The 265,066-nt window shown below is 40.6% G+C and overlaps 14 protein-coding genes across 22 annotated transcripts; 7 read left to right on the forward strand and 7 right to left on the reverse strand.

Annotated features, from left to right (window-relative positions):
- Nucleotides 1-455: 455 nt before the first annotated feature.
- pdcd2 (programmed cell death 2) lies at nt 456-7,002 on the forward strand. 2 transcript variants are annotated; one of them, XM_026168768.1, is made up of 8 exons: nt 456-759; nt 1,437-1,545; nt 1,674-1,730; nt 2,124-2,312; nt 2,820-2,987; nt 6,039-6,139; nt 6,217-6,330; nt 6,436-7,002. In XM_026168768.1, exons 1-8 carry the CDS (start codon nt 580-582, stop codon nt 6,613-6,615), a joined length of 1,098 nt encoding a protein of 365 aa, XP_026024553.1. In that variant the 5' UTR covers nt 456-579; the 3' UTR covers nt 6,616-7,002. The 2 variants fall into 2 exon arrangements, with proteins under 2 accessions (XP_026024553.1, XP_026024632.1); XM_026168847.1 differs by having other exon boundaries at nt 2,823-2,987.
- A 1,433-nt stretch (nt 7,003-8,435) lies between these two features.
- Nucleotides 8,436-15,294, reverse strand: tbp (TATA box binding protein). 3 transcript variants are annotated; one of them, XM_026170744.1, is made up of 9 exons: nt 15,232-15,294; nt 14,508-14,718; nt 12,729-12,906; nt 12,426-12,594; nt 12,161-12,248; nt 10,803-10,894; nt 10,511-10,678; nt 10,296-10,390; nt 8,436-9,579 (listed from the first exon to the last, which is right to left on the reverse strand). In XM_026170744.1, exons 2-9 carry the CDS (start codon nt 14,559-14,561, stop codon nt 9,500-9,502), a joined length of 924 nt encoding a protein of 307 aa, XP_026026529.1. In that variant the 5' UTR covers nt 14,562-14,718; nt 15,232-15,294; the 3' UTR covers nt 8,436-9,499. The 3 variants fall into 3 exon arrangements, with proteins under 3 accessions (XP_026026529.1, XP_026026519.1, XP_026026510.1); XM_026170734.1 differs by having other exon boundaries at nt 15,200-15,262; XM_026170725.1 differs by lacking the exon at nt 15,232-15,294 and adding an exon at nt 15,134-15,197.
- On the forward strand, nt 15,140-16,940 carry psmc3 (proteasome 26S subunit, ATPase 3). Its single transcript, XM_026170712.1, has 2 exons — nt 15,140-16,232; nt 16,483-16,940. Exons 1-2 carry the CDS (start codon nt 15,141-15,143, stop codon nt 16,819-16,821), a joined length of 1,431 nt encoding a protein of 476 aa, XP_026026497.1. The 5' UTR covers nt 15,140; the 3' UTR covers nt 16,822-16,940.
- Nucleotides 16,941-18,409: 1,469 nt separating this feature from the next.
- psmb1 (proteasome 20S subunit beta 1) lies at nt 18,410-21,813 on the reverse strand. Its single transcript, XM_026170756.1, has 6 exons — nt 21,617-21,813; nt 21,152-21,259; nt 20,883-20,964; nt 20,620-20,749; nt 19,448-19,554; nt 18,410-18,962 (listed from the first exon to the last, which is right to left on the reverse strand). The coding sequence occupies exons 1-6, from the start codon at nt 21,715-21,717 to the stop codon at nt 18,777-18,779; spliced, it is 714 nt and encodes a 237-aa protein (XP_026026541.1). The 5' UTR covers nt 21,718-21,813; the 3' UTR covers nt 18,410-18,776.
- A 1,579-nt stretch (nt 21,814-23,392) lies between these two features.
- phf10 (PHD finger protein 10) lies at nt 23,393-34,674 on the reverse strand. 2 transcript variants are annotated; one of them, XM_026170771.1, is made up of 12 exons: nt 34,481-34,674; nt 32,625-32,734; nt 32,203-32,333; nt 32,016-32,099; nt 31,800-31,924; nt 31,524-31,673; nt 30,889-30,998; nt 30,640-30,787; nt 29,868-30,020; nt 25,419-25,527; nt 24,708-24,896; nt 23,393-24,513 (listed from the first exon to the last, which is right to left on the reverse strand). In XM_026170771.1, exons 1-12 carry the CDS (start codon nt 34,628-34,630, stop codon nt 24,416-24,418), a joined length of 1,557 nt encoding a protein of 518 aa, XP_026026556.1. In that variant the 5' UTR covers nt 34,631-34,674; the 3' UTR covers nt 23,393-24,415. The 2 variants fall into 2 exon arrangements, with proteins under 2 accessions (XP_026026556.1, XP_026026565.1); XM_026170780.1 differs by lacking the exon at nt 34,481-34,674 and adding an exon at nt 34,047-34,464 and having other exon boundaries at nt 23,394-24,513.
- Nucleotides 34,675-39,418: 4,744 nt separating this feature from the next.
- On the forward strand, nt 39,419-49,852 carry rab4a (RAB4a, member RAS oncogene family). Of its 2 annotated transcripts, none has more exons than XM_026170835.1 (8): nt 39,419-39,605; nt 41,668-41,748; nt 43,768-43,882; nt 44,548-44,610; nt 44,849-45,003; nt 45,130-45,225; nt 45,544-45,689; nt 46,986-49,852. In XM_026170835.1, exons 1-7 carry the CDS (start codon nt 39,590-39,592, stop codon nt 45,657-45,659), a joined length of 642 nt encoding a protein of 213 aa, XP_026026620.1. In that variant the 5' UTR covers nt 39,419-39,589; the 3' UTR covers nt 45,660-45,689; nt 46,986-49,852. The 2 variants fall into 2 exon arrangements, with proteins under 2 accessions (XP_026026620.1, XP_026026609.1); XM_026170824.1 differs by lacking the exon at nt 39,419-39,605 and adding an exon at nt 41,113-41,181.
- Nucleotides 49,853-50,599: 747 nt separating this feature from the next.
- ccsapb (centriole, cilia and spindle-associated protein b) lies at nt 50,600-57,882 on the reverse strand. The gene is made up of 5 exons (XM_026170811.1): nt 56,912-57,882; nt 55,608-56,014; nt 54,669-54,728; nt 54,196-54,416; nt 50,600-54,114 (listed from the first exon to the last, which is right to left on the reverse strand). The coding sequence occupies exons 2-5, from the start codon at nt 55,987-55,989 to the stop codon at nt 53,932-53,934; spliced, it is 846 nt and encodes a 281-aa protein (XP_026026596.1). The 5' UTR covers nt 55,990-56,014; nt 56,912-57,882; the 3' UTR covers nt 50,600-53,931.
- Nucleotides 57,883-57,969: 87 nt separating this feature from the next.
- On the reverse strand, nt 57,970-61,882 carry acta1b (actin alpha 1, skeletal muscle b). Its single transcript, XM_026170795.1, has 7 exons — nt 61,800-61,882; nt 60,834-60,970; nt 60,006-60,330; nt 59,483-59,644; nt 58,857-59,048; nt 58,558-58,739; nt 57,970-58,396 (listed from the first exon to the last, which is right to left on the reverse strand). The coding sequence occupies exons 2-7, from the start codon at nt 60,960-60,962 to the stop codon at nt 58,253-58,255; spliced, it is 1,134 nt and encodes a 377-aa protein (XP_026026580.1). The 5' UTR covers nt 60,963-60,970; nt 61,800-61,882; the 3' UTR covers nt 57,970-58,252.
- A 5,663-nt stretch (nt 61,883-67,545) lies between these two features.
- abcb10 (ATP-binding cassette, sub-family B (MDR/TAP), member 10) lies at nt 67,546-83,986 on the reverse strand. Its single transcript, XM_026170849.1, has 14 exons — nt 81,926-83,986; nt 80,023-80,229; nt 79,028-79,230; nt 76,218-76,352; nt 75,539-75,685; nt 74,790-74,925; nt 74,601-74,696; nt 73,064-73,273; nt 72,894-72,973; nt 72,574-72,754; nt 70,446-70,489; nt 70,255-70,289; nt 70,040-70,098; nt 67,546-69,939 (listed from the first exon to the last, which is right to left on the reverse strand). Exons 1-14 carry the CDS (start codon nt 82,359-82,361, stop codon nt 69,746-69,748), a joined length of 2,163 nt encoding a protein of 720 aa, XP_026026634.1. The 5' UTR covers nt 82,362-83,986; the 3' UTR covers nt 67,546-69,745.
- A 1,153-nt stretch (nt 83,987-85,139) lies between these two features.
- On the forward strand, nt 85,140-104,898 carry urb2 (URB2 ribosome biogenesis homolog). The gene is made up of 12 exons (XM_026170857.1): nt 85,140-85,293; nt 86,906-87,056; nt 87,145-87,321; nt 87,552-88,678; nt 88,777-88,915; nt 90,007-92,449; nt 93,131-93,291; nt 93,534-93,644; nt 96,319-96,561; nt 99,551-99,647; nt 101,278-101,411; nt 104,485-104,898. Exons 2-12 carry the CDS (start codon nt 86,931-86,933, stop codon nt 104,680-104,682), a joined length of 4,956 nt encoding a protein of 1,651 aa, XP_026026642.1. The 5' UTR covers nt 85,140-85,293; nt 86,906-86,930; the 3' UTR covers nt 104,683-104,898.
- An 8,462-nt stretch (nt 104,899-113,360) lies between these two features.
- galnt2 (UDP-N-acetyl-alpha-D-galactosamine:polypeptide N-acetylgalactosaminyltransferase 2) lies at nt 113,361-188,256 on the forward strand. Of its 2 annotated transcripts, XM_026170872.1 has the most exons (17): nt 113,361-114,803; nt 157,656-157,743; nt 158,410-158,436; nt 163,438-163,591; nt 166,148-166,246; nt 166,329-166,396; nt 166,492-166,557; nt 166,702-166,823; nt 170,520-170,607; nt 171,727-171,814; nt 171,951-172,054; nt 173,834-173,960; nt 179,396-179,488; nt 180,275-180,358; nt 181,415-181,541; nt 183,085-183,204; nt 183,298-188,256. In XM_026170872.1, the coding sequence occupies exons 1-17, from the start codon at nt 114,708-114,710 to the stop codon at nt 183,451-183,453; spliced, it is 1,707 nt and encodes a 568-aa protein (XP_026026657.1). In that variant the 5' UTR covers nt 113,361-114,707; the 3' UTR covers nt 183,454-188,256. The 2 variants fall into 2 exon arrangements, with proteins under 2 accessions (XP_026026657.1, XP_026026668.1); XM_026170883.1 differs by lacking the exon at nt 158,410-158,436 and having other exon boundaries at nt 113,365-114,803.
- A 5,205-nt stretch (nt 188,257-193,461) lies between these two features.
- Nucleotides 193,462-203,648, forward strand: smyd2a (SET and MYND domain containing 2a). The gene is made up of 12 exons (XM_026170898.1): nt 193,462-193,782; nt 195,331-195,394; nt 196,130-196,240; nt 196,883-196,943; nt 198,227-198,354; nt 199,208-199,275; nt 199,784-199,886; nt 199,976-200,086; nt 200,832-200,952; nt 201,067-201,241; nt 201,633-201,741; nt 202,748-203,648. Exons 1-12 carry the CDS (start codon nt 193,610-193,612, stop codon nt 202,829-202,831), a joined length of 1,308 nt encoding a protein of 435 aa, XP_026026683.1. The 5' UTR covers nt 193,462-193,609; the 3' UTR covers nt 202,832-203,648.
- Nucleotides 203,649-206,510: 2,862 nt separating this feature from the next.
- cenpf (centromere protein F) lies at nt 206,511-226,359 on the forward strand. 2 transcript variants are annotated; one of them, XM_026170911.1, is made up of 38 exons: nt 206,511-206,666; nt 207,557-207,730; nt 207,872-207,997; nt 208,360-208,430; nt 208,531-208,667; nt 208,971-209,062; nt 209,143-209,416; nt 209,522-209,724; nt 209,812-209,937; nt 210,042-210,170; nt 210,538-210,660; nt 210,775-210,910; nt 211,008-211,137; nt 211,229-211,508; nt 211,729-211,935; nt 212,368-212,576; nt 213,114-213,243; nt 213,730-214,008; nt 214,133-214,720; nt 214,862-215,035; nt 215,152-216,056; nt 216,167-216,360; nt 216,446-216,581; nt 216,670-216,808; nt 216,993-217,104; nt 217,302-217,555; nt 217,633-217,741; nt 217,861-218,066; nt 218,321-218,539; nt 218,856-218,999; nt 219,101-219,290; nt 219,393-219,490; nt 219,578-219,619; nt 219,744-220,871; nt 222,489-222,618; nt 223,127-223,831; nt 224,055-224,164; nt 225,519-226,359. In XM_026170911.1, exons 2-38 carry the CDS (start codon nt 207,569-207,571, stop codon nt 225,663-225,665), a joined length of 8,544 nt encoding a protein of 2,847 aa, XP_026026696.1. In that variant the 5' UTR covers nt 206,511-206,666; nt 207,557-207,568; the 3' UTR covers nt 225,666-226,359. The 2 variants fall into 2 exon arrangements, with proteins under 2 accessions (XP_026026696.1, XP_026026705.1); XM_026170920.1 differs by having other exon boundaries at nt 207,561-207,730.
- A 10,424-nt stretch (nt 226,360-236,783) lies between these two features.
- Nucleotides 236,784-252,319, reverse strand: LOC113024152 (potassium channel subfamily K member 2-like). 2 transcript variants are annotated; one of them, XM_026170932.1, is made up of 9 exons: nt 251,879-252,319; nt 248,515-248,621; nt 248,276-248,388; nt 247,101-247,191; nt 246,117-246,234; nt 245,393-245,553; nt 243,010-243,196; nt 242,765-242,904; nt 236,784-240,947 (listed from the first exon to the last, which is right to left on the reverse strand). In XM_026170932.1, coding segments are annotated over exons 1-9 (1,254 nt in total). In that variant the 5' UTR covers nt 251,880-252,319; the 3' UTR covers nt 236,784-240,611. The 2 variants fall into 2 exon arrangements, with proteins under 2 accessions (XP_026026717.1, XP_026026727.1); XM_026170942.1 differs by lacking the exon at nt 251,879-252,319 and having other exon boundaries at nt 248,276-248,396; nt 248,515-248,560.
- Nucleotides 252,320-265,066: the final 12,747 nt, after the last annotated feature.

A 265,066-nucleotide genomic window follows, 5' to 3' on the forward strand; every position in this document is an offset into this window, starting at 1 on the left:
CTTGCTTTATTAGCCTTACTTATTAGCCTTGCTATTCCAGCCTTATGACAGCTGAAATAGCCTCCTAGCATAGTCCCTCCAATTCCAATTTAAAGCAAAATATAAATATTGAGGGGAGCCTCGGGAAAGAAAAATAGAGCTATATCACGTTATAACGTGAAAAGTACAATATAAATATTATAATGTACGAACGTTATAATTATGTATATTGTAATAACGTGAAATTATATTATTCAAACGTGACTTTTTGTAAAACTTTTTAGACTACAGGTGTGACATTTGCGCCATCTGGTGGACACAACAAAATACAACTAAAGTTAAACTTATTAAAACATATTAAAACTCTACTTGTAGAATAGCAGTCAAACGTGTTAATTCAAGCCACCAAGCACTATCATATATTTATAAGTATTTACCAACAGAGTGACAGTTTCGAGGCCCACGGAACAAAAGTCTGGGCTGTGTTTCCTCACGGACGAGTTTCAGAACTGTAGCAGCATGTGTTTTGGTTGTGAGATGTAGAAGACGCTCCGTTAGTAAGGGTTAGAGTCTGTTCGTTAAATATTCTGTAATACCAGTATGTCCTCGGCGGAGGTAGTTCTGGGTTTCCTGGAGGATGCGGAGCCGTGGCGGCTTCGGTCTCCTCAGTTCCCGAGTAAAGTCGGAGGGAAGCCGGCGTGGCTCAGCCAGAGAGGCCTGCCCTCTCTGCCCGGACTGGAGTGTGAGATATGCCGTCTGCCTATGGTTTTCCTGCTGCAGGTGAATCTCCAGGAGCCATGTTATCCTACTTCATAAAAATATTTACTTCACTGTACTGTACTGTGGTATAGAGAGATGTGCTGACAGTATAATATAAAGACTGAAATAACTTTTAGACTACAGTTTTGGTGTCCTGTATAAAGAGTTAAACAGTAAACTTAAAGAAGTCCAGACGCTTTTCTTTGCAAGCTCCTTTGACTACGATGACCTGGATGACTGAGAACCTTCACAGACAAACAGTAAACATATTAACACAACATTTTTAGCAGCATAAACACAAAGAAAGGAAAGTGGCACACATATCAAACATTTGTATTTTATAAGCCTCCTAAAAAGGTACATACTGAAATATATCCTTAATAAATTAGAATCCCCCAAAATATATTTAATTGCATGGTTTAGGTACTAGACCTTCATTAGCCGGCTGGTTATTGATATATATTCTGATATAAGAATCTGAACGTATTACCCAGGTGGTGTACAATGTGTGAGTATTTTTCAACTTTAATTAAGTACTTTTTACAAGCCTGATCTCTCTCTCACACACACACACACACACACTATACCTAAGTGCACACATACTCAAATCTGGGTCAACTCCAATTTAACTTCTGCATCCCACCTCAGCCTTATTCACTATAAATAAATAAATACTAGATTTACCTGACTTGTTGCAGGTGTATGCACCAATATCCGGTCAGGACAGAAGTTTTCACCGAACGCTCTTTCTCTTCTGCTGCAAAACTCCAGAGTGCTACACGCGAAATGACAGCCGCTGCATGAAAGGTAGTTCTTCACTGTTTGATGTCTGTCACTTCCCAGGGGTGATGTTGTGAGATGTTGTCTGATTCTACTAATTTTTCTCAATAGATTTTGCAGTATTTCTTAAAAAGCTGTGTTTTCCTTCATGCCAGTTTTCAGAAACCAGTTACAGAGGAGGAACGAGTTCTACCCCTATGACCCTCCAGCAGGTTTGTGAATTTTTGCTGCCTAACTCTTAATGAAGTATTCAAGATTCAATTTCTGAGTATTTGTAGAAGAATATGGTGGTGGTAGCATCATACTCTGGGACTGTTTTGTTGTTAGTAGTGCTGGTGGTTCCACAAAGTGGATGAAATAATGAAGGAATGGAATACCAGTTTAACCACTTTGTCACACTTGGATGTTCCTTCCAGCTACCAAAAGTTTCTGGTTGAGGTGCAATTTGCTAAAGAACATTTAACAAAATATACAGAGTGTGTATGTATATATTTGAACCTTATACTATACTTTTCACCCTGTGTGGAGTATAAAAATGTGTATGTATGTGAACCTTTGACCAAAACTGTATATCAACAAATATAAAATTATCATCTTCCCTTTAGAGGATGAACCACCCTGTGATGCTGAGGAGGGCCAGAGTGTGTTGCCCGTTTCGGGAGTTAAACTGTGTTGGGTGTGCGGATGCCCCGGTAACAAAGCCTGCTCTCGGTGCCACACTGTGACCTACTGTGGAAAACACCACCAGACCCTCCACTGGAAACAATCTCACAAGAAGGAGTGTTGCAGCCAAGGTGTGTGTGGGGGATATTTACTGGAGCTGCAAAAATCGTAATCACATTTTTTCAGTGTTGAGTTTAATGATTGTGTTCATTAAACCTTCCAAAGAAGAAATCTGGTTCTGAAATTTTAATAGATGAATACATAAAATGAATTTAGAGTAAAAAAAAAATGAAAGGAGTGAATTTGGATTTTTATAAAGAGGCAAAAGTAAAGAAAGGTGATGAGTTCAAAATCATAAAACAGCACAATAAACCTTTTATTAATTGATGGAAGCTAAGGTTGTAATTGAAAATAATATTTGAGTAATTTCACAGCCCTCGGTACATTTAGATTAATTGGTGATTGTAAAATGGGTGTTAGCCCTTTAGTGGGCAGCCGATCTGATCCAGAGTGTATCTATATTTAGAAAAGCGATGGATAAAAAGAGAAGTGGTCCATAATCCTTTTCCCTGAGTTAAGAGAATTATGACCGTCATTTCTCATCACTAGAAAGACTAAACTTGTCCGTCTCTGTCTAGAAGGGTCTCCTGTTACACCCTCCCCGCTCCTCTTTCCTGAGACTGAGCTGGTCACTGAGCCAGAGGAGGAGGAGAAAGATGTCAAAGAGGCTGAAGGAGAACAAGAAGAAGAGGACGGTGGAGGGATCATTACTCAGAGGAGTGTGGATTGTCCCGCCTTGGCAGAATGTAAGGTTAAAGGTTAAAGTTTTTCTCAGTTTTCAATTGAAAAGTGAACTTTTATGTAGAAAAGTCCAGTCTTAGTGATGTATACAGTGGGGCAAAAAAGTATTTAGTCAGCCACCGATTGTGCAAGTTCCCCCACCTAAAATGATGACAGAGGTCAGTAATTTGCACCAGAGGTACACTTCAACTGTGAGAGACAGAATGTGAAAAAAAAAATCCATGAATCCACATGGTAGGATTTGTAAAGAATTTATTCGTAAATCAGGGTGGAAAATAAGTATTTGGTCAATAACAAAAATACAACTCAATACTTTGTAACATAACCTTTGTTGGCAATAACAGAGGTCAAACGTTTACTATAGGTCTTTACCAGGTTTGCACACACAGTAGCTGGTATTTTGGCCCAGTCCTCCATGCAGATCTTCTCGAGAGCAGTGATGTTTTGGGGCTGTCGCCAAGCAACACGGACTTTCAACTCCGCCACAGATTTTCTATGGGGTTGAGGTCTGGAGACTGGCTAGGCCACTCCAGGACTTTCAAATGCTTCTTACGGAGCCACTCCTTTGTTGCCCGGGCGGTGTGTTTTGGATCATTGTCATGTTGGAAGACCCAGCCTCGTTTCATCTTCAAAGTTCTCACTGATGGAAGGAGGTTTTGGCTCACCTGGAAGTGCAGGGCCGTTACGCCAGGCTGCTCTTTGTTGACTTTAGCTCTGCTTTCAATACGATACTCCCGGACAGACTAATAGATAAACTGCTGGAAATTGGACTTCCTTCCACCACCTGCCGCTGGATCAGAGACTTCCTCTCAGACCGTGTACAGAGAGTTAGAGTGGGGCCTCATCTTTCCTCAGCCCTCAGCCTCAACACCGGCTCTCCACAAGGCTGTGTACTGAGTCCCCTACTGTACACTCTGTACACACATGACTGTGTTAGTTCCCACCCAGACAACACAGTCATCAAGTTTGCAGATGATACCACTGTGGTGGGGCTCATCTCAGGGGGAGATGAGACTGCATACAGAGCTGAAGTTCAGAGGCTGTCAGATTGGTGTGCAGACAACAACCTGGACCTCAATACCACCAAAACAAAAGAACTGGTAGTTGACTTCAGAAGGAGGAAGTCCGAGCTGCAGCCTGTCAGCATCAACGGGGAGTGCGTGGAAAGGGTCTCCAGTTTCAAGTTTCTGGGTGTGCACATAGACACAGACCTCCAATGGAGCTCTAACACCTCTGCGGTCTTAAAGAAGGCCCAACAGCGTCTCCACTTTCTGAGAATCCTCAGAAAAATGGACCTGAAGAAGGAGCTGCTGACCGTCTTCTACCGCTGCTCCATTGAAAGTGTGCTGACATATTGCATCGGTGTGTGGTTCTCCAGCTGCACCACAGCACACAGAAAGGCACTCCAGAGGGTCATCAACATGGCCCAAAAAATCATTGGACATCCTCTTCCTTCCCTGAAGGACCTGTACAGCACTCGCTGTCTCAAGAGGGCACGCAGCATCCTACGGGACTGCACACACCCAGGACACCGGGTGTTTAAGCTGCTGCCGTCTGGCAGGAGGTTCAGGCTGCTGAGGTCCCGAACAAATAGACTCAAGGACAGCTTTTACAACAGGGCAATAGCCCTGATCAATGTAAATAGCTGACCTGACTGGATACCTCCCTGGACTTTTTAGGGGGAGGTAACAATGTTTAAAACGATAACAATAATATTTATATTTATAACAAGGTGCAATAATAATTAATGTGCAATAATAACAGTGTGCAATACACATACACTTATTCTTCTTTTTTATACCAAGTTAATATACTGTGTTGTGTTGTTTGTTACGTTGTGATGTGTCATATCGTGTCGTGTTGTGTTATATGTAGTGCCGACGTAGGACAGTTTTTCCAATTTCATTGTACTACTGTACTATGTATGACTGTGCAATGACAATAAAGAGTTATCTTATCTTATCTTATCTAAAATCTCACGATACATGGCCCCATTCATTCTGTCCTTAACACGGATCAGTCGTCCTGTCCCCTTGGCAGAAAAACAGCCCCATAGCATGATGTTTCCACCCCCATGCTTCACAGTAGGTATGGTGTTCTTGGGATGCAACTCAGTATTCTTCTTCCTCCAAACACGACGAGTTGAGTTTATACCAAAAAGTTCTACTTTGGTTTCATCTGACCACATGACATTCTCCCAATCCTCTGCTGTATCATCCATGTGCTCTCTGGCAAACTTCAGACGGGCCTGGACATGCACTGGCTTCAGCAGCGGAACACGTCTGGCACTGCGGGATTTGATTCCCTGCCGTTGTAGTGTGTTACTGATGGTGACCTTTGTTACTTTGGTCCCAGCTCTCTGCAGGTCATTCACCAGGTCCCCCCGTGTGGTTCTGGGATCTTTGCTCACCGTTCTCATGATCATTTTGACCCCACGGGATGAGATCTTGCGTGGAGCCCCAGATCGAGGGAGATTATCAGTGGTCTTGTATGTCTTCCATTTTCTGATGATTGCTCCCACAGTTGATTTTTTCACACCAAGCTGCTTGCCTATTGTAGATTCACTCTTCCCAGTCTGGTGCAGGTCTACAATACTTTTCCTGGCGTCCTTCGAAAGCTCTTTGGTCTTGGCCATGGCGGAGTTTGGAGTCTGACTGTTTGAGGCTGTGGACAGGTGTCTTTTATACAGATGATGAGTTCAAACAGGTGCCATTCATACAGGTAACGAGTGGGGGACAGAAAAGCTTCTTACAGAAGACGTTACAGGTCTGTGAGAGCCAGAGATTTTCCTTGTTTGAGGTGACCAAATACTTATTTTCCACCCTAATTTACGAATAAATTCTTTACAAATCCTACCATGTGAATTCATGGATTTTTTTTTCACATTCTGTCTCTCACAGTTGAAGTGTACCTCTGGTGCAAATTACTGACCTCTGTCCATCATTTTAAGTGGGGGAACTTGCACAATCGGTGGCTGACTAAATACTTTTTTGCCCCACTGTATATTTATTTCATTATAATTTATAACCAATCCTGACCCTTCTGTTCTCTATCAGCCCTGGCAGAGAGCGACCTGGACGAGATGGCAATGCACGAGACTGAAGACAGTAAAGTGTTCCAGAGGTTTAAGAAGAAGATCGCACCTGAACCTCACCAGGTAGAAAATAGAAGAGCTGAAAAGATCCAGACGGTTGTTTTCTTCTGTCCATATCTCACAGTGTTTGTCATTTCTAGGTGATACGTTACAGTCGAGGGGGCTCTCCCTTGTGGGTCTCCTCTCAGCACATCCCTTCAGATGAGGATATCCCACCATGCACCTGTGGTGCCAAGAGGACGTTTGAGTTCCAGGTAATCGACCTGCTGATCTGTTGAAGACCTGCTCGGGTCTTTAATCTTTCGCTAATGGTTGATTTATTCACAAGTTTGTGCTGTTGCTATCCTGTGTGCGTGTAGGTGATGCCGCAGCTGTTAAACAGTCTAAGCGTGGACTCGACTGGAGCTAGCATTGACTGGGGGACTGCGGCTGTCTACACGTGCTCTGCCAGCTGTGAACGCAGCGACCAGTACTGCCCCGAGTTCATCTGGAAGCAGGACTTCAGCTCAGATCAACACACGCAGACTGAACGAAGATGATGGGCGTCCCTTGTTTCATGCATAGCAGGAAAAGCACAGGTGGTGCTGATTTCATTAATATGTTTAGGCGACTCCGCTTCAGTGTGTTTGTTCACCCACGTGGCTTGGTGGGACACCTGATGTTGACATATCCAAATGTTTCACCTGAACTTGTCATTCAGTCAAAAAGCTGCGTGGTGCTGCAGGTAAGAGCTGACTACTTATGCTGACTGAGCTAATCACATGGGAGTAATGCTGCCTCTCCCTATTAAATGGACTGGAGATTTAACTAATCATAAACTTTGTGCAAACATAAACATCAGTGTAAAATGCCATCTCCAAATGTATAAACGACGTGTGTGCAAAAAGACGTGTGTTGCATCATTAAAAACAAATTTAGCAAAACAATGTTTAAAGAAACATCTGGATTTTTCCACTAATCACCTCACAGTGGCTCACCAGCGTCCACCCACACAGTTTAATAACCACAGCAATAAGTCACCAATTGAGACAAATTCTGACATTTACCAGCAAGACTCACCTCAAGTTACTGACTACGTCTTTCAAACTCTATTCATAGTTAAGGTTAAGTATCTTAGCCAGAACATTTAAGTAATTAAAATGTATTCAGATACAGAAAACCGAATGTTTTAATGAACGAGTCTGATAAAGGGCTGCACAGGAAAAACACATCAAATACTTGATACCAGCTACAGTATGCTATGATGCATGCTCCTTTACTGCTATATAATATGAAACAAGGATGAAGCCACTGCCAAACCTGTTTACAGCTGTGGATTTAACCTAAAATTAGTACCATATTATCCTAGTAAGAGCTCTTCCCTCTCAAACTGCTGGCTCATTTGTGGTTCCTAGAATTTCCAAAAGTAAAATGGGAGGCAGAGCCTTCAGTTATCAGACGCCTCTGTGGAACCAGCTCCCAGGTTGGGAATCAGGAAACCCTCTCTAGAATTAAAACTTTTAAAGTTTACAATTATGGCTGAATTGAGTGACCCTGAACAACACTACGCAGTTACGCTCATGCACATATCTTTCTACGTAGCACTTTTAATTCTTATCCCTACTTTTATTTTTTCATGTCTATTTAAGTGCTATTTATGACACTATGTTTGCACTGAAGCACCGCAGCAATTTCCTAATGTTGTAAACCTGCTCAACATTTGGCAATAAACCCCTTTCTGATTCTGCTATAGTCCGAGGCCCCTCCCTGAGCCTGGTTCTGCCAGAGGTTTCTTCCTGTTAAAAGGAAGTTTAACTTTCCCACCATCACCGAGTGCTTCCTCATAGTAAGTCACGATTGTTGCTTTTGTATTTTTAATATTGTAGGGTGCTTAGCTTGCAATATTAAAGCACTTTGAGGTGACATAAATAACATTGAATTCAAAACACAGGGGGTTAACCAAACAAAAACGGTGCTTAATCCAACAGAAGACCCAGATCCAACAAAGGAGTCCGTATGTACAAGTTTATTAACGCACTGAGAAGTACATTAACAGTTTAAGAAGCATGTAGATGCGACAGGTTCCTGATTGATTTCCATACATACAGTTGATAAAAGTGGCTTAACTGAACATGTGAACCAAACGATCTGCCAATCAAATATTCTGAACCGGTTAAGAACTACATGTTAACACTGGTGTGAAGGATGTGCCCAGCTGAACCTGCATGAGATACACAAGCACATCAAAACGTGACCAGAATTAAAACACATTTAAACGGCTTTTTTCCCCAGCTGTGTGTCTGAGCACAGTTCACTAGTAACCAGGACAGAGTCATATTTTTCTGTTTGTAAAACGTACCTAAAAAAAACTTTTAAATATAGGTTTGATTAGCCAAAAACAAATTATTAAAATTAAAAATATTAAAAATATGCAGCAACGTGATGCATATTTTACCTGCCATCAATCACTAGATGTAAATTCAGGATTAGGTTGGCAGCCGCTTCTTGTACTCAAAGCTAATAGCGTCTTTCTTGCAGGTCACATTTCAATCCTGGCTAAACTTAAATGCCAGTGATCTTACAAACACGCTGTCCTGTTAGTCAAAGAAACAAAAAGAATATCTGCAGAGCAGCATCTCCTTCAAGGTCGGAATCACTTATTTACAGTAGAAAAAATATTTCTATATGTACATACACATGAATGTTTGAGCATTAAAACACTTCTTTCAAAAATTACAACATGTTATCTGCTCCAGAGAAAATTTTAGACCGACTCCAAACTATTAAAGAATTAAGCAGGATTGCAACAGGAAACCAAACTGATGAACTACTCAACTTCAGCTGTAGGATTTGGATCAGTTTAGTTCAACTTTAAGTGTTTCAAACTTTAAGAGAATTCACTGTCAATAACTGCTGAACTTACCGGCCTTAAATTTAGAAAGAAATCTACCTTTGCAAAGTAGGCGAGTTCGGTTTTGAAGTCTCTCTCTCTGATTTGGGGCTTACAGAGCTGATTATGTCAAAATAAAATATGAGCAATTAATAAAAACCAGAAGTAGAAAACTAACTGCAAAAAAACAAAAAATAAAATAAAACAGTCCAGGACTGCCCCTTTTCTAATTAGCAGTTTTTACACTTTCTTACAATCTTATGTACAATCGAAAGAGGACTTAAAATGTGTATGAAATAAACTGACTTTTAAATATAGAAACTTGTGAGATCATAACACAGAAAAGACAATCCTTAAAACCCTGCTTTTAAGATAACATGAAATACTGTAGGGACAAAAAGTAAAAGTGAGGGAATCACTTCATTGTAGCACATCTCTTACAGAGGTCCACATGAAGAGGTCAGCGTAAGGCTGATGCTTGATGTGAAGCTTAAAAAAGAAAAAACAATGTTTGAAACAGGGTTGTGGGGATGATAAAAGAAGAGATGCAGGGTCTATGTTGTCTTCCGAAAGCCTTTGAGGATGGGGTATATGTTTTCAAAAGCGTCGTAGATCTCTCCTCTCACTTTGGCACCTTAAACAAAAACAGGGAGTACAGTAAGTTACAAAAGTTAATTCACAACAATCATTAACAGAGTTTGAAAACTGAATTTAAAATGTTTGCACCCTCACAGAATAACATCCTCACTATGCACTGTGGCACTTTAACTGTTGTTTGTTTATTATAGATTTATTGTATTATTTTTATCCCGATCCACTTTAAAACAATTTCCTGTTACGAAATCAAAAAAAAAAAAAAAGCATCTATTGATCAACGTTTAGTACTATTATAGTTTTATTATAGATTCATTGGATCATGGGTTCAAGGAGGTTATTTGAAGATATTTTGTTAATTTGATTTTCGCCAACTACACAAATCAACTGACTGGAACTCCCTCAAACTTTATCATTTACGACTGGAGAAGCTATTAAATCAAATCCTTTCTGTCTCTCCGACAGTCAGTATATCATTCGACTGTGCAGAGATTCTGTGTGAAACATTTTCCCAACTACAAAATGTCCAGTTCAGTATCAACTTTAAATGTATCATCAACTCCATGTTTAATTCTTGGACTCGCGATTTCTTTTGTATGGCTCATACATCAAAATAATTTATCTTATTTACGATGAGTGGCAAGGACATGAGGACATTTAGAAAACAAGACTAACAAACTTTAACTTCTCCTCCTGTGTTTAATACACACAAAAGAGAAATGTTTTGTTTTTTAAGCAGACAGGATGGGCTCTTACCTGTGAGTACAACTTTCCCAGACACAAAGATGAGCAGGACAATTCGGGGTTTGATCATTCTGTAAATGAGTCCTGGAAACAGCTCCGGCTCGTAGCTGCAAAACACAAGTCGGTTATTTTAGTTCTTAAAAAGCAAAGAGTACAAAATCATTAACAATCATTTTTAATTTTGCAATTCACATGCTTTCAGTCATTTTAAAACAAACAAAAACTACCTGCTAAACTGCTGATGTGTGAGGACCAATCCCTCCAGCCGAATGGGGAACTTCACATCACAGCTGCCCACCATGTTCTGAATCTTGAAGTCCAGGAACTTGGCGGGAAAACCGAGCTTCTGCACAACACGCGCATATTTTCTGGCTGCTAACCTCGACTGCTCCTCACTAGAAAGATAAATGTCATCGAGAGCCCAGGGGAGCAGTCAAATATTAGTAAAGTAAAGCAGAAAGACTTTTCCCCCCTTTTTTGTAAAAAAAATAAAATAAAAAAATTTAACTGTAATCTGACCTCTTGGCTCCTGTGCAGACCATCTTTCCAGAGCTGAAGATCAGAGCAGTGGTCCTGGGCTCTCGTATTCTCATGATGACAGCAGCAAAACGCTAATGAACGGAGACAGCGAGGCTGACCATTATTACACACGTTACTTTTAAAATACAATAATTTCTGCTTGAATTTGATCCAAGCTGGGATTTTAATTCTATATAGATATTTGAGTTCGGTAGAGGAGACATGTTTAAATATTTATTTTTTAAAAGTGAGTTAAACAGGGGGCTGAAGAAGGAAAGATGTTGAGACTAGAGCTGTGTGCAACTAGTCGACTACAAGAATAAACAAGAACACAAGTCTGTTAACGTGTTTTTTCAGTTTCAAAAGCAGTTTAACTCTCCTCCCACCAGCCATCTCTTACAGCTCTTCTAGAGGTGGTGGCTGACTCAGAAGAAGGCATCCCTGCTTAGACTGCCGCCCCTGAGTCCCACACCCAGATCACAGGCAGAAAATGAACGCTATGGACAGCTGGATGGATTTACAACACCAGATAACCGTTAGTTGTAATATGTAATGACATCACTTTCTGCAATATCTCTATGTGATGAGAAGTTGTAAACAGGGTGGAAATTAGGTAGCTGACAGCTGTGTGTAGTAGTGCAAATCTACACGACCAATCATTGTGCAACAAAATGTACCTAACTGTTTCAGCTGGATCTTAAAAACCCACAGAATATATATATATATATATATATATATATATATATATATATATATATATATATATATATATATATATATATAAAGACAGCACACCCTGTCTCTTTTGACCAATTTAGACTAATCAGCTGATGAGTTTCTCTCTCTGGTTTATTATCTAGTACAGTGGATTCCAGAGTGTGCGTCGAAGTAATAACAGAAATTCAGTTTGTAATCACTCACAAGTATTTATAGTTACATATTTGTATTAATGAATTTAATTATATAAAAATGAATTAAAAACTGGAAATATGAGGTAGTTCATTTGTTATATTAATCATTACACTGACCTTAATTTACTCCTCTTGTACTGAAGTTTGTGTCACTTTGCATATGATTGGGTAGCATTAGCAATTTATAGCCAATGGCCTGTGTTGTTTAAGTTTTTGAATACAATTATCAAGGAAATACGCCACTCTGTCTTTTATTTTGATTAGAGTGGATATTTAAGATTTGGGCCCTGTCAGAATTCCTGGTTTTCAAGTGGGCCACAGCACTCTTGACTTTAGGCCTTTCTAGTAAATTAATTACCAGGAACATCCACAATTTGTAATTTGTAGCCTGCAGCCAGTAAAGTCACATCAGTAAGCTGTAGAGCAATAAAAAGCCAAGAGCCTCACCTTTGGGTTGTACTCTGCATTTCTGGCTCTCAGGGCAATGGTCTTCAAATCCAGTTTACAGCCTAAGTTTACAGTAGATACTATATTTCTAAAAGTGAAGGGGAGAAAAGAACAAGAGAAAACAACTGAGTGAAGGACATACAAACAATTAAAAATTTCATTCCCTTAAAGTACAATTTGGTTCAATATATGTGCAGGAATTTCTTTCCTTTTAAAGCAGTTATCACCAAAAATGGGGGTGGGTGGGATGAGATGTGAAACATACTGTAGCTGCGGTACTATGCCAGAGGTTTCTGAAGAAGGGGTGGCCGGCGTGATGGGGGTCATGGGGGTCAGCGGGGTGGTAAAGAGGGGGGTGTTTCCTGGCAGTGCAGTTGTGGTCGAGCCTCCCACTGCCTGGGAGTGGAAAAGTTGAGGGGTCTGCCCTGATGTCCCTGCGAAGGGGAAAAAAAAAAAAAGAAGGTGGTTATTTATGTGTAACCGGAGATTAACTTCCACCACGGCTAAATAAAACCAAGATTTCTCATAATAAATGTGGAAGATAAAAAAATGACAGCTTGTGGAGTACCTGAGCTGGCCTGTTGTGCCTGTTGTTGTGCCTGTTGCTGCTGTTGCTGAGCCTGCTGTTGCCTCTGCTGTTCCTCCAGTATTGACAAACTGTTGGTGTTCTGCACTGGCTGGGGTGTCAGACCAGAGCCATATGGCATCATGGGGCTGAAGAGCGGCATGCCTGGAGTCATGGCTCCCTGCATGGGGATAAAGCAAAAAGAAGGGCGTAATGAAGCAGAAACTAACTAGAGATATAAGACAGTTCCCTCAGTGTTAGTATTCTTGTTTTTAGGTCTGATTCTTCTCTTTACACAAATAAAACGAAAAATCTAAATGACAGCAGTCTCTCCACGGACTTTAAACCCATGAAGAATATGTCGGTTCTGTTGGAAGTACAGCCATTTCCAACCAGTGAAAGAACAGAAAAGATCACAACTGTGACAGCTCAAGGTGTCTTTTTTTCATGAAATAAAGACGTAACTTTAGAAATAAATCATACTTAGTAAGGTTGGATGATATGTAAAATTTTCCAAACGACAATCGTCGGCCCGATAAATAACGATATACAATATATTCACGCAGGTGCAGGCTTTTTGATGTAATGTAATCTGATTTGCGCATTTAGAATTTATATGTTTTGTTTGGAGGGAATAGTTCACCTTCTTTTCTTGTTTGTTTCAGTATTATTACAGCTACTTTTTGGATTATTAGCCAGTATCTCCGTTTCCCTCCCCACCATTGTGTGTGGGTTTTTTTTAAATTTTTTAAAAATATGATTGTTGTTTTTTTCTTCTGAACATAGGCTACTGCCTTTTTCTATTATGAGTTTGAGTTAAATTATTTTTTCCGTTGACTGCTTGTCTTAGCTTTAACCAACATCATTAGCAAACTTACTCATAGGCAAATAAATCAATCAATCATTCTTGTAAAAATGATCGGTGAAAGGCTCAGCCTATCGTCAATAGTCAATATATTGTCCAATCACCCAACCTTAATATTTAATAACACATAAGATGATTTAAGGGGTGTTGACACAGGGAGGAAATTACTCATCATCCATCACTTTGTCGCTAATGGTTCATCACTGGAAAGCAGGCTCCAGTTGCATAAGTAACATACATTCATCAGCAGTATCCCTCATTCTCATTGGGAGTCACTTCAATCAGTCACCTCAAATTTGAGAAACGTAAAACTTTGTGTCCACCCACTTTGCATCACCAACACCTATTTCACCCTGTATCGATTTAAGTCTTTGAATATCCCTGATTGTATATGGTCTTAGGTCATCACAGTAATTCACTTCCTGCAGGGAATGGCTCTAGACCTCTTCCCTTCACCACTGATTTTCAATCCAGTTCTTGTGTAATTTGTTGTAGCATTTCCCCCTCCAGTTTCCCTTTCTTAAGAAAGGCTTCTTGACCATAATTGTTCCACTAAGACCATTTCTGATGAGGCTTCAGTATACAGCAGATGTATGAATGAAGTGAAGCACAAGACACAACACTGGTACATGCCTTGAATTAGGTACCTTTTTAATGCTTTAATGACTCATACGTCATTTTAAGTGGTTTAACAAACAAAAAAGATTTCTATGAAAACAGGGACTGAACTGAAAATGTGGAGAAAAGCACCCATTTTAAGAACTTTAGAAAGCCTGAAGAATTATTGTTTAAGACCACTTCAAAAATAGAAGAAAACGTGGCTCCTTGGATGCATAAATATAAAGAAACAACGGATGGCTAAATCTGTGACTTAATTTTCAAAAAGTCTTAATGATGAAACACAAAGCCCATGTTACCTGAGGGGAAGCCACCAGCCCTTGGAAGGCTGGTATGCTGTTGTTCTGGTCCATCCCTTTAGATTCCCACGTTACTTCACTGCCACCCAGTAGAAGGCAGTAAAAGCGTGATAACTAACCCAGCAGGGCTCTTTAAACCTCCAGCCTACAATGTCAAACACCAGACGCAAACACTGCACTCTTCTTTTTACCCCTGGCAGTAGTGTCTTGGCTGAAAAGATGACAAGAAGCACACTTTACTCAGATAAAACTCAAACAAAGTGGCGTAAACAACATGCAAATGAATGAAACCAAAATCGTGCAGCAGCAAGCGGTGGCGCGAACTCATTTAAATAACTTTAACCTTTTCTAACATTACTTTAACTCTCTCGTTCATATCTTGCCCAGTACATGAGGTGTCCTTTAACCAGTTAAGCGTGCAAAATGCCGCTAATAAAGTTACCAAACATTCCTCGCACAAAATGAAACGTGTAAGCACACGGGCTAGCTGAAGTTAGCATTAGCAAATTTAGCAATCATGAATCTGCAAGCTAAACGTTTAAACATTTCGGATTTATGCGGTAAAAACAACTGCAAATAACTCGAAAATCTGTCCGCATGAACCAGAAAATCATTCTTTAGCTTACAATCAAGATGTCGCTGTTAAAATCAACACACGAACAGCATAAATTCAGCTCTAGCTCCGTAACTACCCCGGACTTGTTCTTGGGCGCTCACGACCTACTTCCGGAAGCTTCTTCTTCTTCCGTCGTGTCACAGTTCACCGCAGACACAGCAAAGATGGCGTCGCTGAGTGACAAATCAGTTTGGGATGAAGTGGAGGATGGGATCGGCGAAGAAGTGTTAAAAATGTCCACAGAGGAGATAGTTCAGCGCACTCGTCTCCTCGACAGCGAGATAAAGATAATGAAGAGCGAAGTGCTGAGAGTAACCCACGAGCTTCAGGCTATGAAGGATAAAATTAAAGAAAACACGGAGAAGATAAAGGTGAACAAAACGCTGCCCTACCTGGTGTCTAACGTGATCGAGCTGCTGGATGTGGACCCCAACGACCAGGAGGAGGACGGGGCTAACGTGGACCTGGACTCCCAGAGAAAAGGAAAGTGCGCAGTTATCAAAACTTCAACCCGGCAGACCTACTTCCTGCCGGTGATCGGGCTGGTGGACGCCGAGAAGCTAAAACCGGGAGACCTCGTAGGTGTTAACAAAGACTCCTACCTGATCCTGGAGACCTTACCAACCGAGTATGACTCCAGAGTCAAGGCCATGGAGGTGGATGAGCGCCCCACAGAGCAGTACAGCGACATTGGAGGTCTGGATAAGCAGATCCAGGAGCTGGTGGAGGCGATAGTGCTGCCGATGAACCACAAGGAGAAGTTTGAAAACCTGGGCATCCAGCCCCCAAAGGGAGTCCTCATGTATGGACCCCCTGGCACCGGGAAGACCCTACTGGCCAGGGCATGTGCCGCTCAAACCAAAGCCACATTCCTGAAGCTTGCAGGTCCACAGCTGGTGCAGATGTTCATTGGAGACGGTGCCAAGCTGGTGAGAGATGCCTTCGCCCTGGCTAAAGAGAAGGCCCCATCCATCATCTTCATAGATGAGTTGGACGCCATTGGAACCAAGAGGTTTGACAGCGAGAAGGCTGGAGACAGGGAGGTGCAGAGGACCATGCTGGAGCTGCTCAACCAGCTGGATGGATTTCAGCCAAACATGCTGGTCAAGGTAAATTTGCCTTTTTACTCTTGAATACAGCAAAAGTGCACCTCAATTCTGCTACCACTTCACTGTTATTTAATGTTCAATACTGATAAAACATTTTAAACTACATCTGAGTAGATCTGAGGCACTTAAAGTGAATTTGTACAACAATTCATTAAGAAAAACGTTAAAATTTCATCAATATCCAAACCCCCACATTAATACTTTTATGATGACTGGAGTTTATTGCAATGATACTGTCTTTATTATTTAGGTGATTGCTGCCACCAACAGAGTGGACATCCTGGATCCTGCCCTGCTCCGTTCAGGTCGTCTGGACAGGAAGATCGAGTTCCCCATGCCAAACGAAGAAGCCAGGGCTCGCATCATGCAAATTCACTCTCGTAAGATGAATGTCAGCCCCGACGTCAACTATGAGGAGCTGGCCCGCTGCACCGACGACTTCAACGGCGCTCAGTGCAAAGCTGTGTGCGTGGAGGCCGGTATGATCGCGCTGCGCCGCGGAGCCACAGAGCTGAACCATGAGGATTACATGGAGGGAATCCTGGAGGTCCAAGCTAAGAAGAAGGCTAACCTTCAGTACTATGCCTGAGGACACTACCTGTGTCTGTGTATTTGTGTGTGAGAGTCTTTGATTACTATTAAAAGCTGTTGAGAAAACACATGTTATGATTTCTCATTATCTTGAGTCAATAAAATAAATAAAATGCCTCGAGTATCTTTTGTTATTTCCGCTAACAATTTAAAAAAAAAATAATGTAAGGGTACCTGGTGCTATTTAGAAGCTGCACATCTGGAATTGCATAGTAGTCATGAATTTATTCTTAACATAAAGCAGTTAAAGTTAAGAATAGATGGCAGGGTTCAACATACAGTTGTGGTCAAAACACACACACACACACACTAATATTTCGTTTAATGTTCTTTAGTAAAAATTCTGGGGAATGGTAGAGTTAATTTATATTGGTTGGTTTCCGGTCTTTTGACTTGGCTGTTAAGCATAGTCCAGAAATTTTCAAAAGGGTTGAGACTGGAGTTTTGGAAAGGCCATTTCAGAAGCTCAGCATCAGCCTGGTTTATCCTTTCCTTAATCAGTTTTAACACGTTTGGGATCATTGTCCAACTGTCTCCAAGTTTCAACTATTTTGCTGTTAATCTAAAGTGAAGTGGAAGAATTTGGAGGTAGTCCTTCATTATTCCAACAATTTTGTACAGTCAACCCCCGTATTACCCGGGGTTAGGGACCACAACTCCCTATGAATATCTGAAATCCACAAATACTCAGTACCCCCTCTAAAAATGCTTATAACTACCTATTTCAATCTTTTCGGAATCTTTGTGTTTGGAATTTGCGCATCTTTTGTTAAGAAAAAAAAAAAATTTGAATGATATTTTGCTGTGTTTACATTAATATTCAAATTTGAAAAGTACATTTTTTATCATAAAAAATGTATTTAGTCAGAAAAATTACATTAAAAATCCATGAAATAATCTGCAAATATTTTGGAGTTGCTTTCCACAGAAAAATCCATGAATACCGAACCCTGGATCGACTGTATACCAAGTGGAAGAAAATGGATGGATCAATGAATACATGCTGGCTGTTCACATTTTAGATTTTCTTTTCCTATACACACACTTGTTCTGATCACGACATGAGTCATGCTTTTAATTTGACAACCATATAGACACACACTGAGCGCTCCAACTGTTCTACAGCCACACAACCCTTTTATACATCAGCCTACGATGATGATGTCATACATTTCTTTGAAATACTTTTACAAGTACTTAATGTGACAAGCTCAGTTTTTACAATTTGGCCCTTGTCAAAGTTGACCTAACTCATTTTATTGGTTTCAAGCACATCAGTTTCAATAGCTGTCTGTTCACTGGGTGCTTCATTTATTTTATTATACAGTCACATGAGATCACTTGGGTTGTACATAGCCAACAAACTAAAATGATTTTAATCCACTGATGATGTGTATGAATTATTTATGCCTACTATGCTAACCGATGGTTCTAAATGGAAAAAGCAAAACAAAACAAAACCAAAAAAACAAACCAATTTTATTATTTAACAAGATATTGTATTAAGATACTGTTTCCATTTGTATTCTTTTGGTCATAAAAGACAGGTCTATCTGAGGTGGAATGTGCAATGAACAAACAGAGCAGACTTTTAAATTCTTTACATTTATTAAGAATGTAAAAAGAATAGCAGAGAGGATCTCCTTTGAAAACATAATGAAAAATCATAACAGAGGCAGGGTCTAGGTATGGGCGAGTGAAGAACTTACTTCTCAGAATAGGAGTGCTGATCCAGGATCAGCCTGCCAGACCACATAAAAGAGCATGTGAACAGGAGAACTGGAGTATCTGGGAAACAGGGGGAAGGAAACTAGCTCCCCAGTTAGCCACTAAGGTGGCTACTTGAATCAACACTCCTGTTTTGAGAAACCTGACGTAAAGGTGCCAAAGCCATAAAATGAATGTGCACCAAACAGAAAAACTAGAGGCAGATGGAAACAATACGTTTCCTCCTCAGTCTTTCCTCAGAGGTATAGTCTCCTCATTAATGCCCTCCTTAGTGATGACACAGACCCGAAGGGCATCTCCGGTGTAGACATCTCTCTCTGCGGCTGAGATGAAGACGTCTTTGACCAGCTGAACTGCCTTATCCTTAGTCAGAGGAACATGCTCAACACCCTCCATGTTCTTGAAACCAATCTGTGGAGAGAGAGAGAAGACCGAGTCCTGTATTTGTCTGTATTCTCAGAAAAATATGTTTAGTTGATTTTTTGTTTAGAAAGGACCCAAGTACAAAAAAAATCTTGAGTGAGCGAGCGAGAGAAAAAAGGGTCCAGAGACCAGATTAGGCTCCCTTCCACCTGCAGTCTCTGAGCAGGTCCACCCTTACCATCCACCAGGTCACCAGCACCCTGTTTAGAGCTAAGTTCAGGTTTGCCTTTTCTCCTTTATACAGAATGGGTTTTTTTTTTTCCATATGGCATACCTCAATGCAGGTCTTATAACAGAATAACTGGAAGGTCGAGATTCTGAAACCTAAAATGTGGCTATGAAGTGGTTTGTCATGACTTGGTGGATACTGGGAGGCTAAATAAGCTTAAAAATACACACCCAAGATACAAGCACATGAATATAGTAATGTTAATATGGAAACATCAGGTTAGTACACGCGCGTTTTAAAAAACCTGGTTATCTAGTAGTGGCTGTAGCATGGCGCTGGCTGATCCTCCGGCCTTGTAGGTGTCTCTCTGGTAGGAACCCACTGGGTCAAAGCTGTACACTGCTCCCTTACCTGTATTACAATTACACAATATTACAAACAGAAACAGGATTTTACATACAGTAACACAGTAAAATCTTAATAGTTTTAAACATAACACAAACTAACAGTATGACATAAGAGTAACATTAAAAATAACACCTCACCCAGCACTACACTACACATGAATTATTTTATTCTTTGTAGACTGTCACCTCTTTGGGGTCATTGTCGTTTTTTTTTTTGGTTTTTTTTGGCGCGGGGGGGGGGGGGGGGGGGGGGATGCCCGTTTGTTCTTATTATTTTGTGCATGTTGTCATTAGATTATAGTGGTGGATTAGAGAGAATAATAATAAAGTTCTTAAATATGAACACTAAAGTAAGTAAACCTTGAAGTTTTGGTTAAAAAAGTGTGATCAGATCAAAACCTCCCTCCTTCTTTGTCTATCCTGCAAGACATTTTCATTTATCAGTTTAACTGAGAGAGTAAAAACGTATTTAACTGTATCCTGTACCTTTTACCGAGTTCATTAGCACAAATTCAGAGTTCAAGACATGCTGTTAAAATCCAGTTAGCCTGCCAAACAGTGGACTGCTCCAAAAATGCCTTTAGAATAAAAGTATGTTGTTTTCTCTGTGATCTTTCCTGACATTTTTACCGGACTAAAAATTCTGAGTGTTAGACTATGTGCCAGGTAAGTTCACACACTAGTGGATGAAGGCTCCCAAGTTCTTGTTACCCATCTTTCATGGCTATGTATGCTAAGAGAGGTCTGATATCCAACTGACTTGATATCTACAATAATTGCTTTTTTAATATATAGACACATTACAGTGGAAATGCTCATCATAGCTTGTCCACTCAAGCTTTAGCTCAATTATTTTACCATGTTAATAAAAGTTGTTTAATGAAGTCTCTTGGCAACTTTTAGTTTGTTTCCCAAAGTTGTTATACAAACTAATGTAGTCTCACAAACTTTATTCACTTAAATGTGTCTTCTGCACAAAAAATAATCTATAACCATAGCAAGAAAAAAAGATCTGCAGCCCAAACACAGTTTTAAAAAAAAATGTAGTCATCATAATATCAGCACCCACCCTCTTCATCCAATCCTCCAATGATGTTGTAGACGTAGTAAGGAAAGAATCTTCTGCTGTACAGGATGGTGGACAACATGGCTGCAATGGCTCCGCTGGTCATCGTCTTGTTGTTCGAGTGTTTGTACATCTGAAAGGAGAGAAAGCATTAGAACAGCTGTGTTTTAGCAAGACGATGCTGACTGAGAGTCCTGAAGTGGGTGTGGATGATAGCCTGTTATATTATCCATCATGCAATGTGAAGTCTTTCTGTACCACTTCACCTTTAGTCTGGCATCAATTATTTTTGTCAGAGTCAGGCAGTCGCCATGGAAACCACTGCAGCCAATTACAGTTGTGTCAGTCCTGCAAGAGGAGAACATTCTGATCAATATATTATTTATCTGGTAGCTTTATCCCCAGAAAACAACAGCTCATTTTTGGCACAAAAAAGAAAAAATGTACACACTATTAAAGGTCTCACGGGGCTCTACCCATAATTCATAACCTGTTGTTTCCCAGTGGCTTCACAGAGAGATGACAGTGCACTTACAGCTTATAGCATTTTGGGGAGTCCCGGCTGTGGATTGAGTAGCCTTCACTCAGCCTGGTGTCTGAGGCTACAATGGCAAAGTCTTCTCCGGCAACAGCCAGTACAGTTCTGAGGAAATACACCACAGAGGTCAGCCTGTTCACCTCACAAGAGCGGAAAAAAGTCTGCTGCACCAGGAAACTGCAAATGGCAGCTACAGGCTACTGATCCGAAACTGAAACTGTAGGTTTAACTAATTTCTAACAAAAATCTCTCGCTCACAATATAACTTTTTTCCACTAAGGTTAGATAAATATATAGGTATACAGTTATATCGCAGACAGGATCAGAAACCTTTCATTAACTCAACAACTGCTTTGTTGACAATTCATTTTCGGAGCGGGTTAGCTTGAGTCCAATGTAAAAGGATGTAAACGTTAGCAAAGAAGCAAGCTAACTACACAGGAATTGAAAATAAGCCCTCACCCTCCGTTGAAGGCGTATGGAGAGAACTTGTGCTCTACTGGACCAGTATAATGATAATCTTTCATCTTCCCAGGATCCCCGAAATGCTGAGAAGAAAGCATAATTGAAGGAAAAGGCCGACGGTGCTGAAGCTTCTTTCAGATAAACTCGCTGTATCACTGCAATATGGCAGCCTCTTCTTTTACGGTCGTCACAACCGAGTCCTCAAAGCGCCTCCGCGTGACAGCGCCTCCACAGGCCGCTCGAAGTAATACACACCACACGTTTAATGCTTTCACTAGCCAAAAAAATATCTCTGAAATTGAAGAAAGAAAGACAAATTGTAATCGAAAGATCAAATTTGCTCCGTGTTTTTTTTTTTGAAATAAGATACTTCAGAATCTTAAGAGTCTGAATTGACTTGAAGCGCATTTCTTTTTGAGCAATTACAGTTTTAGTTTATTTTAGGCTTGAAATACTGGGGATACTGGCTTCTTGGAACTTTTGTGCATCACTTGCATATTAATGTAAAGAAACAGGAAGAAATTAATAAGAATCTAAAATCAGTTGGAGATTTGACCCATATTAATATACATGGTAATGCCATTAGACAGCTTATAATGTACAAATACTTAGGGGTGCAAATTCATAATGCACTTACCTGGAACATACATGTGAAAAGTATATGTGTCAGAGTTCATCAGCAGCTTCATTTTCACTGGAGACTGAGTTTTTGGGGTCTGCTGCAACACTGTGTCAATTTTTTATAGAACTACTACAAAGTTTGTCTTAAATTTATGGCATCAGCAACTGGTTTGGAAATTTACCACTCAAGATCAAATTTTAATTTGATTAAAACGGCAGGAGAAAAAAAAAATCACAGCAACAACACTCCTCAGTCACCAAGATATTTTTGCCTGCTTTTGAGCAGGCTACCAGGATTTTATCCGACCCCTCACATGTCCTGTTCTCAGAGTTGATGAACTCTGGCAGAAGGAACCAAGTCCCCAGTGTAAGTATAACTGTTGTAAACATTATTTGTTCCACTGTCAATTAAACTGATAAATGAGCAGGTCATGAGTGAATGACAGAGAAGTGTCGAGGTTTTTTAAAGTTAGTTGTTTTTTAATTATCACCTATTCTTAAGTCTGTGTGTGACATTTTAGTGCAGCAGTTGCCTGATCCAGGATGATTTTCTCTGGGAGAGTTAAAAAAAAAAAAAAAAAAAAAAGTTATCCTGTATGGTGCTGTGGCAGGCCACTTTCTCCAACATGGCCACTTTCTCCAACATGGCCACTTTCTCCAACATGGCTCAGTGGCTGAATCAGATTACTTCAGCCTCATCACACTGCTGAACTGCTGTGAGCATGCATCTCAAATTTATAGTTTCTGCACAAAATACCTAAATTAAAATCACACTTAGCGATAAAAGCACACCTGTTAGTACATACTGAAAATTTTATCAGTAATATATGAACTATGGATGTACTTCTCTATAAATAATGCAATGTACACAATATAACCTTACAGTATTAACTAAATTGCCATCTGTCTATGCGGTGGTAAAGCTGTTTGGCTCTGATATTTAAGAGATAAAATAATGCAATGCTGAACTGAGACAGTTTTTTCTGCTCAGCCTGTGAAAAAAATAAATGGAAAGGTAAAGCAGGAGGACACATGACTGACAGGGGCTCCTTTTAACATCATAAAATACTGATAGAAAAAAAGATAAACTGTTCTTTTTTTTAAAAAAAAAAAAGCTTTATTTAAAAAAAAACAACAAAAAACACATTTAACTTCAATAACCAAAGCATTATATTCAACAACAAATATCCCGTTAACAACCTGCTTATTGCAGGACAGCAGGAAACTTTTCAAGTTAATTGCAGAAACATCAATTAACCATCGAGGTGATGGACGCTAAATTCAATGTAATCACAATTCAATGTAATTACGAGTGGTTCCATTTTTCTGAGACTTTGTTTCGTTAATAAAGACTCACTCCCAAAACTTGAAAACTCCTGCAGCTATGAGGTCTGACAGCCAGTGTCTTTTACATAAGCACCATGTCATTATTCACTTGAATAAGATTTTACTGGCCCGCCTCTGTGAATCACACATTATCAACATACAAACTGTAATTCAAAAGATATAAAAAAAATAAAAACACACCAAAAAAACAAAGACAAAGACAGAATTTTGAGAGAAAAAAAGATCAGCTGTTTCAGTAGTAAAACGATCAAAAGCACCATTTTCCCAGCAAACAAGTTATCACTGCAGCAACATAACGAGGCACAAACTGCACGATTTAACAATGAACAGGCGACACTGTTAGTGGTTTGGTCAAAGGATTCAGTGCAGCAAATCTGGATGGATCCGAGTTCCAGTTTAGCTTCTACATTATTTATGTATGTGGAGGTCATTCTCCCGAGCTGCTCTGTTGAAGGTAATCCCTAATGTGGACACATACATAAGTTAATAAAACCGTAATGCACTGATCGTGTTTATTGGTGGGAATTAATTATGTTTTAAATTATAGGCCTGTAGCAGAAAAGTCTTAGTCTGTATATTAAAGACACACCAAACAGCAACAGCAGGTTAAACATTCAGTTTGGATTTTTTAATATTAGGAAGGAAGCTTCACTACTGTGTTTGCTTTTTTTTTCTTTTTAAATGGATCACAAACTGTGCATTTATCTTTTTCCGTCAAAGCTGTTTGGCCAAACACTTATCTGTCATTTTCCAGTTCCACAGCTTCTAATAGCAGTGCATTTGTCTAGAATGTGATAACAGGATTGTTATGATTAATGGAACCGCTGATCATTTCTGAGCTGACTTGTTCTTTTTGGGTGTTTTAGCTCCTCCTTTCTTCTTGGGCGTGGTGAAATTTTTGTCGCAAACTTCACATATCCAAAGACCTGAGGAGACAGAGAGAATTAATCAAAAACATGAAAAAAACTATACTCAGCTCAAGAAGTGAACTTCCTTTGCAAACCTAAAAATCTGGGATTAAACCTGAAGGTTACTTGGCTAAGCCCCAAATCGTGTTTCGCAGTACAAGCCTCAGGTATTTGTTGGTCTAAAAATCGCCTTTGTAGGTCCATCTACTCACCTGTAGGTATGGAATCCATGCCCACGCAGAAGGTGTGATATCCTCGATCGCACATGTCGCAGAACATCATCTCGTCCTCGTGGTGGGGCTGCTGGCACACGGTGCAGGTCTTACACTCCATGCACTGCCAGCGGTACGTCTGGATCATGCTCACCAGCTCCTCGCTCATATCCAAGCAGGATGGGTGGCCTGAAGTTCACGGACATGTGCAAAGAAGCAGAAGAGCCGGAGAGACACACACGAACCCAGATAAATACATGACACATGGAAAAGACAGGCAAAATACCACCCTGATATTTTACTGACCCCAGTAAGGCATTTATCCACCGACATACTAAAGCCCATCATCTAAAACAGTAATATTTGTGACATTAGAACATTTTCAGGTATAATAAATAAGATGCTGAATTTTTCTACCAATTAAACAGCCTTCATCCAAATACCTGCTAATTCAATTGACAGATGACTTTGAACCACACAAGCTAAACTCTCTTACATACAGTATCATAAACAGTACAAATACTTTAAATCATGCTTACACACAGGTATATAAGGTTAGCCAGCTGTTTAACACTTAACTAAAAGTTTCCTTTTACTAAATATGGAGGTGACTTAATACATGTTAACTGCTGATGACTAACTAGACAATTTGTAGCAAAATACAAACAGATGTGATTAAACTGCCCTCTGGAGTTGAGTGTGTGAACTTACCGCTGTTTTCACACTCGGAGCAGTGAATGAGAGCCTCTGGCTTGCCTTTCTTGTTGGCCTCTTTACCCTTCTGGCAAATGCCACATATATCACTGGGAATGACCTTAGGCTGCAAGGGCAGAATAATGCTATAAAAATCACACACGAGCATCCTGCAGTCATGGGTGTAATTAGAAACAAAACTTTCAATATTTGGTGTCAAAGCTGCATTTAAGGTTTTGGTGAACATAGATTTTATTATGTTTCTTATTTAACTATAAATGTGATCTTTAAATAAAAGTGACCCCAGGATGGCCCTAAAATATCATCTGATCAATCAGCTGCAGCACCACACAAAGTTACCCTTTATGATGTTAAAATGTTCAATAAATTTGAAAAACATTTATACACTCTGACTAATGAATGCTTTGACCCTAACATAACTTCTGTCCTCCCCACGAGTGTGCAAACTCTCTCATGATGACTTATGAATGTGGAAATATGAAGTACCTGACTCATTCCATAGAAAATCAGTGAGTTACCCCCACCTGACCCCCTGAGAATCACCTGATTTTTAATGTAGGAACTTCTAGTAACTTTAGCATATCTAATGACACCATGCAAACTATAAAAATACTGGTGGCTGGCAGTGCTACCCATCAGCCTCCTAGAAGATTTGAGAATCCTATCCTATATAACTCCCCGAACTACAGGCTTTGGACATACACAGGAGTGGGTTAAAAGGATTTTAGCCAGTTGTCAAAATGTAAGAAAATATGGGACCTTTCATATGTTGTAACTTGTTTCGATAAAGTTGACCCCAAAATGCACTTTTTAAAGTTTTTCTCCAGTGTACTATTAGACATCAAATCAAGCATCCAGGGTACCAATGCTTGTTTCTGTTACTTTTTACTCTACATCACAGACAGGGTGAAACTGACATCCCATTATATTATAAGCTTTAGATTTTGACCCCGGTAGTGTTATATTGATTGGGTTGCAGTTCTGAAAGGATCTTAAAGGTCGTTTTAACTCATGTGGATATCTCCTTTACTGAGGAAGCTAAAAGGACTCAAAATAGACGACAAATGGCGGCAAATTGCAACCCATAACAATGTACTTTCTAAGGGCATGTAACTGACAGTTTTCACAGTATGAGGATAAAGTTCACCTGACCTTATTAGATATGCTTAAGTTATTGTATAAATACAAACAAACAAACATCAAACCAGCCAATTCTGGGGAGTCAGGTCTTTTCCTGAACTGACTGATTTTACATGGAACGACCACCCTGTGAATTCACCGTCTAGTTCAAAAGATGGCAGAGAGTAAAGAAACAGAAAGAGCAGAAAAAAAGTGGCTCGGGGACATTTAAGTCCAGACATCACACAAATGGACAACCATTTAAAACTTATGAATCTTGATGTAACTGTACAGGAAGCTGAAGAAATAAACATCTGAGGGTAGAGCCACAGCTCTAAAAACAAAAAGTTGAGTAAAAGTCAACTCAGCAAGTATCTAAAGAGGATGAAATTCTTATAAAGATGAACTGAGCTAATGGAAACATCCCATTAATCACATGTAGCCCTTTATTACTATTATTATATTTATTTATCCTTATAAACTCACAGAATTATGTCCAATTACTTCAAATGCCTGAAGATACAGCGTGACATCCATCATTAAAAATATCCCCTGACAGATTAGATTAGACTATACAAAAGGCGTGGCTTACTAATGGTGGCAATCAAAAACTAGAAACAGAGCAGAGAAGAAAACTAAGAGTGAAACAGCAGCAGGAGAAGGAAACGAGAAAAAACTAAGAGTAGTCTCTTGAACTGAGCCCCGCTGATTATGTGTTTGGTCTGGCTGGATTACTGATGTCACCAGTAACATCTATACTGCCATTTAAAACGGACTCTTTAAACGTATTTGTTGGTTGTAGATAAGTCATGCCTGCATTTTGCTTAGGCGGGAAATCTGGGTGGAAACTTACGACACAAAAGGAAACCTTTCTTACCCCTACGCCGTAACTTTAATATTAAGTCATCTGCCTGACAGGTAGTTACATTTCCCAGGAGGTCGGGTTACGTCAGGTTACGTAGAAGATTACAGCGTGGAGTTAAGAGGGGTTTCCAGTTACGTCATATGTTACGGTGAAGCATAATTTTTTAACTTTCACACAGCAAAAATGAATAAGAGCAATCATGACACTTAATCTACTTTCGTTTTTTTATTGCATTATAACTGCTGGATTTACTGTTAATACAATCTACTGATTGATTGTTATGTTAATGCAATTAATGCCAATACAAGTGAACCAGCAGGGCGGTGCCTTGATGTGCAGGCACATTTTTAATCCCAATCTCAAAAAATATATATATTTTTAGCTCAAGAGTTAATTTTTTTCCTGGTTAAATAACGGTTAATAATAATAATTTACTATCATCCTTATTAACCTGTTGACTCTTGACTGATTGGCTTGCGTCACCTGCATGCATAAGAAGCCAGAGAAGGGAAGGCATGGGGTTCGACTCGCACTATTAATTATTAGTTTGGTTTGGATTTATAAGCAGTCTTGTTTTTAATGTTAGTTTTATTATTTTTGTTTATTAAATGAGGAGAAATGCTGAATCTAACTATTGTGGGGTTGGTTTGCATTGTTACTCTTTCGTTTGCTTTTGCCGGGGCTCCAGTCTCACTTATTTGTGTTTGTTTGCATCTTTAAAATGCTTAAAATGCAGCAGTGTAGTGCGTCACATATTTTAGGTTCCTCTGAGCCACGTATTTAAGGACTGAAACAACGTGTAAGCTACCGAAAGGCTCTAGAGCCAAAGCTTCAGTAGGATTTTTCTCTTTTACTCACTACACTTACTTTGTTTATATTACGCTAAATATTAAACGTGCAAAACCTGAACAAAAGTCTGCTGTAGAGCCAGGTATTCAACAATCTAATTCCATCTTTGGTGTTCATAATTAGCTTTTATTTGTGAGTTGCTTATAAAACAGCTTTCAAGTGAGGTCACCATTAAGCACTGCATGTCCAGTAGATGGTAGCCAAACCAGAGCGAAGTAACGTTAATCAGCTAGCAGCCTTTCACATGTGGTGACATTTGAAAAACAGTAACAGTCATTTAAAAAAAAATCACTCAAACTTTTCATCCACTGGGGAAAAAAATAAATTCTTCATCACTTAACAGGAAGCAGGCATATTTTTACTTAACAAAATGATAGATCATACTATATCATATACTTTTATTAGCTGACTACCTCTAGTTGATTCTGGCTACCAACATGCCATGCCACATTTGGACGCTCTTATGCAGAAAGTTGTGATGATAAAAATGTCAATTAAAGCAAACTTTAAAAAAAAAAAACAAACAAACACTGAAAGTCTTAACAGGTCTTACACTATCAAAAGGACCATGCCCACACCACAAAGCTGAGCTGAACTCAACTGGACATACCCAGGTCCATTTTAACATCTGAATAGTCCTATAAAGTTGGATTGGAAAACTACAGACAAATGGAAAGTGCACAATGAGCTGTGGGGAAGCAAAGTGGTGCATTTGCATCAAGTTCAAAGACTTTTAGTTTAAAATGAGGATATTCCACGACTGTGTGTCAGTCTACTTCTAGCTCAGCTCAGCGACAGTGTGAATAAGGTCAGCAAGGCCTCGTCACGCCATGATGACATCACAGGGGCAGGTAATGCCCTTGTCAAAACAGCTGTCTGATACTTATTAACAGTACATCACAGAGTGTATAAACAAAGTATGTTACTTTACCGATACACACTTAAAACAGTAGGGTTAAGTGCCTTCTAGACTTAAGGAGATAAATGTTAAAATTCTTTAGTGTTAACATTAACTACTTTTTAAAAGCAACTACAAACTATATGTGGTTTATATTTTCTATATTAGATTAACAAAATCATTTTATCATTTTTGACCAAAAAGGAAGAAACTAGCAGCCAAAAACATCCACTTACTTGTCTTGGAAGTATTTTTTCTGACAAGTGAGGACAGACAAGAGGTATACTGAAGACGATCAAAAAGCAAAACTTTGTCTTCACCAAAAAAACATAAAATCATCAAAAAAGTGAAAGTGCGGTGAAAGAAACGTGAACTGTTCCTTTAAAAGTTCTTATTGCTCACAGTCTTGTACAAAGAGGAACAAAAAAACGGGGGGGGGAAGCCACGTGGCAATCCTAAAAACAACAACAACAAAAAACCTGAAGATGGGACTCCCAGTGTGTGTTTGTGTGTGTGTTTGTGTGTTTGTGTGGACCAGGCTGTCCCAGCTGAAAAACTGACAAACTGTAGAAGCTGGAGAAAAAAAGTGAAGAAAGCTAGGGAGGGGTGGCGGGATGGATGGAGTAAGGGAGTGGTAGTAGTAGAAAGAGGAGGAGGGGGTAGAAAAGTGCTGCTGCTGTTGTTGGAGAAGAGTTCAGGTGGTTTTGTCCTCTACCTTGTACCCTGCGGTGGCTTTCTGGGATGCAGAGTGGCGCTGGCTGCCGTCTTTTCCCGTTGTTGATGTCCTGTCTTTGGCCTTGGACTTGTGGCTCTGTCTCCCCACACCCTCCTGGCTCTCCACATCAGATGTGTTGCCGGAAGAACTGTCCTATAGATTAAAAGAATTAAACAGGTGGAGGATCAGTGAAGGACAAATGATATAGCACTGCTGTGCGAGAGAGCATATCCATGACGAGGTAACTGTGATGGAGGTTAGTGACTTTGACATGAGACCTAGGATCAGTCTCACAGTTGGGCATTTCAGACTTCAGTGTGTTACCAAACTGTAATGTGGATCCATTGCTTCACTTTCCTTGCACTGTTTGTGTTAAAAAGCTTAGAAAGGTTTAACTTCTCCCTTCCCAGCCAATCAAATCACTCTGTGAAAATACCCAACAGGGCGATGTAAAATGAAGAGTGAGTAATCACATACAAACATGAGTAAGAGGCAACTAGATTGGCTCATTTATGACTAATGAAAGCTTGGGTAGTTTGCCTTGTGATTAATCAAAATATTCATGGACAGCAGTGACACCTACAATAGAAGTCACTCTTTGTTTTAGTTAACTTTTTGGTTAAAGTAGCATCCAGTTACTCTATACTTCTGATTTTCTTTTTGTGAATATCTGGTTAAATAGAAAATCTATACAATAAACTAAACCTCTTTCATCGGATTAATATTACTCCCATAACAAATTCATATAGCTGTGCACAAAATACTGTCTTACAGATGAGTTCTTGATCTTCTTGTCATCCTTGCCATCCTCAGCGTCGTCTGAGTCAGGCTCTGAGTCCGGTGCAGGAAGCTCTGGATCCAGTGGAGGTTCGAACAGAGCTGTGTTCAGCGGCAAGTACCGCAGCTCATTGGGAGAGTATCTGTCATACATCAAAATAACAGAGGATCAGGGCGAAACCTTTGATACATTGCACCGAACAGTAATTAGAAGTGAAAGTACTTATTTTAGTGGGTGCCGTACTTTTTGTAATAGTCTTGGAACTGTCCTGGTATAAGAGCCACAGGGTAGGGCCCTGTCCTGGTTAGCTCTGGAGCCAGCACCTTAAACCTGCCCTGGGGCACCTGGATGATCTGGGACAACAAAACACAACACATATAAGAAAATTTAAAAAAACAAACAAAAACCTCAACAACAAAAAAGACAGTTTGTTGTGGCATTCATAAGCCTCTAATCAGCTATAACCACATATACAATTATGTCATTCAATTTTACTTTTTTGACACCTGTGCACCATCTAACAAATTTTGATCTAACCAATGTGAATATATCAGTGTATCACGAGTCATTTTAAACTACATAGTGCCATACACGGATTTTCTCTTTATAGAGAAACATCACAGAGAAAGAAGTAATGATGTTTTAAGAGAAAAACCTGCACCGCTAGGGCATAAAACTGGAGAATTTCCAGTTGAAGTAAGTGAAACAATAGCCTCCAAAGAGGAAGCCAAAAAAAGCTTTGCAAGCTGTTTTTGGTTTTGGGAGACAGACATCCGCTCTGCTTTCTTTTTTTGATAAATGCCTGAAATTTAAATTAAGTCATCTATTGGGCTATTACTAAAACCCTGAAAAAAACAACAACTTTAGTTTGGATTTACATGTGTCTGGAGGTCAAAGTAAGCTCTCCTCTCTTCCATGCGCTCCCTGTTGAAGTTACTGTTGAACTCGGCAGCTTTTTTTGCTGCCTTCTTTATGTACTCGGGGACTTTGCTGGCCTCCACCTTCTGAGGGTTCTGCTGTTGCATTTGCTATGAAAGAATAAAGAATGTTAGAAATATATTTGGAGATGTATGCAGAAGATTTTCATTACACTTTAGATGAAAATAATGTGGCCCTACTTCTACAGGATCTTTTTTTGTTGCTTGTGAACTTACGGAGTACTCTTTTGCTATTCTCTGTCGCTCCCTCTCCTGCAGTATGACAGAATACTCTGAATGTTTAGTGGGATATTCCTTTATCATCAGATCGATCACCTCATCACTCCTCAGAGCTGTCAAACCTGAAGAACAGGAAAGAAACGGAAAGATGTTACCTTCTAATATCACAACTGGAACAGCGGTCGAGTCTGAGTTTGAAGGACTGGTTTCTACCCAGAGTGCATTGTGTCTCAGTGATGACATTCTGTTCACGAAGGTAGAGCTTCTCTTTGTGGGACAAGTCTCTCCTCTCCATATCTAAAAAGAAACAGAAAAGCACAAACCAACACCACCAGTTAATATCTTAGAGTAACTCTTTACAACAAAAAACAGGTAAACACAAAAAAATCTCACTTCTTACCAGGATACTTCCTCTTGAACGATGTGACTCCCAGATACTCGCTGACCTGCTCCTGCAGCATATAGTACTCTCCTGTATCGTCTGGTGGCCATTTGTATTCCGTCAGGTTTTCTGCTGGGAAATACGTCGGACTGGAAAGGAAGGTTGGAGGGACAACAGAGTTTGATGATTGGACAAGATTTTGTAAGATTAATCTTTGCTGATATAGACAAAAAAATCGCCATTGGAAGAACTAAATAGACATCAATACTGACAGTTACAGCTTTTAGGGTTTATCATATACAAGTATATTTTGGGGATATATATTAAAATAAAAAGAATGTGACATATGGTAACAACAAATTTTCTGTCCTACTTGGTTGTCAAGAATGCTTGAAAATTATGCCAGTGGATGTTTCTTGCCGAATGCCAAACCAGCTTACCCAAGATCTTGACTTGAGGTATCACAGCTTCGAGAGCTGTCCCCTGAACCCATTCTCCTTCTCTTGGGAGGTTGGCTGCCATCATTGGACACTTCTTCTATGACATCCTCCTTCAGAGGAAAAGAAAAATCAGAATTAATTTTTAACATTACATAATGTGATGTTTGAAAACTCCAGAGCATGAAGTATATCCACAAAGCTTTTAGGAGCTTTCTGATTTTGTATTCGACACTTTTATGACACAGAAATGAATAGAGCCCAAATTCATTTTTGCTTGGTAAACCTGAACCCTAGGACTCATAATTGCAGGATTCATCTTCCTGTTGCTACAACAAATTTTAACATGTGATTCTCCAAGTGGGGGGCCCATCTGACCCACTTGGTTCCTGAAAGAGTTTCCATTCTATCATCGCTTAAGACCAATTTGCCTTGAGAGACCCCACTAGAGGCTCCCAGGATCACTTGGTTGACACCATGTTAATGTGACAATTCATGGAGGGACTACGACACCTCCTAGATGAGTTGTTTCATATTCTAAGATAAGACCCAGGATGTGCTGGAAAGATTACTTCTCTCAGCTGGCCTGGTAACAGCTTAGTATCCCACCAAGAAAAGATAGAAGAGGGGGCCAGGGAGAGAGAGGTCTGGGCATCTCTGCTCAGCCTGCTGTATCCACAAATCAGGCCCACTTAATGGCTGAGCAGTGCATACTTTTACTATTAATGAATCACAGTGTATTTAAACCGAGTGTGATTTTCTGTATATGCTCCACAGGCATGAGATAAAAATCACACACAGTGCACACTACTGCTATTTTAGACATGATAGTATTTCCCGGCCTGATGAAAACTTTTTAAACAACTGCAAAAGTTAACATTCAGAGATTTAGCCAGTTTAATACAGAGGGTTCATTTTGAAACACACTAAAAAATGATTTCAGATAAGGATATTTTCCCTCTTACATCAACACGAAGCTTTATTCAATATTATTGACGGTTAGATTATAGAGTTAGATTATAATTACTTTTTATGCTAAATACAGACCAAAACATGTATGAGTTTACACGCCAGAACTGGCTGACAGAAGGAGCACAAATTGTCAAATCACTTATAATATTACGACATTAAACGTCGCGTTTTTACTTAGATCATTCAAAACGTACACAGCCCAGATCACTGCAGATACATAAAACGAGGAAATTCAAACCGAACGAGCTAACTAACCAATTACTACACAGCTGAAAACAAAGGAGGGACGCTAATGTGGCTACTGATCATCAATCATGGACTAAAGTGTCCCATAAATGGCCAGTTAGCTATTAGCTCAGGCTATAGCCGTACAGAGCCGAGGGAACTGAGCAAACAGTGACTCGTGTTTTTATTATTAGTATTATTAATATTGTTATGGCGTACAAATGTCACCTTTATGGATTGTGCTCCGGGGGTAGCGGGGTTGCTATCGCAGGGCGGCCTGACGGGGAGCACAGCAGCCATATTTTTTGCTAAATGATTTCTGCAGCTAGGCTAGCATACTAGCTCGTTACTCCTTCGTTGGTGAAGTTTCGCGGCTGTTGGCGAGCGTTGAAACATGGCCGACACCTGCTGGACTGGACGCGTGACTTCAGGACAGGACTGGGACTGTGTGGTATAATCTCGATTTATCTTAATTATTATAGACAGTTAAAGTGAATTCATGGTCGTTACAGTCTGCATAAATTAAAACTACGTTTGATGAGAAGTTTGAACAAGTTTGAGTTATATTAACCCTTACATGCTGTTCACGTGTCATTTCTTTGACAACGTGGTTTAGGCCAGTTTTGACATAGGCCAAGAATTCCCTCATAAAAAGTACCTACAACGAATTTTGATCCACACAGTAGCGGGGTTTGATATAGGCGACATGGGCGGTTGCCCAGGGCAACATCGTGATGGGGGCGTGATAATACATACTTATAATTTTCACCGATGTTTTTTCGAAATTCTATGCGCGAAAAGTGGACAAACATTTCTTATCTATGATTTAATTCGTTATTATTAAATCCAAGGGCGTAGATTTGACATGAACGGAAGGGACATGTCCCCACCAATATTCAGCGATTATTAAATTGTCCCCACCAATAATTTGATCTATTCCAGTTGTGACGGCCAGTGGGCTGGCCTTGTGTTTTTCTTTTTCCTTTTCCTGTTTCTTGCAGGTAGGTGGAGCTGACCCAATTATTGATGCAGCACACCTGAGAGGCCAGTCCCAGTCCCATATATAAAGACACCTTGACTGAACCAGGGTGGCTGGCTTTTGGCTCCCTCTGGCACGTGTTATGTTTATTTGGAAGTTTCAGTTATGGCTGTTATGTCCTTTAACTTGTGTTTAAGTTGCTTTACCTTATTTTCATTAAATGTGTCTTACAGTCTTTAAAAGCCTGTGTGTGGTCTCCCATTTGTTTGTCACTTCCTATGAGCCGGGTTGTGACACAGTAAAGAAAATCAAACCCGATAGAAAGAAAAAAAAAACCAAAACGATCTGTCAACGTCTCATTCACCCAGCGGTGCAGAAAGAGTTAAATTACGTCCTCTACTGGAGTCCTACCTCATGTGACAAATATGGCCAATGTGATTGGCTGTGCCTTTTAGGGAGCTCTGTTTAGTTTTAGCAGCGGCAAGCCTGCGCTGCCAGGAGAGGATGATGGCAGCAAAAAGGAAGAATCCAAATGAACTCATAAAATGTGTCCGTCATAATAACAACGTTACAGGCTATGCTAGGCTTTGGCCCACATCAGTCTAAAATTGTATGTAACAACGAATAACGTGTTTTGGAAACTAACTGCACGACAGGCAGCACTATTAGTTTTCTCAGTCTCCCAGAGTAGCATTTCTAATTTTGATTGAAACTGTAAGAGAAAACGGCAGCTTTGAGCAAGCCAGGATATTAGTTTACAGAGGCTGGTAAAATTATATGTCTAACATTAAAATGTTGGTGACACAATAATTTCATCCTAATGGTACTGACATATTCATAGGGTTAATTTTTGAGACAAAATGTCATGAGGTAGTCATGATTTTGCAAATATCCACCTTGTAGTGCAGTTTCCACAAATTGTTTTAAAAATGCACTCACCCTACAACCATTACTGATGAGTCAAGATCTGCACAAATTGACAGAAACACTGAAGCAGCTCCACATTTTATTCTTATTGTCATGTATGTCCTATTTGTCAGGTGACAGAAGAACCAACACAAAGCTCAGAGAGCAATGGTGATGGTGAGGCACATCAAGCACAGAATAATAATTGTAATCTGAGGATAAAACGCATGTACTGAGGCTGAAAGAAGCTTCAGTGCTCTCAGAAGACTAAAAAGATGGCTAAGGTTAACAATGACTCAAATGAGATTAAACAATGCTGCTGTATGCCATGTCCACCAGGAGAGACTGGACAGTATAGATGTAAAACAAATATGCCAGCAGTTTATCTCAGTTAACGAGAGGAGCAGGCATGTGTTTGGCTCCTTCACATAGTGGACATTGAGTTGTTGTGTGGGACACCAGTAGTATTAATGTCTGTTGCTGTAACAGTAGTTCATGTTTAGAATAGAAAATCTCAGCTCACTGATTTGATCGGGGCAATAGTGCCTAAAATGTTGCATAATTTTGCTGAGAGATCTTTTACTTTGTGGTAATCTTAGATGAGTAGTTTTATGGACAAAAACCACCAGGTCATTCAGTGTTCCCTTAGTGCCAAAATATAACAGATGTTGGTGTACTATAACTGAAGTAATGATGTTAAGTCCTTAAAGTCATATTCTTTTATTGTCATGACTGTATTTGAAGATATTTTTATTTTTGTATGATACCTGATTTATATGGATTATGGCTGAAGTAAACTAAAGCCTAAAATACTTAGTCAGTCATTTGTTTAATAATTCAACTATGAATTGTGATTTTAAATGGTTTAAAAGCATGTAGAATAGCATATGTAGGCAAGTATATTTCTCCTCTTTTTATTAAGAAGCAAAAACAAAAAGGAAAAAAAAAGAAACAGGGCAGAGTTCGGTGGTTGAATCATCCGTCCCTACCAATGCCAAAACCAAATCTACGCCCTTGGATACAACTTTTGCTTTTTCAATAGGAAGAGGGCCATGTGACACATCAAACTTAGTGGTAATGTCACAAGAAAAACAATGGTGTGCTTGGTTTCAACGTAACTTTATTCTTTCATGAGTTATTTACAAGTTTCTGACCACTTATAAAATGTGTTCAATGTGCTGCCCATTGTGTTGGATTGTCAGTGCAACCCTCTTCTCCCACTCTTCACACACTGATAGCAACACCACAGGAGAAATGCCAGCACAGGCATCCAGTATCCATAGTTTTAGGTGCTGCACATCTCGTATCTTCACACCATAGAGAATTGCCTTCAGATGATCCCAAAGATAAAAGTCTAAGGGGGTCAGATCGGGAGACCTTGGGGGCCATTCAACTGGCCGACAACGACCAATCCACTTTCCAGGAAACTGTTCCTCTAGGTCTAGGAATGCTCCGACCTGGCACCCATAATGGGGTGGTGCACCATCTTGCTGGAAAAACTCAGGGAACGTGCCAGCTTCAGTGCATAAAGAGGGAAACAAATCATCATGTAACAATTTCAAATATCCAGTGGCCTTGAGGTTTCCATTGAGGAATTAGTTGTACCAACTAATGCCACTCTCCAGTGACATGCGGTGAGTGCTACGCTGTGGGCTTTTGCTGAATGAAGCTAGGACAGCCACTGATGCTTCTTCATTAGTGACAGTTTTCTTGCGTCCACATTTTGGCAAATCCAACACTAAACCAGTTTCATGAAACTTTGCAAGCAGTTTGCTAACTGTAGCATGGGAGATTGGTGGTCTCGTAGGGTGTCTTGCATTGAAATCTGCTGCAATGACCCGGTTACTGCGTTCACCAGATATCAACACAATTTCAATCCGCTCCTCACGTGTTAACCTCTTCGACATGTCAATGGCTGTGAACAAAAAGAAACTTGTAAATAACTCATGAAAGAATAAAGTTACGTTGAAACCAAGCACACCATTGTTTTTCTTGTGACATTACCACTAAGTTTGATGTGTCACATGGCCCTCTTCCTATTGAAAAAACGAAAGTTGTATCCAAGATGGCCGACTTCTAAATGGCCACCATGGTCACCACCCATCTTGATGAGTTTGCCCCCTCACATATACTAATGTGCCACAAACAGGACTTTAATATCACCAACCATTCCCATGTTATTACGGTGTATATAAATGGCCCACCCTGTACATATTATTTTTATGTCACTCTTTTCACTTACTTTAAAAAAAATCTTTAACATAATTTTTTATTATGTTATTTTATTATTGTTGAAAGTAAAAAAATTCTCTACATCAAATTATAAGAGCTCCAACATGGGCATGTTACTTTTACTTTGGAATGCCTGTCTGATATAAGAAGAGTTTCTTTTTTGGGGTTTACAAAAACTCATTTTTGGGTTTATAAAAACTCAAAACATTTACTGTCATGCAATATCATGTCTTGTTTTACCAAAGATGTGATAACATAACAGCAATATAAATTTATTATTATATAAACATGTATAAAATTACTAGTGTTAAACATTGTCTTGACTTCTGTGTCACCCCCCCCCCCCCCCCCCCCCCCCATGAGTACTATTTTTATTTAGAGCAGAAACTACTCTGTGCATTCAGAACAGTGAGGGGAATCCTGAATCTGTCTGACATTGAAGCTGTAACTAATGGCTGTGAGAGGTTTTGGAAGTTTTTCCATGTTAAGATTGCTCACATTAGATCAATTTTTTTCCCTTTCCTGATACTTCGTTAAGCAGTCCAGTGGTCAGGAACACTCTTGAGGGACTTCATATGGTTTCTGTTGCTAGACTAGGTGAAATTGTAAATCATATGAAACCCTCAGTTAGTTTTGTGGTCTAATTTCTGCTTTTTTCTGCTTAACCATTTTGCTCTTAGTCTCAAGTAGAGCTTCCACAGATTGATTTATTTAATTATTTTTGTATTGTTGCATTGTTAACTTACGTTGTGTACTATGCTTGCAGGTGCAAAGCACTTTCAGATAATACACTTGCATTTATATAATGCTTTTCTAGTCTTATTGATAATTCAAAACACTTTCAACTACACATTTATGCAGGACTTTATTCTATAAACTTCAACTACCTTACATCCGTGATCTGTTTAGAATCACCAGTGCACGAACATGCATGTCTTCAGAGTAAGGGAAGAAGCTGGAGTACCCAAAGAAAAATATGTGAACTCCACACAGCTAAGCCCAAACCAGGATTTAAGCCAGCTGTGAGGCAACAGTGCATCTTCACTTGGGAGTGAAGAGATTTGGGACAGGAGTGATGGGAACACATATAGTTTTACCTTTACCACTGTCCCATTAATAATGCACACAGGTATGACATTTTCCTTGATTTGACCTACACTGGTGGATTTAAAGTTAATTTCAGTCGGGACAGGTCAAATTTGATTGGAGCAGTCTCAGTGTACAGAAATATGTAGCACATAAATTTTAAAAAATATTTATTTTTTAAGTTTTAGGATCCCTAAAACATAAAAAATAAATATTTTTTATACCTTAGGAAAAGTCATCCAATTTCAAAATAAAATAATTAATATTTATTCGTTTAGTCACATGTAAAAATTGACCCAAACAGCAGTCTGTGTCAAAAGTCTCAAGCAGACACAGCGCCACCCTGCGGCTGCCTGAAGACTTTACAGTGATCCAACGGTTCTTCGGTTAGGAGCACAGACGGCTTTTATTTTGAAACAAACCGCGTACGGGAAGTCGGAGGGGAAAATCAGCTGGACTCCGCGGAAATCACCAACAGGAGTATTTTCCTTTTATTTAGCTAGCTAACCATCTGTCAACTCCCATTTCTCCCTCCCTTCTTTATTGCTGTCAAACCGCCACACTGGCGATGTCGGAGTCGTACGGTAAGATAGCACTTTTGACCTGTGGCCACCGTTATCATCCTCCCGTAGCCTCAGAGATGGGATGGGGCAGGTGTGCCCAGAGAGCTTTTTCTCATCGTAAACAGATAGCTGACAGGCTAACCGAGCCGCCGCTGAAGGCTGCTGGCCTTAAAAGTTGCCTCGTCAGCGTAAGGAAACCCACAAAGGCTGTACAGCAGAGTTTAGTGTCGCCGTGTGCAAAAAACGTACCCACGGTACAAGGTTACAAAGCTCCCCGGAGGGTATCGTAAAAGACAAGGGAAGCTGACACCTGGCTGGGGCTTGGTGCAGCTGTAATATCTGACTGAGCTGCAACATTACAGTCATATATGAGGCATTGTTTTCTTAGCTTGACCATTTTACACCAAAATAATGATTATTTTGCTAGTTTAGTGGTTTAATAGTGGAGAAATTCCTCCGCTGCACAGAACAGCTGACTGTAGTTTTTGTTTGCCTACATCAAAGCCTCCACAATATTTTCTTTGTGAGGGGGGGGTACTTAATTTTTTGTTTGTTTTTCATTAGGATGATACCTATATCAATATTTGAAAGCTATAAAATCAAGCAAGTAAAGCCATGCGCTGTTTGTTGTTAAACATCAGTTTATTATGGCCAAAGCATCACAGTATTGTGCAGCATATGCTTGAGCCTGACTGATAAATTGATTTTGGGAGCCGATGTGCACAGTTTGTCACAGTTATATATCTGAAACCCATTTAGAACACCTGCCAAGAAAATTAAAGACAAAAATCAAATTTCTAGTTTACTACTCTTAAAATCATTCTGTAATCCACAATTTAGTCTGTGCTGGACTGTGGTGATGTGGTGATATGATTTGTCTGCACCTTGATTTTTGCATTGTATTTTATCGCAGGTGATTCTTTTCTGTCTCGTATGAAAAAATGTACTTGTCCTCTTTAGCTATAATAATACTACAGGAGTATATGCTGGTAAATGTGGGTGTTTGCAAGGCTACTGCAGAGATTACTGGATTTACTGGACTTCATAACAGTGACGGTAACTCTCACCACTCAAGTGGGGGGAAAACTAAATTTAAATGAGCTACAAAATATATGAAGCTACAGTTTCTGATTTCTCTAGAATATTTTGAAAGGTCATGTTTACGGAACTTGAGCCACACCCTCATTTGTTTATATTTTGCAAGGAAAATAAGAAATAGGTGCAGCACTTTCTTTGAAACATGCAAAAATATATGGAAATACAGAATATAAGGCAAAAACAGAGTTTGTAATGAGTGTGAAAGTCAGGATTTGGTATTCTTCAGCACAGCCTGAACTCTGTTAGACAGGTTTTTGTAATTTCTTTAAGTAGTCTTCAGGAATTGTTCACTGGACTTCTCAAAGGACATTCAAAGCTCTTCATTGGATTTTGACTGCCTTTATTTCTGATTTCTATCAGGATGATCCCAAACTGCCACTGAGTTTCACTCCAGTTCTTGTGTAATTTGGCATACCTCAACCTTTTCTCCCTGTTTCCTTTCCTTAAGAACAACTGAGTTTGTAGATGGATCAACTGAAGGATGAGTTTTATCTCTCAGGTCAAGTTATTACAGTTCACTAAAACTAAACTAAAAAAATAAAACTGTTTTTTAAAGATGGACTAACTGACATGACATTGACTAATTAAACTAAACTTATTTAGTTTGTTGTCACATGTAGCTTCATTAGGCCTTGGTACATTTGGTTATTAAGGCTTGGAATGACTGTGAGCTAACTGCCTGTGTTTGTATTATAATATCTGTTCTGAACCCCTGAAAAGCACAACCCAGATTACAATAAATAAGAAAGCTAGCACTGAAGCTAAACACTAAAATGAAACGAGCAAACTCACTGTGGAAATGAAACTAAATTGACAAGAAAAACGAGCTGGATATACCAAACTAAGACTACAGTAACTGAGCTTTTCCCACATTTTTCTTGTAATTTCCTGTCGTTTTAGCTACCGTCTATAGCAACTAGTTTCATATAGTCTGATAATAATAGCCCAACTGATGTAATGTGTGTCCTTGCTTTTCCCTTTGCAGATTTCCTCTTTAAATTCCTGGTGATTGGGAATGCTGGAACGGGAAAATCCTGTCTTCTGCACCAGTTCATAGAGAAGAGGTGTAAGTCTGAAAGATCCATTACACTCCTGACTGTTTACTGCAAACTACAGCACTACATCAGGGAATTTCTTCAGGCAAATGAGACAGTAAATATGCCAGTAATTTCCACATGTTAAAGATTCCTAGGATGGAAATCAAGATTTCAACATTTTAAGTCAATATTTCATGAGTGAAATAAGCAGTGAAATTAATGGATATGACTGCATTCTTAATCCATGGATTTAACTGTGTGCATTTATACTTGCATTCTGAGTTTTATAGGCAAAACTAAGAAATCTGTCCTGTTAACTTTGGGTTAAAGCTAAGCTTCTCAGAGCTGACACGCTGGAAAGGGGGTTGTGTTAGATAAGAAAAGCATTTACATTTCTAATATTGTTGAGGATGATCCACTGTAATGACAAAACTATTTGCTCGTCCACCTTCACACTCATATAAACTTGAGTCTCATCCCATTCTTAATCCATTGCGTTTAATATGTCAGCCCACCCTTTGCAGCTATAACAGCTCCAGATCTCTTCCACAAGATCTAGGTGTGTGTTCATGGGAATTTCTGATCATTCTTCCAGAAGTGCATTTGTGAAGTCAGACACTTATGTGGTTTGAGGAGGCCTGGCTTGCAGTCTCTGCTCTAATTCATCCTAAAGGTGCTCTGTTGGGTTGAGGTCAAGACTCTACAGGCCAGTCAAATGCTTCCATGCCAAACTTAATCATTTATGGACCTTACTTTGTAAGTAAACATGTGCAGTCATGTTGGAGCAGGAAGGGGCTATCCCCAAACTGTTTCCACAAAATAGGGATCATGAAATGGTCCAAAGTGTCTTGATATGCTGAAGCATTAAGAGTTTGCAGTCAGACAAGTGCTGTTCTCTTGGCAACCACCAAACTCATACTTGTCCACTGCTCTAGTGTCCAGTGGCAGTGTGCTCTTTACACCACTGCAACCGACGCTTTAAGTTGTGTTTGGTGATGCATCGCTTGGATGCAGCTGTGTGGCCATGAAGCTATCTATGCACTGTCCTTGAGCTGATCTAAAGGCCACATGTAGTTTGGAGGTCTGCAGTGATTGACAAAATTGACTTTTTTATTTCTAGACACTGTGTGTGTGAGTTGCTGTCGTTCTTAAATGCTTCCACTTTGTTATAATACAACTAACAGTTGACTGTGTAAAATTTAGTAGTGAGAAAATTTCAGACTGGACTTGTTGGGCAGGTGGCATCCTATCACAGTACCACGCTGGAATTCAGTGAGCTCCTGAGATCAACCCATTTTTACAAATGTGTGTAGAAGCAGTCTGCAGGCATAGGTGCTTGATATTTATACACCAGTGGGATTTGAAATGACTGAAACACCTACATTCAATGATTGTGATGGGGGAGTGAATGCTATCGGCAATATAGTGTATGTGAAATTTGCCAGTCTGAGCCAATCTGATATATTGACATGTGGTCAATTTCCCCTTGTTTTTCTTCAGAATGACTTTCCAGTTCAAACATGTAGAGCTCAAATACTCCAGTGTCAACTTGCCATTGTGTAAAGTAGAGCAGTGTTAGTGTGTGAGCAGAGTCAGAGGTGAACCGATTTACTGGAACTGCACAGCAGCAGGGGAGGAGTGGGTGTCAGTAGAGATTGGAATGAAATTTCATATTCACAGATGCGAAAGGAGGCAAAAGTGTGAGTGACATCAAGCTACATCACATTTTACACCAGGTTGAACCACATTTTAAGGCATGAAGGGATACATTTATGAAAAAACAACTTCTAAATGTGTGATTTTTATGATTGGTTCTGTTTTTTAAGGGTGAAACCAAAACCTACAACCAGACTTCAGGAGAAAAACTTCAAAGAAAATCATTGTCTCATCTACACATGCTGAAATTGGCTTATTTTTCATTGAAGTGCAGAAGCAACAGTTGTTTTCCTTACAGCCACACAGTGATAATCATATCATCCCTATTAATCCCCCTTATTTAATAATATTAATGCATTTACATGTTTTATGTTTTTTTTTTTTTTTTCTAGTCAAGGATGAATCTAACCACACAATCGGAGTCGAGTTTGGCTCTAAGATCATCAGCGTGGTCAACAAAATGGTCAAGCTTCAGATTTGGGACACCGCAGGACAAGAGAGGTTCAGGTAGGAAAAAAGCCCAACGTGAATATGCACTTGGCACACAAGTCATCTCTGTTATGCTGCAGACATTCAGCTAGCAGTACTATAGCTTAAAGACCAGAGTAACAGACACAGGAGTTTTGGAAGGTAACGGAGAGCTCAAAAAGCTGTTATTAAACTCGGCTGCCTAATTGATGTCCTGAGTAAAACAGGAATAGTTTTGTTGCTTCTGATTATTTTATTTATTCAATTTTCTGCTATAGCTGCTATAACAATTTAAGGCGAATCTGGTGAAGATATTTTCCAGAATTGCTTTTTTTTTTTTTTTTTGAGGTAGCACACGCCAGGAATTGGTTCTGTTGTTTTGTCCTGGCTAAATGCAGCTGTCTGAACAGAGGGTGCACTGAGCAGCAAACATGACACCCACTCACTAGTGATGCATGCCCCAGACGGTTAGGTCTGTCTGTGCATTGCCACAATCCAGCTCACGTGGACTGTAGAGCTAGCAAGTTAAAGACCAACCTGATTAAACTGCAGCAGACATTTAAGTAGGTCTCTACAAAGTTCAGGAGTTAAATGGTTTTTCACACATGCATTGATGTTTTTTCTTTTCTTCAGGGGGAATGTACTGTATACTTCCTGATTGTTCTCAATGTATGTCTACTAATCTGTGTGTGTCTGTGTGTTAGGTCTGTGACCAGGAGCTACTACAGAGGAGCAGCAGGAGCCCTGCTGGTCTATGACATCACCAGGTATCACACAATGTGATGCTAGACTTTTCACATTTCTCTAATTTGTTCCTCCTCCTCTCCTCTCTCCACCCTCTTGCCTAAGACTAAAAGGAATTGAGGATGCACAAACTGAGAAATATGATAGGCTCTGTGTTTCAAGCCTCTAATTTATTTTTGTTTTCTAATTAGCTTCCACATCTATTCCAAACTGTAACATGTCATTACCTGCCATCCTTTTTATTATTATTTTTTGTTGCAGTCGAGAGACGTACAACGCTCTGACCACATGGCTGAGTGACGCGAGGATGCTGGCGAGTCAGAACATCGTCATAATCCTGTGTGGGAACAAGAAGGACCTGGATGCTGACAGGGAGGTCACCTTTCTGGAGGCTTCCCGCTTCGCTCAGGAGAACGGTAAGACCAGCAGCTGATTATTGGGAACGATTCCTGTTGTTGTTGTTAGATGTGTAGACCATCAACTTCAAAGAATTATTGAATTGTTATTTATTATAATGTGTTCATTGTAAACTGATGTAACAGAACTGATGTTCCTGGAAACCAGCGCTCTAACAGGGGAGAACGTCGAAGAGGCCTTTGTCCAGTGTGCTCGGAAAATCCTCAACAAGATAGAGTCAGGTATGAGCTGTAGTCAACACCCTTACCTGTGTGTGCCCCAGCGCTTATTCTGTCAAACCACATGATTCTGTATACCTCTTAACACCACTACCTCAGTCAGAAACAAAATATTTTTATATCATTCAGAAGCCCAGACAGCTAACCCATCAACTAGCTGGCCTACAGCATTGTTCCAGGAAGAATCGAACTTTAACAAAAGCCTTTTGCAAACTTATATAGATGATTAAAGCCTTTTCTTAACTGTCAGTAAACTAAGCACAATAGGTGTAAGTTGGTTATCTCGCTGACTGTTCACTCATGTGATCTCTTGTGTTTCAGGGGAGCTGGATCCAGAAAGGATGGGCTCAGGTATCCAATACGGCGACGCTGCTTTACGACAGCTTCGCTCTCCTCGTCGTGCTCAGCCACAGGGCACCCAAGAATGCGGCTGCTAGTGGACGTGTCCTGTAACACATACAGACGAGGTGAGGGGGTCCTGAGTCTGTACTGTCTACACAGCATTAAAATGAAAAGGTGTCTGAGGGCTTTCAAATAAGGAGAACCTGTGTTTAGAAGCTGAAATTATGCCTTCTGCTCCCCGCAGTGTCTCTCAGATGTGCAGACTCAGTAATTCTATATTTAGTCAGTGCCCATTTTTGCTTCTGCGCACTTGATCCACCCATCATTTGAAAGGAAGCCTTCATTATGATTGTCCAAGACAGTAATCATGAAGGCTGTAATCATTAAATAGTGGCATAAAGTAAAAGGTGGATGTATGTTATTACCTACATATTACACAATAAGATGAACGTAGAAATTCTGGTGTCCATAACTATTTGCACCAGACTTTGGCTGCACTGATGCCTGATCGCTGATAGAAAGTCATTACACCACAGTTCCAGCTGCAGTCTGACAGTTTTCCCTGTTTACATGTCAGATTATTGCTTTTGCCTAGATATTATTATTATTGTTGTTGTTGTTGTTATTGTTATTGTTGTTGTTATTATTATTATTATTAGCATCAGAACACTATGAAGCAGTTTTGCTGATTCCTACATGAAGTCCAGTAAGCACTCCTCAGGGCGCTAAAAACCAGACCAGCGGAAGATATTTAAAATAGCTTGATTAATTGTGATGATCTCATCTATGACTCTCGAGTAAGTGGAAATGTTTAATGATTCAAGTTTTCTTGTTTTTTTTTTTTTTTTTAATTCTCATTCCAGCACATGTATTTACATGAAGTGGAATTACAGTTTTTATTTTTGGTCCCTGTTCAGGCCAATGAGGATAAAACACATCAAGAGCGACAGAAACAAGAGCAAGAAGTATATTTACAGTGTAAATGACAAGTCAGTTTCCAAGTGTCAGATTGTGTGCGGTGGATTGTAGCTGAGGATCACCAGAGCTGAAGAGACTCCAGGGAGAAACGATCACTGAGTCTTGTGGTTCTGCTCTGCTGGGTCTTTAAAGTTACTGGAGCCTCTTTTTCTGGAACTGCTGGTGTTTTACAATGAGTCAAAAAATAATTTGAGAGAATAACCTTAATTCAATTTAGACGTAATGGTTTTTTTTTTCAGTGGCAGATTCAATTTTTTTTGTAATAGCTAGTTGGTCAAAGCTCTGTAATTCTTTCTTGCTTCATAATGATGAGAGATGATTAAGATAACCTTTATTAACCTTTATTAGTCCCACAAGAGGGAAATTTGTTAATTACTGGGTGGACAGCCTGATATTGATAAGCTTTTGTATATTTCTGCAACATCTGTGTGTTTTATATGCAGGTTTGTGAAGACCAGGAGAAAAACAGCCATGTGAGACCTGATAACGTGGGGTTCAGATCGCTACGCTGGTGACTTCTCCCCGACCTTTGACCCCTAACCTTTGCACGGACCCCTCAGAACCTTGTTGCCATGCAGATAGCTCAAAAGACTTCCCTGTCACGCCCCCTCCCAGAACTTAAAGATCTCCAAGGTAACCAGAGATCAGCCAACAGTCTGCTCTTCTATTGGACCAAACTGTCCCTCCAACCAAGACCACCCCCAACACTTCTCTCGTCCACACACCTGCCAACCCAGATTACCACATTTTAGATTTCCCAGTCGACCCTCCAGCTACTTAAACAGACATACTAAATACAGATTTTTGGAGCAAGCTCCACAGACCTTTAGATTGAGCTAAACTAACTGCCCCCTGGCTCCAGTTTGATACTTAGTGCACTGATTTTCTCAGAAAAAAAAATTTCTCGTCTTGTGGAAATATTCCTTCGACCACATGCTAATTTAAGTCCCTTCCCTTCCACAGGTCTTCTGCTTCTCTTGCTCTAATTATCTGCTAACTCCATGCTTGCATTTGCAAACACACCACTAACAGTATCCTGTGTAGCTGTGCAGTTTGCACTTCTTGTGTGCCACCTCCACTCCCTTTCTTCACCTGATATCACTGTTTGTATTCTTCTTAAAATATCCAGACCATCATTGCAACTGAATAATTATGCATAGGATGTGATGTCATGGGTTTGATGTCACAGGAGGAAAAAAAGATGAGGTTGTGGTGGATGAATGGCTCAAATCTGAGTGTTGAAGTGGATGGGATGAGAATTGGCACCCTCAGATCAGACCCCAGGCTGTAAAAGGGTGAATTACCCGCTCTCAGCTGAGACTGAAGCAGATTAATCTACCTGTCCTCACCTGTGGCCACAAGCTGCGGGTGTTGAACTAAAGAATTAGTGGACGAACAATCCCCAGCTGTAGTGTATGGGGTCTGTTAGAGATAGAGTAAGGATCTCAGTCAGTAGAAACACTGCTCCTCCATGTTGAGGTGTTTGATGCATGTCCTATGGGCTGTTGTCAGACAAGCTGTTGAGATTGCATCTCTCAGCTGGACCATTAAAAACTGTGGATGCTGGGAACAGGGAGGTCTAGGCATCTCTGCTTACACTGCTGCTCTCATGGCCTTCAGCAGGAAATGAGTGGATGAGAAACACTTAATTTGTTTCTTTCAAGCAAAAGCAAACATGGAAATATTTGTACTTCCATGACCTGTTACATTTTCATTGTAAAAATGTGTTTTGAGAAAGGGGAAAAATACCGTATTTTATTAAAATTAGCAGAAACATGGATCTTTTCCTAAAACAGAGTCTTTAACGATGTTATTTCTCTATTAAAAAGCATGACTAATCAGTAACAGTGATGGTCCCAGGGCAACACCTTAATATTGATATGATATTGCAGGAAATACACACACACTTTTACATCCCCCTTTTTCTCTCCTCCTCTCCCCTAAAGCATCCCTGTACCTGTACAGTGTTTCTGTAAATAGTTTGACGCATGTTTTCTCAAACAAAATATCAGAGTATTTCATTATGAAGAGATATTACGTGTATATTATAATAGATATCATATTCAGCATCTGCTTCGTGCTCCACTGCATCATTATCATTTGAAGCAACTATACACTGGCAACTTGTAGCAGGATACTAGTGATGGGCAGTACTCAGTATTTTTATTTTTTTTGTTAAACAGGACAAGCTGATTCAGATTTTATTATGAATTATGAGGGGAAAGATTCTGAAACAAATTTTTATTTGTTGTTTTTGGGGTTTTTTTGACAAGCTCACAGATAATAAACAGAGGTAGCCTGACATGTTCTGTGTAGACACTGGGCTTTCATTTGTGTTAAATGAAGGTACATCTTTGAATTCACAAGTCAGCAACCGCAACTGACTAAAATGTTGGTGTAAAACTTTCTTTATCCAAAGTTTTCCACTCAAGTCTAATGACTGACCTGTCGTACATAAATGTTGCCTGTTTACATGAGTGCTGACTGCTGCCAGATGTGGGGTCATACTAACTTGTTGGTTTTTAAGTTTTAACGATGGTTTGAGGCTTATCCAGTGTGTGCTTTACTCCTTGTTATCTCCTGTTGTTAACTTTGACCGTGTTAAGTCGGAGGAAACTATTATGAGGCGTGTTTTGCATCAGAGCATTCACGCGTCGCATCAGCTCAGATATACTTTAGATCAGGGGTATCAAACCCATTTTACATTTTGGGCCACATATAGCTCAATTTGATATCAATTAGGTCAGACCAGTAAAACTATCGACTAATAACATATAGGCTTACAGTTGAAAAAATAAAGGTGTAAATTACAGGAAAACCACTGGCAGTTCATTACCTCCCAGTTATCTACTTATCATTTAATTAAAAAAAACAGACATTTTCTGTTAACTTACGATATGTTTTAATTTCTATAAGGAAGCATGGAAAAAAGGTTTTCTGTTATGTGATGGAATCTAACAATAATAAGAGAGTCCAAAGTTTATGCCCTTGTGAAGATTTCACATTTTCCAAAGCCATACGAGGGGCCTTCTCTGGCCCCCGGGCCATACGTTCACCTTCCCCGCTTTAGATGATATTAGCCATTTTAAAACGCAGATTTTGAATCAGACACTTCAAATGTTTCCCATCCTTCGGTGTTTGATATCTGATGGTGGCTTTGGTTGTTCTCTATCATGTGTTTTTCTCATCAGGTCATTTGTTTGTATTTATGTGTGTCCTTTTTTCCTGTCATTATGAATATCATAGATTTATAATTTATTATGTATGATAAAGGCATATGTTTTTAAAATAAATACTACTACAAATCCAGCATTGTCTTCACTAAACGAGACTTTTTTACCTACAATCTTTGACCAAGCAGAAACCATTTCAATGAGCTCTGTGAGCTCTGATGGATGGAGTATAGTCAAACGTAAAATCAGAGGATTCCTTTTATTTGCAACAGTCATAGATTCAGTAAAGGGTCATTCAATATAAAATCAATCAAGTATGAAAAACGTTCCCACTTTGACAAACTTGTTTTGGATTTAATCTGAAATGTTGCAACAATGATATAGAACGTGTGAACACCAGTGAAGTTTCTCAGTTTCACAGCTGTAATGTACAGTACTGCATGTGCATATTTACTGCATTTCAATAGCAGTCCTCTAATCTTCTTGACCACTTATGGAACTTTAGATGTCTAGTGTCAATGTTGAAAAGCCTGCTTAGCTTCTGAAATCAGATGAGATAGAGTATGTCCAGAGCAAAGCTAGGAGATGAGCCTGGTTATCAAACAGTAGGTAAAACAGATCTTTCATGCGATCCACCTAACCCAAATGGTAATAAAAGCCTTGAAAATGTATTTATATATATATATATTTGCAGGACCTTTAAAATTGTACATGGCCTTATTAAATATGCTAAATTTATTGTACAAAAACTTAGTGTAAACAGACTTATTTCAGTATACAGCAGGTGCTTGATAATGTACTGAGAGACCACACCATGTCACTGCAAGAATCAGGATTAAGACAATGAAAATAGCCTGTTAATATTAAATAAGTCTTGAGAATAATCACAGATGTAAATGTATTTTATTAAAAGCTCAGCGTAACACCACGTAAGCCCACCTGTTTTAAATCCTTTAATTATGACAATGAAGCTTGTTCAAAGCTCAATATGTAAACAAAGAATGTACAGAATTAAGCAGTTTTACAGTTGTTACATCTGTTGTTAGTAAACTAGACCAAGTACATCAGTTATTTGTCATGCAAGTGCCTTCACAATCACGTGAAACTCATTTTTCACTAACATCATCCTGCACTGTGAAGCGTGAATGAGTAACGTGTCAGGAATGTTTTGGCTTGGTGGATTTCTGCCACACATTATCATGTAAACCTAAGAAAAACACATAGTGAGTAAAATATCTCCTGACTAGAGGTACACGTCTAAACAGTCTAAGTCGACTATAAAGCTTTGTCCCAATAACTAACAAAGAAGTAAGGAATGTATCGTCCTGCTTCCCTCCTGTTTTTTGAGATTGTCAAAGTTCATCACATCTAAAATCACAAAGGCTCAAAACCGACTTTTAAAGCATCAAAATATTGCACCAACCTGCATTTCATTAAAACTTAAAAGCAAATCTTAATGTAATACTGAACTCAAAGTTTCAACATTCACAGAAATCAAGTGTGAAAAAGTAAAAACAAAAGTAAAAGCGGGGCCACTAACCAAACTATCATCTGCAAAATATTTACACCAACATATTTTATCTTTGTTACATTACTAGATCTGACTTCTTGTGGTTTGAACAGTCATTATTTGAGTTTACATACTTTTGTCTAATGTTCATAAATTAATTACATGAAAACAACAGAGTGATTAAATGATCAAAGCGCTTCTTGACTGGCTGAAAACCAAACAGTACATCAGCATAATGTGTTTGTATGCATTTCCTGTTAATGGTTATTTAAGCTGTAACTGACTCTAAATTAATAACGATAAAGACGTTTGGCCTCAACAACAAACCAAAGGGAGCTCAACACGCTCTAGTTTAATGACATGCATGCAAGTAGCAATTAATTTTTTTAAGTATCTTCCATCTGCCAGCGCATCAACTGCAAATCCAACACTCAATCAGACAGAAGGTTTTAAATACAGAGGCTTAAAACGGAGCCAAATCACGTAGATTAAAATATTCTGATATTTAGTTTTGCTAAATATCAAATATTAAATTGTTGAAAGCAACAGGACAACACAGATTTTGGTTGCCTTTCATGTATGTGCTTACATAGGTACTAGTCAAACCCTCACAAAGGCCTATTCAAAAACTGGAAATATTTCTAGATGACACAAAGAGGTGATAAACCAAACCATAAGGAAGCTTTTTTGCCACCACACCAAAAACAAACAAACATACATACATTTTGACTAGGACTCTCAACATTAACGCATCATCATGATTAATGTGATTAAAATCTTTGGCGGTCAGAATGGACAAACTTTGGACAAACTGCCCGAAATACATTGACGGAGACATTTCAGGGATTTTGAGTCATTCTGCAATTCAGATGGGTGAATTGCATAAAATTTTAATCGCGTTAAGTGTGATGACGGATTAATCTGCATTAATGTTGACAACCCTAGTTTTGAGCCGTAAGTAAAAAATGTATTTATTTCAATTTCAAGTTATTTTCTCAGAAGTTAGTCAAAGATTTTACTCATGGATGCCAAAAAATGTTTGTTGTCCATACAGCTTCCATACATGCTTGTTGTTTTTGTGACTTAAGTTATTGAAGTCAGCAGCAAGTCAGCTGCAAGTCGATAGACTGTGCTCCGTTAGCCAAACACAGTCTATCGTTTTTGCGTCCCCTGTAAATCTTTCAGGTGTTGTCTGTGCAGCACTTCTCTGTAGTTGGTTATTTTCTCTGAATGTTTCTAAATCTGCTTGTGTTTTTTCTATTTACCTGTGCTTTTAAAACAAAAAAACTGCAGTGTGTTCAACTCTCTCTGATGCTGCTGCTACTTGCGTGTGTGGATGTATGAAGGAAAGTCCGCAGTATCCACAATACCGTTGAGACCTTAGCACCAAAATGATTAAGAACAAAGCAATGCTATCAGTTATAAAACCACTTTAAGTCACTAACGCATCAGAGTTCATGAAAATACTTGAAAATGCAATGTCACAAAACACGTGTGATTTTCACTGTCAGCATAAAGTGAGTCACTACCTAACAACCACGTCTGAACCATCAGGAGGGACACAAACGTGAAGCAGCTCCCAGCATTAAAAATCCACTCTTACATATCAATATATCTATACATCAATTAAGTGTACTCAGCTGTACTCTGCACAAATAGGAAAATATACACATTAAAAGTCAAGTGAATTTGAAATAAAACTTTCATCTGATTAAACTACTCCGAGTTCTTGGCATAAATTTGTGTGTCTGTGTGCGCACACAGGAAATGACGTATTATTATATACGTTCACACCATTGTTCACTTTACCTCAGAAGAACAAGGCTCTATCTTTTCGACATGTCCCACTGTAGTTTGAGATCTATGTATAAAAATATGGGTACATCTTATACAGCATGTATTTAAAGGGGCTGCATCAAAGTATGGCTTTGACATACGTTTGGGACTCCTCATCCTCAACTAAACTTGTGTATTACAGACGTATCCATTATTTTTACATTTGTTATAAAGTATCTTACTCTGTAAAATACATATTATTGTACTGTCTTAGTAAAAGCGGTTTATAGAAACATGGAGGAATAAGCCACACAGTGAAACTTAACATTGAAGGAAAGTCAGCTTCCATCCTGAGAATCTGTTTGAATCCATTTCATGTTATCATTTACATGTGTCGGTGTTTAACCCTCAAGTGACCATGCTCCTTTAGCCACTAAAATGACCAAGTGTGGTCATTTATGACCCTATTATATTATATGCAAGAACTCTTTTTTTTTTTAAAGGGCTCTGTTAGTGCTTGTGCTCTAATATCATTCAATAATGCTTTTTATGCTCTTTTGCATTGTTTATGCAAAAAACAGACCTTATTGTCTGTCTGTTACTTCTATTAAAACTATTTTCTTTGTTTCAATAATACTAGGGGAAAAAAAGATTCATTTTAAACCTTGAGGTATGTTTGTTTTACAGCATGCCAATTTTAACTCTAAAATTTAGGGGAAAAGAACATTTAAAAAAGGAACTGCAGAAAACTCTAGATGAAGTAACTATCAAATTCATAGTAGGGAACATTAAAGTAATCCCAGTATAAATATAGTCCTACTCGGCCACTTGAAGTTTAAACTTTAGAGGTGAGAGGCAGTGATGGCTTCAGTTTTGTGTTTGTTGTCTAGAGTCATCCTGATGTAGAGGGTCTTTTTTCCGGTTTGTGTCCTATCGCGAGCGAGCCGAAAAGCAACGCATGTACTCAGTTAGCCAGGGGTTGAACTCAGGTTGGACCACTTTTCTGGCCTTGTCCAGGTCAGCAGACTTGGCTCTCCGCCGCTCAGACCGCTGAGTCTGGATATGACGCTCCACCTCCCGCCTGGTCTTAGCACGCAGAGCTGATTCATAGATCTATCAGGTAAACAAAAATCCAATGTAACAACAAGCTTCTGTATGTACCTGTCAACAAATCCACTATGACAGTAAAATAACCTCATTAGTCGAAGCCACTGGGCCGACGTTGTGCGTCTTCCTTCCTGCAGTGTCTGCATCTTTCTCCCCCGACCCATACAAGGCGAAAGGATGTCTGCTCTCCTTACTGTCCTCTCTGGGCAGTCGAGATGGTGCAGGCCTGACCCGCTGTGATCGCCGGGGTTGCCTCAAGGACTTTGAGGGTTTACTCTGCTGTGGTCGGGGTCCTTCAGAGTCTCTCTCTATAAACAGAAGAAGCAAACGGGCTAAAGCACCACCAACATGGAAGAGGAACTCACAAAATAAACCAGAGGCACTATAAACTATCTATGGACGTTGCTTATAACAGAGAGTTGTTTGCTAAAAGCAAAATACAAATTGATTTAACTTTAATCAACTTTCAGTTCATCATTTCATTAACAGTGTTTATTATAAGGCTTTTTCATTTATTTATTTATTTTTAATTGACTCAGCAACTGTTAATTACTTATTACCTCTGTTGCTGGCTCTCTGCTCCTCTTGTAGTACCTTTGTCTCCCTCATAGCATCAGATGCTGGGCCAAAAGAGCAAAGAAAATCGTAAGTTACAGTAAAGTATCAAGCATGTATCCCTACAATGCAGTAATAGGGCAACTGAATGAAAAAGAAATAAAGGAGCTGGACAAGAGGGCTCAAATTTGGAGAATAAACTTGACAACCAAAAGCTTTGAGTCAAAGACTTAAGAATTTTTCCGGGAACATTATTATTACTATTATTATTATTATTACTATTATTATTATTATTATTATTATTATTATTATGAACAACCCACATCACCCACTGCATGAGTATTTGAGTGGGCTGAGCAGCTCCTTTAGTCACAGACTGAAACACCCTCGCTGCAGGAAGGAGCGCTTTCGCCGATCATTTATCCCAACAGCAGTTAGACTCTATAACTCCTCAATCACAATGTCATAAGTCACTGGACACTGTGAACATCCACGGTCACCACTTCATGCATAATGGACCTTCCATGTGTATGGACATTTGCAGGTATATATGTATGTATATGTATACATATGTATATTTAGTGTCTACATGTGTGTGTGTACATGTCTATAAATAGGAATAGTAGTGGTACAATAGCTATATCAAGCTATATACTTTATGTCTTCCATATTTCCAACCATATCCATAATCACATACTGTGTATGCTACCATTGTATATAGTGTATTATCTTACTTTTTTTCATTGATTGTACTTATTTGTATTTTTGTATTTCCTTCTGATATCTGTACCTGAACTGAGGTGATGCAAAAATTTACCCGTTGTGGGATCAATAAAGTCTTATCTTATCTTTATTATTATTATTATTATATTTTCGGTGGCTTTAATACATAATATTTAAAATGATACATCCCAGTATGTTATTAAGGGTTTTATACAGGTTACCATGAAGTGCAGACTGTGCAGCAGGCCCTGTATCCTCCTCCTCTTCTTGAATAGGAAGCCTGGGTACGGGCCCCGAGGTTCTGCTCTGCTCCTGCTGTGTGTCCGTCCTCGCACCCCCACACTCCTCTAGCTCAGCCTCCGCGCGGCCACCGGTATCCTCCTGGTCCCGTACCTGGTTCTTGCTTGGAGGAATAGGAGGACTTCTACCTCCCGAGTCCGAGTCAGTATCGGAGCCGCTCCAGAACCAGGGGTTGTGCGTGTGTTCCAGCAGCCTGCGGGTCAGCCTGTACTTCAACATCTCCTCGTAACATTTAGTGTACGTGTCCCATTTGGGATCTTTAAACTTCTTCATGTACTCCGAGCGGATCCTCTTCGCCACCATCTTGCTCCTCTGAAAACTCTATAAACTGAAAAAACAGCTTGTTGTTACTCAAGCAGAACACGCCTAAACAGCTTCCACGCCCCTTTACACACAGCTCCGTGTTTGTTAGCACCGCCAGACATTTAAAAGATAATGGGGAAGCCGTTAAAACCAATGACGGAGCAGCACGAGGGGTTCCCCCTCCTCTAAGGAGCCCGCCTACATCCTGTCGAAGGCGGATGCAGGCGGGGGCAGTTTGCTTCCTTGTGTTAGGAAAGAGGACAAAAGACAAATCTGGGGACAATTACATAGTAAATGATCCATTTTTAATTCATTTAATCGGCGTTTCGTTTTTTTAAATGGCCTCCGGTAAAAACCGTTACATCGTTAAGAGCAGAAAGTTCCTGAACGCGATGACGTAAGTGCCACCTTCTCCTCTGATTGGCCGCAGAGGTGTAAACTGCTCTTGAGTATTCCAATTTACAGGTCGGATACAAATCAGTGTGAAAAAAGGAAACAAGAAACAAAAAAACACGACAGGCTGTGAAACGCATTCAGCTACAGCTCTACAAGCCTGTCCTCACTGCTGAAAAATGCTGTTCCGTAGTCCAGCTAATCAACACCTGCGTACAGAAAGCACAAGTGTACCATACGCCATTAGGCTGTAACTGAGAATCAGTGAGCTGGCTATTTATTGCCTGTAGCTTTTATAGCTATTACCTCCTCATGACAAATGTGTTATTTATAAACCTCCATTATTAATCATATGGCGCTAATACTGACACAGGGCAGCGATAATCGCCTGTCAGCGCCCGCAGGTGAAGCGCAGTAAACGTTAAATGTCACAGACCATCCATCGTCACTACTCAACAGCAGTGCGCGCCTGGCACGGAGAAATTCGGGGCTGTAACTGTCTAATTTTGCGTACAGTAAATATACTCACATCGGGGTCGGATTTCACGGAAGCAGAGCAGGACAGATGGCGTTCACAGTGCCGCTGCTGTAATCACACACGGGACTGCGTCTCCGAGCTTAGCTCCGCCCACCTGAAGACGTTTTTAAAAAGCCAAACACACCCGCAACAGGTGGCCCCGCGCCGGGGTGTCAGGAATGCCGTCTGTGCGGCCATGGAACTTGTACAAAATGGCAAAAGAGGATGGAAATACAGTTTGTTTTTGTCGTATAAGGTATGAGCCGTTTAGGCTTCAGTGATTACACCTAGGCCAACTTGTTAAGATAAATGGTGCTCTGTAGGGGGGAAAACAGGAAACATGTTGTCTTACAATAGGCTACTCGGGTGCTATAAATGATGTGCGCGCCTGCAGCCTACTCCCAAACCTACATCTACATAACCTGTGAGCTTATATGCATATAAGGTATAATCCTGCGGAGATGACCCACGGTACCCGGAGTCTGGTTGTGTCTAAAGATGGTCTGGGGGCCGGTGGGTGAGCTCCTATGGTCGTGCAGGGAGGGTGTCAGGTGTCGGATATGCTACTAATCCAGTCAGTCTAAAAGGCTGAGCTGCTGCTGCTGCCTTCGCGCATTCCTGGCAAGTCAAACACCGACTGTCGGCAACTGCTCGAAGGCGTCGCCCTTCAATACCTCTTTCACCTAGCAGCCCCTCCCCCTGCCTCTAGTCCATCCAAATATGATCCAGACATTAGTGCCAGCTCGCGTTTAGATGTCCATGAATGCGCCCTGCACCTGGTCTTTCGTGGAACAATTAGCCGCACTATGTTTTGTTTAGTGGTTATCCCGGTTTATTTCCCACAGTTCTTGCAGGATTTGTTGAATACTGTAATATTGCATTGTTGGCTTATGGCAAATTTATCTTTTAAGAGATAAAAATATATTTATCGTCTGATTTCCCTGCGCTTTTGTTTGTCATCCTCTGCTAATACCGGAAAAACAAGACCAGGGGCAAAGTTACCAAATAATGGACTTTAATAAATTATCAATATGTATATACACTTACATTCACATGTGTTGGGCAACATGTTGTTCTTATTTTTTTATTAAAGTTTTTTTGGTGGATGCATGGTTCAGTGGTGGTTTTCACAGCCTTTCTCCGTGCAACACAGACAACAGACAGCCATAAAATATGCACATTTTTGAAAGGATTAAAAAATGCATATGAATGTCAGCAGCGCGGACAAACAGTCCATCGACAGCAGAGTGTTGTCGTGCCGCAGAGGTCGATCCTCCTCCTTGCTTGATCTCCAGACGGCTGGTGGTAAAAATGATTGAGATGATGGAGAAGCTGGAGAAAAAGATGAAGGATTTAGAAGCACTTCCTGTGGACAATGCTGGGGCCGGCCTCGTCGTACTCCTGCTTGGAGATCCACATCTGCTGGAAGGTGGACAGGGAAGCCAGGATGGAGCCACCGATCCAGACGGAGTACTTCCTCTCGGGAGGAGCAATGATCTGGAGGAGGAAAGAGTGGATTAGTAAAGTGCCGGTTTCTATAAGTAAACAAGTGTTCAGTGAAATCGGGTGCGTATTTGCCAATTTATGCATAAAATATTTCAATCTTCTTGTAAACTCTGAAGCTTTTGCTTCTCTGATTTGAGTTCAATTTCAAGTACCTTGATCTTCATGGTGCTGGGAGCCAGGGCAGTGATCTCCTTCTGCATACGGTCAGCAATACCAGGGTACATGGTGGTACCGCCGGAGAGCACATTGTTGGCGTACAGATCCTTACGGATGTCAATATCGCACTTCATGATGCTGTTGTAGGCAGTCTCATGAATACCAGCAGACTCCATACCTGTTCAGATGAGATGAAAAAGTGTTAAGAAATTATTACCCGGTATGTACCAGTAGCCTCCATAAGTCTATTTGGTGGCAAAAACTTTTTTTTTAAAGAACTGATTCTTTGAAGTACCGATGAAGGAAGGCTGGAAGAGGGTCTCGGGGCAACGGAACCTCTCGTTACCAATGGTGATGACCTGACCGTCGGGAAGCTCGTAGCTCTTCTCCAGGGAGGAGGAGGAGGCAGCGGTGGCCATCTCGTTCTCGAAGTCCAGAGCCACATAGCACAGCTTCTCCTTGATGTCACGCACGATCTCACGCTCGGCTGTGGAGTTATAAGTTGATAAGTTATTATTCAGAGTGCCAAAAGCGTGAAGCGTGAAATACTAATGTGCGTAATAACACGGATTTAATGGGCTAAACTACACAAATTCTTCGCTGTTGTGAACATGTACACATCTTATTTTCACTCTATTTAAAACAATATCTTTACATTTAAGTATCAATATGCTCGCATGTGGGCATTAATAGGCCTCACAAAGTGTGACAATTATTTGCTGCGCCTTTTTATCTGTATGGGTAAATCTTTGATCAAAGCATGTCATAGCAAATTATCCCAAACACTGCTAATAAAAGTGAACGCTAACTGACAATTTAGACTCGTCTTCGCCCAGATAACGTCTTGCTAGAAAATGTTAGTTTCCTTCTTTCTTTTTCCTCTTTCTTTCAGGCCGTGTTGATTATTGTTCAATTGCTCACCAGTGGTCACGAAGGAGTAGCCACGCTCAGTCAGGATCTTCATCAGGTAGTCGGTCAGATCGCGACCAGCCAGGTCCAGACGCATGATGGCGTGGGGCAGGGCGTAACCCTCATAGACTGGGACGTTGTGGGTCACACCATCACCAGCATCCAGCACAATACCTATAGAGAGCCACGGAGAAAATTTAGTAAAGTCCGAGCGACAAAAAACGAAAAAAAAAAAGGTTAAAAAAATACGTTTTGTGCGTAAAATCATGGGTAAAGTGGGTGCTTTGGGGGTGAATTTACGAGATAAAGTCAAATAAACCTACATGAACAGTTCCAGAAAGGCTGGTCGAGTGTGCGTAAAAGTTGTGCGTAAAAGCGTTTTGTTGTGAAATTGCTCCCTCAATAGTTATTGTCATTTATGTTAGATCGATTGACTATGTCAGTAACATATTATTAAGTAATAAGGTAAACTAGCTATATGTGTTTTATGTGTTTAGTAAGCTATGTTTGTTTATTTGTTTTATGTCAGTCTTACCAGTGGTACGGCCGGAAGCGTACAGGGACAGCACAGCCTGGATGGCCACATACATGGCAGGGACGTTGAAGGTCTCAAACATGATCTGGGTCATCTTCTCCCTGTTGGCCTTGGGGTTCAGTGGGGCCTCAGTGAGCAGGGTGGGGTGCTCCTCGGGGGCCACTCTCAGCTCGTTGTAGAAGGTGTGGTGCCAGATCTTCTCCATATCGTCCCAGTTGGTGATGATGCCGTGCTCAATGGGGTACTTCAGAGTCAGGATACCCCTCTTGCTCTGGGCCTCGTCACCGACGTAGGAGTCCTTCTGACCCATACCGACCATGACACCCTGAAGGGAGGAGAGAGGGGAAGATAAAAGGAAGGTTAGCCGGGGACGTCAACTGATCCATACAGATGTGCGACCTTTCCTGGACAGATTAAAGTCTTCGGACAGACACAGTGACCATTGCGTAAATGTGCCACATATCAGTCACAGAGACAGACAGAGCAGTTGTGAAGTTGGCACTTCATCTGTTACTAATTTAAAGGCTGCTCCAGGTAAAAGAAGCCAAAAATATTGTGACTGCGCTGATATCAGCTGCGCAAGCAGCTGAACTTTTACAATCATTTTTAGCAATAAATGTTAAATGTTTTAACAATCCAAAATGTTAATTTATTGTTTTTGTTTATTGCATTTTGATTTTAATTTATTTTTTGGAAGGTTAATTGTATTTCTTGATATTGAACGGTGTGATGGGTGAGGTGTGACAATTAGTGAGTGTGAAATAATGACTGCCGCCAATTAGTCCAGGCTAATATCAAGTCTATCGGTTAATTTTCTTCGCTGTTTACCTGGTGGCGGGGACGGCCGACGATAGAGGGGAACACGGCCCTGGGGGCATCGTCTCCGGCGAAGCCAGCCTTCACCAGGCCGGAGCCGTTGTCGCACACAAGGGCGGTAGTCTCATCGTCGTCACACATGTTGGCTTCTGTAAAAGAGGAGAGGAAGACAAAATATTTGAGTTTAAATCACATCAAATCCATAATGTATGTGACAGAAATGAATTACACAGTAAGGCGTTGATTAACTCTATCATTATTTTGTATTCTCATCCTACGTGTGGCTAAAAAGACTAAAAATAATTTCACGGAGCATGAACCTGTTCAAGTCCACTGCTTGCGCTATATAAATCTATGGTGCATTAACAAACCAACGCGTGATGAGTATCTTTTGTAAACGTCAATTAAATCTTATTAAAAGTAACTGATATTATTTTTAAATTTTCTATTGGAATTTGGCCAGACTTGTCTAAGATTTACTTTTTATTTAATCTTAGAAGAAATCAAGGCTCTAAAATAAGCTAAAGTTGAACCAAAATCCCTAGTATTCCCATTGTCTCACCAATCCTCCCTCAGGTAAATTTCTCTCGTTTTTAAATTGTCATAAAGTAGAACAGCTTAAGATCAGACCAGAAACTCAGTCCAAATGTTTTATCTACCTATCTATCAATTTATCAATTATTTAGTCTATTTAATTACAGATCTGATAGTTTAGGCTTCTCCTGTCAAGCACAGTGTTTGTGTTCTGCCTCCTCAACTGTAAACAGTTCTTCTTCCTTCAGGTCTCTCCTATGGTCTAGCTATCCTCCAGCAGTCGTGTTGCCCCAAATCAGCCTCAAGTCCTATGCCTCCTGTCCCCGGTGGTCCTTCCTAATTTTTGCCCCTAAGTAATTGCAGTGGCTCCCCGGTTAAGGCTTAGTCTAGTGTCCCAGCCTGGATGAGTGGCTTCAGGAGTGTCAGGTCCTAGCAGGGTCTTACCTTAGGGGTGTGTCTGCGGCTCGGAGAGAACGACCCAACCAGTGCTGCTGCTGAACCAGCTACAGTCCTTACTGCTGCCTGTCCACCTTTTATACCGAACGTCCACCATTCACAAACCTCAGCACTGGCCCCTATCCCGGCCCTCTGCCATATTAGGATACTGACAGGCCGAGGCTAGGGAGTGGGTGGAGGTGGGGTGCCGACGTGAAGGCAAGGAGGGCACTCCATCAATCGGATTTCAGGAGGGGATCACAAGTGACGCTGCGCGCCCCCGACGTGGAGAGAGCGCGCGCCATATATGGAACTGTCGCTCTGACCTCCCATCAAGGCTCGCGGTCCCACCTCGAGGGCCGTATAAGGACCATGCGGACCACTGGGGAGTGTTTCTAGGGGAGACGCCAATTGCTACCAAGCAGGGTTATAGATTTGTTGCTAGTAGGCCTCATCCAGCCTTAAAATGGGAATATGCTTCCCTCATCTGAACAGATTTAGGCCACGGTGAGGGCCAGGGCTTGAAGCAGTGACTGACAGGTCAACCAGGAAGAGAGCTGTACAGGGCCAATTAATAACTCAATTAATACAGGTTTATTAAAGGTCAACGGACAAAAGCTGAAGTTGGAAATTCTGTATATAACAGCTAAATATGTACTGCATTATTTCAGCCATCATATGTCAGAATTAACCCTTTATTTCTAATTAATCACATTAATTAGAGTAGAATTAACTTACAGTGTTGCTATAAAAGTGTACTTTTTATTCATTGATTGCTAGTTTAAATATACTCTTTTTTTTTTAAAACACTAAATACTAAACATATTGATCAATGTACAGAGAACCAATCAGAATTAGGAGATTGCAAACGTAACCCCCCCCCTTCTCAGTTATAACTGCATCCACAAATGTATTAGGATGCATTAAATCGTGTATTAAGATGCATTAAATCGTGTATCAAGACGTGCAATGAATTAAACTCAAAATCGGATCCTGCAGCCCATGTGGCTTCAAATTCACGGAGCTCTAAGTTCGAAGTAGCCAGCAGCTGAAACCTTATCTGAAGGGGCTACTCTGCTCTGTCAGTGAAGCAGTTGGATTAATTATAACTCCAATGGAGGAGGGGAGCTGGTGCGTGTGTGACAAATGGAGAGTGTGTGCGTGCGTGTGTGTGTACATGCATGTTAGTGTGTATTACTGACGGATACACCGAAAGGAATGAAAGAGGAGGTGCCAAGGTGGTTATAATAACTCCATAGGAGGAGTGAGAGAGGATTAGATTAGAGTAGAAACAAAAAAACAAACAAAACAAAAACAGAGATGGATCTAAAGCAGGAGAGAAGAGAACCATATTTATGGTGAACTGATCAATCAGACAGAAAAAAAATCACAATGGGTCTGGCAACTCCTGGAATTCCTACCTGAAAGCAGCATACAGAAAGCAGGACAGCATTAACATGACTAATTATTCATTTATTTATTTTTTTAATATTCAGATCTTAGATCAAGGATTTCTTTGTAGATTATTTGTGTTGACTGTGGCTGTTTGTACACATCTAATTGCAAATATTTTGAAATATATCATGATGGGTAATTTATCAATAATGGACATATTGACTGATAAAAAGGGGTTGCTCTATATTTTACTTATCGAGCTGGGTTTCAATGGGAAGAGAGAAATATCAACACATAGTCTTACATAACCTGGACTGTCATTACAGCTCCTAACTATGGCCTGCAAGAGGTTGGAGGTAATGAATTGATTGCCTGTGTAAACAGAGGACTTAATCAGGTAATTTTTAATTGCATTCAGTAATTCAGTGGTTCCTTCCTGAACTTAAAATGCATTTCTGCAGCACCTGTGCTCACTGATATGTCAATGAAAATAGGAAAAGAGGAGGTAGGCTGACAAAATCTTGGATGCCTTGGTGGATGAGAGCAAATGAGCAGGGCCTCCTTGGGTACAGGCCGAAAGTAGAGAATGTGGATTAGGGAATGTGTTTGCGTGTGTGTGGGGGGGCTGAAGGGGTGGAGGAGCTGCAGAGCAAGGTTGAGCTACTTTTATGCACTTGCTGTGAACCATTTTGGATCCGGGGGCCAGTGAAACACCTAAAATGTAAAGGGACGGGCAGTTGTTGGGGAGCGCAAGAGGGAGACGCGCAAGAGGAGGTCAGAGGGGCCGAGGGGGAGGAGATTAGAGAGAGCAAGCCTGGAGCATAGAGGGAGGAGGAAGATGGAGATGAAAGGGTGTGTGCAGCAGGTGGCAGAAAAGATGAGTGCAGTTGGTCGGAAGATGTGTGACCGAGGCAGCTGAAGAGAGACAGAGACTTTGGAAAGGGTAGAATATTTTGGGGGGTTTGTGTGTTTTGAAAATTAGATGTAGTTTGGTGACAGAGAGCATTTTGGACACTTTTTAGACGTGAATAGGCTGAAGGAAAAGGGTATTTTCTTTGTAAAAGCTCCCTCAGTCTCTGTGGCTGCCTACCTGCAACTTTTCTAGTGAGGCTTTCTTCAGCTGAAAGTTTCAGGACTATCATGGGAGCACAGAGGGCGAGAGTGACAGGGAACGTGTAAGAATAGCACAAGCTCAGGCATTCAGTAGCTGGAACCAATACTCTTGCTGTACATGAGCGTGCTACCTTTTAAAGTGTGGCAGCATGCTCGACATGTACAGTAGATCTTTCTTTATTTTAAGAGCGAATAGGCAGGACTTGATGTTGGAGATTTAAATGAACTTGCTGTCCATTTTGCTGCTGTGAGGAGTGGCTGAGGATACTGAGGATGTTGTAAGTGGACAGGTAAAAATCGAACACAACCATAAAATATCAGCTCCTTTATCAGCTCTTGTTTCTCTTCATTTTGATTCAATCAGCTCATGGAATCACCCTCCAGTGCTCGGGGTGAGCATAACATGAAGATGGTAAAATGTCACCATGTGGGCAGTGTTATGGAAGATGATGGGCGGTGTGACATGCCAAAGACAGGCAGAGGTTGATGCATGGCTACCTATTCGGTGGATTTCTCAAAATTATATTGAGTCTTCTCTGCTTTATGTGACTGTAGAAATTCTCCTGAGATTCCTCCATATGGTGCTTTGGCATGACTGAGATTCAAAACGCAACGTAAATTATTCTGGTTATTTAGTTATATTTATTATTATATATTATATAGTTATATTCCTGTTTGTTTGTTTTTTAGCAATGTAAGGCTCTGTGTGGTGTTTCCAAGTGACAAATAAAGACTTTGAATGCTGCTGTGTAAGGCCAAGAAGGGTCAGGACCTCTTTTCTTGGCGTTCCTCAAATAGCTCAGTGTAGTCACGTGGGGATCGGTGAGGGGAGCTGCAGCACATGGAGCTGGAATTGGAGACCTGGTCTGGTGCAGGGGAGAACCCAAAGTCTATAGTCTTAAGCTGAATGCCAACTAATGGAAGCAGCAAGACATCAAAGTCTTGAGCAATATGTCAGAAATATTCCAAGATCAGATATTTAGACTTTAAATTAGATAGTCTTTTTTACAGCATTATTTGGTCACTAAGGTCAAGAATTAATAAAACTATTCATCAAATCATTGTTTTATTCCAGATGTTTTCAGTGTGGTTCAGTCTTGTGTGGATGTGCTATAAAACCTGTCATTTACAAAGCAGAACTGACAAATTTCAAATTTTAAAGACTTGATTCATCTTCATGGACTTTTAAGCTGCCCCCCCCCAGGTGTAACAAACGTTTTACAAGGATAAATATATCGACTGCATCCCTTCAATGCCACGACCTGTCTGTGTGCCAGCAGATGGGACAACAGTCTATTTGCAGCAAAGCTCACAGCACTGTCATCACAACCTACCAGCAGCTGAATACACATTAATCATATCACAACCATGAGGTTTCAGTCTGGTATGAAGGACTGAACCAGAAACCTGAAGTGAGAGCCTCACAGCAGGAAGGTAGCTCAGTGTATGAAGCAGCAGTGCCACCTAGTGAGAGCCTGAAACACTGCACAGGCACGCACTGAAACGCGGTTAGGTCAATGAACATGAGGAGAATTACTGACGTTTTGCACAAAGTAGTTGGACAACTGAGTTTTTTCATGACAAATTTAGCTGATAAAACATCTGGATTTCCCCCCCCCCAAGTGTTAACAATATAGAGGCTGTTCACCTGAACTCTCAATATGAAGTGAAGTGATGTCAGTGCAAATGAAGGAGCTCATCATTAACCAAAATAAACCAATCAGAGAGACTTTAACAGTGGTCAAATCACGGACCGGATACATTCAAGAATAAAAGCACTTCTCAGTCAGCAACACCAAAAGCCCTGAGAGGCACCTATAGTGGATAACTACAGAATTATTTCCCATGGATATTACATTGCAAGTTAGTGCAACACTTTTATTAAACTCCTTGAATTGAGGCTGAAAATGTAATCATCCAGATACTTATGTAATATGGATGAACAAATGTGATATAATGACAGAACGGCAGAGCAGCTGGGACTGCTTGATTCATCATCACATGGTTTCTGCTGGAACTGTAGTGGAAAGTCAATTGAAGAGTGGGAGTGTAACAGCTTCTTTGTAAACTGTTTAAATACTAGTGTGATGACCATTCAACTCATTCAACTCTCTCGGTTTGGTTTGGAGGTGGGCAACCCGTGTGACGCGGGGCTTAAGAGGAAGCACACCTGTCACCACGTGGCTGATTGTTTAAAATATGTCCCTTCTCTCCTCTATGCTACGCATGTGGTTTTGTTTAGATTTGTTTCTGGGAGCCAAAAAGGCCATCTTTATGTTGCAGTTTTGCCTGATGTATATTTGAGGATGAAGATGACTATTTCACCATTTTGATGTTATTGTCATGATTGGAGAAATATAAATCAGTTTCTTTATTTGGTTCACATTCAGAATTAACTTCACGATGGTCTTCATCTGCAGACAGATCCTCCTCCTCTATGATCAAAGTTGAATTTTAGAGCTTTCAGGGCTATGACCCTTTATTCTGCTGCTCATTCGGAAAAACTCTGACAGGAGAATGTCTCATATGTAGCTGTGGAATGTTGTCAGGACTCCACTGCAGAGATTCTTTACACGTTTTGCTCTCTTGCTGGCGAGTGTCCCCTCAATGTGGGTGGAGAAGAAGTCATAACGCCACCTGCATTCACGCGGTTTACACGAGGTCAATAGAACCTCATGTAGGGAGTGTTGTGCGTGTGGTGAAATGTGTCTCACAGCTGCACATAAAACAAATAGATTTTGACCCCTTTAACAACCACTTTGAATGCCAGGTCGAACTGACCCAAACACTATCTATGTGATATAAACATGCAGGGGTTAAAAAATACTTTAAAAAATCGAAGGGAAAATTTTTTTTTAACTTTAAAACAGGCCAGTTTGACCCGCAACATAAAAGGCCTGTTAATCATTGGTTACTAAGCTCTGGTTCTCTTCACAGTGTCTTTTTGTCCCATCTCCCTCCCCAGATCCCCAAACCTGTCGTGGCAGACGGCCGCCCCTCCCCAAGCCTGGTTCTACAGGAGGTTTCTTTCTGTTACGAGGACGTTTTTCCTTCCTACTGTTACCAAGTACTTGCTCATAGGGGTTCATCTGATTGTTAGGGTTTTCTATGTTTTTTTTACTTTACAATATTAAGCACCCTGGGGTGACCTTTGGTGTAATTTGATTCTATGGGGACTAGTAGCTGTGTATGATAACAAACCACTTACAAAAAATTCACATAAAACTCACACACACACACACAGCAATTTATTAGTATTTTACTTTATTTATCTTTACACAGAAGTATCATAATAAACCCACCGTGTCATATTTATATGTCACTATTTACAAGTTAGAAAAAGAAAAAGAAACTTGCAGCTGTGAGTTGTGTGAGCACATTGACCTGCTGTCAGCTGGACGTTCAGCATTTACTTTAGTGTGGAGTGAATTTACTCTCCAGCTTCTCCAGTTTAGCAAAAAGACATTCAAGGCAACTTTTCAAGTAAACTTAGCTCTAAAATGTGGACTAACATGTCGCAATGATGTGAAACTCTAATGTGATTTGAGTAAAATTGTTTTTCCTTCTAAAGTGAAAAAAAAAAATGATAAAGAAGAAACGGGTCCACAATAAACCACCTTGTGTTCAATATACTTAACATAAAGAACACACAGATAAAATCCACCTGAAACACAGGCTACACGCTGCAATGAATAAATAAATAACTCTAAAAGTGATAAGTCACTGCAGATCAATGCCGGATTAATTTCCCCTAAAACTACATCTGCATTAGTGTCACTTATGAGCCACCTCACATCACTGCCTACAAACTGTGAGCTAAATTGATATTTTAGCCAGTTGTCATAGACAGTTTCCAACGATTAATTAGTTCAAAATGGACCAGAGTGTCCAAAAGTAACAAACAGCAAATATGTGTAAGACAGCACTATAACATCTATATTAATGATACGTGATAAATTATACGAGTCCTTCATGTTGCTTGTTTTTTCTCACTCACTGAAATATAAAAGGAGTTTAGTAACTAATGCAGACTTGTCATCAGTAATGTTCCCAGCTACTCGTTACAAAGGTTAACTGGGCTCTACAGCGACAAATCAAAAGGAGCCGTTTCTGATAGAGAAGCAGGGAATTTGGCCTCAGGACATTTACATGTCTGGGTTAAAAATGAAGGAATATCCTCTCAAACAGAATCTCAGTGAGACGTGAAGAGGGCATTTATGAACCTAATATTTATGCAGGAGTGTCATCGCTTCTGAGTCTGTGTCTTATAAGCTTCAGCACTGTAGCTACATGTAGATGGTTACATGTCTATAGAGAACTTAAAGCCAGCCAAGTGCACATCCAGTAAACACCCGGCTGTGCACAGAGGAGACGATTGTGCCACATAGGCAGTTTTAAGCAGCGTCATCTGTGCTCACATGTACACTCACATGTCTAAAGGTGCAATGCCGTTTTCGGCTTTTCCAAATTAAAAGGTTAAACTCTCATCTGCGCTGCATAGCTTTCTGAAAACAATATAAGATGATGAAAATGTGGATTTCTGACAGTGAAATAGACGTTTTGATGATACGCAGACCTGCACAGACGCTATTGACTTGACTCCAGTGTCCTTCCTCCTTGAGAGCAGCAGATCTCCAAACATAAAAGTGTCTGCTCAGCAGCCTCAGTCAGCTTTACCCTGCATCTGAACTCATTTGTATTACATTTGACAAACAAAGACAGTAGAGTTCAACAGTTTCAAGGCTGTCAGTTAAATCCTGAACACAAACAGCTACACGAGTGTAACTGGTTTAGACTAAAACTGACAAATGTGCTTACATTAATCAAAATGTATTAAAATAGTGTTCAGTCCTGTTTTACAAGGGTGTAAACACCACATACATATATATAAATATATATATATATATATATATAGCTGCTCATTTGTTTCATTAGTTCTTTAGACTCTAATATGACAGTAAAAGGCTTCAAGTCTTTATAGAAAAAAAAAAATCAGCTGTAGAGAGACAAAAACAAATATACATTTAGCAGAGTTGTAAAAATCAATCTGGACTGTTTTGGTAACTTGACCAAAAAAAAAAAGAAAAAAAAGAAATCCAGATGCAGACACAGTGTCACATTTAAATTCTTCAAAATTCCTCCTGAACGTCTGAATGATAGAAAACAGGATTTGAGCTTTTCCCCTAAAACTGTAGTTATAAGTCCTTTCTCTTAATCTCACCTTCTTCAGCATAAGATGAGATATTTTCAAAAAGTACTGAGTGATCCACATGTGATGCTATGTACGGCAGTCTTTTCAGCAACGAGACAGAAAGAAAAGCTTCAGCCTTAAATAAAATTTGATTTTTTCCAGTGGCTTCCCTTCAACTGGAGTTCAAAGGTTATCACAGACAGTGACCTCACCTCCTGATTTCTCTATCATTCACGCATCCGTGCTCCCTGTCCTATCAGATAAGTGCTCGCTGCTGCTCTTCCTGTAGAAACGCCTGTTTCTCCATCAGCTTCCTGAATAGTCCTTGCCTGTTTCCTAGCAGCTCAGTAGGCTGGCCACACTCAGCTATGCGCCGCTGGTCCAGCACAGCAACAGCGTCCGCGTTCTTAATCGTAGAGAGACGGTGAGCGATGATCACGACTGTCCTCCCTGTTAAAAGGACGACAACAGCACGAAATAAAATATAAGTGTGGTTACGTATGTGTGACGCAACAGGAAAGGCAGGGAAAGCAAAGCGGGTAAAGTGTACCTTCCATCAGACGCTCCAAAGCCTCCTGGACAAGAAACTCATTCTCAGCATCCAGCGCACTACAGAAAAATGAAGATTAAAATAAATTAATATCCACCTTTAAACTAAGTTTCTATCACAGGTTACTTACAATCCGTATTCATGTTCAGATGAGCAAACAATGACAAACAAATCAACAAAGTATGATAAGTTATAATTCATTCCCCGTCTCTCACCTGGTAGCCTCATCTAAAAGCAGGATCTTTGGATTCTGTGGAAAGAAACCACAAATATGATTAAAAGACACCATTTCACACAAAAAGGAAATCTGGAAAAAGAGTAGAAGATTCTAGTCAAAATAAATCTACTCAAGTTCTTCGGTGAATGCAATGATTCTAGATGCGTAAAACAATTACGGTCTATTTACCTTGAGTAGAGCTCTGGCTATGGCTATCCTCTGCTTCTGACCACCTGACAAACAGACACAAGGTAATTATGTGCACAGTCAGAGTCAAGTTAGTCAACAGCAGCTAAAAACCCCAGAAAGAAATAATGAAATGATGCTCTGATAGCGCGAGCTTTCAAAAAAGAAACCTGCGCCCATTTAAGGAGTTTAAATCAATCAATCAATCTTTATTTATAAAGCACTTTTCATACAGAGAAAATGTAGCACAAAGTGCTTTACATAGTTAAAAGCAGCCCACCCCACCCTCCAACTCACTCCCCACACTCTCAATACACATATATCCCCCCACCCACACACACATACACACACGCGCACACTTAAAGAGTAAAAATTGGGCTGGGCTCGCATGAGCCAAGTGAGGAAACACTATAACAGGGAGCCGTCTGCACCGGGAGCCGGTCACAGACCGCAGCCTCCAGGCTGGGCACACAGCAGGAGGGAGGCAAAGAAGCCCCCCAACCAGGCTGAGAGGACCCCAGAGACCCAGCAGCCACGGTCAATAACAGCCCCGGTGCAGAGAGCGCCCTCCGAGGAAACACTGGAGATATGACGCAATACAATATATATAGGGTAAAATGATAAAATAAATAAGAACAGGATACAATATAAATATAAATAGAATAAGAAGATTAAAAAACGAATAAGAATAAAATCAAACAAATATTAGGTAAATCCTAAATTAATAATAGAATAACAGGATAGAATAAATAAGCATAAAAAAAATAAACGCTAAGTAAAAGCTAAATTAAAAAGGTGGGTCTTGAGCCTGTTCTTAAAAACATGTACGTTCTCTGCGGCCCTGAGCTCCTCCGGCAGGCTGTTCCACAGACGAGGACCATACCACTGAAACGCTGCCTCTCCGTGAGTATGTGTCCTGACTTTAGGGACAATCAAAAGGCCAGTATCAGAGGACCTCAGGGTCCGTGAGGGTTCGTATCGTAAAAGCAGATCTTAGAGATAAGAAGGCCCAAGACCATTAAGACATTTAAAAACCAATAAAAGAACTTTAAAATCGATCCTGAAACACACGGGGAGCCAGTGCAGCGATTCTAAAACCGGTGTAATGTGGGCCCGCCCTCTGGTCTTCGTCAGCACACGAGCTGCCGAGTTTTGCAAGAGTTGTAAAGTTGAAATATTCTTCTTAGGAAGACCAGAGAGCAGGGCATTACAGTAATCAATGCGACTGGTAATAAAAGCATGCATCAGCATCTCCGTGTTGGCCCGAGAGAGAATAGGGCGGACTCTGGCTATATTTTTTAGATGATAAAATCCAATTTTAGTTACATGTTTAATATGTGGGATAAAACCAAGCTCAGAGTCAAAAATAACACCCAGGTTTTTCACTTGTAGCGAAGGACATAGTGAAAATGCCTCTAATTTAGGCAAGAGTTTCTCTCTCTGAGCCTCAGGACCGACAATTAAAACTTCAGTTTTGTCCTGGTTAAGTTGTAAAAAGTTTTCTGCCATCCAAGATCTTATATCCAAGATACAGTTAAAAAGGGCATCCATTTGTCTGGTGTCATCAGGAGACACGGAGATGTACAGCTGCGTGTCATCAGCGTAACTGTGGAAGTTCACTCCATGCCTCCTGATGACACCGCCGAGAGGGAGCATATACAAATTAAAAAGTACAGGGCCTAGAACCGACCCTTGAGGCACACCACATGTCATTTTATGGATCTTAGAGGAGCATGTATCCATACTCATGTATCCATAAAGTCTAAAGATAGAGCTTCTGAACAGGTAGTATCAAATATTAAAACATAAAATGATTTTGGAGTTTAAATCCATCCATTCATGATGAGAATTTTGAACATGCTTCCTCAGTAATTAAAACAAATTAAATGAGGTCTATTGTGTTCATGTTCAGCTCCATATTTTTACTCTTAAATATTTAATTCATGGCACTAAATATATATTTTTTAAATTTATCTTATACTGGGAGCATTTAGAGCAGTCTAAGGCACTACAGTGAAAGCACAAATAAATGTCTAAGGAATTGGACAGATGAAAAAATAGTTCCCATTCAAGTCTCACAAATAAAACTTTCTGTAGTGTCGGCTCATAAATAGTTGATTTGGTTCCTCACCTGACAGCAGCACTCCTTTCTCCCCCACCACAGTGTCAAAGCCTTTAGGAAACGTCTGGATGAAGTCATAGGCGTTGGCTACTTTGGCTGCTCTGTAGACGTCCTCTGTGGTTACAGCATCTGGATCCGTCGCTCCATAAGCGATATTCTCTCTGATAGAGCAGGAAAAGAGCACCGGCTCCTGTAAGAGGGAGGCGAAAAGTGCAGCAGGGGTGAGAGGTCATGTATTGTAATACATTATGCATTGCTTTTGCCGTATTTAACTTGTGTGGTGTGCGTTATATCTGCTGTATAAAACAAGTTAACCATTAAAGTATTACCTGGCTAACAGTTCCAATGTGACTTCTGAGCCAGTAAGGATTTAAATCCCTGATGTCATGACCGTCGATGGTGATCACACCTGAACAAAAACATTCATGTCAAATCCATTTTATCAGTAGCTTCAAGTGTTACAGTCACGGCGGAGAGGACAGAACGAGCTCGTTCTCACCAGCATCGGGGTCGTACAGCCTGAGAAGAAGTGAAACCATGGATGATTTCCCAGATCCACTCGCCCCCACCACAGCCATGATGCTACCGGCCGGGACCAAGAGATTCAGATTCTGGAAAATGGGGGCTTCTTTACGTGTCGGGTAGGCAAAAGAGACATCACAGAACTTGAGCTGGCCTTTCAGCTGGTCCGCTGGGAGGATTTTACCTTCTGTGGAGGAGCAGAGGATTTTATTGTATTAAACCAGACAAAGCTTAAAACTCGACTCGAGATTGATTTTAAACAGAAATCGTACATTTAAACACGTAAATGTGAGATGAATGTTTCTAGGAGAGATGTTCGAAATGTTAAATCAACTTGTGTTTTATAGTAGCAACTTGAAACTATCAATAAAACCTCTGAAAATTAATATACAGCGTAAACGCACTTCTATGCAACAACGTCATACTTTGCTTATAAAAGCATCTGTACCACTTTTTGTGTTTCTGACCTACAGTTTGTTCTGGTTTGAAAAGAGTCTGAAAACTTGCTTTAGGTTATTTATTTCATTAAGGAAAAATGAAAGCAAAATGCTAAACGTGTCAGGATTTGCATTTCTGACGCTTCTCCATCTGAGAAGTTTTACTGTACTTGAAGCTCAGTTGTGGCCTGTAAATAAATTAGGGGCCTGTGTTTTCAGTTCAGACAACAGTGAGAGAAACATTAGCACAACTAGGCAGGTTGCTACAATTTGTTTGCTCCAGTTTGCCCCAGATTTTAAAGCACACCTGACAACAGGAGCCGTTTAGCTCAAACTTGAGGAGCAGACCTGGTAGTCGGATCAGTTCGATGTTAGATTAAGTTGCCGCCACAAACAAAACCACTCGAGAGTTCTGTGGCCAGGCTAAGATCACGTACTCAGGTTTCAGAGCAGTTATTGCTCAGCTCCCCAAACAAACCAGAGACCCATTAAATTGATCGTCCCTCCTCCCCGCTCTCCTGCTGGCCTGCACTTCGTTAACCATCTCAACTCCTCTCTTTCCACGCACACACGGTAAGACCTCCCCATGGCCACTCATAGGGAACCAATGTAATTAAGCAATAGATAAACAATATAAACAATTAAGTTCCTGTTTTTCCACTATCGACATTGGGTCCACAATGAGGATAAAAAAAAAAAAAAAAAAAAAAAAAAGATATTTTCTTTATGATTTATAATTACAGCACAGTCTGGGCTATGAACTACCAGAGCCTTTTCTTTTATTTGTATTTATTTCTTAAAACTTTAAGCACAAAGAGTCGTGCTGACTCTGACTTTATAATGTAGGAAAACTGAGAGGCACTGTTAAATTGCACTTCTTTACACTGACAGAAAGGAGAGTTTCAATGGTCTGTATGTGGCATCTCTGGTATAATGGACCTGGTCCAAGACTCACTTGAACTTGACTTTAGAGGTAAAATGTGCTCAGGCATTATACAAATACACTTTGAGTGAGTAGTAGTACAACATAACACGCGCAGGTATAAATCAGAATAATAAAATGTTGTGTGTACTGACCATTTAGAGGAAACTCAGGCTTTCTGTCCAGCAGCTCCCAGAGCCTGGCCCCGGCTCCAAAACCCTTCATCAGCTCAGAGTAGAACGAACTCAGACCTGCAAGTAAAACATAAAACCAGCGTGCTGTCAGCAACTGCACATCCACATGCTACATACACTGGTATGTATGTATGAATATGTATATCTTACCTGCGATACTGATGCCCACCCAAAAGGTGTACATGAGGAAGGATGAGAGCTCTCCCACAGTCATGTGCTGACTGGCCATCAGAAGGCCTCCTTTGTAGAGCACCGACAGGATCATCATGTTACCACTCAGACCAGTCTGAAATACACACGCACGCACGCACACACACACCGATCACATGTTATCTAATTAACATAACATTTGGGACCACTGCTCCTCAATTACACTGATAATCATCTATTAGGGAACCAGCACAACGAGCTAAATGTTGAGTTTTCTCACCAGTCTCTGTCTTAATGCCTGTTACAAATATTGCACATTTATCTGGTGCCTCACAACAAACAAACTCATCAGCCCTGCAATAAAAGGTAACACACAGTGCATGTTTATTGTTGACAGTGCATCACATGGTGTTGATTAAATGCTTTATATATGATCACGTTCATAAAAGAAGGAGAGTAATCCAAGCTATGAAAAGAGAAGACGTGCAGGTTTTATAGACTACGTAACTGTTTAAAAGCTATAACGCTGGACATGCTGCGTTGCGCTTTATTTAACTTTTAATGCACACAGGCTGGTTTAAATATTCTCCGTCGTTGCATGGAGAACTGAATCAAACGGCAATTATGGTGCAACACCTCCTTGATTGTGACAAGCTCAAACTATGGGGCAAAAAGCAGAAGCTTGAGTGCAACACCTCATTTGCTAACGTATTTGATTTGCATCACTGAAAGGACACAAACGTACTCACCACTCCAAAGAAACCAGCCCGCATCACAGCCTCCTTCTTAGCCAGGCCGAGGACGTGGTCAGTCTTCTGTGTGTATTTGTCGACTTCTGACAGCTCCTTACCGAAAGCTCTGACTGTCCGCATGTTGCTGATTCGCTCCTCTGCCAACTACACACGAACGTGATTTTATTAGGACTTCACTGATTGAAAATCAAATTATCAACAAGAAAATTTACTCTGTCTGCCTATTTAATTAAGTTACCTAAGGAAGTAAAGCACTTATATGACATGTACACAAAACTAAGGATCTACTGCACAACACTCTGTTATACTGACTGCCTTCAAAGCCACTTTGAATTACATTCACCACACTTAGTAAACTATTTAAGCTATGCACTATAGTCATATATTTACATGGCTCTATATTGTAGTTTATCTTTATTATACATTTTCAACTTATTTTTTACTTTTATTGTATCTTTTTATTATTTAACCTATCAAATTATTGTTATATTTAATAATATTTAATTTGTGAAGAATTGAAAACTTTATTTGTAGGACTTACATGGGATCTTTTTTGAAAAGGCCAAAAACACTGGGTAACTACCCTTAAAAACCAAAACACTGGATCATAACAATAATCCTAGTAATATAAATTCAAGCTGTTTAACCCAGATGCGGTGTCGGTCTGTTTGCGTACCTGTGTGGCTTGTGCGAGTGCGTCCTGTGTGCGCTTGGAGATTGAGCGAAGGTATCTGCCATAGATGACAGCAAGACCGGCCATAGGAGGAACAATCAGCAACACAAAGCTCGCAAGACTGGGCGAGACGTAGAACTAGAAGAAGAGAGAAAGAAGCGAAAACAGGAGTTCTGGTGAAGGAAGTTTATAGAAAATGGTTTCACAGTAACAACACAGCTGATGACCTTTAAGAGTTTGATAAAGATGCAAAACATGAAAGAAAATATATTTACTCATTTACCATCCTAAGTCACGATAATACTCCACACCAAACATCAAGGGCCAATACACAATCTACACCAACCACAAGAAGACAGAGTGTTATTTTATTTTGGCGTTGTTTCAGTATTACTACTGAAAAGTTTAATCGAGTTAATCAGCAACATTAAAACCTCAGTTATAGCTCACTTGACAAGGAAGAAAATCTTTTCTTCTTCAAATAGTAAAAGTTAAACTTGTGTTAAAATTTTAAAAAGTTGCCGGTTTCGCTCTGATCTGATTGAATCCACTGTAGAAGCCACTGTGCGGAAATCTGGGTGCATTTTTGTTGTTAAGCGTGAAAGCATTTAAATCAGTGAGGTCACAGTGACACATCACAAGACTTAGACAGCTAATGGAGCTATTGTGATCTGTGATACTCTGATCCACCCAGTTTAACAGCTGATTACGGTAATTACTTCCATTCATTTCCTTGACCATTTACAAAAAGTGGAAATACATTTACTTCCTTACAAGAAGTAAAAACACCTTGTAAAGGGGGAGAGGTTAAACCATGAAGAAAATCTTATAAAGTATGAAAATGGGTAGAATGAACTATTGATAAACCAGTTTATTAAAAGGCCAGTAAGCAAGCAACAATTTAGCAACCTCTCTGTCAAAACTCTACATGATTTATATTCACATATACACATTTTGTGACTTTAGTAATGAGCATTGTTTGTCAGAGACGTGGCAGCTCCTCACACTCATTTCCTCATGCTAATAATTATTTTGGTAAACCTGCTGTACAACAGTTTTATAGTCTAACAATAGCATTGTGACCACAAGCACGCAGCAGAGAATGAGAAGCTGCAGATCAGACACAGAAAAAATAATAATAAGACACTTCAAAAGCAGACATGCTCTGCTCCAGTGCTGCTCAATGACTAAAACAGAGCTTTAATGTAAGAGAGAGCGTGAGAGATATACAAGGAAGGTTTTTTTAAACAGGAACTACGTGACATTTCAGCTTGAAGATGACATTTCCAACAATTCTTTGCTTCCAGAAGTCACACGGATAAGAGCAAAATACTTCACCGCTGTGTGTGTGCCTTTTCAAAAGGCTCATTCTGAGGAGGATAATTATCTTTGTGGCTCCAGGACATTGACTTTATAATATTTATGTCCATAGTAATCATTACACAGTTATTTAATCAGCAATTTTTTATGCTTCCTCCCTCATTCACAGGGTTTTTCCAGGTTCCCAGCTGGTCTTCATGTAGACGTACAGTATTTTTTATATTATATAAAATACACTTTAGCATTTTTCTGTTGTTTTTTGACACTTTATGACAAAAAATATTTATGACTGAGCAACTTAAAACCTATTTTTAAAACATCACATTGTGATTTTCCTTTGGTGTAAGCCCAACTGTTTTACGTATTATTTTTTTTATATACCACTGGATTTGGTGCGTGCACTAGTGGCATATAAAACCTGACTTATAAATAATGTACAGATCCATGGATCAAGGTTCAGCTGAAAGTCTGGGATATTTTAAGAAGAGAAGATAAACTAGAGGATAATTTACAAATACATGCTGAGGTTAAGCCTAATGAAATGGATCAAGTTTGAGGAAGGTCTGTCACTGTGAAAAACAGGACTTTTTCAGATATTTGAACACACCATTAGACACAGACTAGATCTTAATGACCCAATATTGAAAATATTCCTTGATGCTTACCAAAGTGATTCAACTAAGGGCAACATCTCTAAAATTTATAAAAATAAAAAAAAAAAGCATTTGACCAAATAATTAAATAAATATATTCACACCATGGAATCATTAAAGAGAAATGCAGGGAAAAAAGGAGCAATTTCTTAATATCCAATGAGAACTAGTTGAATGTATTAAATTTCAGTGGAAATATACATATTCTCGGATAGTGAAAGAACTTGAATTGGCATATTTAATTTGTTTGTTTATCCCACCACAACTGAAAGCACATTTTGAAGGAGGAGATTCTAAACGTGGCTGTGTGGGTTCCAGGAAACCAATCACTGGCATATATTCTGGGAATGTCAGCTGATGAGGCCCTATGACGCAGACATTCACTAATTCACTTCTCACAAAGGGCTGAAACACATACTTAACACTCATCTACCTTTGCAGCTCTCCTCTGATACACTCTAATGAATACATATTTGATATTCTGCCTGCAAAAAAAAAAAAAAAAAAAAAAAAAGCACTCACTAAAGACATTAGTTGCTGCCTAAAGCACCCACAATTCATGAGTAGATAGATATATTATATCATCAATTCGAAGTCGCTCTGAAAATTCTTCATAACTTTGTGTGTGCACTCCATCCCTCCCAGAATAGATTACATGAGACTTTCATATTTCTGTAAAAGCCAACAGAAGATATGAGATCGTACTGGCTCCGAATTTGCATTTATGAATATCAACTGCAAATAAAGAATTCAAACAAACAAACAAACAAAAAACAATAATAGAGGGTTCAGATATGACCTGAGGGACAAGAGCAACACACTCGGAGGGGATGTACTCACCATCATGCTGACACCAGCAGCTGCCTGGGCAACGGCTCTCAGCCCATCTGACAAGTTGTCTGTGATTGAGCGGCCCACCACGGCCGTGTCAGCAGAGAGACGGTTTATAAGCTCGCCAGTCCTATTCTTGTCAAAGAATGCCACTTCCTGTCTGAGAATGGAGGAGAAGACGGAGGCACGGAGATTACGAACAATCTGTTGCCCTGCAGAGAGATGGGAAACGTGATCAGAGAGGGAGAAAGCAACTGCTGCTGTGCAAAATTACATGCACTTGGCCATGCCAGAAAAACGTCTGGTTCACACTTGATTATGTTCGGGTAAGTATTTGGCCAATTGTAAATTCAATGTTTACAGGTGTTATTAATTAACTAAAGAGATAGAATAACATTTTGGGAGATTCCCTCATTCATGTCCATCCATCCATTGAGAGGTTGGGTAAATCCTGTAACACACATGCTCACATCTACAGCCAATTTAGATTTCCAAGTATGAAAAGAAGTCACACAGCCTCAGCCAGACAGGAGGTTGGGACGTCTTGCTCTTCATCCCACCCCCCAACACTCTAATGTTACTCTTGGCTGAGAAAGAAAAAGAAGCAGAGACTCCAGGAAGTCTCTGTGCTGGGATAATGGCTGGCAAAAGTTACTACAGCTTCTAAGTTTTCCATAAAACCACCTCTTTGTAGTTGTGACATTTATGTTTTTGAATAAATAAACAGGGCAAGACACGAGGCTCTCTGTGGTAACACAATCACATCAAAGCCTTCAGGTCACACTGTAAGACTGACCTTTAGATCCAACTCTTTGCAAACAATCTCTTAAATAAATAATTCCTTAAATGGTTGTTTGGATTATTTCCCTGAACTATGAAGATTAAAGCACAGACCATGAGGAGAGAGCTCAAATTTAACTGTAGTCTCAGCTGTCCAGTGTTTTTAATTTTTTAATAGTTACCCAATTAAGTGCCTTCGTTTACGTCAGGTGAGTAAATCTCACCTGAGGACTGCATGAGGTAGACTCTGGCGGCATTACACGCTCCACCACACAGAAACACCCCCGCCAGCATGATACACAGCGACGTCAACGAGGCCGTCATCGTCTCGGCGTCTGATGCACTGGCGTAAATGGTGTCAATCACTCTGCCCAGGAAGAAGGGAGCTGACATCGTTACTGCACTGGAGACAGTCAGGAAGCCTATAGCAGCTGTGGTGGATAAAACAACAAAAAGAGAGAAAAATCAGAACCAAAGCAAAAATGTGACACTTTAAATATGTGTGAAAAATAAAAACCCAGGGCTAGAAATTATTAAACAAAGTCTTATCTTCTTCTTTGAAAGAGTTATACCAACACAACTACTATGGGAGGTTTTTCTAATGTCACAGATATTTTAAACAGAGCAAAGAGGAGCAAGAAAGGTTTATAGTAGGCAATGAATACCATTTGACTTCAACATGTACAGCTGCAGTCTCGACATGAGATCAGATGAGGTTAATGTAAGCCAGAGATACTAAAGAACTGTGAACCCTAAAGAAATGCAACCCTAACCTAAAAGAAAATACAATGACCACTTTGTAAAGTACAGTGAGGTGACCGGTTGTCACTGATTACAAAAAACATGGTAAAAGTGTAGACACTGTTTTACTTCAACTGATTGTTACGCTTGCATGCACATGACATGAGGGTTGGGAAACAGGAGGACTTACGAAAACCTTATAAAACTACAAATAAACTTCTACAGAAACAGGAAGTAACCTCTTGTTTAATGTGTGAGGTCAGCTTTGGCAAGCAGAAATAGATTTGTGATTTTATTTTTGTAATATTTGTGCCATCATCAATCCAGAGAACAGAAGAAATGAAGTGTGCCAGAACACCATCAGCTCTGAAACTTAACCCGACACGCAAAAACCTCCAGGGGAGCTTGAAGGTTTTCAGACCAATAATAATAATAATAATAATAATAATAATAATAATAATCCACAGCTATTTACACAACATAAGCAGGGGTTTTCCAGGCTTAAAATGGACCTAATGGTGTCAGCTATGCACATAAGTGTGAATGAGCTGTGTATGGTTAGGACAGCAAGTCTATATTGCCTTGGTTAATAGACATCTGTCCATTTTCTGACATTGCTGCCCATTTTGTGAACAAAACTGAAATTTAAACTGAGCAGAAGGCTAACACGTTTTTTGCGGGCATCGGGAAAAAAGAAGGAAAGGATCAACTTTCATAATGCTGTAAATATCCTAAAGGTAACTGATAAAGTGTGTCAGCAGATAGAGACACTATCAGCCGGGCACCAAAATCATTGTTTACAACGCTTTAGGACTCTGCAGCACATGTCACAGAGTAGCATCACAGCTCACAGACTAGAGTGTGGGGTTTGTCATGCATATAATGTGTTTGGCACTCAACATAACTAAAAAAACAAACAAAAACGAACTGATTCCACAGTAACACATTTACTTTGGGCACCTGTTTTATTTGAAGTCTTTCCTACTGTTCAAGCCTACTATTATTTCTTTCTTTTTTCCTTTTAAATCCCTAGCACTGCTTTTTTAAGTTTAAAAATACATTCACGTCATGTCAAGTTTAAAAATAAATTTACATTTTTTTTAATGATTGTAAATCACCTACAGCAGTCCACATTTTGCGAGTCAGTGATATTTAAATTATAAAATGCAAAATCAACGTATATTTCCCACAAAAGGGAGTATCAGACACAGTTTTCTAAAATTACAATAAAAGTGACACCTTGTTTTTATTAAGGTTAAAGCACTTTAAAAATAAGAAATGCTTTTTACTCTGTCAGTGAAACACCTAAAGTTAATGATCCAGTTATGTTGTTGATGGTTTTTGTTAATGGCTACACCTTAAGGTAAAAGGTCACATAAAGTTTACCTGCCAGTCTTCCTCTCTCCGGGTGAGCCAGTCTCAAAATCCTTTTAACATCCTCCAGGGGGACCGTGGTGGGGGCCTGGCTTCTTTCTGTGTCCGCCTGGGTCTTCACTGATCCGGCAGGTGAGGGTGTAGAGGCCGCTGAAGAGCTAGCAAAGGCAACAGGTGTGCGAGCGAGAGTCCGGCTGTGTGCGCAGAGCACAGGGACACCCGTGAGGGGGCTGCGCGGTAGGACCGTAATGTAGGGCCTGGGAGCCCACACAGGGAATGCCAGGGTCGGATGGAGTGAGGATTTGAGCCCGGATGACTGCCTCGTCCTCCGGAGGGCAGCTGAGAAGGTCGGACGATGCTCCAGCCATAACAACCTAGAATGCATTAGCTTCAACCTGGATAGATGCACTTTGTGTGTGCAGCCTGGCACGCGTATTAAAAGACACATCGTCCTATTTCACAGCTATTTACCAGATAATATATGATACTTGATGATTTCGTCAAAAAATATAAATAAATCTCTTTGTATTGCTTTCTCCGGACTCAGTCTTTGAGGGTGTCGATGTGTTTCTGGTTCAGTAAGTCCACCAGGAGAAACATTTTTGGACATCCAGCCGGTCTGCCAACACACCGTGTCCTCCCGTACAGCTTGTAACCGCTACATTGTCGCTTTTAGACCGTTGCTGTCAATTTTATCTGTTCCTGACAGCCACCTTTTACCCACTTTATCTCTTATCACCGAACAGCTACCAACACCCCGCCTGTCGCTCTCATCTGCCGCTAAAAGTCCGTTTGGCAGGCGGGTGAAGTGAAAACACCAGCTGCCAAATACTGACCAACAGAAAGTCCGCTGGAAAGGATAGACCTACTTTAACGAAGAGGGTAAAAGATATAAACAGGAACGGTGACCCTGATTTGTCTCGCGTACACAAGATACCTCTTCCAACTCAACGCCGACTTCAATGGCTGACGATATAAACTTTCCCAGACATAACCAAACAATCCCAGATCACTCGCACATGGTGGCTCATAAATCTCATCTCATAAATTCACCCTTTATAGAACATAGAAGATGTATAAAACTTTTTTTTTTAAAGAGACATTTTACTATTCTGTGAATATGTTTCATCTTGTCAAAAATAAGAGTTCGTTTTAATTTTGAAGGCAGCAACAGGTTTCAATAATCTGGGATAGAACCGTGTTTATCACTGTGTAGCATCCCCTCTTCTTTTAACAACCATCTGTAAACATCTGGTAACAGGAGACCCACTGCTGGACTTCTGGGAGCAGAATACTGTCCTATTCTTGTCTGATAGAGGTTGCTACCTGCTTAAAAGTCCTTTTTTGCTGTATTCTTCATTTCATGATGCTCCAAATGTTTTCAGTTGGTGAAAAGTCTGGACTGAAGGCAGGGCACTGCAGCACCTGTACTATTCTACTATGAATCCAAACTGCTGCAGTAGGCAGTTTAGCATAGTATTTGCTGAAATATGCCAGTTTACCTAGTGACACCTCCACCTCGTCCATTTCCTCTCGTACCCACATTTTCCAGTACAAATTAATTTCCCTCCCCTTCTCTTCTAGGCAATAATATAGTGGGGGGTGCTTTGTATAGTAAATCTGACTGACTGTCAGAACTGAGATTATGTAAAACAAAACTTTTCTTTCTGTGAGATTGTTCACCATAGTAACATGATTATTGCTGTCATATCTGCTTTGTATGGGTAAAACAGTCCTCTCTCGTGTGCTTTCTGGTTAATTGCATCATTTTCATTTTCTCCAGAGAAAAAAGGAATCACCACATAGCTGCCCACATCTGTATCTGCCTATTTCCTGTAATTTATTTGAAACCTGCTGCAGGCTCCCTTCCTCTCTTCCAGGTGGCTGTGTTGTCAGTGAAAACTGATTTATCTATGTCCCCTGATACCTGATTAAATATATCATTAGTCATGATTAGAACGAGCAGTGGGTTGATTAAATTACCCTGAGCTATTCCAGCCAAGTCCTTGATTTATGCTCATCTTTTTAATGGTAAATGGTAAAATGGCCTGCATTTGTATAGCGCTTTTCTAGTCTATAGGACCCCAAAGCGCTTTACACTACATTCAGTCATTCACCCATTCACACACACATTCACACACTGGTGATAGCAAGCTACATTGTAGCCACAGCTGCCCTGGGGCGCACTGACAGAGGCGAGGCTGCCGGACACAGGCGCCACCGGGCCCTCTGACCACCACCAGTAGGCAAACACGGGGTTAGTATCTTGCCCAAGGATATTTGGCATGCAGCCAGGATGCAGCCTGGGATCGAACCACCGACCTTCTGATTAGGGGCTGACCTGGGGCCTGTTCTTCGTACCTCGCTAAGTAAGTTAGCTGGATTAGATTGTTGACGATTTTGCGTGATCAAATGCATACTCAAAATGTGCCGTCGATTTCCCCAAATATCAAGCGTGGTCCGGTGCACGCTTCGTGGTCCCATATATCCCACAATTCATAGCGCGGCGGTGGGTGTGGAGAATTTTGCCAGAAGGGAGCAGCCGAAGAGGTTTTTTTTTCTCCAAACTTTATTGAAATTATAAAGCGAACAGTCAGTCATTCCAGTTCAGTTTGTACAGTAGACATACAAGGCAAATAAGAGTAACAATATACAGTACAATGAAATAAAAAGATAAATAAAGGATAAATAAATAAAGGGAAAAAAGAAAAAAAGGGTGACAGACTTCATAACAACTTTGTACTTTATACTTTGTACTTTATTTATATGTATATGTATATATATATATATATATATATATATATATATATCATAATAATCTGACAATACTATAATATTGGCCATATTATATTTACATTACCACAGTGAGATGATTTTAGTCTCATGAACAACATTAACTAATTGTTATTTACTAACTAATCTTAAATGACTGTTCAGCACAGAAATGAAGCCCAACAATCATGTTTTACAGTCCCGTGGTCTCAGCCTCAGATACTCAACTAATCAAAGTGATGTCATGACAAAAATGAATGACCAACAAAACATTTTTCTCCTTCATTTCTGTCAAACAATGCTGTATGTAAGGTGTCTCGCGGTTAGTATCATGGTTGCTAGGCAACCTGAACAGCGCGACGAAGCGTATGCCGTCCCATTTCACAAGCCTCTCACTTCCGCACTTCTTGTACTTATAGTACGCACCGTACGTAGTACGCGTAGTGTGCGTACTTCAAGCGTGCAGACCCTGAATTGGGACACAGCTCCAGTCTCCGTTGGCCGACAGGTTCATATCGTCTCTCGATTGCTTGTGCCTGGGCCGGCAGGGTGAAAGTTGAGGGGTCGTTCAAATCTGAAAACAGGAGACACGTGCGGATTCCAAAGCAGTAAGTTGAAAGACCTAAATTTGTCAGATGTGGGTCGATGGTAATAATCAAGTAAATCAGACGTTCTGAGCTGATTTGTATGCGTGCAGGCGGCTAGCAGCACCGGGATTAGTCCATGTTAGTATCAATATATGCTGCGTAGCTAGCCGTTAGCATTAAGCATGTCAGTGTGTGTTTCTGTGATGGGACTTCTACTGGTTTATCATTCTTATAAATGATATTTTTTTTACTTTATAAGTTAAAGTAACTCCGACAGATGGGCAAATAAACTCGGAACAACAAGTACTCTCTAATATAAAACGACAGAATGCATAAAAACGATCAGTTCTAGATTATGAATTGATGACTTTTGTTTAAAACGGTAAAGAAAAATTTATCACTGCTGTAAAGACTTCTCGGGCTGCTTATAAATAGTGCAAAGCGATACACTCTCAGGCCACTTCACTAGGAGCACCTTGCTAATATCGGATTTGATCCCCTTTTCATTGAGAGCTTCCTTAAATCTTCGTGGATTCATCTTGAAAACATTCCTCAGAGATTTTGATCCATGTTGACATAATAGTATTACACAACAGCTGCATATGTGTCAGGTGCATTTCCTCACCACTGTGTGAATCTCGTCTTCCACCACATCCCAAAGGGGACCATATTGAATTGAGAGCTGATCACAGCAGTTCACAGCAGAAAATTGAGACTCGTCAGACCAGCCAGCTTATTTCCAGTCTTTTTTTGTGCTCATAATTAGTTTAATAGATATAAATAATCAGTTGTTTGATCAATAAAGTGAAAAAAAAAACCCGCCTTGAATGTAGTCACATCCGGTTGTAATCCAGATGTTAGACAGATGGGGAGCAGTCTAGTGAGTACAGAGAGTTTGCAATGATGGGGATAACTGATGTCTGATAATTTAGATGAAGCCTAACACAACTGTTTTGCTGTTTGTTCATAGGTAAAACTCACAGTGTCATTACATATATATGTGTATATATACATTACAACATATGTCACAAATACTAAGACACGCATTGGTGCTAAAATAAAGTCAAGCAGCCACTTCTATAGAACACTATATCCCCTCACTCTTGACACTATTTCCTGTTATTTAAGTAGGAGTAGGTGAAGTTCAGGGTATTGACAAATACATATAAAAAGCTTTGAAGTTAAAATGATGTGGTTAACTGTTTCAGACAGCTTGTTTAAACACTGTGCCAAACTTAATTTGCTTGTCACTAAACTACTTCATGTGTATAGTAATTCTTTTCATTTTATCGCAGCTATTTGGAGGATGCTAATAAACTAAAAAAATGGATGGAATAGTTTTTTCCCTTTTATATAAAAAACAGGATCTGAATATTACTTTATAACTGACAGACAGTTACATACTTCTATAGCATCTATTTATAAAAATAAAATGAAGTAAAACTTCCAATTATTGTTGCATAAAATAAGAGTCAGGAAAAGCCTTACTTATCTCTTTCTGTTTCCTTGTCTGTCTTATATAATCCCAGCTAGCTGGTTTCACCATCACTAATGATTATCAGGAATATCCAGGTTTCCTCTTTCTTCTCCTCTGTGTAACCGCTCACTCCTTGTCTTCTTCCTGTCTTTCCAGACCTTTTGCATCAGCAGCTGCAGCGATGGCTGCCATCTACTCGGGTATCCACCTGAAACTAAAGAGCCCACAGACTCCATGGGATAACAAGCTGAAGCTGGCACGTTTTGCCTGGATCTCCTCACAGTGCCTGCTGCCCAACAAAGAACAGGTAAAAGTGGAAGCTTGTGAATGTTTGTAGCGCGGTAATTTCTTTTTTGGCGTGTATTAAGCAGCAGCTAACCTAAATCTGTCTGTAGGTGCTGTTGGACTGGTGCACCCATGCCCTCTCACTCTACTACAGTAAAAAGGTGGAGTTTTCCCAGGATTTCTTGGAAGGCCTGTGGTGCTACCTTGATGATGTGCTTCACAGCCGGAAGCTCCAGTCTTTCCTCAAGCAGGGAAAGACCATCACTCTCAAGCTCAACATGGCACAGGTACTTCAGCAGTTAAATCAGAAATCATGTCTGTGATATAACAGCACATGTGATCTCCTCTGACTCTGTCTTGTGTCATTAGAAGATAGTAAGAGCATGTCCTGCACAGTTCTGGGTTAATACTACAGTTGTAGCATGAATTGATAAAGACGCAATTATACTAAAAGGTCCCAGAATTACTAACTTGACAAGTGGAAGTTTTACTCACAGCTTTTTCTCTTTGCTTCCAGCTGCTTGACCAGCTGCAGAAGTGCACACACGTTGGCTCCAAGTCGTCGGGGTGTGTGTCCTATATACTGAGCGTGTGTCAGTGCATTTTCTCTTCTCCTGCACTCTCATCTGTTTTTACATCTAAGTATGAACTTATGGTTGATCTGCTGGCCAAGCTCTGCTCGCTGGCCTGTCGTGAGCTGCAGGAGCAGTTGCCCATGGAATACCTAAAGAAGGAGCCTGTCACAAGTCACGATGAATCGATGGCCGAGTGTCTTCAGACTGAACCTGCAACAAATATGGAGACTTCCCAGATGGACATGCTGAATGGCAGTTCAGTAGATCAGCCACAGTCGGACGTTGACAAATCCTCTTCCAAGCCGAAGGAAAACCTCCATTCAGCTAACCTATTTGAGGTGTTGCTTCAGGTGCTGTCATCGTATTTGTCAGTGCAGCGACAACAAGCCAATCCTAGCAGAGTCTCTAGTATGGTGACAAACCACCTACTCCAACCCTTCGTCCTGCTCCGGCACCTGCTGACCTCGGGAGAATTTGCAGCGCGTCTCGCTCACCTGCGTCTCCGTCAACAGCTTTGTAGAGACATCCGCATGAAGATGGACTCCATCCTTCAGTTGGCACTCTTCCCCTCTGAGCACCTGAACTTGTACAAGGAGGAGCTCCTTCCACCTAAAGAGGATTCTGGGAAACGTGGTTCAAGAGGGACAAAGGGGCCTTTCAAGCCTGTCAACGCTGTACTTTCCAAACTGAGCGACCGGGGTTACTGTGAGCCATCACTACATTACCCTGTGAAGTCCAGTGCTTTGTGTCTGTTGTTTAAGTTTTTTCTGGAAAAGTACGGGAAAGCGAGGGTAGAAGATGAGGAGGAGCAGAGGATGCTGTGTTTCTACTTTCTAAGCAGATTAGTTCCAACTTTAGATCTTCATCTTGGTGAGCAGAAGTCACCTCCAGCTTCCATGAGCTCCCCAGAGAACTGGAACCTGGCTCTGCTGGCTGTGGAGTCCCTGCTAAGCCAGGCGCTGTCGACCGGTATTTATAATGTGGCCGCAGACAGGATACGACACAAAGACGTCCAGCTCAACTTTTACAGAGCCGTGGGACAACTGCTCTTCAACGAGGCCCAGCCGAGGTAAAGAACAACTTCTCTGTAAAACATTTTTATTCCAATAAAATTACAGAATAATTTTCTTTTCTTATGATAGAAAAATTTCCCGTCTTGACTTTCAGCATTCCATCGTGGTACCGCTGTTTGAAAGTGCTTTTGAGTCTCAATCATCTGATTCTCGAGCCAGATCTGGACCAGCTTTTATCTTCAGCCTGGATTAATGCCGAATGCATGGAAGCACGAGTGCAACGCGCCAGACAGGTCTTCATTTAACTTTTATATTTTACAAATTAAAAAAAAAAAGGACAATAAATCAGTGTTTTTAATTACAAACTCAGTTCTTAAAAGTTGAGATGCTGTGATCTGCAAATCTCATAACCCCATATTTTATTTACAATAGAACACAGAAAACATATTAACTGTTTAAACTGAGAAAAAGTACCTTTGTATATCCTCATATTGGATTTTAGCTGCTCAACAGTCCCAGGTTTTCTTTGTCATATTTTTCATTTCATTATGTGCAAATGTTTTCCCTTAATGAAAGGTGTGGAGTGCAGGCAGGCAGGCCAGCTCAGCACCTGGACCCTCTTCTCCTATGAAGCCATGCTGCTGTAATAAAGTTGTAGCATTGCTAAACTGCATATTGCAGATTAACCTGCTGAAATATGGAAGGAAGACAAGGAAGTCTTTCCCTGAAACAGATGTCACCTAGATAGGTCATGCTTCTCTAAAACCTGTATATACATTTCAGCCCTTATGCTGCCTTTCAAGATGTGCAAGCTGCCAATACTATAGGCATTAATGCACACTCATATTCTCAGAGATGGAGGCTTTCGAACTGAGCGGTGATAACAAGCCAGATGGTCCCTTCTCCTCTTTAGTATAGAGGACGCAGTGTTCGTGTTTTCTAGAAAGAATTTCAAATTTGGATTTGTTTGACCACAAAATAGTTTTCTGGATTTCTGGAAGTGTTCCTTATTTCCATGACAGAATGATGGCTAACTGACGGTCCAAAGTTCAGTCATCCAGTGTTGATTTGTTAGCCTTTGTTAGATTTCTCCAAAATCCCTGAATTTTTGAAATTATGTATTATAGATTATGAGATTAAAACTCTTTGCTTTTTTAATGTTTTAATAAGCTGATGTTTGTCATGACATGTGAAAATGTCTAAATGTAAGCATTTGATATGTTTTTGTGTTTTTTCTGTGAGTTTATAAAATCTGCAGATCATTGTGTTCTGTTTTAGTATACATTTTATACAGCACCACCAACTTTTTAAGAATTGAGTTTATTCATTTTAATTTATGAATATTCAGATGGGGATGTTTTAATGAAACTTTACTTGCCAACAGCTCATGGTGTGCAGCCTCCTCCAGACCTACACTAAGCTCCGTCAGCTGCCTCGTCTGTTCTCTGAGCTCATGTCAGTGATCTGCCAGCCTGCTCTGGATGACCTTCGACCTCCTCTTCTGCCTGAAAGCATCTCCACCTCTCTCAGGACCTGCCTTCTGGACACACCTCCATCCCAAGTTTTAGAGATCTGTTCATCGGTGATGGAGGCCATTAGGAAATACATACTGCCTGACCTGGTGAAGGAGAAAACAGAGGGAGAGCGAATGGAGACTGATGGAGAACATGAGGACCAAGAGAGAAAAGACGCTTCTCTCAAACTCCTCCCCCTCAGTCAGCTGCTTCATGCTGTTTTATTCAATCTGAAGACTCTAGACAATGCCTCTCCTGTTCCCTTGGTGAGGCAGAGTCAGGACCTAATGAAGGGGTTTCAGAGCTTGATAAAGGAGTTACTACGTGTGGTTTCAACAGAGAAGAAGAATAGAAATACAAGTTCAGTTCAGAAGGCCTCAAAGAAAGGCAGAAAAAGTCTGAACCTCAAAGAGAAACCTTCAGAGTCTAAAACTGGAGCACTGTGGGAGCAGAAGACCCTGGAGGCAGCTCTCCTGCTCAGATACACCTGGGTGGAGGTGGATACACTCTTCCACATGCACTGCTACAAATATGCATCTCCTGATGAAGCTCCTTCTAGTTCTCCAATCTCTGACATAGAGAGTCTTTTATCAGGTGACATCTTACCTGCTTGTCACCGTCCGTCCCCCTCCTACAGCCCAATGAGCTGCATGCTGCTCAAGCTCCTCACTTTACAGCAGATGAAGAAGATTTTGCTGGACGACGTGTTATTAGGCGAATCCAGCACCGCAGCGCTTCTAAAAAGGTCAGCACAGTTTATTTTAGCTACATCTGAGCTGGAGGTGAGTCTGGATGGAGAGCAGGCGTGGGACAGGCAGATCAGCAGCGTGACCACCAGCTCCTACTTTGCAGCGCACTGGTATCTTGTTACGACCAACTTACCTTTGATCCTTTGCCACCTGAGCAGCGAAGACGTGCGCTGCATAGCTTACATACTTATCAGCTCATTTCTGAACAGACGGACAGACGGATCAGAAGACTTGCCGCCCGACTCTCTGACCGTCTCCCTCATATCTTCGCAGCTTCTTCAAAGCCCAATGCTTGCTGAGTTGCCTTCACTGTTCTCCGCCACAGTTTGGTCGCTCACACAAAGGATTATCTGTGTGCTCGGGGCAGCACATACACCCGAGGTTTGTTCCACACTTCTGACATTTCAGGAAAGAGAGGCAGTCTCTTCACAGAGAGATGCCAGTCAGCCTCTGCCCACGCTGGTGAAGAAAGAGACTATAGTTGAGGATATTTTGACATCCTCTAAAACTGGAGAGATTTTTGTACTGCTGACTGAAACAGAAAGCAGGGAGCTGGTAGGCTTACTTCAAATCTTAACAATCCTACATCCAGATGGATTGAGCTCCGAGGATCTCTCCTGTGTGTTCCTCCTGCTTTTCTTTATGCTCACCTCCACCTCCTGTAAGCCAGAGAGGATGACAGAATCTGGAGGTGATGCTCTGTTCCTAGGAAAGCTGCTCGGGGTTCTCACTCATCTCCTAGAGAGTAAGAATTTCCAAAGTGTTCTGAAGCTCATGCACGGTAGTACTTTGCTGCAGGCCGCTTTGTCGTCTCTCCTGTGGCATAGAAGTAGTGCGAGAGCTCAAGCCACATGCAGCACTGATTGGTTGGATTTTATCAAAGCGGTGCAGGTCTTCATACAGACCTTAGTCAGTTTGATAATTATCAGAAACAGTAGTGTTCGACTCAACCTGGACCAGTTTGCTTCCCATCTTACTAGCGAGGAAGTGACAAGCATACAAAATGCTGAATCCAGTTCAGGGGCTTCCTTGTCATCAGTTCATCTTTTGCTGGCATCTGTGACTTCTTTCTCCCAAGTGATGATCTCCAATTTGGGAAGAAGCAAGGCACTGGATCAGATTTTAACCCAAATACTTGCAAAAATAACTGCTTCGCTGGTACCAGCTGTCGAGTTTGTCCTAAAGCCCCAAACTCTCAGTGAGGGGGTGAACCAGCCCGCCAGCATCCTCGGTCAAGCTTTTCTAGTAGATGTCGTAACAGTCATGCTGCAGTCTGAGCTGTCCTCACTCTCAGTGGAGGATGAGAACAAGCACAGTGGCACCAGGCTCACTCATATGAGCCTTTATCAGGGCTTCTGCCAGCAGATCCTTAAAGAAATAAGCTCTGCCCCCAGGCCCATGGACTTCCTGGTTTCCTCTCTCCGCTTCCTGTCCTCCTTTTACCAAGCTGTGCAGATGGTGGAGGGAAAAGACACGGAGGAGGAAGGAGGGATGAAGAAGGGAAGAAATGAGCTGGATGACCTTTACATTCAGATACTGCAGACTGTGCACAGGCTACTGACAGGTATATGCAACCATATTAAAAACAAACATCTCATTCACCTGTGCAATCAGTCAGTGTTGTCCTTTCAGTAATTACCTCTGCACATCGCACACATTGACACAGGAATACAACTAAGGGAGTATTTCATGCCATCTGTTAAAGAAAATGAGCTTTTCTCTGTCGCACGTACGACAGTCAGATTCAACCCAGCTAGTTAAATTTCAAGTTGTTTGAATTTGAATTCTGTTGCAGAGGATTCTTGGGCTCCACTAGAGCAGCTTTACATGATGCTTAGTTCGACAACTTATCCTGGGGCCTTGGTGCAACTTTCTTCTGATTGGCTGCTCCTTGCAAACACAATTAAGAATATTTAATTAAGAATATCTGTTCTGGTTGACATCACACAGATCAAAAAGTAATAAAATAATAAAAGAGAAAGCCTGATAAACCCCTTTTTATGAAACCAGTCTCCCTGTTGCCTTTGTCAGTTTTAGTGACAACATTTCTGTTTGGATCAGTATATTTTATGTGTACTTTATTGTTCCCTGTGGGGGAATTCCTCTCTGCATTTAACCCATTCACTCAGTGAAGCAACCATTGCTTGCATCCATCGTGTTATTGAATGGACTGATTTATTATTAATGCAGCACATTAATGATTCTGTTTTCTTGCTAAAATCTCTTTCGATCTCTTTGATTTCAGCTCCCTGGCTGCCTTCAACTGACCTCAGTGAGCTGGAGCCGGCTGTGCAGGAGCTGTTGCGCCACTTGGTGGCGAAAAGTACCACAAGTCGATTTAATCTACTGCTGATGACGATCAGGGAAGGACTGGACATTAGCAAGCTGAGGGCAGGAAACTGCAGGGTGAGGCTGAGACTGAATTTTCCTATTTCAGATTTCATGATCTTAAAACCTGTAGAATCTGCACAATTTAGATTTTTCTGTGTTGTTAATACAATGTTTTAGATGAGAGGCTTTCTCTTTATCTACCTGACAAATGGGAGGTTGTGATTTTGGTTTTTTTTTTTCCCCACAGTGAATAAGAATGTTTAATACTCTGTGTTAACTGTTTTTTCAAACTCTTCTATCTGTTTGCTGCTCTCCAGGAGGCACTATCTGCAGTAATCACCATTAAGCTGCTGTCCTGTTGTCAGCTGCCTGAAACCTGCTCCAGAGCTCTGTGGCTCATTGCACCACAGATTATATCTGCTGTGGTGGTGAGAAAACCAAACACTCACACTCGAACACATACAGAGTTTAATGCAGTGAGAATACACACACACAAAAGCACCACTTTACTCATGCACATATATACAGTACTTAAAAGGGGCCCCTTAAATGTACAATAAAGACAGTAAGAGAGACTGTAGGCAACCTCTGGTAGGCTTGTTAACTGTTGCCTGCAGCTGCCTTTTTCTCTGCATTGCCTGTGTCAGTCGACTGGACTGCCTCTGGCGGCGCTCGGTGTTAGCTACCGTCAGCTTTGTTTCCCAAGTGGTTTCCTCTTGAGACGTGCAAGTCAAATGCTTCCTGGGTCTCTTATTGGCCCCACCTGCACCTGCAGAGAGGCTGAGGTGGAAGCTGTAAACCATCAGGAATATCAGTTGATTACATCATGGTGTTTATGCTCCAAAACATGTGCTTCTTCTGATCCTTCTGTCTAATCTCAATCATATTTAAAGTTTAATCGCATCCCCTGTATGTATGCACATTTTTCAGTTCAATAGCATGCTGGTTTGAACTGTGTTTAAAATTATTATGATTTTTTTCCCCTAATTTTAACGACCTACTTTGGGTTACTGCGGTAATTTTTAAAATTGGTATTAAAATCTCTGCCAGACCACCAAAATGTCCCAGATCACCATGAAGAGAGTGAGGACAGTGTTTTAGAAACAAAATGCATTTCACGCTCGTAGTTTCCCTGCCTGCCTGTCGGGAGGAGCTGCTGTCCAAGCTAAAAGAATATAAAACCTTTTGTGTTATTGCGGGAATGCTGTGTGTCATTGATCAGTTGTTTGTTTCACAAAAAAAGACGGTTAAATCAGTTTGCACACCTGGTGTGTGGAATCACTGGAATGATGACAAACGGGGTTATGGGTGTGGGGCACGCCTCGAAATGAAGCCAGCTTTGTTTTGAGGCCAGAGTCAGAAACTGTGACTGGAAAATGAACTGGCTTCAAACTACAAGTTAAATGACTGCTTACATGTTTAGGATTTATGGTTTTTTTTATTATTATTTAGGTAAAAGCCATTAAACAAGAATAATCAGTTTAACATTCACATTATAGTGAAGACAAGCAGATACTGGGCCATGATGATGAGACGCGACAGTCCGATCTCCGGCTCATCATCTGTGATGGTTTTAGCGACCATGCGCTGGAAGTACATGGGACCTTTTTTATTCTTTTATTCAATAAAAATGCCTGTAATTTTTTAATGCTTGACAGCCACCAGCGCCCAAAGACAGCCACAGTCTTTTGTTCATCTTCTTTGTAATTTTCACTTATGCTCTTTTGGCCTTTTCATCAAGACCCCCACCCACTCACACGGAGTGCTCTGATAGACACACATCCCCTCACTCACGCTTTTGTTATCTGTCAAGTCTGTATTTTTATACATGTGAGAGAGAGCCTGTTCAAAAGCATAAAATATTCTAATTAAATTCTTCTTTTAAGTGAAGAGGCAGAATTTTATTGAAATCTTTTTTTCTTCAGCTCTTTAATGGTGGTTACTTGTCACGATTTCTCTTTGGAAATACACAAAACTACTTTAATTTACATGCCGATTGTTATATTTTTGTTTGCATTTATTTAGTACAGTATTACAATGCTTAACAAATGTATTAGACCACCAGTTAAAAACATAGGAAACACAAGTATTTTAGAAATCTTAAAATTATATTATTTATTCTTTATTTATTCTTTATTTATTATGTGTGTGGTAGGTAGAAAGCTTTTAATGTCATACAATAAAGTGCTGTGTAACTGTGTGTGAATGTAGGCTTGTAATATGGAAAAGTGCAAAATAACGACTACTCCAGGGTTTGGAAAACATTTCTCCTTCTTAAACCAATTCCCAGAGCCCACCAGTGAGGCGTGCCTGCATGCATGCACTGAGTCGTTTCTGCAGTTATGTAATCACCGTTAGTCACCTATAACCACGTGATCAAAATCTCACTGCATGAATAGTTCATGAGGTCATCCATCTCTCCAGCCTCATCTCCAGCTCTACCTGTCTACTCGGTGGACTGTGTTTTTTGCATGAGCTGACACCATGAATCAGTCAACAAATGCAAACTGCAAATATGTAATGTCCTTGCTAGAAGGCGTGGGCGGGGGTTGCTGTGGCCGTGGCCTTTGCTCTCTTAAAAATCATCCTCAGTACTCCTAATGGTTTTTCACCTTAAGGGCTTTCCTGGGTGTTTGAGATATTTGTAAATAGCTGTTATTTTTGCAGGGTTTAGTTCAAACTTTCAGTCCTTAGAAAACATTGACACTTGGAATTTCATTTCTGGGAGTTACTCTGAGCCAAGTACTTTGTGAATGTGGACTCTGTTGCTTTGCATGCTGGCTCATTGTCACTGACTTGATTTAATGGGACCTTAAAATACGATGAACAGGTCCATTGTTAATATTGTTAGGCACACCTGTGCTGCTGTGGGAAGTCATGTCTGCTGTGAAACAGCCTTTTGTTGTCAGTTTTGTTAAATATGTATTTTTGGTATTCATTACATCCAGAAAGCTTTAAAAAAAAAAAAAAAAAAAAAAGATGAGTTGTGAAGGAAATACTTTAATGTTTGGAAGGCTTGGATTTTTGTAGCTTCTTGCTCTCATTGTTTGTACGTGTTCATCTATCGAACCTTTACTGTGTCTTTGTCTTTCTGTGTTACAGTTCTTAGTGAGATTATCCAGTCAGGACGTCTCGCTGACCCTTCCCTTTACCATTCCCACGATAATGTCGATGACATCACTGCTTCGACAGGGGGAGGGGCAAATCACCAGCCCTCATCATGTGACTTTGATTCTTGGAGCGCTCCAGTCAGTCCCCCTTGACCACATGACCCCAACAGTCTATCATTCAGCTTTCTTGGCTGTTCACGAGGCGCTGTTCGCCATCATCCAGTGTCATCCTCAGGTATGAAGGGACAGGTAAAAGAAGTGGTGCAGGGGTGTGAAACATGCAGTGTGTAAGAGGGTCCAGTCTGGCATAGGGGATTGCTTTTTAATAAGTGAGAACTTATTCAGTTAAATTATATAAAATGTGTTTCACTGCTGCTTAGCTCTAAAATAGTTGACCATGTCAAGGTGTTGTGCGTGTAAATAGACACTGAACATTGTAATGCACATGACAGTGGCTTTGGAAATGTGGAAAAAGTATGTTCTTTAAACTGCACTTGCCTACAGTTCCTGTACAGGCGTGCCAAGAGCTTTGTTCACATTGTGCAAAGCTCTAGTTGCAGCCAAGCAGCAGAGGGTTTCCACTTTGCCACCCTTGGGATCATATCGCTGCTGTATGCAGATGACATGGTTCTTCTGGGCTCATCAGGTGATAACCTTCAGTGTGCATTAAGGCAGTTTGCAGCAGAGTGTGAAGTGACTGGGACCAGAATAAGCACCAATCTGAGACCATAGTTGTCAGCTGGAAAAGGGTGGAGTGCTCACTCTGGGTCAGGGGAGGGGAGAATGGAGCAGGAGATGGATGGATGGATTGGTACCAGTGATACTGACGCTGTGCTGATCTGTTAGGGACTGGAGAGCCCAGGATCTCACGATGGGCTTTGGAACATCTTGGTGTCCTGGGCAGAGACATGCGAACAGTAATGAAAGTTTCTCTGGAATGTCTTAAAGGGAATTTTCAAATTGCAAACAAACTTTCTCTTTGAATTGCAGATGAGCTGATTAGATTTCAGTGTCCAAAGTTCAGGATCAGTTTAACCTGTTACAAGATGTTTTTAGCCTTGACTCAAGAGTTTATGTGCTCCTGGTGTTTTATGCAAAAAGATGAGCAGTTAATTAATTTACTGCAGAAACACAGATCGTTTTTCAGCCATAACTCAGCAGCAGGTAAGGTTTATGTAAACTGCAGCTGGACTCCAAACACTGAATGACCTCCTTGATGTGAGGCCACTCTTCGCTGCTGATCTACTTTAGTACCGACAACAAGATCAAAGTGTCACACCGCTCTGATATCAAATAAGACTTTATTTCAACGTTTAGGTGAAAAAAAAAACAGTTATTCATTCTATAAAGGATTCCACTGGGAACATTACTCATGATCCACAACAAATAAATAAATCTCCCAAACAATAAATTCTCAGCACCAGAAGTTTTTCCAGTACACTTCTACAAAGACTTATGGCCTAAGGTAGCACCTACTTTTTTTTTTTTAGAATGGTCACTCAAATTCAGAACCATCAGGCTCTGTCTCCAAACATGAACTCTGCCATCATTGTCTACTTCATAAAACAGGCAAAGATCCTGTGTAACCATCCAGCTACCGCCCAGTTTCACTCGTAAATCTAGACCTTAAAATACTTTGCAAACTCCTTGTCACCACATTCATAATGCATTCTGACCAAACAGGTTTTTATTTGGCTTTGCTGCCTGTAATGCGCAGCCAGGCTGCTGGGTGCGGCTGCTCGCTTACATTATTATTACAAAAAGCTGAATGAGCAGTTTAATTCTCATAGATAATTTTCTAATAAATTTCTACAAGATGCTTTTGTACAGCTAAAGAACATTAAAAAGGTACTTTTTAAAAGCTGTTCCTGCACTCTGCCCCCGACTTATGAAATCAGACCTACACACTTGTATAATGAAGGTCTCTGTAGGTCAAGGCTGCTGGTTTGAATCCTTGATTTGAAGAAAATGTGGTATGTGGTGCCGCTGAGCTCACAGGATGCCTCGAAGGAATTCCGCTTTCAACAAAAGGATATTGCAGCTCACCAGCTGCATGGAAAACATCACGATGTCTACTTTTTCTGCCTTGTACTGGGAGTGTTCACTTTGCACCCAAAAGGTCGTAAAAATGAACTTTTTTTTTTTTTTATCCTGAAGAAATGGAGCCATCTACATCCCGGCCCACACGCTTTATTCTGCTCCGGCTTTGTTAATGCGATAATTTTTTCAGTTTTTCTGAATCTAAAATGTTGACAGTTTGTTGTTCAGTAACAGCGACAAAGCCGGGCTGAAATGGGGCAGCTGTGTTAAATAAAGCCAGCCATGAACGAGCTAAGTGATATCAGATGTTTGCAAGGACAAAAGACGACTAAGAGAAGGGGGAAGAGGGGAGGAAAAAGGAGGCAGTGAAGGAAAGCAGAGTGAGAAAGAGACAGGAGTAAAAGATAAGCGATAAAGAGATTAAAGGATAAAACCGGAGATGGAGAACGTGATACATGAGGGAAGTTTCAAGACAAAATAGAAAAGAGGGTTATGTCAGAGAGGTGTGAGGGAGGAGGCTCAGCAGGGAGAGGTCGGGGAGCTGGCAGGCCGGGTAGGTTGGCATGGAGCAGGTTTAAGTCGATGGAAACCGTTGCTGAGCTCCAACCAGAGCTGGTGACATCATCCCTTCCTCATTTATATTCTTCCCGTCTCTCCTTCCCTGCCTCAGTCTCCCCGAAGGGAGCAAGGTACAGACAAAAATGCATGCGTAGCTCTCGCGGGAATCCAACTTTTACCTCAGTCATTTTGCAAGCTGTAAGTTTATGGCTGCTCCGTTACAACTCTGTGAAAGCGATGTAACAGATGGATCTGTCAGGACTGCTTAGTCCATTTTTTTTTTAAACCGTCTTGGATTCAGTTCTCTGCTCTGTGTTTGTCAGATCCTAAAAACATGTAACATTTGTCCTCCTTTGAGTGTTTTACCACACATATGACAGTATTTCATGAGTTTAGGTCGGGTTGAGCACAATTCATGTTAATGCTGTATTAGTGGTGTGAATGGAATGTAACATAATCCAAAGTCAGTTGCAAATCCTCAAGAATAAATCTAATGACTCTTCTGGGAATTTAAGAGTCTACAGTTTTCTGCCAGGATCTATTGCTTTTCAGCAATTGCAGTATAACAGTGTATGACCTATTAAGATATATGTTACTGACTGTTTACTTTTTGTGTGTGTTTCCAGGCGATGTTAAACGCAGCTCCCTCCTTCTTAAATGTCTTCTACCGTCTAGTGGCTTCTATTGTGCAGGAAGGTCGGCAAAGAGGAGACGGTGACGCAGGTAACATTAACATCGTTCACTAATGTGGCCAAACCAGCTCAGTCAGGCTGTTAGGACTGCACAGTGTAAAGTTGTAGGTGAAAGACATAACAGGAAACGTTATCATGTCTTCAAGGCCCAGAAAAACAGTCTGCTTTACTCTGATGAAGGGGCTGTACTAGCGTTCACTGTTCACTACAGATGTGGCTTGTGTTTTGTTACCGTCCTCCCAACAAAAAATAACACTGCAGATTACTGAAGAATAATAAATTGCGTTGTGTAATCTGGAGCTGACACAAACTTTGTGCTATGCCCACACATGTTTCAACACTTCTGGCAGTAGCCTCCCAGAAGTAGAGAAGGTTACAGGCTCATTTTCTCATTTTAAATCCACTGTAAATTTAAGACCTCTGTTTGCAGTAACCTCCTACTTAGTCACCATAGGAACTATTCTCTGTACCAATAAGAGTGCTGCATGAGCACTCTGGGGTTTAGCTTTAAATTTTCAGCTGTCTTAATGCTGCAATCACACCATGATGATATTGTCCTCAGGCTCTTGTATCTGTAGAAATAAACATGTATGATTGATTAATGCTTCACTGTGTAATTAAAGAAATGGAAAAAAGGCTGAAGCACAGACTGTATATAAGAACTGGACATTTCTAGGGATGTACCTATCCAGCTTCTTTCAGTGTGATACAACAATATACTAATCAGAGATTTTAAGGGGACACCTGATCAGTTAGGTAACATAAACTATTGTGAATCCATTTCCCTGCATTGGTGGCAGACAACTCCCCAAAAAAGGCTTTAGTGTGCGCACAGGTTGATGATCAAGTGTTTCCCTTAATGATTTTAGCTGTGTGAAGGAAGCTGAACAGAATAACAGAATAGAAAAGCACATAGATTGGCTTGTTGTCACCTTGTTTTCAAGTTTAAGGTGCGGGTACGCCACCGGATTGGCCGCTTTGTGTGGTGCGCAACATCATCGCACTGTCACTTCTATTTACACCGCTGTTAGCTCACAGGAAGTCGCTGCAACATCCTCTGTATAATTTGTCACTCTCTGGGCTTCTGCACTGTTACGCTCGTGTCTTCAACCATAATATGGCAAGTTGCAAAAATTGAGAGGCGCACGATCGGCCACCAAAACGACAGGCCACGTTAGCAAAATTTGACGACATTTTCGGCGTGCTCTCAAATGTCTCTTTGGTTTTTTTGTTCATTAAACATTTTCATTATGAGATTATTGAGTTTTGTAAGTGCAACGTGGTGCTCATTTTGCAAATTATGGCCCCAGTTAGAGTCAAAATGGAGGATAAAGTGCTGTATCATCAAATCTGCTTTCAAGACACTAAGAAGGCAATGCTCTTAAAAGATCACCTAGAAGCTAAAACAGCTCAATTTGCTTGTGACACGAGCCATTACTAATGTCCATCTTTTATATACAGATCATGGATTTGCAGCTTTGTATCTCCAGCTGTCATTGAAAACATCCGGCCGGTCAATGCAGTGTTACGCTCCAGTTTATCTATTGATCATTAGTTTGGTTTGGGTAACATAAAATAAGAATCTTGTAAAGTAAAGAATATCTTTACATTCCACATATGAACATCTGAATAACATGAACACCTTTCTCTGTTTTCTGAAGGTCCAGACAGTGATGTGTATTTCCAGTGCTCCAGGCTCGTAGAGAGGATGTACTCTCACATTGCTGCAGCCGCTCAGAGCTTCACCGCGCTCTCAGCCTTCATGGTGGCTCAGTACGTCACAGAGCTGCAGAAGGTACACACACACACACACACACACACACACACACACACACACACACACACACAGTATGAATGTTCTCTGTGTCTTGATTTACTAATATTTGTACTGGAAACATATTCTTTCTGATGGTTTTTACAATTTGGTGACAGAGCAATGAAATGCCAGACACACACACACACACACACACACACACACACACACACACACACACACACACACACACACACACACACACACACTCATAGTATTACAGAAAGCCAAGACAGTTCCCCATCTGTCATCCCCTGTGATTTTCTACAGCTGTGAGTGACACACACACAGACATTGATGTATGGAAGAGGCAGCAGGATCTCAGATGATCCTTTGATCCAGCCCAGTTTGTCTGGTAGCCGTTGAGCTGAGCGATGGAGGCGCTGACGCTCAGAAGCGGTGATTTCCATTGGCCAAACTGTAGATGTTCACAAATCTCAGTGAACAGGTCCAGGATTACTGTAACTCTGAGTGCTGGAGTGAAGCTCCCTCAGTACAGTGAGTCACGTCTGGCTCCTGAGAGCGGCTGCTCTCAGCTGCCAGACTGTATTTAACATGACGCCAGCCCGACTCAGCAGTTTCCAGTCGAGTCGCATACTGGGAAAAAGAAAATGAGCAAACCGGCGGGCAGACAGACAGACAGAAATAGCGTGGAAGTCATATTTGGGATTCTTTGTACTCCGTAAATCATCTAATAATCCTAAAATTGGACTTATGGGAATAGTTTAAAGACTCTGTGCTCTTTGTAATTTAGCTGCCTCTGTGTCAGAGCTTCTCCTCGTGGCTCTTTGAAGCAAACCTCCTGTGGAGCAGCAAAGCAACATTTTATCAACAGTTTATTAAATTAAATCACCAAACATGGAGTTTGTATGAGTGGGAAAGCTATGATTTCATATCACCCTGTAAATATGCTTTTTAATACTGTAACGTTAAGGCATTTTAATACGGGAATCTATGGGGATTGACTCGCTTTTGCAGAAAGCCTCAAGTGACACCTGGAGGAACTGCAGTTTTGTTTCCCCTCGGTTAGGACCAGTGAAGATCGAGACAGTATTTGCACAAATGTGCAATCCACTGTGAGACTACTCGTCGGTGTGCAAAGTGCTGAATTGTAGATTTGAGCAAAGCTCCAAACCTCACGTGATGAGCAAAGGGGCGATTCGAACTTATCAGTCACAGGGTAGACTGATCTAGGTTTAAACAGATATTTGCATGCGTATGAATGCGTAAAATCTGGTCACAAGGAGCATGATTTTGGTGATTTTCTGCTTTGTGGTTTCTGTTTGTTTGCCCTTCTTCTATGTAGAGTTATATGATGAGCAGGATTTGGTTGCCAGTAAACAGTCCTGTGCTGAGGCCAAAAGAGGCCGTTTGTTTGGCAAAATGCAATCTCAAAACCATCGGTTGTTTTGTGCAGTTGTCGCTCTGCATGTAGTCGTTAACACTTTTGTCTTATGCATGAAGGATCCCCGGTTTGAGCACACACGCACACCTAGCCATCAGCTGGACTCTGTCAGGAAGTAAAATAAAACATATAAACGAGAAGCCGAAAATACCAAAAAAAATTTAGTATTTTGAAACAAGGACCAGAAAACAGAACAGGAAATCTTATCCTATCATCACCTGAAAAATAAACACATGTTGGGGGTTTTCTGTTACGCTTGTTGGACCATAAAAAATTGAATATAATTGTATTATTTTCGAGCAAAAACAAGTAGTGCTTTATAAGTAAACACTGAATGTAAATATAAAAAGCGGAAATAGACGAGTGCTTTACATAGCTTTGGTTATCATGTTCATTTTCTGCCTCTTCTGTCTCAGTTTCGTATTTTTCTGCACACAAAGCAGTTACTATGTGCTGCTGACTGCTTTGTTTGCAGAAATCCCCATGGTGGGTTGTTTCCTTCATGTGTGAAGCCTATCATTATGTGACTCAGGTTTTATCTAATCGTTAAACAGGTACAGTCAGCAGCACAGAGCAGCCATCACCTCCTCGCTCATTGTCAGAGGTCTGTAGACTGCGGTCACCGCTGATAGCATCAGGTCATGGTGTGTTACACCTGTGCGTCTGTGGCAGTGTAGTGTAACAGAGATGAATAACCAGACGATATTGAATATCCACTTGGCTCGTTGTGCAGGGTCCACTGAGCACAATCATTGTTGTTTGACTATTTTACGTGTTATTAGAGTAAGACAGCTCCACCCGTCGTTGGCTGAACACGTTGCTCTGCTTCTGTCACTCAGGTGCAGATGAAACGTGTAAGACCTTCCTATTTTCAGAAAACTAAAAAATCCTCTGCAGCAGTGTGACGCCACGTATACTTGATCCCCCAGGCAAAACCCTGTACTGAATTTCATGTGTAAACTACAGCGTGGGATTAAAAATACAACTTTTTACATTTTTAGCGCATTTTGGAGCAACAGTGACGCAAACTGCTGATTATTACTATAAAATCTGCTGTCATGAGGTGTCAAACTGCAAATTAATGTAGATCATGTTGTTTTTTTTAAGTTGTGATGTTTATCGATCCTATTTGAGAAACTCTTTTTGGGATGCACCTGGAAGTTTGAATCTAGGTTTGTGGACCGTTGCTATGGACTGCTCTGTATTTAGATATTTTCTGGGTTTCTGGGGAATTAATTGATCTTCATTGTTGAATTTTTGTAGTCCTACTCTGAGCATTTGCAGTAATATAGTTTTTGTCAGTATAAATGATTATATCTGTCCTTTGATGTCTCTCTAATTGAAACTTATGGCTGAACTAACGACTTAAATGTGTATTTAACTGTTTCGGCGCATAATTTCCGGTTTGAAATGTTGACATCGGGTTGATGGATATTGCAGCATACGGTATCATATTCCTATGCAAATTTGACCTTGTTAAGTGCAAAACAGAGAGGAAGAGATGTGTGTACACAGGATCATCATTTCGCTGGAACACAGATGTGATTTATGAAATGAGCAAATGATGTCTGACCTCAGATTCATATAAATTCTTCTTGTATCTCTTATTGTCTCTGCTGTCTCGTCCTCTTTCATAAATGACCTCTCCAGGTTACTCTGCGACCAGACGTGAAGCTGCATCTTACTGAGGGCATCTATCTGATACTGGACCTGTGCAAGGAGCAGGATATCAAGTTTCTGAGGGCAGGACTGCCGATGGGAGTCAGGGAGGTCTTCAACGAGCTGTACGGCAGCTACACCCACTATCACAAAGCACAGAGGCAAGGAGAGGAAAAGTACACTGTTTAACTGCCCAAATCGCCTTTGGTTTCAGTTTAGGTTTCAGTTTAATTACACAAAAGTAGATTTTCTGCTTATGTTTGATTATTTTTAAGTAGAAAATCAGTTTTGTATACCATATGATGTCACTGTTGATGTTCTTGCTCCTCGGAGTTTATTGTAAAATTAAGACGGTGGATTTTGTACCTAAGACAATAAATATATGATTTCTGCAATTTTGTTAAATGTTGTGAGAAGTCCTGTCTTCAAAACCAAGACAAAATACACTCACTGTCCACTTTATTAGATACACCTCCACTAATCTAATCAAGCGATCACATGACAGCAGTTCAATACATTTAGGCATGTAGACATGGTCAAGATGAGCTGCTGAAGCTCAAGCCCAACATCAGAATGGGGAAGAAAACTGATTTAAGTGATTTTGAATGTGGCACGGTTGTTGGTCTGAGTATTTCAGAAGCTGCTGATCTACTGGGATCTTCCCACACTGCTTTCTCCAGAGAAACGGAGAAAGAGAAAATGTCCGGTTAGCAGCAGATCTATCGATGAAAATGCTTTGTTGATGTCAGGAGTGACAGAAAAATGGCTAGAATGCTTGAATTAATAACCACTTAATACAATCCAGAAGAACATCTCTGAACCACACTCCAGCAACGCTTGTCAATCCTTAAAGCCTGGATGGGCTACAGCAGCAGCAGAACACACTGGGCGCCACTCCTGCCATCTAAAAAGAAGGAAACTAAGCCTACAGTTCACTCACGCTCACAAAACCTGGACTTAAATTGACCTTCGTGACCTTTAATTCACTCGATGAAGTTAAATTGGATTAAAATGCAATTTATGCAAGACAGTGTGTGAAGTTTATCTGTGTAAAGATGTTTTCCCCCTACACACCTGTCCTTCATTTAGGTGTGAAGAGATATTAAACCTGTTAAAAATAGAAGTTTGGAGAAAGGTTGCCTGGTTTCATAAGTCTGGATTTCTGGTGCAACATTTGGCAGAAAGCTGGCATAAACGGCATGAATCCATCCTGCCTTGTATCAGTGGATCAGTCTGATGGTGGTGTAATGGTGTAGGGATATTTTCTTGCCACACTTTGGTCCCCTTAATACCAACTGAGCATCATTTACTGATTATATCCAGTATTATCCATCTCTTTATGGAGTTCAGCCACTGAACAGAGACCTGCCATCTACAGAGGTTTTCTGATGACTGAGGTGGTTGGATGCATCAGTGGCAGTGATGTGACAGAGTACCGGGCTTTGGTGGACTCCTTTGTCATGTGGTGCAACAAAAACCAAGAAAATAATTGCAGACTTTAAGTAGACCAGAAATCCAGAGGGTCAAGGTGGACGTAGCGGAGGACTATAAATACCTCGGAGTTCACAATGACAATAAACTGGACTGGGTTTAAAACCACCACTGCACTCTACTGGAAGGGCCAGAGCCGTCTCTATTTTCTGAGGTGGCGGAGGTCATTTAACATGCTCAGGATTGTCTACAAGTCATGGTCAGTCCCATTTTCTATACTGTTGTATGCTGCGGCAGAAGGTTGAGGGTGGCGAATGCCAACAGACTCAATAAACTGATCTGCAGGGCCTGTAGCATTGTGGGGGTGGAGCTGGTGGTATTAGAGTGTTGGATGTTTTTCAAGATAAAGACAATGCTGAATAATACTTCCCACCCACTCCACGAAGTGCTGACCAGTCACAGGAACACATTCAGTGATAGACTGACATTACACCCTCCAAAAAACAGGAATCCTTCCAGTAGCTTGTTGAATATTAATATATATGATAATGTATCTGACAGTTGAATTTAGAAGACATGTTCTTGCACAATAGTTCACATCCATTGATGATCAGATAGTTTAAATTGTCCAGTTTTATAAATATCTCTGAAATTTCATGGGAATGTGAAGCCGTCTCATACTTTGTTTATGTTGGTTTCATGGTTGGATACCTGCCTGTAAATCACATGTACAGATTGTTAACTCAAGCAAGCATCCCTGGATACCAAAGAGTTAACTGACTCACTTAAACTTCAAACCTTTGAAAAGTTAGATTCAGCTGCTTTCTTTTGGATGAAGGTTTTTATTCAAAAAGAATAAAACAGCGTGGTGTAGAAGCACCTTTAACCTCCAAAGTCATCAGATGTATAAAATCATACCTTTTATATTTTAGAGGACAGAGAAGAAACTTTCTTTTTTATTTGATCGGCGTCTCGAGTGTGTGTTGGCTCCATGATGTATTATGCACCACCACAGCTGACTACCATCACCTTTGTGAACATTTAAACAGCTCGAACTAGCAGAGTTACAAGGATTATGTAAAGTAAAGCAGTTGCGTGGAGTGGCCTGAGGAGGGTTGTAACCAGACCTGCAGGTACCACAAACACAGTTGCACCTCATATAAATATCTGTTTAATGCATACAAAACTGCAAGGAGATCACTTTAGTTACACCCTGAACCCTAAAGACACAGCACATGTGTGATTGCAGGACTTTAAATGACTCCTTTGTCCTGTATTCTTTTTGCGTTTCAATCATTGCATGGTAACAAATATATTAATTTTAAGTTTGTAAGTTTATTAAAAATGCTTCCTCAAAATTCTTCCACCCTTCAGCATCTTTATGAGCAATGGCAGGAAATATGTTGCTGGAGTTTGAAACTTTTAAATCACCACATGCAATTTTTGGATATATTTCTACCATTTTAAAGTAAATTTATTCATTTGCACAGATCATATCATTGTGTTTTGCAGCTGTTTCGCAATGGTAACAAAGCACCGACACTGAAACATAGAAATCATACTGGTGCTGCGGCTTACATGATGATATGATGTTTCTTAATATAGTCTGCAGATCTTCAAGCCCCTGCAGCAGTGACTTTGCGTTGGTTGCCGATTTGCCCCTCTACTCCTGAAATCAACCCTGTGTCCTCTGTGGCTATTAACCGCCGGTGTGATCACGTCAGTACAGGAAATCTTAACACCGTGTTTGAAAACCAGAAGCTCATTAGCAAAACCACCTCCCACTGAAAATGTGATTATAAGCCAGCGCACCTGCTTCCATTTTCTTCACCCACTTAGCCTGAGACTTCCTGACTGTAAGCCCTACATAAGAAAGAATAAATGAATGAATACATAATTAATTAGAAAATGGAGAAAAAATCCTTCTTTTTTTTTTCTCTGATGGATATACTGGGCATGTTGCTATTTTTCATCTGCTGCACTTACTCATAGCGGACAACAGCATATGTGTAATCAAAATATGAAAGTCAAAATATGACATTGTTGCAGATTTTAGGGGGACAAATGCTTGTGAAACATTCAAAGGGCTCGATATTTCATGTGTCGCAAAATTCTGTGCGCATTTTTTGCCTTTATTCAGTTGAATATAGAAGCGGATCAGACAGGAAATGTGTGGGAAGATCTGAAAGGCTGGTATTCTACAGAGACCGATTCAAAGGGGAGATGCTGCAGGTTATCCGCGTGTCTTTCAGACTGCTAGGCTCAGTGTTGAGCCCACTTTTTATTGTCGTTTCTAGTGTAGAGGCTTCAACTTAGTGCAATAAATCTACACACTTCACAGGTGAGCCAGAGCAACACATGCCTGAATGAAAACAGACACAAAACTGGGCTGGATAAAAGAAAAGATGCAAAGTGAAGGTCGGCGTCAAGAATGTTGATTGTCAGGTGGAAATTGGGTGGATAAACATCCAGAATTTAATAAAGAGTAAAGCAAGAGAAAAAGGAGACGTTTCAGTTATACATATAAGAAGAGCTCCAGGAAAAAACGCTGCCTATTGATGGAAAAGCTGATGAATTAACCGTTTAAAAAAAGACCAAATGTTGATTCGATCTATAGGATTTGTAGCTGTTTTACAATGGGAAAAAAGTGATACTCATTATTTGGATTTATAGTGCACGGTGGGCACTTTTTTGGCAAGACAGATATTGCTATTATATGATCGTAGCTTTCATCTAGACACACGCTTTCATCGTACATGCTCTGTTTGTTTGCAGCTGCTAAAACTGTTCAGCTAACGATGAAAGCATGCCTATTTACCATTAAAAGTGTATGAAGAGCAGTTTAAATCTGCCATTGTGTGACCCTCCCTCCTCTTAGAAACACTGATCTAACAGTTTTTTTGTTTTGTTCTTTTAATATTTCTATCTTTCAATACATCAGCCGCGCTACAAAGACTGGCAGTAAGTGACAGCTAGGATTTTCATGCTTTGGAGCGAGTGTTTAAACTGACAGTGTTTGTAAACATTAATGCAAAACTGTCAAGAAAAAAAGGGTGGGGGGGCTAGAGTCGAACTCTTTCAGTATTTACAGAGATATACTGTACATATTGGCGTGACTTGTGCTTGAATAACAGATCTGGAGCTTTGATGTCTCTTAAAACTGGAAGTGCTCAGTTTTTAAATGTTGGGGGGGGAGAAATTAATCGAAAACATTTTTTTTCTTACAACCCTAAGTAGTCAGATATACGTGTTTTTAAAAGTACTAAATGGACTCGTCATCACTGTGCCTGCGTGTACAGAACTTACCCTCTCATAATGCATCGATCACTCTGAAAACTCCCGTCTTCCAGGTTCTGCGTTAATGGCATAAATGGAAAACGTTTTTATTTACAGGAGTGTCACAGCGCAGATCAAGAGAATTGTTTTTTTTATAAACCTCTTCTCCCCTTTGGTTTTCTTTCTTTCTTTCCCTCCCTCTCTTTCTTTCATTCTTTCTCCCTGTCCTATCCCCCAGTCATGTCTGTCCCGTTTGTAGCAACTGAAAATAAAATAAATTCATAATTATAATAAAGGTCAATCAAATGGACCAATATGGCAAGGCCATGATGATCCACTTGGTAAAATAAATCCGCTTGGCATCTTTCTTGGCCTTAAGACAACAATTCTGATGGCTAAAGATCCAAACGGGACACAAAAAAAAGGAAGAAAAAAAAACCTCGTTCCCTTGAGGTGCCGCTTGCCTCGGTAAAAGCTTCACAAATGAGGCATAAACTGCAGGTAACAACGGAGACAGGAAATGTCTTGTTAAAGGTTTTCCCGTGCACGTCTTCAGCTGTTCTCAGAAACACTGGATGCTGTTGTTTTGGCTCTTTCTGACTTCTTCTGGCTCCTTGAAAGCTCTGAAGGTGTGAGGTATGAAGTCTGAAGAGGCCACACCTTTTAAAAAAAAATGTGTGGGTCACTAGATTTTGCAAACCAGCAGCGTGTCAGAGCAAGTTTGCTTTTAGGGTCTATATATAGAACAAAGGTGTTTGTGCAGAACAGAAATGATTCGCCCTGGAGTAAAGGCTAACTGTATGACCCCCACAGCATAAGACAGCCACTGGATCGCCTCACTGTAGGATTCACCGCATCTTAATATACACTCAAAAGCTGCTTCATTAGGTCATTAGGGTTAGGTTGTACCCTCTTTTTCCTTCAGAACCATAAATTCAACATACTAACATAACAGCATCACACAGTTGCTGCAGCTCTGTCAGCTGCACAGCCATGATGCCAATCATGATGCATGGAACGCCATCCTGCTGCAGGCATCGGAAGATCGGTACACTGTGGTCCTAACAGGATGGATATGGTCAGCAACTATACTCAGACAAGCTGTATATGGTGCTCAATTGGTACTATGGGGCCCAAAGTCTATCAAGAGAATATTCCTCACACTATTACACCACCACCATCTGCCTGAACTACTGATACAAGGCAAACTAGGCCTTCAAATCAAATAGGCATTTTCACCCAGAGAAGTGGCACTAACAGGATATTAACCATCTCCATAAACCTTAGAGATGGTTATGTTGGAAAATCCCTGCAAATCAGCAGATTCTGAAGTACTCAGACCAGCATGTTTGGCACCAACAGCCTACATTCAAAAGGCACTGACATCACCTTTCTTTCCTATTCTTGGTTTGAACTTGAGCAGGTTGTCTGGACTATGTCTGCATGTCTAAACGCACTGAGTTGCAACCGTGTGATTATCTAATTAGATATTTGAGTTAACAAGCAGTTGAAGAGGTGTACGACATGGCCTCGCAGTATGTGACCTCACTGTGGGAGTCAAGCATTCAGGTTTTTCGTGTAATCGCTGTCTAAATACTGCATATATGTCTGGAAGAAAAGCAGACTCTGTAATGACTCTAGCGATGCCCAAAGAGCCAGCTGACACTGAAAGTAACTGATGGCCTTAGTTTATCTCTGGCAAGTCAGCTTGAAGGATCAGTACACACTAATCGTAAAGTACGATGGATCTGGAAACTTTGTCATCAAGAAAGCAGTCCCCGGTCACCACAGCTTGAAAAATACTTGCACAATTCATCTCTGAGTCTGACAAATAGTTGGCAGTTGCACTGGGATATTTCAAAACTGGATCCATTCCTCCATGTTCCAGACCTGGGGAAGAAAATCCCTTTTTTTCTTGGCAGCAGTGACTTTTAAACAGTCCTCCCAGCTCAGCTAATGTTGAACCACCTGCACTTTAAGTGAATGAGCTCATATTCCGCTGCCACTTCACAGCAGGTTTTAAAGGCATGTGAATTAAAATCTGAGGCTTATTTTTCTAAACCATGAACTACACCAGTGTGTTCGCTCCATTCAGCACTTATTTATACAGTGATAACAAACACAGGGGTGTGAACTTGTGGAAACAAAAGAGCTCTAATCATAGAAACAATGAACAAAATTAGTCAGCTGTAATTTGGTTGCACTTAATCCTCTGACTGTTATTCTCCGTGCAACTCTTTCTCCTCTGTGTTTATAACGTTAGATTTAACTAACAAATTTGCACAGAGTCTCAGAAAGCCTGGGATTCTACTTCCTGTTATCATATTGTTGCCATCTTTGGAAATTTGCCCATTAAATGTGGCTTATTTTGTAAAATTAAAAACTTCCCTCGGATGGTTTCGTCATGTTTCACTGACCCTTTAATTACAGTTTTTAGATTTCAGCTTTAATCCAAAAGCCAAAACAGACTGTAATTTGCATATAATTAAGTTCCTGTGTATATATATTATCATAACATAAAATGATAAAATACACCACACTTGTTCTTGTTTAATGGCTGCTGCACAGGCCTTTAAAAAAATAAGACCAAGAAGACAACAACATGATTTAACAAAGTTAGACATGACATTTTCTTGCTGCATAACAGCTTCACAGCCATGATCAAAGCCAAAAAGATGTCACTTGTTGCTGCTGATCTTTATCTGAAATCCTAGAGCCAAACTGACCCCTTCGGGGGTAACTTGAGATTCTCATAAGAGCTAATCAGGGCATCGGAGGCAAAAGGGCAAAACATAAAAACCTCTTTTACTTCAGTGCTGCTAAATAAGCACATCTGTTTCTGTGCTTCTTAGTCCTCCTCCCCATTCTCTCAGTTTGACTTCCATCCATCCATACTTTAAAACTACTGTAGGTAACATAAACACACCGAGTCTCTTCTCAGACCACCATAGCGAGAGCAGCGCTGAGTAAATGTGTGTTTTTCTGCATGTGCGTCTGTCTCTGTGTGTACTGCTGGGACATCTGCTGGGACATCTTTGGAGAAAAGCACAGTGTGTGTATTGATAGGATCTCTTTCTTTTTTCTTTTTTTCTTTTCTTGGACCGAGAAGCATTTTGCTCTCCAGTCAAAATCTCATTTTGTCACCATTAAAATGAAAAATGTCAGAGGCAGATTGAACCACGCAGAACATGAGCTAGACCTTTTAGTTTAGCCAGGGGTGTTCCAGCTGAGCTCGATGTCAGAGAGAGTTGGTCTGAGTGCTGCAGATCATAGAAAAGTCTATTTCAACTGTGTTTTAAAAATGTTAACAATTTTAGGCAGGACGAATGTTTCCTTTTCTTTGTGTCTGAAAGTTTTGCAGTTTTATGGATTTCGACTGCTTAAAGCCTCTGAAAGCATTTTACTGTGAGCAAAGGAGTCTAAGCGCACGATTTTCTTCCATCGTTGTCACGTTTTTCACTGCTCCTCTCATTAGTCTAAAGATACTGGGGAGGTGATGACATACTGCACATTTGAGGAAATTTAAAGGAAACCTATAATACTCATTTCCAGATCCATATTCTTGTTGTTGGACTCTACTAAAGCAGCTTTGCATGCCTCACAAAACCCTTATTCGTCTTGCTGGGCTTGGTGCAGCCGCTCAGAAGAGCTTGTGAATGAGGCATGTTGTATAAAGTGCTCTAAGTGCTCAAGTAGATTAGAAAAGTGCAACATGGGAACCAATACATTTACCATTTCAGAATATCTGACATGCAAAAAAGGAAAATATAAAAGATTGAAATTGTTCTTCCTATTTAAGAAAGACCATACTGAAAATCATACTGTACGTGAATCGTGCTTACAAAATAATAAGACGGATGAATGGATGCATGAGTGGATGGATGAGGTCAAGTTCCTCTAGGACACATGCACATGCATTAGCTGCACAATACCTCCGCTCCTTAAACGAGGAAGAAAATTAATTAGTCTTTCCCGCTTTTCCTGCCCTTGCAGGGAAAAAAAAAAGAAACTCTGGCTAATACAGGAGACAAAATTTATTAGCTTTTTCAATAAAACCAGTTAAGCATGATTTATCTTTTGTCACTGAATGCATGGATGATGTGATAGTTAGTCACTTTATGAATGCAGACAGGCGTCTGAGGTTTCCATGGACATGTTTATATTTATAGTACATGTCCTTTGGGAAGCAGCCAGGCCACTATGAGCACTGATTACTGATTTAAAAGAACCGATAAGTTGTTTTCAAACACCAGATTTTAACTTCAACAGCTTATCAGGACCAACCAGCTACATCCAGACTGGTCTGAGCACAGAGGTAAGACACAGCTAACAAGCTTAGAATGACTGTGACTGTCTGCTTTAACGTTCTACTTAAACTCATTAATCTCTTTATTGATTAATCAGTGGATTAATTGATTGTTTGTCTGCAGTTCAAAATCAAAAACCTATTGTTAGACCAAGAGGCGTCAATTATGAACTTTAATGTTCCTGGGAGGATCAAAGGTAGGAAGATCTTAACCACTTCAATATTGTAAAGTGGCTCCACATGTTGAGGAACTCAAGATTTTTGCTTTAGGATACAAGTGATGGAAAAGCAGTAAATAGTCTGGCATTTTTAATGGAAAAAAATATTATTAATAATTAATTTTACAGTAAAATAGCTCAGTATTGTTATTTTCTGACCATTCATTAGATTAAATACGAATATGAGTGAGAAATGACACGAAAGGTTCCACTGTGGGATTCATTTTTATGGATTTCACACCAATCTAAAGGAATGGATGCAGTTCCCATTGTTCCTTTGCTGTCCCAGATCTTTTTACTGAAATAAACCTATTTCGATGTGCAACATCATGGGCAGGAAGGAGACATGGAAAAGAAGTAACTCTTCAACCCCCCCCAAAAACAAACAAACAAACAAACAAAACCTCTGCGCTGTTTAATCCGTCTCTACCTTTAATGGGTCAGTTCATGTCAGGGCAATGAAAGGTTTAAACGGGAAGCTTTCGTTTTCAGTTTTTATACCCGGTTTGCAGCAGGGAGGATATCTCTGGCGCCCCTACCGACTCCTTAGAGCGTATGCGGCTCCACACAGAGTGAAATTACGATGATCACACGTCCTCTCTCACAGCTCCCACAGACACATAACTGAACGTTTACAAGTCATTTCCTTCGGGGACTATCCAGCCCCTGTTTCTCGGTTTCAGTAAGGAACCGCTCGGTACAGCTTGACTCGCTGACGGCTCCGGCCCTCTTCCAGGCCGGTGTTTTGATTGGATTAGAGTCGGCTAGCCTTTGCCCTCTAACCTCGCTGATGTTTGCTTGCTGCTTCCTGCTCGCTCCGCTCCGCCTGATCGACTGACGAAGCCTGCCGAAGCCGCTCGGCGAAGCGCCCTGCACGGACACAGCAGACCGGGACAAGCCGCCGCTCACAGCCGAAAGGAGAGCCGAGCAGGGGGAGCCGCGAAGCGCACACACGGGCGGGGGGACGCAAAAACCAGGCAGCCATGCGGAGGAAATCAAGGATATTGTTGTGCTTTGCTGTGCTGTGGGTGCTGGGGATAGCCTACTACTTCTACTCGGGGACAGCGTTGAGTCGAAAGGTAGGATTTCCTTTCCTCGACTGCTTTTTTGTGTCCGTGTGGAGGTTTTCTTCCAGGACAAAGCGAAGATGGAGCGCTGTGGTTCGGCGCTGTTGAGCCTCTTTTCTTCCTTTCTGGGGGCTCGGGGGGGTTGCGGCTGCACGATGCGGAGAGGAATTAGTTTTTTTAAAGAAAAAAAAAAAGGGGGGGAAAGGCCTGCTTGTATCAGTGGCGAGGCATTGATTTGGTTGGAGATGAGTGTGGACAAGGGTAGCGGGGCTGGATGGCTCGCTCACTCCCTGGCTGGTCGGCGTACACAGACCTCCCGCTGTGCCGGGGCTCGGAGCGCGTCTGCACCAGGCAGCCCAGCTCACCACTTCACGGTGCCGGCTGATGTGACAGCGGAATCAAGCATACAGGGGGGTTGTAATTAATATAAGGCTGCTGGCCTGTCTCGCAGGGCCGGGGGAGGTGGAGGTACCGGTGGTGGTGGGGGTTAGCCTATAGAGCACGTCAGCACAAGCTGCTGCTGCTCCGATAACTAGGTAGAGATCAGGAAGTGTGCAGATTAACGCCGGGTTAAAGCTCTACGTGCACTGTGCTGTCAGGAGGAGATTTTCTTTTAAAGCGGCGTCTTTAAAACACATTTCTTCTTCTGATTTTAGACTTTGTGCTGCACAGATCCCCCCTTGTTAAAACATTTTTACACTGAATTAAGCCGATGCAACGCGGTCTATCAGCCCTGCGGTGAATCTCCAGAGATTTATCTTTATGTGGCTCATATTCTGTCCACCTCTTGCCTATCAGAGAGGGTTAAATATTAGAGGTTGGAGATGAAAGGAGATATTAAATATTCTGACTTTTCTAGTTTAAAAATCTTAAAAGTTCCTCAAAATTCTCTTTTTCACGTCCTTGTCCCGGAATGCTGTCCGGATAAAGTCACTAGATGCTGTGACAGTCCAAACTTCAGCAGGTTCATCAATAATGAAAAATAATATTTAGTGGGAAACAAATATGGGAATTTGCTGCTTTCTCCTTTTCCTAACATATTATAAAAGGTTTGAGTTCTTGACTTGGGCAACAGCATAAAGACATCACCTCTCCAACTGGCCAGCTCAGGTCTGGTGTTATGGATCAGACGATTACTTGAGAAATGACCTGCCAGATTAATCAATAAAGAAGATAATTGATATTGGTATTAATAGAAGCACCTCTCAGTATAAGGCAGTGCAAATGAACCCAAACTGCCTCCTCCAAAGTGACCACACAGTTGAACTGGCACACTTCTACACACACTTTGATAAAAACCTGAACATTATAACCTCCATTACAGCAGCTATTAGACTAGATTTTCTATAATAACCTGAAGACATGTAGCTGTCTGTTCAGCCGGACAATAAAGGTGAAACATCACAGCTGGTGGGGTGACTCTGTGCATGTTTAGGAGCCATGGATTTCAGTATCTGGCCCGTATATGCAAGCAGTACATAATCCAGGTTAAATAACCTCCAGGTGTTCATGAAGAGTAAGGCACGGCAAAGCTAAACTTACACATATCTTCTGAGATAGATGTGAGACACTGGGTTTTGCCTTGGGAGAGCACCTAGCGTGTATGTGTGTGTATCTGTGTGCTAATGTAAGTCAGTGAATTCTGGTGTGTGAGTGAGTGAGGTGTGGTCTGCATGGGTGGTTGTGTGCACAGTACACTGCCTTTATTACCTCTCCAGGCTGTGTGTGTGAGTATATGTGTGTGAATGTCCTGTGTGTATCCCACCTTTCTCTTGTCTTGTCCTATCTGTCTCTCTGTGTTTGCTTTGCATCAGTCAACCCTAGCAGCACTTTTACCTTTCCATTAGGCTGATAGCTTTCCTCACTCTGTGTGTGTGTGTGTGTGTGTGTGTGTGTGTGTGTGTGTGTGTGTGTGTGTGTGTGTGTGTGTGGTTCCTAGAGGGGTCAAAGAGACACTCCACAATAAGCAACTTTCACTGGCGTTGGGTTGCAGGTGGCATTAATATGGATGATGGCCTCCACCAGGTTGGTGTCTTTACACAGAGGGACATTTAATCTGGTTAAACAAAAGCGGTGCTGCACAGGTGAAGTGTTGTTTTTTCCATCGCATCTCCCCCCGTCTCAGTCTGAGAAAGCGGAAGCATTTAATGATCTCTCTCCCCCGCTTTGCTGTCATGGAATAAACTCCGTAATAAATGGACTCGACGCTTCATCAAGACTCTCAAAAGATTGACTAAATTTCATGGATGTGCTTTTTGTAACCAACTGAATAACACATTCATAGATTTTACAGTTACCGGCCGGGGTGCAATAATTCCCCAAATCCACAGTTAGGTTTATTAGTGATTTTTGGGCACTGGTTTCAGTCCATTAATGGAGGAAAAGATGGAAAAATCAATTTTCCGCAGATGTAATCAATTATTTCAACTCGGGGCTCTCCTGATGTCAGCATTTGGCTTCACAAAAATGATAATGTAGCCACATGTGTAGAGAATTCATCCTAGTTAAACCTTAATATTGTTCATTAACTCTCTTTTTTTTAAGATCAGGCTTAAAACTTTCCTTTTTGATAAAGCGTATAGTTAAGGTTAGATCAGGTGACTCTAAATCTTCCCTTAGTTACGCTGCAATAGGCCTAGGCTGCTGGAGCCTTCCCACAATGCAGTGTTTCTTCTTCACTCTGTATGTTCATACACCACTTTGCATTTCCACAGTGTGTCTTTTGTCCTGTTGTCCTCCCCTCACCGGCAATTGGTCTCGGCAGATGGTCGCCCCACCCTGGTTCTGCTGGAGGTTTCTCCCTGTCAAAAGGGAGTTCTTCCTCCCCACTATCCCCAAGTGTTGCTGACGGATGTGGTAATTGTCTGATGGTTGGGGTTTTCTCTTCGGGGCCATTTCTATGTGTTAATTACTGTGTGGTCATGTTTCATATGCAGTGCCAGCAACAATACAATAAATAGAAAGCTGGGACTCTCTTGCCTTCTGGGTCCTCGCTCTTTGTTGTGGTCTTTTTTTTTTTTCTTAGAGAAACACATTTGTCCCTCAAGTTTTTCCACATCTTTGTACATTGCCTCACATCTATTCTGATTTTTGTGAATGTCCCTCGGAATTTGCTGACACATGTGAGTCCTTGTACTGGTACTGTAAATATCTTTTCTTATATATGAGGCATTGATTGCTGTTCTCTACTAATCAATTCAAAAACTGTGGTGAAGTAGTATCCAGAAATGCACGGGAAGAATCGACAGTTTCTGGTGTGGTGCACGTGAGGTTAAGGCGCAGAGTTTCAGAGGGTTTTGCAGTTACAGTGTACCTATGGTGTAAATTTACCACAGAGCTGTAAATCCCCGGTTAAGGCTACTTTGCAATATGCAGAGGCTTGAGGTGACGTTTGTTGAGATTTGGTGACATTTAAATAAAATGAAATAAAATAAAATGGAATAATTGAACTGGGCTTTACAAATTTATACAAAAACGTAGTTACATTATATGTACATCAATGGCACTTATCTTTTAGTTTCAAATATCATGCAGTACACAGCTATCGTGACACCTCTAACTTGACATATCTCTTCAGTATTATAGCTTTAATCAGACTAGCATGCTGTAACCCGGAGCCAGCAGCTTCTCATGGTTAAATAAACAAAAGCTAGATGGACACATTGCTAATTAGCATATGATTTTAATGCATTTACCTAAGGCTATTATTCAGCCTATATTTGCTGAAAGGCTGTTTACACCAATACAAAACAGACCCTGTGTTAAACTGTGTATATAACTACAAAGTAGTGCCCCTGAAGGCTGCAGCTATCAAGCCTTCTCCTCATTTCTCCGCCATGGCCATAAAACACTTGTTCTGGTTGGTGTTTGAGTAGACTCATGCAGGGAGTGGCTAAACCTGTATGTCACCTCTTTGTGACAAAAGAAGAGACTAATGGAGGTGGCAGCAAATTGCTAACAAGACCATGGATGTTTTCTTAGCTGTGATTTTGAAATTTGTAACTGCTCTTATTAACTTCCAGGATCATATCATTTTTTTTGCGTGTGAAGCGTGTTTAAAAACACATAAAATGCTTAATAATTATGATCAGAGAGCCCAAAGTGCTGATTGCAAAGTGTTGCCAATTAACCTGCAATCGCTTTATAAAATGTCAGTGACGTCCTCGGTACCTGCTGGTGTTTCTTTGGGTCACGTTTTTAATTAAATTGAGATAAGGGCAACCGGCAGATGTCGATGCAGTGTTGAGTGGTGCAGCGTGAGACTTCAGAGCAACCTTTATAGCTCACAAAAACACAAGATATTTATATGCATCTCACCACCCCCTCTTATTTGTAACACATACTGCTTGCATCCAACAAGCTACACTTTATTGTGTTATTGGTGCTCACAAACACCTTGAGGTGAATTCAGCATCCTGCCAGCATGAAGAGTAGGACTCGGACTATCATGGCAGCTATTTCAAATGCCCACTCTTGAATAATCTGAAAGACCACGTCTCTGCCAGAAGAATTAGTTCAGCTGGCTTCTTCAGCTCTGTCATGATACTGTGGTGTAGATCAAAGCTCTTGGCAAATAGCATTTCCTCTATTATCAGCTGAAAAGTCCCGTATTTGGAAGAATGTGTCTCTTGTCGGCTCGTGTATGACAGTTTAAAGACTTTCTGAGCACAGTATCAGTGCCTGTAAGCTAACATCACGGTGTTGGAGGCAAAAATTAATGTGGCCATCTCTGACAAATTGTCTGCATTATTTGATAGAGCAAAAAAAAAAAGAAAAAAAACCTGAAATTTCACAGTGTTCCAATAGAAAAACCTTTGGACAAAATGTTCCTGTTGTTTTGTTTTTTTTTTTTGATCAAAGATATTGTGGTCTATCTTAGGGAACATTGATTTTTCTTTTAATATTCAGCCATTAGCGAGTCTGCTCGTATTGAGCCGAGTTGTTTGAAGGGAGAGAGGGAAATACTCGGCGTCATCACAGCTGATTATTATGTCTGAGGCACAGAGCAGAGGAAAAAAAGGGGGCGTGCATGTGATTCAGGTGTGCACAAACTCCACTTCTATGCGTCTGACGTCTTTGTTTTGCAGTGTGTAATCAACATGTCAGAAAAGTGTCAGCACTGAGGAGCTGACAGGAAGCTGCTACGTGCTACTCTCCCATGAACGTTGTACAACCTCATTTGTACTTTAAAAGTATTATCCTGTTATTTCTGGAAAAGTGTAGTAATTTGTGTTATCAGCCTCCTACAGTTGGAAATGAAAAAAAAATCAGCTTTTTCTGTGATGATAATAACTGTGAAATCGCTCTTCTCCTAGTTTGTAGCATAGCGGGTACTCTTTTCTTTTCCCATACTCACTCACTACAGTATGTACTACGGCGGGGAACCTCAGGGGTCTCCTAGCAGCTGGATGTGGTACAAACCCTCATATCTGCGAGCGCATTGTTGCACACAGGAGGATAATGTTGCAAATACGAGCCTGCTGCCTCACCAGGATACCCCATTAAAGTCTTCTCTGTTGGACAGACCTAAGATTTTTCTTCCTGCCAGCTCTCGAGGAGCCAGCTTCTTACCGAGTCTTGTTTTCCTGCTAATCAGTGAGGTGCGAGCAGAGCTAAATGGCTGATAGAGGAGGGTGGCACCGCACTGCAGGAAAAAGCAGCAAACGCGGGCTTTATTAAGAAAGTTATTATCTGTTGGAGAAAAGCTCCAGACAGACGGTAATTGGATTTATCAAAGAGTTGTTCTTCAGATGAAGTCTGTGACCCGCACCTATCGAAACGGTTCAACCTGTGTGTCTTAAATTAGTGACAGAACAGGGGAAAAGCAGAAGAGGGACTGTGTGGGAGCAAATCACAAACACATGCTGTAAACAGTAATGCCAGATTCATTCATCCGCACATCGACACAGTTGCTATGGAGCTCGGTTTTTACCCAAAGGTGCATCGGGCCTTGAGACGTGCAGGTAGCCTTTTGGAAAGAGTTATTCCTCCAGCGAACCTAAATGAATTAGCTCAGCGGGTATCGCGGCTGACTGAAGGTTGCAGTCTCTGCTATCTGCAGCTGTAGGCGTTCAGCCTCTGCCTGTCTGTGCCTGTTTCAAACTTCGGCTTTATCAATGCGTCTGTCTCTCATCGAGGGTAAGCTTTGCTTCACTCGCTCTGAGCGCTTTGTTGTTTTTAAAGCGGGAAACGCTAGAAGAAAAAAAATGGAGAAGAGGCAAATCACGCTTTTGGCGAGGGCGAAGATGGCGATGATGTTGGATCGCACTTGTGTTTTGTCTTCATATACAGATGAAAGACGCTGACCTCTGCTCTGCAGCGCACGAGCCCGCACCGTCTGCTGAAGACACAACACTGCACGCACACGTAAACAGACCAGCATCTGTAACATAAGATTTAGGGAAATCTGCGTGCACACACGCTGCGTCCCTCATAATAATGATAACGCGTTGGAGTTCCTGCTGCTTTATATAACTGCAATACAATCATCTAGCTTAAAGACCTGTGGATTTGAAACCACTTGAGGCAGCTCGATATTTTTATAATGCCAAAATACAATGTAATTTCAGCCAGCGTGCAGATCTGTTATTGCTAACTAACTAAATGCAGTTCCATAGAGCAATCGATAAAAGGCTTAAATTAAGCCGGGAATCCCTGGGTACCGAATGCTTTTCAAATATACGGTTTTTGTTTGAAGTATTGACCGAGTGAGCTCTCTTTTTAAATAATGATCACTTCTGACAGGTGCTCAAGTGATTCGGGGTGGAAATAGAAACACCAAAGAAGTTTTTTGTGGGTTTATTTTCTGAGGGAACCGTCAAATACAAACACTCTTTGAACCAAAGCAGTTTTAATCACGTTAAGCTTACACGTTTAGAGTCTCAGGAGAGAAAGTGTTGCTGTAGCAGAACACATCCACAGATACAAGGATGTGAAAATGTATTTGCCCCCTTCCTGATTTCTTAGTGTTGTTACTTTTTTTGTATATTTGTCACACTTACATGTTTCTGAGCAAACAAATGTCAATAGTGGTCAAAGATAACTTGAGTAAATACAGTGTATTTCAGTGCAGTTTTTAAATGATGATTTCATTTATTAAGGGGAAAAAGCTATCCATACCTACCTGTCCCAAGAGCGTTAGATTCACTCCCTGAGAGCTCATTGATGCATCTGGGAGGTCACAAACAGAACCCAGAATAACATTTAAAGAACTGCAGGCCTCACTCGCCACTGTTATGGTCAGAGTTCACCATTGAACAATAAAGAGAGAGAGAGAGAGAACACAAAGGCTTGTCTTACATTTGCCCAAAAACACTTCAAACTAAATGAAGTTTGGTTGAGATGCTTTGGCGTGACCTTAAGCAGGCTGTTCATTCTCAAACCCTCCAGTGTGGCTGAATTAAAAGAATTCTGCAAAGAGTGGGCCAAAATTCTCCACAGTGATGTGAAAAACCCGTTGCCAGTATTCACAAATGCTTGACTGCAGTCGTTGCTGCCAATGGTAGCACAATCGGTTATTAAGTTTAGGAGGCAATTATTTTTTCACACAGGGCCAGGAAGGTTTGCATATCCCCCCCCCCCCCCCCCCCCCTTAATAGATGAAATCATAATTTTAAAAACTGCATTTTATATTTACTTGGGTTTTCTTCATCTAATATGAAAATTAGTTGGATCTCAAACCTTTGAGCTGTGCAGTACACTCTGGTAGCATCTCACTGTGCTTGTAGGCAAATCTGAGTTTGCATTGCAACAGAAGGATCCAGAAACTGTTTGAAACCAACCACAGTTGATCAAAAACAAAGATGATTTAGCTCCAGCATAAACGGGCATAGTTGTAGATAGTTGTGCATACGCAAAATTCACGGTTCGGTTCGGCTCGATACTGGTGTCACGGTTCGATATTTTTTCGATACAAAAAAATGTTCATGCCTTTTTAATTTGTCATTTATTAAAATTATAAATATATATTTTAACTCAAAAGTACAGTTTTTAAATTTAATGTTGCTGAAACAACAAAATAATAAATCTATCCGATCGGGAAATCACTCATCTTTGGAAAAGAGAGTTTATTACAGAGAAATGGCTCTTTCCAAAATAAAAGCTATACTATCCGCTTCTTCTGGGCTATATTCTCAGCAGCATATTAAACATATCAGGTCCCCATAAGGAGAATCATGTGCTAACGGTTGTCTAAATGACTCGGGTAAATTTTGTAGCATGCGTGCTTGTTGTTTTTGTCTGCTTTCACTTGTCTTTGTACTACGATGATGTCGGCGTAAATGTGCAGTCATATTTGTTGTGTTCCCACTAGTGCTGTCGGCGTTAATCTCGTTAAAATGACATTAACGCCACAACACGGCAAATCTCCGTTAACGACTTACCGCGGATCGCCCCGTGCGTGGGGCTGGACGGTGTCAACACGTTAACGAGCTAACTGCGCGAACACACTGGTTCCCACCAATTGAGCATTGCATGGCACATCCGACATACTGTTTTACTTTTGTCCATGATGCGCTTACCATCAGGGTCATGCTTCACATAAAAACCAAGATAGTTCCAAACGCCAGATCTGAATGATGGTGGGGGAGGTTCAGTTTCAGGTAGCGTTGAGGCAGTAGCCATGTTGCAACGAGCTTAACTTCTGTCTTGCTAGCTTGCGCTGCGCTCAGTGGATCTGCGCTCAACAGTGCAGCCTAGGCGGAGTAGTCGAACGCAGATCCACTGAGCGCTCCACACAGACAGCATCGTCAGAAGAAAAGTTGATAAAATAAATTAAAAATTTTGTATTGTTCGATACATATGCCTACCGAACCGAAAGCACTGTATCGAACGGTTCAATATTGATACGTGTATCGTTGCACCCCTACTGTTTAGTGCCATCTGGGCCACATAAAAATATGTGGAACAACCAGTTTCATGATGTTTTTGGGATCTCAGATGTTCTTTCACGCTTCACCCTCTGCTCTCACTGCCTTTCCTGTTCCGGCCCACTCTTCAACCAATCAGCATTTGACCCACGCATCCACACTGAGCTAAGTGCTGCTGGTTCTTTGAAGAACTGAGCACAAGCACCCCTGTATTCCTTCACCCTGTGTAGCTAAGTACCTACACAAACAGACACCATGAATCCAGCATAACACATCAAATGTTTCCAGAAACACATTTCAGTGTGACCGTATGGCACCACTGTGCATCCTGAGTTTGAACCTGGGCCATTCTGCGTGGAGTTTGCACGCTCTACTCAGGAAATCTGGTTTTTCTCTCTCCATTGAAAAAACACATTAGATTAATGTTCCCCATTTTGGAGCAGGAAAATGTGATTTGAAGTTAAACTTCCTGTTTAAATAAAGGGAAAACTACTTTTCTAATGAGGTGGAAAGTTTGTAAATAATAAGGTACTCCATTTGGGCCAGCAATGAAATTTAGGAACAGGCAGCCCTCTTCAAGCATTTGTCCAATCAGGTGAAACTGCCTGTTTGTGTGTGTAGATGATGGAGAGCACTTACAGTCATCTGTTGTGATGCTATCTAGTGGCACGCCTGTGAAGTGTTGAATGATGGGAAACATCTTTGTCCAAAAATAGGCGGATACACCTGTCACGGCTGTTTTATCTCACCTATTTATCCTTAAGTGATAAGTATAAAACATGCCACAGAAAGGTGTGAGCAGCTGGACTTTTAGTTGAGCCTCATTGACTGAACCAGGTCCACTGTCTGTATTATTTTGTCACTTCTTAGAAGCTCCACCATCTGGAGTTACTACACTGGAGTTTACATTAGCTTCCGCTCGTTAAACACAGTTAAAACAAACTACGCCTCCCTTAGATAAATACTCAAAGTCTGACAAACACACAAAGCTCCCAACAGCTTTCTTTGGAAACTTCTCCTCATAAACCTTTTGCAGCATTCACCACAGCAACAGTTGCCTTTCTGTCAAACTCTTCCGTTGTCCCATAAATGCCCACGGCTGTGTTTATGTTTATTTCCTACAGTACGCTACATTTACCGTCTGACAGTTTATTTGTGTGTCTGATTTCTGATTATGTAATTCCACTCAAATATTTCAGAATCATATTGCTGAAGCATTCAGTAAGATTTCAACTTACCGATCGCTGCTGACTGCCAGTTATACATGGAGTCAAGTAAACTGTGGTTTTCATTTCCCAAAAGCCCCGAGCCAGCATAAATTATTGTTTGAAGTTGCACATGTGCCGCGTGAGAATGGAAACTCCTGATAGGCGTAGCATTCGTAAAGAACGAGCTTAAATCCTTCCCAAAGGACAAAGAAAAGGGAGTGATTATGGAGAGATGGAAGAAGAAGACTGATGATACAAGTGGAAAAGCAGCTTTTATTTTATCCCACTCAGAAGGGGTTAGTCATGACGTGTAAACTCTGAAAGCCTGACTAAAGACTGCAGGGAATAGCCAGACAGCTGTGGTGATACAAGGAGAAAAAGTGATGGCCATCAAAAAAAGTAAAAAAGCTTTCTTAACAGCACTGCAGTGGCAAAGCAGTTTATATCTGTCGATTTAAAGTGGTTATTCGTCTGTTGGCAGTAGGGCTGCCACGATTAGTCGACTAGTCACGATTACGTCGACTATCAAAATCATCGACGACTGATTTAATAGTCGACGTGTCGTTTGAAGCTTTGTAAGATCACAAAAGATGCAGGAATAAGTAGTAGGATTTAAGAGTGTAACAACGGACTGGAACAGAAGATGGCAGCACTGCATGTACAAGGATGCCAGCTGCCGTTAAACCCCGAAGAAGAAGAAACTGTCCGAGAATTCATAGCGCGGCCCAGCTCAGTTTCCAACAATGGCGGCAGCTAGTTAGTTTTAATATTACTCTTATTATTCTTTCTGGGTCACAAAATAAACGTTTAACATATTTTCAGGCGAGAATGTAGCTGTGTAAACCTCAAATATCGGCTCAGTTTATCAAGACACCACATATTTTCAAAAGCGCTCCGACGTTTTCGGAGACGTCTGTTACCCACTAGCTCGATAGCTAGCCGGGAGCTAGGCTCACTAGAGCCGTGAGAACACCGGACTCGTTTTCATTGTTTTCAAACCCACTGCTGTCTTTCGCTACTCAGGTTAAACATGATATATAAGTCACTTAGATAACTTAAAAATGTTATTGTTTGGCCTTTTGTAGTATTTTATTTGTTCCTGAGTAAATCAGTTTGGCTGAGATTAAAGTTATAGTTTTTACACAGCTGAATAAACGTCAAGCAGACAGCTGATCATCAGAAGTGTGAGATGCTCCAGAATTTACTCCGGTGTCCTGTTATATTTTAGATAGCAAGGAGTTTATTAAACTTCGCCGAAACAATCTGCAAATTTCATTAAAATTTAATAAACTATCATCTTGTCTTTATTTTTAGTTAGCACCTTAAACACTTAAAGCTGTAAGCTAATGATAGTTATATAAGAGCAGATGCTGCTGGTGCAATAAGCTGTACGCTGTATGTCCAATGGATGATGATCTGATTAGTCGACTAATCGCAAAAATAATCGGTGACTAGTTGACTATCAGAATAATCGTTTGTGGCAGCCCTAGTTGGCAGATGGCTTCATTACAACCTGATCTGTGGCATAAGGTCTGTCTTCATCTTTTTGTATTGCCCCCCTCGGTGATTAGTAGGGTCCTGTGGTTCAGCACAACAGCATGTTGCATCTGCGTGTGTGCTCCAAAACTGGATTGTTTTCTCCTTATGATGATTTTCTTTTCACTGGCAGACAACGAGCTTTTACGGAAAAGTTGAAAGGAATGAAGATATCCATTGTTCGGGGGACCAGCTCTGAGACGAGAGCTTTTCAAAGAGCTGGTTTTTATTTGAACATCAAGAGAAAAGAGAGCAGCCCCCCCCCCCCTTACCCCCCCTCCACTTTTATTCAGTATGTCACAGAGAGATTGAAGCTGCGTCACAACATTAAGTTGATGTTTTCAGGACCGCAAGTCTTTAATGTGTAATCTGGTTGTCTGGCCAAACAGGCCTGATGTGGAGCTCAGACGATCATGGCATTTAGCCTTTGGCCATATTTTTGTGTCAGAGATATTCAAATATATTTTACAGGTATTAGGGCTGCTCAATTAATCGAATTTTAATCACGATTACGATCTGGGCTTTCAACGATCATTAAAAATGACTGAGCCGATTATTAGCCCCTCCCTCATTTATCCGCGACACCTTAAAGGCCGTCTGTGAAAATATTGTCGGGCATAAACCGGTCCGTGGCGCAAAAAAGGTTGGAGACCGCTGATTAAGAGGACCCGAGGGAAGCTCGGAAAGCTAAGCAGAAGTTATTTGGAGAGTGACTGCCGTTGGTTGAAAAGAGAGTTTAAAAAAAAAAAAAACTTCAGTGGTGTTGCACACTATTTTATATTATTTTTTAAAGTCATTGTTAACCCTTTAAAGCCGGTCAGAGCAGCACGCTCCGTTTTGCGTAACTATTGTTAAATCCCTGTAGAACCTGAACCGTGTAAGCTAGCGCAATAATTTGTTTTGCATATGAAACCGGAGGAGTTGTACTTACATCTGATGCCATCAGCTTGTCCTCGGTCACGGTTTCCTTCCACATATAGCTTTGCAAAAATTGCATAAAAAGCGCTTGCAGGAACAAAAACATAATATTCCAGAAACACGCTTCGCCGATCCATCAGCTGTTCGTAACACTTCCCACAGTGAAATGATGCACATGCTGTTTTCTTTGCAAATTTGCATCATAGGATTGTTTTTTGTTTTTCCTGCAGTATATAAAAATTGCTGTATCTCCAAAATAAAACTATGAAGACACTCAAAAGAAATTTCCTGTGGTGGGAAACTATTTTTTGCAACTTTATTGTATTTAAAGTTTTGAGGGATAAACCTCTTAAATTTCTCCAAGTAGAAATATATGTAAACAAAACAAAAGCGATTTTCAATTTTTTTTGTAGTTTATTGCACTTTTTTGCAATTTATGTAATTACTATGGACTTAATGCATACATATTATTAAAATATGGGCTATAACAGTTGTATTGATGTATAGCAACTTGAAATGCTCCCACAAATGGCACTACAGCATGTAAAAAAAAAAATAATATAAGCTCTGGTGGACTTGGTTCTATAGTAGGTCTTAAAGGGTTAAATAAATATCGTCAAATAATCGTGATCTCAATTTCAGTGAAAATAATCATGATTATCATTTTTGCCATAATCGAGCAGCCCTAACAGGTATTACATAAATGGAAATGTAACAAAATGAAAAACCCTTTATGGCATTTTAGCTGCTGCACTGGACTGTAATAATGTTTTAATGATGCTCCGTGTTTATATTTTTGCATATATTTGCAGAGTAAATGATCTGGACTCAGATCATCTGTAAGCTTTCTGATGTTTCTGTTTTAATGTTGCTGCTCTTTAACCCTGTTGAATTAAATGCCTTCCTTTCCTGGATTCAAACTGAGATGCTGCCTGAGTGAAGCGTGCTACCGTTTCTTTTTGACATGTTTAGTTTGACTTCTCAACCTGTAATTGCCTTTTTAAGAGTAAAGAACTTCCGTCTATGATCTTATCCATAAATTCATTCATGTATGCATCTCTGACATATTTAAAAATGGAAGGAAATAGAAGAAAAACTGTGTTCTTATCAGGGAAGTGTGTGGCAGGTGTGTAGATTAGATTTTAGTTTTGCTTATTTTGGGTTTTTTTTGCTTTGATTTTGGTTGTTAGATTCTGTCTATTACAAATCAAATTTTAAATGCAACCCAGGTTGGATTGAAATACAGGCAAACTTTTATTGTAGCCATCCAGCTCTTCCTCATCTGTAAGCGTTTACAGTAGATGTGTGTGGTTTGAGGTCTGTCACATTTGGGTGACAGGATCCCGATGCTGCCATCGTTCCTCAGCCCCAAATAAGCTGCAGGCAATTTTTTTTTCTCAAATATTTGGGGAACATCTGGAAAACTAATATCACAGTTATTATAACAGTAAATTAATTTTGTTTAAAGACTGCTGACATGGAGATTAAAAATCCAATTTGATGCAAGAAATACTGTCTCCAATTTAGATCAGATGTTTTTTTATGCCGTTAATTAATAATAATGCTAAAATGTAATATTGCCCAATGATGCATTGACCTCAGTGAAACACAGAGACGCGGCGAGAGAGAGTCAGTGGGTAGCTGTGGTTTATGTGAAGAGAGGCCTCATGGTGGGGTCAAAAGTGGGACTGACTATGCAGGGTCTCATTGGTGGGTGGGGCCATTGCAGGCCTGGAATGAAAAGTTTGTTTTTATTTACATTTTCTTATTATTTATTTTTCCAAGTAATTATTGAGAAATAAACCGTCTAAATCGGTTGAGCGTCTGAACTTTGATCCCCAAAACTAGTGAAGGCTGTCTGATGGTACTTTCACCCCTTACAAACGATGCACAATGGTTTAGTCTACCTAGATGATGAGTCATGTAAGTGACTTTTAATGTGCATCTCATCATAAAGGGAAGACAGAAAGGCGACTGAGAGAAACTCAGCTGCTTTCAAAAGCAAGAGGAGAAAACCACTATTGGTAGATTAAGAATGGTTTAGCTACCATCAGTTGTTAAAGGAAGTGAGCCAATGAGGATGTGGCACTTTATCTATCAAAGTCAATAGCACAGCTTTACACTGTGACCCTGTTACAAGCATGACTCTTAATATCAGAAAAGCCAGAGAGTGAAGCAGCAAGTCACTCTCCGGATCATGTGACACGAGGTGAGCTGATATTACAGTAAATAAAAGTTAGTCCAAGCAGTCGTTTGTACTAGAAGATTAAACTGAAATTATAGCAACACTAACATAAAGTTGCTTTAATCTTTTTTGCATATTGGACCAGTGAGGCTGTGGGCATTTTAAGGAAGCCGATGCAGTAAAAATAATGTAGGAAGTCACTTAAATGGCAATAATGATTTGGTTCTAATGAGACAGCCAACACGCCAACATACCTGTGTACGCTCTAGCTGTCATTTTCAGGTATTACTAATCTATCTATTCATTTCCTGCTCCTTTCCTTGGGTTGGATTTCTGGAGGCAGCAGTCTTAGTAGGGAAACCCAGATCTCCCTTGCTCTGGGAACCTCCTCCAGCTCTTCCAGGGCGGGGACACTGAAGGATATCCAAGCCAGCCAAGAGATATAATCTCATGTGTGTTCTGGGTGTGCCCTGGGCCTCTTCCCAGTAGGACAAGCCCAGACTCCATCATTCAGGAGATGCCCAAACCACCTCACCGTGCTCTTTTTGATGTGGAGGAGTAGCGGCTCTACTCTGAGTCTCTCTCCTCATTCTTTAAGTACTACCCCGAGCTCATTACCACAGAATAAGAAAGTGACACTTTCACTTTCATGCTTGGATCTTTTGTTACAACTACAGATCGGTACGACACCCACATCGCTGCTGATCCTGCACAAATCTGTCTGTCAGTCTCCCGCTCCACTCTCCCCTCAGTCGTGAACAAGACCTCCATGGAGGTTTCTGCACCTCATCTTAGACTCGGGAGTGCATACTCCACCCCTTTCTACCTGCAAACCATGGCCTCAGAATTTTTAGGTGCTAACTGACACTTTACCAACCCAGTGAGAGCTGGAGATCACCATGTGACGGTGCCAAAAAGAACCACATCATTGGCAAAGAGCAGAGATCAGAAGTCATCAAAGAGGACACCAAGAACATTAGACTACAGTATATGATATCTGTAAGTTTTTGGTTCAGTAACATCCCAACAACACTAGAAAAACTGTCTTTTATCATAAACCTAATTCAATAAATGCATTTTATATACTCTTAACACATTATTCTCATTTATTATGGAATACACTGATGAGCTGGTTTACCTCTGATGTGCTGTCGCTCCAAAAAGCCTGAAACCACATTAGGGTGCTAATGTCAATCCTGTATCCTTCACCCTTGTAGAAGTCTCTTTCTAGCAGTTAGTGAGCAAGAAGATGTGATTGAGTCTGATGGAAGTGAAAAGACGAAGGAAAATGAAGGATCTCCTGAGGGTGACGGGAAAGAAGACTTTTATTCAGTGCACTGTGTGAACACTTTGTTACGAGCTGCTCTAACAAACCTTGCAGGTTGTTGTATACAGATGTCAGCACAATTATTTCTTCATTAAAAGAAAGAAAGAAGTGACCGAGACCCCGACGATACCTTGAAGAGCAGAGAGGCTCCTCCTGCGCTGAAACTGACTTTTGAAATGGACCGAGTGTCCAAATAATGTCTGGCCACCTGCCAAAGTGGTGGGTAGAGAGATTTTTTTTATAACAGTGCTTTGTAGGAGGTGTTAATTTCTCACTCTGCATCACATTATGGCCATTTAATAATCAACTGGCATTTGTTTTAGCTGTACTCACTTAAAATATTGTTCTCTTAAAAGTACTCATGATGCACTCTGGCCCTGAGATGTTGCATTAATTGATTTTTCTTGTTTTTATCTGCATTTTATTTATGCTTTTACTCTCTTACTGCTGTCTTCAGTTATAGGGTCTTTACCTTTACACTGTAAAGCACATTGAGGCGACTGTGATTTGGTGCTATATGGAAAAAAATTGAACTGAAAAGATATGTTTGAATGAATGAGGCTTTCTTTCGTGTTGCACACGGGGAAGGAAATACAGACATGACCGGTTTCCTAACTGTGGATGAGAATAGGGTGCAGCTGCTTGTGCAGCTTGCAGGTAGATTACAGCACTTTGTCAGAAGTGCTGCTGCTGCTGCTTCTCATCACCTCTCCACCCTCGTGGCTCTGTCTGAGAGGCTGAAGTGAACACACTGCTGAACAGAGACGCTTATAAAAAAGGATCCGCTATAAAGTTTGCTGTGTTATTGGCCAATAGTAGAAGGTTGTAAAGTGTCTTTTTGCAGTATGTTGAAATGGGCTTCAGGAAGCAGAGGTGCTGACTCGGCTCTACCAGCTCCTTCTCACTGCTCTTAACCAGAATAACAGACGTTAACCACTGTCGGAAAGATTTTTCCCGCTGTCCAAAATTAAATTCCTGTATTTACATCATGTTAGAATCTAATACGTTCATATATAAAGAGTCTTAAAGCAGTTTTCGGGCGAAATGACAAGGGTGCGTTAGTAGATGTTTGTTTTTACGATGTATTACGCAATCTGATTTTTCTTTTTTCTTTCATAAAATAATATTACCACTCATCCCTGAAGTTAAGTGTCTGTATCTGAGCTGGATAATCCAGGCTCCCAAAGTAAAACAGTGAAAAGGGAGCTCAAAAGTAGCAAGAATAGGAGTTATCCCTTTAAGTGGTTAAAAATCTGAAGTCTGAAAATCACATCATTTAAAAAATAAAAAGCCCACAGAGACAGCGGTGCTAGTCGGGTGTTTAAAAACAGACCGTACGGCATGCTCCTCTGGTGATGCATACCTTGGCCGGCGGTCCTGTAAAAATAGCTGCATTTAACATAATGCTGAAGTATGCCTCTGTTTTAACACAAACCTTCAATTTTAACACAAACTCTGTCCAAAGTTCATGCCAGCAGAGGTTTATATGTAACAGCTTCTCCCTCTAGTTCTGCTGACTTAGGACTGTGGGACCTGTGCCAATCGTAACTGTGTGTTCATGCGCAGTGATTCATGGTAGGAAATTCTTTGTTGCTGCAAATAAGCTGCTGTATCCGTCAGGTCCAGTCAGGAATATGAGCATTTCTGGAAAACATTGTAGTTGAGTGGCAAACACTAAACCTGAAGAATCCCCCCCTTTACAAAAGCAGACGCGTCAGCTTGGACTGAATACATTAAACTGTGTGTAATGTGCACAGTAGCATTACTGCCTAGTTCATACTATATCAAACGAGGCTAAGTTCGCATTGCTGCATTAATATGGTGCAATGTATAGAATGACACTGTAGTTCTTCAGCTCAGTGTCACACAGTATTCTCCAATCGTTATCTTTTTAATTGTGGTTCTCAGCTGAAGGACACTTTGCGTCATATCATGACATTTGAAGTTTTTAGCTTTCATTTTATGCCTTTTTCTTCTTTCTAATAAATTTTGTCCACCGTGAAGAAATCAGTTTTATCCTCTTTCAACTCTTGGTGCTCATTTTAAACTTGTTGAAATAATGAGCTCTGTACATTTTGTAATCCTTTGAAGCAGAAGCTCAGGCTTCAGACTCGTCTAAACGCTTTATTTTTCTCCTCCTCTCTCTGCAGCATGGCATATAGAGGTGATATACGTATTAAGTGTACTTATTAAGTTTTATAATAAGTGTTATATACTTAATACCACCTCGGAACCTATTCATGCAGGTCTAGAGACCAGTCAGTGACCTCCGCTCGTTAGGGAAGATTGTGAATTCCCTAAGTAACTGGCAAGTGATTGCTGGCACCCTTTTGCAACCAGTTTCATCCAGTGACAAACCAATACCGGTCTCCAGCCCTGTGTGGCTGGAGTTGTGGAGTAAATTTCAATTTGATTGCCAGCAACCAATTGTCAACTAATCAGGGAATAAACATTTCTTCTTTGCGACTGGAGGTTTTCAGGGCGGTCACAGACTAGTCTGTGTGACTGAGACATCAGGCAAGAATCAGGCCTTAATGGAGCTAAAATAGCTCATTTTAGACAGTGGATAAACTCTGGGACTCTACAAAAGCCCAGTACAAGATAAATGAAGATTATTTTTAAGTGAATTAATCAAGCCTGCTCTACTGGATTCCAGAATTTAAAAATATGATTGAATGTGGGCTTAAGTGATTGAAGTCACTCGCCGAATCCCACTCATGACTTTTTATATATTTATCTTAAAGTTTTATGGGTGAAAATGAATTGAAACCAACCTGCCAAGCTAATTAATTTCAGCCATCAATAATGGATTTACTGTAAATCTTCCACAGTTGTCACGGAGGACTGAGGCAGCTAAAGGAGAGCCAGTAATCAGCAGGTTGGTGGTTCAGTCCCTGTCTGCACCAGCTTCCGTGTCGAAGTGTCACTGAGAACTCCAAACTTCCCCCATGTATCGCTCTGTGTCACAGACAGTGTATGACTGTGTGTGTAAATGTGTCAGTGTGGATTGCAGCGTGAAGCTCTTTGAGTGGCGCAAAAGTCTAGACAAGCACTATTGTGATGCCAGCCCATTTACTGTTTATCAGTGTAAACTGACTCTGTGTGTGTGAGAAGGGTGAACTGTGCAGGCTGAGCAATAATGAGAAATACAGAGAGAATTGTTCTCATCACAATTTAGAGGTAATTTGTAAAACTTTCAGCAGTCAATGTTTCCTTTATCCTGTAAATTTGCAGGCTGAGCTTTGAAACATTCTTACAAAGATGTGTGTATGTGTGTGTTTGTGTGTGTGTGTGCGTGCGTGCGTGCGTTGTCCTGACTCGGGCCATATTTCACTTTCCCTCCAACAAGCCATATGGGAGTGTATTCATTTCCCTCGGCCTCTAACACCCTCCATTTCTCTCCTTCTCCATCATTTCTTTTCCCCTCAGGATTATTTGCTCTTTGTGATTCTGCGTTCTCACTCTTATCTGTCCGCACGCATGCTTTCTTTCTCGTGCCATTTGTTTTAGTTTTTTATTTATTTAGTTTGTTTGTTCTTTTGAAGTATGCCAGAATTTCAGTAAGTCACCCTGGGAGTCAATTAGACAGCACGATACAATATTTCAAGCGTGCAGAGACCCACCATAAGCAGGCTTGTGACCCACTTTGGGGCCTTAACCCAGAGCTTTGGAAACCACGGTAACAAAATACCCCGAGCTCTTGGGCCAGCAGGCATTGTGCCTTTTTTTTTTTTTCTGTCTCTCTGTGCGTTTCTGCCTTAAAAGGTAGGTTTGATTTATCTGTGCTTTCAGCTCGGTGGGGGTGGAGCAGACGTGATTATGTCAGACCCCATCAAGAGTGGCTAAGAATAGCTGAAGCCATCTCACACCTTAACTTAGGTTTAAAATGGATTGTTTAATGTCATCTCGCTTGCATGTTATGAAGCTCTGGAGTGTAACGTCATGTTTGAGACGAGGCCAAATGTGCTGTTAGAGCTGCAGGTAGCTGCCTGGTGCCAAGCTCTGGGAAGCGGTTTGAATACTTGTTTTTCGGGTGGTGTCCTCGTTGAAGCTGCGTCATCCTCTTTCCATGGATACGTGGACTGTTTCCTTACAGCAGCATCCACCTTTTTTCCGTCAGCTTTGTTTGCTCCCGATACACACGTCTCACCTGTCAGCTATTAACAACACGGCGGATGCGGAGTGAGTGACGTTCTCGAGGGCCAGAGTTCACCGTCCCACCCTGCCAGTGAATGATTCACTCACGGGCACAAGGATCTGCGGCCGTAAAGAGCCGGCAGCGAAGTCTGCGTGCGCAGATACTGTTAGCTGACTGATTAAAATGTATGAGCAAGCAAAATGGAATTATAGTTTCAAAAGTCAAATGGAAGGATTGAGATAAATTGTGGCCCCTGAGAATTTTTTATTTTTTTTTACTCTGGCTTTCTATTGTTGGCAGATCACTGAGGTCTCACACAGCAGCACACTAGAAATGAAATTAAACTTGTTATTGCTCTGCTGTTGGATCTTGGTGTTGAAAGTAAAATGTCTGTACGCTCACTGACACTGAATTATTTAACTTGTAGCTGAACTAAGACTGTCGACCCTTCCCGTGTAGATGCGGTACTGTTTTCTCCCACATCTTCATGGATTCTTGCTAGAAAGGAGCACAGCAAACAACATTACGTGGCCAAGTCCAGAATCCTCCCACGGTCTTCAGCTTACCAGGGTTCTGAATAAAAGCTGGGCTAATTCATGCCATAATAAATCGATATATTTGCCACCATACAGCAATCTCTGCTGTGTAAACATGATGGGTTCATGTTTTTCAGTTTGGATCATCAATGCGGGTCACGGTAAAGTGTCTGGCTATGCAGATTGAAGTATTTTGCAAATACAACCTACGTGCTCCAGCGAAGTGCTTCACAAGTCAACAGTGACCACAGTGATGATTGTATGTGCAGATCAAATGCTGATTGGCTGAAAAGTGGGTTTGCACAGGAACGAGAACGATAGCGGAGTTCACCATGAAGAGGGAGAGGCGCGAAAAATCCATCGAAGATAAAAAGGGCAGCAAAAGGAGGCACGAGGCGCTCAGTTCTCTCACTTCAGTACAAAGAAGTTCTTTGTCTGTTATGACTTTGGGCAGGAACTGAAAATAAGGACCAAAAACAGCACAAACATAAAAGGGAAGCCATTTAAAAAGCCCGCAGGTTGTTTTTTAAATGTAAAAAAATGGTTGTTCTGGTGAAACGAACAATAACAAACAACATGTTAGATGATGGTCTGCAGAGCTGCGTGTAGGCTCTGCTTCGAACCAATGCACAACCTTGCTGGCCTATTTAGGTCAAAGAGATGGGACAATTGACATCTCTGCAGTTAAGCAGGGCTGCTGACTTCCTATGAGCCTGGCTGCAAGCGTGGCCTCGTCATAGGTCCCAAAGTTTTGTCTAGTCATTAAAGATGATCGAGCCTTTGCAGGTTGTGCTCTGCAATGGTGAAACTCACAGATGGGCAAACTCTGTAGCCTGTTTTAGATTTCTTCTTAAAACCGATTTTTATTGTGTTTCTTTTCATGACATCTAATGTTTTTATCTACCTCTTGGTATTGTGTGTGCTGGTTAGTAATTGCTGTTTTTAATTCCCTTTTAATATATTCAATTTTTTAAACGTTTTTTTTTGTAGCATTTAAGCTTTGTTTGGAAAAGTGCTACATGAATACAAATAAAGGAAAGGTAAAATGCGATGTAATGGGTGTGATCGGCTCATTTGGTGCGGTTGTTTCCTTCAGTGACTTTTCTGCTTCCAACATTTTTCCAATCAACTGGAAGAGAGCGGATCAATCCAAAGAAAGAAACTCCGCTGCCAACTAGTATTTTTGGGCCCAAAATTGCAGAGCAGCGCAGGCACACCATGCACACGCATAAATGCTGGCTAAGGCATCGACTGTTTGCGTAGGCGACTTTGTAGGATCTATAGAGCCAACACGGAAGAATAACTGAAGCTCGACAGGATTCTTTGAGTTCTATTTTATAATGTCTTTGCTGATGATCAGTTGGTGGTGAAGTGGTTTTGGGGTTGTTGAGCAAAGCCTTGATTAGTTTTGTTGGTCATGCTGGGAGTTATTGTCGTAGCCCCATCATAATAATGGCCTGTAGATGCTGTTATAAATGAGACTTTTGCAATATAATCCCTTTACAAGATGCGAAACTTTCTGAAGGTTTGGTTGTACTGTTAGATAGTTTACATTTCAAATATCAATTTATATGATCTTTAAAAAAGAAAAAAGCTCAAGGGCAGTTTTAAGCTGTTTAACCTATTTACACACATAAGAAGGGATGATGAGCACTCATCCACGAGTCCTCGGGCAAATTTTCATAATAACTGAACCAAAGTGTGAACAATACACTCTCAAAGCAGAACAACCCCCAAAAACCTCCACAGCAGGTCATATAAACGGTTTGATAAATGTCTGTAATAAGTCACAGTCCGGTTACTAAAACTATAGGTCATCACTCAAAATGAGACACATAAATGTCCTCGGGGAGAGCCGCACGATGAGAGCAGCAATTTGTTTAAAAGAAGGGAAAAAAGTTTGTGTGTGTGCCAGAAAAAGCTACAGAACAAGAGCTGGGTGTGTAATTAGCCTTCATTAAAGGCCTTACATCTGTTCCCCTTCTGTAACTCCAGCCTGTTGAACTTGTCGGTACAGTTTTACGGTAACACAAGCCGGAGCTGGTGTCACGATCCTGCCGCGTTTAGGACTCGCACAGAAACGTGACGCGCATACATCAAAGAGGGCACATCAGGGCTACATGTGTCAGTGACACAGATAGAAGAAGACATGTGTCACATTATACACGAAAACTAGAACAGACGCAAGGAACAGGGCGGCATGATTACACACTTTATGAGGAAGTTTCACCAACAATTTCATTTTACATTAGCTATGCCGAGGGTTTTACTGGTTAATGGCACAGATTTATAAACTCACCAGTTACTTTATTCAACAGTTACACCTGTTTGAGTACTTATAAATGGAAGCAAATCATAGGGCAGCAATTTGGGTCAACGCAACCTCCTGAAGTGTGATTTAAGTGGCGCTGAGCATGGTGTGGCTGTCGGTGGAAGACGGGCGAGTCTGAGTATTTTACTGACATTTTCCTCACAAAATCATCTATTAGATGAACTATAGCAGTCTACTGGGTCAAAATGCTTTATTGACGTCAGAGTAAAAGGGCAAGAGCAAAAAAAGAGGCAAACATAACCACTCATTACAGATAACATATCAAACCTTGAAGCAGATGGCCTACAAACCACAGAAGACCACACCAGGTTTCAGGAAACTGAGGCTACAGATGATGTGCAGCCCACAAATCTGCAGGAATAGTGTAATGCTGTCACGTCAATATGGGCTAAAATCAGAGGACTGTTCCCAACACCAAGTTGAATCACGAAGAGTTTAGCATCACAGATGAGCGGAAGATGGTACAGATTAAAGTTGTGTTAATAGTCAAAAATCATGCATCCAACAAGAGCTTTTAAGTCTTCTGTCTAAAAGGAGCATCTTAACTTCAATTAATACATCGACGTAAGAGAAAACCTGCTTTAAAAAGCTAATCACTGAGTATAGGATGTAATAGAACATACAGACGGTAAAGAGTAATGTGCACACTTCTATGCTCGCAGTAGATGTGGCAGCATAGCCTTATAGAGGGACCTGATGTTGCTTTACTTTGTCCTCAGCATGCACACTGAACAACATACACACACTCTTTATGTGCCGCTTCATCCATATGTAAGCCACATCCACAAAAAGCACACCTTTCCCTTCTGACTTTAAGCGCAAACTTTTCTCCTTGTATGGCAAAGTAAATATTTATAGACTTAAAGCTCCTTCGTGTTCCCTTACACATACACACACATACACTCCTATGGTATGAGGTAATGTGCGATATCAGTTGCTATCAGCAACGTAAAACACGGATTGCCCGAGCATACTTTGAGGATCTTACTGTAAATTCATCCAGACAGTAAAATTCTGCATTTTGTGCTGCAATATATCTTTAAAAAAACACGCCAGGGGCTGCAGTTTTCACTGATTTCTCATAATGAACATGGTAATGAAGGGCAGATTTGCTTAACGCAGTCTGAAACCCTTTTTGGTGGCAGTAATCACAGACCTCCACTGGTGGTAGAGTAGGAACAATCAATTACTGTTAGGAGGGAGAAGAAGAAGAAGGAGGAGGAGGAGGGGTCATAAAAGACACGATGGAGGAAGAGGGGGGCAGTGAATGGAAAGAACAAGAGAGGAAACAAGTAGTTGATGAAAGAGTTACTACAAGTGAGCTGGAGATTTTAACATCCCCACCCGCTGCACCCAACCACTCTGACCTACTTCCCCCCCCCCCCCCTCTGCTGAAACACACTCAGATGATTCAGCACTTCACTCCATCTCCCTCCCCGCCTCATCTTTCACCCTCACACTTGACATTTCTCTCCTTCTCCCTCTCGCTGTCTTTGTTTTGTTTTTTTTTGCTTCCTGTCTTTCGGTGTCTCCAGCAGCGCCTTCCCTCTTTTCTGAAAATTGAACCTGAACTCGCCCATTATCGGGAGTCATTTGTTTCAACTCCTACCAACTAACAGCGGGGGGAATAAGCAGCTTTCACAACGCTGGATAATCACTGCCGCCATGTAGAAATGTGACATTTTGAAAAGATTTCATGGCTTGGAAGAGAACATTTTGTTTTCAGACTGGTAATTGTGTGTGTCTGTGTTTTATTTATTTAATTTTGGCATTTTGCCTCTATTGTACAGCACAGAGAGAGCGAGGCAGAGGCAGGAAGGTGCTGAGAGAAGGGAGCAAAGGAAAACCAGAGAGGGCTCAAACCCGGGGCACGTATTCTACACGTCGAGCCACAGAGCCGCCTGAGTTTCTGTTTCTGGCCGTGTAATGTCATAAAGTCGAGGTTGTTATGACTTGAGTGCTGCTCGGTCAGCAGATAAAGGATAGATGGTGCAGGGATATAAACCACATGGTTGTACAGGATGCTGCGGCTTGTTTACATCCCCAGCCTTTTGTTTTTCAGCCCCAGCTGCTTCTGTCAGTGAGTGTGAATCACCTCTCCAGCTTTCTTTTATGTCTTCTTTCTCACCTTATCTCGCTCTCACTTTTTTAATCTCACTCTTTTCATGTCCCGCTGTTATCCTGGACAGAAGCACACAAGGTCCAGTCTCTGACCCCTCAAACACAGTATAAAAAAAACTGTGTCCTAAAAGATAAAAGGTACAACATTAGATTTAAAGAACACCAAAAGTCAAAGAAAGTTGTCAAAGGACTCTTTGCAGTCCTGTTAAAACTAACGCCTGAGTTATCCATAAGCAGGAAATCTAATTTATTTATTTTTTAATTATTATTTTTTAAATTTAGTTGTAATGTATGATGTTACCAGAAACTCCTTTTAAACCTACATTGTAACCTTCCACCCAATCTCATGCACACAATCCACATCGGGTCGACACAGCCCGTCACAAGTTGAATGGCGTGGAAGGATGCAGTGAACAGTTGAGAGGGGTTTCCAGTTATGTTGGAAGTTAGGACGTAGATTTCCTACGAAGTGGAAATCAAAGTTCAGCACACCCTCACTGCTTCCGTAGGAACTAAAAGGCCAAGGAGCCTTGTTGCTAGCATTCAAGTATATTTTAACACAATGCCACAGTCTTCCAAGGAAATTCACCCTAACATCAGACTGTGTACTACACAGTAGTGCCACATCTCAGAGTCCACAGGCTTCGGTTAGCATGTTAAATTTTGGCCGTACAATTTTAAAAAAAAAGACTTCTTCAACCGTATCGCCACGTGTCCAGAAGCTAAAGCTTGCCCAGAAATGGATCATGGAACAGGACAGTGATAACAGCACAGCGGGGACTCTAAAGAATCAAGATGTTTCAATGGCCCAGATGAACTGCAGAGCTCTACGATGTGGACCTTAAAAGAGCTGTATGTAAATGAATGCCCGAAAACCCACAGAGAACTGAAGCAACACCATTAAGAAGACATTTCAGCCCAGACACTGACACTGAGTGGACAGTTGCTTTTCCTATGAAGTGTTTCACAAACTGGCCTCACAGATTATTTTTTGGCTAAATGTCTTCCCGAGCGAGCTTCACGTGCCTACTTTTTGAAATCCTCCTCCAGAGCCGCCTCCTGGATAAGCTTTTAGTCATAGATGGATAGATAATGACTCTTTCGGTATATTGATTTCCATTAGTACCTCTGGCAACAGAAGTGCGCAGCATGCCTCAGAGACGCCTTGATCAGGTTTATGCATATTAAATATTTGATTATTGTCTGAGGTGCTAGCAGTCTATCACATACGGCACAGAAAATCAATGAATCCTAGAAACAAATGTTTGGCACATGCGTTTTCACAATAAGTGTGACTATCAAATTGTTTCAGCTTTAGTGAAGAAAGACTTCACTTGTTTGGCACGGTCGACAGGAGTTTCTTACTTTCCTCTCCAGGGTTTGTTGAGCTGCAGCTGTGGTAAATCGCAGCAGCAGGAAGCTTAAATGCTTAAAACTCGATTTTTTTCCCCTCGGGCAAAGATGTTCCACATGGTGGACATTTTCTCAGCACTGGAAGTGTGGTGGTAATTTGTTTTCTAATAAATGACAAACAGCGGGTGGTGCACAATTTTGTGCCTTTCCAGTAAACACTCTTTTGTTAGAGCAACAGGTTTTCAGTAGACCGTGTGCGTACAGGCTCTTTTAATCCTTTCCTAGATGCTGTGGCGTTAATGTGGGGAGTTTTCACCTGTTCTGAAATTTGCTTCTGGGCGGCAGAAGTGACCCGCCGTGGCTGCTGCTGAAAACTGAGGAGCTGATGAGAATTCTTTAGATTTTTTTGTCTTTGTGTGTGTGTGTTTGTGTGAATGTGCATCTTTCCTTGCATGTTTGTGTGTGTGAGTGTGTGTGTAGGATGCAGATGGGGTTTTGGGAAGGAAGCCAGCAAACACAATTGGTCCATTGAGCCGTCTTACACCCCCTGAGTCTCTCTCATTCTCTCTCATATGTAGACACACACAACCACTCGCACACACACACACACACACACCCTGGTGAGACTTGTTACAGTTTGCACTGAGCAGTCTGAATTCTGAGCCGACTGAAGTCAAAGAGGCTTCAGGGTTGTGTTGTGGTTTTCAACATATTATTCTGCGCCCCCCCCCCCCCCCCCTCCTTTCTCTCACAGAGCATTTTTTTTATTCAGGCGACAAAAGTTATGACATTATTACAGTTACAACAAAATGGGCGCACCCTGCATTTGAAGTTAAGCAATCATTTCCCAGAGCCGTGTGTGTGTGTGTGTGTGTGTGTGTGTGTGTGTGTGTGTGTGTGTGTGTGTGTGTGTGTGTGTGTGTGTGTGTGTGTGTGAGAGAGAGAGAGACACTTTTTTCCCTCAGTCATGCCTTATTCCCCTCGGGCAGAGGGGAAGCAGAAGCACTTTTTTGGGGAATGAATTCAAGCTTCTCTCTGTTGGAGAACTGATTGAAAGTTTGGGTATATTCATACATCAGAAAACTAGTTTATTGATTTGCTTGGGGGCAGCACGGTGGCACGGTGGTTGCCTCACAGCAAGAAGGTCCCGAGTTCAATTCCACCATCAGGCCAGCAGGGTCTTTCTGTGTGGAGTTTGCATGTTTTCCCCCGTGGGTTCCCTCCGGGTACTCCGGCTTCCTCCCACAGTCCAAAGACATGCACTTTGTGGGGATAGGTTAATTGAAAAATCTAAATTGCCCATAGGTGTGAATGCGGGAGTGAATGTGCGAATGGTTTTCTGTCCCTGTGCGTTAGCCCTGCGACGGACTGGCGACCTGTCCAGGGCGTACCCCGCCTCTCGCCCTATGACAGCTGGGATAGGCTCCAGCGCCCCCCACGACCCTGAAAAGGATAAGCGGAAGCGAATGGATGGATGATTTGCTTGGACTTGACAAGGCCGAGTCATGTGACAACTCACAGTAGTACAATAATGGGTGAATTATTAACAGGAAAAAGAAACAAAGTAACCAACATGGCCAAGATTACATTGATTAATGAGGTTCTGAATGTTCAATTAATTGCCCAGCCCTACTTTTCCCCCCCTGTTTTTTATGTGCTTTTGTAATCAATCAAAGTGTCTACATATTTATTATTCATTGCCTTATTTCCTTATCTTATTAACAGCCTTGGATAGGGTATAATGCTGCAAGAAGGTGGAGATAAAGTGGCTAACTGCTACCAGGTGTCAGACCAATAAACCGCATGAAATGCTGTGTAATTACATAGACTTATAGAAATAGATGAAACATTGAAAGACAAAGATGACTCCATCACATCCATCAGAAGGTTTTGTGTGAGACTCATTTAAGTAATAAATTGACACGATGTGACTTGTTCCAGTTTAAGCTAGCATGCCCCAAGCCTACTAGGACTATTTGTAGTGATTTAAGATCAGTTTGGGGTGATATTTGAAAATTATTTGATTTTACTTTATTTTGTACTTTAGGTATACAGCACAAAACACTATACTGTGAGTACTGTTGCAGTGGTAGATAGTTAACCTGAACCCTATTTTTATTTACTAGCAGGATATATACACACACACACACACACACACACACACACACACACACACACACACACACACACACACCCCTTCTCTAGTATGGAGCTGGAAATGAGCATAACTGGCTCTCTTAAAGCAGCTCCAGCAAGATTGTTTGTTTTGATAAAATCATTATTGTTCTAATCTGATTTTTGGATAGCAGACTATTTTCCTTTTAGCCCGACATCAGTAGAAAATTGGTCTGAGCACACACCTCCGCCTTGGGCCAACTTGCTCTCCATCAGTCACCCTGTGCAGCGTTATTCAGACAGCACAGTAGGTGAAGATCCGTTAATGCAGTGAGAGTAATCACTCTTAAATGACAGGACAGAGATCACACGGTCCACTCAGACCGGTGCGACTGAAAAGAGCTGGATAAACCTCCTACTGACTGACTTTGGTGTCCTTTTAGCCCTCTCTAATGTCTCTTGATTTGCAGTTTGCTCTCTTTGTTGCTCTTATAAAGAGAGGATCAAGCATTTCTGCCAACAGTTGTGTGAGAGTTTAATCAGTGATGTGCAAATTGTTCTGCTGTGTTTCCCTTCAGCGCTATTTCGCACGAGCAGTTAGATAATTCAAAGCGTTTAGTGCTCAAGCAGAGTCTCAAATTAGTTTGGTGTGATGAAGACACCAATGATGATGAGGATGAGGCCTTTTTTTTTTCTTTGTGGTGCTGCAGCATCTTCAAGTGCAAACTAAAATTAAAAATGTAGCGCTAATGACTGAGGGGAACAAAAGGAGAAAGAGAAGAGCAAAATGTGGGAGATGAGATGAGGGCTCGTCGGTGGGGGTTGGTATATGTAGGGGAGAAATAAAAGGAGACAGGCAGAGATGACAGGGGAAGGTGCGGCATGACAAAGAGCTGCAGGGAGGCAGGTCGATGAGAACGGAGATGAGATGCATTAAAATAAAATGAAGTAAGGAGAAAGAGGAAAGAGGGGGTGTTCACAGGTGAAGAGTTCAGTCGTGTGCGTAATTTGACAGTTTGATTTTAAAGTTTGTTGCTGCAGAGGCGCAGAAACCTGAGCCTCAAAATCGTTTTACTGGAAACAAAACTGCCCGCAAACGCCAGAAGCTTCCATCTGCATCCTCCCTCCTTATCGAACCTCGCTCTCCCCCTGTGTTTGTAATGATATTCCAGCTATGGCTGTTTTTTGTAAGACTTGTTTTGAGCAACAAGCTACTTTCACTGCTTTCATCTTTGATGTTGAACTGCTGCCAGAAGACACTGTGTGTTAGCGTGCATGTGTGAGGGGCCTGAGGATGCAGAGTTGTGATTAAAGAGGAGGGAAGAAACGGGACTTGTTAAAGATTCTTTCTTTTCCTGGATAAACGACTTGCAGCTCGAGCCGGAGAGGGGGGCATCGCTGCAGGGAGTCTGGGATTTTAACGTGGTCGCTGTGTGAACACATGCAGTCTCTCTGAGTCTCGTGTAGATGAAGATGTCAGAATTTTGTGACAATTGATTTATTTGGGAGAGGAGGGATTGTACTGTAGACGAAGCTAAATTTGGTCACCCAACGTATTGTCTTCCAGAAAGCACAGCTCTTAATTTGGTTTTCATTGTCAATGTAAATCTTAAGAGGCCAGTTATAGTTCTAACTTTGGAGTATGCTTTAGTTTGCTTTAGCCAAAGCGTCATCAGATGGGTACGAGGCTGTGTGCCTGGAGGAGACTGCGTGGACTAATCCATGGCATCTATAGATGTCCATGTCTCTGTACTGCATGTAATCCCTCCCTTTATCATTCACTTCAGCACCAAAGGGAAACTGCAGGCCTGAAAAATGAAGCCAACTCACACATTTCCTAAAAGTATTACTTGTTCCAAAAGCAAATCGACCCGTATAGATTACCATGTTAAAATGTATTGCATAAAACCGCATGGTGTGACAGAAAGGGAAGCAGATGATCGCTTTACACTTCATTCGGACTTTACAGAAAGACATTTTAATTGTGGACAAGTTGACGAGTGTAACAGTGAAACTAAAAGGAGAAAATGTAATTAATGCAGATGAGGTGAAGAATAGAGTGCAGACAGGGTGGAGTGGGTGGAGATGAGTGTCGGGGGTGATTTGTGACAGAAGGATATATGCAGGGGGGAGGGTAGTGAGACCTGCTATGGTTTGGAGAGAGCAGCACTGACAAAAAGGCAGGAGGTGGAGCTGGAGGTAGCGGATTTGTACCCAGGGTGGTCAGTATTAGAAATGAGTTTATCAGAGGGACAGCTTGGACATGTGCAGAGGAGGGATGGTTGGAAACAGGGGACAAAGGATGTTGGATATAAATGCCGAGCTGGAGGAAAATAGGATGATGTAGTGACGGAGGACATGCCGGGGGTTGTGTGACAGAAGAGGCCACATCAGTATCCAGGTGGATTCACCTGGATACTGGAAATTTGTGTGTTTCACACTGTGCTCAGTCAGCTCGGTTCATCAGCTGCTGCCAGTCCAGGTTTACACCCCCCTCCCCTACACAACACACACATTTTGGTCCCAGTATGTTATTGCATAAATAGGAGAGACATCATTAGATGATGACTGACAGCTGTGGCAGCCAATCTCTCCTGGCACTGCCCCCTGAACCCTCAGCTTCACCCCCTGCACTGCAGCTGAGCCAAAATCAGACCCTGCTACCACAATCTTACTGAGAAAAGGGACACCGCATGCTTACGCCGTAGCCACCTCAGTAACAAGGCAGGCTCACCATCAAGCATTTCCTGTTAATCATCTATTGTGCTCTAAATGGGACAGTAATTTATAAAATCAACAGCATGCTGTGATAAATCAAGCTTAAAATTAACGACCAAAAGCACACATTTATCAAGACTGTGTTTACATGCTTGTTACTTTAAGACAGAAGTAGGGTCATTTTCTCATAGACATACAATCACGCTTCTTTCTGGAAGCAGAGTAGTTGCCCCCTGCTGGTCACTAACAAGAATGCATGTTTAAAGCTTCACTTAAAAGCTGGCTTTGCTTTTCAGACCCTGAATTGCGATGGCCATCTTTTATATACTGAAATTTGTTCTCACCCTTCTGAGAAGTATTATCTACTGGAGTACCCACAGAGTGTAACCATGAAATTACACATATAATGTAACTGTGTCTCTAAGACTTTCGCGAAACATTTGAGAGTTCATGTCCAGTTCAAGTCTGGCGACGTATTAACATTTTATGCAGCTGATTCTTCCAGAAGTGTTCTTGTCTCATATGTGGTCCGGTTCAGTTATACTCTGTACTTAAGGCCACAGTGCATGGATGCTAACCTCGTCTAAACTCAGTAAGTCAGAAGCAGCTTGTAGGAGATCTAACTTGAGTTGCACGAGAGGAGGAAATATGATTCACAGGGTGATGTGAGGTACTTGTTTAAAAAGATGAAATTTCCATGTGCTGTGATGCTAGCTGGGCAGAGACTGTTGTGACTTGTGAGAATCTTCTTTTTTTTAATGTTTATCTAACTAGACAGCCTGCATTTTATTTAAACTAATAGAAAAGTAAAGACACACTTTAAAAACCAGCTCACAGACACTGAGGGAAACTAGTTTGATTCCCTCTGGGACAGGCAGAGCTGCATGATATCTAGATTTTTGCTTTGAGCCCCTTACAGTGATATTTCTTCCACTCCTCAGGGAGGTTAAAGGTCAGGCTCAGCTGCTGACTGCCCTGCCTGGAGCTGATTAGGATCAGCATCCTGCTTAAGGACACTTCGGGAAGACAGATGCAGCCTGTCACAGTCGTCCAGTTGAAGGACGTTTTGTTTAATCAGGAACAGCACATGCTGCTGTAAGCCATGCTCAAACTGTCACACATGGTCATGAGCTCCAGATAACGGCCGAATGACTAAGATTGCAGATAGAAACAGCCACAATGAATTTTCTTAGTAGGGAAGCTGGTATGGTTGGGTGATATGTGAGCATTTTCTAAATGGCCATGTCCAACTGATAACAATTATCATGCGTTTACAGTTTAAGGTGTGCATGGGCAACTGGATTTAAAATTTACCTGTTTACAGATTTAAATTATCAAGGTGGCAAACCTCCATCCATCCATTCACCCATCCAATTAACAGCTGGTCCATTTCAATCAACCCCAAAAGACAACCAGTGTTGGACTCCATAATTGTCCAGTGAACCAACCTTAGTAGCTTACAGCCTCCATATAAACTGAGTGAGGAGCTTGAGCATCATCAGGGAGCTTGGAGTACAAAAGCATCCAGTTCAGGTGGTTAAGCAGTCCAATCAAGACATCACCTGGGAGCCTTACCTTGGAGACTTTCTGGTCACGCCCAACTGGAGACCTTGCAGATCACAACTCGTTGGAGGACTTCTATTTCAAAGGAGGAATAAAAGTGAACATATAAAGATTGACTAAATGTTTCCCCCACAAATGGAGCTAAAGTTGTTTCAATAATGGCAACTAAACCTGGGTGTGACATGCAAATTCTGTGTCAGAATTCATCTGTTGAGAACTGAGAACACAGAAATAACGTGTTGGTGCATGGGGTTATCGAGTTCATAGTCGCGTGCGTGCAGCTGTGGCCATAGATCCCAACTGTAGCCAGAGTCATGAACTCTTCAGATAACTTCACAAGAAGTGATTTCTGTAATTTGATTTCGCGTGTGAAGTGATTTCGCGTGTGTGTGTTGTTGTTGTTGACCTCTTGGCTGCTTTCCGAGTTAATCTATCCGTGGATGTGATCAGATTACTGTGGATTATACTGACTGAGGTTCTACCAAGACTGCATGACACACTCACATACACACTTGCAGACTTTCAGATGAGCGCACGATAACCAAACTGACACAGTAATGCATGTAAGCTCTGAGAACCCCACATAATAAATATGAGCTGACACTTGTTAAGACACACATGCACAGTTGGCCTGATCTGACGGAGGCTTAAAGTCCATCCCACTATTAGAAAAGCAGGTGTGATGGCTCTGGTGTGCACAGGTAGATGCTTCAGTCTGCAGGTAACAAAAAGTTTATAAAGTCATATTGTTTCTTGAAGTTGGTGTCTGGCTATATTTTGATGTTAAAATGTGAGAGGACGGCATGTTTGAGTTGATTGACACCCTGTGGTTATTTAGAAGCAGCGCTCGCGATTCCCTTCACACCAAAGAAAAGAAACTGCTGTTTTCGAACATGATATTGGTTTTGACAGTCTCAGTGTGTGTTCATTATATTGCCGACTTCAGTGCTTTGACATACAGCGTGTTCTCGTCACGTTGTGAAAATGCTGCTCACATCCCGCCAGGTGTCATTTCCTCGCCGCCCCATCCAGCTGCCTGTCTCTCTGTGTTAAAGCCTGACATAAAAAAATTAAAATTAAAGAAAAAACCCACACACACACTGACTTTTCTCAATCAATATGTTTTCTACATTGCTCAGTGTGTGGTAAGATGCTTAATCCTGCTCTTTATAAACCACCAGCGAAGTACAGAGATAAACGCACGCTGTTTGGTGGCTTAAAGCAAAAAGAACAAACCAATCACCGCAAAAGAAAAACAGAAAAACCAAACAAAAATGGGTTAAACCTCTTAGACACTTAAAGACATGTTAGCAGCAGCTCTGTGAAGAACAACAAAGGACAGTATGACAAGCAGAAGGTGTTTTAAACATAAATGTAACATTATCCCGTCTCAGGAGACAGGAGTGTCGTGGATAGATATAGAGCTGGACACAAGCTGGCTTTACACCATGACTCATTCCTTTGTGTGTGTGTGTGTGTTTGCTTGTGTGTATAAAGTCCCTTTTTTGACTCTGTGTCATGACCATCTGTCCGATGGCAGAATAAGCAAACGGCTGCCCAAGTGACGCGATGCAAAACAGAAAAATGAAGTGAGAGACACACACAAAGAAAGTGAAAGACAGACAGGAAGAGAGCTGCTCACAGGCCGGGACCAAAGAGCGAGAAATGAAAAATAGAAATCCACTTATAAGGTTTGTTGTTATCTTCTCATGAGCTAGATGACAAGATTAATATCTTTCTCACATCCGTCCAGTAAATGTGTATCTACAGCCAGGACTCACTTAGCTTAGATTAACAACCGGAAAATTGATCCCGGCCAAGAAAGGGTCTGGCTCTTGAAGCCACTTGAACATTGTTTTAAAATTCTAGTGGAGATCATCTGAACTTTTGAGGAAATGAGGAAGATTCTGCACACAAACAATATTTCCATTTGATGAAACATTGCAGCCATGACAGAGTGTGAGCTGTAATCATAGCCTGTATATAAAAAGTGGATGTAGCCACTGTGATGTCACCTTGGATGTCAGATTTGGATTCTTATTGTTGGTATTATTTATTGTTGATTAGCAATAGACTCTACTAATAAAATAATAGAATTTCACTCATCAGAACTGAAGCACAGAAGTCTTGGACTGGTTCGTCCCCTGCTGCAGGCGGTCTTATTTGTCCGATACTTGCATGAAAAAGGAGATGCCAACAGGACAAACGTAGTCGACAGGTCCTGTTCAGTGACTGCAGGTAGCAGAGGTGAGGACAAGGAGACAGTTACCGGACCAGCTGCCTGTGTCAGCACATCTCTCAAAGCAGCACCTAATTTTAGGCCTGGCCTGGCACTTTTCCTGATCTTATTGACCCCTCGAACTGCTACAAGCTGACAGACTACAAGCTACATTTACCCACAGACCCACATAGCACTTCATCTGATTAAAATCCACGGCCAGTTTATACAGATCAGCCATTACATTTTAACCACCTGCCAAATGTTGTGTTGGTCCCCCCTTTTCCTCCCAAACACCTCTGACCCAATGACGCATGAATTCCACTAGACCCCTGAAGGTGTGCTTTGGTATCTGCCACCAAGATGTCACCAACCGATTCTGTAAGCTCATCAGTTGTTAGGTGGGAGCTCCATGGATCGGAATTGTTTGTCTAACACATCCCACAGATGCTCGATTGGATTGAAATCTAGAGGATTTGAAGCCCAGGTCAGCACCTCAAACTTAATACTCTGCTCCTTCCTGAAACATTTTTCTTTGTGGCAGGTCACATTATCCTGCTGAAAGAGGCCACAGCCATGAGGGAGTATTCTTTCTATCAAAGGATGTGCATGCATCGCAACAGTGCTTAGGTGGTACATGTCAAACTAATATCCACATGGATGGCAGGACACTGCCCAAAACATTACAGTGCCTCCGCCTGCTTGACTTCTACTCATAGTGCATCCGGATGCCAGCTTCTCCCCAGATAAACAACGCAGCTGGTCATCCACGTGATCTAAAAGAAAACGTGATTCATCAGGCTGTCTTTTTCCATCACTCTGTTGTCCAGTTCTGATGTTCACATGGCCCTTATTGGCACCTTCATGGGGCACCCTGACTGGCCTGCAGCTTTGCAGTCCCACATGCAACAAACTATGATGCACGGTTTATTCTGACACTTTCAATCAGAATATGCATTAACCTGTTTGGCTGTTTAAGCTACAGTAGCTCATCTGTTGGATTGGACTACGTGGGTCAGCCTTGTGCATCAATCACGTGCATCAATGAGCCTTGGCTGCTCATGACCAGGTTCACTGCTGTTCACCTTCCTTGGAACACTTTTGTTAGATACTAACCATAAAGACCAGGAATACTCCACAAGAGCCGCAGTTTTGGAGATGCTCTGACCCAGTCGTCTAGCCAGCACAGTTTGTCAGACTCGCTTGAATGGATTGTGAAAGCAATCCAGTGAAGGTACAGGATGGTTCTAGCCAGGGTTCACACGAGGAGTCTTCATGCTGTGAGGCGTCAGTTTTAAACATTGTAGTGAGTCTTAACAAAATCCAAATGTGTTGTTGGGACAGAAAAGAAAATCACCCCAGTACAGTTGTTATGAAGGGGAAATTAGCTTTTGGAGCCTGCCTCGTGAAGCTATTAGAGGAACTGGAGTTCTTAGCACTTTGTGTTGGCTTTATTTTTTAGCCCCAGAGGTTGCAGCTTAGTTTGATGCTGTGGAAAAATCATTGAGATTCAATTAACAGTCAGAACAAACCACATGAACCCGACATCAAGGGGTTAACAGTTGCTCAACATCGTGCCTTTCTCTGTTTCCAAAAGCCCACAGTGCATCACTGAGGTTGATTTTATTTCTCTTTAAGTGGACATCATTCTAATCAGTCATTTTTTTGTGCTTTGAGGAGAGCCAAAGAGGGGCTGAGGCCACTTTCACTAAGAGGTTTTCAAGCCGTTCATATGATGTGAGCTATAAAAATAGCTCGTCAACATCTGCTCCCTACTTACTTATTTAAATCATGTCTCAATCAGCGATTTGTCATATTTATAGTAACCATTTGTTGATAAATCACATGCCTGGCTCCTTACAGCACTGCATTGTTCTCATTATCTCCTAACGTTTTCTATCTTGGTGTGATCTGTGATGGAGAGTACTTCCCATAAGTCAGAGAGAAGTTTACACGGGAAGCACGTAGCTCAAATGTCCATCCATCCATCCATCTTCATCCGCTTATCCGAGGTCGGGTCGCGGGGGTAGCAGCCTAAGCAAAGAGGTCCAGACCTCCCTCTCCCCAGCCACCTCCTCCAGCTTGTCCGGGGGAATACCAAGGCGTTCCCAGGCCAGCCGAGAGATATAATCTCTCCAGCGTGTCCTGGGTCTGCCCCGGGGCCTCCTCCCGGTGGGACATGCCTGGAACACCTCGCCCAGGAGGCGCCCAGGGGGCATCCTTGCCAGATGCCCGAACCACCTCAGCTGGCTCCTTTCGATGTGGAGCAGCAGCTGCTCTACTCTAAGCCCCTCCCGGATGGCCGAACTTCTCACCCTATCTCTAAGGGAGAGGCCAGCCACCCTTCGGAGGAAGCTCATTTCCGCCGCTTGTATCCGCGATCTCGTTCTTTCGGTCACTACCCACAGCTCGTGGCCATAGGTGAGGGTAGGGACGTAGATCGACCGGTAAATTGAGAGCTTCGCTTTTACACTCAGCTCCCTCTTCACCATGACTGACCGGTGCAGCGTCCGCATTACTGCAGCCGCAGCCCCAATCCGTCTGTCAATCTCCAGCTCCCTTCTCCCATCACTCGCGAACAAGACCCCGAGATACTTGAACTCCTCCACTTGGGGCAGGAACTCATCCCCGACCCGGAGTGGGCACTCCACCCTTTTCCGGCTGAGAACCATGGCCTCAAATGTACCAGGGATTTATTTTCCCCCAACTTTATCTCCAATTACCTTTTCTCTGGTTGACTCCTCTTTCATCTTCCAGCTATTATTTTAAGAGTATTTCTTGCCTTTTTGCTCACCTCCATCTCCAACTGTCTTCTTTGTTTAAAAAAAACAAACAAACAAACGAATCCTTTTGGGGACAAAGAAAGAGAGAGCGAGATTGAGTTTGTTCAGACCTGCTGGGTATGTTGTGAGATGGCTAAAGAGGTTGCAAGGTCACAGATTTGGAGCGAGAAGATATCCGTGTGGAACAAGGAACCGCCTTCATTATTCAAATAAGCCAAGCTACACTCCTGATAGATCAGGGATGTTGGACTCCTTTTACATCGTAGGCCACATACAGCCCACCTCGACCGTAAGTGGGCCAGACCGGCGAAACTTCCTGTTGTGTCAGTGTAAAGACATTTCCACAGTGAATCGCTGAAAAAAGAAGAGATGTAACTAAAAACCGTTGGCCTCGTTGTGGAGTCTGTCCCTGTGTGGGTTTAATCTCGGTACCCTCTTCCCCTCTTTAGGTCAAAAAACATGCATTTTAGGTTAACTGGCACTTCTAAATCATTAAATTGAATGGTTGTCTCTCTCTCTCTCTCTGTAAGCCCTGTCCAGGGTGTTCACCTCATGACAGCTGTGATAGACTCCGCCCCCTATGACCCAGAGTTGGATAAGCAGAAGAAAATAGATGTCCTCAGTTTTAGTCTTTTTCACTTTCCTCAGGTTTGTCAGCACAGCAGCCAATCGGAGGCTTTGGTGTATATGTTGTATGTGACTAAGATCTTTTGTAATACCCCGCTACCCCACAGTATAGTAATAAAAGACTAACATAGAAACTCATAAAACCTAAACCTACATTTCCAGATACTAAAAGCTAAACTGAAGCAAGCGAATGGAGTTAAATTGAACTGAAACAAAAATCTTGAGATGAATTAAAAATGGAAACTAATGAAGAAAAAAATTGGAACTAATCACTCTAACAGACTCAGTATTATCAGCACCTGTACTTTTCCTGCTGTAGCAAAGAAACGTGTAAAAATGTCTCTAGTGCACGACATAGTGTTTAATGGTGTACTGTACAATGGCCTTCTGCTTTACTGATGCGATTAAATATCAGTAGAATCTACGGGGTGTAGGTCACTTTACCTCCACAAATTGTAAGGGCTAGGAGAAGTGTTTAGACAGAACCACAGCACTGAAACCGCTCTGACCAAAGTGTTTAATGACATATGTCTGAATACAGACAGTGGAAAAATGTCAGTCCTAGTTTTACTGGATCTCAGTGCAGCATTTGATACAGTTGACCACAACATATTACTCAAACGACTGGAGAACTGGACAGGTCTTTCAGGAACTGTACTAAACTGGTTCAAAACATACGTAGAAAACAGGAAATACTTTGTATCAATAGGTAACTTCACATCTGAGCAGACAAGTATCACATGTGGAGTTCCCCAAGGTTCCATCTTGGGACCCCTTCTGTTTAACATCTACATGCTCCCACTGGCACAGATTATAAACAACAACAAAATAAACTATCACAGCTATGCAGATGACACACAAATATATATCACAATGTCACCAGGAGACCGAGGCCCTGTACAGGCTCTTGGTAAATGCATTGAGGAAATCAATGACTGGTTGTGCCACAATTTTCTCCAGCTAAACAAAAACAAAACTGAGGTAATAGTCTTTGGTGCCAAAGAAAAACGATTACAGGTCACCAGAGAACTTCAATCTATACATCTAAAAACCACAAACCAGGCGAGAAATTTGGGTGTAGTGATGGATGCAGACCTAAACTTAGAAAAACACATTAAGACAATAACAAAGTCAGCTTACTATCACCTCAAGAATATATCAAGGATAAAAGATCTGATGTCTCAACAGGACCTGGAAAAACTAGTCCATGCATTCATCTTTAGTAGGCTTGATTACTGTAACAGCATCTTTACAGGTCTACCTAAAAAATCAGTCAGACAACTACAGCTCATTCAGAACTCTGCTGCTCGAGTCCTCACTAAGACCAAAAAAGTGGACCACATCAGTCCAGCTCTGAGGTCCTTACACTGGCTGCCTGTCCGTCAGAGGATAGACTTTAAAGTTCTGATGCTGGCCTATAAAGCTCTGAATGGTTTAGGACCAAAATACATCAATGACCTCCTGACCCAGTATGAACCATCCAGATCCCTCAGGTCATCTGGATCCGGTCTTTTATCAGTTCCCAGAGTCAGAACCAGACACGGAGAAGCTGCATTCAGCTTTTATGCTCCTTATATCTGGAACAAACTCCCAGAAAGCCTCAGATCAGCTGAAACACTCAGTTTATTTAAATCCAGGTTGAAGACTCACCTGTTCTCAGCTGCATTTGAATAAAGCACCAAATCCACACTTTAAGCTTAAATTTCAAAACTTACATTTAACTACTGATTTTATCTACTGTTCTGATTTTATCTGTTTTGATTTTATATACTGTTGTTTGTTTGTTTGTTTGTTAACTAGTTAGTTAGTTTATTTGCTTGTTTTATTCAATTTTAAATCATGCTTTTTATTTGTTCTTGTTTCTAATGTCTCTGTAAAGCACTTTGAATCACCTTGTTGTTGAATTGTGCTATACAAATAAACTTGCCTTGCCTTGCCTTGCCTTGCCTTGCCTTTATTAAAAATGAGGACTTCATTTAGAAGTTTTTTTTTCTTTTCTTTTTTTCATTTCATGATATATAAAGTCCTCTGGTAAGGTTTATATCAGCTGTGTTAGGTTAGATCCCCTGGTTATCCAGTGTCTTTGTGCACTGGCCTAGGTCTGCTTTGCACATTTGATGTTGTGCATGATGCTGCTGCACATAAGCACAGATGCTTTAGATGGAGGTCTTTTCACAGCAGCGTTTCAGCATGTAACTGCTTCTGTAGTGGGTCTGCGCGGTGGACTGGGAGGCATCCAGACGTATAAAGAAACAGATGACAGTTTCCTGGTGGGGGTGGGCGTGCTGGGCGAGAGTGAAGATGTGATAGATGCCATCAAATTTGTCTTGACAGAGACAAAGAGACACCTTGGCTGATATGAATAATTGTCTTATAATCACGTTGAAGTGTTTGGTCGTACTTGAAAGACTTGTGCAAACACGAGTATGATCAGCGACTGCAAAGAATACAGATCATCAAAACTAATGAGAATTCAAGAAGGGGGTGTGTTCCTTTATAACAAGTATAATCTTAATTTGATCTCTTCTCAATCACTTATTATAATGAAAGGTGGCTTATTATTTGCTCATAATGCAGCCAGCATTTGAAGAGTTGATAGTAAAATGTCTGCAAGTTGTTTCCTTTTCAGAAAACTGCTTCACCAGGAAGAAGTCCTGCACCAATTTGTTGCTTTATTTTACCAGAAAATCAGCCCCCATGTTTTATTCTTACCCCTCAGAACCTGTCAGACTGTGTTTGCACAGGAAGTACACTGCCAGCTTTAGTCTTTATCCTACGCCGAACATTACTCTCTAACTGTGCGCACACTCATCTGTCCTGAGCACTTATAGAAATTGATTTTATGTAGGATTTTTTTATATATAGTTGTTGCAGGTAGTGGACGGTCTAATCTTATTGCAGTCACTGAGAAAAGGTTGTGGTTTCAGAACAGACTGAGACTCTGTCCACAGCAGATGATTTAAAAATTTGGCATACAGTTAAATGATGGGCAACAGTCACAGAAAACAACAGCAGTTGTTTTTGCTAATATTAATGCATAAAAAAGCTGTGAAAATCCCTATTAGCCCTTCTGTCAGAGGTAGAAATTAACAGCTGAGTACGGTCTGCGGTGGTTTGTGACATCACGTCGTTATTGCCTGTCCTGAAGGCATAAAGAAAACGGATCAATAACACATTTTGGAGAGGCTGAAGGTGAAATGCGGGCTACAGAGCAAATAAGAAAGCTGAATAATAGTATTTCTGAAGTCAAGGGCAGCAGCCTGGACCCAGAGTGAATGCTACTAATTGTGTTCCCTGCCAGCGTATCGATCCGGTGGGTTTTAATTGTAACTTATGTGGACAAGAGGATGGATGGGTGGCTCGGTCATCTGTCCATTTGTACAAATGGTGTGGGCAAGACAATGACGGTGTTTCTCAGAAGGGCTCAGAAGATGACTTTACAAGGATAAAATGAATGAGTGAAATTATGGAATCATGAACAGAAGAGGAGGAAAGGAACAGCCAAATTAGTGAGTGAAATAACGAACGAGTCGACCTCTGAATCGCTGCCAGCATTGATTTTAAATGGCTAACGGAGAGAAACTGACAGGCTGCAGATGATCACGGGAGTGTGCGTATTTTAACTGATGATGAAACCGCTCTAAAGCACACGTTGACTGGATAATTTATTGATTTTTAAATGCTTTGACCGTTCAACATCTTTGACCAGTAGAGCCATGTTTGCTGGACATCCTGTTATCTAAATAGTGAATTTGATTTCATGAGGTTTCACTGAAAAAAGGAGCGCTCAAACTGGAGGTGCTTCTCAGGCTCCAGAAAAGTCTAAACGCTTGGTTTCAAACTGCTCTGTTTGATGTCAAAGGGAGGGAATATCCTTAATGTGCTCTCATGCGTACAGCTCTGCTCACACAGCCACCCACCTGCTGTTTAAACCTTTTTCTGAAGGAAAGCCAATCAGATCAAAGTTGGCTTATAAAGATAGAAGAGCTAAAATGTCCATCAAGGTCCAGTAGAAGATAAATGGGGATCATTTACGAGCTGGGACTCACGCAGAGCTACTCTAGCGGTGTCCAAGACTTGAACTAGTGAAGCTAAAATGAGCTCTTTCCATTCTGCATGTTACGTTGCATTGTGAGGTCCTATTTTGTCTTTCCTTGCACATTTCTCTCTGTAATCTTCACAGCGCTTCCAAATACAAACAAATCAGATGTTCATACATTCAACTCACTTCTGTTTGCCTTGCTTCAGGTTTGTTTGCTGTTTGTACCCAAGCTCACAGTGTGAGAACTGTGACTAACCGCCTTTCTTAATGTTTTCAGGATGACTGGGTGTCCAGGGACTTGTCCGGTAGGACCAAAGGTCACAACTCTGACGACAAAGCCCACGGCCCGGAGACACTGCCACCAGGTAGGAAACGTCCCCACAAATCATATATCACAACCTCTCTGGCCCAGTTACACGGCTAAATGGGGACATTCAGAGAGCAAACCTCTGAGGTGCTACAACTTCAATAGAGTCAATGCAACAGGCTGAGAAACATCTGTTTTTATTCCAGATGCTGTTTCTCCTTGTTAAAACCACACACCATATATCAGTTTTGGATGTAGCCACTGTGGCCTCAGCTATTGGGGGGTGGAGTCCTGCTTTCAGTATATTGTTGTTTTTGTTTTTTAAACCACACATCACAGGAGGAGGAGTGGATCTGACTGTAAAAACTGTGGATGCTCACTCTTATACAGTAGTGACTTGTAAATTAGTGGAGCCAAAAGCAAGCTGTGGCTTACTGTCTGTATTTACTTAAAATGAGGCCATAATTAAAAAAAAATCATACATAATTAAGGTTTGATATGAGCAATTGAGATGACATACTTGTTAATAAAGTGTTTGCAAGGGTAATAAATCATGCAAGAAGTAGACTTCTTCTTATCTTTGCAAGCACACATTGTCAGAAAAAAAATCACATTTACTTAACTTGTCAGGCTTGGCAGCTTTTATATACAGTTTATTGCTCACAATGCATCTTGACAGCCATTGGTTGTGTTGTCCTAATAACGCTTAATTTGTCCTGTGCAGACATGGGAATGGAGCTTCAGAGCTCTGGTAAGCTGTCTTCTTCTTAACTTCTTAAACTTGTAGCTAACGTAGTGGTACATTTGCAGTAGTGCTCCCGAGATCTGCTGTCCTGTAAAAGTAGTGTAGTAGTTCCCTTTAACTGGCAGGAACGATTCATGTCTGAGGCACACGTGTGTCAAATTTATCTTTTATTCTTGATCCTTCAGGATCTGTGGAGTTCGCTTTCTCATTGCTTGCAGTTGTGACTGAACTCTAGGAAAAGGCACGACACAAATGCATACCAGCTGCAGAGCATGTGCACTGCAGTCACTGTAAACCACATTCATGTATCCAGAGAGTATTCCGCATCATGTTCCCACAACCGAAACCATTTCCTTTTTCAAAACGCGGTAACACAGCAGCATAGTTTGTTTTATTACCAGTAGAACATGAACATCCTTAACCTTATCGTGTTTGAATAACCACAGCGAGGGAACCCAATGAAATACGCACATCTGTATGGTTCAGACTTAAAAACAGGTTGGAGCCGATTGCCTGTCCAAAATAATCCAGGCAGCCAATTTCGATCTTCCCACAAACCAACTATGCGTCTCCACCCAAACTCTGAGAGACATTGTTTCAGTGTCCAGCAGCCAAGAGGAGAGCAGGAGGAGAATCTGATTTCTCATTCAGCACCCATCGTCAGGCTGACTCAAAGCAGCAGAAGCAGCCAACGCCCCTCCTTCACAGGCCCGTGACCTGCGAACGCTGAACACACACTCTCTTATCTGATCCAGCAATGCTATCCAATTTGAATGTTGAAGTGAGGGCATTTCAATTTCAGGGTGACATTACACTCAGCAATGACAGCGTATCACAACATCACCCAGAGCACACAAGGACACTTAAGAAGAGCAGAAAGAAAACAGAAGGAAAGTGTTGAGAAAGCAAGAGAACAAGGAGATGGAGCCTAAGAGATACGTGGAAGAGTAAAAGATTTACTAATAAAAACAGAGTAAATAAGTAAGTCTTTGGGTTCGTCAAAGATGGGTGCTGGTTATGTTTTGTTTTCTATCTAATCCTACTCAGACAGTCATTATAAAGTAAAAAGGTGAGGCGATACCTCAGATCTTCATTTAAAAAAAAAAATTAAAGCATAAAATGTACTAAACGGTGTCACTCTGAGTATGTTAGAAATGTTTCATTGTTGCACTGACGCCTTGTTATTTTTCATGGTTGTTTTTAAGCGTTTTGTTATCGTTTTACCGTTTGAGCATGCCAAAAATATGTTTTATTCAAACAAGGGGGAAAAATGACTAAGATGGGGAGGGAGCAACAGCATGCTCCTTCCATTCAACACATCCAAATCCTCTGAAACAAGAAGAAAAAAATTTTTTCAGAGAAGTCAAAACAAGCCTGCACTGGCCCTCTTCCAGATCCGAATCCTTTACAAAGTGAAGAAAAAACTCCTCAAAGCTCTCAGTATGTGTTATTCTTTCTAGTGAACGTTTGGCATCATTTGTCTTGTCTGGTACTAAACATTTATTTGCGCTCGCCGGCTACTTCGTCAGTACCAGGCTGATCCCTCTTTGCCTTCAGAACTCCCTTAATTCCTCATAGCTTCGATTCGCCAAAGTGCTGGGAAATATTGCTGTATTCAAGTCTGCCACCAACAACCATCCCACATTCAGACTCACAGTGGGGTATATAATTATTTCATCCCCTGCTGAATTTGTAAGTTTGCTCACTTCCAGGGAAATGAACAATCTCTATTTTTTTTTTTTTTAAATTGAAACAGATTTAAAAAACAAAATACCAGGAAAAAAACGCATTACACAAGTTAAAGTATTTAAACTAGTACACCTGTCTACAAAATCAGTTTCTTTCAGTCCAACTTCTCCACCACCATGTGTGAGACTAAAGAGCTGTCAGATGATGTCGAGGGACAGGACTGTAGACGTGAATGAGGCTGGAACAGGCTACAACGTTATCAGTAAGAAGTTCAGTTAGAAGGTGACACCTGTTTGTGTGATTAGCCAGATATGTGATGGGGGGGGTTCAATTCTTTGTGAGCAAACTTACAAATTCAGCAGGGGATCAAATAATTATTTCCCCAATCACCTTGACCATGTCAACATGCCTAAATTCATTGAACTGCAGCCATGTGATTTGCTGATTAGGTGGGCCTAATAAAGTGGCTGCTGAGTGTAGTTATTTAAAATGATGCTTTTATAGATTTTTGGCTAGAACTTTAGCTGACGCCACTTTGTTTACTTTTCATATTTATGTTCTTGTGGATGCAAAGGAGTCGAAGCGGCTCAGAGTCCAGTGGAATTTCTTTCTGAACAAATTTTCTCACGCGTCACCTCGACCTCTTCCCAAAACGTTTTAGTCTTTGTGCCAGTGAAACAACAGAGTTGTTTCAGTCTGTGTGTTTAGCGCATATTTCTGTTATTATAGTGATTTAACTTGTCACAAGCTTTAGCCAACTGTGGTGTGTTAATCTCAGTCCCTGCAAGTGGAGCGATCCAATTCTCTGCTGCGATTTTAGTTTCTAAATCTGCTGAAAACGCGTTATAAAAATTCAGATTTGACGCCCTTCCATTTATCTACTTCTTTCTAGCTATTTGCTGAATAAGACGCAGACAGTGGCAGTGTTGGTCAGAGTATTCATTTATTTATAGATGAAGTGCCGTAGTGAGTCTTGATAAATGACTCTATGTGGGCGCATTTTCAGCAGTCGCAGTCCTATGAATCTACGGAGTGTTTTGTAGCACATGGGGAAGCAGTCTTTTCCCCACTTAAGCCTAAAATAGTAACACAGCTTCAGTAACGCCAAACTCAATAACTTGGGAATCTTTTAGCTTTTGCATATTAATCAACATCCTTCTCAGTGACTACAGTGACTAAGTGGCAGGTTCGTGAATGCATCACTTGGTGCACGGGAGCAGTGGCACAGATTGGTGCTGGAGTTCAGGCAGTGGGATCAGGATGCATCTCAATTGAAACGCATCCATTAAATACACATCGAGCACTGGTGCCCTCTGAGCTGTCTGCTAGGCAGTGAGGGCTCATGGTTCAGCACAGACTGGGGGAATGACACTGAGCTTGAATCCTTTTTGGCAGTTAGCATCACTTAGAAACGTGATGAGGGATTTCTACAAAATGCGGCAACAAACAAAAACAACAACCAGTCAGCCGCTGTGGGCTGAAACAGTTCAGCGACCGAGAGTCGGAGTGAGAGTGAAAGCTGTTCAAACAGCTATAATTTCAGCCAGCTGATCGCATCATTGACCAGTACTGCATGACAGAGGCTGAGCGCACATAGATGTACCTGCCGAAGAGGCCTCGCGGTATCGCGAACACAGCAGAAAAACGGGGCAAACCCGGAGAGAGCGGAGCGTTAATCCGCTGAAGGAAGCGGAGTAATCAACCCCGGGTTTAACATTCATTTCACCACATCGCTTACTCGCTGCCACTAAACACAGATATCAGCAAGGACATCACACACTCTGACGCACGCGTCTCCGAGGCACCGTTACACAGTCGCGAGCGGATCATAGTCGCGAGTTTCGGTTAATTGACACGCGAACCACGTTCACGTGCTGCCACAGGAGACGCGCGCAGACGCACACGCGCTCTTCAACTTCTCTGCCATGCACGCGCTCATCTATGCTGGGAGATGGCGTAATCTCTCACTGCCACATGCTCGAGTTGTTAGCGTGACAGCTGCACCCAGCTAATTAGTTGCGTTATTATTGGTGTGTGTCTGCGTCTCAATAGTCGGAGATAAACTGTGAAACTAAACGTGACGGCTTTCTCTGTTTATTCTGCAGCGTTTCAGTATTTTGGTCAAACTGACACGACACAAAACACTAAAAAAATATTTTTATTTATACTGATCTTATAAATCATGTTTCTAAACTGCAACAAATTAACAAGTGCTCCCCCCCTGACTGTCTGCGGTGCATATTAAATGTTCTTTTGTGTTTCCTGGCTTTACCAAAGTAGTCTCGCCCTGTCGGCTGAGTTGTCTCCCGCGTATTTTCGCATACAGGCGGCATAAATTTCATGTCAGCTTTCCTCAGTGCCATGTCGCTGCCTCGTCAAGCAGCAGCTTGAAGCAGCCAGGTTTCCTCGCTGTCAGTCGTGAAGGATTCTTGCATCAGCCAGGCTGCCTCCTACATTTCATATTCCCACTGATCTGTAATCCCATTCATTCGTCAGACGCATTTGCAGCCTTTGTTGAAGGTTTTAATATCGCGTTTGGTGGTGGCTTTTATTTTTGGATGTGCTGTATTTATTTAACGTGATTTCCCAGAAATTCACATGAGAAAATATTTCGTATTAAAACCTAGGTTCACCAGTTTTTTACCACCAGTGTTTTTAATATTTTTGGAGTGCATTTGAATATTTAATATACCACTTTTGTGGGTTTATAGCATCATATTATAGACGGCGCTTTTACAAAAAGATCTGAGGTTAGAATCATAAAGCAAACCTGATTTAAATTTACCCAGTTTTACCTTTTGAATGTTGTCTTCTCACGCACACACCTGCGCTCCTTTTAGGGTTGCTATCTTTAGGCTGCACCCTGGCAATACAAACATCAACTTCTCTTTCAAAATGACCCAAATGTCCTGTGAAGAAGCGCTGCTTGTGATGAGAGCTGTGTCTCTGGCTATGACCGAGAGATCAAAGAGTAGTTTTCAGCTGAAGTAGGAGCGTGGACAGTCACAGTGGCTTTTGCGCCAGACTGTCAACACAAAGTTCTGCTGTAATGTCCCGAGGCACATGAAGTGAAAACATTTGAGAGAAACAATCTGACCCGTGCTGCATGCTGCTTTTTGGCCACATCAAACCCAAAATCAAGTCACTGCTGGTGCACAAAAAGGTGACCTTGAAGGAAATGGCACCTTCAAATGAATGAGCCTGGTCAAGTGGTCACAGAACTGACTGGGAAGCAGTGTGTGCCGCGCATCTATTGTGGATATCTCTGGTTGGAGATGTGCCTAATGTGTGTGTGTTTGTGTGTGTGTGTCCATCCAGGTAAGGTGCGCTGGCAGGATTTTGACCAGGATCTGTATGTTGGAGCCACGGTGGTCCGGCCAGGTCAAGACCCCTACGCCAGAAACAAGTTCAACCAGGTGGAAAGTGACAAACTCCGAATGGACAGAGCTGTACCAGACACGAGACATGATCAGTACGTACCTGTGTCACTGCACACACACACAGCTAATATGTGAAACACAATGACATCCCTCTTAACTTCTGCTTTTTCATGGGTGATCGAAAGGGGGTTTTTTTTTTTGCGAATACATGCTGTCTTATCACATTCGTTGATTTGACTAATTGATCCCAGACTGGATAAGATCTCTCAGGAACTCTCGCTATTGTGGTTACAGTGGAAACCAGGAAGTAGCAGTGGAGCAGACACTGTCTGCCTTAGTGCTAAAATAAACCCACAGGCTGTAAAAGCTGCGTATTGTTCTGCTTGTTGTAACGGACAGAACAAAATCATAAAATGACTTCGTTTGGATTCTTTTATTAGAAGAATATTAGGTTTTAGTCAGCTCAACAGGCCTTTTTGGCAGTGAAAAGTCCATTAGCGTTGTATAAGTCTGGTTGCATGTCCTAACTTCTGGTGCTACCCTTTTGTTAATAAAGACAGAATCGCTGGATTGTGTGAAAAAATGTCAGCAGAAAGGCCTTACACCTAGAGAACAGGCACCGCTGAAGTGTTGAAATATTAAAGAGCAAGTTTTTACTTTTTCTAATACAGCAGCAGAAAAAGGGATTTATATATGTAGTATCCAAAATATTTGGAACACCATTTCCTGGACTTGTAGAGACTTCTTTATCTTGGATATATCTCACATGGACTAAGCAATACTAACAAATAACTTCTTAAAAAGCAAGCATAAACAAAACGTCATGGTGAAAGTTTAAGTCCTCTATATTTGGTATGATATAGGGTTTAAATGATTAATACAAACATTCCATATCACGTGTTTAAACTAAGATATTTATTAATGCATATTCTCATTCAATTTGTTCCCTTTAAACACATTTCAGTGAAGTTGTGACAGGGTGCAGCGTCATCTTGTCTTTAAACACCACTGTAAGCATGTAAGAACTGAGGAACAGTTTTGGTTTCTTATGGTTTTTAAATTTCATGATGCACCAAATACTTTGAGCGAGTGAAAAACCGAGACTACGGGCTTTATCACGTGAACACTTACAGTGGAGCTGTGCCGCTGCAGTACGCGCAGGTTGTGGTTTACCATGGTCTTGCTGAAACGAGCAAGTCAGCCCAGAAAATCTCCATGACCACAGACGTTGCTCCAAAACAAGTCCTTTTTTCCATATCGTACAGAAAATAGCCTCCAGTTTTCCTCTCCGCCTCAGTTGCTCCTCCGATCGCTGTTTTATTTCTTTGCAAAGGGAGAGTTTAAAGTTGTTTTTATTAATGCAGAGAGAAACTGCATTCAGTGATGCTGATTCTTGCTCGAGTCCCCGAGGCCGTGCAGATATTTCCACTACAGAATTGCTTGTTTTCATCCAGTGCTCCCTGAAGCCATGAAAGTCATAGGCATGACAAGTACCAAGCTTTTATTTTGCTCCATAGATAATTGCAATCTACCGTGCATAAGTTCTTCAAATTCTCTGTGGTTTTATTTTTCATAATCTTCTAGAATTTTAAAGACCCCTCCATACTTTGCTTGTGAAATACCTTGAAATATGTTGATATTAGACTTTTTTGATGTTATTTATATAAAAAGAACATGATTCCAAACATGTTACTGACCTACTCCATAATAGTCTAAATGATTAGTCCAGCTGCCATAGTTAAAGTAGTCACCTGGCCTTACTTATATGTTGGTCAAAAGTAGACAGTTGGAGCCATTAGCCTACTAAAAAGAGCAAGGATGTGTCTCCTATTGATCTGGTATCGATGTCTTTGTAATTTGTGAGCGTGCTGCAGCAATCATTGTGAAACATTTCCAGGAGGAAAAAATAGCCCAGTTGTTTTTGTTTCAGCAAAAGCACCTAGTTGTTTTCAACGCAGGATCAAAATGACTTGAATCTCTGATGCTTTTTTCCCCCAGTAGAAATGAACACGAATACAGCAACTATGCAAGTGTGACAGCCAATACTAATGGCACACCTTCACACGTGATCTTGTAAAACGTATCTGTTCTGGGTTTTTACCTCCAGGTTTGACAGAGTGGCTGTAGTTAAGTGACAGATGGAATAGAAAGTTTTCTTCATGCCCTTATCGGCTCCCTCCTCCTCCTCCTTCTCCTCTCTGTCTTGTCACTCTCCTCTCATGTAGTGCCCTATCACTCATGTTCCTTACTTTAAATTCGGTGCAGGATTTGTCTTTTTGGGTATGCTCGCACACACAAATACACGCATACACAGGCACACCCGTCATCTCATGGGATTTTTGCCTCACGGTATGATAAACCCAGTGTCAATCCCAGCTGCAGCAGAGCATTACTCCATGAGAGTGTGTGTCATTGCATCCTCTGTGTGTGTGTCAGTGTCACTATGTGCGCCATCGTATTTATTGTGTTCAAAATCGCTTTACTGACCAGTTCCAGCTCACAGCTTGGCTCACACATTCGGTGACGTAATTGTTTGTGTGTGTGGGCGTGTTTGTCTACGCATGTAAGCATTCATACTTTAACCATTTTTTTCTCTTTTTTTCCCTAATTTTTATGTCTTTGGGGGGTTTTGTCTTGTTTTTGTGCAGTTGCAGACATAAGCAGTGGAAGTCAGACCTGCCGGCCTCCAGCGTTGTCATCACCTTCCACAATGAGGCTCGCTCTGCTCTGCTGCGGACTGTGGTCAGGTAGGCGTGTATACTGAGCTTTGTGTACTTTCAAATTCTGAGGCAGATGTGCTGTATTTTTATATGATCTCACTCTGTTTAGTGTCCTGAAGAAAAGTCCACCTCACTTGGTCAAAGAGATCATTCTGGTTGATGACTACAGTGATAATCGTGAGTTGTGTGAACACACGCAAACAAAGCTAGCATCATCAGTGTGAAAATACAAATAAACATCACTGCTCTGTGTGTGTCTGTGTGTGTTCCAGCTGAGGATGGAGCGCTGCTGGGGAAGATTGAGAAAGTACGCGTGTTGAGAAATGACCGCAGAGAAGGTACTTTAGAAGAAGAAGGTTTTATCATAACTTTTATGCCCGAAAGAAATCTCAGTGCTGCTGCACACCATGTGGGATGAAAGTGTTCAGTCTGGCAGCAGGACTGTTGTTTTTAATCACACTTCTTTTCTTAACTTCCCTCAGGCTTGATGCGATCAAGAGTTCGTGGTGCAGATGCTGCCACAGCACCAGTCCTCACCTTCCTGGACTCTCACTGTGAATGTAATGACCACTGGCTAGAGCCGCTGCTTGAAAGAGTGGCTGAGGTACGCGCGCACACAGCGTACAACTTCGTATCTTAATATCATTATAATACATTTGAGCACATATCCCAGTGAACAAACAAGTGAAAAACAATAGTTAAGATACAAATTAGATGGGGGGAGGTTTCCTCTTAAAGACTGGCATTGAATTTTCAGTTTTATCAGTCAGGGCACGCTCTGAAGAAGATCTCGCCAGACAGTGAAATTGTTGCACTTTGGCCATCTTTCTTCTAATACGACAGCTTGAAATGAAAAGTGCCCTTTTAACTGAGTTATGTTTGCATATAGCCTTGTTTTTGATTCTAATTGGTCTAAAGCAGAATAATAAAAAAAAAAGAAGCTACTTTCAACTAATCCCTTATTCTAAAGGGGTCACCATGGTGTGTTGCTCTACAAGTTTGTACGCCTTGCCGACACAACCCAAAAGGGATTTGTTTCTCCTCCCGGGAAAGATACAAACTTTGTATCTTTTGCTTGTTGGGAGAATGTGTAAGCCACTACACTGTGGAGCCATTCCAAAGCAAAAGTGTGACATAAACAACTCATTCATAGTGAAAATGCCCAGAAAACCTGTTGAAATTTTAATTGGTTTCAGAGGGACAGAGTAAACCATTTAATAGACCAATAGAAGGAAACAAAGGCAGTCAGTTATGTCACTGTGCATTGATTGACACGTGTAAACACTACACTGGATTCAGCCCAATTTCTTGTGCACTGACCTGTTATCTTTAGTCAGAGTGGGGGAAAATATCGTAGATATGTAGCGGTTTGGTTTTTGGCTGCTCCGGTCTGCATGCCAAAGTATCACCGTGTAATTGTTAGACACTATTTAGTGTAGACAAAAATGCTTGTATGAATGTGTGTGAAAGGAGCATGTTGTTTAAAGTGCTTTGAGCGCTCAAATACAATCTATAATAATCAGTCCATATACCATTGATAAGTGAAAAACAGTTCACATGTTGTAATTGTGCTCATAAATGGTTTAAATGATGATACCATAGTTTGATCTAAAAAGAAAACGGCCAAAAAACTACAAAATGCTCATTTAAAAATAACAAAAACGCTGGAAACAAAATAAATCTTTTAGGGGGAAAGTTTCCGAACACTCACAGTCACTTTATTATTAGGTACTCGTCTTACCTACAACTCATTGAAAATATCCATTTAGCCAATCACATGGCAGCAGCTCAGTGGATTTAGGTTTGTAGATACAGTCAAGACAACCCGCTAACTTTCAACGTTGAATGTAGCGTGGTAGTTGATGCCAGGGGGAGTGGCCTAAGTATCTCATAAACTACTAATCTACTGGGATTTAACAACAGAGCCATCTCTAGGGTTTATAGGGAATGGCCCAAAACTACAGTAACTCAAATAACCGCTTGTAACAACCAAGATATGCAAAAAAGCATCTCTGAACAACACATTTGCCTTGAAGCAGATGGGCTACACCAAGCAAAAGACCGCACTGGGTGCCACTCCTGTCAGCTGAGAGCAGGAAACTGAGGCTACAGTTCAGACGGGCTCACTAAAATTGGAAAATAGAAGATTGGAAAAATGTTGCAACATTCAGATGTTGGAGTCAAAATCTGGTCAAAGGATGGATCCATTCTGCCTTGTATCAACAGTTTAGGCTGGTGGTAGTGTAATGGCAGAGTTTTGGACCTTTTACTACCAACTGAGCATTGTTTGGACACCATGGCTTGTCTAAGTATTGGTGCTGACCCCTTATGACCACAGTTCACAAGTTCTCAGTGGGCCTCAACAATCCCCAGATTTTTATTCAAATAGAGCAACTTTAGGATATATTGTGGATGATAGGTTTGTAGCTTGAACCTATTCGCTGGAACGTTGAAGGCAATATAATTACACAGCAAGCAAGACACGAAGTAGGCAAAGTTCTTCATGTTTCTCGTGCACGGGAGAGAACCGGACAAACGCCGTTCCTTCGCCTGACCCCAGTTGCTCTCGTCCGTTCTCCCGTAACACTGCTCTTTTATTGAGGTTACATGAATATGCATAGGTTCATTAACATATGACGTCTACATACACACAAAGAGTACCTTGCGTGTGTGTGTGTGTGTGTGTGTGTGTGTGTGTGTGTGTGTGTGTGTGTGTGTGTGTGTGTGTGTGTGGTCAGAGTGTGACCCCATAAATAACTTCCCTAAACCTGCTGGTCTGGAAATCCAACAGTTCATCAAACCAAAAGGCACTTAGACTAAGACAGATATAGCTACGTTAATCCTACCATAACACAATAAGACAAGGTACGACCTCTTCCCATACTCCCAGGATGTAGGTGTGCATTCCACACCAAGCCTTTGTAGCCTGCTAAAGATCACACATCCTATCACTACACAATTGATTATACACCTCTAAGCATATATGGTTAAATATTTCTAAGCATAAATGACAATCAACAATACAAAACCTAACAGTGGAGATTCCCATCATGGAAATGCAGTTGAAAAACTGTGATGCTGTCATGTCAGTGTGGAATAAAATCTTTGAGCAATGTCCAGCACCCTGTCGAATCTGTGCCACGAGAAATTAAAGCAGCTCTGGAGACAAAAGTGGATCCATTCCCAAAATAGCAAGGTTGACCTGATAATTTCCCTGACCAGTGTATCCCAGTAAAATACGCATAAAATTGATGCAATTCATGTTTTTTTCCATCTAATCCTTTACACGGAGGCTGGGGTTGGCTACAAAGCAGCACCTCTGAGCTTATAATCAGTCAGTGTCTTGTTAACATTCATGTGAGAAACAAGGAGCGCATGACTACATTTCATTCACACAGGAATGTTGGGCCTGTTTTCATTATAAAAGCCCATTATCACAGCTAAACCTGACAGTGTGAGACATGCAGATCTTGATGGGTGACAAGATCTTTTATCTTTTGGGGCTGGCAATTTGATTTTTATTTCCATTAAAGGAAAAACTTTATAAACGCAAACCGAGCTCTCTTACAGATACAGTCTGGTGATATTTAGAGCGAAGCCTTTTTTTAAAATAAAGACTTCAAAAAGGAGCTTCATGATTGACTGTAATCTTAATCTGAAATGGGACACTGTTGTTCTTTAAAAATGTATCTGAGTTGACTTAAAACAGTCTGATTCTGCATTTGATCCTCCCGAATGTGCTGTTTTGTTGTTCCCTCGTTAATAAATGCCTGGAGCCAAGTCTGAAACGCTGCGCTGTCAGAGTAATTCACTTTGTTTTTCTTTTGCTTTAGCTGCTTCTCTAAATAATGAATCCCACCATACACTGTGAAACCTTGTCTTATAAAAATGTCTCAGGCTCAAACAAATGAACTCCCCAATATCTGCAAGCTGTTTCTGTTTTCGTCATTCGGGCCGCTTGAGTAATCCTTTCTTCGAACTGCCGGGTGATGTGGCTCTGTGATTTTTAAAGCTTGGGTTTGTTTTGGTGTTGGTAGGAAATGGCTGATTAACGTTCAGTTTTACGTCATAAACGTGGCAGTAAACTAAATATAGAACATAAAATAAGCTTGCAGATGGGAATATTTACTTACGCTCTAAAATTTCGCAAACACAGTTAAGTGCTCTGAGTCCTTTGTAGTTCTGCATAATTTTGTCCTTTTTAATTAACTTGTAGTAAATATTTATTGATGATATTCCAAACCTGCATCCGTCCTTGAAGTGGCTTTGTTTAATTACTGTCTCTGTGTTTCCTTCTCAGGATAAGACACGAGTAGTTTCTCCCATCATTGATGTCATCAACATGGACAACTTTCAATATGTCGGCGCCTCTGCCGATCTGAAAGGAGGTAAAGTACACAAAAGACACACTCGACTCCTGTGTAGTCTAGTCAGTCGAGCTTGACAGCGAGGCTTTGCATTTATTACGGTTTTAGAGGATTTGCTTTTTAATGCTTTTCATTTACAATGAATTGACGTTGTTATCTCACAGCCGCATTAAGACCAGGTGTTTTGCCATCCAGTGCTGTAGCTCATAAACTGTTCTCTCCAGGTATTTCTCATACTTAAGGCGAGGCCTCCTGAGGAACATGGTATATTTCAAACTGTTTCTCACCAGGAAATGTTCACTGAACAGTGCCTCCTCTTCAAAGTATTGCAGATATTATCTTATTATCTCATGAGGCAGCACACATGATCCCCCACTTGTTCATCATAAATCTTTTAGACAGTTCCTTCTTTTATTCTGACATAGGCTGAATGGAACATCACGCCTACTTTGTACTGGAGAGCTGGTGGGTTAAAGACAGTTTAATGTCCAATCCAACTGATTTGGGCATGTGCCTTCTTGAGTATAACTCCAGTAGATGATATCCAGAAAGGACATTAATGAATTCAAGTTAATTAAATAATTGGTGTCATATATGTAATTTTACGCATTAAATATCCTTTTTTTGTCCACTGTGATGCTGATGGATATAGCTTACATACGGTGCAATGCACACTGGAAATGGAAGAACTACTCATAGCTTAAAAACCCCCCACTCTTTTTTATATTAATAATTAATTAACGACTTCACATAATAAAAAATTGAATGTTCTGAATGTGAAACTGCCGTGCAGTCGCATTCTTAATTTGGCTGGATTAGCAAGTGTTGGCACTTGCATTGCAACATTTCTCTTTTTTGTGTGGGTCTGTGAGGTATATTAATGTAAAAGCCAAAGTGGTGTACTGGCTGTGCTGATTGCAGTGTATTGTAGAACAGATACATGCCAGTTACACTAGTTTAACTCTCTCTGCTAACACTTAAACAGTTACAGCAGTTGCCTTTGAAGTCAGGCAACTGCTGATTTACCCAGTCATCTAATATGAACCTGCCAAATCCAATTATACAACCAGACTGCTACTTAATCCCAGCTAATGGTCGTAATTGTGCAGTGTTTTTTTGTCTGTGTGTTTATGTTGGCAGGCTTTGACTGGAATTTGGTGTTTAAATGGGACTACATGACTCTGGAGCAGAGACGAGCCAGACAAGGCAACCCGATCGCTCCTATAAAGTAAGACAAACACACTTTCAAAAGTTACAGGTTGTATCATATGCAACTAACAGAGTATTAATCTACTCAATTTTTACCAATGCCTTCTCAATTTTCTTGTTTCTTGTATTTTTTTGGTTTTTTTCTGCCCCTCCAGGACACCAATGATAGCAGGTGGCCTCTTTGTCATGGATAAAGAGTACTTTGAGCAGCTGGGAAAGTATGACATGATGATGGATGTATGGGGAGGGGAAAATCTCGGTGAGTGGTGCAATTTAGAAGCTCATGGTAGACTGAAGAAAGTGTCTAATGGATGTCGCAAGAATAGAAAGTCTTGATTAGTGAAAGAATCAAAAATTGCATAAAACACAGGTATTAAAAGTGGAAAGTCAAGTGAAGTCGCAGGCATGTCCTGGGTTTCCCGTTTTGTCTCCAGGCTTTTAAGGTTTTAATGAGTGTTTTGGAAAATACACTCATTCACTTTCTTTGAGCAGGTTTAATAGCACAGTCCTATATGTCCATTGAGTATAATGATGTTATATCATTATGAAATGATAAATGTATGAAATGTTATAAACTTTTAATACAGAGACTAGAGCAGTCTGTTTGCATTCAAGGGCATGTGCTGCATTGGTTTGAATCATATCAAACCAAATCTGTGCATTTAAATGTTTTTGTCTTCTTTACACATTAAAGTTAGCCACGGTGTTCCACAGGGTTCCGTGTTGGGGCCGGTCCTTTTTACCGTATACATGCTTCCCTTAGGTAATATTATTAGAACTGCCCTCCATACACTTTCATTTCTATGCAGATGACACCCAGCTATATTTCTCAATGAAACTCAGTGATGACAAATAAATTGAAGTCCCTTTTTCTTTTTCTTTTAAAGCTCAAGCCAAGCATTTTGCTGCTGTCATCTGATCATTCAGTAGCGACTTTAAATAACGAAATAACCTTGCACTAAAACATAGCCTGATTTATTTACTTTTTGTTTTTGTAATTTTATGTTTAAAAAGACTTGAAATTAGTAATTGAAGCCATAAACACATCAAGAACCGGTTTACTGAGTCTGCTGATTCTATGCATCCAACAGGCAGTCAATTTTTTTGCTGTTTTGTTGACGTTATGTTTGCACATCCTTATATGCCGGACAGTGATTTGGCTAAACAAACAATGGAGGATTTTGTGAGCTTTGGATAGAGCTGGGTTTGCTGTTTCCTGTTGTTTGTACTCTCAATGATAAGCTACGTGATTACTGGCTGCATCGTTATACTTGACATGTAACTGTGATAATTGTATCAAACCTCTGATCTCATTCTCTGCAGAAAACCTAATACATGTCTCTCCAAAATGTTGAACTATATCTTTAAGACTTAAATGAGCTTGCAACTGTAATCTCTTTCCCTCATAAATGCTGCACTTTTGGCTCATAAAACCACAAATTCCTGCCCAGTTATAAAATCTCCACTCCCCTGTGAGATCTGGTGCTAAAGCAGCAACGTGGATTTGCCTCACACTGTGATCAACTCATGAGATCATCTGGGTGCCCATGCCAACAACGAGATAATAGAAAATCCTTCAGTAATTTGGTTGTCATATCTAGGTAAAAGATGTCTTCCTTAGTACAGTTGATCTTAGGAAATTACAGTGGCAGTGTAATAATGTTTAGAGTCAGTGCAGAGTGTGCACAATAGAGCTCATTTGCAAACAGTACAATGATATAATAGCAGCTGTGTCTCCCTTTTGCTTTTGTCTGAATGCACTTGGGAAATCGGTAAGAATAAACAGCTGACGGAGTGATTCAGGCTCCTCTCGAGGCGGTCCAATGAATCAGAACTGGATTGACAGTTCAGACATTGCTGTGCTCATTTAAAGAACGCTCATTCAAATGCTGGAGAGCAAATCTAACAATGTCAACACACTCCAAACATTCATGATATGCAGATGTGGATTAACTTAACTACTTTTTCTTGGCTTGTAGTAATTAACTTACCTGTTTTTATTCATTTTTTCCGCCTGCGTGTCTGTCTGTGTTTTTAGAGATCTCATTTCGTGTGTGGCAATGTGGCGGCAGTCTGGAGATCATCCCCTGCAGCAGAGTTGGCCACGTCTTCAGAAAGCAGCATCCTTATACCTTCCCGGGTGGCAGTGGCACTGTGTTTGCAAGGTGACACACATGCAGACACACACATACAAGAGGACCGAACACTCATTTAACCAGTCAGGTTACACGCATCACATAGTTCATCAAAATTCCCCATGTTGCAGCCTGTGCATCTCCATAATGACACTACAGTTAATGCATTTGGGTTTATTTGGTGACTTTAGCTCAGAAGGTGAAGCCACACAGTTCTCTATTTGTCATATCCAAAAACACACCAAAGCCCAAATGCATTCTGAGGTTAGGCCCAGCCTTCCATATCATCAGTATGTGAATGGGTAATCAAATGCAAAGAGCTTTGGATAATAGCAGTACTTGAATTCATTCTATTTATTTATTATTATTGCTGCTGAGCATATATAAAAAAACTTGTTTTCTCCTTACATAAAATATGGGAGGGAAAATCTCTATTTAAGTAGTTTCACTGTAAATCACAAGAAATGTGGAGGCTAAATGGACTGTCCTTTATACATAATGCTTTTCTAGTCTTAATGACCACTCAAAGCACTTTTACAGTACAAGCCATATTGCTTTTATTGATCACGCACATGCATAGGGAGCAATTATGTTTACAGAATTTTGCCCAAGGGCACTTAAAACATGCAGACCGGAGAAGACGATGATTGAACTCCTGACCTTTCTGTCAAATGGTGACCTGCTCTAACACAACCCACTCTTCATTTCTAAGAGTCAGTTAAAGTTTGGAGACAGTTTGACTCAACTGTAGTGACATTTCAAGACCAAATACTGAGGATGTTTATCCTGAGGTTCAAATTTCACTCACTAAATTTAATGTGGAAACAGCCTTTGAGAAAACATTCCCACCACAAGGTTCATTTACTGGATCCTCCGGGGCCTTTTTGTCTTGTCACGTGATTTTCATCAGCAGATGAGTTTGCTGTTTAGCTTGAAACGGAAGATTTTTGATTTACACTTTTCTGTGCAGCAGAACAACCGCACAGAAAAGGACTAGCTGAGCGTGTTCCAACTTTAACAGGGTTAGGAAGACTTTTTTGTTTGTTTGTTTTAAATCTGCGGTTCACTGACAGCTAATACAGTCAATCAGCTGATGTTTAAGTGACCTAGCAGTCTCAGAAAAACCTTGTCATTTTATGATACTTTTTACCATAGAAGCAGTTTAAGCTCTTCCTTTCCATTTTGATGATGGTTTTTCAATATTTATACTGGATTTTCTTTTTAAAGCACTTTGAATTTCAGTAATGTACTTATTTGCTTAAAAGCAATATACTAATATATATTATAGCCTAATATACAGTTATAATGTTAGCCCCTCATATTTATAAGGTTAGGGTACCGTCAAATAGTCTCTGCAAGCCAAAGCTCAGATGTCCGTTTGCTCTCATCTCTGCCTTTTCAGACAGTTTTTTCTAATCTTGGCTCTCTGTGATAACAAAGAGAGGGCATATCGGTGCTATGCTCATCTCTGCCTTTGAGCACAACAGCTCCACCCACCTGCAGCTTAGACCCTTAAACAAAGAGGAATAGAGATAAAAAGGCTTAATTCAGACAGCAGGTGACCTGAGGGGCTGCACCAAGACCGAGTGTGTAGGATAAAAGAGACTTCTCTTTGTGAGTTGTGTGAATTACTCCCCTGAGTCCTGGAGTAAAACTATGGAGCTGGAAATGAGCACAGATCATGTGTATAGTAGTCTCTTTCGGTTCATTATTTTCTGTGGCTGCGGTTTGTAAGTTTGTGAGTTTTACTAATGCTCTGAGAATTAAATCAGTGTTGAGTAATTAAAACAAAGTACCATCAATTAAACAAGTTCATGAATATTTCCTTCAAAAATAAAAAAAAATAAAAACTAAAAGTGAAGAAAATCTGTTTTTTCCATGTGCTGCCCTTTAGAGCTGAGATATATGCGGCACCATAAACATTGAACACGAGTAGTGGAGAATGTGATACATGGGCAGATATGGATCTGTCTCTTGAAACCATGAGTAACCACCTTTGGTAATGAGCCCAACAAACCTTCAGTCTCTCGATTGGTAAACATGTGGGAGGATAAACAAACAGATAACAAGGAGCTTGAAATGACTGTGGTTACTCTGGTATTGGCTGTGATTAATATTTTTAAAGGGGAGCAAGAAATAAAGAGCATGTCAGGGTGACATGTGGTGCCTATTCTGCAGTAGCTCCTATTTTTGAGTCGGGGCTATTAGTTGACTTCAGCCCCTCATTTCTTATCAGTTAGTTACATACAAATACCTGAAGAGATTTAATTCATAGCTCGGTAGAACCCTTAGAGGGGAAAAAACTGTGGATGAAATTCAACATTAAACCAACATTTATTCAAACAGTGTCAAAGATTAGACACCACCGGTGGACTGCTAATGTTTTCATCAGTTTCATAACACTGAACACAGTCTCATATTAGTTGCACAACCATTCCTAACAATCGAAGACATCACTTATTAATCAGTGGGTGCAGTGGAGTTCTCTATTACAGAGCAGAGCAGCTTCATCTGTGCTCTGAGGCAGCGCCTTGCCCTTCAGCCTGAATCAAGTCCCAGACAGCATCCCTGTGGCTGCTGCAGTGACTCTGGGGACCTCGGAGACGGCACCTGTTTTGTCTGCCTGGATGACATTGTAATTGTTCTTCAGGGAGCAGCATTTCACAGCAGAGTTATAATAGGCGTGTTGTGGCAGCAGCAGCTTGCTATGTGACAAAAAGCCCCTGTGGACCTAAATAAAGTTTGCAGTGTGTGGTGTCTGTATTTTTGGGATGCAGGTGCATGAGAGTAAAAAAATCCTGCAAGACAAAGAGACTGCACATCAAAATAAACCCTTAAAATACCGTAATAATGATAGGGCATCTAGTGTCACCACGGTCGCTGGTAACCTTCAGATGTTAGAAGAGTTGTTTTCTTGAAGCTTCTCTTCCAGTAAGTGGAAGCCGAGTTTGGAAATGTCTAGAAATATGTGAGCCTCACTAAGACAAAACCACTGCTCGCTATTTAAAACTGCGCAACTCATGGGTTATAGAGAATTTCTGCAGAATATGAAAGGCTTCCGGCAAGCGCGTCATAACTTTTGCTTTTGACATCACATAAAGAGGCACTTAGTTTCCCTATAATTTGGTCAAAGCATTTACACTTTAGGGATTCACAGGCATAGCTGGACTGGCCATCGGGCATACCGGGCATTTGCCCGGTGGGCCGCTGGCGATTTTTTGTTGTTATGGGCCGATGGATTTTTTTTTTTTTTTAGGAAGGGTATATATAATGAAAGGTGTTGGATTGGCCAATTGGTCATGATCGACTCTGGGCTGGACCAATTACAGCCGAGGAGGCCGGATGGACCCTCCCCCTTGTTTAGCAATCACGTGATTTTTGCGCATTGCATGCCGGGAACTCGTGGCAAAACAATCCAAGTACCGCATCAAATGCAAGCATTTGCAGCACCGCAAAACGTTCATTCTCCGGTTCCAATGCCTTCTTGTTTTTTCTTTGACGCACAAAAAAGGAATGTACAAAACAAAAGGAGAAAATGCCGGTCCGTACAAAGACAGACTCGACGAAAAGACAAAGAAAAGATACGAGGAAAAAATCAAAGGAGTGAAAGGGTCAGACCCTTAGGAGCACACAGAGTGGACAAAAGACGTTAGCGTGCTGCCCAACTTTTACCACGCTCAGATTTATAATTAAACGGTTCTTGGAGTGAGTGCATACACTCATGAAGTTTAGTAACTTCAGGTCACTGCAACAAGCCCAGGTACAGTTTACCGACGGATGGGTACAGGACCTTGAAATGCACCGTGTAGAACGAAAGACCATCATACGAACAAAGGTAAGTTTACCAGTCTCACAAATGGTCTTCATAAATACACATTCGTTAACCATTTATTAATAGGACCTTTGAGCTCAACGGTAATTAATTAGTAGTGGAAATAATTTCTGGTTCATTACAGAAATGTAGCAGTGACAATAATATTGTATGCTGTAATCGTACTGGACAATTAGTGATACAAAACAACTGTTTTATCCTGTGAATAAAAGTATATGTTTTTGTCAATGTACCATGGTAGTAACAGAAGCGAAGCGCAATATTGTGTCAGGACAATTCACTATTTATGCACAATAAACAAAGGAGCATAGCGCGACAATTTCTGTTCAGCGCCAGACTTGCTTGTAACCTATATCACCAATTATGTTAAGAAAAATGACGTATTAACTACTACAAAACTCTGACCTTTGTGGGAATGCTTGGAGCAGACTAACATGTGAGCTGGAGTGTTCTGAGATGTTATATTTGGTATATCCAGACCATCCGTGGCTCTTACTTCGGAAACATGGCTTAAAAAATTTCTCTTCAACACCCGTCGGCTTCCCGTGGCTGTCATGCGACCAGCTATTGCAGTTAATAATACAACAGCTTCTTGCCATTTTTTGGGTTTCTTTTTATCGCTGTGTAACTGAGTTCAATTGAAAGCCTGCGTGCGCTAGTACCTCTTGCCACAAGTTCCCAGAACCCTTTGCGGTTTTACCCCTGAATGACGTCACATTTTCAATCTTTATCCTGGTGGGCCGGTCTCCAGTCAAAATGCCCGGGCCGATTTTTTGTCCCAGTCCAGCCTTGTTCACAGGTAAACATAATGAAGCTGATTGTACTGCAGTTATGGCTATAATTAACCCTGCTAGCAATTTTAACCCTATTTTTAAGTCTGAACTGTGAAATAATTGCCTGAAAATTCACAAAAATAGTAATTGGAGTGCTTGTTTAACTTTCTCACTATGTTATCCTACTTTATGAGACACTGCATGAACCAGAGGAGCATATCTGTTCCTAAGAAACTGGATTGCAAAAATAGTGTTTGTGCAATCCATAAACAGTGAGGCCGATATAAACTGGTTCCAGTACTGAGGTTTGCAAACTGGGAGAGCAACAGAAGCTACTAAGGTCTCAGTGTTACCCCCCGTTGCTATAATCATCATTGCACTCTTTCTCTTGTCTTGATTCGGTCTAAGGAAGGACTGTTAGTGTCATACTTTGAGCTGCTCTGGACTGCAAAGATTGAGTTGTATTTTATTGACTCCAGCCGACACGTAGTCTGTCAGAAGTCCGTTACATCACTCGAAAAATAAAAATCTGACAAATTGTCAAATGTCACACGTCAACACTTTGTTTGGCAGCATGCACACGCTGTTGACCAACGGCTGCAATAACAGGGAAAATAAACACACATTCACATTTGTACAGCCAGGATAACTGTGCCCTCTGATGGCTGTCGGGGGGTGTATGAGCAGGCAGTGAGTGTGTCACAACCACCAAACAGACACGTCCATTCAGGAGTCGTGCAGTGTGCCACATACCTTTCTGTCTTTTTTTTTTTTTTTAAATCCTCACCGACTCTCGGTCTTATCCTCACCCAATGTCTCCCTCGCCTTTGTGCATTTTCTTCTTCTCACCCATCCATCAGGAACACAAGGAGAGCAGCAGAGGTGTGGATGGACGAGTATAAAAACTTCTACTATGCCGCTGTCCCCTCAGCAAGAAATGTCCCCTATGGGAAGTAAGTACTATGAAGTATTAGCCCTGTGGGAGTTGAACATAATAATGGAGCTGGATCATAAAATTACAAAGGCAGCCACTTGAATGGACATAATAATTATAATTGTACTGCCAATTAGCAGAATGTAAGCCATAAAAGGTGTAATTTTTCCCTTTTATACTTAAGTGAGGATGTTAATGTAGCTCAGAAGAGGACAAAAAGTCAGTGGCTGATTTACAATACCGGAAACGCTGCTGTTATTTATGCCCTAAAGGGATGACAACGCTCCTTAAAAAGGTTGGCGCAGGATTGTTTCAAGCGTAGTGACAGCGTCAGTCATCCGCCATTAAAAAAAAATACCTACAGCTGCTGAATGGATTGACATTCATGTTCTTTAGGGGGTGACACCTGCTGACTTTGTGATCCTCTTAGTTTTATGCCACCAGCAGGACAAAGTAAGTACTGTAAGTGTGTTAAGGAATGCTTTTCACCCTTATACTAGTTTCCTTCTGCTTTATGCCACACATCCAGAAGTCTACACAGCAATAAGCACTTTCGCATTCAACCAGAGTAGCTAGACAGCACTATATATGCTTATTATGTGACCTTGTGGGAACAGACTTGGCATCTCCCCTCTAGTGTCAGTCCAAACAGTTATATTTTCCCCAAAGGATCTAGACTCAGACATGCCCCGAGCCTCCACTCTCTCCCCTTACAAAGCGACTGACGAGGCGTATAATTTAAACATGAAACCACAGCTGATTCAACCCTTTAATTCTCTTCCTCCATCTCCTTCCTCTCCCTCAGTATCCAGAGTCGTTTGGAGATGAAGAAGAGATTAAACTGTAAGCCATTCAAATGGTACCTGGAGAATGTCTACCCTGAGCTGAGGTAAGAAAATGAGGGCAGTCTGTGCAATATGATGGAGCCAGTGTTACACTGCATGACATGTAATGTTGTATAATCAAAACTAAATTGCATTTACCAAATTGTTAGGAGACCACTCCTCAGCCAGAAGTTTGAAATATGACTTTGTGCTAATGTGTGGCGGGATGTTTTATACACAAATGAGACTGCAGTGACGCTAATGCCCAACCAGGAGTTATGATTCAAGGTCATTATTACATTTTCACAAGGTTCTCAGGTTCGCAATTAGTGGCTGATGTGAATGAGTCCACAAGTTCAGCAGAGAGCACCTCTGATTTAAATCTGACTGCTAGATTGCACCACTCCCAGCGTTTTTGCTACATTTTGCCTGAAGGTCAAGTTATGACCGCTGTCACAGACTCTGGTACTCTTCCAGGTTGTCAGATAGGCAAACCTTGAGCTTGAATGTACTTTTAAGTAAGTACAAAGTTGCTTACATCTAAATCTGTTGAGCAGCGTTGGTGAGAAACAAAGATTTTTTTGAGGATTACCAAAAAAACCCTTATTTTTAACACACCAGAATCACCATCGCACACTGGAACAGTTCAGGTTGTTTGGACCAAATCTTCTCCATCACATGTCTCAGGATAATAAAGTAGAACTACTGCTGATAGGTTCATGGGCTTTCTGCATATCTGTGAAATGCACATGTGCAACTGGTCAGAGTGGGACTTTCAGAGAGCGTATTCAAATTTAGCATGAGCCTGGGGCATGGTGTATCACTGCACAGTGAAACAATCTTTAAAAGCATAAAAACCACATTAAATCTCAGGCATACTTCTTGCTTTTATGTTTTCACAGGGGGAAGAACATTAAAATTGCACCTTTTTAATGCTTCTAATTTGAATAATTTAACTTTTACAGAAACATTAAAGCCCCATTGTCCTGTTTTGTCAGAAGAAAATTGACTATTTTCCTCTCTTGCTGTATCTCGGCCTGTACGCTTTCTTTGTTTGGCTTTTTAACAGCTTGAAAAACTGAATACACGCTTCACTAACACTTTTTCGTGTGTGTGTTCAGGGTCCCAGATCACCAGGACATTGCTTTCGGAGCCCTGCAGCAGGGAGGAAACTGTCTGGACACCTTGGGTCACTTTGCTGATGGTGTGGTCGGCGTCTATGAATGTCACAATGCAGGGGGAAACCAGGTAGTGTTACGGCGAGGGGACACCCAGGTCAGCTTGTAAAATCCTAACCTTAGAGACTCGTGAGTGGCAAGTGGTGTACATATGGTGAAAGCACAGGGGGTATGATAAAGGATTTACGTATTTAAGGTCACAGTGCCATACTTAAAGTAAATGTATTGTAATCAAAAGGACAAAGATGTTTAAACACGAGGTTGTTAAGACAAGAGTAGAGCAGATCTATTGAAACTTTAACTTAAATATAGAGTAGTGCATAACAGCATTTTAACATTGTTCTTAGAGGAAATGTACAGCTCTTGGAGTACCTTGAGGAGGATACACACTATGTCTGTGTGTGTAAGTTTGTGGGGAGTGTTTCTGTCAGCAGTTTCTCAAATAGTTGAATCCTGAAATAGAATGACAGGTGTAGAGAAGAAAACTGCTGTCGCTTCGAGTCAGCGATCGCTGGCTTTTTTTGGATTTACGTGTCTTGTTTTACCCTCGTGGATTTGCAGGTCTTTACTGTTTCCAGTGTTGCTTCATAAATACAGCAAATACAGCTAAGAAACATATCTGCTCACAAGTGGAAAATGTTCAGGACATGTACCAATATTCCCAAGGTCAAACCGTGAAATATTAATGGTTGTGCAACATCCTTTAGAAGACGAGACAGAAGAGGAGACGCTTTGCTGTAATTCACAGGGCCACATTTGGCAAAAAGCAAACATGGTGCTTTATTATCCTCTTATATGAAAAACGTTAGAATTGGAAGAGGGTGTACTTTGTTTTTACTATTCATTTTAAAAAATGAATAGTAAATGAATGAATGAATTTTTTTTTTTTTATTTCTACCAGGGGCAAAAAACAAACAAAATTGTGAATGTAGTCAGTAACAGCTGCAGTGCTGGGAGGGCAAAATGAACAACCTTGGATTTTGGGGGGTATGAGAGACTGGGGAGAATTTTAAAATGCAATTTTATCACCAAGCGGAAGTGGAAAACTGAAAAACTTGGTTATTGATTTTTAATCCCACATAATGAAAACTGCAAACAAGTCATTCGCTGTGATGTCATTCAATCCGTTCTAGCCATTCTCAAAGAGACACAACAGAAGTGAAGTACCACAAATAATGTCTCCATTTTATTCACACTCATACCAGGCAGTCTCTTTACTAAACTAACGGCCAATTATTATTGTTGTTATTATTATGGGTTTGTATACTTTCTAAAATTGATTTAAAATATACAGAGATTTTCTCAGCCACCAAGCTTTACCTGCTGGGTTTATTTAATGGCCTTAATGTGGCTTTAACATGGGCACTGTGTTCTCAGAGCAATCAGAGTCCTGCTTGTGAGATTTCCACAGGGAGCTCCAGATTCTCTCTATCACGATGCTGCCCATGGTGCCCATTTTGCAAAATACATTTTTGTTATTTTTCCTGTGTAAATAAGAGGAAAACATGATCATTACTTGATATAAAAGACGTGTTATTAGATAAAGCCTTGCTGAGAACATCCCAGCATGCTTTACGTGTACTAATATTTTACGTGTATCCATTTTTATAAAGGAATGGGCTCTAACCAAGGATAAATCGGTAAAACATATGGACCTGTGTCTGACTGTGGTGGACAGAACAGCTGGTTCCCTCATCAAACTACAAGGCTGTAGAGAGAATGACAGCAGACAGGTAAACACACACTGAAATCGCCTTTATTGTTGTTTATACCCCAAAAAAGGTACAGCGTTCAATATTTGTGACATTGTGTTGTTTGTCGTCCAGAAATGGGAGCAGATCGAGTCCAACTCGAAGCTTCGTCACGTGGGCAGTAACCTCTGCCTGGACAGCCGCAGCGCCAGGATGGGCGGACTCACTGTGGAGGTCTGCAGCCCGAGCCTCACCCAGCAGTGGAAGTTCACTCTCAATTTACAATCGTAGGGGGCGCTCCAGATCCCCGGAAGACTCGGTATAGCGAAGAGAAACACCTACAGACTCCTGAGATGCGGCTAAAAAGATGAATAGACTCAAGAAGAAAGACAAACTCTTCCTCCTTCTCCTCCTTCCTCCTCCACAGAGGTACAGCCAGTCACGTGCGCACCCTTCTCTCACCCATCTCCCTAAACGATGAGCCACGCGTAATGAAGGGAGGGGCCGGGAGACCCAAATGGAGTTAACAGGAACCTGACTGCATGTGGTGGATGGATGGTGGCGATCACGAGGATAAAGGAGACGAAGAGGCTTTTGTTTCAAAAATACATACCTCAGTGTTTTCTCATTGATGGTTCCAGCTGCAAACGGCGAAATTGTTCTTCTCCTTTCTTTAATGCTGGTGGAAAGAGAATTTTTTGGTGTACTTGTTTTATTTTCTTATTCATATTTTTTTATTTCTTGCTGTTAACTGTCCACAGAGACTTGCTTTTTTTCCTTCTTCTTCTTCTTGGAAGCATCCTGTAATGGCAGATGGAGCCTTCAGGTTGTGGTTTCGGGGAGGTGTGGGTTGTTGAGTGATGTGAAGGGAGGAAATGGACTCGAGGCCTTGAGCTTTTCCTCTCGTTTATTCTCACTGGTTTACAGAGTCAACTGAGAGAAAAGAGGCAAAGAATGCAGTTTTTCTACAGACTCTTTCTTGGTGGAGGTGAAGACAATCTGGGAGGGTTTTCGCTGCTTTGCATGGGGTTTTTTTCCCCCCTCAGAAGTGTTGTGAATGCCTCCCTGAAGATTTTCCTGTCTTTGGGCTGTAGTACTGGCTGCTGCAGCCTCCAATACTTCCACAGAGAAAATACCCAGAGAATAAGTCACCAGTCTCTCTTTTTTTTCCTTTTTCTTTTATTTTGGTTTACTTTCTAATCAAAAAATGGAACCAACTTTTAAAAGGATGTTTTGAGTTTCAGAAAGACCAGTGATTAAAATGGTTTTCTTTACATACTCTCGCTGCTCTGTGCCTGCTCCCCGTGGAGAGGCTCAGTTTTAATCTTTTTTTTTTTTCTTTGTTTTTCCTGCACAGCTGCTTTCCTTTGCCTGTGTCTATATGTTGCCATTGTGGAACGTTTACTGTCTAACAATCACATCTAAACTGGATTCATGTTGCAGCTTGTTCTCCAGAGCCAACAGGTGTTGCCTGCTAATGTGGCATTTCTAATAACACAGTAATGAGATTACCAGTAATGTAGAGTTTGCATAGATGTGACTGAGATGATTGCTTCTCCTCTTCCAGCACTTTTACAAAGTTAAAGAAGAAAACTACACTTAGACCTTGCAGGAGGAACAATGCAACCCTGCAGCAAAGTAAAGTGGGGTTTGTTTGGGTTTTTTTAATTCATCGAGGTGTCAGACGTCCGTCTCTCTATTGACAACGGCAAACTGTGCTTATTCCAGCCTGAGAGCAGATTTCATGCAAAAAGAAAAGTCTCGACAAGTAGCGAAGCAACTTCTGACTGCATGTATCGCCGACATGTTTCCAGCGTTGCACTGAGTCACAGTGATTTACATCAACATATTTTTTTTCCTCTAACTTTCCTGTTAGATGAGCCATCTGTTCTGAAGTTTGGAACTGCAGTAAACAAGGTTTTACTGTTTGTCCTCACTCTGTTTCTGCAAGAGGAGAGCAGATTTTTCTGATTGCACAAGCAGGACTGCGCAGCTTTTGCTGATGCAAAGTAGAAATAAGAATACTCTTTCTTTCTTTTTTTTTCCTGCCACACTACTATGCAGATCAACAATATCTTGGTGTCATGAAACGGTGCAGTTTTTGTTACCAGGTGGTGTTACTGATACGATTTGCAGTACATTTATCTGTTTCCGAGTCCATTAACTCTTGCCTTTTAAATAGTTTGTTTGTTATGTTTTGTTTCTAATGTCCTTTAGGCTTTCACATCACTTCCTCATCTTCACTGCTATGATCTCCTGTGCTGTTAGTCACCGATGAGTAATGACAGTGGAGTTTGGGAAAATTGCGCTTGATTAAATTTAGTGTGACTCATCACTTGGCGACCTCAAGGCAACTACAGGAACACAAAATATTTCTGAACAGATGTACAGTTTGGGTACAGGAAAGCTGAAATCTCAAGTCATCTTTAAAGTCGTGCGCTCTCTGCTTTTCTCAGTCCTTCCCGCTCTCGTGCACACTCACATCCGAAACTCCTTTGGTTTTATTTTATTGAGCCGCCAACTGACAAAGACAGCTGGCCTCGGTTGCTTTGCTGTCTGATACTTTTTTTTTCTGTGTATCTGTTTGCCTTGTCTTATATGTTCATTTATAAGTGGGGTGAGTGGAGCTGAGAAGGTCAGCTGAAGCTGCAGCTGGTTTGAAAAGCCTATCCTGTGACTTGACAGGTTGCTGCATTGTGCTGCAGGGCAGGGGACCCACAACATGGCACGAGGCCAGAGAGAAACTCAGGCAAGGCCCTGCTTAGAAAAATTTGGTGTTGCCTTTGATGCTAAATCCAAAGGCCCAAATCTGATTTCATGATGATGTGTTACTTTAAACATGGAAAAGTCTGGTTTGGTTTGGAAAATGCAAAACAAAATGAAACACTTTCAGTGTCTTAAGTAAGCATGGTTGCAATACAGGAGAAGCATTAAGTGAAATTTAGGTTTGAACATCAGTTTTCTATTTCAGTGTGTGCTGTGAAATCAGACGCTTCAGTGGAGATTTTAAAGGCAGGTTACAGGAGAAATAATCTTATTAAAAGTAGAAAAATATAAAAATGTTTAATTTAGATGTATTCTTGAAAGGGCACCATTGAAGTTTTTTTTTTTTTTTTTTTTTTAGCTGATTCTCAAAGGGTGTAAATGGGAAGATCTGTCATAGGATACATGCAAAATCTGTCTCGGTTTAGATGTGTGCAAGTACACATTTTAGTAGTTAGTTCGTTTACTTTTTCATCGCCTTATCGTCTAGATTATTGCAGAAATTGTGCAGCCTCTTGAGTAGTGGTGATATCTCAGTCAGCATAGAATAAGTGAAGGTTTCCAACATGCTGAGGTTTTATTTAGTAGTTTTTAGCGCCCTCTATTGCCACACATGATCAGCTGCGAAACAAAAAAAGGAAGAAGGACTTGAGGTAGTTTCTGTCTTTGCTTTATAAGATCTCCATGTGAGTTTGCTACTCCGCAGAAGCCGACTGTGCTCACCTGAGTGACCATGTCAGTCCTGTCTGCAACAGTTCCCGTGTTGTCTGAAGCCTTTTCTTTTTAAAGCTAGTCTTATACTTGTCATAAGGTTTGCTATTTTATTTCTTAATCTTTTTTTATGTTACACACAGAAGAAATGACTGTAACACTTAAGTGCAGCGCCTCATTTCAAAAGGATGGTTAAATGTTTACATCTTTTGCACAACGTGCCAAATTTCCTTTTCCGAATTTGCTGTATGATGAAGAATAAGAAGGGGTGAAAGTCTTTGGAAAACAGTCTCGGAGGACTTGTTCCGTGACAGCTTGCTTGCAGTGTAATGAGTATCTTCCCTCCAGTCTCAACTTGTAGAAGCCACTGTGGGCAGGACTGCTGTTATCTGCTGGTCTTGTGTCAGTTTTATGATAGAGAGGGGATTAAAAATGGTCGTTTGCGTGTTTCCATGTCTTAAAAACTTTAAAATATTCTTTAAAATATCCATTAGAGGAGTAACAACTCTGAAACATAGCTCAACAAAAGTCATCCCCAGTATCATATCATGGTTCCATCTTTTCGTAGTGCGTTTACCTGTTTGGAGCCATTTAATCAAAAGTTAAAGCGTGCTAGGCTGCATCACAATAATGCAGAACATTTTGTTTTGGTTGTGATCCAATTATGACCAAGTGATCTTGTGCGTATAAAAAATAATTTTAGGTATGAGCCAAAATGATGACGCACAAACCAAAAAATGCCTATTGAAATAAATTTACAAGGGAAAACATCGAGTAAGAAGAATATTACTGACAATCCTGCAGATGGTCGTCTTCTTTAATAACATAAAACGTGAGCTTGAGTCAGTAAATAAGAGCATCCTACCCACTGAGCCACTAGACATTATTTATTTCGCTGTGGAGGGAAACAAGGGGTTATTTGCTAGAGTTAAACAAGAAAAGGAAGCTTGAAGCAAAATCTTTGTGTTCGTTCAGCTTTTCCTTTAAACGGAGAAAAGTTCAGTCACGACTTGTCAAAAACCTGGGACGTTTTCCCCCTATCGGCCCACCTCAAATCCCCTCATAGGATTAACAGAAGAAGGGCCCTCTCTCTAATAAGTGAAAAGCCCTGCTGAGACATCCAGCTCAGGACTGCTTAAGCTTCTCCGTCTTCTACAAGCGGCTGTGCCAATGTAAATGAGTCGGGGCACAATAGGGGCAGATCATGCACAGCAGACGATACACTGTAAAAGTCTCATCAACTGGTAATGACAGATAATAACAGTAATCAATATGGGTGGGATATGGGGTGGGGTGTGAGCTGGTGGGTTAATGTGTTTTCTGAGAGGCATGTGGCTCTGAATGGCTGGTATTCACATTACGAGGTGGCTGATGCAACCCGAGGGTTCACACATGTAAAAGTGTATATTTTTGTATATACCTACATCAGTGTGTGTACAGTATGTACATATATACACAGTGTACTCAGCTGCAGTTCCTAGTTTTGTTGTCAGACTGTACAGCGCTTCTAACTGTTCCCTGTTTTATAGATAATGCAGAAATTCAACTTTGAATGAGGAGAAATGATTAACTTAAATAAATACATTTATATATATAAACAAAAGTGTGTGACGTGTTTTGCCTTTTTATTTTTGCTGTTCAAGTTTTGACAGTCGACAACCCTAAACATGCACCATATGTACAGGGATTAAAAGGTTAAGTGTTGTTGAATCCATCTGTCAGCTGGAAGTAAATCCAGTTCTCTCAAGTTTTCCTTCATTGGTTGATCTTTTAGCGATTTGCAGTGTGGCAGCTGTGCATGAATTTTACATGTATTCTTAGGCTTTAATATTTAAAGAAGAAAAGTTTTCCATCCGTCAGTCAAGCATTGTAGCGCGCTGGCCGAGTGCATTAGTGTGAGTATTGTGCTACAAGGCAGCATATGAGTGACAAAGCAAAATTAATGCAAGACTTTTAGAAATGAATGATTTGGCAGCACAGTGTGACTCTAATAGATAATGACAGATAATCTACTACCAGTCACTTTATTAGGTACAGCTGATGTCTCTAGATTTCTACCGTGACACTTTGAGCCCCTTAGTATTAACTTTGACTATTGATTATGGGTCAAAGGATTTATTGACCACAGTTTACCATCTTCTGATGCCTGCTGCCATCAGGATTGAGTGCATCATGATTAGCAGCGTGGCCATGCAGCTGACAAATATAGAAACAGGTTTCTTCAAGATGACAATCCAATACAACTCAATCCAATAGAGCACCTTTCAGATGTGCTGGAATCATGGGTGTGTAGACAACAAATCTGCAGTTACTGTGTGATGCTATTATGTCACTATGGACCAAAATCTCAGAGGAATATTTCCAGCACCTTGCTAAATGCAACCCGATACTAGCAAGACTGACAAAATAAAGTGTCTCGTGAGTGTATATTATGTACATTATAAAGCATCCCTTGAATTTTAACAAAATGAAGACTTATATTTCTTCCATTAGTCTGCCCCAAATCAGATGTACAGCCTAAAAATATGACTGTATATTACACTACTCAAAAAATTAAGGGAACATTTTGAAAAGACATCAGATCTCAATGGGAAATAAGATGCTGGATACCTATACTGATATGGACTGAGTAATGTGTCAGGAATAAAGGAGTGCCACATTGTTTAATGGGAATTAAAATTATCAACTTACAAAGGACTGAATTCAAAGTCACCCCAAAAATCAAAGTGGAAAAAAATGTTCCAGAAGGTTAATACATTTTATTGCAGCAACTCAAAATAGTTCCCATTTGTTTGTATGGCCCCCATGTGCTTGTATGTATGCATGCTCTTAATGAGACGATAGATTGTCTGAAGGAAGGTCCAAGGAGCTGTTGCCAGGCCTGTCGAGGCCTGTGCGTCGCTCCATGGATGCGTTTCCCCAGACCAACGCTGACCCACCACCACTGATGATTAAAGATATTACAGGCAGCAACATTCCCCATGGCTTTTCCAGGCGCTTTCACGTCTCTCAAATGTGTTCAGAGTGAACCTGCTCTCATCTGTGAAAAGCACAGGGTGCCAGTAGTGGACCTGCCAATTATGGTATTCTATGGTAAATGCCAATCTGGCTCCATGATGTCAGGCAGGTCCCACTAGAGGATGCTGGGACTTCAGACCACCCTCATGAAGTCTGTTTCTGATTGTTTGGTCAGAGACATTCACACCAGTGGTCTGTTGGAGGTCATTTTGTAGCTCTGACAGTGCTCATCTTTAACTCTAGATACCCATCCTTCTTATGGGTTGAGGACCACCTTTGGCCTCGTCCAGCTCTCCTGGAATCTTCTCCATACTTCTGACAGTGCTGGGAGACACAGCAAACCTTCTGGCCATGGCACGTATTAATGCATCATCTTGGAGGAGTTGGATTATCTTTGCAACCTCTGTAGGGTCCAGGTATCGCCTCATGCTACCAAAAATGACACTGAACCTAGCTAAATCCAAAACTAGTAGGGAAAAAAAAGTCAGAAAAGATGAGGAAAAAAAAAAATGTCAGTGATTTTGCCTGTAAAATCAGCATGTTTATTTTTGTCTCACTGTTGCCCCTCAAAGTGCACCTGTTGTTAATTTCATTAACACTAAAGCAGCTGAAACTGATTAACAACCCCCTCTGCTACTTAACTGACCAGATAAATATCCCAGAAGATGTTATACTCTGATTAAAAAGTGTTTCTTTAATTCTTTTGAGAGGTGTATATGGACTTACTGATCTATATAAGATGATGACAAATATAAATATATCCAGACTGTGTTCATCCTAAACCTTTGAGATAAATATATTTTAGGCCCTATGTATGTTTAGCACCACAAGAAGTCATTGACTTTGTGGTTTTCTTGGTGCTTCTCTTTTCTTTCTTCTCACCCTCCAACAACTCGATGCAGATGGCTGCCTCTCCCTGAGCCTGGTTCTTCCTGTTAAACAGCAATCCTTCCTCCCAGCTTTTCCCAAGAGGTTCCTTACAGGGGATCATCTGATTGCTCGGTTTTTCTCAGTAATGTGTGTTTTCATTTACATCTCTTGCTTCGTGTCCATGTCATGTTATACATTATTACCTTATATATATTTTGGATGTGTAACCAGGTCTTCCTGAACCTTTGGAGCTCCTGGAGCTGTGCTACATTGGACAGATTAGCAAACTGTACATACGCACAGCTGACAAAATGCTGTTTTTCTTGAATCAGAGCAGCATAAGACCACCAAAGCTTGCATGCTTGCATCTATTTAGCCTTCTTAAACTTAATGGACGCTGACACCCCCAACTCTTGGAAAGTCTTCTGGCAGGATTTTGGAGCTGACCTTCCCAGATTTACTCTCATTCAAGCTTATTTAGTCTCTCACTCGACCACTGAGTTCCAGGTGTTGATGGGTTGCAGCCTTGCGTTTGTTTGCAATCAAATTTAGAATATTATTTATTTAAAGACAGTCCTTATTATACCAGTGTGCTGTTACCTTGCTGAAGACTGCTTATCTAGTTGTAACTCACACTATTATAGTAACCTGATGCAGGCCCTCTGCATCTGTTCACATCTATGACTGCTTCCCTCCTGGAAAAAAAAAGTTTACAATTTTAGTAGTTATTAAGATCAAACAGGGTAAGAGTGCGCAAAAACTATTAAATAAGACCATAAAACAAACTTTTCCATTTAAAATCCCAGAAAGTTGATCGTGTTCATCTGGATGCAGTCTTTTCAGTGGGAGAAATGTTTCATCAGTAATCCATGTGACTTCTTTAGTCTGGAGACACCGAATAAGTCATCATCCAGGATTTTCTTACCTGGATTATTGAGGTAGGATCAAGACATCATGACATCAAGCTGCACACCAAGAGTGAGCGAAACATCAATTCCCTGATCCCTCTTGCCAGGTACTGAGAAGCCAGCTGAATGGAGGAATAAGAGCCAAGTCATTAATACATAAGGTCATCAGATAGCCACCTGAAATAATAAGACGTCCACAGGAAGAGATAGATGCTACTGATGTCAAGACACAAAAACTCGTCACAATGCACAGAGGTCTCCACCTGAAGTCCAGTCCAGTATCCTGAGGCTCTAAGAGCAACAGAAAGAGGGAGGGCAAGGATTAGTGCATGTCACTACAATCCAGGATGAAAGATGACACATTTGCAAATAGATCAGGAAGATCTCCAAGAATGCTTCAAGCAGCTGAAGATGGATACTGATGAGGAACAGGAAGAGGAACAATCATGGACAATCACTCCCTTGCGTGGGATGTATTATCGACAGAGAGAGGAAGTGGCTGACATCAAGAAATCCTACCAGTGGCTTAAGAGGTCAACTTTAAGGACAGTACAGAAGTTCTGATCACGAGCTAAGGACCAGATCTACCACAGCTGACAGGACCCAAGATATGCAAACTGTGCAATGGTCCCCCTGGAGATTACACATAGCATCAAGATCCAAGCTGGGACAGCATACACTGAGAGGCACAATTTAGTGGCTGGGATAGTCAGAGCGCCTCACCTCTGTCAGTGCGCCCCAGGCAGCTGTGGCTATGTAGCTTGCCATCACCAGTGTGTGAATGGGTGAATCACTGAATGTAGTGTAAAGCGCTTTGGGGTCCTTAGGGACTAAGTAAAGCACTATACAAATACAGGCCATTTACCATAGTGTACAGGAACATCTGTGCCACATTTGGAATGAAAGTCCCCAAGTCCCAGTGGGAGACCTCACTAAAGGTGGTTGAGAACAGCAGGACTAAGATCCTGTGGGACTTCCAGTTCCAGACAGACAAGCAGCTGCTGGCCAACCAACCAGACATGTTGGTGGTTGACAAGGAGCAGAAGACCACAGATTGATGTGGCAGTCCCAGTGGACAGCAGCATCAGAAAGAAGGAGGACAGTAAAATAGAGAAGTACCAGGGGGTGAGGGAATAACTGGAGCAGATAGAAACATCAAAACAGGAAGCATCACAGGAAAAAAGAAAGTAAAGAAAATGGCATTTCAAAGACACAGATGTGAGTGAGGTGTATGAGACAATTTACAATAAGTTAGTGGGTAATATTCACTTGCTAAACTCCAATACATGCAATTGGAGTTGCATCAAATTATACTTTGTTTTTTTCTTTAGATAAGGACTCATAATAAACTGCTCCACTCCTCTCTGGCATCTCATTTTTACAATTAAGCCTTCCCAACATTTCAGCATCCACATTTTCATTGTCAGAATTTGAGATTCTTTCCAAAGCTTAGGGATTAGTGAGGTACAAGTAACTAGATCCACTATCAATACTCTTATTACGCACTTGTTTAACTGTGCTAAAGGACCTCCATCTTCAAGGGGAGACATCTGTGGTGACGTTGGCAAATCAGACTTAAATTATTGGCCCATACAATCCAAATCATCGCTCTAAAAATGAAAAACTTTGGCGCGATTCCATAATGCATGCACATAAGTCCATCTTTCTGTCCTACATTTCCAGCATGACACATCTTTAATTAAACCAATTTCATGTAATCTGAAAGGAGCGTAGTAATACCGATTAATGATTTTATCCTGAATAAATTTGCCCGTGGTATCCCTGACTAATTTTTTAAATATTGTTTTCCCATGACTCATTTTCAGATGCAGAGACAACATCTTTTTCCCAGGTCTTCTTTAGTTTGTTGCTTTATGTTACATTGTTGAAAGTTTTAAATAAGACAGTATGGTGTAAGTGCTTTTATGCAGTTTGATTTTTCTTCTTATACAATCTTTAATTCACCAGATATATTTTTAAATATTCAAGCGTTTCACGACAGAAGTGCAGCCGCACTGTCCTTACCGTCGCCTCTCCAGCAGGGGGCGATGGCAGTCGCTCCGGACACATGGAGGGGCAGGGAGGAAGAAGGAGCTCAGACAGAGGCTGATTAAAGCGGTCAGCAGTCACAGGTGGTGGTCTGTGTAAGGGACCGGAGAATCGTTACAAAATATACCATGAAGAACGAAGGCATAGAAGGGACGGAGAGGTTTCTGAGCCCGGATAAAGGCAGGGGCCTGCGGGCGTTGAGGCACTTCGCGGTGGGGGAGCTGGTGTTCGCGTGTCCTGCCTACTCCTACGTGCTGACCGTGAATGAGAGGGGAGCGCACTGTGAACACTGCTTCACCAGGTAAAACTGCACCTCACCTCACTCAAACAGCTGACAGACCCCTCTTGTAACAGGTAGTTACGAGCAGGCGCCTTCCTCTGTGAAAAGGAGAACTGAGTGGAGCGGGTAACGTCCAGTTCACCGCCAGCTAACCTCATTACAGCTACGTTAGCAGTTAAACCCCTGTGCACCTACTCAGCTGATTAAAGTGGGTCAGTGAGACGAGCCAGCTCACCTGACAGATGCTGCAGCTTTTGTTTGTAGCACTGCGGAGTCAAGAGAGTAAAACACGAGTGGATTTTAAAACGATACAGTGCTTTTTAAGTACTGTGTATATACCCTATATAGTCTTAAATAGGTTATCAGTATTTACAGGTCGCATACTTGGTTAAAGGACCACTTGGTAAATTTGCAGCCCTATTGATGCCATAGTATAACGTGTCTGCTTGTCTTATACAACACGTGCTCTGGGCACAGACCTGTTAAAGATCCTCACTTGTCCCCCCAGAACGAACTACATAATGTTGTTTTTGTGTCTCCAGCTGTGCATGTAGCGGATGTCTGTATAATGTTGTGTGGCTTTATGGTAATTTGTAGTCATTTCCTCTCTCTACATGGGTGTATTGTGTCTCATAGTTATTATTTGTGTTTCTTAGACTTTTCTATTTAATTTAGATTTTCTGCACTATGTCTTGTCTTATTTTTTGTCTTCGTTTATATTTGTTGTTTTGCAACTTTTTGGGGATTAATTCTGGAGGGTGGGAGGGACTGTGTCCATGCACACACTTGACAAAGCGCTGCCTTTGTAATATCAGACTGCCAAAGCTAGCACGCTTGCACCAGTAACCGTGTAGGCTGTTGAGTGGCCTACAGCATTCAGAGAGCATGATGTGGAGGAGTGTGTAGGCACACTTTATCAAAAACATGACAGGAAATTAGATTCAGTTTAATTTTAAAATCCCTTCACAACACTTTATAGCATTATATGAACTCACTCTCTGTGACACTCTTACTGACACTTTCTTACACACACATGCGTCCTACCAAAGAAGCCATTAAAAGGTTTGTAGAGCATTGAAAGGTTAGGGTGCTAAATATAGGCGTCCGTGTGTCCCAAAAGAGGAGGAGCCATGAGATGAGAAGTCAAGTCCAGGACAGGCGTGCACTGGAAGGCATGTACGCAAGTGTGTATATTTGCCCCGTGTTGTACCTTGTGCCTTATCTGACATAATTAGTGAACTGAAAATGTTTGTAGATGCTCCTGAGAATATAATCTGAAATTAAGATCCAATGCATGTGACCCAGATGTGATTAAAATTAAACTCTAAACATCTTTATGTTCCCTATTATGTCCCAGACGATAACAAACTGTCACGGCCTTCTCGTTCAATACCAGGTTGAATTTTTATTATTGCCATTTTTTTTAAGAAGTTGAAGGCTGTCACTATAAAGTTTATTCCCGTATCCACCATCCAGGTGTGTCATGTTGTTTCTTCATGTAGTTTAAAAGAAAGTGTCCCTTTTACGTACAGCAGTATCTGAATGTATTGCATCTTCGTGTCATTACAGGAGAGAAGACCTTTTTAAGTGTGGTAAATGTAAGCAGGCCTACTACTGCAATGTTGACTGTCAGGTAAGATGGTCATTTTGGTCTTTTTAATGGAGATTTTGAAGTCTTTTTGTAAGTTTCAAAAGTCAGCTCAAGGAACTGACTAGGACTAGGTGTCAGTTGGTACTTTATGTTCAAAAAAGTGCTCCTTTTGCTAGCTTAACATTAGCATGCTCTCTTGTGCAGATGCCTGCAAAGAGCCAATAATGCATTAGCAGCATGATGCAGCTGTGTCTGTCCTGTAAGCAGTTTGCACTTTAACAGTGCTCTCTTATTCTTTAGTGCAATAAAATTAATGACTGTATCTCCACTCCAACATTTTCCTTCCCTGCACATCAACTAACATCAGTGCAGGACCAACAGAGGCTCCAGTTAGATGTTTTCTATTTGTCCTCAATGAAGAACCTTTGTAAGACAAGTAGCAGCATAACTGCAGCTGTAATGTGATTGCTGAATTTAGTGTAGTAACACATTACATTACTGAGTTATTGACAAATGTTCAGTTATTGACGATCTGTTTAGTTCTAGTGTGATGGTACAAATCAAACTCTGTACACTGCAGTAAAGTACAGACAGAGACAGAATGACGTTTGCCTCGGTCATTAATTTATCAGTGATTTACTCTTTGATGACAGAAATGTCCGTTTAATTCTCCTTTTCTTTGCTGTCTTAATTTTGCGTATCTTGTTGTTTTTCCTTTTATAACACTTATTCAGAAAAGGATAATTTACCACTTACTGTGTTTGTGTGTTTGCACAGAGAGGTGATTGGCCCATGCACAAGCTGGAGTGTGTAGCGATGTGTTCCTACGGGGAAAACTGGTGTCCATCAGAAACGGTCAGACTGGTGGCAAGAATCATCATGAAACAGGTGAAGTGACACAAAGAAGCAGGAGAAGTAATGTTTCAGTATCCAGAGAATACTCAGAGATGAACACTAAAATGAAAAAGGAAAAAAAAACTATGAGAGATATAGATGTTCTCTACATATTACGACATAACAAAAATAAAGAGTTATGGTTAAGACGCCGTAATTACCATTTGGATGAATAACACAGCAAGAAGAGGAAGGAGCAACAAGCAAACCTTAAAATAAATATCTGAGTGAAATATGATCTGGGTCTTCACAATAATCTGACTCGACTCATCACTTTAATTTACATAGTTTTCCATGCGCAGTGTAATCACACATGTAGTTTAGATTAAAATGAACAGTCGTTGTGCAGTGTTAACATGGCCTTCTTGTGTCGTAATTTGACCACAGCGTTTAAATGTAGGTCTTATCTTGGTTGATGACAATGCTCATGAACACTGCTGTCCCTGAGCTGTGCTTGGAAGCTGCTGTATTACCATAAAGATCTTTAATGTCTAAACTCAGCTGAACGTTTATACTAGAACTGTCTGCAGGTAATTTAATTCAGCGTAAAGGGAAAATTAAGTTTAGTTTATATCGTTACATCATTATGCGATCGCTATGATTCAGGTTTTTTCATTAAACACTGTCATTTTGCAGAGAGCCACAACAGAGCGAACTCCCTCAGAAAGGCTGCTACTGCTTAAAGAGTTTGAAGCTCGTAAGTTAACGTTTGTGTGTGAGTGTGAATACATAAGCATACACTTTAGTTAGACATTCGTGTGTGTGTGTGTGTGTGTGTGTGTGTGTGTGTGCGTGTGCGTGTGTGTGTGCGTGTGCGCGCGCTCTATCTATGTCTCTGCAGTTGTGGCAGTGTGTCTATTAATATCCTCAGCTGTAGCCTCCAGTCCTGGTTCTGTCGCTTTCATTCACTCCAAGTGTGCAAAGCACTGGGGATCTAAATCCCAAGCTTCTGGCTTCTGTAATTTCATGTTCCCTCCCTTCCTTTAACAACTACTGCCACTGTGCCCTTGAGCAATAAACTCATCTATCGTCACTGGGAAACTGTGATTATGCTGAGATGCACTTATCTGTTAATATAACTCAGTTTTAGCTCATAATTAAGAAACTAAACTCTGCTGAGCCTGTTTTCGAGCAGCAAGATTTACAGGGCATTTTTGTTTCTGTTTTCTGCAGTTGTTCTAACTGCTTTACTAATGTGCAACTTTCAGGTTTTAATGAAGTTAAACACAGTGAAACAGGTCCCATTGGTCGTAATCTCACACATGCACGAGCTCTGGTTTCCCCGAAGTGCCAACAAACGGTTTCCTGTGCTCCATTTGGGATTATTATTTAGTCTGAACTGTTGTTTCCGGCTCAGATGTGTCACCACGGGATTGTTAGAGAATTAACCTTCATACTTGTCCCTCATGCGAACCAAACAAATGGTTGGCCAGCTGCTGCCTGCTGCTACTCGTCTGTGTCTGAGTGGGTTTGTGTGATTGGCAAAGACAGACGGCTCATAGTGGTGCTGTGTTTAACACTTATTAACACTGAGGTGTTCTCATCTGCTTACCGTTTGGAACCAGATTATTATTATTATTATTATTATTATTATTATTGTTTGAATCATCAGTTTAATGCATATATTTCTTTATGCTTGGAAAAAAAGATCAAATGTTTTGCAAGAGGTCCAGTGTAACTGAATGGTCAAATGTTATATTGATATTTACGTTTTGCTGACTTAAATATCAAACTTTAAGTCAGCTGCTTTTTCACTTTTTCCTGCCAATGAGAGACAACTCAGTAGTACATGTTTATTATTTACATGTTTGGTTCTCTTTTAAATAAATGTGAATAAATTTAATTAAATAAATCTCAGTAATGTTAAGCCCAATGTCTGGTCTGTTATATTGTCAGTTGCTTTTCATGTAATTATTAATTTTCTCACTTCTTTGTCAGCCCTTTGTCCCTTATTCTTTTTAATCTTTTTCTCTTTGACAGATTTAGATAAGATGGACAGCGAAAAGGAGGAGATGAACCAGACAGACATAGCAGCGCTGCATCACTTCTACTCCAGACACATCAGTAACCTTCCTGATGAACAGGCTCTCACGGAGCTATTTGCACAGGTATCAATGAAGAAACACCAGATGGCTGTTCGAGTTGTCAGTGAACCAATGGATCCAAAAACTAAAATCTCATGGCGGCGCCAATGCAGTGTTTACCTTTATCACTGAGACTGCTACATCAGCCATTCCCTGCCCACAGTCTGCATTATTTTCCATTATTTTTATGGTACTAAACATATTTCTGCATGACATCACTACACTGAACTGGTTGGCCTTTTTGACAGTCAACAGTGCAGAGAGACTGGAAACATGCAGCACAGCTGGTCTCAAATGGTGGAGATTCAGGTTACAGTTAGTGGTGTGCACTTTAACCTGGACACCCTGACGCAGATGCAGCTGCCCTGTTTCTGAATTTGTACCTTGTTCGTATGGCAGCGCTTTTCCCAAACACCTGATAATCCGTACTTGAACACTAGCTTAACATCAGTTGATTTCAAGCCTTCTCCCACTAAGAATCTTTATTTCATACTGTTTGGGGGTTAGGGGAACTTGGAACCATCTCTTCATCTTTCAGCCCTCCATCCATTCTCAGTTGTCCTGCACTTGTAGGCAGAAAGACATAAAGGAGTGCATGTTTGTTTTAACTAGGCTCTGTATCACACGCCCACTGATTCTTTGCCGTTTAACTCTGCAGCTTTGAGCGCTTTAATTTTATCTGTCTGGCAGTGGGCTGTCTCCCACCTCTTCAAGCTACATCAATGGAAACCTCTTTGGCCTGTTATCACACAGCTGCATTTAATCTCCACTACCAGAATTTCCTCCTCCTCACTGAAGTGGGTGGCACGGCACAGCCGAGGCTGATGCAAGTTGTGTTTTCGTGTTGCTGAACCCTGCTTTTTTTTTTTTCCTTCAGGTTAATTGTAATGGTTTTACCATAGAGGACGAGGAACTCTCACATCTGGGATCAGCTGTTTTTCCTGAGTAAGCAGCTAACATGTCGTCATCATTCAGCGCTCTGTGTGGACATTTTAGGAGATTAAATTCAAAATAAATTCCTCTTTTCATTCCCCTGAATATGTCATCCCACTTTCTCAGTGACAGTTCGCCTGTTTTATAGGAGGTTTTTATATTTATAGATCACTTTATTTATTTTGTCTGTTTATTTCATGCTATGTGAAGCATGTACAAGCAACTGTTTATGGTCATTTTACATATTACTACTTCATAGCTGACAACAATTCTACCAAGAGGTATCTGATCAGCCACTAAAATACCTTAAAAACTTGGAAAAGCGAATAGTGCTCACACTTGGCTGCCCTCTTGAATACAGTTTACAAAAAATAAAAGTATTCATGGCAGAACTGCATGTGATACCCCACAGAGCTGTAGTACCAGTGTCACAAAGCTGCTAAATGTAGTGTTTTATCAGTGTCTTTTTAATTTTACAGCTTTTCTCTCACTTGTCTCTCTCACTCCTTCTTCCTTCCAGTGTAGCACTGATGAATCATAGCTGTAGTCCCAATGTCATAGTGACCTACAAAGGCACAGTAGCTGAGGTCAGAGCTGTTAAAGAGATAAACCCTGGAGAAGAGGCAAGTAAATACATCATTTTGAAACCTTCAATTACAGAAGTGTAAAAGTCTCTTATTGTAGGTTGTTTTTGTCATGTCTCTCTCTGTAGATATTTAACAGCTACATAGACCTGCTCTACCCCACAGAGGACAGGAAGGAGAGGTTGCTGGATTCCTATTTTTTCACATGCCAGTGCACAGAGTGCACCTCCAGGTCTAAGGTACTGTGAGTTTATCTCTTAGGAGCGCATATATTTTTGATATCTTGAATGGGAGTCTGGTACCAACAAACAATTTAGTTTGAGGACTAAAACAGCAAGTACATTATCTGGGTCAGTTATTAGCTGTGTGTTGGGGAAATGCAGCAGGATCATTGTCCTCATTGTGCCAACCTGTGCTTCCTCCCACCTTTGTTTCAAACGACACCTTACACTGTCAGAGATGTGGTGGCTGTGTCCCAGTTCCACATTATAAACTAGTGTACTGTATGGGTACTAATGCAGTCTTTTGTTTATATGCGTCAGTCTTCATAGCATGTTCTGTTTAGAATAGAAATGGTACTTAGCATGTGACAAGATGTTTTTGCATCATTTTGACTTCTGCACATTTTTACATTTGGAATGAAATCTGAAAGTTTCAGAAAAACTAAAATCCCTCCTTAGGTCTTTTTTGGTTTTACTGGAATTGCCTTTTAATGATATCTGACTGTAATTAGCTTACTTTATGCACTGCATTATGAAGCAGTGACTTAATGTTGTGCTCTAAAATCCAAGCAGAACTACTGGTTAATGCATACTGAGATATTTGTATGTCTAATTTTGTTTCTTTCCCAGTGTGCTGTTGTCAGACAGTACAGCTGTTTATATTTGGTACTCTTATGTTTTAACATAGCTTCCCCCAAAGACTGTCTTGTATAAGATGCAATGTTATAAAACTCGGTATTATTTTTTTTCACTCTGTCTTTAGGACAAGGCAAAAATGGAGATCAGGAAGCTGAACCCTCCGCCAGAAACTGAGGAAATCCGATCCATGGTCCGTTATGCCAAAAATGTCATTGAAGAATTCAGGCGTGCCAAACACTACAAAAATATCCTTCTCTTATTATAATGTATTCTCGTCTTTCTCCTGATCTCTGACAGCTTTGCTGCCTCCTCTTCTTGCGCTGCCTTTTCTGTGTCATTATTTCTTGACTCTCTTGCACCCCCCAGTGAGCTGCTAGAAATGTGTGAGCTCAGCCTGGAGAAGATGGGAGCTATATTTGCAGACACAAATGTCTACATGCTGCACATGATGTATCAGGCCATGGGGGTGTGCCTGTACATGCAGGACTGGGATGGCGCTATGAGCTACGGAGAGAAGATCGTTCAACCGTACAGGTAAATCGATCTGTTGGAAATTCAAGTCATAAAGACTAGATTAATTCAATCACTGTCTACAATGGTACATTATAATTTGTAACTGTATCAAAGTCGTTTTCGTATTGCATAAAAAGAAGAAAAACTTGTTTTTATCTTGTAAGCCCTGCACTAAGAGTCTTGGAGATAAAGCAGACACTTTGTTCCTCTCTTTCTCTGATTGTATTTTACCAGTTGCTATGGGTCTTTCTTGATTTGTCACCTTAACTAAGTTATCCACTCCCATAACCACCTTTTATTCTTATTCCTTTAAGCTGGGTACATGTACAGTAAACTACCAAAAATGTGGTTTTAACTTTTTTTTTTACGATGATGTTTTCAGCTCATTTTGATGATTATGTTCTTTCTGCAGTGTTCACTATCCAGCGTATTCCCTGAATGTGGCGTCTATGTATCTGAAGCTAGGGCGTCTGTATTTGGGGCTCGAGAAGAAGACCCAAGGAGTCAAAGCTCTGAAGAAGGTGAATGCATGTATAAATATTTGGTGTATTAAAAGATCAATTGCGTAAGCAGTTGGCTGCAAAAGCATTTGAAATGCAACAAGCGACCACGGAGAGACCGATGAGTGGACAGTTGTTCATTCTTTGTCCTGTTTTTGTGTCTTATGAGCGTCTCTGCATGTACTAGAACTAAGTCAGGGTGGAAATGGAGTAGACGTAGTCCCGTGAGCAACTAAGTAAACCCCATGATTCATGATTCAGTGGTCTGTTGGGCAATGTTTAACAGTGGTAACCTGAAGTAAGGAATTTGAACCCACTCTGTTACAGTGTTGCTTGAGGTTTGTGGACATTTGTTTATGCACAGCTCTCTTAAGGTCCCTGCACAACATTCCAGTTTGAGATTTGCTGCTGTGCTTGGAATCATTGTCCTGTTTCATGACAGTCTGATAGTAAGGCTTTGACTATTGGGCAGATGGTCTCACATAAGACTCTAGAATATGTTGGTATACATAGAATATGTTGGTCACAGTCAACCGGAGACCGCAAGGTGCCCTGGTCCTCTAGCTTGTGGCTGTAAATAATCACCCTTTCTCCAACCATACTTGTTCGTTTTATTTCTGAGTGTACTTTAGCATTTAACATGCTACCTGGGGTCTGTAGCATCTGAGCCATATAGCTCTTAGGTTTTTTGCAGTTTTGGTGAGCAGTGAATGATCTGACTTCTGGTGAATTTGAAAGGACCTCCACTCCTGGAAAGATCACTCCAGACCAGTAAACTGCCAAAACTATTTGTTTTATAGAAGCAGCCACACTTGTTCATCATCAGTTAATCAAGTACAGTTGAGCAGCAGGACCTGGCTGCTACTTACCCTCTTAAATCTAGCGGAAGCAGTAAATGTTTTGATACATTGATTTTAACTTTGGTGTCTGAAGCTACGTCACTGTATTGACATTCAAATGCTATTACATTCAACATTTGATCAGCTGTCAAGGCAAACGTGCATCTAATCTGTTTTTCTGTCTTCAGGCTCTCGCTGTCATGGAGGTGGCTCATGGAAAAGATCACCATTATGTAGCTGAAGTCAAACGTGAAATTGAGGAGCAGAAGTAAAAAAGAGGAGCTGAAGGAGCAAAAAGAGTAACGAGAGTCCGCAATGAGGGACCTCTCCAAAAGCAGCAACAACAAAATACACATCACAAATGCATGGCATGCATTGTTTACCTCTTCAGTTTTTAAATATTTTTGTTCACTCCGTTTCTTCTGCTTCTCTGTGAGCAGTCTTCACTCCTTAACTCATGGATGAGGACCACGTTTTGTATCTACAGCCGCCTACTTCCTGTCAGACCTGGATAAAAAATGGAGACACATTGGGGTTGCATTGTTTGAATGAGAGGAATACAGCATCTGATTTGTTTCTCATCCAAACTTGAACTACATTTAAAATGTTGGTTTTGGTTTCTTTTCATACATTGCATAAAAACAAAATCCCACCATTAGAAAGATGAAAACATTTTTTTATGCAGCCTTTCTTAAGATACAAAGCTTTTATGTGAACGGTCTATTTTCTGAAGCCCAATTTAATTTTTTTTGTCCTTTTCCTGGTGAGTCTGATTCATTCACTGTTTTGTGGACCTGTCAATTAACAGTTTCCTATCCTTTTTCTTTGGCAGCAGTTATGGCTACGCAGCGTCGCCCCGGGCAGTTGTTCATGATTTAAAATTTTGTACAAAAAAGTGAACAGTTGTTACTCACAGCTGATGCATTTTTAAATCCTCAGATATTCTGGCTTCTTTCATTCATGTCTAAACTGTGAAAATGTGACCATGCATCGTGTACTCTGTAGCACCAGAGAGGAGAATGCAAAGAACTATTCCTTAATGAATAACAAGTATCTTTTGCTCGTTTAAAAGAAGCAGGAAGTGTTGCATGTTTGACTGTTCATGTTTTCTTTGTGTGTGGCTTTTTCTTTTCTTTTCTGTGTCTTCTACTGGGGCTTGTTGACCAAATAGGCCACAGGTTAAACTGGCAAGGAACCAGCTATTCAGTCTGTTCAGTGTATCATTAAATCGGGGTGCTGATATGTGACCAGTTTGCCTCTTAAGTCACAGTGAAGACATTGGTACTATGATCCTGGATCAGAGTCCCTTTGCTCTCAGGAATAAAAGGGGGCAGCACAGTAGCTTTTATTGCCTTTTTGTCAAGAGATGCATTATTAAACTTTGTTGGTATTTTCTTCTTCCAGACGCAGCATCGATGCAGAAATGACCTATACAGTTGTAGACAGGATGGTAAAATACACTAAGATAGCAAGGTGTATAGCTTTTACAGTAATAAAGTAGAGGGTGGCATCCTTAACTTCTACATTTTATTGTCAAGAATTGGTGTAATATTTCATACAAAGAGAAGTGCGTCTTTTAATCTAATTTGTACACACTTGTAAGCTAATTCAAACTGTAGTTTAAAACCGATGGTAACAGTTCCACATTTTAGGAAGTGCTACCTTTAGCAAGAATGCGTGTTGTAAAAGCATCTGTGGGTCATTAAAACAGTAGTTGGAGTTTAAACCCCCAAATGGGAGCTGTTATAGATCACCAAACTGTACTTCTGCTTTAGGGTTGACTAAAATGTATAGAAATACTAGGTGGCTGTGTTTAAGGTGTGTTGTTGGGAGGAAGACTTAAAAGTAATTAATGCAAAGATTATCACCAGGGCCTTTGTTGCACTCAGATTTTGTATTGTTTTTATGACACAATGATGTCAAATGGCAAAAATGTAAGCACATTTTATTTCATTTAAGCAGTTTCTGCAAGTGGACGCTTGGCCTTGCTGCCGTCTTCATTTTGCACTGCCAGAAACGATTCAGTTCTGTCGTTCTTTAAATGCATGTAGCTTCACTCTATCTCGTTTACTATGGAAACAGTTTAATGCTTAACATAAAGGTGGCAAACTGATAGTTGGAAATAAACCATTTGAAAGTCATTTTTGTAGCAAGCTGTGCAAATGTGACTCTGTCACCTGCAAAAATGCATCTAAAAGGTGCCTGCCTTACAGTTTTGCCTTGGTAACCCAAAAACACAGTTTGAGCAATTTCACCTTCTTTATTTTTGTCTTACTGCTAAAAGAAAAACACAATGTAAAGATAGGTTGTAGGCTTGTTTGCACAGGTCAGTAACCTATGTATCTAAACTTTCTATTGGCCAGAATTGAGCATTGTGTTTAATTTTGGTCAAAGACTTCGAAAATACAGTTATATATTTTGTGTTTTTACTCTGTCAGTAAAGATAAAACCTGTGGCACCAATATTGAAACGGCATGTAAGCCAGGCAAAGGGTAATTGGAAGGCCACCTGCACACTGTTTTCTCTTCTTTCTGTAATGAACTGTTATCTTTATCAGGCATGAATATTATTCTATTGGAATGCATAATCGAAAAAAATCAAGCCTCTGGCTCTTTCTGTACCGTGTCAGTGGAAATCAATAAATGACAGTATCGCACTTTGTTCTGTATTCTAACATTTTCTTCTGAATCTTTTTTTAAGCAGCACATCTAAAGCTACATGTCCTGATTGCGTAAAGAAAGCAGATATGTTAACAGAAGGGACAAATCTGATTCATAGAACAGATGCTGGCCTGATTAAGTCTGTCTGTGGAAGCAGTAGTGATGCAAGTTAGACTAAAAACTTTTTTCCAATAGAAATCTTTGTTGAATTTGTCTTTTATTTGAGGACTAGGCTAAAAACTTCACCTGGTATGAAGCTGTGGCATCTAGGTTAGGTTAGAAATACTGCTAGACATATTTCTTTTAGAATTTGCCTTTTAAAGCGACATGTTTAAAAAGATTTTTGTTTGGAAACAACTGAACTGATATTTTTCAAGTCACAATATATATGACGAGTACCAGTCAGGTTTCAGAATCAACCATAGCACAGAAACGGCTCTTATGACCAGAAGATCAACAGTGATTGATCTGCAGGTCATCTTTGTTCCCTGCTGCCTTCAACACTGCTCACCATGACATTTTAACTCAAAGGCTTTATTATTAAGCTGATTTTTATCACATCTATAGGATAATAGATTCTGTGTCTATGTTAGTAATTTTAGATATAGGCTACCGAAATTATTCAAACAGGTGTTCCTCAAGGGTCAGTACTTGGTCCATTACTCTTTAACCTTTACTTGTTCCTACATAGTACTGTCATAAATAATCATAATATATTCTACCATTCTTATGGAGGTGATATGTAGTTGTACTAAAATTTTCCTTTGATGATCTAACCCCTGTTCAAGCTAATAACCTGCACTGATAACATAAACTACTGTCTCAAAACCTTTTCAAACTGAGTGAGATGAAAATGTTTGCTCTTATTTGTGAAAAATGTGTTCATATTTATCCCGTTCTCTAAAACACAGTGAGCAAGTCAGGAGTCTTGGAATTATTTTGGACAGTGATCTCAATTTTGATAATCAAATTAACAAGACCAGAACTGCTTTCTACCACTTATAAAATATATCTAAGGTTGGAAAAGGATTATTTCAAACTGAATCTGAGGAACAGGTCCATGCATTCATCTCAAGCAGGTTACACTACTGTAACACTTTATTTACAGCATAATCAGAATCATTTGTAGGACGACTTCATTTTGCAGCAAATTTCTACACAGAAGTAAAAACAAAAACAAAAACAAAAGTGTTTCATGCTAAGAGGTGTATTTTACACACGAGTGGGACGTGCGCTTAGTGAGTATTTATAAACTCCTACTACTTGGTGTCGCTGTGGACACAAAGAGTAGCGAACCAATCCGCGTTCGTGGCGCAGCTGACGACGTAACAGACAGCCAATCGACATGGAGCTTCGCGGCTTGCCGTTTCCTCTGTTGAATTTTGAATTTTTCAACGAGAGCGACCCAAACAGTAGGAGAATTTGATAAAGGAGCATCGCGCCCAAAGTAAGTGCAGCCAGCCTGAGTCGTTACTGCTATGTGATTTATTTCAATTTCGAGTTAACTGTCTAATATACTAATATAGAATCTGCACTAATCTTTAGCCCCTGTCTGGATAATTTACGATTTAAATAAAAAATATATATCGATTTCATATTTGCTGAGAGCATGCTCTTCAGAAAGCTAACGTTAAACAGAAACTAAGCTATGTTTTGATCATATCCAGCTTTTAAATAAATTGACTTCTAATACGTGTTTTGTGGTTGTATTAAGTGATTTAATCGGGCATCATTTACTACGTAAACTCTGTAAAGTAGCTTCTAGCTAGCTAATCTTTAATATTAAACTAAAACCTGCTCAGGTCAGATGATGGGCTGTAATTTTCTTTTCACCGGTATAACTATTAATACTCATTTCTTGTTATAAAATCTGAGGTTAACTTTACGTAGTTATAGCTACACTTAGTTGCTTTGACTGTCAGCGTTGATAGAAGACACAGCTTTGAAGGGACTTTAGCCTCATGTGAACTGTCTGTTCACACTGAAGACGAAAACGTTTCATTATGTCTGCATAACAAAGCATAGTGTGAATTTCTGTGGCACTACCAATGTTTAAAATGGACATTTAGCCTTTTTCGTGTCTAAACTGATGCTTTTTCTTCTTTGTATATTGCTATTATTGTTATATGTACCGAAGGAAGATAAATATTGATTAGCAAACATTTGTTGATCTGATCATTGGTCACTGCCAGTAAATATTATTATTTACTTATAGGGCAGTCAGCTAGGCCAGTATCAGTCCTTGATTCCCTAAAAATGTTTTTAAATTTTAAACTAGGTATATTTATCAGCTCGTCATCAATTCATTACTTTTATATAAATGGATATATGTTTTAGTAAGGTTAAACCATGAGCTGGGCGGTGGAGGAGTGGAAGGATGGACTTCCAGGGAAAGCCCTGCAGAAGATCCAGGAGATGGAAGTCCAGCTGGATAAACTGAAGAAGGAGAAGACACAAAAGCAGTTTCAGTTGGACTCCTTAGAAGCTGCACTCCAAAAACAAAAGCAAAAGGTCAACATTTATCAGAAGTGCTTGAACAAATGTGTTTTGTGAGAAACAAACTGACACATCTATTTGAAAAGATACCCAATCAAAACATTTAAAATAAGCTTGAGAAATACTTCTCCTACTCATATGAGTCTATTTCTCCAGGTGGACAGTGAACGTACAGAGACGTCTGCTTTGAAGAGAGAAAACCAGTCTTTATTAGAGTCATGTGACTCTCTAGAGAAAGCTCGGCAAAAGGTTGTACATGATCTTGGAGTCAAAGAACAGCAGGTCAGTTTCTGATGAGAGGAAGAAGCATTTGATCATTGCAGGATAAACCTAGTTTCAGATCTAGATTAACATGTATTCAACAGTAAAGCTGAAAGGTGTTAGTTAATAGCCACTGTTCATCACATGTATAATTACAGACGCTCATATTGAAGTGTGTTTTCCTGTTAGTGTGTCCCGCCCTTTTTATTTGTGAGCAAGTTATATCTGAAGATAAAACTTTAAAAACAACTTATGTTACGGAGGAATTATTTATTTTTCAGCTTGGGAGTACAGATTTGCATAAATGGTACTCAAGTGACAAGCTCACAAGCCTGATATCCAACTAATGTTTTTGTCTAACTGAATTGTCTTCCTAAACGTAGGTGAGCTACCTGGAAGGTCAGCTTAACTCCTGCAGAAAAACCATTGAACGACTCGAACAGGAGCTCAAGAAGTGAGTTCAGTTATGCGTCTCTCTCTGTGCTGTTGTATGACTCAGAGTGATAAATTCAGTGATTTATCAAGACCTTGATGAGCACCTTATATCTGCTCAGGCACAAAAATGAACTGGATCGTTCCCAGCCTGCTGGCTCTTCCTCACTGTCATCATCCTCCTGTGAGCTGCAGACCTACGCCACTCCACAGAAGAGTTTTCAGACACCAGCATCGATCCCAGCCTACAGACAGCATGGTATTAAAATGTGTTTTTATCTTCAGGGAGTCTGCAATTCATTCTGTGTTCTTATTTATTTATTTATAAGCAAGTAAACATTTGATTTACAGACTTTTCTCACTTTTCTTTTAATATACATTTCTGTGTTCATGTGTAGGCTTATCGCAGTTATTTCTAGAGTGTCTCTGTCTCTAAAAATGTATATAGAATCATTTTTGCATTCAGACGTCTTTTTTTTTTAAGCTCCATCTGTTAAGGAGTCACTGTTTTCTAAATGACTGAATAAGTTTACTTTGGATTTGAATTGTGTGTCTTCCATAGATAATAGACTAGAGGAGCTGCAGGAGAAATACAACCAAGAGGTAGAAGAAAGAAAAAGACTGGAAAGTGAACTCAAAGTCTTGCAGGTCAAAGTAAGTGCTATAAATAAATCTATTTTTATAATTATGAGCATTTATTTCTTAGTAGTTTTAATATTTCTCATCTTCTCTAGCTGTTGAATCAGTCTTCAGTCAGTGTAAGTCACAAGGACATTGCTGCCCGACAAGCCGGGTCTTCCATTTTCCCATGGCAACAGCAGGATTCTGCCCATCGCCGCCAGTCTCAGGACATAATGGAAACACCTCTAAAGAGGCGAGGGACATCCCTTTGGGACGCCCATGAGGAGACGCCGATCAAACCCAGCCAGCGGATGAGCTCTTCCAGAGCAGCACCGAGTCCCAGTGGATCCTCTCAACAGATGGAGCAGCTAAAGACTTTGAACCAAGGTATTTTGTTATAAAGTATTTTATAATTAGTATGTTGGGTATTGTTCGGTGTTTAGTAACTTTTGCTTTACACTTCTTTTTTTGTGGTTGTTGTTCTTTTAACAGAGCTGCGTGGCCATGTGTCAGAACTAGAGAGGAACTTAGCCAATCAGGAGAAGGAAATTCGTAACCAAGCGTCCAAACTGCAGGACCTTCAAACGCAGCTGAACCAGGCCCGCAAAGACCTCAGCGAGCGGGACAGAGACCTGACCAAGGCCAAACACGAGCTGAGTCAGGCCACAGACCAACACCAGCAGGTCGAGTCCAAGGTAGGCGACATTATTTTATTCTGCTTAGCAGTAAAGAGCACAAGTTAATCACTAGCAAAGTTGTCTAATGATTTGAGTTGTTTTTAGTGTTCATCGGTTGAGCAGAAACTAAAACAAGTCACTGAGGAGATGAGTTGCCAGAGGCACAATGCTGAAAGCTGCAGACGGGCACTGGAGCAGAAACTCAAGGACCAAGAGAGAGACAGTCAGAAGGTACAACAGTGGGAAATATTTTAGTCTTTTAAGATTTTTATTAATAATGAAGTTTTTAGAATTTGGTTTATGAATTGTGTTCGTACCTGTTATATTTTGTGTAGGAACTTGCCCAGCTGCAGAGTTCCCATCATGCTTTGGATCAGCAGCTAAACCAGACCAGAACCAAGCTGACCCAAGAGATCCAACAGGCCAAAAAAGACCACAACATACTGCAGGCAGACATGGAGAAGGTAGATTTGTAACATCGCACCAGCACATTTATTAAAAGATTAAAGCATTTCTACTTGGTGATTTTGTTGGACGAGGCCTAATTAAAATCTTTTTATAAGTGTGAGTCGTGTAAAATTAGTGCTCACTGACTTTGTGAATGTTGTGCATTTGATGAACTGCTGAAGATGCAACTTTAATTTTGTTTTTAGTTGTATTTTTAGTAGTCAGTTTTTAAGTTAACAAAAAGATGTGTAATGAAAAAAACCCACCACATCCTGAGTGTGTTTAGGCTTTCAGAGAGGAGCGAAAGCCACAACCCTAGAGGAAAAGTATTTAATGTATCTTAATTGCCTTGACCTTAATTTGTATCACACTGCTCCTTTTTAGATGTGCTTCCAGAAGAAGCAGATGGAGAAGGAGATGGAGGAGCAGAAACAGAAGCTGCTGAGGTCAGAACAAAGCCTTCAGGCCTGTCAGACCAAAGAGCAGGACCTCCGCAAGAAAATGGAGGTGGGCTGAAAATCCGTTTGCTGTAATTGTGAATTTGCAGTTCTGCTTTTAGTGCACTTCTCATCATTGTAGGGCATGGATTCATGTTATCCACTCATTTCTTCATCCCTCCAGGAGCTGCAGAAAGAGAAGAACAGTATGACTGTCCAGTTGGACCAGAGCAACAGGCGCCTCTCTCAGCTGGAAGAAGAGAAGAAGAGTTCAAACCAGAGCCTCAAACGTACCCAGGGACTGCTAGATGATCTCAAAGGTAAATTTGTTTTAGGGATGTCAGAAGTAGCGGTTAGTCTTGAGAATTAATCTGAGGTTATTTTAATCTTAAACTGATTTGTCTTTTGGATCTTTAGCTAAATCTGAAGGGCAGGCGGAGGAGCTGAAGAAACTTCAGTGTAAACTGGAGCAGCAGGCTCAGACTTCAGCACGTGAACAGGAAAACTTAAAGAAAACACTTTCTGATGCAGAGACCAGAAATGACAGGTAATCATCATTTCATTTTCATAATCAGCATTGTGGAGTAGGAATAATACATTTTGTTATTAATCCTTGTAAATATTTAATTTCACTGTAGATCTCAGAATGAACTCCAGAAACAGAAACAAGAGTCAGAGAGGCTGAGCAACAGGGTGACGGTGCTAGAGAAGGAGAGCCAAGAGTTGAAATCCAACCTCTCTGCGAGTCAGAATGAATGTAAGGAACTGAAACGAGAACATCAAGCTCTGCTGGACTGGAAGAATGAGAAGGAGAGCTTAATTAATGAAACTGAAGCTGTGCAAAAGGAGTTCGCAGACAAAATTACCAGCTTGGAGAGTAGTCTGGGCTCCCTAAACGAGGCTAATGATGAACTTCAGGTAAGGAGCAGTGGTTTCTAGACTCTTGTTTAAACTGAAAAGTAGAAAATTCGATTGCCTGGTGTCAGAATTAAGTTTTTTGCTGATATTCTGATAAATAGCTTTAATTAAACTAATTTTTAGTTGGTGTCAAGAATAACCACAGTACAAAATCTACTGTAGCAGCAGCCTTGAAGTAGATTATCCCTCACCCTGAATACGTTTTCTTTCATTACTGCAGAAGAAGCTCACGTGTGTAGAGGGAGAAAAGGCCAGTCTGTCTGCTCACATTGATTCCCTGAAGGGAGAACTCCTCAACAAGTGCACAGATCTGGAGGAGAAGGCGCATCAGTACAAGGAGCTTCAGTCTCAGTTCTCTGAGGCTGGACAGAAACATGCTAAAGACTTGGAGAACATAGGAGTGCAGGTGGCTCAGCTTGAAGCACAGGTGACTTATAGTTATTTATTTTTTATAGTCTTTAAAATATTTATTTGAATTTCATTAGCAACCATTATTGGAATAAATCATGGACAAACATCCGACCCCTAATGAAAGCTGCTTCTTAGGCTCCATTTTTACGAGAAATGTTCTATAGGAAAGTGACATTTTGAAAGTGGTAATACAAAAATATAGCGTATCTCTCTCTTTTGTAATCCACTGATGTGCTATGCACCATGCTTCATATTTTCGTTCTGGTAACAACACAGCAAACCCATAAAGTTTTTTTATTAGTTTTTCTAATAAATGTTTTTTCTAATTATTAGTAATTCTAATAACTGTACTCGATATAAAGGAGTACATAAACTAGTAAAATCCATTGTCAGCACTTGCTGAATCTCTCTTTCTTAATACGATTTCATTTTTTAATAACTTAACTAGGTCAAAGATCTGGAGTTGCGTTTGCAGAAGGAAATCACTCGAGCCGAACTCGCTGAGAGGATGAACACCGACCTGCAGGATGAGCACAAGGCAACCTGTGATCTGGTCCGCTCCAAAGAGCAGCTGGTAGAGCTGGGGAGGGCTGAGATCAGCCAGCTGAGGGAAAGCCTTGCTCAGACAATTGCACAGCAGGAGGAGCAAAATGCCAGGTGGGAGTTTTTCGTGCAATATTGGTAAAAACTATGATAATTGAAATAAGGTAGAGCTGTGGAATGACACATTATGTCCTGTCTTAGCTTTGGTATAAGATCGAAGAAAACATTGTGAGAAAGACAGCAATGTACATCGTGGCATATTAACTTTCCAACACTGTTTTTAGAAGCAAGTTGCATGAAGACATGAAAACACTGTTTGACTCATACCTTCCATCTGCTCAGTTGTGATATGTACCATGCTACAGGTGGTCAGAGTGCAAAACACTGAGTCAGAGCTGCTTTTCTGGACAAGCTGTGTTGACACCATCTACCTGCATTTTTTCAGCATTATGTCCTGAATCAACAACAAATAAATGTTCTTTATATATATATATATATATATATATATATATATATATATATATATATATATATATATATATATATTCATTAACGCCCATTCCATATGGAATGTCCAGTAACTGCTGACAATATCAGCTGAGCTTTGGTTTTAATGTCTATTCTCTGTCTTTGATTTGTAATTTCACTTAGGTTAGCAGAGGAGAAGGCAGACCTCCTAAAGCAGTGTGAAGAACGTGTTTCAGCAAAGGCTGAAGAGACTGAGCACATCAAGCTGCAGTTAGAGGAGGCCCAGCAGGAGCTGCTGCTCACCAAAAACCAGGTCTGCTTTAGTTAAACTGCAGTGGAAGCTTTTTTTTAAGAGACTTCTATTTATTCTCAAACTTTTACTTCAATAAGTGAATAAAGTTGGGAAACTGAAAAGTGCAGGAGAATTAAACAGGAAAATAAGACTTCTCTAGAGTAAAATCTGACCTGTGCTAGTCTGCCTTTGGTTGCTTTTTGGGTTATTTTTATCTTGTCACTTTGGAAAGGATACTTTGCCATATCAACAGGCCTGAACTCAAACCACCGTCCAACTGGTGTCTGTATCCACTGTATGGACAGGAAGTAGTTGCGTGAAATCCAGTTATGAGGCTTTAGGTGATGCTCTGATATATTTCTGCATATGTTGAGATATTAAGTAGTTTTTGCTGTCCTACATTTAGTAGTACATTTAATCACTATAAAAACTTTGCTGAGCATTTGGTGTAATTGTGTTGTTACTGCTTTTTTAAATTAATTGTCCTCCTCTTCTTCTTCCTCTTAGATCAGTTCCTTAGAGCAGTTCCTGAAGGTCCAGGAGCAACTGGGAGCAGAGCTGCAGAAACAAATTAAGACAATGACAGAGCAGGAAGAGGAACAAATTCGGATGTACAACAAAAAATCAGAAGAACTCAAACAATTAGAAATGGATCTCAGTGATCAGCGGAAACAAACAGAGGAGAAGGAGAAGCAGCTCAGAGAAGCTGAAGTTCAGATATCGTCTGTGGAGAAACAAAAAGCCGAGCTGGAAAATGAAATTCAAGATTTGAAGAAAGAATCAGAGGTAAAATCTAAAAATCTTTGCTTTGTTGTCTGGTTATGTGCGGATATTTTAATTATGTTCATAATTAATTTATTTACTTGCCTATTTTTTCTTACCAAATATAAATGAAACCTTTTTAATTAAGATCATTCAGCACAGTCAGACCGAGAAGATCAGCAGCCTCCTGGAGCAGATTTCATCCTTGGAAGAAAAGGTCGATGTGAACAAAGATGCAGCGGAGAAGCTTCCCGTCTTGAAGAATGAACTGGATGTAGCCACTCAGTCCAACACTGACCTTAAGAAGTCACTACAAGCTCTTGAGGAGAATCACTCCTCCGCTATAGAAATTAAGTCTAACCTGGAGAGCACTCTGGCCGAGAAGATGAATCTTCTCTCTGCTTTGGAGAATGAAGTAAAAGATCTCACAGAGAAGATGGGTAAAGAGTCAGAGCGTCACGCTTTGGAGATTGAAAACTTCCTCAAAAAAGAAAAGAGCCTTGACGAACAGCTCGAAGCCACAAAGAAATCAGTCAGTGCTGCCAAAGCAGAGTCGAGTTCACGTCGGGAGGAGATCCGGACCATGAAGGCGACTCTGTCTGCAGCGTCACGCGGCTTGGAAGAGAGAGACAGCACCATAAAAGATCTGAAGGAAAAGCTGAATAAAGCTGAGGCAGAACAGACCAAAACCTCAGAACTCCTGAAGGAGAAGGTGGTCGCCATGAATAAAATCAAGGTTGGTTCCAAATGTGTTCCTGTTTATGTTCTTGTTTATTACAATATTCTTAGACACAAAGGAAGTGTACTGTTGGATAGTGTAGCAAATCTTTTAGTTGCATGTTCTGAGTTATTAATTATCCCCCTCCAAACAATTAAGGTTCAGCTAGAGATGCTCCAGATGGACTTGGAGGACAACGAGACAGCCATGACCTCCTTTGACAGTCAGGTGGAGCAGCTTAAAGGAACTATAGAGTCACTGGAGGCCATGCTTGCTCAGAGCCAGACCCAGATGTCTGAAATGGAGGCCATGCTGGATGAGGGCAGAGCCCAGGTTGGATAATTGTTCTTCTCAAAAGTGCTTCACTCACACACAGTGTTTGCTGATTCACTGTTGTCTTCTGTCTTTGTCATCAGCATGCTTTCACTAATCAGCGGCTCTATTTTCAGGTCTCTGTCTTGGAAGCCCGCTTAGATGAGGTCCAGTCGCAGAACTCTCTCTTGGAGTCAAAGTATGTCACAGCTAAGGAGGAGTTATTTGAGAGAACCTGTGAAATAACTCGTATGGAAGAGGAAGCTATCCGACGTCACGAACTGGAAGAGAGTGTTGCTACATTAGAGGCTAAAATCAGTCAGATGACACAAGACAACGAAAAGCTGGAGACAACTCTCGGGGAAACCATTCAGGACAAAGAGAGCAGTCTAAATCAGCTTCTCCAGGAGAAAAACAACCTCGAGACTTCTCTGAAACAGCTAATGAACGACAAAGAGCAAGTCGAAGGTGAAATGGTGCACGTAAATGCAGAAAAGAAACTGCTCGAAGTCACTGTAGACGCACTGTCTGAGGAGAACAAACAACTGCAGTCTAATATTGAACAGGTAACTGAGGAAAAGCAGCAAACAGAAGCCAAGATTAATGAAATAACTGCTCGGAAACATGAGGCTGAATCTGCCCTTAGTCAGCTCACTGAAGCAAAAGCCCAGTTAGATGATATCCTGAAAAAGACGAATGAAGAAAACGTTCAACTTGCAGATGAACTGCATGCATTAACTTCTGAGAAAAATGACCTGGTTACTAAATTGAATCAAGTAGTAGAGGAAAAGGTTCAGCTGGAATTGAGCTATAATCAACTCTCTGAAGAAAACATCAAACTACAGTCTAATGTGAATCAAATAACTGAGGAGAAGCTGCAGTTACAGGAACTCATAAAGGGCCATGGAGATGAGGTTGCTTCTCTCAGAGAGGAGAGCGAGTGCATCCAGCACTCCCTGCTGACCTCAGAACAGGAGCGCCAGAGACTGAAGGAGCAGCTTGAGCTGATGGAGGAGAGGACTGAGGCGACGAATAAAGAGCAGTATGTCTACATGGCTGTGTCTGCTTTGAAGTTTGTATTAGCTTTTTAGCTGTTTGCTCTGCTATCTATATAATGGCTGAAATCACAGTGTGTTTTATTTTGTATCACAGGAGCGAGCGGTTTACAGCAGAGCAGGCTGAACTGCACCAGAAGCTGGCGGGCTTGCAGAAGGAGCTGACTGTGTTTAAGCAACAGTATGAATCACTGCTGGAACAAGTGGGCCAGCAGCACAGCCTCATTCAGCAGCTGTCAGAATTCAAGAGCCCAGCAGACAGAAACAACATGGAGGAGGCAGAAACTGATGGTGAGTGAGGAAATGTTTTTTTTTCCTTCATAAAAAACAGATTTCCACTTTCCTTGAGTACATATATTTATATTTATCTGTTTAGTTTACCCAGCTGAAGCAGCAGCCGAGAGTCAGGTAGAACCAGCAGTTAATTCAAGCCTCTGCACCAGTTCGGAGTCCCTTCCAGTAGAGGAGGAACTTATGGTGTCTGAACCGACTGAATTTGCTGATGCTTTCAGGTGCAGTGAGTTTTATGCCGCCTTCTGTTTTGTGTTGACTGTTTGTATGCAATGAAAAACAAAGCTAACCTCCCCTCTGTCATGTTAGCGAGGTCAAGCTGGTCTTTAAGGTGGACGCCACCAAGCAGGAGGTGACGCAGGAACAGTCAGAGGAGGATGGGGAGGCGTTTGTAGCAGATGTAGAGGAAACGAAGACGAATGAGGAGGAGCAGCTACTTCCTGAACAGGTTAAAACCGCTGTAATAGTCACTTTTCCTTCAGTCGTGCATGGTACATCATTAATCTTTGTTAATATGTTGTATTCGTTGTCTGTTGTATATTCAGATTGTTAGGAAAATTGTTAATTTCTTTGGGAATACATGAGGTTCATAATGGAGCAATGTTTTCATTATTTTTATTTATTTTGTACAGGTTTCTGAAGAAAGCTCCAACTCCAGAGATGTTCTTGTAGATGAGTCTGTAATCCATGACGTGTCTCCACAACCTTCCTCCTTCAGTGAGAAAAGAGACACGAAATCGTTTGGTGAGTAAATCAAATATCTAAAAACTGTTTTGTTTATTTATTATTTATTGTTTTGCATTGAGTTCATACTTCATTTAGGTTTGTCCTTATTTGAATGCATTTTTCTTTTGTTTATGGAATAAAATAACAAATGCTTATTCAGCTTAGGCTGAATATAAATATTCAAATGGCATTCAGACACATCTGTCCATCAACAGAGTCATCCCTGGTAAATGATGAACTCGAACGTTACAAGGAAATGATCAGAAAACAAGAAAAGGAACTTGAGACTCTGCGCTCAGAGTTCGACCTGCTGAGCTCTGACCTGGAACTGAGAAAGGAGCTGACCTCTGAACTGGAAGTCCAGGTTCAAAACCTGGAGCAGAAAGTTCATGCTGCCGAGGAAGAAGCCCACAGTGCATCCTGTCAGCTGAAAATTGCTTTGGATTCAAAGAAAAATCTTTCTCATGAGGTAGGATGAAGATTTGTCAAATAATGGAACCAGTTTTTTGTGTTTCTTTTACGTTAATACCATGTGCTCATATTTAGCTGACCCAGCTGTCCGAGGAGAAGGAAACTTTAACTCTACAGCTACAAACCACTAAGTGCCAGCTGACTGATGTTATGGAGATGCTGGAAGGACTTGAGATGGCCAAAGGTTTCTTTTTACTTTATATTAGAAAAATCACCACAACTCTCAGAAGTAAAGATACCCCTGAGAGTTTCCATTTAAGGTCATGCTATTAGAGTAAAGGTTGTTTTTGCTTGGTTCTGTAGGTGGATGGGATGAGAAGTTTCTTCAGCAAGAGAGCGAGCTTAAGAGGGTTCGCTCGGAGAAAGCTAACCTGGAACAGCACATCCTGGGAATGGAGTCTGAACTGGAGACTATGCAGGCTGAGGGGGCCAGACTGAAGGGTGAGATGGAGACTCAGAGGAGGACTTTTTCAGGCATGGAGCAAAAGATAGAAACACTCATTACTGAGGTGAGCAAAGCCTGCAAGCTAAAACAACACAATACTGTGTATTTAAAGGCCAAATTTATGTGAACCTTTTGGGGACCAATAAAATAAAATAAACTAAAACAGAATTTGCTCTCAAATCCCCTTCAGTTTCCCCTTGTACAGAAATATAGACCAAAGCTTTGGTCTATGTTCTGTTGTAAGCTTGTTGTCTTCTGTTGTTGTAAGCTTTCATCTTGCAGAATACCCAAAGGTACTTATAAATCTTATATCTGCAGACAACTCAGCTGAGATCTGAACTGGTGTCTTGCACTGAAGAGCGAGATGAGTTGAGCCAATCCTTGAGCCACTGGAGGGAGAAAGTTCACAGTCTGGAGAAAAATAATTGTGACACAAGAAACCTCATTTCCATCCTGGAGGATGACATCAGAGCAGGAAGGAAGGAGTATGAAGCCCTGCAAAGCAACACAGACAAACTGAGGACAGAGAGGCAACAGGTACACATGGAAATTTCCACAGAAGGGGAGACTGGTTAGACATGGTTACGCCCCAGTTACGACTTTTGACTTATATGGATGCATCTAACAGTGACAAGACTTGCTTTAGCCAGCTGAATCAGATCAAAGCAATGATCACCTAATCCTCCTGTAGTTTTGAATAGATTCTCAGGTCTGATTTATGCTAGATCCTTATGAAACTTACGATATGTTAAATTACTTTTCTTTTAAACAGATTTTTTTTGGGGGGGGGGCTTGTTTGTTGTGTTTTTTGTTGTTTCCTACTAAAACTTCATCTATTTTCCTTCACATGAAGCTGGTGGAGCAAGTTAAAGAGCTAGAGCGGACAATCTCCCAGCACTGTGGAGAAAGAGAGGAGCTGATTGGCCATCTTAACCAGATAAAGGAGGACCACAGTTCCTCCAGTCAAAACACAGAGTCCATGGCTGGAAAGATAAAGGTGAGGAGGAAGTGTATTATGAAGTATGTCCCTGTATGTGGGAAGTGGAGTCAAAAGCATTTGGTCATAACTCCACTTGTTTTTCCTGATTCCCACCTCAGGCTTTAGAGGGAGAAGTGTTTCGCCTTTCCCAGTCTTTAGAGTCGTCTTTATTAGAGAAAGGAGAGATTGCCTCTCGCCTGAATTCCACCCAAGATGAGGTCCAGCAGATGAGAACTGGTATCGAAAAACTCCAAGTCCGCATTGAGTCGGATGAGAGGAAGAAAAAGAAGATGGGAGAGCTCCTTAAAGGTGACTCTTAACACTTTTGTTCCTGATGGAAAGAAAAGTGTGAATTATATAACCTCCACAGTTTTGTTATGTTTTGGTCTAAATGTGACTATATCCTTGCAGCCGCCCAGAGAAAGTCTGACTCACTGCAAGATCGCATTGATTCCCTGGAGCGAGAGAAGGAAGATGTAGAGCAAAGTTTAGAAGAAGCAGTGCTGCAGGTATTTAGTCTCACAAACAGTCAAAAAATTATGATTATATCTTACTGATGCTGACTCAGAATCCGATTCTGCTGCGCTCTCCCGCAGGCGGAAATGGCTAAAGCTGAGCTGGAGGAGGAAAGGAGAATGGTAACCTTGTATTAAGACTTTTTCCCTCTATCTGTGATGATTTTTGTCTTCTAATTATAAAATGTGACTGCAATCCAAACAGACTGTTAATCTGCTTCTCCTGCCTTTGTCTTTCTTGCTTCAGGTGGAGGAAGAGAAAAAAGAGCTTAGTGCGAAAATCTCAGAGCTCTCTACCACTCTGGAAAGTTTGAGATCTGAGAAAGAACACATGGAGAGACAGCTGGAAATAAAAAACAGAGAAATCAAGGAACTGAAGGCAGCTAAGGAGGAGCTGGAGAGAGGACTGGAGAAGGCAGAGGCAGAAAGAAAGGAGGAAGAGGAAAGACAGAAATGCAGATTAGAAGAACTGGAGAAAGAGATGAAAGGGGAAGCAGAGAGACAGATTAGAGTGTTGGATGACCTTCAAGCACAGCTGGAAGCCTCTCGGCAAAGAGAAATTTCACTTGAACAAAAGGGCACAGAAGGGGAAGCAGAGAAAGAGAGGATGCAGGCTCTCCTGGTGCAGTTAGAGGAGGAGAAAAAACATCTGCTGAGTTCACTACAGGAGTCACAGACAGAAGGAGAGAAGCTCCGCTCTCATGGAGAGGAGTGGGAGACAGAAAGAAACAGCCTGAGGACCCAAACTGAAGCTCTGGAAGAAGAAATACAAGAGCTTAAAACACTCATAAAAACTACTGAGGACAAGATGGAGGTTTTAGAAAAGGAGAAGGAGGAGGACAGAGATCAGAAGCAGGCCTTGGAAAGATCCGTCTCCTCTGTTATGGCAGAGAAAGAACAGATCGAGGGAGAAAATGGACGACTTGTACAGGAAAAAGAAGAACTGCGCACAGCTCTTTTATCATTAGAACAAGAGAGAGATAAGCTGCGCTCCTCTCTGTTATCTGTAGAAGATGAAAAGGAGAGATTAGATCAGGGGAGAAGTGCGTTAGCCAGCGAGAGAGAAGAGCTTCAGTCGAGTCTCTCCTTGTTAGATAAAGAGAAGCACGACTTGCAGCAAAAGCTCTCTTTCTTAAATCAAGAGAAGGAGAGAGAGGAGGAGGAAAAGCAAAAGATAGAAGCTGAAAAACAGGAACTGAAGTCTTCTGTGTCTTTGATGGAAGAAGAGAAAAAGAACCTGTCTTCAGCTCTGCTTTCACTGGAACAAGAGAAGGAGAAACTCGCAGAAGAGCACGAGCATCTTAAGACAGCAGTGACCTCCATGGAGAAGGAGCTGGAAACACACAAAGTGTCCATCTCACAACTCAGTGAACAGGTATATGGAGAGAAATACCCAGATTTATTTAGGTCACAATAAAATGGAAGAAAAAAGGACTGGTAGTACTCACTCTATGCTCCTTTTTTAGAGGTTGAAACACTCTAAAAAAAAGGGGGTGGGGCTCGATTAAAATAATTAATCGAATTAATTAGAGGCTTCGTAATTAATTAATCACATTTAATCGCACAAGAAAATTTGCCCCAAAGTGCAAATGTTATTGTAATTTTAAAGGGTTTTTAATGGGAAACAGAATAAATAATAGACATGGACATGAATATTGTAAACTCAAGCTCTTTTAATTTATGGGGGGGGGAAAGCATTTAAACTGCATTTCACTGCAAAACTGAGAAAAAAAAACATCCCTGGCCAAAATTTAGCAGACTTAAAAATAAAGTGTTATTTTAAGTACATTTTCCAAATGGTATTGTCTTTAAATAATAATATTAATTTCAACATAAAGTGCAGTTTCTCTTCTTAACAAAACAGCACAGAAACATAAAAGCTTATTTGAACAGCTTTACCTTTTAAACTCTGAGTAATCTTAGAAAAAATTATTTTGTACATTGGGCTAAAACAGTGTGATCATCCTCCAACATTTTAGTGCAAAAAATTACAAACTTATTGGACTCACAATATGCTTATTAAATGTCCATCTCTTTCAGCCAGTTACTTAGAAAAACTAGCCTGTTCACATTTTCAGAGCCCAAGGCAGCTCTCTTTTTTGTTACTATGTGACCTGCAAGTAAGAACAGTCTGTCACATGGGACAGAAGTGGCAGGACTAATCAAATACGTGCAGGCCAGGACAGACAGCTGTGGGTGGGTCCCTGCTCGACTGGACCACCACTGCAGCGGGGAGTCTGTCTCGCTGATGGTGGATTCTGCTCTGTACAAACTCAGGGCTTCCTTATCTGAATCTGTAGCACATTTTCTATCTCCCTATCTTCTACCACTGATAGTGGTCTACAGTCCAAAGCAATCCATTTTGCAAGAGAGTTTGTAAGTTTGTCTGAGGTTGACTTACTAATTTTGGCCCTAAAGCCAGTCATTTCATCAAGTTTGGGCTGGCAACACCTTTTGTTGGTACTCGAACTGGTAGCGCTAACAGCTCCCACAGTTTTTGTGCCCGCTGTAACATGTTGTGCATTAAGATGGTACCATAACCGAAGAACTTCTTTTTGTACAGTTGGCACAAAACCATGCTTTTATCAAGGCTTCCATTGAGTAGTCTTGAAATTTTCTTCCAATCAATCCTAGCAACACACTAGCTAGCTGTGTGTATCAGTGTAATTGGTATACCAGGAAATTGTGCATTGACAAAAGTTCCCCTTTGCTTGGAACGCAAGTGTGATTAAATGCATCAATTTTTGTTAACGCTTTATTTTTTTTAAAAATTAATTAATTGCAATTAACACGTTAAATTCCCACCCTTATCTAAAATACAACTCTCTGTCCAGACAGGTTTGCAATCACTCAGCAGATGTCAGTTTTTAAATCTAAAATATCCAGTATTGTATGAAAAAGATGAGCCAAAAATGTTTGGAACTGACATTTGTATGATAACACTGCATATGAAAATAATTTTTCTTTGCCTCAATCTCTCCGTCCCCTCCAGGTCTCAGAGCTAACATCGCGTGCAGCTCGTCTGACTAAAGACAAAAACTCTGCCCTGAGCAAGATGAGTCTTTGGATGAAGACCTGCAAACAGCTGGAGCAGGAGAAGGAAATGATGTTAAACGGCTCAGGTGTGCATCCATTTAACAGATTTACCTTTGTGTTTTCTGTTATGTGTTCAGCCTTTTATTGTCAGATTAAGTTGTCCTTACATTGATCAAACCCTTAAAGTTAAATGCAGTTTTTGATTTTATTATAGCAGTCCTTTTTATTCCTGTTTAATGGCTTGAATTGAACTCTTAACACTTTTTGCCTCATCTGTTTTGTGTGTATATGCAGATTAGTCGATGTCTCGAGGTGATGGATTGTTTCTTAAGTGTATGACCTATGAAACTCTGGCTGTTTGAATCTGTTTTTAAGTCTGTTGTTGGTAGGCTGTAGTTCAAAGGTGTAATTATCTGTGCTACTGACAGCCTTTTTTTGCTTATATTAACTTAAATGCCAACAAGTTTTAAAGCTTGTTTTAATATTTGTTAAGGTTATCACAGTGAAGATTTCACTTTCATGTTACTTTCTTTTCTGACAATTTTCATGAAGTGTTTTGTTTTGTTTTGAATATGGGGTACATTTATGTTTCAGGGGCAGGGAAGAGCAGTGAGGAAGGGCCGACTGAGCTGACCCAGCTGAGGAAGGATGCAGAGAAACTAAAGGAAGAAGTGGAAAACCTAAAGTCAGCCTTGGAGCAGAAGATGACGGAGGCTGAAGAAAGATTGATGGCGTCTCAAGAAAAAGACCAAGAGGTGAACAAACTTAGCGCTGCACTTGATGGAAAGAGAAAGGAATTAGAGGAGAAGGTTAAAGAGCTGGAGGAGATGAAGACTGAGTTGGAAGAAGTGAACAAACTTCTGGAAGAGAAAAGCAAAGAGGCAGATGAGAGCATGGAGAAATACTGCAGCCTGATGCTTGAGGTTCACAAACTGGAAAAGACCAACGAGGCTTTGAAAACCCGACTGGAGCTGATTGGTGCTAGCCAAAATGCTAATGACAGCCACTCCAGCAGCACCGAAGGCCGCCAGCGTTCAGGGAGGAAGTCTTCCACCAGACATCAGGAAATAAAAATCGACGACAATACCGAAAACATTGCTCCTTCGACTACTCAGAGATCTCCCCCGGGCTCAGGGAAACGAGGTCACTGTGAAATCAGCACTCGAGACAGCGCCCAGGAGGCCCTACACAATGTGACAAAGAGGATCAAAGCCAACGCCACGACCACACCCAAATCAAGACCTGAACAGGAAGATGAAGAGTTCAGACCAGAGGGACTTCCTGAGTTGGTACAGAGAGGTTAGTGGCTGAAAGTGTGCTCTGCTTTGTTACAGAGATCCTACAGCTTTATCCGTGTATTTAAATACACCACCATCAGTTTGTGAGTGTGTGTGTGTCTGCGTGTGTCACTTTCAATTAGCTGAGTAAGCACAGGTGCAGTTACACAACAGAAACAAAAATCAATATTCATGTATACATTTATTCTCTGTGCAGTGAAATAAAATCATTATTTGTTCCTTAGGTTTTGCTGATATTCCTCTGGGGGAGGCCAGTCCTTTCATCATCAGGAGAACCACAGTGAGGCGCTGCAGCCCTCGGCTGGCTGCCAAACAAACTGCATCTGATGGCAAGGTGAGTAATGCAGGAATCTCTTTATTTTTTTTACAGACACAGCGCGTTTTTTGCTACTTGTTTCCTTTAGTTAGTTTCACAAGCCATACTCTCAATGGGCACTTTATTGTGTCTCTACTCTGGTATTGATGCCACATGGTATATTAATGCACTGTAAACAGGCAAAGTTGAATAATGTGATGAATAATGTGAAAGGTGTTCGGCACTGCAGCTTATTATCTGTGAGGAGCTGTAAGAACCTCTAATTGTCGGACATCAGCTGAACTTTTAGATACAGTGTGTATGTCACAGTTAATAAAGAACAAAATGTAATGATGGATTTTTAAAAAAAAAAAAGCAAATTTAAACTTTGTGTGTCATTTCTACTGACATCATTGGCATCCAAGAAAGTGGACAGGGAGGCCAGAGTGGGAGAAACAAGAATCTTCCACCAAGGGTCATTATGTGTATAATTTAGGTTGCAGTGGCCCCTAATATGGCCACAGAATGTCCGGCCCCCCTCGTCTCCTTCGAGTTGTTGTCACATCACGTCAGGTCAGTGAAGCAGCAGGAGATTAAAAGACTGTAAAGATTTCAGGTCAAATTGTTAAAAGCGAAAGGATTTCCCCTGCTTTACTGAACCTCTGCTGTACACCACAGTATCAGAGTAACTGAAGTGTGACTCGAGGGTCATACCATATGAAATCAACTGAATCTGAATTAAGTTCCCACCCTTTATATATTTGGTATGTTTAATGAGGCCATGTCAAATTTTACCTTCATATTATGGAAATTTACTGAGTTATAGCCCCTTGAAGGAGTGGGATGACATTTGGTGCTTTTTTTTATTCAGATCATTTTTTTCCAGTACTTTCAGCTCATAACTGAAAAACACATTCAAGCTCTTTAAAAAAAAAAAAAATGGAACCAAATCAATTTTACACACATTCAAAGAGTAACCATTTGAAAACACATTTTCATTATAGCACAATTTCTTCTGTAACCACTATTATATCTGTTAGTATTGTGGGAAATAACATAGTTTTAAACGAATCTGCACCCATTTTATGCTAGCAACACAGTAATAGAAGCATGCATTGTAATAAGTCACAATTTCTAAAAAATGATGCCACCATTGGGATAGGTGGCTGCTCAAAATACGTTATAACATATAAAAGTCGTCTTTACGTTTTGATCAGTGTGTCTTCTAACTTTGATTCCTTCTCTGTCAATAATTTTCAGTCTAATCACTTTTAACACACAAATGGGAGCCACTCGCTTGTTTTTCATGGAATCGTCCTGCAGCATAAATCCTACTTTCTGATTCACTTATTCACTCTTTCATCTGTCGTCTACTTTTTTTTTTCCCTCTCAGGGTTTGGGGCCCATACCTCTGCAGAGTCCCTCTGCTGCTATGGCAACAGACACCGCCAACAGGAAGTGTTCCCCGAGTTCTCGGAAGACACCAGAAAAACAACTAAGAGAGCAAACACAGCAAGGAGACAACTGTCACGTTCAGTAGATCAGCCTGGACTTGCACGTACACAGCCTTCCACTTAGAAACACACACATGTACGTCACAAAATGTTAACGATCCATGTTTGTAAAGTTACACGGATCTTTAAAGACATGTTTATTTTAAAGGTGTACTCCTTCCTAAAATGCACTTTTCCTTTTGGGTTTGCGGGGCTGTGAGTCACATTTGCTGGTAAATGTTTTTCTGCCAGAACTTTATAACATTAAATTACTTCCTAGGTGTTGTTCTCTTCAGGTTGCTCAAGAAAACAAAGCACTAACTCCAGTAAGGTGTCGAGGCAGTTTAATATGTACACATGCACTGATTGTCTTTGTAGAAATGTTCATTCCTGTCATATCGTCTTCCCTTTTTATCTTCCTAACAGTTTTCTCATGGAACTTACTTATTTTCTTTTGTACTGTTCTTTATGTTTGTAGATAAATATTGTTTTATGTCTTTTATTATTCCGAATGCTATATCTATAGTAAATGCACCTGTTTCATTGATCTGTCTTGTAAAAAGCTGAATGTCAATGGCAGCTAAGATTTTCTAGATTTTCTATTCCAAAATTAGAACAAATATGAAAACAGGTTTTTGACTCCTTTCCTTGCTTAATAATCTTTGTTTCTCTTTTTTAGACTTAGGTCTTATTGACCAGTGTAAATAGTTAGTAATGCATAAAGGCTTTTTTACTAAATCATTTTTACTGCTTGACTTGTGTGATCTCATGTGTCCTGTCTTAACTGATCGAAAACTGCTGTAAAGGGTAACATGACCAGAGTCCACACAATACACTGTGCTACCACAGGGTGGGGAACCTGAACCAGTCACAATGTAGGTCTGCAGGATTGTGAAGAATACCAGTTAGTGCAGGATGCCCCTCACTTTTTCTTTCTTTTTTTTTTTCATTAGAATTTATCAAAGACAAAAATATACATTAAAAAAAAGGAACATAAAATAAAACAACCTGTATGAACAAGAATAAACAAAAGTAAACAAACGGGTGTACCAACTAGTTAACATATACAGGATTACAGAGGTTTAAACAAATTCAGGTCGCCTTGAAAAAATATGTTTCCATTTATCCCAAATCCAATCAAATGTGTCGTATTGAAAGCTGTTAGAGAATGAAATTTTTTCTATTTAAACAACCCATACAGTCATTTGGTGATGGAATTTTAACACTTAGCCATTTCTTAGTGATAGTCTTTCAGGCAGACTCAAAATACAATATAACAGCTTGGTCACTTTATCCACATTTACTGAGTATAAATATCCAAACAATAGTTCATCCCAATTAAAGGGAAGTTGCATACTGAGAATAGTCTAACTCAGAATGGATCGAAACTCGGAAGGTGTTTATCAATGGACAAGATCAAAACAAGTGGAAGCGCTTTACTCCTTGGGCCCCACAGTTTCTCCAGCAGCTGGAGGAGTTAGAATAATGTTTATTTTGTGCAGGTGTAATAAAAAATCTACAAAGACTCTTCCAGCCTAAACATCTCCATATATTAGAGCTAGAGATTCTCCACTGAAAAGCACATTGCTGATACCAAGTGTCATTTGAGATGACCATATTTGTGTCTTTCCCATTTTTGTTTAATGTAGATTGTATTCAAATTCTTAAGCTTTTGTAGACCCTTGTACAGTCTAGAAATCACTTTGAGATCCACATGGTATGCCATAACCAGTGTTGGGTAAGTTACTTTAAAATAGTAACTTAGTTACATTACTAGTTACTTCTCTCAAAAGTAACTCAGTTACTTCAAGTTACTCGTTACTTTCAAAGTAACTAGTTACTAGGGAAAGTAACTTTGGTTTTACTCAGAATTCTCTTGTTAATGTGTTGCTTCCATAACTTTGCCAGTCTTCTAGCTTGCTTACTTGCCACAAGTGCACTGTGCCACCTACCAATAGAAAGGAAAAGATAATGTGCATATTTCCACGAGAGAAATCCCACGCCTGGACCGTCATTGACTGCTGCCATGATTCTAGCCTACGTCACAGCGTCATGTGCACCTTTTACATCCAACACAAAAACTGCAGTCGTGGTGCTTTCGATTGTACTCGGAAATTCTGCCTTCTGAATAGGAAGATGTAGGTAACACCAGACTGCAGGTGAGCTGCATACAGAGCTGGACTGGGACAGAAAATTGGCCCGGACATTTTGACTAGAGACTGGCCCACCATTATAGGAAAAATCATAAAGCCTTTGAATGAAAATAAACACTGTTGTGACAGTGATGTACACTGTTTTGATGGTATATATGCATCAATCTATCAATTGTTTGTTGTAAGATTCAGATAATTATTTTTTTAAAAGCTAGACATTTTAAATGAGAATAAGAAAGAAAAGTATTTCTTTGTGCCCCCCTTTCCCTGTTAATGCCCTACCTGGCCCCCTGGCAACACTTTGCTAGACCCGCCCCTGCACAGTTACCAGCTGTCAGTAGAAAAGGATCCTGGTGTTATTTGTCTCTCAGAAACAGTTCATAACTTCCCTTCAACTCATTCATGTCACCTAAAAGGTAAACCTGTTTCTCCATCACCTGTTCAGCTCTGATGATTCAGTAAGGACATCTCCTGGTTTCATCTTCATGTTTCCCTCTCACCACATATCCAAACCGACATCATGACCAGCAGCTTTACAGCTGTGGCTCCAGCAAACATCAGCTGATACTAGAAATTAATATTAAATAAATTCTAACAACAGCTGATCAAGCTTAAAAGTGCTGCTGTTGTTTAGCGCGACATCCGCTGGTTTCCTCTTTCGGCGCAAAGTGAGCGATAAACAAACAAGAGAGAAAAGCCGATCAGCTGATCATTGATCAGTTTTCATGACTGAAGTAGAAACGGGAGAGGGAGGGGGGAGAATGAAAGAAGAAGAGGCAGCTGTGCAGCGTAAACACAGAATAACTCCAGCTTTGTGCCTTTTTCATTGTAGCTGAATTATGGGACAAACTGTTCCTTTTCACCTCAATAAGAAACGCGTAATATTTTCTCTGAATACCAGACGGGACGGTTGGCAACTCTAATAACTTATAAACAAAATAAAGTTCAACATCAGTAACATCATAGCACCACCCAGCTGTATAGAAACTCCGTCATGCTAGCTAGCACGCAGTACGGAAAACGTCAGAAACAAAAATAAACTCCACCTAAACTTGGTTCATATCTGACCCAGAGAGACTGCAGGTCATAACTTCTTACCTGAAGTTCAGTTCACACTTGGACCGGCGGCCGCCTCGGGTCTCTTTTCCTTCTGCGCCCCCTTTCCTTCATCCACCTGCTGGCCTCCACCACTTGCTAATGTTACTGAATCTGTGGAAGCTCCGCGATAGCCACCACACGAAGTAACGAGTAACGAGCCTATATAAATCCCAGTAACGACTAACGCGTTCCTGATTTTGGCATAATAACTAGTTACCGTGCTCGTTACCACAATAATAACGTAGTTACTGTAACGCGTTACTTAATAACACGTTAGTCCCAACACTGGCCATAACAAATATAATCAGAACAGGAAGAAATAAAAGATCTGTTCTCTTAAATATCACCAGTCAGTTTTTCAGGCAAGGACCGAAGCCACAAAACTGTAAATTATTTTAAAAGTGAGACACATTATTTAGCTCATTTGTATAGGCCCTTTAAATAATGTATAGCTTAACTCAGATGCAAATTTCAAAGCCTAATTAGAATGAGTAACTTTACAGGGGACAACTGGGACACAAACTAATTTCCTAATGACAAAGTTTGGAAATTATCATGATATTGTGGTTTCTACGGCATCTGCAGTGTTCAGGTGACTTCTGATTTCAGCAACAAATATACCAAATACTACTTACCAGGGTGAAATTGGATCATGGCCAGTCAAACTGCCTCAAATTTAGACCACAGACAGTACAGAAGATGGACGTAGCTTCCAGTTCGGAAAAATTAACCAAATGGGGGAGTGCTTTAAACTTGCTTTCCTTTTTTAGTGGCCATCAGTGGGTGATAGTTATGATTGGAAAAAGTCTTCTGGGGAACAAATTTTCTGACAGTCAGCTGTGTGAATTTTGGTCATTCTGTGTTTCACAAAGGATTATGCATGTAGTTTCAAAGCCTGAACCTCTCCTTTATTATCACATTGATTTCATAACACCAAGACAACATTGGCAAAAATGGTCAGGACTTTATAAACCAACCAATTGCCATGAGTAATCATTGCCTTTGTTACCTGGTGAAGTTCAGGCTCTGGCTGCAGGACTGGGGTTGGCATACACTCAACTTCAACATTAGTCTGAGTCTTTCGCTAGCTTTGTGGTACCGTGCTCTGTGTGAGCGTGTTTTAATTCAAACAGCACCAAATCACAACAACAGTCGCTTCAAGGTGCTTTATAATAATACAAGGAGAATCTCAACAACCCCCTATGTGCAAGCACTTTGGCAAAAGTGGGAAGGAGAAGCTCCCTTAATCTTATCAGACTGAAGGAGGGCCATCTGCTGCGATCTTTTGGGGTAAAGGGAGGAAGACAGCCAAAGATTAATAATAACTAATGATTAACACCCTAATGGGGTGATATGGTACTATAGGGTTATTAAGATAAGATGAGGCCTGATTATTTAAGACCTTGTATGTGAGGAGCAGGAGAACGTATCAGGAGCATAACGCAGTTGCTGTTTTTTTCCTTGGATCCAATTTTACATTTTAATATCACGCTCTTGTCCTTTTGTGCAATAAAAGTATTGTTCATATCTTCAATCCTCAGAAGGTGTTGAGCACATCTTTTACCAGTGATTAATTCAATGGTAGCGCTGGGCAGGATGGCTGCTGTGTTTGCTTCGGATTACTCCTCACCCCTGAAAGCCCTGGGAACACCCCTGATCTTAATATTATTAATGGGTAGGGTGCACTGTTGAGAGGGTCACTCGAGGATATTCTTGGATCAATTCCTTAACCAGGCTTTGACTTGTGTGGACATGTGGTTGGGATCATTGTCTTGCTAAGGTACAGTGATTAATTCAATTTGTGCACTGGTGTCACATTCTTCTTCAAAATGGCTTCATTAGGTCTCCATGTTCACAGGGGTAGTTGTGATGTGTTCTTTCCATATTTTCTTACTCCTGCCATACCGAACAGATTTTAGTCATTTCGGTTCATTAAACAGAGTCAGAACTGTCCTTGAGGATTCATGGTAAAAACATGTTGAAGTATCTGTGTTGATATTTTGTTTCCTGACTTCTTCAGGCGCTCCTGTTGGTGAAACAGCTGACAAGCAGTACAGTAATTCTTTGGGATTTGAAGCTTTAGGACATATTAGAAAAGAAATGCTTTGAATCAATATTATTGATCTTCTCTTTAGAATTTAGTTTTTGAGGTATTGATGTGTGGCGACCTTTTGACCTATTGGTCCTCTAAGATCCTGTAAAGACACATTAAGAAAGGACACATGAGGTATTCGTCAGTTCTCCTTGGAATACAGTGGAAGGAAGCAGAAGACGCCATTCATTGAGCATGCCCATACATTTGTCTCATGATAGCAGCAGTTACAAGGACACTAGCAAAAGCAAAACTAGAGAAAAATCAGTCAGGAAGAATACTGACAGAGCAATGGTCTGTGGCCACCTCCAACAAAACCATTCCCTTTTGGGGGCGCGCGGGGTTATACTGTATTCAAATCTGTGCATCAGATATGCCGTCATTTCTTTTGATTCTCTTGCTCTTGAAAGGCACATTTGGCAATTCTTATGAATCTGCACCTAGCATAACATCTGCAGTTTTGTGTTACCACTTTTGAGTTGCCAAAACTCTAGTATACTGAGGTTATGCATGGTTATATATAACCATGTGATATAAACTTGTCAGCCTTTTTGGATATGTGACAATATAGGATGAAGTGAATAAGGGTCCAATCACACAGGCTTAGGCACAAGTCAGTGACCCCAATTTTTCCATAGCAACCCACTTGTCGCTGGGAAAAAATTGTGTATTCCAAAACTGGTTGGCTAACCCTTGTGACTGCTTTGGTTGGTTGTTGGTCACTGATGATGCTGTGATCTTAGTTTGGACCTGTCTACAAGCACTGTACAACTACTCTCGAAGCTGTAGTGAAACGGGGGACTGCAAAGTAAAAGTTGTATGTTTTGAAAAATAATAGCTGCATCACCCTTTCTCAAGTTTTTTTGTGGAGAACCATACAAACTCACCAGTTTTAGTGAGAGGTAGCAGCCTCCAGGAACCACTTCCAACGAGTTGGGGAATATACATTACGTGTATTACGTCTAATATGTCAGACAAATCTCAGGCACAACACTATGGCTTCTCTCCCTTATCAGACACTTTCACAAATCTTCTTCCTGCCAATACTTCAAATCAAACTCTGAAAGGATGTTTGGTTTCCAAATGCAATACTGGCATGCTTTGAAACATGCCACATTCAGCCATTCGCATGAGCACTTTCTGCTGTGCTTTTTTAAGTGCTCTCTTGCTAACGTTCACACACATTCATCAGAGAGCAACTTGGGGTTAGAATCTTGAACATGAATATATGGCATCGAACCACCAACCTTCTAATCAGTAGATGACCGGCTCTACCTGCTGAGTTACAGCCACCATTTGTTATACTCCCAATCATTCAGCACACTGGGTTTCCTTTTATGAAAGTTTTTAAGGGGAAAGACTGTACAAAGTACTGATTTTGAAAATTACTTTGTTTATAGTTCTCTGTACAGTTGCATATTACAGTAATAACACGTGTGTATGGAAAATTCCAGAGCACACCTGGACTTGCCTTGTGGCGTTTGGGAACTCCTTCATTCACCTGGTTAGTTCATTCATCTGTCTGCCTGGCAGCGGGTGAGGGAACAGTAGGGCATGCTGGGTTATGGGAACTGAGAGCAGATGACACAGTCACACATCTCAGAGCGGATACAGTCCTGCTCTGATGTCTCTGGCTGGAGCTGTTAGCGGAAGCTGCAGTGCCAGAACCAACTCTGGCCCAGGACACGGGAAGTGAGTAGATGGGTCCGCTGAGCTATGTTATCACTGGCACTCGGACTGGAGAGTGTGTGTTTGTTTATGCATGTGTGTGTGTGTCTGTCTGTAAAACTGACAGACTGACTGACTGTCGATCCCTCCGCTGTATGCATGATTTGTCCCATTCTTTACCCGGCAACACTGTGTAAGCAGCAGCTCTCAGAGGCAGAGGAGAATCACTGGCAGGAAGTGTCGCCTGGTGTGTATGAACAGGACAGAGAAGAAGAGTTTAACAGTCAGTGGTTTAAAACTAAATTTTGTGTCTGAAGTGCTGAAATACAACCCAGTGAAGCAAAAAGCAAAGCAATTATTAATTAGCCCTCGTAGCTAATTATAGAAAATCGCTAACTGATTACTTGCAAATGAATGGTTCATTTGAAGAGTTCTAGTCAGGATTTAGAGTGCATCATAGCTGTTACCCTATCAGTGCACCAATCAGCATAGCATTCTCCACGTCTTCTTCACACTTTGACCCTACAATCCAACTGACGTAGGCAGAATCGGGACGCATTGCTGATGGCCAACACCTGGAGAACCAGAAACTCAAAAAAAGATTCGGTTGCAGAACAAGCTGTTTAGCATTAGCAGAGATTTAGCAATTTTGACATGGACATAAATCTTCCTTACAAATGTGGGGCCATTTAAGAGGAAAAAGATTTATTGCCAAGAAGCGCTGTTACAACAAAGAATTTGTCAACCAAACACAAATGTCTTAGCTTTTTGCGCTAAATTTATTATACTACAGAAATAAGAAGATATTCTTGGCATTAAACAAACTGCACTGCAGTGGTTTGAATCATATCTGATAAATTTAACTTTGTGCATGCTAATGTGGGGTCTTCTTCACAAACAAAAGTTAGTTCCACAGGGTTCTGTACTGGGACCAATACTTTTTACTTTATAGATTCTTCCCTTTGGCAACATTAGAACAGACTCTATACATTTTCATTGCTATGCAGATGATACCCAGTTTTATTTATCCATGGAACCAGATGATAAAAAAATCAACTAGTTAATGTAGCCACGTTTTATATACATAAAGATCTGGATGACTTCTAATATTCTTATAGTTATGGCTGGATCAGGTGATCCTGATCTATCCCTTTGTTATACTGCAGTAGGATTAGAGTGCTGGGGATTTCCTATAATGCATAAAGTGTTTCTTGTTTAGATAGACAGACTTTTATTGTGCAGGAAACAGCGAACATAAGAGTGAAAATACTAATTTTTTTTCACTCCCTGTGTGTTTGCAAACCACTTCGTGTTGCAATGGTTCAATGAAAGTCCAGACTTTGGCGGGACTCTGAAGAGTGCTGTGGTTAAACAAATGTCCTCTGTAAAGATGATTTTTAAAAAAAAATTATACCCTGATATGTAAAACCTGAAAGTGCGTGTATGACAACATTTTCATGCAGCCAGCCATCCATGCATTTTATTATGCCATTTAGCCAGGACTCAGACACTTATAATCTATTCCAGTACAATGCTCACTTTCTCTCCAAGCCGGTAAACACCCACCACCTTTAAACTCCACAACCCCAGTTAAACAAACTTTATGTTCAAGGTTGAAGTTTCAAATGAATTTTAAAAAAGCACCTGAGAGTTTCTCACAGGGTTATTAATACCCTATGTTTATGGCTGAAAGGTATAGATCATTTTTCTTTTACTACTGGCATTGGTAGTGAGCTAAATGAAGCATATGTCCTGGTTAAGTGGTGGGAAAAGAAGCCACTGGAGCCAACCTAAGTCTTCTAAAGACAGTAATACAGGAAATGAAAATAGATATAAAAGAGGAAAGCAAAGAAATAAAAATGAAGTCAAACTAATAAATGGCTTGATCATAAATGTCTTACATGTTTCCACTTAGGTTTTTCTTAGAGAGAAAATTTGCACGTGTTGGCTTTCACTGAGGTGTCTCTGTGCTCCTCTTGGACGAGGATAATACGTTCACCTAGACACAGAGTGTGTGAGCTATTTTTAACAGCCACCATCACTGGGTCCCTTTTTTTACAGCACCTTTCTAAGCAAATAATTGCCTGTGCACGAGGAGAGCTAAAAATGGAAACCATTAGAACAGAATTAACATAAAAGCCAGTGGATGCTCCGGTTCATCGGACTTCTGTAGATTTAATGTTTTGAAGCACCTTCAACGAAAGAATTAGAACAACATTTACACTGGACCTACGTGCTCTGTAGATATGTGTTGTATTTAACAATGACCCAAGGTTTTGTTGATTTCTTGAGAATTTAACTTTTACTCTCAAATGTAACACATGCAGAGGAACTACTTTTAAACAGATGGGGACAAATTAATTTTAGAATATGCATTTTCTTTTTTGATATGGCAAATTACAGCAATGGTTAATTAGTGGTTTCTTTGTTGCTACATAGTGCAGGATGGGTAGTTCGGTTTCTTTGATTTCTGAAGAATTTGGTCTGGTTTTATTTGGGGAGGGTGTTAGCTGCAGAGACATATTGTATAGGAAACTGACGAGCACAGTGTCTTTCTAAATGCAATGTGCTGATTAATGCAGATTATTCCTTCAACTTACAGTAGCATAAACAGTTTTGTTTTGTGTGTTTTCATGTGTAAGTTGACCTATAAAGCTACACCCTTTTTGAGCAGGATGTGACCTTTCCCAGTGTTCAACTGCCCAAAAGTCCACAGTGTAGTAGAGAAAGGGTTACTCACTGAGCATCAAATTCAGGTTGTATGTATGAAAAAACAAACAAACTTGAATGCATAGGCTTAATGTACTTTGCACCCTGCAGCTGTTTTCAGTTCTAAATTACTTTTACCTGATGATGTGCACACAACTACTGCGGGGGTGTCAAACTCAATTTCACTAAGGACCACACTGGGAAATGAACCTAGACATGTTTAGATTAATGACATGCTGTAATTTAATCTAAAAATAAAAACATCCTGAATAATACAGTTACATATAATCCCCATAAGGGGCTCGATAGGAATTCAGCCCCTTAGTCAAAGAAAAAAAAAACCTTAATATTGTCCTTGTGCACGTTTCTTAAAGTTTCACTCAGTCTGTTTCATAAGACTGAATACAAAAAATGAATGGTTGTGTTGGGAGAACAATGAAGATATTTCGCCATTTACTTTACGTCTTGTATACAGTTATTTGGTGCACATAAAAATGTGCACATTTGCAGAAAGATAAACAGACATAAAAACCAGATGCCGAACTTAAACTGAATGATTCACCTGACATTTCCTCTTTACAGTTGCTTCATTTTGAGATTCAGCTTGTGCTTTTTCATGCAGCTGCATGGCACTTACTGACTCTGTTGCCCCAGTGGTGCATAATTGTATGAGACTGACTTATCAGATACATGGGCTTTTCTTTACACTTAAAATTGCCTGTGCAACCGGTCTGTTCTATGTTTTGTCTGAATGAATGAAGGGTAATGCTGTAGGTGATGTCAGATGCCAGAGAACTGGTGGAAAGAAAGCGAATGGTAGCTTAGAATTTAACAAATGTTTTTTCAAGCTTCAATTATATCAAATTGACAAATAACTAACCACATCTGCTTAATTCTCAGACAATCCACAAAGCGGTGCGGCTTCGTAGCTTACCAAAGTCGTACTAAAACATTTTTTGACAGATTTTTGCGCGCCGTGTACCGCATAAAAACGGTTCGAGGTCAGTAAGCACAACCTGAAGTTATACATAAGGCGCACCGGAATATAAGGCACACCGTCGATGTTTGAGAAAATTAAGTGCGCCTTATAGTGCAGAAAATAAATATATATATATATATGTACACATATATATTCACAGAATTGGCTACAAAAGCTGAGCACCTTGAATTACACACTGGACAGAGTAATTGTTGAAAGTCGGTATATTTTCACTTCGTATGTCATACAAAAATCTTTGTCACATTCGAGATTAGCTCTACAGACATTTTCTTGTTATAACATTGTGTTCTTCCAGACTCATTAGTGTCGAGTAATTTCACCAGAGTGTAGAAAAATACATTCATCATCATAAAAAGATGAACATATCTAGAATTGAATAAAAACAATGTAAAGGTTAGTTTATTTAAAAACACAAAAAAAAGACAAAGCAAACAGATGAGGCAACATCAGATTACTACTTCCGTTCACTGTTAGTACCTAACCACACAGATTTTAGGTTAGTACAGAAACAAAAACACATCTATAGAAAATTCAAAACATTTTCTTAATCTGTTCCACTAGCATGTCCAGTGGGTGTATAACCAAAGTCCTTACATAATCTCTAAAGACAATCCATATTATTTATTAATACAAGCTTCTTAGGACTCCAAAAAAAATCTAATAATTGGTACTTTGCTAGATTATTGTAGCAGATATAATCTAATATATTCTGGTATTACACTTTTATCTAACAGTCACAGTTTATCTTTGGTAATACAGAAATTGCAGGCTGGGTTACAGAATCATAATCTTTTTCTTGTCACAATTATTAGCTCAATTCAAACTCACTTAATTGTTCGATCTTATTTGTCTGATTATTATTTCAACCCAGTTTATCTGTATGTTTTGTTTTTCATGCTCTTCTTGTATGTTACAACAATCTGAGAATTAAGTCCTCTTACTTGGATTATTTGTGAGTGAGAAGTTCGTGTGTTAAACCATGCAGTTGTCACTAATGCCACTTCACAATAACAGTCACCACCTTCTGACCGGATGGATAGGTTTGCTCTCAAGCCTGCAGCACAGTGTTAAGTTCAAAGGCAGCAGCATAAAAGTGCATTTTCAATGGCAGGTGTACACACATGGAAAAAGCACTGTGCACATTCACTCCAAAACCTTCATCTTGTCCTCAACAAGGCAAATTCACTTCCATTACATCGCTACAGTGTAAACACAAATGGTTTGATATTTCATGCCTCAAAAACAATTTCCACTTTTCCTATTTAAGAGCTCACACATATCCACGTTAAATTATATCTTTAAAATTGCAAACACAATATATGTCTTGCACACAAATAAAGATGATTAACACTTTTTGCAGTCTAACAGTTGTCTGCAAGAAAGGTTTTGACACATGCAGTATAAAAAAAAGGCATTCACTGTGAATTATGTTAGCTTTGGATTGTCACCCCAATACGTCATCAGAAAAAAATGTATGTTGTTTGACAATAAAATAAAATACACAATTACCTGATTGAAAACAAAAGAATCACCAGTATTTGGGGGAACTGTGTCGCATACGGTTAGCTCCATATGTATTTCTTGGTACACCACCACAGCGGATTTTAAATCAAATAACCAGCATCTGACTGACTTTCAGCTTTAATTCAAGGGGTTTAACAAATACATTAACTGTTTAGGAGTTTCAAAATTTTTTAGAAGATTTTCAGAGGTTCAAAAATAATGGGATAACCCAGTTATTTAATGGCCAGGTGAGGAAATTTTCTTAATTATTTCTTTACATCTCCAGAAAATAAAAGATTTGGATTTGACTCCAAGTGTTGCCATCGTTAGGTAAAAATTTACCTCTCGGAGAGATCGCAAAAACTTTACTACTGGCCAAATCAACAATCTGGTACAGAAGGCATGCACTGGCCATCTCAGCAACACCAAAAGATAACTAACATGTATGATGACAGAATTATTTCTTTGATTAAGAAAAACAACTTTCAAGTAGATATTACTTTCAGAGTGTAAACTCAAGAGATGCTTTTAAGGTGCAAATCACTGATTGCAAGGATAGGAAAGCCACATTGGACTCCCTAACCCCACAAAATGGACTTAGATTAATAGATTAACTAAACAAAAGAGAAGAGGTAGGAAGATAAAAGTAAGGAGAAAGAGAGAAATGGCTCATGGTCTGAAGCGTAGCACGTCATCTGCCAGACACGGGGGAGGTGATGTTATGGCATTGGCATGAGTGTCTGCTAGTGGAACCTGATCACTAGTGTTTATTGACAATGCAACTGCTCTGATCTCAACCCAGCAGCAGGTGCTTTTAGCTTTTAATAAGTAAATGCAAAACGAAATGCACAAAAGACCCACAAACAATCAGCAACTGAAGGTAGTTGCAGTAAAGGCACAGCAGAACATCTCCAGGAAAAAAAACACAGTGTTTGAAGATGTTCATGAGTTCTACACTTTAGGCACTCATTGACTGCAAAGACTTTCATCCAACTATTAAAAAAGACTGTAGAAAAATGGCTGTAGTTCCTAAAGAGTAAAAGTTTTGTAAACCTCTTAAATTAAAGTCTGCACTTCAATCACATCTTTAGTGTTGAATTTAAAATCCAGAGGTGATGTACAGAGGCAGAATAACAAAGCTGTCTCCAAATACTTTTGGACCTTACTCTATGCGTATATATATTTACGGTTACAACTATGTGGGCATTGCATCATTGAAAAGTAACTGGTACAGTACACCATAACATATGAATATTTTCCACATCCAAACACAGATACAAATTCTACTGATACAGAAGACAGACTGGATGAATGTGATGGCGAATGACCGAGCTCTGTACTCCATATGTAGCAATGTTCCTTAAATGGAGTTTACCAGTTTGGAATGGCTTACTGCTGCAGATAAAGTCTTTAACATATCACCATGCAACTCACTGAACTGGTGCAAAATCGATAGTCCTCTTCACTTCACTTTGTGTTGTGTTTGGTCTTGTGGGCAAAGTGAAGAGTTTGAGGCACTGCAGTGGTCTGATAAATCTTCATAGAGCCACTTGTTTTGAAAAAAATACATCTGCTGTAAAATCACTGCATTATTTTTATGCCCTTTCCTTAAAAATGAGAGGAGCTTCGTAAGTACAAAGCATGCCCTCTATTAAAACACATCATTAACATGAAAGCATCATATAAAGATTAGCAGTAAAAGTCAAGACCGAACCACAAATAACTGGCTATCGCGATTTTTTTTTTAAAACTGCAATTAAAAATCGTGGAAAAAGTAATGGCTTGTGGGTAATTATTAAACTGAACGAACTGAACTAAACATGCAAAATACATTTATACATTTAACAACATCATGTGGAATCAATAACACTGATCAAGTAACAGTACTGCTTTTTGGTATTACAGTGACTCCACTGTAATAGTTGAATGATCATAGTCACAGTCATGCCTGCCTGAGCTGCTCTTTAAAACATACATAGTCAGCTAAAGCTTCGGATTAAAAAATACGCTGTACATGCTTTTAAGTACCTTTTTGTGCAGAATTAAAACTGCAAATATTTCACTCTTGACAACAATAGTAGAAAATTACACAAACATGCTCCCATAGGGATTTACTTCTAAATACAGAAGGCCCCTACTACAATCTACAGACATCCTTCTCATCAGATTGACTGACTTTTACAATTCTAATGCCAGTATGTTTTTCTAAATATACGCCTCTTAAATGGTGTTCATGGTCTTTGTTAACAGCAGGCTGTGATTGTCATTATCATAACAGCAGCACAGTGACTAACTACGTCCTGGGTTTATTACGAGCCAGGGACCTTTGTTGGATATTATACTCCTCTGTCTCTCATTAACTCCTGCTTGCCTCTAGACTGACTGAGCAATAGTGAAAAAAACAAAGCAAAAACAAATATGTTTAGTTGTTTCAGTTATGAAGACAGACAGATGCAGATTTCCAGATTTCCTAGCTTTTCAGTATGTCCTTAAATGTAACTTCTGTAAGATTTAGTTGACAAACACCAAAAAATACAGTTCTGTATGTTGTTCACGCTCTTTCATTGTTGGGGTTGAGGATGGTAAAGTGGAATATGTGTGCAAGTGTTATCAAGCAAGGCTTTGACTCCTCTTTCACGTTGAAGATGTCTTCTGCTGGGGCCACTTTCAATATTTTGATTTCTGAATTCTCAAGCAATGCCTTGTACCACCAGTTATGACAAACAGAGAGACCTTGGAAGGATCTTGAGAGGTGCCGACAGTCCTTCTGCTACTTGAGGTGCTCAATAATTGAGATCTCGCCTCTCTCCAGATCCGGTCCGTTCAAGACCAAAGCGCCATTTATGGCCGAAGGTGTCGATCCGTGCAGTCCGGCCTCCTTCTCGTTTTTGTCCCGTTCATTGTTGAAATTGACAGACACAACCCGCTTGGGCAGGGTGACCTCGGGAGCCGGGCTAAATCCCAGCTCTGAGGACAGCTTGCGTTTGATTGATGCAGCACGCTGGAACTTGTCATGGATCTCAATGCTAACACGACGACGGGTTTCTTTGAACTCTGCAGAGACATTTGCCGTCCACTCTGCAGCATGCGCCCGGATCTCTCCAACCTGCAATGACACAAAGATATAAAGAGGTCAGTAGAAATGCATTAGGATGACAGGAGACACATGAAAGCCAGCAACAAAAAGACTTTCACAGGTTTACTTTTGTGGTTTTTATCTGATAACAATGAAGGTAATATTTGCACACCTATTTAAAATATACTTCACCATCACCGTCTCATCCTCAGGTGTATCTAATATATCAGGGGTCTCCAACTCCAGGCCTCGAGGGCCGGTGTCCTGCAGGTTTTAGATATAACCGTGGGTCAACACACCTGAGTCACATGATTAGTTTGTTACCAGGCCTCTGGAGAACTTCAGGACATGTTGAGGAGGTAATTTAGCCATTTGAATGGGCTGTGTTGGACCAAGGACACATCTAAAACCTGCAGGACACCAGCCCTCGAGGCCTGGAGTTGGAGACCCCTGTAATATATAATCAAGCATGTATTTTGTGTTGCTGATATAAACAGGACTCATCTTCATGTATATTTACTACAGAGTTGCTGTTGTGATTCTTTGATAGCTCTTTTCGACTGTAAAGTATAGCTCACTTTCTTTCTGTGTGTTTATTCTATATTCATTACAAGTGTGAGTGCATGTTTGTTGTTTTCTGATCATTCTGATGTTTAAAGCTCAGATGTTCGTCTTTGTTGTATTTCCAGATTCTTGTTTACTATTCTAGTACTGTGAATCTTAGTTCTGCTAACACTGAGTTTTAATTTAGTGTTACAATATTATGGTCGGGTTTCTGTCTTGACTTTGTTATTGATGCCTCCAAAGAGTTTCTCTGTATCATGTTATTCTTAGTTTTTTGTCTCTTACTGGTTATCTTTTTGGTTATTTCCTGTTTTACTTTGATAGTTAGTCGTCTCTGGAGCCTTGCTTTTACTTCTCCCCACGACTGTCTTGATTTGTCAGCACAAATTCCTCATTTATACCAGCTGTGTATAAATAGTCCTGCCTTCAGTCTTTGTGTCAGTGTGTGTGTGTGTGTGTGTGTGTGTGTGTGTGTGTGTGTGTGTGTGTGTGTGCGCGCGTGTGTGTGTGTGTGCACTGCAGCCATACAATTTATGGATAATAAGATCCACAGAGCCATTCTGCTACCCCATCTGGCCAAAAATGAAATCTCTTGAAGATAGTGATAATGTCTGTGCGTCTAACTGCATCTGCGGTGACTTATGATAATAACACGCCTGCATCTACAGACCAGTGAGATGGCATATCACAGCAGGACTGCAAGATGTGATTATGTAATTGTGCTCTTGACAAAAATGTGACTTTCACACTCCAGAGGATGTTTTTGATAATAACTGGTAAAAATGTATGAAAAATTCTTTATTCATGCTCACCAGCAAAATTCAGGTAGCACAAAGAACACAGCTGTATCACTCAGAAGGAGACCCTGACAGTTTTTTAATAAAAGGCTGGAAATGTCCAGAAGTTCCTTTTTGGAAACAAGGTTGGATTTATTTTGATAATCTCTGTTATATTTAGTATTAAAGTCATTTGATATTAAGCTTCATCATCACACATTGTCTAAATGATCTCTATTTCCCTCTGGGGATGATCACAATAAGATCCAGTGCTTGTGTTTTGATGGCAGTGAGTCGATTGGATTAGAAAACAGTCGTATCACTGAAATAACGTTAAACAGAGGGCAAAAGTTGAAGTGGCGATATGGCATAATGTAGCTCGAATAATGAGTGTCATTGTACAGAAAAAGGCACATGGTGACAGCTACACATAAAGCTGATAAAAGGAACAAAAACAAGCTGCAAAAAGTTAGATGAAGCAGAAAATAGAAACCGAGGGTATCGTACCTCTTCTTTTGTTCTCTTGGAGATGACTTTCAGCCAGTCTCCAATCATACTGAGGATAGCAGCAAAGTAGGCCAGCCCAACCAGAATCCAGAACCACACGACTGGTTTGTAGTAGTCCATGTACTCAATATCTGACCCACCTACACACACACACACACACACAGATTAACGAGACGGATCAACATGACTCAGAGAACCAGGTCCAAACTGTGTCTTAGCATTAAATCACTGGTTGTGCTTTTTACCTGCCACAAAGTCCCCAAAACCAATAGTAGTCAAGGTGATGACGACAAAGTACAGGGACTCCAGCGCAGACCAGCCCTCGATGTGTTTAAAGATGGCTGCCGGGAGGGCCACAAACAGCAGGCAGCCAAACAGCACGAACAGCAGCGTGGATATGACCCAGATCTTTGTCTGACTGATCTCCCCATGCTACACGGGAAAGAAAAGGACATCATTCAAATACTCAACATAAACTTTGTGTGTCTGCAGGCAGGGAGAATCCAGACATTAAGTATTCAGATCTCAAAGGTATAATACTGGATTAGATTCCTGCACTTGACATCACACTCAAATAAAAGTACAAAAGTGTCACCAAAGGAAAAGATGAAAAATGAAAGAACTCAGTAGATGTTGATGTGGAGGTTGTGTTAATCTATGTACACAAGGCTGGCTCCAGTTACTTCTAATTACTCCAGTCTACCTGTGAAACTGCATTTAGTCAGAATTAAGCTGTAGTATTACTCAGTCGAAAATGTTAATTCTGTGGAAACCTGTGTAATGACAATATTTCATATAAAATAAAAGACAACGTGTTTCTCTCTCAGGTTAAACAGCTAAAGTCATTAAGGATTATTATAAGGATTATTATCTGGTAAGCATTAATGTTTGCAGAGTTGAGATGTTTAAGGTGGGACCAAAGTGGAGGACTGACTGATAATAATAATAAAACAGACTGTTAAACAGAATACTCTGAAGTGAAATGCCAAATTAGCCTGACGCTGTTAGCAGTAATGGCATTATTCCATAAATTGGTCCCGTGGGTGCAGCTGAAGAGAAAAGACATTCACTGAGGATAATGCTGCAGTCTCACACAGTCTGCACTGAGCAATCAGGCTTTCATAGTCACACAGGCACTTACACAATGAACTTTTGTCTTCTTTCCTTAATCACAATATCCATTACTCAGTCCCTCGGGTGCCCTGAGAGCAGCGGGAGGAGGAAATCATTCCAAAGTATGTTTCTGTTTTCAGATTTCTGCTCCTTCAAGACTACAAAACATATTATTCACACCAGCTACTTGAACTTTGAAGACGTGACTGCGAGCTGAGTCACCTTTGTCTCTCTTAATAGATCTGCAGGCTTTTTTTGCAACATGTGAGAAGAGTGTGACAACACGATAAATGAACGAATCAGCTTGAAAATGAGTGCCCTGCAACGACAAATACAAAGAGATCTTTTTCTAATTTGGATGAGCATCAGGTGTTTTAATGAGCACCGACTCCAAAATAAAGGAAATGATTTGTTTGTGTTCATGTGTGTGCCTTCTTCTGCATTCCCCTGTCCCTAACTTCTTAGTAAGTGTTTTAACACTTAAAAACACAAGTTAGTTAAACTTGAGGGATGGCACAAACCATTGTGAATTTATCTCCTTCGGTGCAAATGAAGCAACAAAGATGCTCCTAAGAGACAACAAGAACAAAACCCCCCAAAAGGGAGTGATTTTGCAGGTGCTTGCTCTATCTTTATTCCTGATTCAGTTTTCTCTAGTGTTATTCTTGTGTTGTTAGTGTCTTTTTTAATGCTGGTAGGATGAGACTGAACCTGCTGCCCATTCATCTTATACAGAGAGTCCAGCCATTGCGAGAAGGTTTGCTGTGTCCCTCAGCACAGAGTAGACAAAAATACCAGGAAAATACCAGAAGACGGGCCGTTAATGAAATAACACATGGAGACATGGCATCAACCCAGCAGGAGGACCGTTATCTACTCCACTGCGTGAGCAGGAACAGGAAAAGCACTGCTAGAAATGAGAAATGACTCTTCAGAAATGACAGCAGGTTCACACTGAGCATATGTGACAGGCATAAAAAAAGGCCTGGAGATGCCGTGGCAAACGTTATGATGCTTGCAACATCAGCTCTGAAGAGGATTGAAGTCTTTCTAATTCCTTGCACTAAATGGACAAGCTCCAGACTGCATATCTCAACTTCTTCCTAAACAAACTGCTGTTCACTGTCTTCGTTCACAAGCTTAAAATCTATTAGCTGTCCCCTCATACAAAAGTGAGGACTGTGGTGGATAGAGCCTTTCAGTCTGTGGCACCAAGGCTCTGGAACAGTTTACCAATCCAGCTCTGTTTGTCTGACTCTGTGAAGTCTTTGAAAGAAACAGTTCAAAACTTTTCTGTTTTTTCAGGTCATTTTTAAGCAATAAATTGCAAAAAAGAAGAGCCAGATGTTGCGAATATGATACAAAATCAAACTCATATATGCAAATTAATACTGAATTATTGTTTTGTGAGAAGGTTCAGTAAAAGCTCTTCAAAATATTTACATTTTCTGGGAATTATTTTCTGGTTCAGGCTTTGAAAGTTTAATGTGATTGTGTTTGATGCTCCACACTCACCACGAACATCTTCTCCACTTTGTCAATGCCCTTGCCAAATATGGTGCCGAGCTGGTCTCCTACACCGGCCAAAAGGAAGCCAAACAGCGGTATCCCTAACAAAGCATAGACAATGCAGAATATTCTCCCGCCTTCGGTGTGGGGAGAGATGTTCCCAAAACCTGCGAAGAGGACACATCACCAGTGATTTGATGATTTGAATCCCGGTATTCGCTGCATGAAGACTGCATTTGTGAATTTGTTTGGAAGATATCCAACCACTACACTCGAAACACTGCTGGATAGATAGTGAAATATATTAGCTGCGTTTTTAAATTACACTTCTATAACACTGCATGTTTCAATTTTTTCCATTTTTGAATATATTCTATCTAATTACAAAAAAGAGTTAATATAACTCAACTAAGGTGGAATTACAGTGTCATGCAAGTAGAAATGGCCACTGTGTTGAAAGTGAGGAGAGTTTAAGAAATCTATACACATGCATGCACAAAGTAAATGTATGGGGAAAGTAAGTGTGCTAGTTTGATTATATCCACAAAGCAGATGTATAATCAATAACTAAAGAAAGGTCACTGTTATGTAGCTAACTGTAAGAGCTATATTTAGAGGACTGTCAACTCAAAAGTAAACATAAATTAATTAAAAACGGAAAATATACAATGTGGTTCTTTCGGTCTGAACATAGATGCTCTTTGTGTGAGTGTATGTGTGTGTTTCCTACCAATGGTTGTGATGACAGTCCCAGCAAAGAAGAAGGCAGAGCTCAGGTCCCACAGGCTGCTGTTGTTGGTCATTGTTCCTGCAGGGTTTACTCCTGAACGGATGGCGGACACAACTTGCTAAAAGGTAGAGAGAAAGAAAAAGACAGCCAGAGTCACAGACAGCAACAAAATAAAGTACGACTATTAAAATACAAGATACGGGAAAATAAGATTATGAATATAAACATAAATATGATTGTTTACAGTTTACATCAGCAGATGGAGTAAGCGATAACAGGGTGAATTAATTAGAGGTGATATTGCAGATCTCCTGTCTGGTAAGCTGGGATGGCATTCGAGTATTATACATGATAAAGTGTTGTTGTGTGTGGGCACAGCTTTAAAATGTATTTAAACATCATCCCTGCAGAATGAGGAGTCATTCAGTCTAAAAGCCACAGGCAGAAAAGATCTCCTGTAGCGCTCAAACCTGCACGTCAAAGCAGCCTCTTACTGTGAGTGCTGCAATGACCAATCAGGGTCCCATGCATTGTTGGATTGTCCCTAATGCTGAAGAGTTTCATCAGCATCCTCCTCTCAGACATCCGTAAATTAAAAACCTACTATAAGACACTTTTCTTTACAGATGTGCAGGAATGTGTTTTTGTGCTTACCTGTGTAACAAATTAAAGAAGGAAAATATATGAAATATCATTGTAAACGACGCAAATATCTACAAGTGATAAAGAAAATACATTATCTTGAGTGAATTTAAGAATTTCTGATTTTGTTGGGCCATAGCTGGAAGACCAAGCAAACAGCAAGAGTCTGAAACAGAGCAGAAACTCTCGGTATCTCAGACGCTCTTCCTTTTAAAGCTAAAGGAGCTGTCCATGGTGCTGAAACCAGTGCTGCTGTGCTGAATCATAGTAGGGTACAGTACATACGCTGCTCTACTTAATGCATGAGTTTTAACATTAATATTAATGTCAGGTTAGTCTTACCTTAACCAGCTCCTCCAGCTGGCTCTGGTTGACACAGGAGTGTCTGGAAAGGAACTGCAGCTTCTGGGACAGGATGGCCAAACGCTGTTCACTATTAGAAAGAGGAAAAGTACTATTATGTCAACTGAACAAAGTTTGATTTGGTTTATAAACATCAAAGACTAATGGAATTATATATATGACAGCCTAAATATTTTAGAGTAGGACTAATATGCTCAGTATTTCTGTATTGCTCATGGGAATCATTTGGGGGCTTTCCTACTTTGGTGAAATAAATAATCTCAGTCGTGTCTTTGTTAACTGTGGGAAACGAAGAGTTCACAGCCAAATATACAGCACAGGATACTGGGAAAAATCAAATCTTTATTACCAGGCTGAGGCCATACATGGAAGGTCAGTCACTCTGGCAAACAAATCTGGCAGATAGAAGATCAGAAGCAAGATCCAACAAAATAGGCAAAAGATCACTCACATCCGGTCAGAAGTAGTAAGAACACAAAGGCACAAAGAGTACAACAAAACACGAGGAGCAGCAGGGCGTGTCTACAAGGGTTGTTTTTATGAAGACAGCACAGTCTGGAAAATGGGAAGTAAAGAAGTTGGGCTACGGATACCAAGGTAAGTGACTGAACAGAGATAAAGAGCTGGAAAGTGAGCAAAAGCTGGAAGCAGGAAGTGTATGACAAACAGATATTTCAAAATATAACAGGAAGTGAAAACACAGAAATCCAAACACGTGATATGAAACTAACACAGAAGCCCAAAAATTAAGTGTAGTAGAACTGTACATGTTTTAATGACTCAGTCAGTTTCATGCTCCCAATCAAGAGCAGAAAGTACTAGCACAGACTTGTATATATTCTTTAGTCATCTGTGTTGAAGACTGCATTAAACTAGGGCTGTTTCAGGAAGTGCACTACAGGGTACCCAGTGGTGAGCTGAAAATACATAAAGCTAAAAGTTTACATCTAAACATTTATGACTTTAATAAACATAACATTTAATATATTTTTACTTTAAATAAATATTCATAGAAGATCAAGCACACCGTACTTATTTGTAGGGTCTTAACCTTTGCGTTCATTGCCACAGATTGGAGAGGAGCAGTTATGCGAGTCGTGGGACAGCTAAATAGATGGATGGATGACTGGCCTACCTCTCTTTAACCTGCTTACCTCTCATGGGGCTGCTCCAGGGATCTGAAGACTGCTGCTCCCATCACCAGGTACAGAACCACCAAAAGAAAGATGGCTGTCACCGTCTTCCACTTCATCACTGTGGCAACCACCTGCAACACTTCAGCTTGTTAATCAAACCATATACATACCTGCATGCAAGAGGTGTCCCAAAATAAACTACAATGACACCACAGGGTGTAACAAAAATCCTGTGGAAACATCTCATTTGTCCTCACCTCGCTCTCCTCCGGAGGCGTCAGTGTCATTGGCTTTGTGGAGAAGGAGAGGCGGGGCTTAGTGTTGTGAGTGGCGGATTTAGGGTCCAATAAGTCTGGAGCTGCCACTACCAGGGGAAATGAGAAAATGGCATTCAATTATTTTCCCTCCCATGCACTTTTCTCCCTGCCTGTCTCTGCTCATACATGCTCCAGTCAACAGATTTAGCTTGTTAATTTTAGAAAGCCTTATGAATAAATCACCAGCAAAACTTTGAAGTGGTTGCTACATGCTAACACTGGAAAAGGGCTGAGTCGGGCCCTTAAGTTGAGTTTAGCTACACCCGCGTGTGTAACACGTATCTGTGCTTTTATAAAATCTAACATATGATGAGTGATGTGCATCTTAAATATAGACAAATATAGTGAGAGTATGAAGGCTATGACTTTCTAAAAGAGCAATAGAAAAGCAAGGGCGAATGTTGCTAAAGATACCGCAAGAGGAAAAAAAGGTGCTGAGGCCTTTGTAGAAGAAGTGTTTTAAATTATGAAATGTACGTAAAATCAATTCACTCTGCAAATCCTGAAAGAATTAGCATAAAACCATTGTTGTATCAGCTGTTTTATTCTGCTGTAGTTTGTATGCACTTTGCATGTTTCTTTAATTTCCTATAAAGGGGACCTATTCTAATGGTTTCCCACCCTACAGTATTTTTATACCTGGACTCTCCTAAAGTAAATGGTAAATGGCCTGTATTTGTACAGCGCTTTTACTAGTCCCCTCTCGGGACCCCAAAGCGCTTTACACACCCAGTCATCCACCCATTCACACACTGGTGGAGGCAAACTACAGTTGTAGCCACAGCTGCCAGACTGACAGAAGACTGACAGAAGCAAGGCTGCCATGTCGCGCCATTGGCCCTTCTGGCCAACACCAGTAGGCGGTAGGTGAAGTGTCTTGCCCAAGGACACAACGACCGAGACTGTCCAAGCCGGGGCTCAAACCGGCAACCTTCCGATTACAAGGCGAACTCCTAACTCTTGAGCCACGATCAAAGTAGAGTTTCATGATTCACAGCTGTTGTACTCATGGCCAGAGCAGTGTGCTGGGGAGGACCATATTAGGGATATCCTCTCTCTGTGGCGTTATTTAGACCCAAACCCAAAAAACACTGTCTTGAACTGGATGCCAAGTTTAAAATCTGAGCTGTTGAGCTGGTCTGACTGATTCAGCTGCTGATATACTGGGATTTTCCCAATCTCTTGGGTTTATAGAGAATAGTTTAAAAAAGAAAAAAGTGATTGTCAGTTCTCAGGACAAAAATACCTATATGATGCCAGAGGTCAGAGGAGAATGTAACAGCAACCAAGGTATGCAGAAGAACATGTACAACATGTCAAACCTTGAAGCCAAAGGGCTATAGCAGCAGAAGACTGCACCAGGTATCACTCCTGTCAGCTAAGAACAGAAAATCGAGGCTACAGTTCTAATATGATTGGGAAAATGATTTCTGCTGCAACCTTTGGATGAAAACATGGATCCATCATGCAGTGTATCATGAATTCAAGCTGGTGGTGGGGGGATGGTGTGTGGAGAAATTTCCCTGGCACACTTTGGGCCCCTTAGTACCAACTGTTTAAACAAGTTGGTACACATAATGTGTAAACCCTAGAGATTAAATGGCACTGCATACCCGAGTATTGTTCTTAACTATGTCCTAAAAATATTCCTTCATGATCACAGCCATCTTTTAATGGCTGCTTCGAGCAAGATAGCGTACCAGAGTTCAAATCATGTCAAACTGGTTTCTTGAACATGACACTGTACTCAAAAGCCCTCCACAGTCACCAGATCTCAATCCACTAGAGCACCTTCGAGACGCTATCATGTCAATATGGACCAACACGAGGAGTGTTTCCAGCAGCTTGTTGAATCAATGCCATAAAGAATTAAGACAACTCTGATGTGACCTCTCCAGAGTGTACTCTGCCTCTTGCCTTGTGACAGCTGGGTCAAGCAACCATGAAAACAGTTAAGAAAATGGATAAATGGATGGCTAAAATAAGGGGTAATAAGTCCTGATTGATTATGCTGTAATTGCAAAGATAATACATTCTTTTTCTTTCCAAACTTTGCTTTCTTGTCTCCCGGGAGGAGACACAAATCCCACTGGGTTTGAGTCAGGAAGGGCATCTGGGGTAAAAGCTCTGCCAAATCAAACACTGTAGTGACCCACTGTGAATAAAGGAGCAGCCGAAAGCAGCTTCCTTTCCTTTTTCTTTTGTGACCAGGGCAATGGCATTTGTAAATGTAATTATTTCCCACACAGAATGGAATACGCCTCACATTTAACATTCATCTTAAATGATATGTAGTTACAAAACAAATCTTATAAAATAAGACAACAAGCAGATGAATAATATATATTTTCTCTATTCCTATCTAACATAACAGTTAATACACAGGACCTAAAACTACATTACAAAATGTGATATCCACTTAAAATGTTCATTGTCTTGGTTCTTTACTACACTTAACAGTCCTAATAATTGACAAGGAAAGTATGTTCTGGGTTAAAGAGCACGGAGCTGAAGAGAAGAGAAGGCAAGACTGGTTTAGGCACATTTTCTACTGGAAATATTAAAAATGTTAAGAAAAGTTCATTAATAGTTCCTCAAATAATTGCAGTTCACACAAATACAACAAAAATAGATGAAATCAGACAAAACTGCAACATTTTCAAATTCTTTTAAATGTTTTTCTTTATATATAGATTTATAAACAAAAACTGTATCAGGAGAAAAATAAAATATATTAAAAATAAAAAGGTCAGAAGCGTCCATCCTGATCACGTGCACTGCTGACCTACCGTTTATCTTAGAAGCACTCCTCTTCCTTCCGATAGTGTCTTAGGCAAAAGTTAAACCATCCCCCTCTCTGTGATCATCAGTGTAGGGTTTGTTAATATAATGTTAGCAGTGAACACATGAATCATGGATTCTCTTTGACGGGATTAGTTTTCGAAATAAAAAAGGAATTCAAAAAGCCTTTTTTCTGGCAAGCTGAGACAGTTTAGCTGAATAAATATTTAGTGAAACAAAGCAAACACGTGCATGCAGCTGTGCAGGAAGGAGTCAAGACTTAGTCACACATAGGAACTCATAAACACACACTTCAGCCTCTCCTCTCACTGTAGGTGGATAATTAAGAACAGTCTGCCGAGTTTTGCGTAAGTTTTGGGACTCCGAGTTAGTTTTTGTGAAATTTGGGGTGAATCTGAGGTGTGGGTGATGCTGGTGTAACATTTTTTTTTCACAAACTTCATGAGGTTATGAAGAAGTTTCAGGATAAGTTTTCTCCCATACAAACTGTGAATTCACTTACTCCTTGTTGCCTATCCGATGCCCTCCGCTCTCCTCTTCTCCTCGTCCGAGGCTCTCACTGCGTTCGGGGGAATCTTTCCTCTTCTGCGTGTCTCCTCCCTGCGGTGCTGAAGAGGGGGGACGAACTGGCGCTCCGTTTTCCCTCTGCTGTTCTACTTTTACCGCTGATGGGACGATAGTGTTGAGTCTGCACTTTTCTCTCACTGTCTCCGCGCGCAATTCCAAAGGGTTTCCTCCGGTGTGTCTTTGTCGTTTGTTATTCTCGCTGCTGTTTCTGCTCTGGAGCATCCACTGCGCTCTGTCTGCGCTCTGGCTTTTTGAGCGCACCGCTGGACCGGCGGAATAACACCGAGAGAAAGGAGGGGTTGGAGTGGGGTGGAGTAAGGACAGGGGTGGATGTGCAGGACACAGGGAGGTGCTTACTGCCCAGGGAGGTTTCTAGAGGATTTGAGGAGTTCCAATAAATGTGCAGCGAATCTGCTGCACGTTTTTTTTTTTTTTTTTTGTCATGATTCTGACTGCTGATCGATACCGGAGCAACATGCCTGAAGCTTATGCACAAAAGGCAGACGCTGCCTGGTGATGGCCATGTGGTGATTCCCTGGGGCTGAAAAACTAAAGTAAGAAAAAGAAAAGAAAAGCAGAATTACTTCTTTGCTCCCTACAACCTGGTACAAGATAAGATACATTTCTTTATAGACAGTTTTTCCCCTTCATAATGGTAGGTGAGGCCTCACTTCTGCTAATTTGAGTAACTAAATTCAGTTAACTGTTTTTGACTCCAACTCCAGGCCTCAAGGGCCGGTGTTTAGCAGGCTTTAGATATCACCCTGGGTCAACACACCTGAATCAAATGATTAGTTCATTGCCAGGCCTCTGGAGAACTTAGAGACACGCTGAGTAGGAAATTTAACCATGTAAATCAGCTGTACTGGATCGAGGATCAAGGACACATCTAAAAACCTGCAGGACACCTGCCCTTGAGGCCTGGAGTTCCCTACCCCTGCATTAGGTAATAGTACCTGGTAACAGGTACCTTTTTAGTAACCACTCAGCAAGTGTTCCAAGCAATCTGACGCAATCATAAATGTGATGTCAACAGACTGCATGCCACGATTGGCTGATCAGTGGCATTGCTCATGAGAGCGTTTCCTTCATGAAAATCAAAACCACATTTACCTGGCAAAGTAGGTAATAGCTACACAAAAAACCAACACCGTGGTCCCTGTGTCTGACAAATAGCAAAGCACCGAGCAGCAGGTATACCATCGCCTCATCTTACTTTCTTGTGGTGTTCATGATGCATCCAAATTACATCACAAGACATTTGCCCGCGTTTCTATAATGACCCCAGCACATTAGGTGGGACTCAATTGTAATGGAATTCCAGTAGAGCTGAGCTGAGTCACACTGACCCAATCCAAGTAGTCACTAATGGGAAAGGGCTAATAGAGACAGGCAACCATAACACTTATGGTCAGTTTAGAATCACCAATCAACCTAACCCCATGCAAATCCATCTTTTATATAAAGTCTATAGTATTCACACAGAAATAAAATCATGTTGGACAAACCTCCAAAAAGTGTTTATTATTAACAAATGCTTTGCACAAGGTAGTCCGAATGATCTTTAGTGACCAGACCTGATTTCTCAGTAGGGAAGTTTCACTATAGTTTAGCTGCCAGAGTGAAGTAATATGCTTCATCAAACAGGTGGATAAAAGAGGTGATGAAGTATGCACTGTTGGCAAACGATGGATGCAGGCATAAGGAATCTGAGTGGTGAAGTCAGAGCGGAGGCACCATAAACCTGGAGTATTTCTAATGTCCAGCAGGGGGCGACTCCTTTCATTTCAAAAAGAGGTCTGATTGTACAGAAGCCTTAGGGAAAACAGCTTCTTGCTTTATGAACTCAGTAAAAACCCATAGTCTCATTCATTATGATTTCAGTCTTATTGAATACATTACTTTGTGCATTATAGCTGCCACAAGATTGCAAAAGATTGCCTGCCTACCTGGTTACTGATAATTTATATAAGAGTGCAGAGTGTCCCGAACACACTCAGCTGAGGGTTTCAAAACCATCATCACAATGACAACTTCCATCTTTTATTTAAAGGCTGTGAGAAGATTAAAAAAACAAAGTTGAAATGCTGTGTTTTCATTGTATATTTTTCTTATTAGTTGTGTAAAAGCTAAAGGGATTGGAGATAATCTATCTGAATTTGAGGAGCAGGGCAGTGCCTCAAACACTCCCCCAACCAGCCACACATTTAAAATAAATATCTACTTGCACCACACACCCATTTGATCTTGTCATCCTCTCTCAAAGGCCACCACTGCCTCTTGCCTAGCTTGTTGGTCCGTTATTATAAATGTTTGTCATTCACATTTGAGGTTGGGATATTTGCTGGTCAATTGGATGCTATAAGCTGACATAAAAAATAGTTTATACATAAAACATGTGAATGGTTTCAGTATTTTAGGTTATTTTCTATAGGTTTCAGTATAATTAATAATAATAATAATAATAATTAATTAATTAATTAATCTGTAATATTCACTGAACCTGAAATATGTAATTTGTGGCATGTAATGCATGAACTGACCTGCTATAAAACACATTAGCAGGAACATTATTATCAGTCTCATTCCCCGCAATCAGACACATGAGATTGTCTTTAGAATACTTACTCGTGTTGCTATGGTCACAATTATTCTGACTTCTTTGGTTTATGTCGTCTACAAAGAAAAATACAAAGAGAATCTAGAGAATATCCAGAGGAGACACACAAATATTGTGGAGATTGAACCAAATTTAAGTTATTGAGGCTGCTCAGGTGATCAAATAGGCAGAAAATGGCTAATATTGCACATGGAGGAAGCTGCTTTCTTCTCTGTAGGGAGTTAAGTTTACAGAAACTAAATTTGGCAGCTTCTTGAGGTGAAGGTTCCTGTGTTGATGTGGGTCAAGCTGCTGTTCACACACTAATTAAGGCCCTGGAGGTGCAAAGTTCAGCATTTTTGACTGTGCTCAGGAGCTTTTTTTAATTTAAAGTGTAATAAAAACTACCTTCTCTTTTCCCGATCTCTCATGTTCCTCTGGTCTCTCTGTTCGCTCTCTGTCTCCCAGACACTGATGAGAAATTAATAGTAGTTTAAATGTTCATTTCTCCACCCCATGACTCTAACAGTTACACTTTAATTACACAGCTAGATAAACTTGGATACCCTGTGGTGTGTGCGTGTGCGTTCCATAACTTAAGATGAGGTAACATGCATATGTAGCTTGTGGTTTATGTGTGTATGAACGTGCATATAGTGTGTGTGAGTGTGCACAACCAAACCTCACACACGCTTTTCACCTGTCTAAATTCATTAAGTCAAAAAAAGTCACGCTGCGCTGTGTTACACAGATGTAACGTGCCTCGCTATCATCCTGTAATAAACCAAAAACGCGTTTTCACCCAGGTGTCATCCACATATCTGAACCAGTGACTTGGTGGTGTTCCAGGGTAGGATAGCAAAGCCCTCTTTTCCACTTCTTCCATGTACAAATTGGCCACGATGGGTGAAACTGGGGAGCCCATGGCACACCCATGTTTCTGCCTGTAGAACTGACCCTTGTATGTGAAGTAGGTGGAATGAAGACACAGTTCCAAAAGCAAACACACTTGGTCGATGCTGAGATTGGTCCTGCTGCTGAGGTTGGGGTCATCCTGTAATCTCTTATGGACTACCTCCAACGCTTCTGTGACTGGGATGCAAGTGAAGAGAGCTGTAACGTCGTACGAGACCATGGTTTCGTCTGCCTCCATAATGACATCTCTCACCTTCTCAACAAAATCCAGGGTGTTCTGGATGTGGTGTTCAGAGCTGCCCACCAGCGGGTTGAGGATCGAAGCCAGAAACTTGGAGATGTTATAGGTGACAGAGTTGATCATGAAGACAATTGGTCTTAAAGGTGCACCCTGTTTATGTATTTTTGGTAAACCATACAGCTTTGGTGTAGATTCCCCTGGGTACAGCCTGTGGTATGAGGTCCGGTCAATAGCCTTGTCTTGTTCTAACTGCTTCAGACAGTCTATCACCCTCTTCCTGTAGCAACTTTCTGGGTCTCGTTTCAGGGGCTCATAAGTATTTTCATCACTGAGTAGCAACAAAATTTTCTCATGATAGTCTTTCTGGTTTAGCAATACTCTGCACCTACCCTTGTCTGCCGGAAGGATGATAATGTTGTTGTCATCGCTAAATGATGTGAGTGCCTTGCTCTCCTCCATGGTGATGTTGGATGCTGGGGGCTTTGCATTGCTGAGACAGGCCGAAACTTTCGTCCGTAGTTGCTCTGCTTCCACTTCTGCAATACTGTTGTTACGAATTGCTGTTTCTGTGGCTGTGATCAGCTCCACTGAGCAGCAGTTCTCTTGGTTGAAATGCCTTCTTGATGTTGGAGGTCAGAGGAGAATGGCCAGACTGCTTTACGTTTAGAGGAAGGCAAACAACCCACAACAGTAGTGGTCTGATGTCTCCTAGGCCTCTTAGTACTGACTGACGAGCCTACCTGAGAATTGTTTCAGTCCATTAATGACCACAGTGCACACACCTTCTAATGCCCAACACACCATGTCACAAAGCTCAAATAATTTCAAACTGACTTCCTGAACATCAGTTTGAAATATATTCATTGTACACAAATGGCCTCCACAGGCACCAGACCTCAACCCAATTATTATTAAAAATCTTATTATAAACTCAACTAAGTCACAGAAATCATCAGAGTGTTTTCCACTTCTCCAGCCTCACTGTCATTACACTGATGAAAAGCTTGTTTCAGAACCAAAGACCCAACTGTTCATTTCTAAAAGTGCTGCAATGACATTTGTTTGGGTTTTCCCTACCTTGTGTCATGGCGCAAAGGGGGTTAACAAGTGTTTCTAACTACCTGCCATGTACGTTATTGTCACCATCTGAAATGATTTTTCCAATACTCCAATAAATACTTAGGATTAAATTAGGATCCTGTCACGCATCCTTTTTCTGCCACTGGAAGTCACCTCAGTCACTTGAACTGCTCATGTCTTCTTCATTCTTTTATTGACCTAATATTTATAAATAGTAACAACAAGTTGTTACCATTTATACAGTTCTGGTCCTCTTTTTTATTTATGTCCTCATTTATTGCTTTTGTCCTCATTTATATCTTACCCAACATTTATTTAGCTAAATTTAGTTCTGAAATACTTTTCGGCAGCTCAAACTAATTCATCATGCACATGCTTACATATTTTCTTTTTGTCAGTTAATTTATAAGTCTGCTGCAGGGTGGTACTGATGATCACGGCTTGATAGAAATATTATTTCAGTTGCGTCTTACGTGCCTGTGTGTCTGATTATCTGTGAGTTGTGTCTCGTGCTGCAGCCGAATATTTAGAAATTGATGATAAAATAATGATAGGAGTCAGTCTGATGTCTGATAATCAGGGATGCCGATGCTTAGTCACAGCCAATTTGCATAGCTGTGACCAAATATAGGCGTCTCACTTTAGCTCATTTTACCATTTTGTTTGTTGTTACTGATATGCAGTCTGTCTGAAGGGTAAAAATAACACAAATGCAAATATTCTCCTGCTATGGAATTAAGTCTTGTCTCAATGAACTTGCTAATAACTCGCTCTCTGCTGATGTGGAAACAAGATCCTGTTGAAATAGCATTTTTCAATTAATTGTTGTTAGTTTTACAATTTTGCGGATCGTGAAACACGAGGAATCATGAAGACCTTTAATTATGGAATTAACAAGGAAAAAACAACAACTTCACGCAACACTTGTAATTTTTTAATTGTGTTCAGATGATATCTTTCTCCATCAGTCTAAAATTAAACACGCTTAATTGGAAATGGTGACCTCTAACTTCCAGTCGTTAAACACAATCAGATTTTAGCTCCATAATATTTTGTGGGTTTTGCTAACCAGCTAAAAATGTGAAGTAGAACTTGAGTATCAATATGATTTGTGTAGAGAAAACTGAAACGAGCTTATTTATATTATGACCTGAATAGTTTATTTATTTAAATAAGATTCCGCTTGGTTCCTTTTTGTAGCATTTAGTCTTTTGGTAATGTTAAAAAGTACTGCTGTAATAATACTGTACAAAAAAGAGTCATTGCTGTTTTTGTACTAATGCACAGCCTGCTCATGGAGAGTGTAGGCCAGGTTACTTTTTTTATGTATAATTTCTATAAAACGCATAAAAGAAATTCAATGATCTGAAAAGAGGACAGCTGAAAGGATACACATGTGTGTGATCATGTCTGTTTAAAATGTGGCGATGCAGAACAGATTATGACAGGAACACATTGATGACAAAAATGAAATCTGACAAACTTGTGAAAAAAGTTTTCAACAGACTGTGAAAAGTTAAAAACACTCCATTATTCAGTAGCTTGTAAATCCACCTTTAGCAATAATAACTTTTAGTAATCAATAACTTGAATTTGAAGTAACGCATGCAACTTTTACACTTTCACACCCTGTTTGAGGGTTAAGACCTGGTCAAAGTTAGAATTCTAGGTTAAGTGAAAGTGAATGAATTCATTGACAAATTCAGCACTTGGGTCTGCACCAATACACCCGAGATAGAACTAACGACGCAAAGAACATAAATATAGACAGAGATTTCTTAAATTAGCCTGATTCAGCTAAAAAAACAAGGGAGAAAGTAGAAGAAAAGGTAGAGAACATTGGACAAGAAAGGGAGATATTAAAAAGGTATTAAGCTACACGCTCCATTACTACTTCATCCTTTTTGTCTTGCACGTGTTCTTAAGTTGTGTTAGTAAGTGAAGGTCACATGTGTACGTGTGTGTGCCACTGTGCATGACACAGCCTGTGTAGGTACTGTGCAGAACAGTAAGTGGGCTGACATAAACATACTGTATGTTTGTGAGGAAGTATTTAAGGTGATTGGTCGTGACAGTGTGGTGCCCTCTCAGTTGCCTGTGGAGAAATGACCCTGGGTCCTCAGGACATCATGTGGTGATTGGACCAAAGTTTGCAATTAAATGTCCCTAAAGCGGAACAGCCCCTTGTGTGTGTGTGTGTGTGTGTGTGTGTGTGTGTGTGTGTGTGTGTGTGTGTGTGTGTGTGTGTGTGTGTGTGAAGTGCTTCCTCTGGTTGATGTGAAACCCAGAGGAATTAGCTTGTGGAATGTGACAGCAACTATTTCAAACAAACTCATAGTATGGAGCTGTCCTGTGTATGTTAGTGTTTGTATGAGTGTGCAGTGCAAGTCACACAAAACCTTTAACTTGCAGGATGCAAACATTTTGTCCAGATCTGCCAGTCATCATTATCATCAACTTTATTTATAAAGCACTTTAAAACAACCACAGCTGACACAAAGTGCTGTACATTGGAACTGTAAAATAAAATTACATGAGATATAAATAAAAACCAAATAAAAGAAGAGTGAAATCATTAATTAAATAACTACTTCAATTAAAAGAAGTAGTATGTTACATCAATTTTGTTCTAAATGTTTTCTCTGTGTCACATTAGTCTTGAATGACTGCTATTGGCATTCTTAAGTAAATTGAAGTTGGTTTGAATGCTACACTCCTGTGGTAGGAGTGTGGAAGTCTATTAATTAGTTATTCCTAAAATTAGACCACTCCCAAAACAAAGTAACATCTACCTCACTTAAAATTGATAAATAATGTCGGTGCAACTCTTCACATTATAAACAGCATTTTGGGCTACACAGTTTTTCCTGAATTGCAAAAACACCAGCTTCCATTACCTGAACCAAACTATCGAACCTGTTTTGGAAGGTGGTTGTGGGAAAAGGATCGATCAGGATACAGAGGCAGGAAAAATGAGCTCACAATTGAGGAAAGAGGTAAAAGTCACCAGCAAATCCACCAGTAGAGCACAAGGGAAACATACAAATAAGCAGACAAAGGGAAACTCAAGATTATGTTTGTGTTGAAATCAGTCAGTTTTCCATTGGAAGGTTCCTAATTAACGGAAAGGACGTGGTAGTATCTGTGTGACGACCATGAGAGATTCTGTAAATAGTAAGGAAAGGTGCTTCAGTGCTTCCTTTATTACCTTCTTTAGTAGAGAATACAGTAGATCATCCTTTATAAAAGGAAATGAGATCATTCCATCCCATAAATCATAACACTCACCATCTGTCCATTCATGAACACAGACCACAAACATGACATTTCCATAACCTGCTGATATGCTTTGAACTTTCAGCTTAGAAGTGTTGTGTGAAAAGAAGTACTGTGATAAAATCTGCTTCCTATCGAGTTGTTGCCTTGCATGAAGAACATAGATTTATAGAAACTCTCCATATCAAGCTTAAGATATATATTATTTGATTAAAGTGTGTTTAGGGTAGGCTATAGTTCAGTTTGCATTAATAAGGTTTATTGTTGTATTGCTAGCCTTTAGGAATATCATGAATTAATTTTCCTCTTTGTGCCACCAGGGATAAGTAATGTTCCTAAGGAATTTTACATTGGTCATAAAAATCCTAAACAAAGAGAAGGAAATGAGCTCACAGCTCATTCTCACCTGGCAGGGAAAAATAAAAAAATTGGGATATTCAATTTTAAAGGATAATTTACTTCCAGCTTTAGTTCCAGCTTTTCACATTTATTTTTCTACTGCTGTCCTTCAAATGACTTGCAGAAACAGCACAGTAAGAACGCACTGTGATGATTTTAACTCATCTTGTGGACAGTGTAATGTCAATGCTGCAGACATCTGCCATCACATTAAAGCTTCAAAGCTTCCCGTGACCTCTTAATAAGGGCCAAGTTAAGAGAAAGTGATTAGGAAAAGGGTGTAGCGGGTACGTTTTTGGACCATTTGACTGCACCCAACTGCACACACTGTGGGCTGATTGTAAAAGGATACACAGGTGGAGCCCATCAAACGTGGGTGAACTGAATGATGGTCGGGCAGCCAATCAGTAACAAGGGAAGTTTTTATTGTTGTTGTATTGAATTTTTGTATGTGTGTCTGTATGAATGTAGGGTAATGTGAAGTGATTTGATTGATTTGTTTATGGCTTGGGGAACCAAATACAATGCTCCACGATATGGATAATACAGTTATTCTATTCTATTCTATTCTATTCTATTCTATTCTATTCTATTCTATTCTATGCTAAATTAATGGAAGAGTAGTTAATTAACAGTGAAACATGAAAACTAACAATACAGGATGCAGAATTCAGACTGTAGAATTCAACAGGTATAGAATGTGAAAACACTAGAAAAGAAACAAAACATTTTATTTAATCATTTAACTTCTTTTATTTCAGTTAGACATGACCAGAGTGAGCCAAAGGCTGAAACAGTACCAACAATTGTGTACAAGAGGTGATGGATGAGAGTTAGAGGTGTACCTCTGATGTACTCATTTCTAATCTTATTTATTTTGGGCTCTCCTAAAGAAACTCTTACTACCTCCAGCTGTGCCTCTTGTCTTTCTGTTCATACAATTGTCTTTAAACCACACATTATAAACAGGTCTCACTACCATCCCTTTCACACTATCCATCTGTCACTAATCACCTCTTACACTCACCACCATCTACTCCACCCTGCCTGCACTCTCTTTTTCATCTGTCTTCCTCTCATTCACACACGTATATCCTCTCACCTCTACTGACTTTCATTCCTCTTCTCTCCGGCACATACCATCACCTGTCCAGCCTTCTCTCACAATTCTGTCTGCGAACATCATCGTCCACTAAACTGCTGCCTGACCTCGTCTGTCAACCTGTCCATCACTACTACAGACAAGAACGCACTCAGTGCTGTACTTCTGCATCAACACTCTCAAAGCAAACATAGTTCTCTGTAGTCCTCTTTCTTGGCATGAAGCACATTTCTGCTCACCGATTGTCACTTGTAAACTCTTTTTACTGCACGATATTGATTAAACAACATCCCTCAGCAAAAGGTTTCAGCTCCAAGAAGTAAAAAGAGTCTTGCAGATCGGCCTAAAGCATTTCTAGATGGTTCCTCAGAGAGGTTCTGAGCTGTTATCCATGAAGTGACAATGGTTGATGTTGTTGTGGGAAGCCCGTGCAGCGAATATTGTTAGGAGGACATGTCTACATAAGCAGCAGTGACTGTTAATGTAGTTGTTATTCTGGTAAGCATCTGTTGATATTACACTGGGGTCCAGGGTTAAAAATAGTTCACTCAGTTTGGATGGTTGGGGGCCCCAAAATAGTGGAACCTAATCCTTGTTACATAACTGAATGGAGGAAAGGCTTCTGAAGGGGACATGCGTGTCTGCCAGTGCACGTGCTCGTGTGAGTATGCATTTGATTACACTTGGGTTATGCTAAAGACAAACAGACTCATGCTGTTGCGTGACTTGCTGCTGGGAAGTGAGAACAGCCGTCAGAAAACAACAGGTAATTTTGTCAAATTTGAAAGGGAAACTGTATATTCTGCAGTTACATCACGCAGACCGCACATCACCAAGTCCACAGGAGCATTACCACAGAACTTCTCTTCTCCCTCGGAAGTTACCATCCAAGATCAATGTTCAGTACAACTTTAGCTGAAAAATTAAAACCATTATTAACTCATCTCTAATGTCTGCACTTCATTAAAGTTCATTGTTCAGATCTTCTAGTTTCAGAATATTCACATGTTTAGCAAAATCTGACCCCACTCCCAACTGTAGATGGGTTGTCAGTGATGCTAAAGCCGTGACTTTTATATTGATTTGTTCACAAAACTATATATCTTTTGAATTTAATGAACTTGAGAGAACTGAAGCCAGATTATTTCTTTAAGTAGATAAAAATAAATAATATTTTTTAAGATTTCCTGCTGGATGTTGGTTGTGTTCAACTCCAATTCCCTCAAAATTTGGGTTCTGTTTAAATTGTAACTAAAACCATCATGCATTGATTTGCAACTGTTTTAGCTTCCAGATCAGCTCCCACACTCCTGTAATAGATGCAGTGTGTGGTTTAAAATCATATTCCTGAAGTATGCAAGGAAGGCCTTTCCTGAAATAAATATTGTCCAGATGGGAACACATGTTGCTCTAAAAAATAGCTTTGGTCCATATGGCCACGTCTTTGCTATGTAATATTGCAACGTGCTTTACGCAGAGTCTGAGTCCATGCAGTGATTTCCATAGAAAATATGACATTTTTGATGATTTTGTGCTGCAGATGATGAGATATTCCAGCTCTTCTCATTTTTACACTGAAGAACATTATTGTGAAATTATCTGACAGCTTGTAGATTTGTTTTTTGCAGACTTCTGAAACTCAGCCTACCTTTACTTCTGAGGAACTGTGCCTCTCTGAGATGTTCTTTTTTTATACCCAATGATGTTACCGACTTGTTGCCAATTAAACTATTTAGTCTTTCCTCCAGCTGTTTCTTTTTAAGTCTGCTTACTTTTCCAGCCTTTTGTTGCCTCCTGTCGCAACTTTTCTGAGACATGCTGCTACAATCAAAATCAGATTTTCCATGAAGTTGTTAAATGTCTCAGTGTAAATATTAGATATGTTCTCTGTGCTCTATTATAAATAAAATATGGGTTTATAAGATTTGGAAAGCATTGCTTTCACGCGAATTTCTTGGGAATTGAGGTTTTAGCTACCTGATTGTTCTTGTAAAGAGATTACTTTAATAACATTATTTGGACACTGGGCTCCATCACTGACATAACTACAACACTATATAGAGTTTCCAGTTCTAAAGTGCCGCTTGTGTCTTTACTCTTTATACAGTTTTCCTTCTCCTGTCATCACTTTTTCTTTATTCTCCTTACATCTCATTATTAATTTAGATTCACTTTGTGCAAATAACTGAATAAGCAAATACTTTTTGTTTCCTCCCCTCTTCATTCTCAGATGTTATTCAATAAAAAATAAATAAAAATTAGTCAATAAATAAATCTAGCTTTAAATGAAACAAGAGTTGGTTAACTGAGTGTTACAGCTGAAAACTAGAGAATGCAGAAAGAGAAGCTATGAGAGGATATGGGGGCAGGACGGGTGAGGAGAGCGAGAGAAAATGCAGCATTGCCATCTGCTTTTACAGGGATGGCGATCAAAGTACACACAAGAGAAACATTTTGTGTTAAAAATAGAACCGTGTGGTTAAAAGAGCCGCAGTACTCACCTTCATGTGATAACACACGAGGTCATACACAGCCACAGATTTGTTTGGAGGAAAGAGAACAGAGAACGTGTACACTTATATTTACATTTGGACCCACACAGGTGTTTTATTTACTCTGCCGGCAGCGTGTGGGAGCACTTCGCTGGGCTGACTTTCCTGTGAGACTCGCTGCAGATAATTCTTCTTAAAGCATAACGACTGGTGGCATTACGTAACAGACTCACAGCACAGTAAAAACAGCACAGGTGTTAAGTGAAGTGACATTGAAGTGGTACAGTGAGTCAGCATCAACAATACCACAACTGTGAAAAGAAAATAAGGTAATTTGATCATCAGTAATTGGGCCAGTTGCACCTGAGCTTTTATTACTGCGACATGTCAGTTTTTTCTCTGAGGGAAAAAAGCAGCATCTCAAATTATGTGAGTGTACACAACCAAATTCAGATTCTTTCATTATGGAGCGTCTTAAAAATAATCTGTGGCCTCTTAAGTTTACCTTGTGTTTTCAGTCAAAATAAGAGGGGGGGGGGGGGGGGGGGGAATGAAGAGGGGGGTTCAGTTACTGGGGTGGTTTCAGTCTTAAACGCTGCTTTAGGGGCAAATTGTCACAAAAGACGTTTATTCATCTTAATGTCATCTAATGGGTTTAAAAGTCAACTCAGAATGAAAACTAGAAGAAGAAACAAAGTACAGTGAGCATATGACTGAAGCGAAATAAGGACACTCTCAGTCACAGAAACTCATTTTAAGAGAGACTGAATTCAGTATTAACCTTCATCAGGGAATTGTTGATCAGGTGCTGGTTTAGCTCACAGGTTTAGCAGGCAAGGCAAGTTTATTTGTATAAACTTGTATAAACAACAGGGTGATTCAAAGTGCTTTACAGAGACATTAGAAACAAAAATGAATAAAAAGCACGATTTAAAATTGATTAAAACAAGCAAACTAACTAACTAACTAACAAACAAACAAACAAACAAAACAGTATATAAAATCAAAAATCAAAACAG

The sequence above is a fragment of the Astatotilapia calliptera genome, chromosome 1, assembly GCF_900246225.1.
Source record: "Astatotilapia calliptera chromosome 1, fAstCal1.2, whole genome shotgun sequence".
NCBI classification, from domain to species: Eukaryota; Metazoa; Chordata; class Actinopteri; order Cichliformes; family Cichlidae; genus Astatotilapia; species Astatotilapia calliptera.

Bases quoted from the DNA above. Each gene is read 5' to 3' on its own strand.
- urb2 (XM_026170857.1), top strand. From the start codon at position 86,931: ATGGCTGCCATCTACTCGGGTATCCACCTGAAACTAAAGAGCCCACAG. The intron at 87,057-87,144 runs GTAAAAGTGGAA...ATCTGTCTGTAG, and splicing joins TGCTGCCCAACAAAGAACAG to GTGCTGTTGGACTGGTGCAC. The intron at 93,645-96,318 runs GTGAGAAAACCA...TCTGTGTTACAG, and splicing joins AGATTATATCTGCTGTGGTG to TTCTTAGTGAGATTATCCAG.
- acta1b (XM_026170795.1), bottom strand. From the start codon at position 60,962: ATGTGTGACGACGATGAGACTACCGCCCTTGTGTGCGACAACGGCTCC. The intron at 60,331-60,833 runs GTAAACAGCGAA...TCCTCCCTTCAG, and splicing joins TCGGCCGTCCCCGCCACCAG to GGTGTCATGGTCGGTATGGG. The intron at 59,049-59,482 runs GTGAGCAATTGA...ATAACTCCACAG, and splicing joins CTACTCCTTCGTGACCACTG to CCGAGCGTGAGATCGTGCGT.
- ccsapb (XM_026170811.1), bottom strand. From the start codon at position 55,989: ATGGTGGCGAAGAGGATCCGCTCGGAGTACATGAAGAAGTTTAAAGAT. The intron at 54,729-55,607 runs GTAACCTGTATA...CTTTTGGCCCAG, and splicing joins TGCACAGTCTGCACTTCATG to CATCTGATGCTATGAGGGAG. The intron at 54,417-54,668 runs GTAATAAGTAAT...TTCTGTTTATAG, and splicing joins GCAGAGAGCCAGCAACAGAG to AGAGAGACTCTGAAGGACCC.
- galnt2 (XM_026170872.1), top strand. From the start codon at position 114,708: ATGCGGAGGAAATCAAGGATATTGTTGTGCTTTGCTGTGCTGTGGGTG. The intron at 158,437-163,437 runs GTAAGCTGTCTT...GTGTCCATCCAG, and splicing joins AATGGAGCTTCAGAGCTCTG to GTAAGGTGCGCTGGCAGGAT. The intron at 183,205-183,297 runs GTAAACACACAC...TTTGTCGTCCAG, and splicing joins GAGAGAATGACAGCAGACAG to AAATGGGAGCAGATCGAGTC.
- smyd2a (XM_026170898.1), top strand. From the start codon at position 193,610: ATGAAGAACGAAGGCATAGAAGGGACGGAGAGGTTTCTGAGCCCGGAT. The intron at 199,887-199,975 runs GCAAGTAAATAC...CTCTCTCTGTAG, and splicing joins AGATAAACCCTGGAGAAGAG to ATATTTAACAGCTACATAGA. The intron at 201,242-201,632 runs GTAAATCGATCT...TTCTTTCTGCAG, and splicing joins AAGATCGTTCAACCGTACAG to TGTTCACTATCCAGCGTATT.
- psmc3 (XM_026170712.1), top strand. From the start codon at position 15,141: ATGTCGCTGTTAAAATCAACACACGAACAGCATAAATTCAGCTCTAGC. The intron at 16,233-16,482 runs GTAAATTTGCCT...TTTATTATTTAG, and splicing joins AGCCAAACATGCTGGTCAAG to GTGATTGCTGCCACCAACAG.
- rab4a (XM_026170824.1), top strand. From the start codon at position 41,148: ATGGATCAACTGAAGGATGAGTTTTATCTCTCAG. The intron at 43,883-44,547 runs GTAGGAAAAAAG...TCTGTGTGTTAG, and splicing joins GCAGGACAAGAGAGGTTCAG to GTCTGTGACCAGGAGCTACT. The intron at 44,611-44,848 runs GTATCACACAAT...TTTTTGTTGCAG, and splicing joins CTGGTCTATGACATCACCAG to TCGAGAGACGTACAACGCTC.
- pdcd2 (XM_026168768.1), top strand. From the start codon at position 580: ATGTCCTCGGCGGAGGTAGTTCTGGGTTTCCTGGAGGATGCGGAGCCG. The intron at 1,546-1,673 runs GTAGTTCTTCAC...CCTTCATGCCAG, and splicing joins TGACAGCCGCTGCATGAAAG to TTTTCAGAAACCAGTTACAG. The intron at 2,313-2,819 runs GTGTGTGTGGGG...GTCTCTGTCTAG, and splicing joins GAAGGAGTGTTGCAGCCAAG to AAGGGTCTCCTGTTACACCC.
- phf10 (XM_026170771.1), bottom strand. From the start codon at position 34,630: ATGTTTGTCCACTTTTCGCGCATAGAATTTCGAAAAAACATCGGTGAA. The intron at 32,735-34,480 runs GTAGGTACTTTT...TTTCCTCTGAAG, and splicing joins TGTGTGGATCAAAATTCGTT to GAGGATGTCATAGAAGAAGT. The intron at 30,021-30,639 runs GTAAGACAGTAT...TTTAATCTATAG, and splicing joins AGAAGATCAAGAACTCATCT to GACAGTTCTTCCGGCAACAC.
- abcb10 (XM_026170849.1), bottom strand. From the start codon at position 82,361: ATGTGTCTTTTAATACGCGTGCCAGGCTGCACACACAAAGTGCATCTA. The intron at 72,755-72,893 runs GTAATACTTTAA...TCCCTCTTACAG, and splicing joins ACATTGGAACTGTTAGCCAG to GAGCCGGTGCTCTTTTCCTG. The intron at 70,099-70,254 runs GTGAGAGACGGG...ATTTTTCTGTAG, and splicing joins CTTTTAGATGAGGCTACCAG to TGCGCTGGATGCTGAGAATG.
- cenpf (XM_026170911.1), top strand. From the start codon at position 207,569: ATGAGCTGGGCGGTGGAGGAGTGGAAGGATGGACTTCCAGGGAAAGCC. The intron at 208,668-208,970 runs GTATTAAAATGT...TGTCTTCCATAG, and splicing joins CCCAGCCTACAGACAGCATG to ATAATAGACTAGAGGAGCTG. The intron at 217,742-217,860 runs GTTTCTTTTTAC...TTGGTTCTGTAG, and splicing joins AGGACTTGAGATGGCCAAAG to GTGGATGGGATGAGAAGTTT.
- psmb1 (XM_026170756.1), bottom strand. From the start codon at position 21,717: ATGCTTTCTTCTCAGCATTTCGGGGATCCTGGGAAGATGAAAGATTAT. The intron at 20,965-21,151 runs GTAAGTGCACTG...CTCCTCTTGCAG, and splicing joins TCCCCAAAATGCTATAAGCT to GACTGACACAACTGTAATTG. The intron at 20,750-20,882 runs GTGAAGTGGTAC...CTCTCCTTTCAG, and splicing joins TAATTGATGCCAGACTAAAG to ATGTACAAACACTCGAACAA.
- tbp (XM_026170744.1), bottom strand. From the start codon at position 14,561: ATGGACCAGAACAACAGCATACCAGCCTTCCAAGGGCTGGTGGCTTCC. The intron at 12,595-12,728 runs GTACTCCACAAG...TCCCCTTCGCAG, and splicing joins GGCACAACAGGCCAGCTCAG to GGACATCAGGGCAGACCCCT. The intron at 12,249-12,425 runs GTATGTTTCACA...CTTCACTTTTAG, and splicing joins GGCATAGTACCGCAGCTACA to AAATATAGTATCTACTGTAA.
- LOC113024152 (XM_026170932.1), bottom strand. The intron at 248,389-248,514 runs GTGAGGACAAAT...GAAGTGTTGCAG, and splicing joins CGCCTCCGGAGGAGAGCGAG to GTGGTTGCCACAGTGATGAA. The intron at 247,192-248,275 runs GTAAGCAGGTTA...TCTTTCTAATAG, and splicing joins CTGGAGCAGCCCCATGAGAG to TGAACAGCGTTTGGCCATCC.